Here is a 226,160-nt window from a genome sequence, read left to right as displayed (position 1 = left end):
TCGCAGAAAGGCTTAATTCAGCTCAGCAAACCATTTCGGACCATATTCGGAAGATAGGATTGGATTGGTGTGGAAATATTCAAGATGGGTGCTACATGAATTAAGTCAGAAGAATTTGGATGATCAAGTTGTCATATGAACATCTCTGCTTGCTCAGAACAAAATTGAACCCTTCTTGAACCGGATGATAACTGGGGATGAAAAGTGGATTACCTACGAAAACATTGTAAGGAAAAGGGCACATTGTGAACCCAGAAAACCTAGCCCTTCCACCTCTAAACCAAATTTGACTCTGAATAAGAGAATGTTGTATATATGGTGGGGCATTCAAGGACCAATACATTATGAGCTTTTAAAACCGAACAAAAAGCTCAATTCGGAGAAGTATTGTCAGCAACTGGATAATTTAAAGACAGCAGTCCAAGAAAAGAGGCCGGCGATGTTCAATAGGAAGAGCATCATACTGCATCATGATAATGCCAGGCCACATGCTGCTTTGGGGATTCGTCAAAACTTGCAGAACTAGGCTGGGAAATTCTGTCGCATCCACCATATTCCCCGGACTTAGCACCCTCCGACTATCACTTGTTTTTGTCCTTACAAAATTTTTGAAGGGCAAAAAATTCAAAAATGAAGAAGATATCAAACAAGCACTGGTTCAATTTTTCGCATCAAAAGATAAAACATTTTTCAAAAATGGGATATACAAATTGCCCTCACGCTGGCAAGAAATCATTAATAATAATGGCAATTATATTATTTAATAAAGTTTATTGACGGTAAGAAAAATTTGTATTTTGTTTTATTCCAAAAACGGACAGAACTTTCCGGTAGACCATATAATTTTAAAAACCCAACTATAAAACTGCCCTGCTTGTTCACCCACCTTATACCCCAGATGAGGCTCCAATGCCTTCACCCTGTCAAATCCACTTTCAAAAGATGAACATTTATCATCTTTTGATAACAAAGGTATTAGAAATAAATCTTTTCTAACTTCTAAAGGCAAACTTGAAGGCTGAATCTTTATTATTGTGGCATAATAAATCTTAATCTATATAAACCACTGCAATAATTGTAGCTCTCTACCACTGACTACTTTGAAGAATACAACACTACTCTTCATATGTAAATTTTGGTATGTTTGTTGAAGACACAGTTACAATATGTTGCCATCATTTTTGTGAAGTCATTGTAGACTTCATAGTTCACTTTAATTTACCTGACATTAATTACATTGATTTTTTAGTCTTATATCTCCCCCTTTTAAAACTTAGCTTCTTACTTTATTCAACACTAACATTTCTGTTTGTTATCTGTATAATAATGGAAAAGGAACCAACAATTTTCCTAATTTCTGGTTTCTTTTGTCTCACTAATAATTTTCATACTTTTAGTATTCAGAAAAATTAGGGACAAGTGTGTATCTTATACCCATAGAAAGCAGGATAACATAATAATTAATATTTTGGACATGGAGCATAAGCCTAATATTGGCCATGTATTGGGTTGGGGAATAAGTTCGTAGCGTTTTTACCGAAGACTTTTATTTAAACAAAAAACAATAATTATATCAATAAGTTAATCAATTATATATTCGCCGTTGCTGTTTACAACCTCTTCCCACCTCTCAACCAATTTGTTGATGCCGTTCCGCCAAAAATCGCCTGGTCTGGTGTCAAAGAAGTTGTTGAGCCAGTTTTTAAGGACCTCTTTGTTATCGAAGGTAACGCCCTTCATATGGTTTGACAGGGAGCGGAAAAGATGGTAATCGGTCGGTGCAAAGTCCGGAGAATACAGCAGATGCTGAAGGGCCTCCCATTCGAGCTCTTGGAGTGCGACTTTGACGACTTGTGCAACATGGGGCCTGGCGTTGTCGTGAAGGAGTATGGTTTGACTATGTCGATCAGGTCTTTTCAGTCGAATAGCCTCATTCACGCGGTATAGCTGGGCAATGTAGAGCTCCTTGTTGACCGTGGCATTCTTTTCGAGCATTTCCCAGTTCTTCATCGAATTCAGAAGGCCTTCCGCTGCGGCACGTGTCATCGACGTCAAAGTCGCCATTTTTGAACTTTGCAAACCATTTCTGTGCTGTAAACTCGCCTATGACACCTTCTCCATACACGTCGCAAATGTCCTGGGCTGCTTCAGCAGCTTTTTGACCTCGATGAAAAGCAAAGACGAGCAGGTGTCGAAAATGTTGATTTTTGCCTCCTGGGTATTCCATTTCTAAGCATCAAAACTAATAAAAAATTAAATAACTCAAAAATACAATTAACATAGTTTTGTAGAGCAGAAAGAGTTTTATTGAATGAATACTTACCCTTTGCCAAACAGCAAACAAATCGTTGTAAAATAAAAGAAAATATAAAAACGCTACAAACTTATTCCCCAACCCAATAACTTGTGCAAAGCATATATGATCTCTAAGACTCATTTCTTCATGGGAAAATGAGCTTGACTTGATAGGGTTGACATGGACTTAAATGAGACACAGCCCACAAACACTTAACACAGTATCTAGTGTACAGTAAACCCTCAAACAAAGCTAATGGATGGTGAAGATGATGATGGCAATGCAGTATATACATATGGAATGGACTTAAACACTGCGACTGGGTGTTTCTACTGTTTAAATAAATAGGTAAAATACATACAATAATAATAAATAAGCTTATCATGAATATTCACCTTGTAGCTGCCTCTCAAGTTACATACCCAGTGTAAATTTGGTTATTTAAGTGATGTTACAGCTAAAATGATGCAAGATTCTGACAGGACCCCGACAGGCAAGGACAGCCCCTTATGATGTGAGCAGGGCCAGCTTTAGCATTTGGTTCATACAATTCTAGGTCTCTTCCTGTTTGATGTGAAAGCCACTATTTCTGCAGAAAATTTACTTCTGCTTTGTCCCTGTTAACTCACTGGCAGGTGTACTCATTCCTCAGTTGCTATAAGAATGGGCTGTGAGCCTGACCTGTGCTGGCTCAGTGGATAGAGTATCGACCTGAAATGGTCCCAGGTTCAAAACTCCGAACTCACCGACTTGAGTGCAGGCTCATCCAGCTTGAGCGTGGGATGATCAAAACGATCCCATGGTTACTGACTTGAGCCCAAAGGTCCCTGGTTTAAATCTCAAGGTCACTAGCTTGAGCCCAAGGTCACTGGCTTGAGCAAGGGGTCACTGGTTTGGCTTGAGCCCCTGGGTCAAGGCACATATGAAAAGCAATCAATGAGCAACTACAATGATTAAAGCAGTGGTTCTCAAACTTTTTGAAGTCGGGCACATTTAAAATTCTACAAATAATTGTAGGCACACTATATACAAATTTCTTAGAAATATGTTATAATAATTAAGTCAAATATTAAAGAAAAAATATAAAGTCCAAGCATGCTTTTATGGTAATTAACAAAATAAATACAACAAAATTAAATTTATTCTGACATTAAAAAACATTTTATGTTACATTTTTTCAGTTATGCTTCTTAGAATTTGTTAAAAAGGGTAAAAAAATGACAAAAATGTTATCTTTTATATATATAGATATATTCTTAGTAAGATTTAGTAAATTCAGCAGGTCCTGGTGCAAATGTGTTGTTTTTTTCATTCTTGTGCTTATGAGAAACATGAGCCAGATATGTCCTAGTGATTTATTCAATGTTTGGGCATATATTTGAAAGGCAAACACTCATTTCCTCGTCAATATATTGAAGAATTCTTCTCTTTTTACTCTTAATTGTGTTGAGGGTAGAAAATCCTCATTCACATAAATAGGATGTTGAAAATTATAGTAAAATGTTCAAAGCTTTTTTTTTTTTTTTAAAGATTTTATTTATTCATTATAGAGAGGGGAGAGAGAGAGAGAGAGAGAGAAGGGGGGAGGAGCAGAAAGCATCAACTCCCATATGTGCCTTGACCAGGCAAGCCCAGGGTTTTGAACCGGCGACCTCAGCGTTTCCAGGTTGACACTTTATCCACTGTGCCACCACAGGTCAGGCTTCAAAGCTTTTTTAGATATTGCCACATATTCTTTTTTTATAGACATTCAAAAGGCTTCAACAGACAATTCCTTATGTTTAATCATCAATCCAAAACTCCCACCATACATATCATCTTAACTTTACACCAAACAAAGGTTACAAGAAACTTGCCTTGTCTTTCTGTGGAACAAAGGGGGTAGTGTAAACAATCCAGCACCACAGCTTAACAGCCTTTTTCAACCTAACCAGGCAAGTGAGGTGGGGGATCAGACTGTCATCTTACAGCCAATTCCCCACACCTCTGTCCCCCAAAATCTAAACTTTAACAACCTTGTTGGTTTTTTTCATTCCCAACAGGCACATATTTCTCTGGAATACTATAGGGGCACCTGGAAATCTTCTAGGGCACACCAGTGCACCCTGGCACACACTTTGAGAACCACTGGATTAAAGTGATGCAACTACAAGTTTATACTTCTCATCTCTCTCCCTCCCTATCTGTCTGTCTTCCTCTCCCATTAAAAAAAAAATCTTTTTTAAAAAAAACTGGCTGCAAGAGCTCACAGCTGTACCTTACTCCAGAGAACTATCCTCAGACCAAAGGAGCAATGATGCTCAGAGACACCTGGCAAAGGGGATTGTGGTTGGAGAAGGAGGAAGCCTCTGGCAGCCAAGTGACTGCCCAAGTGGCATGACTCAACGAAGCCATTCCTGCTTCAGTGTTTCCTTCTGGATCATGCTGGCCCAGGGCTTCAGCTGGACCCACATCATCCTCCAACTCCATGCCCTGAGCTGTCTTGCTTTCTCACTCCTTACAGGTTTTTCCTAGGAGGTGAACCCCTCAAATCCCTCACACAGGAGTTCCAGTCTCGAGGTCTGTGTCTAGGAGACCCAACCTAAGAAGCCTTTCTCATACATCTACTTTTACAGCTGCCTTAAGAAGAGATGTTTGTGTTGTTTCTCTTCTGGACAATTGCATAAAAGCTTTTATGTCCTTGAACACTTTGTGGTTTGGTTTCTGGTGCTGTGCATTTATTTAGTTCTCAGAGGCTAGTAACCATCATAGCTTGGTGGACCGCTTTTAGATCTGTACATACTAAAGAAGAGAAACCAAATGACAACTCTGGTCACCCGAGGTATGTGGGTGGCAGCAGTTCTTTTCTTAACATAGCTTCTATCATTTGGGGTGAAGCTCTGACAAGCATGAAATATTAGCTAAAGTACAATAACCTGAATTTCACCATAACTTAAACACTTCAGCACTGGCTGTCGGAGACATGATGGAGAGTCAAGCTTCAGTATCTGTTGACCTATGTTAGATCATGATTTGAAGGGAAAGAGATCATTTACATGAATGAATAAAACTCTTTATCAACTTAATTAAAGTTTTTGAAAACCATTGTGATATTTCAAAGACCTTTTTCCCCCCAAGAACTGAGATGAGAAGGCTATTTGCTCTCCTTTGCTAATAAAAACCTGGCCACAAACAGTCTGTATCAGCCATTGAATATCATTCTCAGTTGAGCAAGTGCCAAACCACAATTTGACTTTAAATTTCTGTTCGGTCCCAAACTATGGCATTTGCAGCATATCAGCTGCTGAGGAATCTGTGTGGCAGAATTAATTTTATGACTGTATTCCTGTTAGACCTCTCCATGGTATTTGGTGCTACTAACAGAAATAGAATCTGGATGTCATCCATGCTAAATAAATTTTGTCCATCACTCAGCCACACAAAAAGGCTCCTCATTATTGACACCTTGGATAGCTACAGAATAGCCCATGCTTCAACAGAATAATTTCCCATTGTAAATGAGCAATGTTGCGTACTTAACATATGGTCAGATCTGCCCAACAGGGATAACTTGTTTGGTCTGAATAGTGCATTTAAGAAAAATTGAATCAAGTTTAAAAAAAAAAATAGTAGGAATTATATATATATGAACCTTGATAATAAGATTGTTTTGAAAAATTGAACCCACACTTATAGGTTCAATACTGGACCCACAAGCCATCAGAGTTGAGTCATATTATCAGAAGAGCCCAGATGGGAAATAAATGGCAAACTCAAATTGGAATATTTAAAACTGTTGGCCAATGTGTGGAAGGTGTCCTGGGAAAGAGCACAGTGAAGAACAGCTCCCTGGAACAGCTCCTTCTCTCCTCAGGGAGAAGGAGCAGACCTGGATCCCAGAGAGTCAACACAATGTGGAGAAGCGTGTCTGACAGAGCTTCACGTGACATTGAGTGAAGGACACAGTGGCTCACTGAGGAGGCTGGAGGAATAAATATCCCAACCCCACTCTCCTATCCTGATTGCTTACTACCGCTCCTCACTGGTCAAATGAAACTAGAAGCTCTAAGTCAAGGGAGCCTCTTGAGGCAGTCCTAAAGGCTAGTCTTGGGAGTCCCAGAGCAGAATGGAGAAAGTAGAGAGAGGGCCAAACAGAAAATGGCCAGCTTGGCTAGTCACTCACTCCTGTGCACAGAGCTTATATTGTCCTGTTTGCCACAGTCCCCACCAGTCTTTACTGTGCCCACACCAAAGCTACATGTCATTTTCCATTTATCATTGACCATCATATTAGCACTTTGGTGTTTCTTGTAGGAAAGAACCATGTCTCTACCAAAAATGTGCCAGAAAAAATAGAACAAATTCTTCAAGGAAACCAAGAATGTATATGTATAATATTTACCACTTTTTTTCTTATAAAAATATTATTATACTATGTGTTTAATACATAAACAAAATAAACCTTGACATGTGTGTACCTCTCTCCATATACCTGTATCTACATCTATATACATATTTGATGATGCTCTAACTCAATTTTCTAAGCTTCTCATTCATCTGTAGACATGGGCTGCCAGACCCCCTTTTAGGAAGAGGCAGATAGCTGCACACAGGTGGACCCGCAGGTGAGGGGATTGTGGTCTGAGACCACCTTCAACTGTCTGCTCCTTTGAGGCCTGTTTCAGCTGCAGTCTTCTGGTACAAGGTCATGCCCTTCCTAGGGTGGCCCACATACGGTGACAAGTGAGGTGGTAGTCAAAGGCTGGCCTTTGGGCCTGAAGGTAGATGACTCTGCAGGGTAGCATTTACCCCCGAGGTCTTCCTGTGGTTGGCTGTAGTTGTTTAGTGGTTAAGCACTAAACTCAGAGTTAATTAGAAATTGATTCAAACATACCCCAGAGATTCTGATTCCGTTGCCCTAAAGAGGAAGGTGTGTGTTTTTACAAATAAACTCTTCAGCTGTACTGTGTTTAGTTCAGATCCTCTGGAAAGCAGATGCCAAGATGGTCTGTAAATGCAGCAATTGTTTTTTTCTGAGAAAAGTACAGGCATGAGAAGAAATGAGGAGGAGGCTGGGGAAGGCTAGAGGAGCCAGCAGAGAGTGAAGCCAGTCTGACCCCAGCCGAGGGAGGGACAGTTGGGTAGAAGCGTCTCAGAGTGCTATGCAGGGTGTTGGGCAGATAAAATATATTATGCTCACTTTGTTAAAGATGGCGCTGCCCACGTGGAAGTTGGTCACCCAGGTGATATTAATGTGTGTTGGGGGCGGGCTGTGGGCAGGCAGGATCCTTGTAGCCTGAGGCTTGGTTTTAGGACTAAGCCTTTCCCACCCTTTTTGATATAAGGTGGTGCACTGTCATAAGTAACTTTGTATCAGAGACTTCCCTATTTTGTATATTGGATTAAAGGTTTTGATTTCTGCACTATAAAGTGCGGCAGACTGGGAGCTTGCTCTCTCAGTTCCTGAGATTAGCATTAGAGCAGAGAGCAGAGAAAGACCACATGGAAGAGGCCAGGAGAAGCAGCCAAGATGGTGGAGTGCTGAGTGAGAAACCAGTTGTGCAGAGAGAAGGAAGGAGATGGGGAACAGAGGTGAATAAGTCTGGTGAGCTAGAAACCTTTGATTCTAGGAAACTCGGATAAGCCAGTAGCTTTGTGAGCACTGACTGAGTGGGTTTTGGAGCCCAGTGTGTGTTTTTACTTGCCTGCCGGGTGCAAGCTAGGATTAAATGTAATGGCCCACCAATTTGTGGTTCTGTTGTTTCTTTACCGACTGTCTGAATCCAATGCAAACCTGCATGAACCAGGCGGCTGTGATGGTGGCCGTGGATACTGGCCATACACAGGGTAAGGGAGGTTTAGCAAGGCCTCGAGTCAGAGTCAACCCCTGATGGCTTCTGTATCTTTCAGGAACAGGCCAGCCAGGCCCAGTCATTGGTTACAGGGGAGCAATCTGTGGGCTGGAATCTTTGGTCAATTAAGTTCCTCATAGTTGGGGGTCTGTGAGGTACATTCTCCTGGCTGCCTCATGTACCCTACAATGGGATTATTACCCTTTTAAGACAATAGGATGAGAAAAAGAAGATAGAAGTAGTTAGAAAGGTATTTGGATTCAAGGCAAGATTTCCTGCTGTTTTTTAATGGGAAAAGACTTCAGTATATTTGTAAGACGGGAGGAGGGAATCTGCACAATGGGAGAAGTTAAAGGTAAAGCAGAGAAAAGGAGGAAAGAAAAAATGGATAGAGAGGCTGTGAGAGAGAGAGACAGGGAGAGAGAAAGAGAGAGAGAGAGAGATTGAGAAAAGGAAAGAGAATGAATTAATTGTGGAGGAAGAAAACTCCAGAGCAGGCAAGCAGAAGAAATAAGTTGTGGCTTTGAATCTGGGAACTGGTATCTTATTCTCTAAGCTAGTGTTTGGATATGGGGTTAAGGATGAACGCCGTTGGAAGTTGAAGAAAACTGCACTGGTTATCTCAAATTTCACCACAAAGTAAGAGGCAAAATATCAAGAACACTGACGGAAGGTTTGGTCTTGTACAGGAGGTACCTCATCCACTAAGGCAGAAGCAAAGAGAGGCAGCAGAAGGCTCAGAAAAAGACTCTTATAGACATGGTGTCAAGTCACAGGAGAGAAAGGCGGATGGCCTTGATCTGAGGCAAACTTGTCTGTTAAGGCAGTGGTCCCCAACCTTTTTTGGGCCACGGACCGGTTTAATGTCAGAAAATATTTTCACGGACCAGCCTTTAGGGTGGGACGGATAAATGTATCATGTGACCAAGACAAGCGTCAAGAGTGAGTCTTAGACAGATGTAATAGAAGGAATCTGGTCATTTTAAAAAAATAAAACACCATTCAGACTTAAATATAAATAAAACGGAAATAATGTAAGTTATTTATTCTTTCTCTGTGGACTGGTACCAAATGGCCCACGGACCGGTACCGGTCCGCGTTCCGGGGGTTGGGGACCACTGCGCTAAGGTATTCAATATTATTTATTTGCTGCTCTTCTTACATGACACAATTCCATACATAAAACTATAACAGAAATAATATATAGTATATTAAAATTAATATTTCAAATATTTATTTTATATTAAGATCATTATCTATTACATTAATCTTTCATAGGCAGGTGTGTCTATTTCTTGGTTTATAAACCAAAATGCTAAATATTCCCTTGATCTAATTTGTAATTTAAAAAACTAATACTCTATTTAATTTATACTATTCAATCAGAAAAAAATAACTGGTAATATGCTGTGAATGTAGTATGTATATTTGTTATCAAATTTAACAAACAGAAACCATTCTGGACCATATAATTTTATCTGGTATTAAATTCATGTGCTAGTATAGACTGATTTTCCTATCAAAAAGTAGGCATAAAAGTATTCCATAATTGGTAGGGATCTTTGAGAACAGTAGCTTCTCATTTGGGGGCCTCACACTTCCAGAATCTAGATATTGAACAATAAAAGTTAATGTTCTACTTTCCAGTTTCAATGCATCTAATGGAAATCCCACTTTACCCACACACGACTTTGATGTCCCTTACAAGCATTTGAAATTATTTCAGTTCATTGGGGTCATTCTTCAGAAGCTATTTTCTTGGATGTTAGAAGCTATTTTTTGTATCATGGTGTTTAGTGTTCTTAGCATCTGGGACCCAATGCTTCACATTTTGTTAATGGGTTGCTTTGGGAGTAGGAACACCCTAATACAAACACTAGAGTTTATTAATTTGTACTCCCTCTGCTGGCCAACTTTCCAGTAAATGGTTTTCAAAAAAGTTTCATAGAGGTAACTAACTGAAAAACAAAAACAAAATCTTTTAAGAAAGTCTTCATAGTAAAGATGTACCAAAAAAGGCTAATTTCGAAGTCCAAATTCCATTCTGTATAATTTTAGGGTAATCCTCATCCATTTTTTCCTCCAGTTACAACAATACTTTGAACAGAATCCAGAATTAAACTGTTAACATATGAACCTGCAAGAAAACAAAACCAAAAACAAAAAACTCGAGATTCTTCTACAGATTTAATCCTAGGTGTGCATACCAAAATGCATACATTCTTATCAAATAATTAACACATATTCACAGTTAGCAAATAGGGACAAACTTTATACAAAAGTTCTGCTACTACTATAGTTTTCAAGAAACATTTATCCCACCAGCAAAAGTGAAGACAGCTCAACCTTTTTAAAGACAGATATTTTGAATAAAGAATGTAAGATATAGTCACAATCAGAGGCGCAAACAGTTTTCTTCTTGTGGATGATGTAAAACTTCCTTTTAAAAATATTTTTTCATTGTTCTTCCTTATATTCCTTTAGACAACATAATCATTTCTTCTCAAATTTTTTTGGGGGGAGGGGAGTTTTTATTGATGGTCTAAAACAAGTGCCTTCATAATTTTAGCTGAGACAAAAACAGGATAATTAGTAATTTTTACATGTCATTGACATAGTCTTCCAACAAGTTGATTAAGCAGAGAGGTCATTTTCTAAGTCCAAAATATTCAAACTTTATGAAAATAATCAGAATTTATAACAAATGACAGTAAGTAGTTTTGTGCATTTGTTTTCTATGGGAATCAATAACATTTGCCAATTAAAACCCAGACTTTGTATTGGTGTCCATTGAACATAGCAGATGGCCAAATGACGGCTAATCATTGTCATAGATGCAACCTGAAAGAAAAAAAATACAAATGTAATTATGGTTATGCAAAAACACATGCCCTGGAGTGTTCCATGCTTGGATATATAGGTAATTCATATATTCTTCATTTAGGATTTCAAAAATTAAAACTGGCTCATTTTATAAAAAAGTAGTTACATGAAAGTCTGTGTATTTATAACATTTATTGTTCTGTATTCAATTCCAATAAAGTTTATGGACAAATTTATTCTCTATCAAAATGAGACTCAAGATTATTTTATCTTATTTGGCATAAATTACATGTATGTTGTGGTAGTCATTCTGAATGAGTTTGAAATATTAAATATCAGTAAGAATAAGTTTAATAAGGGACTAAAGGCACTATGCTTAAGAATAAACAAAACACTTTTATGTCAGTGATTAATTTTTTAGATCATAATTTAGGAATACATAATGCTTAGGGAATACTAGTAGTATTATAGGTTATGACATAAGTACCAGGTACACATTTCTTTGTGGGTAAAAGCAATTCTTAAGATTCATAGTATCATAAAATTTCACCAAATATTTTCATACTTCTGTTTTCAAAGAAAATAAATGATTCTTCCTTGATTTCCTAGTCATACAAAAATAATTTTTTTTGTTACATGAGCACATTTATCTTTTCTAACATTTTCAAGCAATTCAAGTTCTGATCATCTTGGAAGGTCCTAACTAATCCAGCAAGCTGTTTTTAGTATTTGTAGGAACAATAAATTCACTGTTTCATATCTCTGTGGTTGGTGCCATGGGAAACTTACCATCAGCAATATCATCATAGATCTCTCCATCACTATAAATGTAGAAAATAAATTTTACTTTAAAGAAAATATCTTCTTAGCATTAAAGCAAGATTAAAAGGTTAATGATATTTTGCATGACACAAAGCATTTTTTGAGCTTTATAAAGATTTTAGTTTTTAACTTAATTTTAAATCTTAATTACAAGGGTGAGAAGTTACTATGCACTTAGAAGTGGAAAGAAATTTCATATTTATCTGCATCTTCTTTCATTGGCTTAATCTAATCCTCTGCTTCATTCCTCCCTCCCCCAGGCCCCCCCAATTTGTTTCCGACTATCATCAACATAGAATAATAGAAACATGCCTCAAGAGCAGACTGTGCCTGACTCATCCTGAGACCCAGCAGTGAGCCTGGCACACAGCTGAGCTCGGGAAGAAGTGTTTGCTAAAGTAAACAAATTGAAAAACCATGGAGTATTAGAACCACTGGGGATTCTCATCAAAAATTGTAACAGATTCATTATATTTATTAATATCAGATTTATTCTTTCAGGTGAACTTCAAATGTTGACTGAAATACAGTAACATTTGAAATCAGAAATGGATGCATCATTTTTGCATGTTTCTAATTTGACTTATAAATATTAATTATAAAAAATATAAATATTAGCCATAAAATCAGTAACCAGGACATAGTTAGTATGGTGATTCTTACATTATATAATACTAAAAGTATTTATGGTGATAAGCAGAGTTCATAATAATAGTTCTGGCTATTTTTTTTTTACACATTTTAGGTTTTACATGGCCTTGAATCTTTGTGATATATTCCATTCTGCACACAGACTGAGTGCCTCCTCTGTACCAGGGATATACATATGAGTAAGACACAAGCTCTGATTTCAAGAAGCTTATAATCGAATGGAGGAAAAAATGATATACACATAATTATAATAAAAAGTATTATAAATATTAAGATAGCATTGAAACATAGGGTACAGTTTCAAAGCCCAGAAATGCAAGGTGACTGTCACTTAGACCAGACCCACGTCTGGTGCCTCTACTGGCTCTGTGCTCATCCTGCACCAGCCGCGGGCCCTCCAGACTGCTGCCAGCTGTGGCAGGTGCTCTGAGCTCCCTATGTCTTCTGTTTGGATCCTTTCTCTGAGATTGAGGGAGGCTTCGGCTATTGGACTATTGGACTCTGGTACAAATGCAAAGAGGACAGATTTTCCTATTATTCATCCAAAAAATATTTATGAAGTATTACACTTCAGTAGGTGGTAAACCAATGATTCCTTAGAGAGCAAACTTTTAAAATTCTCTAACCATCCTTAATAGTCACTGGGGAAGATGTTGTTCTATTATTTATCACATATTCTTTCCTTGAAATTTGTATCTTTTACAGAATGAAACCTATTGATAAGCCTCATGCCAGCACCATGATTAATTTTCTGAGGAAAATAAAAGTATTATGATTATTTTTCTTTTGACTCTAGACTAGTTTGTGGACAGAGCCCTTAACATTGATTTGTTTCTTTCTGACTGGCGTCAGGTTGTTTATTGATACACTCTGTGAATTCTTCTTCATTGTTTTTATTATGCTGAATTCTGTAAATCTTGGTATTGCAATATGATGTAACCTGATAATCGAGTTCATTTCTTGCACTGGTTTACTTGGAACAGAATCTCATAATGTTTCGGGGGACTCTAATAGCACACTGCTACCAGGCTATGACAACATTTTATTCATAAGAAAAAAAGAATCATTGACTGCTATCTTTTTTCTGGCCTGCCTTCAAAAAAAACAACTTAATACTCTACTATGTCTGCTATGAGTACAGAAACGTCCTTAATGAAGGGTTGAACTATAAACTGTTAATAAGTGATATTAACACGTACTGTGTAGACAATAATTGGTCCCTGATTAATTTGATTCAACCAACTGCATTAATCAGCAAGTGAAATGAAAAGTATTAATGAAAGTGTTAGTGGCTTTGACCTGTCTGTCTCCAATGTTTGCAATGTCTGTCTCCAATAAAGATATAAAACTATAAACTGTATAATGATAAATGAGAAGGGATTCTTGTCTATTTAAAGTGACACTTTAGGCCCTGGCCGGTTGGCTCAGTGGTAGAGCATCAGCCTGGCATGCGGCAGTCCTGGGTTCGGTTCCTGGCCAGGGCACACAGGAGAAGCACCCATCTGCTTCTCCACCCCTCCCCCTCTCCTTCCTCTCTGTCTCTCTCTTCCCCTCCAGCAGCCAAGGCTCCACTGGAGCAAAGTTTGCCCGGGCGCTGAGGACAGCTCCGTGAGGCGCTAGAATGGCTCTGGTTGCAACAGAGCAACGCCCCAGATGGGCAGATCATCGCCCCCTGGTGGGCATGCTGGGTGGATCCTGGTTGGGTGCATGCGGGAGTCTGTCTGACTGCCTCCCGTTTCTAACTTCAGAAAAATACAAAAAATAAATAAATAAATAAATGAAAAAGTGACACTTTATAAAAACTTTATTATGGGTACTAACATTAGTATGAAAGTTCAGTAGATGTTATTTAAGTGATATTAAGACTCTTTTTGAAAGCAAAGCATAAAATTCTTATACAAGTATAATAATAGAAGGAAATGAACTTACTTGTCCACCAAATAACTCCGAAGAACATAACCATCTATGAAGAAAAAAGAAAATCAATTTTATTATGATAGTCTTGAAAAATCTTTACTATTTCTTTTAAGAAATTGAAATAGAGTTGAATATTAATATAATATACCATAATATATTGAATAATTATATCTATCTTCAAATAGGATTCATTTTTCTTGTGTCCACTTTTCTCTCCTTCCTTTCTTCTTTTCTCTCTGACTTTTCTATTTCTCTCTTACATGTCTCTTCCCCTCCACTTACTATCCCATTTCTTAAGGTGTCACCCACGGGACCCATTTTAGAAAGAGTTTAGTAAGCATAGCATTCAATTACAAAAGTAGTTCATAGGTTGGTATTTTAAATACTACCATATCTAAGGCTTAATTAACACTTCATATTTTATAATATTGGGCCAAACCAGGACTGCTTTTAGATGCCAGCTATCTAGTGGCTACTTGGGGGACGGAGCATTCTAAATGGTCTCAACATAGCGCTCAGATATTCATTGTGGAAGATCTTCCTTAACTGCTTTTGCCATCTCACAGTCTCAATAGTTGCATTTTCATCTTTCATGGAACAAATCACCACAGAAGAACACATGCTGTGGAGTCTAGTCATTCCCCCGGTTAAGTAGGAAATAGATGGTATTTTATGCAAGGAAGCAAAACAACTTGTTAAAGCACCTTATGTTTGTCCTTCATATTGTAAAAATACCCTTAGAAAAAAAAGTCTGTTGACATCCAATTCATATTACTAAACTTTAAAGTGATTAGCCTACTGTTACTGCCTAAACTCTATTGTATGCTGGAGATTAGTACCATTTATTGCCTTGTCAGCACAGTCTCTAAGTCACTTGTTTCATTTAGTCAATATATTGGTTTTGGTCCATATTAGATATTGTTTGGGTTCTAATTCAAAGTAAATGTGTAAAAAATTATAGACCAGGAAACTCACAAGCAAAGATTTATACAAGTGATAAACTTATGTAAACATATTGATGTCATGTTACTGCTGATTTAACATACAAAAATATATTTTTAAAAGTTAGGATTGGCCCTGGTTGGTTGGCTCAGTGGTAGAGGGTTGGCTCAGCATGTGGATGTCTGGGGTTCGATTCTCAATCAGGGCACACAGGAGAAGTGACCACATCTGCTTTTCCACACCACCCCTACCCACCTCTCTCCCTCTTCCCTTCCCGCAGCCATGGCTCAATTGGTTCAAGTGCATCAGCCCTTGGTGCTGAGGATGGCTCCATGGAGCCTCCAACTCAGGTGCTAAAAATAGCTCAATTGCGAGCATTTCCCCAAGATGGGCAGAGCATTGGGCCAAGATGGGGGTTGCCAGGTGGATCCCGGTCTGGGTGCATGTGTGAGTTTGTCTCTCTATCTCCCCTCCTCTAACTTGGAAAAGAAGAAGAAGAAGAAAAAAGAATCATACTTTAAAAAGAATTATACTTGAAAAGGAAAGAAGGTTATCTTTGAATTCCTGTAGTATGAAAGCACTGAAGCGTGTTTCAAGATAATAAAAGCACACAGTAAAGTAATATTTTATTCAGAGTATGAAAAATTAGACCATTTTATACCTTTCTTTTTATTTCAGTCAAAGCAAAAGTTATTAATGTGAGAATATCTAAAATTAATATTTATGATCCTGGAGTAGTCTTTGATACCACAGTTTCTCCCTTCTCTTTACATTAAACAGACTTTAAACAATTAGGGTATATATCATAATTTAAAACAATTTTTAAAGGGAGATAAACTCATCTCTAACAAATTCATTTCATGTGTGTCTCTCAAAAGAGAGTATTAGTACAAATAAAAAGGTTTCAGAATTAATTATGGTTTTGTGTCAGGCTCCAATAACTGAAATCTGTCTTTTTCTGTATGTATGTCTGGGGGCAAAATAAAATGTGAACAGTTCTCTATAGGCAGTAAGAGTCACAAACTTTTTTTTATTAGTTAAAATTTGTGGTTTTATTTTCATTTTGAATTTTTCCTTAAACTGGAAAATAAAACACTATAACTGTAAGTGTTCTCATGATACATTCATGTTTAAGTTAATAATTTAAAAATAAGGACTTATATGGACTGAAGCTTTTAACAATTGCATCAATCTCATTGTGAGTTGTTGGGGCTTTATAGACTCCCTGAATTAAAATTAAAAGACAGAAAATCAATGAAATGTATAAGAAATTATAAAGTGGTGTCAGAGACTGGAAGTATTCTGACATCAAATATATTTCTGGTTTTAGAACAGTCTTTAGAAAATTAAGAGTAATAAAGATAAAAACAAAGAGAATACAATCATGATTTTTAGAAATGAAGGGTTCTTATTTTCTTATGTTATTAGGTAATCTACTTTTAAAGATTCAATTATGGTAAAATTGTGTAGCCCTGGATAAAACATTACCTATAATTAAGCACTAAAACATGTTGTACATGACCAAAGTTAATTAACTCCTGATATACAGCTTCATTATCTAACTTCGCAAAATAAAGTATTAAAAATTATATTCTCTTAGGATCACAAAGCCCTGCCGCGTTTCCTCCTTCACTTGCCCATTCAAGAATTCTGAGGAGTAGCATTCTCTTTTGTTGGATGCTCCATTTTCATTGTTGTGTGTTTGCTGCATAAACCTCAACAATTGGGAATGTTTTTTAGGAAAAATGTATCACGGAGATTAAGTGAGGGGTGGTGCTGTGCTGCTCTATTTTAGTCCCTTGAAATGATGTGATGATTGGGGGTTCATTAGCTATACAATGACTATTCAATAGCATCTTTACAGCATTAATGACTTTTAATACAGCAGAATTTTGCTATCTAGTACAATTAAAAACCTTTGCTGAAACTTCATTCTGTTAAAAGCATGATTCATGGCAATGTCAAAACAAGTGACTTGCTATGAATTTTTATATAATCCCTCCATTATAGTTCCTAGAAATAATTTTTTTATAGCAGCACAATACTCTCTTGCTCAAACATTTCACGTGCATCCATCATGAGGAAATGATAATGAAAAATACCAACAAGTAAAATTAATAAAAAAGACGCCTTATGGTTCTATACTGTGTAGAAGGACTGTCATGTGTAGTGAGCCCTATAATATTGTGGGTTTTGGAAATTATTCTCACACATAAAATGAAATTATTACACAGTGGTACCTTGAGATATGAATTTAATTTGTTCTGTAACCGAGCTCGTAAGTCAGTCAACTTGTATATCAAACTGCCGATACTGGACCCATGCGCCAATGTGCCAACTAGCGGCAGCTTCCCGAATCACCACTCATGTCTCGAAATTTCGCTCAGACCTCGAACAAAAATACGGACTGAGTTGCAGCTTGTATCTTAAAAATTTCATATGTTGGTCTGTTCGTATCTCAAGGTACCGCTGTATTTGGAAACTTCACATTCAGAAAGCAGAACACAGTGGTTTGAAACAAATGTTTTTAAATATGTGGTGAGTTAGAGCTAGTTAAGAAAGTCACACCCACCCCCTGTATGTGCCAGTTAATGTCCCCAGCAAACATTTGCTTGCTACAGAGCAGATGTGTCCCAGGAATAATGACTCTCCTTGCAGAGGGGTGTTGTGAACATGAAATTACTTAGGAAATACAAAACTATCTTTCGAAAATGGAAACTATCTTCATTCTAATATTTTCATTTTTTTACTTGATAAAAATGACTTCTTACATCCTTATCACTCCATTTGTTTTGAGCAAGTACAGATATAAAGTTAAATTTATTCAATTTGGCCTCATGCAGTTTACAAAACAATAAAATTATATTGCACAGATTAACCCAGGCAAGTAAAACAATGTCCAATTTCAAGGGAAAATGCTCATAATATAATAAAAAGGAAAAACAAAGTGCAGTGTGTAATACTGAATATAAATTATTATAGCATTATTTTAGTTTTATAAAATGTTCTCTCTCATTTCTGAAGCTTCAAATCAGGATGAGACTTCAAATTTCTGAATTAAAAGTTTTTTCTTCAGTGAGCACGTGTTTTAAAACTGAAAAAAAAACTCACTGAAGCAAAGAAATGATCAGCTAGATTTGGCAAAATTTAAAGCACCTTTAAACTCTCCCTTTCTTTGATGCCCAAAGGAAATGGAGGACATTTTAGCCACAAAGAACTCAGCTCATGTCTCATTGCATATTTTTGTAGAAATTTTTTTCTCCAATGACAAGAGATGGGAAAACTTACAGCTTATGGGACGCTGAATTGTGGCATATGTACAAATACTAGAGACAAATTCTAAACATTTGGGACTGTGCCGGAAATATCTCCTTCCAATCTCAACACCTCTGCAGTATGGGCTTCCCAGCTCAGAAGGTGACACTTGATCAGGTGTGAAAGTGCCTGAAAGAGTAGCTTGTCCTCCACTCCACAACAGGAAGGGATTACTGTTACAGCTTTTGCCTCTAGTTTCTATCTTTACCAACCTTAGGTGCAAGTAAACTAGGTTGTCTTTCCTTTGAGAAACTACAGAAGAATACAGAGTAAAGAAAATGTTAGTCACCAGGGAGTTGCATTGTAAATGCCTTTGCTGGTAACTAGAAGATATGGATGGAAATAAGGAACTGAAAGATGTGGAGCCTCCCAAATGATATACAAGTGAAACACATTATTAAAGCTGAGAAAGAGAACTTCTGGTTTCTAACCAAAGTATCCAACAGACCTTCTCCTGTAAGTGTCTCTATGTCCAATTGCAGTCACCATATTGCCAAATTCAATTCAGCAAGCCCTCAGCAAGGTGCCAGAAACTGTAGAATGTGCTGGCATAACAAAGCTGCAAACATTTCATTGAAGCTACTCTCAAGCTCAGGATTTAATAAGAATAATAGGTTGCCAAAACAGTAAGGCAACTACAGCAACAAAAGTCGTAGCGTGGTGGAGCAGAGGAGATATTAATTGTGATGGGCAGCTGGGAAGAATGGAGTGGTTGTGTTTCTAATTTTAGGTGACAGCTGGGTAATTTTTAATAGACAATTATGGGCATTCCAAGTACAATAAAATAGCGAAGGATGAAATAGCATAAGTCATCGAGGGAATGACAAATAAGTCGTTTGTAATTCTGGGGTATCAGTTGCAGATGGGAAATAGCTGATGAAGGTGTGGCTAGATCAGAAAGGGTTTTCAATATTGGCTTAGAGACTTTATGTTTTAAAAATAATATTTGAGTCACAGCATGGTGAGTAGATTAGTTGAGAGTAAGGGCAAAGCAGACATGTTCAAAACATTATTGCAGTAATCTAGGTGAGGGAGGGTTAAATCTATATAATAACTGCCCCCAAATCTATAGAGGGATGTGTAGAATTGGTAATAAATTTAGAAAATTAAGAAGTACAGTTTAAGGAAGGAATAAACAGGAAGTTTAGAAAATTTAAGAAGAGCAGGAGGAAAAATAAAAGTAAAATTAGGCAGATATAATGATTCAATCTTGAACTAGTACTTATTTTGAAAGGCAGTAACACATTCTCCTTCCCACATTCCTTCACCTTTACCATTTTAGTGCCTTTTGACTCAGTTTTCAACGGACAGCACTCGTGTTTTTAACGTTTTACCAATGGCTCTTCTCTAGTTTCCAGAACTCTCTTTGTCAACTTTCTCAGTACCCTGAATGACTTGCCACCTGCCCAGGAGTTGGCTTTAACTCCTGAAAAATAACAGTTGTATAAATATCACAATTTGTTTCCCACTGGCAGGGATCACTGCCACTCTAAGTTCCCCACTTAGATTAAGCTTCAGTTATCCAAGTGGTAACTTTTTCAAGAATAAGGCTTTACTGGCTAAGACTCTTCCCTGCCTACTTCTTCTAGCTTATAGATGTTTCCCAGAATCAGCTCTCACATGGAGAAGCCAAAGGAAGACAAAGTCCAATCCAAAGAAGCCTTTAAAAACAAAAGGTACACACATGCTACTGATGTAATCATCTGGTTTCCATCCTGTTTGAGATGGACCTCAAATCACCTAAGAATTGACAAGTAGGTTGGTACTGCGCCAGAGAAAACATGACAAAAGGTTCATGGAATCCTTGAGTGTAATCTACCAGAATTTTATGTAATGTCTCTACCTTTCATTTTTAAAAGATGATAAATTTCAAGAGGACAGGAGCCCTCCAGTATTAACAACAATACTTAGAATTATTGATGTCCAAAAAGAAATGATAGCAGATTACAAAATCTCTGAATGGCTACTGCTCTTCTTCATTCTAAAAGTTCCCTGGTCCCTAAGGAAGATAGGCATCTCTTCTGAATTTATCTATTGCTGCTGCTCACCTATATCTATACCTATTCATGTTTGTTGATGAGGTCATCTACATCCTTGTTACCCAGAGTGTGTTCCATGGACCAGTGGCGTCAATTACCTGGGAGCCTGGTAAGATGCAGAATGTCACACCTTACCTCAGACCTACTGAATTAGAATCTGCGTAGATAACAAGTTTCCATGTGATGTGTGTGTATTTTGACATCCAGGGGCATTGCTCCAACTGGGATTTATTGCTAAAGACTGGAGTCTCAGAACAGCACAGCATGAGCCTCTCCAACCATACCAAGGGCAAGGTGTGTCTGGAGCGTGTGCATGGGGGACAGGTATGCATCACAAGTATTAGGACAGATCTCTGCTGTGAAATGTGTAAAAGAATTTGGATAGAAGAATAAAGCAAACATATTACTGAGACCCTATCAACTTAATTAGCCATTATTTGCATTTTAGTTTTTTAATTTACAAAATTTTTAACATGCCTGCAAATCCTATACCACATAAAGCAAACTTCTTTCTCTTGCTATTGTGTCCTGAGAATTTCCTCATATTGTTATTATCATGATCATCATGTAAAATATGCAGTTAGATATATTCGTCATAACCTATTTAATAATTAAACATTTTTGAACATTTTAAATATTTTTGATGGCCTTTTAATTCTTACTGTGTTTCTGCATTAAAGGCTATTCCCTGGGCTACATCCTCACAAATACTAGTTTGAAAGGGTTTTCCTTCTTTCCTGGAGGTCTGTTTTCATTTTCTCTCTATTAAGCTTCGAATCTTAATACCACACACCCTGACTTTCTAGCCTCTGCACCCACATTCCTTTCTCTTCTTTTAAAAGCCAACCACACCTCCTCCATGATAACTTGAGATCCGTTCCCCCCACCCTTGAGTCACTGGGTTTGTTCTTAAAGCTTCATTTCAGTTCCTGATCCTGAGTCACCTTCCTGTCATTAAAATCCAACCCCGGAGCCAGGGTTTTCCAGGCAGACTAGCCTAGCAGCTAGCTGATCCGTGGCGGCCGTGCTGAAGATCCAATTTTAAATATAGGACAACATAATTTTGAATTACTCTTTCCTCTACTTGATATTAAATAAGCTTCCTTTTTAAAATTTGACAAAAACGTATCCATCTGCCTGCTTTAATAGCTAACAGAGTCAGAGGACAAAGACTGTTCTTGTATTCACTTGGAATAGTATGCCATGTTAAGTGTGTCCAAAAAGGAAATAAAAACAAGTGAATTTGCAAGGAAGAGAAATGGAAATTCTAGGTGTGACATACGCTATATAATTTCAAAACCAGGCCAGAGCTAATACCTCTCATTCCTTCTGCACTGTGGTTCTTATTTTAGTGTGCATTAGAATCAGCTAGGGAAGAGTTATGAGTGCAGATTCTTTCTGACCCCTTAGAGCTCACACCTCTAAGGGTGAGTCCAGGCAGCTGCAATTTTAATACACGCACATGGGTCTCCTAATGCTGGGTGTCTGTGGGGCCTCGTTTTGAGAAGCACAAATCTGGCACTGCAGTGTGAAATATAGCAGGTAGGAAATGAAAAGGGACGAAAACCAATACATTGATTGCAACACAGCAAAATTTCTTAATGTTCTCCATAATTCACATAGCATAGAATGAAAGAGTTAATAAAAACAGGAATGATTACTGACCCTTGTTTGGTTGGTAAACTCTAGAGGGTATATCTTGCTAGAGTAGTCAGTGACTTACATTTTCCTTCCTCATTCCTGCAAAGAACTTTTGTGTCATCCGTGTTTTGTATGACATCAAGAGATTCACCAGGCTTCAACGGCAGATCTCTGTTCCCCCACTTTTTAGAAGTTAAGGCTGGGACAACTGTGGTTGAATACAGGACTCTAATTTCACCATCATACTGAAAAAAAATTTTAAATACAGTATTTATTGACACATATTATTCAAGTAATTCATTGATTGACATATTTATGAAGAAAGTCTTTGCTAAATAAATAGTTTCTTGTTTTTAAAAGATAATGTAAAAACACTAAAGAAAAGTGTTTTGGAAAAAAATCATGTGTAACTTCACCAACCTATAAATATCTATTTTTCAAATAAAAATTTGTTTTAAAAGTTTAAGGTGTACATTTGTTACTTTCATGCACTCGTATATTTCAAAACCATTACCACTGTATTTATCTAACACCTCTGTGACCTCACATAATTGCCATTCCTTTTTTGTGGTGAGAACATTTAAGATTTACAATTTATTCTTTTAGAAACTTTCAAGTTCAGAATACAGTATCGCAGGCTGCAATCTCCACGCTGTACATTAAATCCCTAAAACTTACTCATCTTACAACTGAAAGTTTGACCAATGGTTCCCCCCTTCCCCCACCCCTCCAGGCTCTGGCAAACTCTCCTTCTCCTCTGTTTCTATGAGTTTGGCTTTTTTAGATTTCACATTTAAGTGAGATCATATATTACTATTTGTCTTCCTCTGTCTGGTTTATTTCACTTAGTATAGTGTCCCCAAAGTCCATCTTCATTGTCACAAATGGCAAGATTTCCTTCCTTTTTTTCCCCGTGGCTGAATAATATTACATTGTGTATACTGTATATCACATCTATTTAATCTGTTCTATTTTTAGATTACCTCCTAGGTAATCCAAAAGTTCAAAGGACAGCTAAATTAAGATGATTATTTCAGTATATATATATAGTATGCATTTGTGAGTTTGCTTAATTTGCTATAAAAATAAATTTAAACCTAAAATAAATTTTGTAGAAAATGAAGGAGTTTTGATGGACAACTCTAATATTGATAATTACACTTTTAAAATATGCATTTTGGAACTTAAAAATTGTAGGATTTTTTTCATTAACATTTTGAACTTGATATGATATTTAAACATGACATACTTTAAATTTTTTCCTGAAGTCTTTTTCCTGCTTTTTTAGCTTCTTAGGGTCTTTCTCTTCTGTTTTGTCCTTGACCCCTTGACTAGGAAGGCAGAACACATGTAAAACAACAGTTTAAAAAGTATAAAAAGATAATGTAGAATAGAAACTTTACTTATAACATTAAAGTTTTGTTTTTAATTAATTCTTTTCTTTAGAAATCCAGTACAGTTATTGTAATAAATGACGATATTTCATAATGCAGAAGACGTTCTTAAAGAGACTGCAGATTATTAGTTAAAATGGGTCTATTATGTTGAATCATATAAAGTCATTGATGTATAGTTTACACATGGTCACATATTAGCACTTTCTTATGATTCAACCTATTCTTGAACTTTTTACATTTTTTATCCCCTCCTAGATAGTTAAAGGAATTGGCCACCGTCATAGAAAAGGCTTTTAGAAAAGAAACCCACACTTTTTAAAAAATGAATTTTCATCACTTAAAATATTTATTTATATGTTAGTTTTTTCATATCTACTGAAAGTAGAGCCAGCGTGGGATGTCATAGATACCAATTTGACTAAAAGCTAATTGTTTTAAGAGATCAATAAACTTAAGAAAGTGATTCTCCAGCTTGGTAACATACAGGATCACCTGGTAAGCTTTTTATTTTATTTTTTTATTTTTTATTTATTTTTCATTTTTCCGAAGCTGGAAACGGGAAGGCAGTCAGACAGACTCCTGCATGCGCCCGACCGGGATCCACCCGGCATGCCCACCAGGGGGCGATGCTTTGCCCCTCTGGGGCGTCGCACTGTTGCATCCAGAGCCATTCTAGCACCTGAGGCAGAGGCCCCAGAGCCATCCCCAGCGCCCGGGCCATCTTTGCTCCAATGGAGCCTCGGCTGCGGGAGGGGAAGAGAGAGACAGAGAGGAAGGAGAGGGGGAGGGGTGGAGAAGCAAATGGGCGCCTCTCCTGTGTGCCCTGGCCGGAATCGAACCCAGGACTCCTGCACGCCAGGCCGACGCTCTACCGCTGAGCCAACCGGCCAGGGCCCTGGTAAGCTTTTTAAAAATAGCATTGCCTTGGCCGAATTCCCAGTATTTCTGATTACATTAAATTAATTTTAAATTTTAAATAATTAGACTAAGTGGGGTCCATGTACTTACATATTTTAAAAGCTTCTCCCATGCCAGTAATTTGTAGCCAAAGTGGAGAACCATTTGCTAGGGTTAAACATGAATATTATGGAAAGGCTATGGATCTTTGCTGAAGGGATTTAAAAAATCAGAATATTTGTGAATAATGAAACATTTTAAACACTATTAATTTTTATTTAGATGACCTAAGATAAAATTTTGTTTATAACTGATTTATTTAAAGTGTTGATTCTTAAATTTTGAATCTTAGAATTTAGTTCATTCCCCGTGAGATGAGTCAGCACAGCTACTGCCTCCTCCCCAAGAATCTCTTACCCTGTGGTACTCAGGGCAGTAGTGAAATTGTAATCCCTGATCAGCACCATGGAATTATCAGAATATACATGAAAGTTAGAAATTCCCCACAAGCTGTCTTTGAAAAGAATCTATTGAAATTTATTTAAAGATAGAATACTCTGTTAGAGACCATGAAATTGTTTCAAGCTCTGAAAATAAGCCAACCAGTACAAAAACTGTTACATATCACATTAAGTTTAATCAGCTAGGGTTTATTGTGCTTGAAGAAAAGGGCCAATGTGTGACTGGGTTCCTAGAGAGCTATTTTATGGAACGTAGTGGCATTTCCACAGTAATATAAAATAGAAAAATGCATTAAAAACTGACAGGGATAGAAGCGGTTTCCCAATGGTGAGGAATATTAAAACTTAAAATATTACTGAAGATTAGATTTTCCATCCATGGAGGACTGAAAAAAGGAGAATGAGTGTCCTTTCATCTTCCTTGTTTGTTTCGCCCATTGAACTTGATGTTCATAGATAAATGACACCATATTTCCCTTTGATTTCATTAATCTTGGTACTGTCTCTTGTTCAGTAAAATTAGTTTAACAATCTTGATTTTAAAAAATACACTGTACTTCAAGTTTATTTACACATTTTTACCAGTATTGCTAAGAAGACATCATTTATTGTATTCCACTTACGTTACTTTCATCCTTCAAATAATCAAGTCCAGGATCTTTTTATCCCCCTCCTTTTTTTCCTTGAGAAAGCTAAAGAGGTGGTTGCTTTTATACACTGTGTGTCAGATCATTTCACATGCTTACTGAACTATAAACAAAGAAGCCTATCATATTCTTTTTTATTTCAAGAGTTTTCAAAAGGTACACTTTTTATATTAAGTGATATTAGATTTTCTTACAATTGTAAGCTAAAATTAAATGGAAACTTCATGTGAGTCAAAGAATGTCTCTATTCACTGTTTACTGTTCTTTTTTCCTTTAATTTGAATGGAACTTTTGAGAAACTGATGCTTTTTGAAAAAAAGACACACAAGAAGTTCTGTTAAAGAGCAAATCTTCTTGGTTTTCATAAAAGGAAAAAGCCTCCCTGTGGAGAATAGAAGAGGCTTAAACAAGGTGGGTGAAGGCCGACGTATAAACTAAGGAGACTATTCCAGACAAAATGGTTTTGGAAAAAGAATAAAATAAAGGGAGGAAATGAATCAGTGAGATCAGTTGTTGTCAGGCCCTCAATATTTTCCCAGTGAACAAATGAATGAATGAATGAATGAATGAATGAACGAACAAATGAACAAATGAATGCAGAAATCAGTGAGTCACAGAGTAAAGGATAATCAGGGGACAATATGCAGGACCACGGGGAGAGGAGAGGGCAAGGGAAAAGGTGAGGGAGGAGAGGGAGACCAGAGGAGGATCAAGATTACCCTCTCATGAACCTGGCAGAAGTTAGAGCTGGGATCAGGGAGAAGAAAGAGCAAACAGGATCTCACACAGTAGATTCACACCCCATCGGAGTTTGACTAATTATCTTGAGCAGTCTGATTTTCATTACTTCATTATACTGAGAACATTTTAATTACCTCATCTCTGCTGATGGAGAGGGGTAATCAGAGGCATCAACATCATCATAAACTTCATCTCCCACGTCTAACAAAAGACAAAATAGCAAATGTTGAAATGCTGTTAATTTAAATTTTGATATGAGCATTTAGTGTTTCAAAGACAAAGAAATAAGGTCTCCTGTGGTCTCTGTACATTACTTCTAGAAGCATTGTCTGCTCTTTAAAGGGAAGAGATTCTCATCTCGTTGGATGCCTGTGTTAAATTTCCCTCAAAAAACAGCGATCGTGATTGTAACGATCATTCTCAAGACAAAGAAAAAACAAAAACAAACAAACAAACAAAAAAGTGACAGATTATTTGAAGATTCACAAGTGTAATGAATGCCAGGATTTGTAGATTACTGACAAAAACTTGACCTCACTGGTCATTGACAGAGATTGAAATCAAGATTCTTGGGATTTAGGATATTATAATGATATATAAATATACTGTAATTTTATTTTTATGTCTATGTCTAGTCTGTCTATCTATCTATCATTCTTTTTTACTCACTGATCTGTTCCTCATAAACTTTTACCTTACAATAATGTTAGATATATTAGGTATGGCACCACCTTAAAATGTAAAGAACATCTAATAATAAGACACTGATACCAGCAGGTATTAAGAATCAGGATTAGTGGAAAAGTTGCTATGACCTTAACTGGTTAATGGCTTTTCCAATCTGTAGTTACTTTTCTTTCTCTTAGACTTCTTGTTAATAAAGATCCACAGCAAATGAAGCTGAAGACATGAGTAATTAAGTACATGTTTTAAGGAACAAGCATCATAGAAAGTTTAAATGTTATCTGGTAGTGGCAAGGGTTTGATTTCCTTTAAAAATCCTCCTCTCTCTGTACATATGTAGAGATTTCTATCCATTCAAGTTAATTAATTTCACAAGATAAAATTTGCTTAGCTATATGAAAAATCCATAATAAATAATGACATATTGGTTTCCAGATAAGGAAAAATTACTATCTCATGTACATACACTGAGAACACATAAACACAAAAGAAAATTAAAACAAAAAATACATTTCTTACTTAATTGATCACATTTGTTACATTTTATACCTATTCTTTGTGGAGTTGTTTCTTGAATATGTTTTGAAAATTATATATTAAGATATAAGCTCATCATTATTCATGGATTGATTTGAATTAGTGCCTTATATATTTTAAAATGTATAACTGAAAACAAAATCAGATAAACAGCCTGGAAAAATATATTATCCTGTGTTTGCTTTGCTCTTTCAATTTATTTATAAATTAAAACAAAGCTTTGAAAGCCCCTAAATATTCTCGTGAGACAACATTTTATTTTGTTCAAGTAAATTTAAGAAAAGAATTTGAAAGATCTGTCTCAGCACAGGTAAAAAGAAATAAGCTGATTGAAATTGTACAAAGAAGAAACTTTTACATTTAGCAGTGGAAAAAATTTTAAATATAACATAAATTATACATTTTAAAATATAAAAAAAATTTATGTTGGACCCTGGTGGCATCTAATCTGGTTTGTTTTTAGAAATTTTTATGCAGAAGTCCAATATATCCAGCTGTGATTAGATTGTGGTGTGCGGAACATGGGGAATGTTGGTGTCCACCCTTGCCTGCCTGTCTTTGTCTCCACTGGGAAAACTATTTAAAAATCATCAGCATTTAAAATTTTCCTCTTAATCCTATTTCATTGTTGAGAAACTGTGGCCACCCAAGGTGAAATTACTTGAGGAGGTTACACAATTTGTTATTTTCAGTCAGAGCTTTAATCCAGATATCATGATTATATCCAATGATTTTCCACTACCCTATCTATAAGAAATGAGATGTAAAATATACAGTTAATTTTTATTACTTACCCAATTGTTTAGGAGGAGCAGGGAAACTGGAAAGAAAATGAGAACACAGTTGTAAACAGACCAATATAAACACAGAAACTGAGTCCTTTATTTAGGAGAGACATGAACAAGTAACAGCCTGAAGGCTTTCAAAGGCTGATCAATCTGTGACTATCATTCCTTTCTCATCCGCCATTTCTCCACTAAGTCCAGTTTCTGCCTATCAATTTGAAATTTGGAAAGATTTTTTTGAACTCCAGTGTTAGCCAAAGAAATCAAGAGTCAAGACATTCAGTAGTTTATTTTTCTCATAGCCATTGGATCAATGTTTTCAGATTTGTTCTATAAGGCTTGGGCATATTATTACATCAAAGTAAATTAAATGGCCTCAGTATTTTGGATTCATTGTGGCACAGTTCAGGCCAAAACTTGCTATTGGACTCAAAGAGTAGAAATGGAGAATTAAAATGTACAAAACTCATAGAAATCTTTATATGACTATGTTTCCCAAACATGTGCATATATATCCCCCAACAGGAGAATGGTGAATAAGAGAGGCATACCCACTGAAACAAAGGAGGATGAGTTTATTAATAGAAGTAAGTGATCTGAAATTGAGATTGAGTGGCATTTAGTTGCAACAGAAAAAGACCTTTGCCTTTATTACTTTTCAAACTTTAAATACACACATACACACACACACACACACATACACGCACACACATATCACTGGAAGAAGGGTGTGCAGTTTTACGAAAGTGTGAGAGGTCATTAGTTCAAACGATCCAAAATCAGAATTAGGTTTTGTGTTATTGGAGCAGAAAACATAATCTCTGCTTATATTTCTAAGAATAGACTATATTTGAGCAATGCTTCATCAAGAGGAGATTTGCTGTGTTTACTTATAATTTTAAGTATCGTATATATTAAGTGTTGAATCGTGTACCAGATAATGTAATTAAGATCTTTCAAGTTTATATGCATGGAATTTATACTAATGGGATATGTTTGGATGGAAAGAGAAAATTTATGCATTATTTTTTATTTAGACACACTGAAGACATTTAGAATAACTTTAGTATAGGATAAATGTATAATTGAAATATGATTAATATGTCACTATTGTGGAAGACAGTTACAAAGACTTCAAATACTGTATTTAGAGAAAAGAAATGACAAGTTATATCCTTTATTTCTAGCAAAATAATTTTTAAAAGCTTAAGTATATTTTGAGGAGTAGGTAATATAAAATATTATATAATAAAATGTGGCATTGAAATTATGGGCTTTTAGGTGTGATGTTGCAGTTTTAAAAAAGTCCTACTAAGAGTGTGTAAGTATGAGTGTGTGAGGGTATGTGTGTACACATGTATGTATGTGTGTGTGTTTGTGCATGTTTGTAGGGAAAACAAGTGTATCTTTGAATCATATAATGGTTTTGAAATAATTTATGCTCCTTTTATGTAAATGCACGAGCTTAAGGGTAAGACAGAAAATGATGCTAAGAGGACATTTAGAATAATATTAAAATTGTGTAAGCCTGTCAGAATTTGGTTATTGGTTACAAAATATTAGTAGCATTTGATTAACTTAATATTAGTGTAGTTATTGTGCACTGGATTTGGTTGGTTGACTCTTACGATGAACCTTCATCATTGTCTGACTCAGAGACTTTAGGTTTCTCTCGTATACTTTTCTTTTTGTCATCTTTTCCCTTTAACATCTTCAAAATCCCCCAGGACCATGAGTTACTCTTCTCTTCAACCTGTAGCGTGGAGCTTAGGAGCATGTAGGCATGATCAGAATGGAATAATCAGTGGAACAAGAAGACATTGGGTAGATATTCAGATTTGTTATAAATGTACTGCATTGATCACTCAGGCAGTAAGTTACTCATTATAGTAAAAAGGATGATGCTATTAGACTTATAGGTCATGAGCTTTGAATACTGTTGCTACTTGATAAATAGTAGGTAAGTGATATTTTTTTCTATTTGGTGAGATTTCTCTTGGTTTTTAAAATAGTAAGTCAAGTCAAGATAAAATTTTAACAGAAATTAACTTTATTTTTGATTAAAATTAAGTAACTAATAGGTCTTAAATTTTAAAATATGCCATTTTGAAAGTTTAAACAACTAAAGGGTTAGGCCAGGTATTTAGTACTGTCTTTGCCACAAGTCTCAATTTCTTTGGGTTTCCTGTAACTATGATTCTTAAACAAAGGACAACACGTAATTGATAAATACTTCAGAGATTATTGTAAAAGTAAATTATTGATTGATAAATGATCAGGGAAAATTTGAAAAATAAAAACTATAACACCTGTAATTTTTTATCCCTTTTATTTATCACCTCTTTTGACATAGTTTTCCAGGTGTTTCCAAACAATATATCACTTATTTGAAGTGTGGTAGAATCACAATACAACTTTATTATGGTTGTTGAATAAACATTTACATCATGTTTGGTAATGTAATAAGGAACACTATTTTTTGCTATTTATTCTAACTAGGAAGCAAAACTAGTTTCAGTAAATCCAATAATTTGCAAAGAAGTAATTCACTGATTATTCTTACCCATCATCAGCATCTTCTTCTTCAATCCCATCATAAATATCATCATCTGGGGGAGGTGGGAACATTCCTTCATTTGGATTAAGGGGGGAAAAATCTTCTGTTAATTTTGGAATTTGGTCATGTAATAGTTGCTCAAAATTTGATAATCTGCCTTATTTAATGGCAGAAAGCATCCCTCATTCATATTAACTATTTAAATTAAAAACTTTTACTCTCCCACTCTCACTTAGATAGTAAGTAAATTGTTCTGTTGATTATTTTATACAGAATTCTTATGTATAAATTCTTATGTATAAATTCTTATTAAATATAATAAAAGTATGAGGAATAATAAAAGGTACTGTATACCAGAAATGAAATGGTAGAGTAAATATTAAGAAAAGAAAAATTAGAGAAAAGAGTTAAATATTTATTGTTGAAAAAGAGAAGGAAGGATGTGATAAGAAAAATTTAATTAATAGTGAGAAGACATTTAGAAAAAGCTATTGATCAAGATAAAAGTGAAGAAAAGCAAAGGAAATTAAACGTGAATTTGTAAATACTGATGGTACTGAAACAAACCTTTCATTTATTTCATTTTATCAATGTAATATTTAAATGTTAAACACTTTCTTATTTGAGTTTTTTTCCTACAACCCTCAGGAACCTTAGTATTTGACAAATATTTGTTAAATAAATGTTTATTGAGGACCTTCTATGTGCAAGAATATGTATAATGAGGAAGAGCATATTTGCCAATTACACATCTGTTGAGGGGTTAATATCTTTATAAAGAACTTATAAAACTCAACACTAAAAACAAAAAGCCCAAACAATCTAATTAAAAAATAGATAAAAGACCTGAATAGACACTTGTCCAAAGAGAATATACAGATGGCAAATAGACATATGAAAAGATGCTCAATGTCACCAATTGACAGAGAAATGCAAATTAAAAACATTAAAATATCACCTCACACCTGTCAGAATGTTTAATATCCGATATAACATCTGATATAAATCAACAAACAACAAGTGTGGGCAAGGATGTAGAGAAAAGGGAACCCTTGTGCACTGTTGGTGGGAATGCAGCCACTATAGAAAGCAGTGTGGAGTTTCCTCAAAAAAGTAAAAATAGAACTGCCTTATGATCCAGCAGTTCCACTTTGGAGAATATATCTGAAGAAATCTGAAACACTGATTCAAAAGAATATATGCAACCCTATGTTCACTGCAGCATTATTTACAATAGCCAAGTTTGGAAGCAGCACAGTGTCCATCAGTAGATGAGTGGATAAAAAAAGCAGTGGTACATTTACAGAATGGAATGTTACTAAGCTGTAGAATAAAAAGAAGGCTTACCCTTTGTGACAGCATGCATGGACCTGGAGAACATTATGCTAAATGAAAGAAGCCAGTCAGAGAAGGACAAGTACCATATGATTTCACTCATATGTGGAATCTAATGAGCAAAATGAGCTAACAAACAAAACAGAAACAGACTCATAGGTAGAGAACAGGCTGACGGCTTTCAGAGGAGTGAGGTTTACAGGGCTGGGTGAGAGAGGTGAAGGGATTCAGTGGAAAAATATAACCCTTATAGACATAGATGATAGTATGGTGATTACTAGAGGAAAAGGGAAGTAGGAAAAAGTAGAAGAGAGTAAAGGTGATGGAAAGAGACATGACTTGGGGAGGTGAACACACAATATGATATACAGATGATGTATTATAGAATTGTACACCTGACACCTATATAATTTTATTAACCAGTGCCACCCCAATAAATTTTTAAATAGGTAAAAAATATGTACAATAAACTTGAAATTTGACTTTTAAGATGAGAATGTTAGCACTGCAAAGGTATTAGTAAAAGTCCCTTGCTTTGCTGATGAGAAGACAAGGAGTCTTCAGGAGCTACAGTTAAGGTGTCTATATAAATTGTCATCCAAACAAGGATACTTCTAAAAGTGAACGAAGATGCCCGTATAATTATGCCTGTACAATTGGCCCATACAAATCAAGACTGCCCTGGGCACACTGAAAGTGGAGTTATCCCATGACCCATAGCAGAGTTGGGAGAAAAAGTGAGTTGCTCAGGGTCATTGGTATCAGTCCAGGGTCATTCTACAACTTGAATATGCTCCTTGTTAGGTACAAACAAAAGCATTTTGTCATTAATACACACAAAAGTGTTGAAGACTTGGAAAAACTTCTGCTAAAGGCGTGTGGCTTACCTCCACTTCCACTGTGACTGTGGCTAAAAAGGAAAAAGAAAAGAAAAAAAGAGAGAGAGAGACAAATTAAATTAGTATATGAGTTATTTAATTATCAAGAAAAGATGTACATGTATTGAGCAATTATACCAAAAAGAAATAATGCTCCAGTTAAAAGTTCTTAGGCTGTTATAATATGTGAAGAGGAAGAAAAATTATTCTTTATCATAAGAGATGAGTAGTAACAAGGCAAAGTAGAAAACAAAAGAAACCTAGTAAGAATCAAGTGAGTTTTGGTACTCCACTAGGTATTCAAAACAATACTGTTTGCTTTGAACAATCTGCAGTCTTCAGATTATACATTATCGCATCATTCCATAGATGGGCTTATTTAAAAAGAGTATTATTCCAGGGGTCCTACTGAACTATTATTGCATTAAATTAAATTCTCTTTCAACATCTTGTAACCACAGCATTTTACTCTTAGTCCCATAACATTACATTTTATTTTAAAAAGGAGATCTTATTCATGGGACTTTTATGGAATATGACCCCTGATTTTCTCAATCCAGACTGCTTGATTTATTTATTTCTATAGCATTCAATATCCCTATTTTATAATTGTCTGTCTTCTTGCCTGTTTGCCACTAAAATATGAATTCCGTGACAGCAAAAGAAGTGTCAGTTGTGAGAACTAGAAAATCTCAGAATTCATCTCGTTCATTTCCCTCAATTTGCAGAAAAGAAAATGGAGCTCTGAGAAGTTAAATGACTTGTCCAAATCTTCTCAATTAACTGAAGAGCTGAGATGAGAACCTCAGCATCTGGCCTTCCTGAAACGTTGTTTTGACTACACCTAGCTGCCAAACTCTCTGTACCGCCATTTTTGCTCTTTGGATAATTCACTGCAACAGATATCAGTCTGATATTACAACCCTACAGTATAATCATATACTCATATCTGACTCCTCAACCTTAAAGTCTATCAAATAAATTGGTCTGATGCAGAGCTATGGTTAATTTAGAAATAAAAAAATAAATAAACACCCTTGCCAGTGAAACTTTGTAGAAAAACATGTTATAAATGTCTAATATACAAATAAGGAATTAACTTTTGATGAAGTTTAAGTATTTTCTTTACTTCCATACTATTCTCATACTCATTTTCTCTGACATTTCCTTTTGAGTATAAAGCAGGAAATCAGAATTACGTGCAGAGTTATAATCTGGTTGGCTGACACTTCCAATAAATATATGCCATCTTGGAGATTCTTATATTCAATGCCCAAAGAACGAAGTTATAGTAATTAGGAGCAAAGCTGTCACACATTGTTGCACTCCTAGAGTAATTCTTCAACTCCCTAAAATCCTGTTTAGCATACAAAATATTGAACAAAAAACCAAAACAAACCCCACCCCACGCAAATATTGAACAGATGAAGTAGAGGTTAAGGAGAGGAGAAAGTGTGAGAGAAGAGAGGAGAGGAGAGGAGAGGAGAGGAGAGGAGAGGAGAGGAGAGGAGAGGAGAGGAGAGGAGAGGAGAGGAGAGGAGAGGAGAGGAGAGGAGAGGAGAGGAGAGGAGAGGAGAGAAGGAAAGAGAAAGAGAAAGAGAAAAGAATACATGGAAAAAAGATTGAGAAACATACATAGGAAAATGTTTGCTATGTGATGGAGGATTGGAATTTGGATCGATAATTTCCTTTCCTTCAGCTTTCATATTTATTCTAGAAATTGCCTCAAATGAGACAAGAGAGAGGAGAGCTGTTGGGACCTGTGTTTGTAGAGTCTGCAGTACAGTCGGCTCTCCCTACCCTGGAGGGATCAGGAAAGATCAGGTAAGGAGTGCGAGGGACCAGGAGGCGTCTGGAGGCGGGAGGAGAGGACGGGCTGTCTCCTATTCTTGCCAGGGCTAGCTGCCAGCTGTCGCCAGCATCCTTCCTTGTTCTACTAAGGACAAAGCATGTTCTGTTAGCAGATCCGTGCCAGCAGCAGCTGTAGTTTCAAAAACAAAACTTGTGTAGAAATTATGTCTCTCTCTCTTTTTTCTTTTCATTTTCTTATTCAATATGCAGGAGAGGAATAGAAGCTAGAAAATATTATGATTCTGTACTTGTTTAAGATATTGAGCATTAAAGCCATACCCCCCCCCCCCCCATTCCACTCTGTTACAGAAAAGATTCTTTCTCTGCTATGTATTTACTAACCAGAGCATGTCTTTCAGAGCTGTGCTGTGGAGGACTTGATAAAACAGAAAAGGTCGTGGTGTTAGTTTGGGGAAATAGTCACCCATTATGGTTAAAGAATGCTTCATTTTAAGAGCATTGTTCTTTGTGTATTTATTTACTTTTCCTGAGTTTATGTATCAGTTTACATATGTATTTATTAATATGACTGTTGTCATAAAGCCCCAAAATAAAGTGTTTTTTTTTTAAAAAGAAGTAAAAGATAAACATAACACAATATACATGCAATGACACATGTCTAAAAACTTTTAAATCTCTGTGACCATTTAGAACTTTAACTGACCTTGAAACTGACATTTGCTGAAACCAAAACTATGTCAATGGGTGTCTGATGACTAAAGACAATTCATGATCTGTGAACTCCAGTGTACACATTACATTGCATGTTTTGATATAAGTTGCATAATTTATGTTCATAACATGGTAAGAAGGCATTACAGGCTATAATTATTTTAGAAAGATAATCTGCCAGTAAGAAACACAACAAATTCTATTGTTGTTGACAGGAGGTATAAAAACCACAAGAGAGGAACTTAATTCTTCATGTGTCTTAAAAGTATGTTACTATTTTTATAGTTTTACATTTTTTAAATGGTTGATAATTAAAACATTTTTTCTTTGAAATTTGAGATACAAAGAATGTAGATGCTCTCCCCCCCCCCCCCCCCCAAGAGAAGCTCTAGCATAGCTCGTGTTTTGGGACCATAGCGGAGGATTTCCCATGCCACAATGCGGGCCTACAGAAACAAGGCTCTTCACTGGGCTAGAGATTGACCTCCTCCATCTCTTTGAACTTGAGGGTATTGTGATTTTATCAGGAATGGGAGATATTGGAGGAAAGAAGGAATGAAAGGAGAAGGGGAATGAAAAAGCAAGGAGGAGAAGAAGGGACAAGGAAGATCAGAGGTAGGGAAAAGACATGGAAGAAGAGGCATGGAGAAAGGAAACAGAAGACTGGGAGGGGAAGGAAGAAAAGGTACAGAGAAGAAGAGGGGAAGGGTCCCTCTTGGCTCCTCCAGAAGGGATGTCTTGTTCTGTTCCTTTGCCCGGGGAGGGGGGCATTCCCTTAATTTACGGGGGAGCCTTCACCCTCATCTAGTGGAGTGGATGGGCAATGGAAAGTTGGCCCCTTAGTTGATACACAAGAATCATAGGGAACTGAGTTTTTACTTTTGTACTTTTAAGAGCAAAGTAGAGTTGTAGTAAAAAGCATTTTTTCCCTATGTTTAAATAAGAACAAATGTATTTAGACTCGAAGATTTCAGAGCAATAAATTTTATGTATCTTAGAACTTAATTTTATATTTCATGGCTCACATTTTACAAAATCGTATTTCTTTTAAGCATCTTATCTCTAAGATTAAATTGGAATGAATATTATAGAGCAGCATTTTGGAATGACAATACATTCAGCCAGATTGAACAAATGGCCCATTATTTTTCAAGTAGTATTTGATACATATAACCCGGAGTAAAATAAAAGAGTCTGGAGTTTCAAATGACCTTGCACTCATATTGGAGTTACTATGTGACTCAGTTTAGTGGTAAAGAGCAATAGGAAATATGGAAGGTAAAATATGGAAGGACCTTACCATCCATTATCCCTGGCGAGGAGACAGTCTGATCTGTTTTACAGGTTGTTTCTGCACATACCTGCTAACCTCATCCTGCTCTGCGACATCATCGTACACTTCTTGGTCATCTTCAATGGTTCTCGATGAAAGGGGACCGAGAGAGTTTTTCTTCCGTTTCAAAGAATCATAGTCAATCTCTACAGCAGTTGTTTTAATGTAGCCATCTACCAAAAGGGGAATGATTTATGTTAACTGCAGCTTAAAAATGTTCAAGTTGTGAATAAAATACCAGTTGCACATTTGCTCTTTAAAATGACCCCTTATTTTTTTTTTTTTTTTTGCTTGCAATCCTGATTTACAGACAGTCTTCCTGAGTAGACACACATTTTACTGTACCTTGTCCAAGTTTTATGCTGTTGTGGTTTGGAGTAAGCCTGGAGTCCATTTTCAAGATTCCAAAGTGATTCCCATGACTCAGTTTTTTCCTTTTAGCATCAGTGAGGAAACTAATGCCTCCCTTTCCTCCCTGGAGTAATATAAACATTTACATTGTTCCCCACTAAAAAAAATAACATAGCTGAGGTGAAGATGGAATGCTACCTGTCATTCTAAATCATCCTAGCTTTGTTCACCCTGAACAAAACTCCTAACTTAATGCTTATGAGTAGTTCTGAAAAAATGTGCACATTTCATTTTGGCTCAGAAAGATGACAGTCTGAAGTCAGAGGAAAGTTTGCACTCACATGACCCCTTGCAGGTCCTGCCCAACCACTTCCCCTCAGGGTTGTCTGTGAGGCGGATTATTTCAATTTGCTCTCCTTGCTTGCAGCTCAGTTCATTCTTCCCCCCTTTGACATCACAGCAAGCTCTGGCTTGATGGATGACTTGAATAGGGCCTGTTAGCTGCAAAGAGGGGAAAAAAATTAATCACAGTTCTTTAAAAGTACAAATGTAAAACTCTAATTCCCTATGATCCTTGCTACTCAGAAAATCTTTAAGGAATGCAGTTTTGAAAGCCAGTGTGCCACAAATTGCCAACCTGCCTATTTCCAACAGTTACAGGTTGGAACTAGAAATTGAGGGTGAATGTCTTTCCTGGTCAATGTTCTTATTGGAGAAGTTCGGGGAAATGCACAGGGGTCAGGCAGGACCAGCAAAGAATAGGTGTCTGTGCCTGGGGTCCAGGAGAAGGTGGGGATATGTGGGCCTTAGCAACTCCCTGGAAAGCTTGTAAAAGAAGCCACAAGTAACTGAATACCACGTGTGCACGACAATCCACTCTGAGTGGTATGTGTTTTTATGGCATATACTGGTGGTCGGCTTGGTAGGCGAAGGTTTTTTCTCACTTTGCATTGTGAAGTTATTCTGCTGGCTCTCTGCAGGTATAAAACAGCAAAGAGAGAGCTACACTGCAGATGGTGGGTGTACTCTTGGGAAAAGCACTTTCTTTTTTTTAACTTTGTGGTTGTCTATCTATAAATGTGGAGTAGACATTGCCTGCTATAAAGAAAATAATATTTTAAAAATAACTTTGTAGATAAAAAAAATAACAAGCAAAAGTGAGGTTTTAAAAATTAATATCCTGAAAAGTACAGTGGTTTCTTGACAGCAAGGGAATAACCTAGTGGTTGTGGTGGTAACAGATGTCACACAATTAGAAATCAGAGATTATCAGAGACAGAGGTCAGAAATCCAGGTAGATGAAGAAGGATGAGAAACAGTAGATATCAGAAGTCAATGTAGGTCAGGTCGAGACACCAGCAGTTACAGTAGCTCATAGAAATTTTATTCTGAGAGAGGTCTGGTTCATCTGTAGACTCTTGTGTCCATAGCACCATGCCCCAGGGATGTGTGTGGTCCAAAGCTCATACTATAAGTAGGTTAATACCAAATGTGTAACAAGGAGAGCCACGATGGATTTGAGTAATTGCGCATTCATTCACTCAGTCAGCAGATTTCTTGGGTGTGACTAATTATGTTACCATATTTTATTTGAATTTTATCATATTAGATTTTTAGTGCAGGGATAAAGGAGCATATGGAACCAAAAAGATATCTGTTGTGAGGATAGTTACTCCTTGGAAAACAACAATTAAGTAATTTTCCAACCATGTAAGGTTTCAAGAATGGTGCCCCATTTGTGGGAAAATTGTAAAAAGGAGCTACTCTTTTTCACCTATCAGCAAGCAGGTTCTTACTTTAAATTTCTTCTTTATCTCTTGTTCTTTCTTTTCTCTCTCTTTCTGTTCCTTTTTCTCTAGCTCTAATCTCTTCTTTTCCTCTTTTTCCCTTTTCTTCTCTTGTTCTTTGGATGCTTCTCTGTGGATAGATATTGTTAGATTGTTTCATCAGCTGCAGACATTGATGTGACAGGGCTCACTATCTGAGGGTAGTGTGGACTCTAATATAACAGCATCTTAACCAAGTCCACTTGAAATCCTCAGAGAAGTAAAGAATCTTTAGTCCTTCATATAAAAATGAAGGTTACCATTATATGTCAGTCATTTGAACAATAAAGCTTCCCCCAACCCCAGTGTTGAATATACACCCAGTCTCCCTCCTGCAAATTTTTATATTCATCTTAGACAAAAAATATCATCTTAGATGGTAAAAAAATAAATGTGACTCATACATGTCTTCATATGTTTCTCCTTCACTTTCTTCCTGTCAAGAAAATATTAATAATAATTAATTTAAATTATTCAAAAAAGGAGTACACCATATTACATATATCAAGTACTTAGTAAAATAAGCATAAATTTAAATGCATGTATACTTGGCTTGTTTAAAATATTTTTTCCATTTTGGAGATAGATTTGGAAAGTAAAGCCCAAAAGATTTAATTTTATATCCTACTATATAATTCAGATGTGTAGCCTGACTTAAGTTTCTGTTCAGTGCCACAAAATTACTGAGTCAGAATAATGATTGGTATTCGATGTCTCAAGCATTTTAGATGAACTAAGATAAAAAAATTCATCTTTACTCATAAGAATTTTCATTTGTTGGTTTATACCAATAGTAAATAAATCACAATAATTATTAAATATTCTAGTTACAGCAATATAATATGAGAAGGCAGAAAAAAAACTGACCTCATCTAGATTTCCAGTACCTACAGGGGTTATAAAAAAAGAATAAAATTTAACATACTGTAATTTAAGAAGCACTTTAAATCAGGGTTATTAGGTGTACTATAATATTCTGGACAGTTTATAATCAAGCAAAACATTTGTTTTATAGAATATATAACAGTGCAAAATCGAATATGTGGTTTAAATCCTTACTATGGCTTTTTGATACTTGTAATTTAATTATAAAATCATTTCATTGGCTTTCATAAGATAATGAAGACACCCTTTATTCTCTTTATAAAAGGCATGCATGATGGCTTTTGTGGGCTTGTCTGAAACAAAGGTATTATCAAAGGTATAACTTGTTTGCACTTTTTGACTTTTTGACTCTGATTCACTCTCATGCATCAAGCAAATCAAGTTAATTAGATTTTTTTGAACAGATATTTTACTGCTCAGGTGTTGATTAGTATGAACTAATTACCAGATATTAAGAATTATTTAAAACAGTAAGAATAAAAACTGTGGTTGGTATAGAAACAGATAGACCAATGAAATAGAGAGCCCAAAGACAGACACATAAATTTACAGACATTCACAACTAATGCACACCCAAACACACACACACAGAGGTGATAGGGTATAAAGGTGGCATGATAAGGAAATGAGAAAAGGGTGATTTCAGAGTATGGTGATGAGGAAACCAGCTCTAAATCTGGGGCTACAAATCTGGATTTCTACAGATTAAAGATCTAAATATAAGAAATAAAGTTTATAGAAGAAAATAGAAAATAATTTTTTTTATTTCCTAGGAATAAGACTTCTTCAATAAAATGTGTAAAGCATGAATTATAAGGTAAAATGAATAATTTTGAGTGTGGTCATTTTATTATTTCCGGTGGAGGACAGGATGAGCTATGTTAATAGATAAGGGGAGAATGAGAGAAAGTATTTGCGATGTCTACAGATGACATGTGCTGAGTATCTGGAATACAAGGAACTCCTGCAAGCAAACCAGAAAAAGACATACTCACCCCAAATGGTCAAATGATATAAACTGGCAACTTCCAGAAAAAGAAACACAAAGGCTAATAAACAAAGTACTCAGACTCCACAGTAAGCAGAAATATGAAAATGAAATATCATTTTATACATGTAAGATAGGAAGCAATTGGAAAGTTGAAGAATCCATGAACAGTGAAAGGTAGACACCTTGGAATCCTCCTGCCCTGCTGAGGGGAGTGTACAGAAATGCAGATCTTCTGGAGAGCACGCTAGTCCTACTTAGGCAAAATGAATATGCTGTAGCTATGAATAGCCATTCCACTGCTGGATATCTAGATCTCTAAGAGAAGTCTCTCAGAGGTCCACGTGGGGGCAAGAAAGTGCACTGAATTATTATTTGTGGTACTAGGGAGTTGGAGGGAAAATGTGAATGTATAGGATGCATACCATGGAGTACTTGTGCAGTAGTTAACAGCAACAAATTAAATATAGTACATATAGCAATATGGATGGGTCCCTCAAAACGCATTATGTTGAGTGTATAAAAAGATCAAAGTGAATGCTAACATAGTGCTTATGTAAACTGAAATAAATATACACACACATACAGCAGTATGCAAAGAATATGTATAGACACATACACATTAAGGACATTAGACTATTTGCCTCTGGTAAGGGGAAGAGAGGAAAGAGAGTGTGCCATGGAGATAAATCAACAAATAAATAAGTAAACGCAGAGAAGGGTCTTGCATGGGTCAGTGAAGATGACAATCCTTTAATAACCTTATGAGAACGATTAACTTAAACTTCTGTAACGGGACATAACAAAGATAAATAAAACGTGTTTTTGCCCCTTACCATCAAAGTGCATGGAGCCATCTTGATTTTCCTCATTTACAGGGCTTCTGGAAACCAGTAAGAAGGAAAAATGAAAATAGAATAAGTAGATGCTCATCTTACAATAAAAAAGAGTAAAGGGATACTTTTTAAAATTATTCTTTTTCTTTTTGATACTTGCTGTGATGTAAAACTTCAGAAATCATCAGAATAGGCTTTATCCCCGTATTTATGAGCCTTGTATTTTGCAGCAGGAGCAGCAAAACAAAGAATTGGGGAACTTGACCACAGAACTGGCCATTTATACTGAACACACACAATTAATCCACTGCTTCAGGGCAGCCATGTTTTTTTTGTTAGAACAGCAGTATATCAATAACTCAGTCCTGGGATTCTGGAAGCATTTGATTGGTTTTATGGTAGATACCCAAGAGAATTAGTTCCAATCCTTTACTCCTTTCTGTTTTCCACATGTTTCCCACAGGGCTTTACTCCCATCACCTGTGGCTTAGACTCCGAGTTGCATCATTCCAAACCACCTCACTCCAACTGCTCTTAGTTATTGACACCGGGGCCTGGCAAATCCCTAATGGTTTATGGAACCATCTATAGTTTCTGTTTCTATTTTCAGGTTGATTAGCATAGCTAGAGAAAATCGCCATTTTATTGATTCCAGGTATTATAAATAATTGTCATTCAATATCAACTATCCCCTCTACAGTATTCTATAATCTCATTACACATTTTTCCTAGTCAACCCTCTCTTGCATCATCTCTCTCTCCATGGCTATGCAAAACCTTCACCATTTTCCTCAGTTCTCCTATTCCCCCTGTCCTCCCTGTAATGAGGTGATCTTGCTTCTTATTTCACTGATCAAATAGCAGTTATTGGTTGTGAGCTCTCTTAAGAAAATACATTTACTTAACCACAAACTTACCTAGAGTTATACCATCCCTACTAATACCCCTTCTTTCTACCTGTGTTCTGAATCTTATCTGAATCTTACTCGAATTATCAGTGACTGTAACCCTTTCATCCCCTTTCTTTTGTGCATCGTTATATTATTTTTATTATTACTGTTATTCTTCTTTCATTCTTCTAGATATCTCACTCTTTGTTTCCTTTTTCAGCCCAAGTGACTCATTTATAAAGAACAAGCACTTCTCTTTACCTGTCTAAATCCTCTATGTTACAAGATGATCTTCCTTTTCTCAGCCAAGGTTGAAAATGATGTTTATAGTCACTGATTTCACTTCCTTGTGGCAGCATGTTATATTATGTAAATTTAATTCTTAAAAAAATTAGGCCTGTACATGAATTTTAATTAATTAAATATTAATTAAGAGCACAAGGTAGCATCAGACATCAGAATATACTGACATTCTACATAATTAAATCTATAGCCCTTTCCATGGTATACAAGGTTTTTATTATTAGCCCACTTTTTTTTCCCACATGTTAACAGTAAACTGACTTACTCTGAACATTCTTTTTGTTCTTCCATGCTTGGCCCTGCTGTTTTCCTTCTCATCATCTCCTACTGTAGCCCTCCCTAATCTTTAAGTTCTTCCTTAACCACTCTCCCCTCAGTGAAGTTATCCCCGACTCCTCTAAGCCCACGCAGCTGAGTCTTCTCTGTGTCATATACTGTTCCATTATAGTGATTGTTCAGTATTACTATAATTACAGAGACATTGATGCACGTCTGTCTTCCTACTGTGAGACCACAGCCCCTTGAGGAAAGAGACTGTCACTTTGTTAGTTAATTTATTATTATTGTCATTTTTTAGAAAGGTATCAGAATAATTCCTGTCATGTATAGGATTTTATTTAGATGAATTAATGATGTCTTAGTTGTACCAAGAAACTAAATCAACTTTCATTATTTAATTGAATTATGCATTAGCATTTATGAAGAATATTAAGTCAAAAATACTATCTGGTGTGTAGTTTACTTCCTAAAACACTTGGATGAATAAGAAACACTAGCAACATGAAGGCTATCTGCATATCACATTCATATACATGTGTCTATATGTCATGCAACCATTTATTACTTGTAGATAATGTTTGTATGCATACATTTATTCATGGACCCAACCTTAAAGCAAATAAATCTTACTTTATTTTAGATGGGTCTGAATTTGAAAATGTGTTAACATGGAAATAGTCAACAAATATGGAATAATGGTAAAAATAGGAATGCTCATGAAGAATGGAAGGGAAAATGAAGAGGAGAACTACATGGGTGTCATGAAAAAATCCAGATCGAAGTGTCACCAACTGCTCAGAAGAAGTGTTCCCAGCATTGAGAACAGCACCACAGAGAGATGAAGAGGCAAACAATAAAACTACAGTAGTAGTTGCAACCCAGGTCACAAAAACTAAACAGAGGGAGTGGGTAAAGGAGAAGAAAGGATGCTTACCAGTTATGATAATAGTCTATCTAGGCAGGGAGGCTTTTTGGCAGCGTCTTTGTGGTTAGGGTATTGCAAGACAAATTAAACAAGAAAAACAATGTTAGGACCATCATCACTACGCTGCCACTTTTGGGAAGTATTCAAGCTCCATCTCCTGCCTTTAAAGATGTCAAGTTGCTGACCTTTAAGCTTCATTCACTATTCATAACTTATCTTCATGACTAACTTTTAATTGCCAGTTTATTTGTTTCTCAAAGGAGGAGGAGACCCAAGAGATGCATAAAACTTTGTTCTGTACCAGCCACAGAAATCCTGAGAACTTTTCTGTGGAACACGCCTTCCTGTGTTACGGACAATCGCAGGACTCTGACTGGTCAAGCCATTGCTCTGTGAATGGAGGTAGGCAAGGCAGCGGCAATGCCTGGCTAATGTGGCAAGACTCAAATTTGAGAGAACTGAAATCACTTGTAATTAATAAAAAGGTCATAATGGTAAATTCTTACTTTTCTCCTGATTTTAGAGCATGCTCCCCACACACAAAAAAAACCTCCAAAATAAGACTTATGCGGACTATGAATGACCTCATGGAAAAGAACTGTTTAACCTTTCCTTTTTCCAACCTTAGTCACTTCCTATTATTTATTATTTCTTATTACCTCACTTTTCCTGTTTCATTACTATTAATAATCATGTAATTTTTTTTGATATAACAAAATATTCAACCATGGGTTCTGTTTTCATATGAACAATTAGCCACACTGTCAAAATTTTAATTAAATTTAAACAATAGCACAAAAAAAATGTGTTACACTACCAATGTTGATTCGAACACTAATAATGATGACTATGCTCTTTTGATCCAATTCAGAGTCTCTCTAGGTGTCTGAGTGACATAGCAAAAAATAGAGCCAGCTGATGTCTGACCACTAGGTGGGGAAACAATACAGTTTAAAGTACAATTTGCATTTCTCTAATGATTAGTAATGTTGAGCATTTTCTCATATGCCTATTGGCCATCTGTATGCACCTTCATGTTTATGGCAGCATTGTTCACAATAGCGAAGATCTGGAAACAGCCCAAGTATCCATCAGTGGACAAGTGGATCAAAAAGCTTTGGTACATATATACTATGGAATACTACTCAGCCATAAGAAATGATGACATCGGATCATTTACAATAACATGGATGGACCTTGATAACATTATATGGAGTGAAATAAGTAAATCAGAAAAAACTAAGAACTATATGAATCCATACATAGATGGGACATAAAAATGAGACTCAGAGACATGGACAAGAATGTGATGGTAAGCGGGGGGGGGGGGGGGGGGGGGGAGGTGGCGAAGAAGGAGAGAAAGGGGGCGGAGGGAGGGAAGGGGCACAAAGAAAACCAGATAGAAGGTGACGGAAGACAATTTGACTTTGGGTGAGGGGTATGCAACATAATCAAAAGTCAAAATAATCTAGAGATGTTTTCTCTGAACATATGTACCCTGACTTATCAATGTCACTGCATTAAAATTAATAATAAAAAAATAAAATAAAATACAATATAACCTTGGCCTCCACTACTTTATTTTTAAGGCTATTTATTATTTCTAATTTTTACCTGCCTCCAGTCTTTTCCATTGTAATGGCATCTTGACCTGACTGATATATTTACAAGTGACTTCTGGGGAGTAGGCAGGTGATAAAGACCACACGGTCTCCTGAGATTCCTTCCTCTATCCCAGCAAGAGCTTTGTTTTCTTGTCTTAGTCAATACAGCCTCTGCCCCTGGGGAGAACTGTCAACCTTGCTGGTCCATTGTTCCTTTGGAAAGCTAGCCCCTCCCCTGAGCACTAGTCCCAGTTGCTCCAGTTCCTGGTTCCAGGAATTCTACCCCTTCTTTGCCATGATCATTTACCCCTCTTCACTGGCTCTTTCTCATTAGCATACAAACATATTGCTATTTCTTCCATCTTAAAAACAAAATAAATCTTGGCCCTGGTGGACAGCTCAGTTGGTTAGGGCATAGCACCAATATGCCAAGGTTGCAGACTCACATACAAAAATCAATCAATGAATGCATAAATAAGTGGAATAATGGATTGATGTCTCTCTCTCTCTTTTCTCTCTTTCTCCTTTTCTCTCTAAAGTCAGTGAAAAAAATAATCTTTACACCTTTTCCACACCAGCCCCATTTCTTTGCTTCCCCTTTCTCCTTTAACATACAGTCTGTACTTGAAATTTCCAAGTTCTTTCCTTTCTTGATCTTTTAAAGCAGAGGTCTCAAACTCGTGGCCTGCAGGCTGCATGCGGCCCGCCGAACAATTTTTTGCGGCCCACAGACTAATCCACGAACTACAGTTTCTGGTCGTTTTGTGACACTGAAAAGTGTTGTGTAACAGTTGCATTTTATAGACCTAGTGCGGCCCGCCGAACGGCTGTGATCTTGCTCTGTGGCCCACATGCTGAGTTGAGTTTGAGACCCCTGTTTTAAAGCCATTTCAGCCAGGATGTATCCCCACTGCTTCAGAAACGTGCACACTGACCCCCACAGCGCTCAGTCACTGGCCTTCACAGTCTCTGAGACAGCTCCTGCTTCCTCCTTGGGAGCTCTACCTTGGCTTCTTGGTTTTTTCTACTTTATTGATTGTTCCTTTCCATTCTCCTTTTCTGATATTTTTCTTCTCCTAGACCCAGTAGAGTTGGAGTGCCTCAGGGATCATTTCTTCTCTTTAATTATACTCACTTTCTTGGGAATCTTAACAGTCTCACGCCTTAAGCATGAAATATACACCTATGACTCTTAAATTTATATTTTTAAACCAGTACTTTTTCCTAAACTGGTCCCTACTTATACTCAATTGCCTGCCTCCTCCACATTTCCACTCGGATGTTTAAGAGACACCTCAAGGTTCACACAGCCACGCCCCTGACCTTCCCCTGCAGCCTTTCCCATTTCAGCTGATGGAAACATCATCATCTCATTGCTGTTCAGGCCAAAAACCCAGGAGCCATCTTCCACCCTCTTTTTCTTTCACGTCCTGAATCCAAGATATATGCAGACTGTGGACACCTCTCACAAGCTCACTGCCAGCCCCTGGGTGAACCCCATCTATACGTTGCCTGTGTTTCTGCGTTATCTGCCCAACGGCTTTCCCTGCTTCTATACTTGCCCACTGTCTCTTTTCAGTCCTCTGGTAAGGTACTCTTTATAAAACACAAGTGAACTTGTGGGTCACTTAGGATAAGAGCCACAATCTCTGGCATGACCCACATGGGCCCTGCGTGAGCTAAGCCTTTTCTTGCTACCCCCCTTCCCTTGCTCTCCTCAGACCCAGTCACCTTCTTCCTAGTCTTTGAACATTCCAGGCCTTCGTTCTGTCTGTTCTCTCCACTGGGAAGTGTCTTCTTCCAGACACCTTCGTGTCTAACTCCTTCACTTTGGGAGTCTGCTCGAGAATACCTTCTTATAGCCCTGGCCAGTTGGCTCAGTGGTAGAGCATCGGCCCAGCGTGTGGAAGTCCCGGTTTGATTCCCAGCCAGGGTACACAGGAGAAGCGCCCATCTGCTTCTCCACCCTTCCCCCTCTCTTTTCTCTCTATCTCTCTCTTCCCCTCCCGCAGCCAAGGTTCCACTGGAGCAAAGCTGGCCTGTGTGCTAAAGGATGGCTCCATGCACTCAGCCTCAGGCGCAAGAATAGCTCACCTTGCGATGGAGTAATGCCCCAGATGGGCAGAGCATCACCCCCTAGTGGGCATGCCCGGTGGATCCCGGTGGGGCGTATGCAGGAGTCTGTTTCTCTGCCTCCCTACTTACTTTAGAAAAATACAAAAATATATAAATAAATAAAAAGGATACCTTCTTATAAAGAGAGCCATGTTCCTCTGTTTTAAGTTGCAACACACTGTCCTCAACCCCACCCTCATGCTACCCCATCCAAACCTGCGCTATTTTCTCTTATAGCATTCAATATTTCCTAATAAACAATATACTTTACTTCTTTATTATTTTTATTCCTTTGCTTTCTTGCCCCTGTTCTATGTGAACTGGCGTCTTTGTTTTAGTCACTGTTTCCTGAACTCTTATTACAAAGGCATAAAGTAATGACTTAGAAAATAATTGTTGAGTGAATGTAAAATAATCTGTTAGATCTTGACCTGAGCATAGCCATTGATTGGAGAGGGGAGGAGTGGCATTTTCAGGCCAGCAGAGGGTGCACCGGAGAAAAACTCCCGGTGTGTGTTTTGAAGGGTGGGCGTGTGAAGAAAAGCACAAAATCGCTCACAATTTTAATTCAAGATCATCCCATACATTTCCCTCTCACATTAAATATCAGTTTTTGAGCCTGACTATGAAGACCCATTTTGCTTTCATTTCCTCTTTGTGTCTTATCTAGCTTCCTCTTCTTGGAGGAAAGTTTCTAACCCAGATATTTCTTCATTTCGGAATTTACTTGGGCTCTCTAATGAGAGCTAAATGCTAAATGGACACCACATTTTTACTTTTGAAATACGTTATCTTAGGGTTGCTCTTTAGCCTTCACTCCCTCTATTCTTTCCATCTGACAATTAACTTTCAGATATTCCTATTATAGCTTATTTAGGCAATAAAACAGTTAAGACTCTTGTTTCTCTTCTGCTTTCTTCTGAGAGCATGTGTTTTGTGGAGTTGGAAACTCTTAGATGAGTCCAAATTTCTAATTAGAAGTTCTTAATTAAGGGGGGGGGTAGGGGGGAGAGGTACAGTTTATGACAATTGGTAGTTTTTGCTATTGTTGCCATCAAATATGAATTTGGGCCCGGCTGGTTGGCAGTTCTTTTTCAACTTTGCAAGAATTTTCTGCAAAGCTAAAAAACTGACCATTATCCTTCTGAAGTAGTAGTACAGGCTACAACATTAGGTTTTCAAATCCTTTCTTCCTTCTACAACTTCTTACTCCCTGCCTGTCGTGGTGGATCCTAGGGAGTAAGTTTGCAGAAAAGCAGGCCTTAAACTGCTATTTTTAGAAGAATCTGCTACCAAGGTTGCCCCTTGGCTTGTATCTGGGAACACAGCTTCTAAAAAGTTCTCTACACTGATATGAAGAGTTGTCCAATTGATAAGAGTGCTTTGCCATGCCTAGACTGTATAAACAATGTGACTTATGATGAACATCTGCCTATTTTTTTTTCTAGAAGGCTGGTATTTTGGTAGTTGCTAGGTAGCAGGTGTCTATGTGACTAGTTCCCAGTAAAAACCTGTCTCTAATAGGCTTTCTGGAAAAGCAACATCACACATGCATTGCATTTTCATAGCTGGAGGAAGGAGCACTCTCAGTGGGGCTGTTCCCAGCCGTAGGAGGTGAGTGTTACAGCAGTGCTACGGTATGCTGAGTCCTGTTAGTACATCTTCTGTACATGGGTGATCTTGGGGATCCTAAAACAGCAGTGCCAAATACTCCTTCTCTTCACAATTCTTTTGATCAGACTACTATGTACCAGTCTTCATGGCTTATAAATGTTCAGGAATCGAATGCTTAGAACGGTATACGATTGACATAAACACACAATGTAGGCCATAAAGACAGTAATAGCCACTAAGCTGCTCTAACATCTTCTGGTTACTACCTTTAAATCCTCCCAAAATCATAATAAAGTGAAACATATTGGAGGCTACCCATTACTAACATACTTTCAACCCCTGCTCTAAATTGTACTTATCAGCATTTAAAGAAAGTTGTCAGTCAGGTATTAACAGATTCTATTATTTAGATTACAGGTATTAAAACTTTAAATGTAAAGAACATCAATCTGGTAGGGGATTGAAGTGAAGGAAAAACGAACTGTAGCTAAACATTTGGGGATATTATTTATTTGTGGTAAAGGAGAGTCATGGAAAGCAATTTTCTAGAAGAAGGAAGGGAAGATCTCTCCTTACTTGCCAGAAGAATTCAAGCTTGCTGCTCTCTGAGAGTTGTTTTTTTTTTTTTTGTTGTTGTTGTTTTTTAACAATATTTCATTCTATTTTAATCTTCCACTTGTTTTTTTCTCAACCACATACTCTGGTAAATCATGGGTAAAGAGCACATGCATAGCAACCCATATAGTTTTGACATTTCTAAAAAGTGCCATTTAAAAAATTTTAAGTTTGAGTAAGTTTCCTAGGTTTTTAAAACAGCCCTGAATCTGAAGGATGAGAGAAACCTGCTTCACTTTGGATTCAGACTGACATTGGCTCAAATTTTTACTCTATTTTTGTCTGATCTTAGAGAAGTTATTTAGTTTCTGTAGAATTCCATTTCCTCATCTGTGAAATGATGATGACACTATTCATTTGATAAGATAATAGGGATTATATATGTTAAATGCCTAACACATCATAGGCTGTCAGTAAAATATGGTAGTAGTGGCAATGGTGGTGATGGTGGTGGCGGTGGTGATTATGGAGGTGATGGTGATGGTGGAGGTGGTGGTGATGGTGGAGGTGGTGGTGATGGTGGAGGTGGTGGTGATGGTGAAGGTGGTGGTGATGATGGTGGAGGTGGTGGAGGTGGTGATGGTAGAGGTGGTGATGCTGATAACAATGGTGGCTGTGTGATGGTGGTGGTTTGACCTGAAGAATGCTTCAGAACTTTAAGAAAGGCAGTGGAAATTTTTTTCCAAAGAATGCCTAAAAGAATAAACCACTGTAAATATAGATAGACAAGAGTTGCTCAATGGTCTCAAGGTTTGATAGCAGCCTGATTAGGCATTCTTTTTCCCTGCTGTCCACCTGTGTGGTCCCCACAATTTACCACTGAACCCTTAGCATTCAGCCCAGCACAGTTTGAAAATTTATGGCAAGAGACTGACAAAGAAATGACAAGATAACCTTTTGCTTACTTTAGCTCTAAAGGAGGTTTAATGTTTCTGGGAGGTAGACTTGGAACGGGCGGTTGTGTTGGGTGCGAAGCTGGCAATGGCGGTTGGCTGGCCGGATGGGGTGGTGGAGGTGGCGGGAGGGAAGCTGTCGAGTAAGGTGTCTGGCCTTTGCTGGTACCTAAAAAGCCAAACAGACACCACCATGAATTAAGACAAGTCTTCAAAATACAAGAACTGGTTATGCCAAGTATGCAAAGAGGAGAATTTTAAACATAAAAATGTAAGAAATGCATTATAAGTTAAATTAGTGCTTTAAAGAGTCTACTATTCTAAGTATCATGGGACATGGCATTTTTAATGTTTCATTTCTTTTATTTTTTCAGCCTTACTGAGGTATAATTAACAAATAAAATAGTAAGATATTAAAGTGTACAGTGTGATACTTTTATACATCTATATATTGTTTAAAGAATCCTCTCCATGGAGTTAATTAACACATCCAACACCTCTCTGTTTACCCTTTGGGAGATGAAAGAAAGAACATTTACAGTCTACTGCTCCCTTAGCTAATTTCAATTACACCACTTTAAATGTTAGATCCTCAGACTTTAGATATCTCATTTCTGTCCCTATTTCTCCCCACCCCTAAGTCCTGGCAACCATTTTTCTACTGTTTTTATGAATTCAATTTTGTTTTTAAAAATTACACATATAAGTGCCCTCCTGCAGCGTTTGTCTTTGTCTGGCTGATTTGATTTAGTATATATAATACTCTCCAGATTCATCCATGTTGTTAGAAATAACAGGATTTCCATTTTTTAAGGCTGAATGATATTCCACTGTATATATTTACCATATTTACTTTATCCATTCATCTGTTGATAGGCACTTAGGTTGTTTCCATACCTTGGCTGTTGTGAAAAATGCTGCTATGAACATGGGATGGGAGTACAGCTATCTCTGAGATAACGACTTTGTTTCTTTGGGCTATGTGCTCAAAGTGGGATTGCTTGGTCATATGGTATTCAACTTCTAATTTTCTCTAGGAAACTCTGTACTGCTTCCCATAGTGGATGCATCAGTTTACATTTCCACCAACAGTGCACCAATGTTCCCTGTTCTCTACTTCCTGGGATTTGCTCTCATGTCTTTTTCATAATACCTAGTCTAACAAGTCTGAGAGGATAACTCATTGTGCTTTTTATTTGCATTTTGCTGATGTTAAGAAAAACCTTAACAACTGTTAAATCTATGTGTAGAGTATATGAACAAACAACTTCATTAAAAAGTAAACAAACAAAAAGCAATTATTACCTTTTCTAAGGTTTTAAAACCTGTTTTAATATCACAAATTTTGCAAACAAGCTGCATCAACTTTAATACCACATTCTTTGTGTTTTACAGATTAGATTGTTTTTCATCTGACTCACTATTTTACAGCAAAGAGTTTTAGTTTTCTTGACTGCTCTCATAGGTAATACATTTTGACTTATTTTTGATGTTCTCCTTGAATCTTTAATGAGAAATAAGTTTTGTGTGAGGTGTGATTTCTAAAGATTGAAACCTATTAAAGATCTCTTAAGTTAATCATATATATTGCAGTCTTTATAATATGAGGACAAGCAAAACTAAGTAAATAGGAATTACCCATAATCCCATCACCCAGCAATAACTACTGAGTTACAGGTATTTTAAAACACATACTTTTATGGGAGGGGAGCAAAATGAGAGAATTTTGCTATTTTGTTATCAGCCTTTTATTTTTTTTAATATTCATAAATATACTTTCAGGTTAATATAAGTATAATATTATTTTAAGTCATTAAACTAGTGTTCTTCATGTAGCTCTACCATTTTTAAAAATCTAGGTCTCTAATGCTAGATATTTGTATAATTCTTTTCTTTATTGCTGTAATAAAAAATGGCTTAGTCTGTGCATATCCTTAAAGGTTTTTCTTAGGATAAATGTTATTAAGGAGAAACTGGGTCACACAATATTTTTAAGGCTTCTGTTATAAAATATCAAATTATCTTTTAGAGCAGTGGTCCCCAACCTTTTTTGGGCCAAGGACCGGTTTAATGTCAGAAAATATTTTCACGGACCAGCCTTTAGGGTGGGACGGATAAGTGCACAAAATAAAATTATGCGACTGGCGTAAAAACTGTGGTATTTTTAAATATAATTGTCGAACTTACTAGACAAGTGTCAAGAGTGAGTCTTAGAAGGATGTAACAGAGGGAATTTGGTCATTTTTTAAAATAAAAGATCGTTCAGACTTAAATATAAATAAAATGGAAATAATGTAAGTTATTTATTCTTTCTCTGCAGACTGGTACCAAATGGCCCACGGATCGGTACTGGTCTGCGGCCCGGGGGTTGGGAACCACTGTTCTAGAGACACAGCAACTGAAAGTTTCATCAGTTAGTATATGAGAAAGTCTATTTTCATTCATCTTGCCAGCATTGGCATTATCCTTTTGAATCTTTGACAATATTATGAAAAAAATTCTACCTTCTTATTTTAATTTCATTTTTATCAAACTAAAACACATGCAGGAGTTAGAAAGTCAGTGGCCAAAAACACATAACAACAGCAACAATAAAAATCAAGTCTTCTGTTCTCTGGAAGGCAATCACTTTCAACATTTTAGATGTTTCTTTTGCATTAACCCCCCCATCTACAGGCTTACTGTATTTCCCCATGTATACGACACACCTTTTTTCAAAAAACTGGGGGTCTGAAAACTGGGTACGTCTTATACAGTAGTTGTAGATTTTTTTTACTTGCATCTCCTACTTTTTCATGTGCATGAGGAGTTGCATGAATTTTATGATAAATAAAACTTGAGTTTGATAACTTTATGTAATACATATTTTTCAAATTTTGGACCCCAAAATTAAGGTGTGTCTTATACAAGGGAGCATCTTATACATGGGGAAATACGGTACCCCCAAAGCCACGCGCTTTCTCACCTTTACACAGACCCATCAGTCTCTCTGAGTGGGTGTCTGTGGTGGGCCCCTGCTACTGGGCTTGTACCCATTCTCCCTTCCCTAATTACAACAACCAGAGCTACCTGGAAAGGGCGTGCTTGCATTTCCGCAGGACTGGGAACTCCCAGGGGCTCCTCTTGGGACTGCAGGCAGCCACCCGGCCACCACCAGGGGAGGGCTTGCCTGAGAGTGTGGTGACACCACAGGACAGCAGTGCTGAGTGATGGGAGGGACTGAGTTGGGTTTTTAAATAAATCACCTTAGGAAAGTTGTTAGAGATCATTTAAAAGGCTTAAGGAGGCTTTAAGCTAATTAAGCGTTCTGTTCCCCCTCAAGTTTAGGAAGACATATGCTAATGCCTTCCTAAGCTCCACTGGTATTTAGCAGCAGAACATTTTGCTTTGCAAAATCTGTGGTCACTTTCAAATACCACAAGGAATATATTTGCATGTATACAAAATAATTTTAAGAAAAAGTACTTTAGTTTTTACAGAGGGAAAAACAGTTAGACTTATATTAATATAAAATGATTGGCTCTAAAAATCTCAATATTGTCTTTTAAAAGTATACCAAGATATAATTAGCAATATTGGAATACTCAAAAGCAAAAAAATATAATGTGTTGTGATGGAAAGAGGGGAGTGGATTATAATAAAATTGGTAAAAAATAGAAACAGAAACAAATCTATAGGAAATTTCTGAGATTAATAATAACGTAAAGTTTTGTGGGGTTTTTTTTGGTAAACAACCATTCCAGGCCTTTTATATATGTAATCATTTTTAAAAAAAGATTTTATTTATTCATTTTTAGAGTGGGGAGAGAGAAAGAGAGAGAGAGAAGGGGGAGGAACAGGAAGCATCGACTTCCACATGTGCCTTGACCAGGCAAGCCTAGGGTTTCAAACCGGCGACCTCAGGGTTCCAGGTCGATGCTTTATCCACTGCACCACCACAGGTCAGGCCATATGTAATCTTATTTAATCTTTATAATAACCCTATGGGGTGTATGTTATTTAGTTTTTATTTTATAGTTAAGAAAACTATCCAAGTTCAGGGAATTTGCAAACAATAAAAGTGGGGGTCAAACTCAGCCAGAATTTGAACCCTAGTCAATTTTTTAATTTTTTTTTTAAATTTTTAAATTTTTTATTTTTCTGAAGCTGGAAACAGGGAGAGACAGTCAGACAGACTCCCGCATGCGCCCGACCGGGATCCACCCGGCACGCCCACCAGGGGCCATGCTCTGCCCACCAGGGGGCGATGCTCTGCCCCTCCGGGGCATCGCTCTGCCGCGACCAGAGCCACTCTAGCACCTGGGGCAGAGGCCAAGGAGCCATCCCCAGCGCCCGGGCCATCTTTGCTCCAATGGAGCCTTGGCTGCGGGAGGGAAAGAGAGAGACAGAGAGGAAGGAGGGGGGGGGTGGAGAAGCAGATGGGCGCTTCTCCTATGTGCCCTGGCCGGGAATCGAACCCGGGACCTCCGCACACCAGGCCGACGCTCTACCACTGAGCCAACCGGCCAGGGCCCTAGTCAATTTTTTATAATGTCTTTGCCTTTTCTGCTGCATTCTGCTGCTCCTCAAAGTAATGAAATGGCAATTATTGATAAGTTTAGATGGACGCATTAACTTGCTTTCCTGAAATCTGAGTGTAAGTTCAGCTTTTCCAATGGGTACCTTTTATTTTAGTGCAATTTCATAAGAGTTTTCAGTTTAGGCAGGGCAGAACTGGCTTTGGAGAATGGAGAGTAATTCTGAAGCATCTATTCACTTCTATGGGTGTTTTAGATTTGAATTTATAACTTGTATCAGAATTTGATATTGGAAGCTAGAGAGCAGGAAAGTAAACATTTAGGAGCCAGTGGAAAATGGGTCCCCAACAATGCATGACTGATATCAGAAGCCAGATAGCAGGAAAGTAGCCATTTAGGAGCTACTGAAAAAAGGGTCCCCAACAATGAATGACTAATGTGAGCTGGCTGGAATAATAGTCTCAAGAAATAGAATTGAGAAACTTGAAATAAAGTCATAATAGAACTTGGAAGACATTCAGCAGTAACAGGAAACAACAAGTTTAGAGTTCAGTTGGCATCAAGACTTAGGGACACAAGACTGATTCACTTATAAGGAGTATTCCCTGTGGCTTTAAAGTACTGGATAGGAAAAGACCATTTGGAATTTGTTCCTCAAATAGGACAGAACTGAGCAGGGCTATGGGCCCCCTAGCAGGGGGGAGAGCTGGTCTTCTGGACTTTGTAGGATGAGTCCGTGGCAGTGGGCGAATCAGGTAAGTTTGCACCCTACCGCCTACTCTCACCCCAAGCTGGACGCAGGAACTGCATTCCTGGGCAGTGTAACAGTAGCTTAAGAGTTCAAGAAGGACGTGGGGGAGGAAGAAGGTTTCCTCTACCATTTCAAGTTCTTCCAGCTGGTCTAATAAACAGATCCACAAGAGAAAAATAACCAAACTTCATTACATAGGTACGTATGCAAACCCCACATACAGGAGAAGTTCAGAGAAAGAAAAAAATGATGTCTACATGACATTCTTTTTTTTAAAGTTAAGTCCAGTGGACTTTTTCTTTTTTTCTTTTTTTAAAGACTTTAATCAATTTTCAGAGAGAGAGAGAGAGAGAGAGGAGAGAGAGAGAGAGAGAGAGAGAGAGAGAGAGAGAGAGAAGGGGGAGGAGCAGGAAGCATCAACTCCCATATGTGCCTTGACCAGGCAAGCCCAGGGTTTCGAACCAGCGACCTCAGCGTTCCAGGTCGACGCTTTATCCAATGCGCCACCACAGGTGAGGCATACATGACATTCTGATCTAAGAATGAGGTAAGGCACCTTAGGGCTTCTGAGGGGAGGAAGGTCATTTACAGAATGATAAAAAGAGCAGGTGTGTGGTAATTAGAAGTTTGCCCTGCCTTATAGATAGGTCATAAAGAGTTATTTCGGTGTTAATTGTTAATATGAGCAAGGCCCCTAATTTAAATTCTTTAAGCGAGAGATAAAACTGACAAGAGTCAGTCTCCAGGAGGTCTTGATTGCTTTCTACTCAAAATAACTCACATGCAAAAGTGGTGCGTGTTAGAGAAGCCTGTCTGAGCCCCTGCAGAGAACCTGGGCACTGTCCGAGCCCCTGCAGAGACCCTGGGCACTGTCTGAGCCCCTGAAGAGACCCTGGGCACTGTCTGAGCCCCTGCAGAGACCCTGGGCACTGTCTGAGCCCCTGCAGAGACCCTGGGCACTGTCAGAGCCCCTGCAGAGACACCGGGGCACTGTCTGAACCCCTGCAGAGATACGGGGCACTGTCTGAGCCCCTAGAGAAACCCTGGGCACTGTCTGAGCCCCTGCAGAGACCCTGGGCACTGTCCGAGTCCCTGCAGAAACACTGGGCACTGTCCAAGTCCCTGCAGAGACCCTGGGCACTGTCTGAGCCCCTAGAGAAACCCTGGGCACTGTCTGAGCCCCTGCAGAAACACTGGGCACTGTCTGAGCCCCTGCAGAAACACTGGGCACTGTCTGAGCCCCTAGAGAAACCCTGGGCACTGTCTGAGCCCCTGCAGAAACACTGGGCACTGTCTGAGCCCCTGCAGAAACACTGGGCACTGTCTGAGCCCCTAGAGAAACCCTGGGCACTGTCTGAGCCCCTGCAGAAACCCTGGGCACTGTCTGAGCCCCTGCAGAAACACTGGGCACTGTCTGAGCCCCTGCAGAAACACTGGGCACTGTCCAAGTCCCTGCAGAGATATGGGGCATTGTCCGAGCCCCTATAGAGACACTGAGCACTGTCTGAACCTCTGCAAGGAGACACTGGGAGTTTTAACAAAAAACTCAAGTGGGGGTTTGACTTACATTTCGCTATACCATTTTAACTTTCACAAGAGATGTAATAATTTTGATAACAAAATTCTCAATTCTAATAAAAATATGACTAATGGCAAAAATAAGAGAGCTGACGCCCTGGCCAGGTAGCTCGGTTGGTTGGAGCATTTTCCCGAAGAGCAGATGTTGCTGGTTCGATACCGGGTCAGGGTATCTACAAGACCAGATGCTTTATCTTTCTTGCTCTCTCTCTTCCTCTCTTTAAAATCATTAAAATAAACATTAAAAAAGAGAGAGAAAGAGCGAGAGACAAAGAGAACTGACTGTAGTTGTATTAGGGAACAGTTTATATTTGTTACAGAAAAAAAATGATGTGGGTTGGGAATGAAAGGGAGAGAAATTGCAAAACTTTGTAGACACGAAAACAGCTTTCAAGAATCTGGAAAGTTAACAGCCTCTGATTCAAACTTCTCATCCTCTTTAATTTTGGAAGCTCAGAAGAGGCTTTGCCCAAGTCATATGCCTTGACTCAGGCACACCCGGATGGGTGGAACACCAGGGCCATTTTACGAGGAAGAAACGACTGGGAGGGGCCCTCCATGAGTCAGGGTACCCAGGACTTATCTGGCCGTGCCCTGAGGGTGGCTCCAGATTCACAGACTCCCCAAAGTGATGGCATTCTGTCAGCATCTAAAACTCTAAACAGAAAAGTAGAATTGAGGGAAAAGAAAAGAAGGAATGGGCAGAAGGGGAAAGGATGATTCATGAAAACACAGCAAAGGTACTAGTATACTTATAGAAAAAAGGACATTGTGTTATTTCACAAACTGTGTACTTACAATTTAAAAAAAAAATATTGTCACAATACTCTCTTAACACAGAGATCTATGAAGACTCAGGAAATCTACTCTGTAGATTCTGACTTTTATGAGTTTTGACTAAGAAGGTTCCTGTATCCTTCATGTCCCAGGAGTCTAAGGAGCATCTAGAACTGTGGTTCCCCATTTCCATTTTTTTTTTTTTTTACAGAGACAGAGAGAGTCAGAAAGAGGGATAGACAGGGACAGACAGATAGGAACGGAGAGAGATGAGAAGCATCAATCATTAGTTTTTTGTTGCAACACCTTAATTGTTCATTGATTGCTTTCTCACATGTGTCTTGACCGTGGGGCTACAGCAGACCGAGTAACCCGTTGCTCGAGCCAGCAACCTTGGGTCCAAGCTGGTGAGCTTTGCTGAAACCAGATGAGCCTGCGCTCAAGCTGGCGACCTTGGGGTCTTGAACCCGGGTCCTCCACGTCCCAGTCTGACACTCTATCCATTGCGCCACCGCCTGGTCAGGCCGTTTCCTTTTTAACCTATGGATTCTTTTACAAATCCAGTGACCCCCAATTACCATAAAACCCTGACCTTAGGTCAGGGATTTTTAATCCTGGTTTTGTTGGGATGGTTTAGAATTAGGCCAGGCATTGGAAAATTTTTATTTTATCACCAGCTCTATCAGCAAAAAGCCTTTGTCTTTGGCAAATCAGTTCATCTCCACGTGATTTAGTTTTTCAGTCTGTCAAATGGTAGTGATTCGACTCCAGCCATTTTACAAGGGTTTATGGGTTAGAAGGGCTGCTATACACGAAAGCATCTTGAAAAGTCTGCAGTATTGTATAAACATAAAGGGTGATCACACAAAGAAGAGTTCTGTAAATAAAATTATCACTAATTTATCCTAACAAAATATAAGTTTATTTATTCTTTGGCAATAATTATGTGTCTGCCCCAGGATTTAGCCATTGAATTGGCAACTTGGAGCACTGACTTTTAATTTCTCTGGACCTGGGTGAGCACATAGTTACTACCCATCCAAGTGGGAAAAAAAGCTGTAGCCACTGTGTGGCATTTCTGGAGTCTGGACTAGTGAACTCTGCGTGAAGTGATTTATAAAGCAATCTAGTTGCACACGAAGTGGAACCCCAGCACACTCCCTGACACCTAACCACACTGGGACTTCCTCAGGACCCAGTCTCACAGGGGTCTTATCACATTTACCATAATGGGTGTTTCAGACAGTATTCCCTACCCATGCCTCCCTCATTCACCATGGATAACCTTGCCTTTCATTGCACGAAGAACATTGGTTGTTATCAGTGCCCATTTCCTTATAGACCCTGCTCCATTAATTATTAACTCCTTCCCTTGCATCAAGCAAGAAACATTTACTAAGCACTTACTATATACTCTGGACTGTGTTTCCATTCTTTAAGATACACTTCCCATCTTAAATGTGTCTGATCTCCTCTACTCTGAAGAAATACAGTATCCTTTCTAACCACTGTCCCCCACCCTAGCTAAGAGCTGCTTTTCTCCTTTCCTTCACAGACAAGTTAAGTTCTTTGTGAAGAATGAAAGGGCTCTGGGATGGAGAAGCTCGGTTTGGATTCGGACTCTACCACTTTCACGTTAACCTTCAACTGTTTATTACTTAATTTGGGACCTTGAGTAAATTGCTTGACTTCTCCGAGTCTTCATCTTTTCATCCATGAACTGGTCACATATACCCACCTTGCAAAGGACATAGTCTAGCTCTTAATAAACATTTTTATTCTTCTTAGCCATTACTTAGTCTGGTTGCATCATTGATACATTGCAGTCTACCCACTGCAACTGGAAAAAACCAACCAAACAAAAAAAAGCACCTTTTTTTCCCCCCAAACAATCATGCCTAGTACTGGTTCTGTTAGAACATCCTAGAATGGATTAAAAATCAGGAAATTTAACTTTAAATCCTTAAATCCATCCCATTAGGTACCCAAACAAACATTACTTTCACTTTCTTGATTCCTAAACACACTAGGAGCTATTTTTTTTTTAATTTTTTTAAATTTATTTATTCATTTTAGAGATGAGAGAGAGAGAAAGAGAGAGAGAGAGAAAGAGAGAGAAGGAGAAGGGCGGGGAAGGAGCAGGAAGCATCAACTCCCATATGTGCCTTGACCAGGCAAGCCCAGGGTTTCGAACCGGCGACCTCAGCATTCCAGGTCCATGCTTCACCCACTGTGCCACCACAGGTCAGGCCCAGGAGCTATTTTCAACATGGGAGGCAGCATGGTTTGATGGAAAGAATACTTGTGCTCGCGTCATTCAGACCTGGGTTTGACTCCTACTCTCACCCAGGACCAGCTGTAGGACACTGGGTGGGTATTTATTTTGCTTCTCTGGGTTTTGTATTCCCTGCATGTTAAAATGGAGCTACTGATGCCTAACTTGCAGGATGACTGTGAGAATTATAGAAAATATGTGTACCTGCCCAGTGTATAATAGATGTTCCACTTCTGAATTATCCTGGAACCCAGGACTGTGTTCTCTATGACTCCAAGAACACATTTATTTCCATCTCTGCGGAGAGACTGGTATAATCATACTTTTAAAAACTTAAGCATCTCTCCCCTTAAGTTGCCACTTACGCCTGAAACAGCATGCTAATCACCACACATCTGACCAGTCTGCAGAAAGCAGTTGCCTCAAAGGCCATGGGCCCCTTTAAGAGTGGTGTGGCTGGCTGTCCTATCTTCCCAGTAGTGACACCCAATGCAGCCTAATGCTGCTCAGAGAACTTTCTTTCATTTGTGTAGAGAGCACTCATCTGTGATTTCTTTTTTATTTTTTTTATTTTTTTTATTTTTTTATTTTTTTATTTTTTTTTCTTTTTTCTGAAGCTGGAAACAGGGAGAGACAGTCAGACAGACTCCCGCATGCGCCCGACCGGGATCCACCCGGCACGCCCACCAGGGGCTGTGCTCTGCCCCCCAGGGGGCGATGCTCTGCCCATCCTGGGCGTCGCCATATTGCGACCAGAGCCACTCTAGCGCCTGAGGCAGAGGCCACAGAGCCATGCCCAGCGCCCGGGCCATCTTTGCTCCAATGGAGCCTTGGCTGCGGGAGGGGAAGAGAGAGACAGAGAGGAAAGCGCGGCGGAGGGGTGGAGAAGCAAATGGGCGCTTCTCCTATGTGCCCTGGCCGGGAATCGAACCCGGGTCCTCCGCACGCTAGGCCGACGCTCTACCTCTGAGCCAACCGGCCAGGGCTCTGTGATTTCTTATACTAATCTGTTTTCTTTAAAATTCCCGTGACTTACTTTTTATTTATTTATTCATTTTCTTCCCAGTAAAACAGTAATCTTTTGAAAGCAGGTCTAACCTATCAACATCTGGCTGTGCCCCACAACACCTGGACTCTCCTATACATAGCAGAGCATTTACTGCTTTATTGATGTGGAATGCTGAAAAGAAAACCTGACATTTAGATCCCATATCCTGGTCCCTACCCCCAAAGACAATTATGATCAGTCTCATACATGTCTTGCAAGGAATATTCCACCTACCTTTTTACACAAATGGTATCATAGTACATATATTATTCTGTGCTTTGCTTTCTTAACTTAATTTTAAAAAAAGATTGTTTTATATTCTCACAATTATGGTGATCAGTTTTCCCCCCATAGCTGTGAAGTTCTCTATTGCATGGATTTACCATAATTTAGTTACCGTTTTCAACACTGATAGAAACTTAAATTATTTTTTAGTAAGTGAAGATATAAATACACTGGTTTAAAGTATACAGTTCATTGGTAGTATATTTACAATTGTGTAATCATCATCATAACCCAATCTCAGAACATATGAATCACCACAAAAATAACCCGTACCCATTAACAGTAACTCTCTGTCCCTGTCCCTGTTCTTTCTCCGCCTGTCTAATCTACTTTTAGTCTCTATAGACTTGTCTGTTCTGGATATTTCATATTAGTAGAATCATAAAATTTGTGGCCTTTTGTAACTGTTTTTTTTTCACTTAGTTGTTTTTGCAGTTCAATCATGTAGCAGATATTGGTACTTTATATATATATATATATTTATATACTATGGCTGAATTATAGCCCATTGTATAGATACCATATCTACTATTTATCCATTCATTAATTGGTGGACATTTGAGTTGTTTCCATAATATCATAAGTAATGCTGGTATGAACATTCATGTTCAAGTCTTTGTGTAGACATAAGTTTTCATTTTTCCTAGATCTATGCCTGGAATAGAATTGTTAAGTAACTCCATGTTTAACCTTTTGAGGAAGTGTAAGTTGTTTCTTATATTTTTATATTTTTGGCTTATTAGACAATCACAATTATAAAATTATTCTTGCACTTATTCCCTTGAGAATAAGTATAAATACACCTGTAGGGTAAATTCAAGAAAGTGAAATTGGTAGGTCAAAAAAACCAAACATTTCAGTAAATAATGCCATTTAGTCAGATTTTTATCCATTTGTATATCTTCTAGCACAAAATTGTGAATACCTGTTTTACCATAACCTTGCCAACATTGTGCATTGTCATACATTTTAAGTTTTAACAATTCTGACAGGTAAAAAAATAATGATATGACATTTCAACTTGCATTTCTGTGTTTATAAGTGAGGTTAAGTATCTTTTCATACATCTATAAGACATTTTATTTGTGTCTGTATGGGTGTGTGTATCTGTGTCTCCTTTCCACAAAATATTAGAGGTGCAACATCTTATTTAGTTAAGTAACTGAAAAAATGAATGTTGTTTCTTTTATAACTGGCATCTTATTATTTACATATAGACATATAAATAAATATTGACAAATCTATGTAAAGTATCTTTAAAATTTCCAGAAGATCCTCAGCAACCTTCAAAGGTAAGAACTTGAAAGCCTTGGGCCCCTGGTTTAGAAAATCCAGTTTTACAGAATTTTTCCTTGCCCTAATTCAAAATCATTTGTTTTTATCTTCAAAGGATCTGTAAACCCATACTGGATGGGAAATTTTGAAAACGAATTTCGTTGAAAACAAAGCACTGTAACTACACTAGTAAGAAACCCTTCGCTTTGAAAGCAAGTTGCCGAGAAAATGTTGGTTAGCTTAGAACAGTCCATCAAAATGGAAAAAAAAGTAATATTGAAATGTCAGTTTTTGCATAGTTAATCAAAGCAGAAATTAGGATAAAGGTAACAAAATGAGATCAAAATAAACATGATGACCGATTAGAGAAGAATTAAGCAAAGAAAGGCTTTGCCCACTGTCTTAAACTTCTCCTTCTCAGACCTGGCTTTAGCATTCAGTGTCTCTGGATTCTTTCTTTAATTCTTAAAAATTCACTCATCCAATAACTTTGTTGATTGTCCAGTTGTTGTCTATATAATTATTTGCATAACTATTATATATTAGTCATGAAATGTAAGTTATTTTTATAAATGATTTTTTTAATTCAATTCAAAAAGTAACATGAAATTAAATTAGACAGTAATCTGACAATTTCTGACTTTTGAATTTTTTTTAAAAAGTTAAGTATTATTTTAAAAAGAAAAATATCACTATGTAAGAAACATTTGTTTTTTGGACAGATGCTCAGAGCTTAAAAAGTGCCCTTTTCTTACTTTACAATACAGCACAATTGGACACATGATAATAACTGAATTTCTTTTCTTTAAATGCTAAAGTCCTTTTGAAAGTATACTAATAACTTATATGGGAGGGAAAAAAATACCAGAACTCAAGTTTTAGAAACTTTCTCAGATGAACTGATCCATGAGTTGAAGGAATAGTGAATGTTTTGGGTGAATAAATACTTTTAAAATAAAATGATTGTAACCCAGAAATACAACATGAATGACCAGAGAAAGAGCAAACACAGATGCTACAGAGATAATATCATAGCTTCAGAACGGGCAAATAAAACAACTGTCCATGGCAGCCATGTTGGAACCCGTGTTTGTGCCCTGAGCTGAGAATGTGACTAGTTAGCAGGAGAAGAAAGCCCTGTCTCAATGGGGTGGCTACTACAGGGCTCCCACTGTTGTAAATATGTGAAGAGCAGGTTTAGATTTTTCTACAAAGTCTTTCCCTTTTTGAATGCTGACAACTAAGTAAACAAAACAAAACAAATAACTGAAACCAACACCCACCCACCTACCGCCAAAATTCTGCACACCATACAAAGCACGTTTGCAGGCTATATTAACTTGTTAGTGACATCTTCTTAAGTTAAGGTTGAGGAAGTTGCCATAAAGAAAAAGTTCATTAAGAGAAATTGCCTAATCATAGGCTCATCCAGAAAGCCAGTTTTTGTTTTTGTTTTTCCCTGCTAAAACTATGAGATTTTAAAAGGGTAATTGAGGCCATCAGACCAGGGGGAGAATTACAATGTGTGGAGGAAAGAGAACCAACAAGAAGTCACAGCTTCCTGCAGTGCCCAGATAGAGCAGGTGTTCCTGGCGAGACTCCAGAGGAAGATTCCCTGGGCAGACAGAGTGGCCACAACCCAGTGTAATTGTAAGAAGCACGAGTACATAAACAGATGGGTGTAAAGAGGTTATTCAGTTCAAGTAATGTTTGCGCTCCTATGACAATGACTATTATTATCATTGTTATTTTTGAAAGATCACTGTGCAGAAGAAAGGAGGGACCCCGAATCAAGAGATAGCATGAAAATGTCAGATGATAAATCAAGACCTTGAGAAGAGAAAGAGCCCTGGCTGGATAGCTCAGTTAGAGCATCATCCCAAAGCACAGAGGTTGCTGGTTCGATCCCTGGTCAAGGCACATACAGGAATAGAATGATTTGCACACTGTGTATTCACAGACTCTGTGAAACTGGCCTCCAGAGGGGCTTCATTCATGTGGACTTGCTGAAGGCTTGCCTTCTCATACCCTCTTTCCAACTGGACATTTTTAATCATTTTTCAATTTTGCCAACACAATCACTTAATCTTTCTGAGCCTGCGTTTGATCTGCAAAATAATAAAAATTCTACTTCACTATAATGTTATGATAATTATGTCAGTTAACAAAAATGCTTATTACAAGGACCTAGCTCATAGCCGACACTCCATAAATGTCCATTCCCTTCCCTTATTACAGGTTCCTTAGTGAGTAATAATTTAGTCAAATTAGGTGTATTTGTATAATTTTCTTATGGTGTTAATAAACCTTTGCGATTAGTAACGTGTTTAACCATTGAGCAAATCCACTGTTCAGTGCCCATATTCATATTCTATTTTTTTTTTTTTTCATTTTTCCGAAGCTGGAAACAGGGAGGCAGTCAGACAGACTCCTGCATGTGCCCAACTGGGATCCACCTGGCATGCCCACCAGGGGCGACGCTCTGCCCACCAGGGGGCGATGCTCTGCCCCTCTGGGGTGTTGCTCTGTTCCGTCCAGAGCCACTCTAGCGCCTGAGGCAGAGGCCACAGAGCCATCCCCAGCGCCTGGGCCATCCTTGGAGCCTAGCTGCGGGAGGGGAAGAGAGAGACAGAGAGGAAGGAGAGGGGGAGGGGTGGAGAAGCAAATGGGTGCCTCTCCTGTGTGCCCTGGCTGGGAATCGAACCCGGGACTCCTGCACGCCAGGCTGACACTCTACCGCTGAGCCAACTGGCCAGGGCCTATATTCTATTTTTAATTATAGTTTGCTAATTAGGAATATTTCTTTATAGTTCAGCATTATTATGTTACTATGTCCTGTGTTGTAACTCAATTTCCTACATTTCTTTTTCCAATAACTGTGAAATCTTTGTTTTTAAAGTTCACTGTGACATTATTTGACTTTCACTTTTTCTTTTTTCATTCATTGGAGGCAAATAAAGCTGTATGTTAATAACAATTAAATGCAAATATAAACTTATGCTAATTTTTATTTAGATTTTCACTGGAATGAAAACACAATTTAAAAAATTGTATGGGAAATTTAGAGCCTCTGATAATGTCCAAAGATTTCAGATTCAAATACACTGTCCTGACTGTCCATAGTCCAGACAAGTTTACCAGTTGAACATAAAAATTTCTCCACCTCATTTAGCTCATCTGTATGCTTTGCTTAATAGTTTTAATCAGTCAAACAAGTTTTATTCTTTCTAAATCTAATTCATAAACTCCATCACTGTGTTATTCAAATTAAAATATTGTTACATTTACACTGTGCATCTAATCTGGTATGAAGTCCAAATATACCAGTAAATTGGTATTAACATCTCATGAATAAATATTTAACAACCGCTCCTACTAATTCCTATTTCGCTTTTTCAACTCCCTACATTTGATACGTGAGCAATTCCTATCTAGATTTCCTCTGGAACATATTCCAAATTCATCTACCTCTCTCCCTTGCAGTGTCCCACCCTGGCCCAAGTCGCATCGTTTCTCACTCAAGACCCTTCAAACCAATCTTTCTGCTTCATTCTTATTTGCCTACATTTTATTCTCCAATAGCAAAGAGAAGTCCTACAAAGGAAACCAGATAGTAACACTCTTTTTTATAACAGCTCCAATTTCAGTGGCTACGTATTGCAAATACCAAATGATGACCTTCTATGGTATTGCAGCCCATGCAAGGTCTTTCTGTTTGTTGAACCACATCAAGCTGGTTCTCACCTAAGGAATTTGCACTAACCATTTTCTGCTCAGACATTCTTGTCCTATATCATTGTATAGTTGGAACCTCTCACTATTCCTGTATCTGCTTAAACATCATCTTCTTGAGAGGTCTTCCCTGTTGATCTCACTTGAAATAGCTGCACCTTATCTGACACCTCCTCAGTCACTCTGTTGTGTCTTTCGGTTTTTTCTGCGCAGTATGCAGCATTCTCTGAATTGACTTATTCATTTACTTTCGTATTATCTGCTCCTCCAACTAGGAGGTAAGCTCTAAGAGAGCAAAAACCATACACATCATTCTAATTTCTATATTTCCAAACATAAACACATAGTTGTCACTCACCACATATTTGTTAAATGGCCATATAAATAAGTAAATAATCCTCTGCTTAAAAAATATCAAATGTCAAACCCTCTTGGATTTGTCTCTTTTAGATCAACACCAAAGATTAAACATCACAAAGAATTTGTTACATAATTTATGTTTATCATTAATATTCACACAAAGGATTATCATTACTTTTATACATAGCAGTGAAATTGAATGTTATAGGACACTGAACAAAATGAAGGATAGTTAAAAATATGCTGAAGCTATATAATTCCTAGAATTAATAACATTTAATATTAGTCTTGGAATTGGAATAAGAAGACATCTAACAGAAATTCACTGGGTCTAAATTTAATTAAAATTTAAATCACAGACTTGGCTTGAAAGGAAATCTTTCACAATAAGAGATCAGAGACAGTCAGAAGCATAAGCCCAAAACTAAGAATTCCGGATAGATATGAGTTTGACTGGTCAAAGTTCATCTAGAAAGGTCAACCAGGAAGGAGGCAATAGTCTAAGTTAGTCAATGTAGAGTATCAGTTAAGACCATGTACTTGGGAGTTAGACTTCTGGTCAAATCCCCTTGACTTTGTAGATTACTGCTGCCCTTGTCCATTTACTGAATGTTGATACCTAGTTACAGTGGGCCTATGCATCTCTAATAGTTAATCATCATTAATTTGTGGACAGGAAACAAGACAGTGCTGGTGGCCTCGTAAGAAATCATACATGAAACAATAATATTAGATCCAAATTATATGACTTGCAAAATGCAAATTTTGCAACCATGAAAGGTAATGATGCTGGAGATTTAGCATGATAAAACTGGATTTGGGGTGAAGATAAGAGGCTTGGTAAGCCCCGGCTTTGGACTTTCTACATGTGCCAAGACTTCACAATAAGCCAGGGGTAGTCAACCTTTTTATACCTATCGCCCACTTTTGTATCTCTATTAGTAGTAAAATTTTCTAACTGCTCACCAGTTCCACAGTAATGGTGATTTATAAAGTAGGGTAGTAACTTTATAAAATTTATAAAGCAGAGTTACAGCAAGTTAAAGCATATAGTAATAATTACTTACCAAGTACTTTATGTTGGATTTTCACTAAGTTTGGCAGAATAAATCTTTATAAAACAACTTACTATAGTTAAATCTATCTTTTTATTTATACTTTGGTTTCTCCGCCACCACCCACCATGAAAGCTGGAATGCCCACTAGTGGGCGGTAGGGACCAGGTTGACTACCACTGCTATAAGCAAACAACACATAATGAACAGCAACCCCAAGTTTATCTTGAAAAACTGGGGACATATGAGAAGCTATGCTTCCCTAAAAACCCCCAGCCTGATTTCTTCAGGTAGGCTTTGTTAAAATTGTATTACTTATATTTACTTTGGTAAACTTTGACACCAATAGATTGTGCCTCAGTGCTCATTTTGACCAAACCTCTAGTGCAGTCTTTTGTAGGACTATACGAAAGATGCACACTTAACTCAGATTGTGATAACATCTTGTTGAAAGACCTCCTGTTGCTTTAAAAGATAAGAATCACATTTAGAGAATTCTTAGTAAGTTAGAGAGATCTAACTAGAATGACATTTAACAGAAAGAAGTATAATTACTTAGTGACAAAAAAATTGGTATATCATGGGAAAAAAATCAACTATGTACAGCAATCATAGAAAAACTTTTAAGGTACCTTTATATCATAGATATAAAATATTAATAAATTTCACAACATAGTTATTTAAAAGATAAAGTGATATTTTATATTTTAGATTCCTCAACTGAAATGACTCCTAGTTCCTAAAAAGAATCATATATATTTTAGGCTCTCTTATTGAATTGTCAGAATTCAACTCTTCAGGCATTGTTATTAGTCTGATGATTAAACCTAGGTCTCTGGCTGTGGTTTGCACAGTTTAAGGTGCTTAAGGATCCCTTGTGTTTATTTAATAAACAGGTTCTAGATTCTGATGCCGATGCCGATGGATGAGGCTCAGAGGTCTGCATTCTTGCTTAGAATCTCGGGGAGTTCTGATGCTTATGGTCTGTGAAACACACTTTGAGAAACACTGATTTCTTTTCCTTTTCCTTTAAGTGAAATAGTAAAACTCAAGTTAGCTAATGCTGGCATTACCAACAGTAAAAGGTTTAGATTAAGGTATAATGAGATGTTTTGATTGCTTAAAAAAGTTAAACAATAACCTGGAGATAGCTTTTGTCCACTTTTGTCTATTACTTATAAGACACAGTAGTTCCTGAAGTGTAAACCCAGCTGCAGCAGCACCTGAGAACTTACTAGAAATCAACATTCTCAGGCCCTGCCCCACATCTACTGAATTAGAGACTCAGTGGCTGGGGCCAGCAGCTCGTTTCAATGAGCCTTCCAGGTGATTTTTCTGCACATTCAAGTTTGAGACTCACTGGTGCAGAATAAACTGGTGCAGAATAAGATACCTTGTCTTATTCGAAGGTCAACACAATGTAGAAGGCTGTGAGGAGGCCGGTAACTGGAAGTAGTCATCGCACTATTAAGATGTGCAACTTCTTGCTAGAAATGCTCCTGCATTATTATCACAGCCTCTCTTTGTTCAGTCTTAAAACACAACTTGTTTATTTTTGACCCTCAATGATATTGTATCAGGTACGAGCTGACACTTTAAGATAGTACTTCATTCTTTGTAAGTCCCTTCTTGCCCTTTCTACAAACCAAACCTTATACGATCCAACCACAGTCGAAGTAAGAGAAGCTCGTAGTTAGGAAATGGGAAAAGCCTCATTAAAATGCCACAGCACTCTTCATTTCATAACTGGATGGATGGGGAAGTGACCAGGAGGGGTGAAGGGTGATGCAAGGCACTGGAGAAAATCAGAAGATGACTTGAGGAGATGGCAGATTGAAAAGACTGTAAAAAGACAAAGTGATCAGGAGCAGTGCTTAGCATAGTGTCTAGAGAATGTTGACTACCAGCTTTCCATGTAGAAAGGGGACAGAACCAGGCAAAGGGGACTCACCGAAGCAGATGGTATCTCTTTTGACTACTTATGGAGCAAATGAGCAAGGAATTAGAATCTCTGTTCCTAAAGACAGAACCATAAAACCACCAGACGGAAAGTTCTTGTGAATTCACTGCTCCCGTGACTTTCATATAATTTGGCATAAATCAACTTGTTCACTAGTTATGAAGCCATCTTCCTGCTCCAGCACTGCACTTTGAAACAGGATGAGAGAATCAGCTAGCCTTAAGGATAACACAGCATGGGATAGCTCTTAAAAATGTCCCCTGTTCTGACTGAAGATAAGAAATCTGAGGTCCAGATAAGTTTAAGAGTTCACTGAAGTACATAAAGCTTTGAATCCAGGGACTAACATCCTGTTTTCCTTATGTAAGTGTTCGAGTCTACCATCCCATGAAACCCAAAATAGCTCTCTTTCTCTCTCAGTTGTTTCAAAATCCTAAAAAGATAAAAGCTAAACAGCTTCCTTTTGTTAGTTTTTTCAACATCTCAATGATGAGATAACAAAAAGGTTCCTTTTTTCTCTCTAAAATGAAAGAAGAGATAAAGCAAAACCACTAATAGACTAAGAGCAAACACAAAGCAGAAATCTTCCCCCAGATAGAAACAGTTCACGCATATTTTTCTTTTCCTTTTTTTAGAAGAGGAGAACCTTAAGATTTCCCAAAAGTCATGGGTATATGTTTGCTTGCTCATATATGCGTGTGCATGTGTGTATGTGCGTGCTGAGATAATTCTGGGGGTGAGTGAGATTGCTAATTAACTTCCTGGAAGGGAGGGGAATTGATAATCAAATCTCTGAGCTGGGGGAAGGGAAAGGGAGTGTTGGGTGGGAAGAGAGAGCAGAGTCTAGATTCACTCAGGTAGACACTATGTAGATGGTTCAGCCTTCTTTATGGAGAATCCAAGAAAATATCAAAGAAGGGACTCAGTGGGGGCGGGGTTAGAAGTATGTAAAGCTCTATTATACTGGGTTTGATGAAGTCCCCACTTGATTGATGACCCTGATATCAATAGTGAGTTGGGCTGGACTGAGTTAAAATTGTTTGGAGATGAGAATGGCTCACAGGGGTTGAAGTATGGGGCTGCCTGGTGGTTGTAACTAGCTGAGGGCTTCTTTTGACCTCATTGGGGAAGAAATCCCTGGCTTTTTCTAGAGCTTAAAACAGAAAAATGACAAGAGTTGCTGTGAAAATATGTGCCGTTGCCAATCTATAATTTCATAATGCCTTCAACTGTTGGTGTGCCTTTCACGAGCAGGTTTTCTGCTGGGCAGGATGTTTCTAAGAGGTTTCTAACTGCAGGCTCCTAACTGCTCAGTGCTCTTCTGGACCGCTCCTTACAGAGTGCTGGGCAGAAAGGCATCTCAGGGTGTACCTGCTCATAGTTCCAAATGGGGGTGGGGTAGTACTCTTGGGAGAGGGGTTAGGTTGAGAGTGGGGGTGGAGGGGTTGTTTTTGTTGCAATGGGTAATGAGCAATACTGGCTTTTCAGTAGCTAGAGGCCAAAGAGGCTAAAATTCCTGCACTAGGAAAGACAATTCTACTTGATGGGCAATAGTGTGCCCCAGACAGCCAGGAGCATTCCAGAAAACTGAACAACTCATTTTTTATATGAGACTGAAAGTGTTGAGGGCTTCATAGGCAGGTGCAGAGCACAGATGAGCTCCCTCAAAATAGAGCAACCGCTTCTCCCAGGGCTCATGCTGCCGCCCACAGTGGCGTCTTCATGGTTGCTGTCCTGTATTCAGAGAACACCGTCATTGTTACATTCACCTAAGACCAGCGTGATTACAAAGGCACGCTGCTGGTATTACTCTGGACCTTGTCAACAAAAGCAAATCTGTCCTTTCGCATAACTAAACAGAGAAAAACTCACAACTTGGGATGGTTAGATGATTAGACTTCATTTGGCACCAATTCAGAGCGGCTTCACCTTAAAAGTGCCTACTTTAAAAAAAAAAGTGCCTACTTTTGAAAAGAGAAATGGTGGGAAGACAAACAAAGATGGAAAAATTGGGAGTTTTTCAGAAATGAGGCTCTTGGTTCAAGTGAAAAGTAAAATAGAAAGAGCAAAACAGCCCCCTGGGTTTCTGATCCCACCGTTCCCTGTGCTCGTCACCTGGGCTGGCTTCCAAGACCGTTTTCACTGAGAGGGTGTAGGCAGAGAGAAGCACCAGTGAAAGCAGGATGAAGTTTCACCTTGAGCGGCAGGAAGGAGTGAAAACAGGAAGGGCAGAGGCCAGCCCGGGCTGAGCCTGGGCTGTTAAATTTCTCCTAGGCATTATGCACCTCGGGGAGGGGCACTCATCCTCATTCTCATATTAATGTATTTCAGACTTTGAAAAATGTGGACTATCTCAGAAACATTGGCCCTGCTAACACTGGACTATAATTTTTTGTCAACTGTCATTTCCAGGCATCCAGGGCCCACGCTTACTGTATCAGTACCGTCCTGAATTTAGTCCAGTGGCAGCAAGAGCCCAGACACCCATCTGGTTTCCTAAGGGCTGTAGCTAACCCTCAGTTTATTGTTTTTGTTGCTACCTCCTTACTATAATGCCTTTGCTATGCAGAGAGGCCTCTATTTATTAACAACTGCAAGAGGCCTGTAACTTACCCATTCCTGCACTTTCATAGGTCCCTAGCACTAGAAGGCATCTTAGGGGTGATATATCTCACCTCTCTCATATTGCAAATAAGAAGGTAGTCAAATAAATTACTTATCCTAAAACACTCAAAGTTTACAGAGTTGAGCTCCAAATGGAGTCTCTTGACATTAAACTCAATTATACTGTCTAAGAACTGAGGGCCGATTGGATTCACTAGGACTTATGGTGCTCAAACTACTGGTTGTGATAGAATTAGGGAATCATTAAATGCGAAACTATTTTTTTTCCAGTATGTTTTTCAAACTTTTCAACTGCTTAAATTCAGATTTTTGAATCTTTATATATAAAAGCTTCTGAAATTTATATATAAAAAGGGGGCTTCCACCCAAATCCCCAACATTCTTTCTTGTCTCTCTCACATCCTTGAGGCTGTATGTGCCTGTGTGTGTGTTCTCTGAGATAAGGCATCTTGCAGCTAGCTCCATCTCTGAACTACAAAGTCACCAAAGCTGTTAGAAGCTGCAAGAATACCCACTTCCTACTATACCGGTGACATTTTTTTTTTTGTAAAGCTGTTCTCATTCCGCTTCCCCATCGCAAGCTAAGCATTAGAACAATGCCTTCAAGTTCCTTTCTATGCTGTTTCTGCTTTGCACAGTAAAACAACTTTCCTAGCAAACATGAAATATTTTTCACCAGTAAATTTAAACTGTAAGTATTAACTGCTACTCTGCATTTATCTAATGTAGTATTTCCTCCAAAGTCAGTTCCTAGGAACATTGGTCCTACTAGCTATTGAGAGAGAGAGAAAGAGTTCTGTGATCAAATATGATATGAAAAATTTCTGCAAACTACATACTCCTTTTGATATTTATAGTACTTACTAGTTTGTAAAAGACTGTAAAAAATGAATTTAACTTTGCTTAACCAAGGATTTCCCAAACATACTAAAATTACTTTTTCCCTATCACATTTGTCGGCATCCTGCAGAACTCTCAGTAGCTGGGCAGTGTTGAGACAACAGCCAACCTTTCCTGGGTACTTTTTATTTGTCTTACGGGACCCCAAGCACCTTATGGAATAAAAATTTTTTTAAGGCTCAAATATCTGAGTACAAATTTGACTCTGTAGTCAAAGGCCCTGGGTTCAATTTTGGTTACACCTCTTATTACCTGAATAACTTTGCATAAATTACAACAATCTCTGAGCCTCAGTTTTCTTCACTGCAAAATGGGGGGGGGGGTAGATTGTGATATAATGTGTGGAAAAAATAAAAAAAAACCCACCGGTAGAATATCCAAACAAAGTCGAAGAACATGAGCCTCATCATTCCTCCTAAGCCCTCCACCAACATTTATTCCTATTCCAATCCTTCATCCTTATGTGTGACCAGGTAATCTCTTGTGAGCACACTGTGATGAGCATATGCAGGTTGGGTGTTGACTAAGAGCCTGAGGGAAGTCCTTGTGACAGTGACCAGTCCCAGGAAAACTATGGGGGCAGGAGTCTCACCATCATTATGGTCATCTGTCTAGGTATCCAGGCCCTTTGGGGGCAGGACACATGAGATATGGAAACAGAGGTGCTCTAGTAACAGATGCTGTTGCTGCTGCTGCCTCCACGTAGTGGTAAATGGTGGCCGGTGTTACTCACAGAAGGCTGGTCTGGTAAAAACCGAGTGTCATCGGGGCAGAAAGCAACACCATCTACTTTCTCCCTCTCCCGCCTCTACTCTGATGATGTTATCATTGTGTATGACAAACCCTCTCACTGACGCGATCTTATATACCAGACTATTACTTTATATTTTCATTTTTTAGTAGCTGTCTCATCAGAATAAATCCAAGAAATTACAGAAGTGGTTACTTTCTATATATTTTTGGAAGAGAATTTTAGATAACAGCTCACTGAATTGCTCATTCACTCACGTGTGCTGAGCACATAGTTCAAGGACATTTTGCTGAGTGAGGGGACTTGAGAATGAACAGGACTTCCATGGGACTCATAATACATAAGGGTTCAGGTACAGAAATAACTAACACCATCTGAGACGTAGTGTGTATGATGTCACAGGAAATGTTACTTTGGTGTTAGAGATGCCGCTAAGCTACCAGCAGGTCATCAGATCAGCACAAGTCAGTAGAATATTCCGGGATGATGGCTATGTACCATACCTGTACTGTCTTGTATTAAAGCCACCAGCCACACGTGGCTATTGAACACTTATAATGTGACTAGAGGACATGAATTTTAAGTTTTATTTAAAGAATTTAAATTTAAATAGTCCCTTGTGCCTAGTGGCTACTATAGTGGACAGTACAGACCGAGATAAGAGGCTACCAGACAGGTAGCAACGTAAATACTCAGGAAAGCATTGGGTCTCAAGAGGCAGGTGGAAGTGTCAACAAGGTAATGGGAGAACTGAAGCTCCTATGAGCTCCAGACCCGTGTAACTACCTGCTTAGCTGACATCTCAAAATGCCTCTAATTGCCTGTGTTCAAAATAAAATCATGGTCCTCCCACAGAACTAACCCATCATTTTCTCACTGAAGAATCTGTCAGATCCACCTGCTTCCTATCTCCATTCACCTCCTCAGCCAACCTCCTGCCTGTATCACTTCTTAAACTGTTTCGAAAACCATCCTTCCCCAACATCAAATATGACCAGGTCACCCTTATATGTATTTAGGCAAAAGGTCCAAGTCCTTAATATGGCCTGTTAGTGTTAGTTTCTGCCTACCATCTTAGGTCCATCTTTTATTGCTTTTATTCCTTTATCTCCATTGCAACCTCACTTACCTTCTTACTTTTTTATTGTTCATTAAACAATACTGGAGTGGATGGAGAGCAAGGGCGCATGTACGGATGCCATGGGTGTGTGTGTGTGTGTGTGTGTGTGTGTGTGTATAACTGGGAGTAAATATGTTATATTACTGATTTACTGATCTTAGTCTGACTAGCCATAAAATAGAGCTAAATAAGAATAAATTAACAAAGTAAGCTCATAAAAGAATTTCTGTAAAATGTTAAATTCAGTCTATGTCTCTTATAACCATGATTTAGTATAATCAATTTAGTGACCACAGTTATGTATTCTGTAACAAATTGGATGTAATCAATCCTGTGCTTTCACCTTTGGCCAAGTTCTCATTACAGTTGAAAGGCCTGTCCCCCTCCGATTGATGCACATCAATGGATAACATCCGAGCAAGAAGAATAAGCATAAATGGGAGCTACATGACTCCGCCTTGGCCTCCCCTCTTCCTTCTTCTCACTCCCACCACACCAGAGCTTGCAGTTCTGATTCTCACTGAAGGCCAAGAGGACAACCTCACTGCAGGGATGTGTGGGGACCTGTTGCAAAGAACAGTAACCCTAAGTTTATAAGTTACTTGCTAGCTTCGGTTCCTGTACCAACCAAAGAAGCAGACTCCGACTTTCAAATATGCCAGCTCCAGGAGACATGCTGATCTCCAATCAGTTATCTGAACTCACTGGCCTGGCTTGCACATAGCCCCTCTCAGCAGAGAACTTTCAACCCTTACTTTCGATTCCTTTGCTCTGTTTTTTGTTTATTCCTCCTCCTTCTCCCTCCTTATAAAACCCCCTTCCTGCACCAAAAGAGGAAGATGGGTTTTCAAAGACAGGAGCCCCTCCCCCCATCTTCTCAGACTGCTGGCTAAAAGAAATGTTTTCTTGAATTTATTGAGGTGACATTAGTTAATAAAATCATGCAGGTTTCAGGGGTACAAGTCTATAATACATCATCTGCACGGCTGCTGGCTCTTGAATAAACCTCTTTCCTTCTCATCAGCTCTTGAGTCACCCATTTGGCTTTTCCATGGCACAGACAGCCAGACCTGCAGGGCATTATTCTGCATGCGTGTGCATACGTGTGGTCCAATGTTATATGCCACTGCCCTTTGATTACACCAACCATGAGGATGCTCCTAGAGACACTGTGCAGATGATTGTAAGCGATAAAAGTAAATGCTTTTCTTCAGGCCTGAGTTCAATGTAAGTTTTAATCAGTTGGAAGGCTTTCAAAGAGACTAGGCCACGTCCATCATTTTAACTATGTTATGTGAGCTATGTAGGTACAATATGGGCAAACTGAGCTTATTTTAGCACCGTTATCTCCCTTTCATGACAGTTCCAAACCAGGGTGCTCTGAAGTTCAGAGCACTTTGTGTGTGGGTGATGTCAACTAGTCGGGAAATCTCGTGGCCTGCAGGGGGCAGAGGAGTGAGGAAAAGAAGTCCTTCGTTCCACCGCCACTTTCCCTAAGACAGTTGGCACCACTGTCCTGCACACCCTTGTGCTATTGTTTCCTTCTCTATTTGTTGTTGTTATTTTCTGGGCGTTGCAGGATAATTTCATTATCCTCACAATCGTCTCCTTAAAGAAAAGGAAACGAGCTACAGGCCAGACTCTGAGCAAAACTAAGTTGACCAAGTTGGTCTTCAAAGGCCCCTCTGTTTCCTGTTGGTATTTGTTTCCTTTTTTAGATTTTCTCAAACTCTGGTCCAGAAAGAAAAGTGATTGTTTCCAAGGTGTCAAGAAAAGTGACTGTATCCAAGGTGTCTTTAGTGACAAGTGCAAACAAGCATAATGTATGCATCTGAACTGTTTGGACCTATCCTAAGAGTGTTTGCCTCTCACAGGGCTGGCTGGAGTTCCCACTTAACATATTGGGAGAATGAATGCTGTCCAGGAGCCCGCAGTGACTTCACACAAGTCAACGGCCAACGCCAGCTCTAGTAGTACTGCAGGCCAGCCCAGCGTCTACAACAGGATGCTCTAGTATGGTTCACACCAGCTGCCTGCCTCACAGGACATCCTTTCCCTGGGTATTTCCACTCTTAACATCTCTGCTCCATCCAGTGTTGCCCTAAGGAAAATGAGTTACTAACACTGCTCAAAACAAGCTATTCTTGACTTTGTAAAATATAGAAAGTATATGCCATTAAAAGAACTTATTTGAGTCATTTTTTTCTATTGTCAATGTACATAAGAATCTCCTGAGCAAGTTATTAAAAGTAGAGATGCTTGGGCCCTATTTATACCTTAATCAGAAGTTCTGATTCAGGAAGTGGGCTGATAGAATTGGCTGGTAATGATAGCATTGGGGGGAAGGGCAATCTTAAGTTTTCAAAAGTGCCTGAGCCCATTTTTGTGTGGTCTACACACCACACTGGGAAAAAAAAGCATTGCCTTGAGAAACAATGGGTAAAAAAAATATTATAGTAGGTATCAGGAAAGAGATTTTGATGTGATGAAAATTTACTTGCTTTGCCTGACCTGTGGTGGCACAGTGGATAAAGCGTTGACCTAAGAATGCTGAGGTCGTCAGTTCAAAACCCTGGGCTTGCCTGTTCAAGGCACATATGGGAGTTGATGCTTCCTGCTTCACCCCCCTTCTCTCTGTCTCTTTCTCTTGCTCTCTCTCCTCTCTTTCTAAAAATGAATAAATAAAAATCTAAAAAAAAAAAAAGAAAATTTACATGATTGAATGGCAAACCCAGTCCTAGTTAACAACTTAGAAGAAAAGCCAATTTTCAATTTTTAGAAAAAACATAGCAATGTATTAAAAACTGATTTTCTACACTAATTTTGTGACTATATCAGAAAATGTGATCATATTAGCCACAAAACTGTCTAAAACAGATAGTGAATTATAATTCAATGAATCAGTCAAAGAAGGCTAAAACATTTTGCAGTGCCGTACTTAAAATAGAATAACCAAAAATTAAATAATGATTCGATTAATCAAAACAGTTTGGTGAGTTTTTTTCTACAAAGAAGTATATTTACCTTAATAAAATCAATTATTTTGACTATTTAAATCATTTTAAGTTACTAAAAATGTGGAAATTTGAGAACAAATGTTAAATGAGCTATTTTGGTGACTATAAATATAAAAATCCTAAACTATTGCTCAATTTTTTTTCTCTTCACTCACAGATTACAAAAAGATTAATTTTCTTGCTTTTTCAAAAATCTCCCAAAGAATTTTCACATTGGATGATTGGTCCATTTGAAGAAAGATTAACTTCCTATTTGTCTAATGTGTTATAACATGAGTTACTGCTACTGAGAGCTGGGCTTTTACTACAATGTCTTTTGTTGAATCAAGGTGCTGAAGTAACTTCCATTACTTTGCTGGTGTAACTTACTTTAAAAAAATGTATATATTCTCTGATGATTCAGCTTTTGTCCCCAAATTCACTTTAATGATATGGAGAAATACTTGTTGGACATATGTTTTGAACAAGTTCTCGCTCTCGAAAGTGAGATGATAAAAACTGTTCTGACTTGGTTATAAAATTTTATAAAAATATGTATTTTATTTATCAAAATTAATTTGTCAATAGCTATCTCATGTACATCATTCAGCTTTAATTTATATTCATTTTTTCCTCCACCAAATGGAAAGAAATATACATAAAAATAATTCTGGCCCAGCTTTAGTTGTCTTTGATTTCAGCTTATATGCTGTTAGCATTTATACCCTATGCCTAGACTCTAGGTCAAAATCCTTTTCTGGAGACTAAAGAACCTTAAATTTTTCTAATAACTAGTTATGTATCCCCTTTAGGGCACTCAAACACATTTCTCATTCTTTCTTTCAATCTTCTAAGTCCCTGCAAATAAGGAAGGGCATCATTATGTGTAAACACTGTTTTTCTTATAACACAGTTCAAGAAGTGAAGAACTCATATAAACCATTAGTTTCTTCAGGTCATTTGTTTTATTTATAATTACACTAAGTGCAAACTCAGGCATATGCACAGTACCTATACATGAGGCTAGTTGAATTTTTTACTCTTTTTTGTGTGGTGTAACCCCAAACTTAGATGATTCTTTTAAGATAACCCATTATGTACTTTTCTAATAGACACTTTACAACAGTTAAACGTCCTACTAATGTTTTCCCCTTACCTTCACGATAAAAGTTCTTGGTCAAGATAGCAGGCTGACTACATGCTAGAGCAACTCTGCTCACCCCAAATCTCTATAAAATATTAAAATATCACTGACGAAAACCCCCCACTGACACACTGGAAAATAAGAAAGTAAGCCCCCAGTGGAGCAGAGCCACGAGGAACCTCTCAAAGACAGATCTGAAGAGCACTCGCTGAAAGAGGACACAGAAGCCCCAGAGAGCAGACAAGAGAGGGTGTTGAAAGGCAGCACCCACCTAGAGCAAGCACCCTACGCTCAGAGATGAAGAGTGCTGGGGACAGGAAGGGGCCCTAGGGAAGTACTTCAAGGGACCTTCACTACCAACAACCGTGGAACCTCTAAACATTCAGGAAAAGCCAGAGCCAAGAGAGGAGGACTCTGGAGTCAACAAATGGTAGAACTCTCACCTAAGCAATCAGCAGTACACGAGAGAGGTGCATCTAAATGAGGACAAGTTGATGTTGTGTTAATGAACAACTTTCGTGTTGTGTTTGAACAAAATAAAACGTGATTTAACACAACAGTTGGATGCCATTCTTCCTGGTAGTGATTGATACCCGAGGCAGCTGCTGATGGCTGCGATCCGTTAGTTGTTTATTGTTCAATGGGGCTGCTATTTGAGCATTATCTCCTTTCCCTTTTTAATAAGTATAATTAATTTGCTGTCAATGATTTAAATCTTTATGATATATCAGGAACTTTTTGAGTGCTCTGTATCCATTTCCAATCAACCCTCCAATAACCCTAGGACAGAGATGACTTACATTAATTAACAGATGAGAAACTGAGGCTTGGAGAGCCTAAGACCTCTCCCCCACACCTTGGGGTCCCCAGTGAGCAGCAGAGCTTGTACCAGAGCCCGAGGCTCTCTTGCAACAGAGCAGCTGCTCTGAACTCTCCCTTACAAGAAAGAATTGTGTGAACTCCTGCATTTTTTAAGACATACAGAAAAATGTGCTCCTGTCTTCACACTACATCTCACCTCTAGATCAGTGAGCGTTGATAGTGCTTTCGGCAAGCTCTCTTATCAACTTCGCAGCGAGATTAACAAAAGTTTCCAGTCTACAAAAATACAGTGACAAGCTCCTACAAATATCTGTTTTTATCAACACCACATCCACCCTCTCCTTTCATCGTGTGGTTCACAAATGCAGGAATCCGTCTGCAGCGTCAAACCAGGAAAGTAACTGTAAAGCTTCCCATAAAACAAGGCACCCTTTATTTTAGGAAAACCGCCCGACTTTCTTTTACACTGACTTAATTTCTATGTACTACACAAACACAGGCCTATTTTGAAGATTAGCCAGTTCATACATTAAATTTGCTAAAGAAATAGATGACTGTTGTTACCAAGTGACGTGTTATCTGGATAGTGAGGTCCCTAGGCCAGTACAGTTGCTCTTGCGTGCTGATCGTATTCAGAACACTGAAACACCCAGCCTGCTCACGCCTTGGCCCTCCTGACCAGCTTCGTGGGTGGGGAGAGGGTGGGCTATCACCAAGCATGGAGACTTCTCACGGGGAACAAGTATGGTCACACTGGCTAGGATCATGGGCTCCAGTGTCATTCTAGCCTCTGTCATACAACAGCCATTCTTACAGTGACACATAATTATTCAGGTTTTTGAGGTCTGTTTATCATAGCACTTAGATTTTTTTTCCTTTGCCTTGAGTACCACCTGCAGTGATAAAGATGGTTTTTTAATTTAATGAATAGTAATTATATGAACCATGTGCAAACACTGTGCTGAGATAACCAAACAGCCAAGCAAGGCAGAAAGGGGAACAGGAATGAAAATAAAAGGAAATAGAGAATGGGAAAGGGTGGGAAGGAAAGAGGAGGGGTTAAGAGTCCTTGATTACAGATGTTCTCTGGGGGAACACTGCCATTTTTAGGCCAACCTTTTTCATCTCATGGCACACATCAACTAATTACTAAATTCTGTAGCACACCCCAAAATGTATTATATTTTTTGCTAATCTGACAAAATAAAAACAGGTATGAGTTTGATTCATTCACACTAGACAGCTATGGTTGTGTTGGCTGTTGTCAATTTTAATTTGACAATCTAGGGTAAAGAGTTTGGTGCCCCAGACTAAATAATTAGGTATTACATGTTTTAAACATTCTTGCAGAGCACCAGCATGCGGTGCACTGGCTGAAAACCTCTGTTTCTGGGCTGATGGTCACAGTGTGCACAATGTAACCACCTAATAAAATAGTGCACAACTCAGCTGTTAATGTAGTGAACCAACTACATTCTTTTAAGGGCTCCAGACACTCCTTAGAAATCCCTGGACCTCTTTATGATAGCAAGTAAAAGGAGAAGCCTGACGACTTCCTGGACTCTGGTACCAGCCCTATCGATATTAGACATTTGAATAGCACCTTTGCACCTACCCTAACTAAGCAAATTTTTAAGATCAACCACAGGCCACTATCTATTTGCTTAAACATATCATTTCCTCATATTTATATTTTAATATAATCACTCACTTCCTTTGTTTTCAGAAAAATACCTACGGCTTAGAAACCCTACCTCTTTCCATCATCCCCTTTACCCTCTACCCAACTGTAATTACTCTATTCTACTGCAGTATTTCTCAACGTGGTCCAAGAGCTACCTGCCTCAGAACCACCTGGTGATGTGAATAGCTATGCCAATTCCCGGCTTCCATTCAACCTTCTTGAACTACAAACTTTGGGGGCATCCTTATGCAACTTAGAGTTGAATAACCTTTGAAAAACTAAGGCTCGATTTTGATGTTCTATTATTCTTTCTGAATATATGACATACACATTGTTGGTCAGATCATCTATCTGTTTTGGCCATCTTTTTCCTTAGAGACCTATTTAGTGTTACAATCATCAGGAAGACATGTAAGGGACATTGGTTTGCATGGGGATTGTTATAATATTTTAATTCAGGAAGGAACCTGAAAACTTCCAAATCCTAGGTCTGGTAGAAGAAAGCTGCTCTCCAGCACTATTTCTTTTAAGAGGGTAAAAGAATGATGATCACATCCACTCAGAATAATTCTGTTGCTGTGCTTCTATCAGGATCAACTAAACTCTCCTAGGCGCATTTATCAGTAGTTTCTAGTAATACAATAACTATCAACAGCAATATAAAACCACTTCCTCCCACCTGGCCATCCCTCTCAACTAATTCCTTCCACTTTCAGAAGAGATGGTGAAGATACCTTTTAATAAGAAACTTCTGCTTAATACACAAAGAAAGACAACAGCTGAGCTTAAGGGTTTGGGGAGAGACAGCTGGACTGTTCTGAATCAGAAATGAAAAAAAATAGTTCTTATTTTTCTTTGCCATTGAGAAGGAATCAAAGAAATGAGAAAAGGAAAGGGTGAGCAACAGGAGAGGAGACAGGACCCCATATTGCAAAATACCTCGCTGCTTGTGAAGAAGGGTTGTGGCCAGTATTGTGGTTCAAGTTTTCTATCTTCAATGCAGTGTAAACTCCCGCCTCCTCATGCCTTCAATAAAGTCTGTCGTGCATATAAAAATGCCTTCACTGAGTGCTCTGCAGTGAAAACTATGGAAAAGCACCACCAAGTCTTGTTCAGGAGACTGCAGAACAGCACAGGGTCAGTGTGGCAATTCCTACACCCGTCCAAGTTAGAAGCAGGAACTGAAGGTCAGAAGGGACCTTAAGAATTCAATCCACTTGGTCATTCATTGATCTTATGTGGAGACCATTAGATTTTTTTCATAAGACATGCCTGGTGTTTGAAATAAACTTCATCTAGATTTTAAAGACCACGTGAGTCGCTTTTCTATTTCCTACTTGAGCTTTTCCATTTCAAAGTTACATTGGCATGTGGAATTCACCATGTTTTCTTAGTAGTCCAGGATTCAGCAACCCCTTTGGTCCACATGCCTCCATAAATGCTAACTATCTCTTGTGGGTTTTACCAGCAGGTTTCACTGACTCAAAAGAAAGGAGATTTGTGATGATGGGATGGAGGAATGGAAAAGAGTAAGATTTAAAACATCATAGCTTAGCCTGACCAGGTGATGGTGCAGTGAATAGAGCGTTGGACTGGGACGCAGAGGACCCAGGTTTGATAACCCCAAGGTCACTGGCTTGAGTGCAGGCTCATCTGGTTTGAGCAAGGTTCACCAGTTTGAGCCCAAGGTTGCTGGCTCGAGCAAGGGGTCACTCAGTCTGCTGTAGCTTCCCACCCTCCGGTCAAGGCACATATGAGAAAGCAGTCAATGAACAACTAAGGTGCCACACGAAGAACTAGTGCTTCTCATCTCTCTCCCTTCCTGTCTGTCTGTCCCTATCTCTGTCTCTCTCTGTCTCTCTGTCTCTGTCACAGAAAACAGAAAAACAAAAAAAAATCATAGCTTAGAGGATGAGAATGAAGAAGAAAGCAAGAAAATAAAAGGGAGACAGATGGTAGGAGCATTGGTGGAATGTCAATTTCTAGACCTAGTGACACAGGCTGTTGGTTATAGAATGAAGGTTTCTGCCACCCTAAAATTTATATTTTGAAACCTAACCCTCAATGTGATGGTGCTATAAGGTAGGGTCTTTCAGAGGTGATTTGGTCTTGTGGGTGGGAGCCCCATGAATTTCATTAGTGCCCTTATAATAGAGACTCCAGACAGCTCCCAGGTCCCTTCTGCCACGTGAGGACACAGTGAGGAGACAGTCATTTGAACCAGGAAGTCGCTCTCGCCAGACACTGAATCTGTCAGCGCCTTGATCCTGGACTTCTCAATTTCCGGAACAGCAAAAGAAATTTCTGTTGTTTCTAAGCTGCTCAGTCTATGGTATTTTTATAATAGCTACCTGAACTAAGATAATACCTTCCTTTGTAATAGTGTACCCACCCAGTAGATCCATTAGCTGACCACTCAGAGTTGTGGAGAAAGAAGAAGTTCACAGCTGGGAGGCAGAGAGCTAGCAGAAGGTCTAGAACCTCAGTTGGTTGCATGCCACTTAGCCAGAGTACAATTAATTTCTCCCCATGGGGATTAAGAATTCAAAGCATTAGAGAAATCAAAAGCCTCTTCCTACAAAATAGGGAGGTTTCCTGCTTATTAAACTGCTCACAGCAGGTCTAGGAATTTTTCTTTAACTGAGAGTAAAGTGAAATACTAACATGTATTTGATAGACTTGCCTTATCCTCCTTCCACATATAACTGCTTTTGAAAAAGTGGCTGAGGAGCAAGTCACAGTTTTGTGTGTGTGTGTATGTGTGTGTGTGTAACTGTAACTTTCCTACCCAATCTAGATGAACCAGAAGTCAAGGGCTGGCGAGGAGGGAGAAGCAGGGTTCTGGAGAAGCTGCAGTCTATATCCTCAGAGAGTTCATGCATGGGGTCCCTCAACTTCTTTAAGGTGACAATTTGGAAGAGAAATAGGAAATAGTGTGCAATTTTAAAATGTACCACTTCCTGAAAGGGGCTATTTTGTGGCATTAATCTAGGATTCTTTCTCCATCTCGTAACAGTTGAACTACTTTTTCCAGACTAAGAGGAAGAAATACTCACACTTTGGATCTCTGTGATATACCGTGTATCTGCCTTGCCATTTTATTTTTTTAAAGACGGATTTTTCATTGGATGGTTGCAGTGATCTGATCACCACACAGATTGCTTTGGGAAATATGATGATCTACTTTATTGTTCCAAGAATTATCAGAAAATCAAGAAAAGAAAGTGGTATTATGCGGCAAGAAGCTTTCTGTGCTCCCTTCTTAGCCTTACCAAACCTCCGAGCAGCCGGGAAACGTGCAGGCCCCGTGGGCTGGCCTCGTGCAGTGCACTTGGCACAGCTGCAGGCACGCAGGCTATTGAATAAGCACAAGCAGCTGATTCTACGGGTAGGTCCTGACTTTGGGGTAAAGAAAAACCTCATATGGGTTTTTTTTTTTCCAGATTTTTTTTTCTATAACCAGATGTCTCATCTTCGGTTACTTTTTCCTGATAGTATCTATTGCTATTGGGTGTTCGAGATGTTTTTTTTTTTCTACCTTTGCTCTGCCAGACAGAACAAAGTCTGATAGTTTTTTCTTTAGTAGCAATTTAAACAGAAGACAGTATGTTTCTTGTTTATTTACTAGTGGTTAACAAAGCAGTTACACTCTCCAATTTTTGGACTCTCTCTTTTTTCTTATATGTTGGAAAAACATGTAATTTAGATCTCGAGATGGTTTTTTAGGATTTTAAAGCCATACCATAACTATCAAAATTGTGCTTTCTCTACAAGACTATACAGACACTGCTCACAAAAATTAGGGGATCAGGGAACGTGTAGATAGTCCAGTACTTTCAGCCTTTTGTTTAGTGCATTTTCACCAATGAAATAAGGGTTGGTTTTGCATCTCATTTGCATAATTGAACAACTTTCTTTTACTTGTTTGCTTTTCTGATTTTTTTTTTTTGAGACAGAGAGAGAGAGAGAGTCACAGAGAGGAGAGAGAGGGATAGACAGGGACAGACAGACAGGAACAGAGAGATGAGAAGTATCAATCAGTTTTTCGTTGTGCGTTGCAACACCTTAGTTGTTCATTGATAGCTTTCTCATATGTGCCTTGACCGCGGGCCTTCAGCAGACTGAGTAATCCCTTGCTGGAGTCAATGACCTTGGGCTCAAGCTGGTGAGCTTTTGCTCAAATCAGATGAGCCCGTGCTTAAGCTGGCGACCTAGGGGTCTCGAACCTGGGTCTTCCGCATCCCAGCCCAACGCTCTATCCACTGCACTACCGCCTGATCAGGCCTGATGTTCTTGTTTAATAAAAAATAACAAATGCCTCTTTTTTTTATTGCTTCATATTCATTTTGAAATATCCCCTAATTTTTGTAAGCAGTAAATATATATATATATATATATTGTATGTGTTTGTAAATTTCCAGATATATTTGTAAAAATAGGTAGCTGGATTTCTGCTCCTGAGGCATAATTTTATTCTTCCAATAATTGGAGTTATTCTTGCACAAAAGTTAATTTCACTTTGTTTTTTAAAATAAAAAACATATACACAAAGAGGTGTTTTAGGCATATGAACCCATATTCAGATATAGTTTCTGTCAAGCTAAAGAAGGACCTTTAGAGGCAAATGCATGTTATGGAAATCCAATCCTTCAATAAAGGGTTTTATTTGACTTGGCTTAGAAATTATTTAGCAGGTTATTATGGAGCAAGGCCTCTCCGAGCCCAGTGAGAAGGCTGAAACTATAATGTGTACATTTGCTCCACTCTTCTTCCTAGTTTTTGGGAAAAAACAACGTATGTGTGTAAGCACAATCAAAAGTAAATTAGAAAGAGCTTTTATGTGTTTGATTCTTAGACTTGACTTTCCTTTTCATCTCCTTCCTTTCTCAAGTAATTGAAATTTCATTTTTAATGCTTTTATCTTTATGGGTTGCTTGATTATTTTAAGAATGAAATCATTTTTATCAAATTTGGTATGTAGTATATAATCTCATGCATTTCATACTTCAGCCACTGTAAATAAAAATATTTATTTATGTTACAAGTGGCCATATATTCTTGGGTCTAGCACAAATGCTACTAATGTTGCTATAATGCCAGTTGATTGGGCAATATTTCCATATTTTCCATTGTAATGGGGCTTGAAAATGTACCAGTCCTGCCTCTTGATCACAGGAAGAGTTATTCCAATGGGGTAAATCATGGATGTTGCCGCCAGCTAGGTTTTATAGAAGTTTCTCTTCCCATAGCTAAAATTAATTTTAAAAGATTATCTGGTGCCTGAGCAGTTAAGGAAAAAAAAAAAATTAAAGACCAAGTTGAGCACTGAGCGAACCAGGAACCTAAATATGCTGAGCAGAGATTTCAATGGCAAATGACTTGGGTCCATTTGCTTTCCCCGTATGTCAGTCCCAGTGGTCCTCTCCCTTCTTGGCTCATTTTCCTATTCAGTATTCTCTTCCTCTCCTCGTCTAGTGCAAACTGATTGACTGACGGCTCTCAGGACATTGGCAGGTTATCGGAGGTCAGATGCTATCAATAGTCCAGAGGTGAAGCATTCATCAGGTAGCTGGATCTCTCCCTTGCCCCACACTGATTGTGTCCAGAATATTCTTCAGAATAGGAGACTTGGAGAGGGGTTGGGGAGTGGTCATCCAAGTCCCTGACTAATAAGCGTAGTTCAGATATGTAAAACCAGGTTGACTGGCAGTGGGCACTCAATTCATATGAGTTTCCTTTTTCCACCTTGCTGCCTGCTTTATGAAGGGGTAAACTGATGGTATTTTTATTTTTTACTTACTTATTTATTTATTTATTTATTTATTTGTATTTTTCCGAAGCCAGAAATGAGGAGGCAGTCAGACAGACTCCCGCATGCGCCCGACCAGGATCCACCCGGCACACCCACCAGGGGGCGATGCTCTGCCCATCCGGGGCGTCGCTCTGTCACGACCAGAGCCACTCTAGCGCCTGAGGCAGAGGCCACAGAGCCACCCTCAGCGCCCGGGCCAATTTTGCTCCAATGGAGCATCGGCTGCGGGAGGGGAAGAGAGAGACAGAGAGGAAGGAGAGGGGGAGGGGTGGAGAAGCAGATGGGTGCTTCTCCTGTGTGCCCTGGCCGGGAATCAAACCCGGGACTCCTGCACGCCAGGCCGACGCTCTACCACTGAGCCAACCGGCCAGGGCCTGATGGTACTTTTAGAATAATTGTTAACCCCTGAATTATGATGGCAGTAGTTAGCTGGTGTTACATAATGAGGGAGAGGACTTCCCCCATGTTCCTCCTCCAATTCCCAAATAAAATAGTAAAAACAAAATAAGGCAAGGTAAACATTGTTTCAAATTCACTAGTGGTCACCACACAAGAAAAGGAAAATAACCTCACTGGATAAATTTCAAAAAGTGATGGCTACGGGAGGAAACAGAAGGTCCTGGTGTCACAGGAGGCGAGTGTAGCTTCCCAGTTGTTCCCCGGGCTCTGGAGCAATACTGTGGGAATCCAGCGATTCTAGAAAAACATGAACATTCCCCCTAATATACTCCAGCTTAGAGAAAACTAAGCAGCCTGGTTCAGGAGAAACCAATAGCATGAAAGCCCTACATACCACTACAGGGTCAGACCAGAGGCAGAAGGGGGCTCAGCCGTCGTGGTTGGCCTGGCTTTGGTCTGGGGCCCCGAATGAGGTCTCAGATAATGGACCAGAATCCAGATCTCCAACAAGAACTGCCCTCAAGGCTGGCGCAGCTATCCTCACTCCACAGAAGAGTGGGTTAAAAGCGGTATCACGCCCTGGCCGGTTGGCTCAGCGGTAGAGCGTCGGCCTAGCGTGCGGAGGACCCGGGTTCGATTCCCCGCCAGGGCACATAGGAGAAGCGCCCATTTGCTTCTCCACCCCTCCCCCTCTCCTTCCTCTCTGTCTCTCTCTTCCCCTCCCGCAGCCGGGGCTCCATTGGAGCAAAGATGGCCCGGGCGCTGGGGATGGCTCTGTGGCCTCTGCCTCAGGCGCTAGAGTGGCTCTGGTCGCAATATGGCGACGCCCAGGATGGGCAGAGCATCGCCCCCTGGGGGGCAGAGCACCGCCCCTGGTGGGCGTGCCGGGTGGATCCCGGTCGGGCACATGCGGGAGTCTGTCTGACTGTCTCTCCCTGTTTCCAGCTTCAGAAAAATGAAAAAAAAAAAAAGCGGTATCAGGACTCAGATTGCAGCTCTCAAAGGAAGATGAACTCATCGTGCTGGATGAAGGCAAGTAGATGTGTCTGTCTTCCACTGGGCAGATCAAAAGAAATGGTGCGACCACTACGCCTGTGGAACCCCAAAACCTTCAGCACAAAGAAGACTCCATCTCTCAGAAACTATTGATGGTGGAATGATTGACACAATCATGGACTGGCAAAGTTCTTAAACCTTAAGGACAGATTTCTCTGGGAATCATTTTCAAAGAGGGAAATTCAGGGTGGTCTCTGACTTCTCAGTAAAATGAAATTCCAGAAAGTAAAAATAAAGATCATGTAGGTTGCTTATAAACATGATAAAAATATCAGGTAGTAAAAGCCCAAAGGATGCTGTTGGAATATGACACAGCCCAGAACAGGTTGTGCAGTAAGATTTAGACTGAGAAGCTGGTTCATCTTAGAAGGGCAGAAGAGAGAATTTTAGAAATCAAAGAATTGGGAGCTTTTGAGATTTGACCATGGAACTGGGTGATCAGGAAAGAGCAGGTGCTTCCTAAGGCATTTCACTTACGTGTTTAAACCCAGACAAGCTGCCAAATTCACAGTTTCCTCTGAAGCGTCAACCCGGGATAGAAGGAAGACGGATAGGTCTTATGGAAAACTGCTTTCCTAGGGATCCAGGAGGGCAAGTGAAATAGACTGGGCTCGGACTGGAGCCCAGGTAAAGGTGGACGCCAGCCAAGTGCACGCCGGGCGCCGGGAGCGTGAGCACGCACAGCATGCGGAGGGTCTCCGTGCCACCCGGAGCTGAGCCTCTCTAGACGACGTCCTACGCCAAGCTGCGCGCCACAAAGCTTTGCCTCCAGTGTTCCAGTGTCCTCAAGTAGCCCAGTCTGTGATCTGCTTTGTAGGTACTTTGATCTCAAATTCCAGGTGCACACTCACATGTGTCAGTGCTTGTAGAAACCCTGCTATGTAAAGAATCCACGCAACCCTGAATTTCTTAAATTGAATCCCTTCTTCCTGCCAGGGCTGCGAGCAACACAGTGATAATAAACGCGATCTGTACATATCTAATAAGGCAATAAATGTGACCTGTACATATCTAATAAGGTAATTTTAAGAGAGTACACGTGAAAGGAGAATGAAGGGAAGGAAGGCGACAGCTTCAGGATCTATGAAGGAAATCCTTGTCCCTTCCTAGAAACGAGTCACTTGCTGGTGAAAATAGACCGAATGCCTTTCAACTCCAAACTGCTATAGGTGGATTAAAGCGACACATAAATAATTGAGGAGGGAAGGGGTCAGTCGCAGCATTAGCTCATTGCTAAAGCCATCTGGGACCTTGGCTTTGCCCCTTCAGTTGTCAGATGCTTAACTGGTCATTCTTGAAGCTAACACAGGAAAGATGAGTCTTAGTTTCTCTCCAATGTTAAGAACAAGACTAGAAAAAGAAAAAACAAAACTGGACGCAGTATTTCCCAGCAGGTTTTACAAACTCCTACATGCAAACCAGCAGCCAGGCCAGGGGTTCTCACCCCAGATGTTGCTGGCCGGGCATACACAGTGATGCTTGGAAGGAAGTCCTTTCACGACTGGCTTGGAAACCAAAAGGAACCAAAGGGAAGGTTAGTTCACAGAGCATTTTTATATTTTGAATTAAAAAAAAGTTTTGGCTTTCATAACCTTAAGTGATTCTGGAAAAAACGTTATTAGCTCCACATTCAGAAAGGCAGCATGTTATATTCAAGCTTCTGGTTTATAAGAAAATAGGCCGAAAAGATCTACAATCAGACTATGTGTATAATACTAATTTTGCATAGAAGCTTAGTTCAATTGAATGTAACTCTATTGGCAAGGGATATCTAGTTTGTTTTAAAATAAAGTAATTCCTAAGCTATAGAGAGTATTAATACTACATTCTGATTAGTGAGATTTTGGTGGGAGGGCAAACCTGAGCAACTAACAAGAATATATTATTTCTATGCTTCAAATAAATAGAGTTGAGCACAACAGTCTCTGTCTTCATAGAGCTTGCAGTGGTATTTATAGTAAAAAAGAAAAAAGCCTTGTTTCAACCAAAAGACAAAGAAAGAGAGAAGAATGAGGACTCTCTGGGTTTCATTTATGCTTAATTTATTATCTCATGCTAGTCTATGTTTCAAGAGAGGGAGCCCAGCAGGGAGGGTGGCAATGGGGCCCCGGGCTCTGAGTGAGAGGGTCAGGTGGGTGCCTGCTCTGTCATGGCACAGCCTTGGGCATGTTACCCGGCCTCTGTGGGCTTCATGTCCTCATAGCATCCCTACTTCCTTGGAATTGACAGGGTAACATCTATCTGATCTATAACGAGCCCTCAATAAATGCTACATATTTCTAACGGTTAATATACTGGATAAAGAAGATAAAAATGGAGAGGTGGATCTGAGGATGCGGTATAAAGAAATTGTACGTGCATCTGGAAGAAATCAGATGGAAGGCTAAGAAACAAGTTTTAGAGTTTTGAAAGCCTGCACTATTATTAGATGAAGCTTTAGTTAATCTGAATACTATACGATGAAATATCCTCTAATTTTTGTGAGCAGTATACATATATACTTTCTAATGCCGGTATTTTTTTAACTTTCCTAAATGGAATGCTGAATTACTTAGTATGATTGAGGAGAAAATAGCAATGGTGGGATTCGGAGTCAGCTGATTTGACTATTAAGAAATTCTCTGCGTTCAGAAAATAAATGCTTATTTTATGACCTATAGGGAGGTTATTTTCTGTACTTTCTCACAGTCAAAGTTTGGAAACAATACAAACTGTTAAATCAATTAGGTGTGTCATCTACTTACAAGACTATTATGCAGCTTAAAGAGTAATCAGTTACTTCTTATTAAAATGTGGAAAGACAGACAGGACTTATTAGTGTTTTATAAGAAACAAGGATATGAGCATTGCATATAATATTCTACTTCCTGGGTAAACAGCAGGGGGGATTGGTATCTGTATTTCTGTTTGCTTGTTTAAACGTAAACAGACTTTGGGGTGGCTGTTCGTGTGAGGCAGAGGCTGGAAAGACCCAGCAAATGGCAGAAAGAAACTAATGGCAACTTTTCACTATGTGCCATCTGACACTTTCTTTTTTACTTGCTGGGTTTTTTGTTTTGTTTTGTTTTAGCTAGATGTGATTTCTATTTAAAAAATAAATTTAGGAAAAGTGAATGATTTAAAGGGCTGTTGTTCAGAATTTAATTTTATGAAACACAGTGCTTTTATTTTGACGCCCACCTGAGGTCAGTTCAAATGAAGAAAGGCTGAGTTCTAATTGGTAGAAGAGGTGGATGAAGAGGGAAGGGGTCCACTTTGGAGCATTATACACACCATGGAATCAGAGGCTGAAAGCGGGGTACACTGATGAGAGGATGAGGGTCTACACTGTGTGACGGGGCACCTGAGCAGAGGGAAGGCGTGCCAGGGTGGGGCAAGGCCGAAAAGGGAAAGAGAAGGGCAAGAATCAACCCAATACCAGGCTGTTGTGCTGGGGCTCTCAGAGCCCCACTGCACTGAAATCAAGTGACCACACTGCAGAGCCCGCAAGGCGATGGCGGCAGCACTTGTGAAAACTCACCTGCTAGCATGCGACCAGATACCCGGTTTCCACCACCCAGACCTCGCAGTGGGTGGGAACAAAGATGGAGGATGTGGAAGAGAGCACCCAGGGAATTCTGCCTGACATCAGAACAGCTTGTTTGGCATGAACTAGAGCCATAAAATGGAGCTCATGATAGCAAAATTTAAAATCTGGGGTAGAGAAGAACCAAGAAAGAGAAATAAGAAGGGGCCCAAAAATAACATGTCTGAGTTATATACCAGTTTAATTATTAATCTGTTAATTAGCACTGAAAATATTGATCTTGGGAAGATTACAAAGTGTCAAATATGTCTACGGAGCCAAAAAAAAAAAAAAAAAAAAAAAAGGACAAGAATCTGTATGACTGGAACAGCTTTAATCGGACCAGACACTTGTAAAGAGAAAAATATATCCAGTAGTGAGTGTGATCACTTGTAAATATCTTCCTCCTCCCAGTAGCAACAGTTACACATCATTTGCCTAAAATATCAATCATGTCAGGCATAAGGGGAGTTTCATCATGCAGAGTTACAAATCTTTACCAAGTCACGCAGCATCAAATGCTAGCATGTGCCCTGGTATTGTGGTAACATCTCTGGTAGAAAAGAAACTATTCACCTAGAAGAAGAAGAATATACCCCTTTGTCTGGCTTCGTATCCTAGTCATGTACTACTTGAGGAATCAGAGAAGTTCAGAACATTTTATGCTGAGAACTAGCTAAAAGATAAAACAAAGTGACGTTTCCCAAGAACCCTGTTGCTCTCTTATTTGAGTAGTGGGCTTAGGAAACATGTTGTGGGCATTTACAATCACTTAGAGGAGGGTCTTTGAACGTCTGTACTATTGGCATTTGGGATTGGACGTTTGGCAGCATCCCTGGCCCCTACTTGCTACATGTTGGTAGCACCCTCCTGTTGTAAAAATGACAGGTGCCTCCAGACATTGCCAAATGCCCCCTGGGTGTCAAAATTGCCTTAGAGTTTCGGTCCCCTTTCCATCTAACTCCTTAGTGGTCACTCCAAGTAACACACCGTGGTCTCAGTCAACAGAAATGAAACCAAACTAAGGAAGTCAATGAAACGATTATCATTGAGCAAAACCACTTATCAATCAAATGGATGTGTTTCCCCCACCCCTCAACACCAGCCCTACCTTCTCAGAAAGAATGCTAATGTACAGTTGTCACACCCACAAAAGTACCGGTGAGAGCATCATTCCTTGTTACAAACCTTCCCTCAGAAGCTAAGCTAAAACACCCTCTGCTGTGGAACAAAACATGTTAAACAGAAAACGAGAGAAAAACTTACTGTTTCCAGGGGCAGCTTTGCAGAATTTCATCAGGTCCACATGTGGTGGTCTGCTGGGTTTTGCTGGGGGTGGGCCCAGGACAAGCAAGGAAGGCAGGGGCTTCTGCTTGGGGGTGGCTGAACTCCTGTCACCCTTCTCCTTCTCCTGACCTTGGCCCCAGGGCCCCACCATGCTCACCTTGGAAGGTGTCTTAGGGAATTTGGCAGGTGGGGCCCCAGGGGCCGGCTCCTCCTGGCTCATTCTGCTGAGGAATACGTTCTTAGCAGCATCGATTTTCCTGTCTTCTTTCTTCTCATCAGTAGTTTTGGGGAGGCCTGGGCTTCCTCTGCTTGCAGTGGGTCTCAGGATGACTCCAGGAAAAGGTGAACTTGCTGTCTCGCCTCCATGGTCTTTATTGTCCAAGTTTTCCCTGGCTGGTTTTAAAGGGCTGCTTTTGGACTTGACGCCTTGGGGGGCGAAGGGCCCTCTCTGAGGAGATGCATTCTTGGTGGGGCTGTCGCCTTCGTGCGGGTCATCGAGACTCAGGGATGGCTTCTGGCCAAAAACGGGTTTGGGGAAGAGGGGCTTGGGGTCGTGGTCTTGTGAGGTGGGCACAAACTTGCCTTGCAGCCCAGATAGCTTTGAGAACGCTTGCTTCTGTTCGTGATCCTGGGCTGGAGGAGTAAACCTGGGCTTCAGACCTGGTGGCTTCAAGTCATGGTCTTGGTTGACACCATGGAGTGAAGGTTTGTTCCCAGGAGGCCGGGGAAACCCGGGTTTGGAATCTTCTTTGAGCAGGCTGGTGGGCTTGGGGCCCACAGGTCTCAGAAAGCCTACCTTCCCCTCGGGGTCTCTGGTGGCTGGGACTGCCGGCGATCCGAATCTCTGGGCCACCCCTGTGGGCTTCAGGAATGGGGGCTTGGGCTCTATGTCAGGCTTCTCCTCAGAAAAAGGTTTCACTGCCAAAGGTGGCTTTGGGGACCCGAACTTTGGTACGTTGCTGGGTCCCGCTGGAGGGCTGGCATTTCCTTGGTTGTTGAATAAGTTCTTTTTTGCCTGTACCCCCGAAGGTGAGTTTTGTCCCGGGACTTTGAAGGGCCGGCTGTTGACCGAGACGTCCTCTGTCGGGTTGCCCACTGTGTTAAACTTCGCCATCAGGGACTTCACATCTGCTTTCCCATCCTACAAACACAGGGAACAAAAACTAGCTGAGAACCAGAAGTTTCACTTGCACAGTTTAAAGCACTCTACTTTAAAGGGTTTCCTGGTTTGAGGCCTGCAAGGTCGCTGATTGGGCAGCGAGCTATTGTAACATTTATCTTCCTCTATGGCAAAATAAGTGTGAGAGCTTCTTGGAGGGGGAGGGCCATCAGACATCTACCTTTGGGGGGTTGTCTCAGGCAGGCACGCTTGTTTTTGTTTGTCATAACTTACTGTTTCCCTTTCCTGTCACTGTTTCTCTAGCTCTCGTTGCATTTACTCTTCCCTGGGCATTTCTCTTTTTTTCTTGAACAAAGATGGAAATTTATAACAAAATGACTTCTTCCATATTTTACAGCTGAGCCTCTTCAATAGAAACTGCACTTAAGAAATGAAAGTAAACTCCTAGGTTGCATGCTATACACCACACGGCCATGTTTGGCATCTCTGTGGTTTAGGAGTGTTCGCTCTGGTCAGCTCCACCTCAGGTCGGTCTGTTTGCTCACAGGGAGTCGGGGCAGAAATACCCACTCATTTTATGTGTAAGTAATGAAAGGAGTTTTTCTACTTCCTTATATAATGTAGTGCTGTTGATTCCACTGAAAGCGGACTAGCAGGCAGAGTGCGCTCCCTTCTGGGACTGGTCCTGTCGAGGGGCAGAGTCTGGGGCGCTTGGGGAAGGCGGCAAGGATGCAGAGACTGGCTGGGAGGTCTCACATCCAGACTTCTTGCCTCTCTAGTCTTGTCACCTCTATAATGACATTCGTCACTCCCTCTCAAAAGTCCTGCTACACAGTGTCGGTCCTCCTTGTTGAAGGATGAGGGTATTGCTTAGTACATAAAGCAAGCAGTCACCCTTCTGTGGTACAATCCCATTTAATCTGGTTGAACTCATAGTGTGTTTGGCCTGTCTCTCAAAAGCAATTTCTTCTAGAATATTCTAGTTCTTTTAGAATATTTGAACATCTGAAGCTTTACAAAAATAACCGAAGACACATGTGTGGTCATCACTGTTGCTATTTTCGTGCTTTAAACTTCATCTAGAAAAGGTTTTCTCACTCCCCCTCCCCCCATGGCTCATTGCCACACACCGTGTGCATTTCATCTGTCAGGGCCCCACTTGACGACCACAAAACCAGACCTTGTCGGGTTGGGAAGATCTGCTCCAGCCCCTTAACCCATGTGTCACTGCAGGGACACCTCGGTGTGCTTCCCTTCCAATAGTGAGAACCACCATTTAGTGTGGAAATGCACGTGCTTGATTCTGAACCATGCCTGTACCTGTATGATCCGTTTCAGGCTTTGGGTGGATGGCATTGTCTAACTTCATTTGCCAGGAAAAAAAGTGAGGTTAAAACTGCAAAAAGACATCGTGGGAAGGTCATGAGAACTAGGTTGGAATCCTAGTTTATCTGTTAGGCCTCAGTTGCATCATCTATAAAACAGGTGTCACAACACAGACTTGCCAGAGCTGTCATGCACGTTAGAGAGAGAATTTGTGAAGTGCCTGCCTGGCCCACAGCACGGGCTCACTGAGCTTGACTCGAAGGAACCGCTGAGCTAAAGCCAGCCCAAGGACTCGCTAGATGAAAACTACTATGATGAGAAATGTTGATGAGCATTTTTAACTCACAGCCAGGAACTGAGCACAGGGACATCCAGGGCTCCAAACTCCACACTCTATCTCATTCCACTTTGTGTCCCCACAACACCTGGACCAAGTCTAGGGATTTAGATATTTGGCATTGAGCTGAATACTGTGAATAGCCGTTGTAAAAGAGATGATGCCCTCAGCCGTGCATGTGTGTTTTGGGGTTGGGGGTAAGAAACCTGGGAAGGAGATAAAAACCAGATGAGAGAAACATGTTCCAGCTTGAATTCTGCTTCTTTAACTTACTACCCCATATCTGATTTGCTGAAAACATCTTGTTCTCTACCTTGCCTCCCTTGGCCACTTGGTAAAATTCCCATGATTTCCTCAAATCCTCCATCAGTTCCTGAAAGCAGGGAGGAAGACAGCAACCAGGGAGAGCTGGGATGCTGGGGGCGGGGGGAGGATGGGAGAAGGTAGGTCCCGCCCTGTGCCTCAGGGACATCATGGCTGCAGAGAACCCCAAATGTGAGCACAAGCAGTGTAAAGAAGTATCAATACAAAAATGTGCTCGCCACCTGGCAGAGAGTCTGTCTCTGGGGAAGAATCTTTTATTCTCTCTAGACTTACTCTATATTTTGTAATCACATTCCAGGTCTACAAATTATTCTAGACTTTCTAACAAAGGGACGTATAGCAGAGGGGTTAATAGCATAGACTCAGGAATCATGTCACCTCGCCTTGCATCTTCTAGCTATTTAATCTAGGGCAAGGAAGATCAATTCTCTGGGCCTTAGTCCGCTCACCTCTACCATGGGACTAATAATGCCACATCACAGGGCTGTTAGGAGGAATAAACAAATTAATATTCATAAAGCACATTAAAGGGTTCCTATTTTTATGAAGCAATTCAAGGCGTACAAATCATCCAGAGGTCCCCAAACTTTTTACACAGGGGGCCAGTTCACTGTCCCTCAGACCGTTGGAGGGCCGCCACATACAGTGCTCCTCTCACTGACCACCAATGAAAGAGGTGCCCCTTCTGGGAGTGTGGCGGGGGGGCCGGATAAATGGCCTCAGGGGGCCACATGCGGCCCATGGGCCATAGTTTGGGGACGCCTGACTAGTCCACCTCTTCCACTGTTTTGGTGAGGAACAGAAACCAAAGGATCTAAGTGATATCCTGCTTAGTTACAGCAACTTCACATCTTGAATTTCATGGGGGAAACCCCATGAAACACACTAACCCACTGTCAAACTCTGTGTTCTGGTTTTAATTTAGAAACTATGGAAGTGCTTGACTTGGAATTGAAACTTGTCTCTTAGATGTCAACCCAGACCCAGGAGGTAGGGCAGTGCCATGGTTAATAACACAGGCTCTGGGATTATTGACTTGGGTTCAAACCTTGACTTTGCCACTTACTAGCCATGTGATCTACCCCTCTGGGACTCAGTTTTCTTCATCTATAAAATGTAAATAGCAGTACCTATTTTTCACAGGCTTTGTTTTTCAAAAAAAAAGGATTGAATGAATTAATGTATATAAAGTTTGTGATCAAGAATTGCATGTCTGGCCCTGGCCAGTGGCTCAGTGAATAGAGTGTTGGCTGGGAGTATGGACATCCTGGGTTCGATTCCTAATCAAGGCACACAGGAGAAGTGACCATCTGCTTCTCTCCCCCCTCTCTCTCCCCCTTCTTTCCCTATTCCCCTCCTGTAGCCAGTGGCTCGATTGGTTTGAGTGTGGTCTCAGATGAGGGTTGCATGGTTGGCCTGACTGCATTAGCCTCAGGTGCTAAAAATAGCTTGGTACTCGAGTGTTCGTCCCAGATAGGGTTGCTGGGTAGATCCCGGTGAGAATCTGCCTCGCTATCTCTCTTCCTCTCATCTAAAAAAAAAAAAGCCTGACCGGGTGGTGGCGCAGTGGATAGAGCATCGGACTGGGATGCGGAAGACCCAGGTTTAAGACTCCGAGGTCACCAGCTTGAGCGAGGGCTTATCTGGTTTGAGCAAAAGCTCACCAGCTTGAGCCCAAGGTCACTGGCTCCAGCAAGGGGTTACTTGGTCTGCTGAAGGCCCGCGGTCAAGGCACGTTTGAGAAGGCAATCAGTGAACAATTAAGGTGTTGCAGTGCGCAACGAAAAACTAATAATTGATGCTTCTCATCTCTCCATTCCTGTCTGTCTGTCCCTGTCTATCCCTCTCTCTGACTCTCTCTCTGTCTCTGTAAAAAAAATAAAAAAAAATAAAAATAAAAATAAAAAAAAGGAATTGCATGTCTGCTGTTGTTTATTCTAATTCACTAGATACATAACATCATTTTTCTCCTGGTGATCAAATTGTGAAGTTACAATTGTTAATATTGTGTCCTAATTTTAAATCAATGTGACTGAGACAAGCATACTGCTAAATAACAGTTATTATGTTTGAGTTTAGTTTATGTGCTCTCTGAAACTTTTCACCAGAGATAGGTTAAGAAAGAACAAGTTCTTATGTTGGAGCTGAAGAAATATAGCAACTGCTGAGCTTACTAATATGCTTGGTAAATAAAATAGCCTGAACACTACAACTATTTAGTCCATTATATTGACTGCTTAGCATTAGATGTTGTTTGGTTACTATCCTTGTTAATAAGTTTAGTAGATAAAAAATTTTAACACCCAAACTCACCCTTGATCTTAACAATAATAGCCAGAATTCTTATTCCTTAATGATAATGATAAGAAGTCAAAAATGATTAAAAATTTTTTGATGTTTTTCCACTTTGACTTTATTGTAGGTTGAATATCCATTTCATTTTCTAAGGTTCCTTTTACTTTAAAAGAAATAGGGAGGAGCAATGTATCATTGTATAGTAGAGTGAAAAGTAAGCCTGCTCCAAGCCCTGAACCTCCTAGTCTTCCAGTTCCAGTGGGATTATACATCCTGATTTACCAGTACTCCATGAGTTTATGCCTATTGCTCTGAAATAATAATAGTGCTACCTTTTACTCTCAGAATTGACCGGCTTTAAACAATAAATTACACGGTAAACTCACCCAGTTCCTCACTGGAAGCAACCGCTGTTATCAGTTTCTAATGTATATATCTAAGCTGTGCATACACACACACATCCTATCTGGCCCCACTTTTTGCACAAATGGAAACCTGTGCTTTACACCTGGCTTTTTTCCAGAACTTATATTCAGTTGATACCCACCAGTACAGATAGACTTATGATTAGCAATCATTCTGATTGCTTAATACCTGTGAAATTCCAGTTGTTAAATTTTCAAAATTAACTCTGCTTTTCTTCCCTTGTGAATTGATCTTTATCAGCATATATATTTGCAGAATCTCTTTTTGATAGACTTTATTCCTTTATACTTTGGAACAGTTTTAGATTTACAGAAAAATTGCAAAAGTAAGCCCTAGCCGGTTGATTCAGTGGTAGGGCATCGGCCCAGCGTGTGGAAGTCCCGAGTTCAATTGCCGGTCAGGGCACACAGGAGAAGTGCCCATCTGCTTCTCTATCCTTCCCCCTCTCTTTCCTCTCTCTCTGTCTCTCTCTTCCCTTCCTGCAGGCAAGGCTCCATTGGAGCAAAGTTGGCCCCGGGCACTGAGAACGGCTCCATGGCCTCTGCCTCAGGTACTAGAATGGCTCCGGCCTCAATGGAGCAAAGCCCCAGATGGGCAGAGCATCCCCCCCTGGTGGGCATGCCGGGTGGATCCCAGTCGGGTACATGCGGGAGTCTGTCTGACTGCCTCCTCACTTCTGACTTCAGAAAAATACAAAAAAAAATTTGCAAAGGTAGAGAGTTCTTGTACATTGTACATCCACTTTCCTGTTATTAGCACTTCCTGTTAATTTTCAGAACCTTTTTAACTTTTTATTATGATTTTAAGATTGGGCTTCTACTTAAGCCTAAGAAGAGGTAGCTCACAACCTGGAAGACCTCAGAGTTTAAGGTATTTTAAGTAAAACAAACATTTCATCTGAGATTATTTGGAATTTCTTTTCTGAAGTCATTTGAAGCAATTCACTATTATTTCCATCTATGGACCGATATAATGTTTAACACAAACTATAAACATTGCTCTATAATTACACAGGTGTAATGAACAGAAATGCTCTTGATACAAATAAAATCTCTTTAGTTCTCCCCTATATATTCACTTCCTCAGACTTATATACCTTCCCTGGTATAAACGTACCATGTTCACCACAGCCCCTGGGAAGATCGCTGTTAGCAAATTCATCCTCTGGATTTCTAGTTCACAACTCCAGAATCCAGAAACCTGTTTTTGCTTTCAGCAAACTCCATAAAGACAGTGAACCAAGTACATACCTACATAAAGGCTGAGATGGCATTTAGTATAGACCTTGAGAAAATGTTTCCTTTTATAGCTAACTCATCTATACATGTTCATGTGGAAACTTAAAAATACTCTCTCACCGTTATTGATAACAGGGTTTTAGATATATTTTTACAGTATTCATGCTTTTTCATCTATCTCGAATATTAGACTAATCCAGTGGTTCTCAACCGAGCAGTTTGTTTTTTGTTTTGTTTTGCTTTTTTACAGAGACAAAGTCAGAGAGAGAGATAGATAGGGACAGACAGACAGGAACGGAGAGAGATGAGAAGCATCAATTCTTTGTTGCGGCACCTTAGTTGTTCATTGATTGCTTTCTCATATGTGCCTTGACCATGAGGCTACAGCAGACCGAGTGACCCCTTGCTCAAGCCAGCGACCTTGGATCCAAGCTGGTGAGCTTTACTCAAACCAGATGAGCCCGCTCTCAACCTGGCGACCTCGGGGTCTCGAACCTGGGTCCTCCACACCCCAGTCCGACGCTCTATCCACTGTGCCACTGCCTGGTCAGGCTCAACCGAGCAGTTTTGGCAATGTCTGGAGACGTTGTTGATGAAAATGACCAACAAAAAGATAGCTCTTGGAATCTAGTGGATAGAGACCAGGGATGCTGTTTTTTAGAAATAATATATTGTTTTATTTTTCAACTCCAGTTGACATATCATATTAGTTTCAAATGTACAACATAGTGACTAGCCATTTCATAACTTACAAAGTGTCATCATACCTAGTTATTATAATATTATTGACTATATTGTCTATGCTTTACATCTCCATGGTTATGTTTACAGCTGCCAATTTGCACAGAAATTCTGCTTTGAATTTTTTATAGTAGAGTACACTAACACCTGTAAATAGAAACTAAATAATATGAAAACTACTGCTAGAGATTGTTTTTTAAAGTTTCTTGCCTTTAAAAATCTTGCCTCTGTAAAGTTTTATTTTGTAAAGCACAAAGAAAGAAAACACCCATGGATTATGGATACCTAATGAATTAAAAATAAATCTGAAGCCTGAGTTCACCTCCTTAAGTTGTGTTTGTCACCTTTGTAATTAAAGCCTAAGGAGAAGAGCCCTGGTACCCACCCTCTCAACCATCTGGCATTGCTCACCCAGACTGATAATATCTGACCGATAACTGTCCTGGACCATTCTTGAACTAATAAATGTGGGACTGATTATTTTCAAAAGTGTACTTTTTTTTTTTTCAATAAGAACTCTTTTTTCTTTTTTGAAACATTTATGGGGTTTTGCTAGCTGTGTTTTCAGTTTACAAACTCTAAGACCCTTGAATATATCTTTATCATTTATTTCTAACCACAGCCACCAGACTCTTTTTGAGTTCATTCAAAATTCCCTAGATAAAACCAGTGGGAAAAGAGAAGAAGCTGATTTCATTTGATTGCATGTAATGATTTTAACTCAGAGGAAGAGAGTAAATAACACAGTTTACCCAAATTGGTATTGGTATGTCTCTTTCTCTTTTTTATTTCTTCTTTCTTTCTCTCTCTTTTTCTTTCTTCCTTCCTTCTCTTCCTCCCTCCTTCCCTTCTTCTCTCCTTCCCTCCTTCCCTCCTTTCCTCTCCTCCCTCCCTTCCTCCCTCCCTCCCTCCCTCCCTCCCTCCCTCCCTCCCTCCCTTCCTTTCTCTTTTTCTCTGTCTCTTTCATCATTAATCAAAATTTCTGTGTGCGGGGTATTTATTTATTTATTATGTTGAAATAACATGTCAGTACCTATAACTTATTTGGTCTGAATCATTGGTTCATCTCATGGAACAAAATTAGCTGCTACCACTCCCACCATTGCCCAGAACAAGAGCCCAGGAATAGCAACCTCAGAGGATAACATGAGGCTGCAAGGAGCTGTAGGTGTGAAGAGAAAATGTTCCAGGAAGCAAGCACCCGTCTGGCCCAGGTCATCAGAAATTCTAATAAGGGTGTATGGAACAGGGAAGTCAGGAGGGGAGGGTGCTGGGGGAAGGCTCATGTTGCTCCAACCTGGGATCCACTCAGCCAAGGATTGACCAGAAGCTATAACAAAAAGACTGAGACAATCGGAAGTTTTTCATTAAGCCACATAAGCTTACCATCCTTGAGGTAGGAAAGAAGCTGGTGAAAATTTGTAATAGACTCAAGCAGCTCAGACTTTCATAGAGCAATAATATTCAGCCTGACTGGATTATATTGTCTAGGTTAAAGATAATAACAGCTATTTCCTCACAATCAAGTCTTCTAAACACACACACACACGCACACACACACACACACACACACACACACGCACATGCATCCACACATGCAGAGTGGTAAGTGTCTTTTTCCTCTAAAAAGACTTGATTTTCTGGACCTAGTAAGCCTGGAATAGAGAACTCTTTAGATTTGAAAATAAACTTTTAGAAAACTTTTCATGTTAGCAATTGCATAACATAACTAATTGTGTTTAGTTGTAGAAATAGACTTAATGAAAGTTGGCCGAAATAAAATGCTTGTGGCAAAACCCTTCACAAGATGGTAGATGGCACGTTCCACTCTCCATAATAAACCTGCAGTAACCTCCTTTATCCTTATTAACACTGTCTAAAGATTTACATGCTTAACGTGTGTACTCGTTTCCCCAATGAGAGGTGAAAGCAAGGACTTGGTTTTATCTTTTTCCTTGAAAGAGGACCCCTCTGCCACCACCTACCCACACCAGCATGCCCCGGATGCCTGGCACATTTCTTTTCATAACACCTGTGTAGTAAACATAGTGGTGGATGGACCGACTTGACTTGAATTTCACCGTGCTTGATCACAGAAGTAATAGTTGGAGAAATGACTGCCTAAGTCAAAAATACATGAGTGTATTTTTAAGAGCTCTTTGTCCAACAGAAGCTCTACTCCACGGCGAACCCTCTGTGATGGATTCCAGTTGGCTGGAGAGAGCCCCAGGCCCCTCTTTAAGAGGATGTGGGAACGTGCCTCTCACCACAGATCATGTGGCTGGGGCTGGAGCAGGCTGCTGCAGACTGGGCAAGGGCACAGGTAGGAGGAGCGAGCCGTGGAAGCAGTCGTGTTGGCCCCGATTATGAGAATGCCTGACATTTTTTGTTTTGGTGAGCTGTGAGGGCCGAGCTGGAATGGCAAGCAACTCCAGCAGCCAGCTTGGTGTTCTCAGGTGTGTCACAGGGAGAAAAAACACCTGGCAGAGCGGGATTCCCTGCGAGCTGTGTGGGCGTGGCTTTCCTCCGGAAATGGCCCAAGAGTCTTGGCAGAAAGCTCTTACAGATGTCACTGTGTATTATCCTCCCTTTGTGTGTTATCTCAGGCACCTGTTGCTCTGATCTTGTCCTTGTTCCTTATGGGTTCTCTTTTTTAGGGTAAATTGAAGTAAATTTCAGACAGCAATGGCCCACCTTCCAAAGACCGTCACCTTGAACTCTCAAGGTACATAGATCAATTAGGCTTTTGTGTACCCTCAGTCTTTAAAGACTAAGAACTTGAAAATCACCATCATTATACCAATTGTAACCTTCAAACTTCCCTTCCTGATTATCCTACCAAATAGCTTCTGCACAAATACAATTTGACTTTGTTGTGGCCTCCAATGGCTTACATGTAAATGGCTGAGGAAGTTAAATGTGACTTTGTGTTTCTGAAGTTAGTTCTGCTATAAGTTTTTGACTTCTTTTCTTTTTTTAATTTGTTGATTTGAGTGAGAGAGGAAGGGAGGGAGGGAGTGAAGGAGGGGAGGGAGAGAGAGAGAGAGAGAGAGAGAGGGAGAGAGAAAGAAAAAGAGAGAGAGAGAACGCCAGGAACATCAATCTGAATCTGAATGTGCCCTGCCTGGGGATCAAACCAGCAACCTCTGCACTTTGGGATGATGCTGTCACCAACTGAGCTACCCAGCCAGGGCATCTTTGACTTCTTTGATGCTGATGGAATGGTGATAAGATGTAAATAGTATAGAACAACAAAATAGTCTTGAAACAATTTATTTTTGTAATTCTGTTTTTTATAGTTTTTAAGCAAATTTAGCTTACATTTGCTTAGCGTATCATTTACTTAGCCTGCATTAACTAAGTATAACAAATTGGAGGAAGCCATTTATATTTTGACTATTGAACACGTAGATAATTGCAAATTGTTTTCATAGATATCTTACTAATGGCTCATTTGGATTTTAGGGTACTATTTAAAGTACGTACAACCTAATACAATATAAAACACCTCAAAGAGATCTAAATTTCATTTACTACTTCTTGTGGTCATTCTGTTTTCATATATAAATAGTATGAAGCAGGATAAGAAAACTCACTTTGCTAAAAATATAAAATTTGTAAAGAAATTTATTTTGATGGCAGAGAAAGATACTGTTTGACATAAAAAACAAAATAGAAATATGCTACCTTTTCTTTCTGCCTTCATACCCCTCTGAACTCACATATCTATGTACACACAGAGATGCATAGGTCTGAGCAGTGAGTTTCTTCTCTGTATTTGACAAGAAGTTAGAAACTGAAATTTACTTCCTTAGCGATAATGTTTAGGCCTCAGTTGTGTTTTAGCTCCAGGCCCAGAAAAGCAGCAAAACCAGGTGGGCCACAATGACTAATGACTAACCATTTAGTATGACCTGCCCTGGGACTAACCATTTAAGTATGATCAGACCCTGAAAGGGGGCACCTGGATAAGCTAATGAATATCCTATTAAAATCCTCCCCTAAATTCCCAGTCTTTAAACACCTTCAAAACAAAGGACCCAGTGTGCTCTCCCTCCCTGAGCATGGAGCACACCTTCCCCTCTTCTTCTCCCACAGGCAAGCATCTGCTAGATTCTAAGGGTCCTCACGAGGCTCACAACCAGGGGAGCAACAGGCAGTGGGCTAACCCCCTCAACCATCCCCATGGCCCCCTTTTCTCTGCTCATTTCCCTCCCACAGGTTTCTAGAGAGCCCGGGCACCCTCACCTAGGCTCTCCTGTTGCTGCTTCAATTCTACGCCCTTCCTTGTTTCACTGTCCCCAGCTTTAATAAACTTACTCTTAACATCACCTGGACTCATATTATGAAATTTTTCCTGCACGAAGTCAAGAACCCATATATTACCAGCTGGCCCTAGGTAGACCCCAAGGGCCACGTTCCCTGTCTGGGAACGTTTCATGCATAGAATGGAATATTATTCAGTCTTAAAAGGAAGGAGATTCTGATACATGCTCTACCATGGATGGATGAACCTTGGAGATAAGGTGATGCTAAATGAAATAAGCCAGGCACAAAAGGACAAATTGTATGATTCCACTTATTCGAGGTATCAGATTCCTAGCGACAGAAAGTAAAAAGGTGGGTGCCAGGGACTAAGGGGAGAGGAGTTGGTGTTTAATGGGGATAGGGTTCCAGTTGGGCAGAGAAACCCCAGACCAGCCTCTGGTGGGGAAATGTTCTTTGCTGAGACTTTCCATTGGAGTCTCATTCCTGCCCAGTCATGTACTTGGTTTATTCCCAGTGGCTGATACAGAGATAATTCCAACCTCCACTTCTTATCAGTCAGCAACTATATAAGTAAATGCCTGGACATGCTGGACCCTCAGCTTTAGTAAAAATAAAGACAATTAAAATGGGCCTGAAAGGTGGACCAATTTGAGTTAGAAAGCTTACCTTAGAATCACAGTGTTTGAGAAAGAAAAAAAACCTCTAATCATCTGTAAATTCAAGCTCCTCATTTTACTGAAAAGGAAACAGGGTAAGTGATCTCCCCAAAGTCACCCAGCTACTTAGTGGCAGAACTTGAACCTGGGTCTCCTTGTACATCCACCCGGCTTCCCACTGTCCTGTGCTGCACGACCGGTGGGGTCACAGCTTCTACCGCAACATTCTCGTGAACACTGTCACCAGCAGACGACATGGGGCATTGCCCTCTGTGCTCGGAGCTCGCAGCAGACCACGGTGAAGTTATTGTCATCCCCACTTCATAGATACAGAGACCAAGCATGAGGCAGTTCAGTAATTCACCCAAGACCCACAGCGGGTGAGTAGCAGAGCCCCCATTCAAACTCCCATCTTGAACCTAGAGCCGTAGTCTCAACCACAACCCCTGGGACCACAGCCCAAACCAGGCCAGGGAGCCACCGTCCCCTCCCCCCATTCTTGTTCTTAGAACGTTCGCCCAGAGGTGGCCCCTGCTAACACACTGGACGAATGAAATAGTCTGTCCACTTTTCCTGACCGTTTTTTCTTGTTAACATGGGATACCCATGAAGGAAAGCATGATTTTTAAGGCACTTGCCGACTCAAAAAAGCTTTAAAGCAATCGCCTGCACTTAGCATTCGGACCACTAGGTGTCAGTGTGACTGCCCCATCAGGCAGTGATAACTTTTCAAGGTGTAGAATTTCCCCAGAAAGGAGTTTGATGAACTCTGAATCCAGGGGCCTCTGGGTCTGGGCAGGAGCTAGGGAACATTTGACACCCATTGGCAGTTAAACACGTGGATGGATATAACAAACAAACAACATGGATCTGAGCCTTTAAAATACTTTCCCCAGAGAAATGGAATCCTTCCCAGGATATTTATTTTTAATAGAAGACTAACCTCTCCAGAGCATCCCTTACACACAGCACAATTCCTTTGATATTCATGATCACCTTTAATAGAACATTTTGAAAGGTGTGATTTTACTGGAAAGTAGAACCTCCTCCTCCTCCCCCTCCTCCTCCCCCTTCCCTATCATTTATCATTAATTCTTGGGGCATTAGCATATTTGAAGTTTGAGCCTCCCTTCATATATGGACATATATTGATCTACATAAACCTCTCCTGACAATTCTCAGCATTGGCAGAAAAGCATGGTCATGATTTTGCCTAGTATTCACATACCCATCCGTTTTCCTACCCAGAATAACCTCACTCTGATGACAACATATTTAAAATGGCAAATGTTACCTATCTATTATGACATATTAGCACACACTAAGTGCATATAGTTTTATACTCACAACAGCCTTGCGAGGTTAGTACTATTATTGTCCTCATTAATTTAGAGGAAAAAACTGAGGCACAGAGAGGGTGAATGGTTTGCCTAAAGTCACACAGCTGATAGAAGGCAGAGTAAGAGACTCCTCCTCTTCCTTTAATTACCTGTGAGTTTCATTAAAAAGAGGGTGGTGAAGGCCTTGTGAATTCTTTAGAAGAGGCAGTGATTTATACAAGACGGCTGAGGGCTCTAATCAAGTTCTGGAGTTACTGCTGCTCTGAAATACTCCTGAGAGGATTGGTAGCCCTCTGTGGTCCTCAGTCCTGGTTTCCTAGGATTCCCTCTGAGGCTCTAAGAAAGCAGGATTGATGGCAGTGCAGCCTTCCTTCTACAGTCCGTGTAGAAATTTTGCACGAATCCCCACCCCCTGCCAGATTGTAAAGTCTTGGTGGAAACTGAAATTTACTCCTTCTCATCAGAAGAGCTGCATGGGCACATGCTTGTCAGAGCAGGATGAAGTCAGTTGTCTGTGCCCAGTAGGATTATGGGTCTGGTTTCTGGGCAAGACATCATTTAATCACAGCAGCACCAGAGATTGGAACAGGACTACATGAGAGGCCCTATCCAGTTACAAAACAGCAAATGACATACTTTTATCTGCTTGTCACCCTGCTGGCTACAGTGAGGCCGGGTTTTCATGTCTGCTGCCCACCTCTGCTGCTGTTTGCTAACAGAGTGTGCCTTCTCCCAGTCATTCCCTTGAGCACAGTCTGTGCTGCCAGGATTTGGAGAGGGTGCCTCTTCCTGCTGTAAAAAAAAAAGCTCATATTTAGGTACAAGAGGAAACCTGGGCATAGCTGTTACCTGACTCCGGCAGAATGAGCTGGGGGCAGGGCCTCGTCTAGTGAGTCGTCCTTGGGCCAGGGACTAGGCGCCCCCTCGCTTTGGGCTGTTGGATCTGCTCGGCATAGGGAATCCAAGGACTGTGGCCCTTTCTGACTCCTGGCAGGGGGATGTCTGGGGCAATGGTTGAGTGATCCTCCTCTCCCTCCCCCCTCTAGGCTGACTTAGACAAAAAAACTTCTATTATGCCCTCAGGATATTGAGCAAGAAGGAAGAGAAAGAGGGGAACTAAAAAGTGTCTATTCAGCCTGGACACTTCTGCTGACATTCCCACCAACCATGTGATACTTAAAAGGGCAAAACCAAAACAAGTTTCTCCCGCCTGCCACAGGGCATTCGGGGAGAAACATAGGCCTTTTGCTCTGTAATCTGTTTGCATACTCAGGGCTGTCCTCTGGAATATTCTGAAGAAACTGCAATATTTAAATGAAAATTCAAGTTAAGAGACTATTAGTGGGATTTTAACAAATTGTTGTTGGTAAATTAGCATTCATTCATTCATTCATTCATTCATTCACCAGTCATAAACATTAAGCACCAACCAAATGGATCAAACACTGTGCTGAGACTAGAAAGATGAACGAGACAAAACTCTTCCTCTTTGTGGTTTATAATCTTCTGTCAGTCATGCCAGAGATGGCCACACTCTTCCCTGTACACATTCTTTGTCTATAGTGAGGGTTGGAAAACTATAGTCCACTTGTGAGGGTTGGAAAACTATAGTCCACTTGCCCAATCTGGCTTATGGCTTGTTTTGCACAGCCCCTCAAGCTAAGAATGGTTTTACATTTTTAAAGAGTTGAAAAAGAAGAAGAAGGAGAAAGAGGAGGAGGAGGAGGAGGAGAAGAAAGAAAGAAAGAAAGAAAGAAAGAAAGAAAGAAAGAAAGAAAGAAACCATAAAAAAAGAACAACACATGACCAAGATTGTATGTAGTCTAAAATATTTATTATCTGGCCCTTTGCAGAAGAATTTGGCTAACGCCTGTTCTAAAGTAAGAAAATTCTTGCTGTTTAGCAAGGATAAGACATTTTCTAGCCCTATTGGCCACTAGATGTGGTCATATGACTAACTTTTGGCCAATGGGATCAAAGGAGAAGAGATTTCTGGAGCTGCTGGGCAGAGCTTCCCCTCCCTGTGGGTTGGAATGCTGTGTGGACCTGAGCCATCAGATTCACTGATGACTTAAGGCAATGCTCTAAGAATGGCAGAGCAAGAAGATGGTAGGAGCCTGGGCCCGGCACCAGGGAGTGACTCTACCATCTTTGGATTTTGCTGGATGCTTATAGAGGAAAGGAAGAAAGGAGAAAGAGAAGAAATGTTCACTATTTAAAGTTGGTCTTATGTTTCTTCTTTCCCTCACTAGCTTTCCTGTGGTGCTAAAATAAAACTAAATCCCCCCAAAATCCAAAACTCACCACGCCTTCATGGAATTCATCTCCACTCTTTTTTTCCCTCACCTGGTTAACTCCTAGTCATGCCTGAAGCTTACTGTAGGTACCACTTTCTTCTGAACTCAGCCCCTCAAGAACATGTCAGGCATCCTTCCTCTGGCTTTTGTAGAATCTGTAAATTGTTGGAGACAAGTCTTTCTCTTGCACTAGAACTTGAGTACTTTAAGGGTAGAGTTTGCAGCTTACCTGTCTTTGATGCCAGGCACACTAAAGATGCTTTGTGAATGCTGTTGAATGAATTAGTCTATTAGAGGCAGCTTCCTTGTTTGTGGGGCAGTTGCTTTTGCCCTTTCTTTCTTTCTTTCTTTCTTTCTTTCTTTCTTTCTTTTTTGATGCATTTATCCCAGCAAAAGGTAAGTCCAACAATGTATACCTCTGAGGGGAAGAAGTACATTTTGCTTTCTAAATGGCAGAAGAGAAATGTACACATTTACAAAGATTATATTTTTAAAAATTGAATGTCTTATTTGACTTAGATGCTAGTATTGCTTGTTGATAACATCTAAAAAGGTTTGAAGATGTAATAAAAAGTCATGAAGTGAGTTTTGTCATATAATGATATAAATGGAAGTATAGATACTTTCTCAAGTCTACCTTATTATGTAAAAATAAATACTCATTTTTTTCTATTTTTACAAAATTGTCTCACAAAGAAAAATCATGCACTAATCTATTTTTTATAACAATAACATGATATTGATTAGAATTTCATTTGGTTCTCTCCATGACCCTCTATATTATATTGCTTATAAGTGATAAAGGCAAAAGCATTGTTTTTAGTGTAAGCCTATTTTATATACTCTGGATAGACACAATCAGTTTTCTGAAACAGCAAATTAATGTAAGACTTTTAAGCAGTAGTATTTTTTCCCTCCATGTAGAAGAAAGAATACAAAATATTAGGGCCATATTGTCTTCACATATGATTTTTCTTGAGATGGTGTTAACAAAAGGTGGAGTTGGGAAAAGAATTTCTTGCGTTATATAATACTGGTTGATTATTTGAATAGCTACCTTTCATTAAATTTGTAGTTCCTGACTAAAGCTTTTCATAGATTACAAGGAAACCTGAGCAATAAAATAAAATAATTCAAAGGTTTCTTAAATCAAATATTAGATCTTATATTATATATGCTGAAGAGCCATAGCTAACAGCTCAATGCTTCTAGACAATTTATTAAATGTTCAAAGCTAACCCTGTTCCCCAGGAAAAGCAATTCTAAGCAAATGATGGTCTCAGTGAATAGCTCATTTTTTGTGGACCTGAATACTAGGCTTTTTCTTCCCCATCCTATGTGACACAAGGAACTAAAATACTACAAGAGGAAAATTAGTGAGTTATCTAATGAGGGTGGAGGAAGTCAGCTGACTCAACTCATTACTACAGTATCATTATCTAGTCAGTATATCAGAATTTCTGTGTTTGCAATCTAGGCAAATTCCTTTACTCTCCCTGTCTTATCTCATCTTCCCCTCTACCCCACATTGAGAAATCTCACCCTCTGTCTATCTGGTCAGTATAATTACTATCGGAAGCATGAGCTTGTTTATACCTATGGCTTGTCCATAGGCTTGCTTTTTTTGTTCTCTAAATTAAAATGTACTTATTATTGCTCTTACACTTTAGCAATCATAATACTTATTTCCCCTCAATTAAAAAAATTATGAAGTTCAAATTCAAGTTTGTAAAGGAATAAGTGACATGGAGCCAATAGCCAATCTAGCCACCTGTCAAGAAGAAAGAGTTGAGCTGGTTCTGGGGGCTATGGTAGCTCTGATGCACCATTTAAAGCCTCTAGCGGCCTACTCAGAAAGCAAATCATAAGTGCGTTTGGGAGTTAAAATAATTTGGTCTTGAGTTAGGCTTTAGCACAGTCCTGACGGGTAGGGATGGGGGTAGAATGCAAAGACAGAGGGGGGCAGGCTTCAGTCTCCAGCATAGGAGTGCATTTGGCCAGAGAGGTCAAGCCTGGTCACTGCTCCAGACGAAGGAGCAGCAGGTAAAACACAAGTGCGTCCACCCCTTCTGAAAGCTCACATTGCTCTCCTGCTGTATGTCTGGCTGTCTGGAGCTTTGTCTTTAAGCCAAGCACATCCCAATCGCAGGTCATCAAAGATGTGTGTGCCTGGAGTGAGTTCCCAGTCTGCTGTCAGAAAGCGATGCCCAGACATGCTGGCAGTGACAATGAGAATGGATCACCACGTGGGAGAGAAGCCAGGAAACAGCCCTGCTCACTTTCTGATCTGGACAACCACCTTCCTGTCCCCCGCCCCCCCCCCAACTCCTGCACACAAATCAGAGAAACACCGCAAACTGCACAGTGCCAGAGTGGCTCCAGATTCATGTGAACAAAAGGGGACTCTTCTCCCCTGTCCCCTGCCCTACCTCCCTCTGACCCCAGCCTCCTTCCTCTGACCAGCTCTTTCTTCCTGCTCCCCAGGAAAGCAGAAAACTAGGTGGCCGGCACCAAAGAGTTTTCTAAGTCTCCGCTTCTAAGATTCTAAAAATGCATTCAAAATAGAAGAAGGTATGCCGACATAAGAAATGTGCAAACCTGCAGACCATTTTTACGAGTTTATTTCAGTCAAATGGATGACAATTGCCTGAAAGCAAATCTCCACGGGTTGAGGAAATGCTCCGGAGAATGGCAGTTTTATAGCTGATTTTATACATTGGAATAGAAGAAGGACACCTAAGAAAGGCTGCATGAAATCCATTAACAGTAGATTAAGGGTGGGAAAAAGAAAAAGTGGAGAATTCTCTCGGGTTCAATAAAAAACAAAACAGAGAGACTCATACATCTTTGACATTGGTGGGTTCAGGATAGTTAATAATTAACATTTATGGCACCTAGGGATGACATTCGGGGGAAAAAGGAACAATGAGGGATTCTGTGGTCTCCTGCACTGGTAGTAAGAGATCTGGAAAAGGGGATTACTATGACATTTCAAAGGTATGTTATCATAGATGCAAATAGATAATAGCCTCATTTAAGGTAAAGATCGACCTTTGTCAAGGAAGCTACAGGCCTCAGACATGACCCACCATGACCTGCTTATCATTAGGGATTTTTATGTTTAGACCATCTTATATGGTTACTTTCGGTCTCTGAGTTTATAAGACCCACCAAGCAAGCCTCCCCTGAGCCTGTCAGATTTAATACATTGCCCCTTTTTGGTCCGTAGGTAAAAGGGACTAGAACTCCCAGGGATTCTGCTATCTGGGGTTGTATCAGGGCCAAAACCTTTTGAAAGATGCCAGCAATCTTTGAGAAGTGAGCGTCCATGACCCTTGCTCACTTTTCTCCTTCTTAAGTGTCACCCAAATTTTGGTCATGCTGAAAAGTGGTCACTCAAGATGTTTCATTGTGGCTGGGTAACAATAAAATATATTAGAACATATATACCTACTATGTGGATACTTATTAATGAATTCTATCTTTTTCTCTATCTGTCTACACACACATATATTATTTTGTGAATATATTTTATCTGTTATAAAATGTAAACAAAATATAGAAATGATGATATATTTAAAATATAATATTTTTAACAATTGCTCTTAATGCTCAACAAACTGTCTTGAGTCCCCTTTCTGGTGTAGTCCTCCCACTTTGAAGACCACTGGTGGAAAGCGTGGGGAGAGAAGACCACGGCTCTGGAAGTAGGCAAGGGGCGTGGGGGTGTCAACAAACCAGTGTTCCCTGCAGGTTGGCTCCGCCCATTCAAGTGCATTTACAAGTTCCCTTCTTTGACAGGCACTTGCAGCCCCGCCCTCCGCCTGGTTCAGAGCCTTCTGCCCCAGCAGCGTCGCCTCGCCTCGCCAGGGTCCTTGTGCTAAGTAAGTTCTAAGGCTCCCACTGTTGCTCTCCTAACCAGGTAACCAACTGCCTACAGAGCATGTTCACCTGAATGTCCAACAGGCACCGCATCCACGCAGCCAGCCATTGCCATGAGCTTCATGAAATGCGAGCCGAAAACCCACTTTACACTCTCTTCTCTGACTGTCAAGTTCACATCTCACACCATGCCCCGCTGCTTCCCGAGTAGCTTTGAATCCTGCATGCCCCCTTTCCTCAATGACTTCCTGCCTCTTCCACCGCAGTGGCTTCTTACAGACACATTTTGCCTCTGAGTCTGTCTCCTCAGAGGCAAAAGCATGGTTTTCCTGTGATTAACTGGATCGTGTTTGCTTAAGGCCCTTTTGAGAGTCTCCAAACCCTCAGAAAAAAAGTTATAACTCCTTAACGTGGCCTACGAGGCTTTCCTTCATCCATCTCTGACACAGCTCCAGCCGCACGTGATGCAGCCTCTACTTCTCTCGTTCCTATACCTTCTTCCCCTTCCTCACCTGGTTAACTCAGGCTTCTTCCAGCTCCACTCAGAGTTCATCCTCTGCAGCCCCCCAAAGCCTCTCTGACCCTCCCCTGAGCTGCTCAGAGAACTCACGGAATCATAGGATAATGTTCCACATCTCGATTCCACTAGAACTTGACAGGGGTAAGGTCAGTTGTTAATTTATGTGTGTGTCTTTAGAATGGTAGTCCTCCAACTTCAATGTTCAGAAGAATAATTGAAGGTGCTTTGAACACTGCAATTCCTGACTGAGCAGGTTAGGTTCCTAGTTCCGAGCACGAGTCACCCGCATCCCATCCTGAGCGACTCTCACCTAGTGCATCCTTACTTAGAGTGTTAGCACAGTATCAATGCTAAGGCCCTCAGTAAGTAGGTTTCTCTCTGTCTCTCTGTCTCTCTCATCTTTCCATCTTGATGAGTGAAGGCACTAACAGGGACTGAGATGAAGACTGTGCTGACTCTGCTTTTGGAAGTGGGACTTTTGATGAACTGCACCCAGGTGCAGAGCTGTTCCCCTCAGCATGACTCCGACCTGTGCACCTGCTGTTGTTGCCTATGTGTGAGTAGATATGTGCACACACACACAAATTCACATCAAACATACTCACCTTCAACAATTAAAAATAATTTTGAAAAACATAGAAAAGGTAAAGAAACTCTTCTTGATTAAAAGATGTCAAAAAGATATATTGATAACAATAAAATGCAATATGTAAATCTTGATTGGATGCTGATTTGACCAAAAGAAATATCAAATAATAATTTTGAGACAACAATGATAAAAAGAATAGTTACTTTTCTTAGGTATAATGTTATTGCAGTTAAAATAGAGAATGCTCTGTTTCTTAGGAGGTATATACTTAAGTTTTTGGTGGCGATTTGTCATGATTTATACAACTTACTTTCAGATGGTTTGGGAAAGCATTTATACACGCACATATTATTTGGCAAGATGTTACCAGCTGGGCGAATTTAACTAAGAGGAAGGTTGTTGTTTGTTGTACGACTGTTTAAACTTTCCTATAGATTTTAAGCTTTAAATATATATATTAAAAAATGGGGAAATGTAAAAAGGATGATTTCACATAATCATTTAGATTTGTGGCTTTTCTTGAAAAGTCTGATACCCCAATTTAGTAATAAGGTGTAACTACATTGCTTATTGAAGTCACTTGCCTGGCCTCAGAATTTGCAACTTTTGGCATGGAGGTCAACAGCCCTTAAAATTTGCTTTCCAGATTCTCTTCCTAGTATTCTGTCTCTTAAATCCCATAAGAAAGACTACCTACAGTGCTCTCCCATTGAGGAAGGCCTTTCTCACCTGAGAAGGCAATGTGGGAACTGGGGAACAGCAGGCTTGGGCCACCATGCAGGCTGTGTCTGTTCTTGATACACACACAGAGCCCAAGGCATCTCTTCAAGATCAGTAACCAGACCAGAATATAAGGTTAAAGACCAAGTCAGCAGCAGGAGTTGACTCTTACTTGAAACAATCATTATCTATATCTTCTGGGGTTTGGAGTCCTGGCCACACATGTCAGGATGAGCAGAACCGACCTTCACTGGTAGATAAAAACGTTCCCTCAGAAGAATCAGTGAAAACATGATAGAGACTGTCTCTGTATAGCAATAGTGGGAAATGGAACTGAGGCAGAATGGGAACTGATTCCAACTTTATATAGGCTGTTTATATACTGTTTATTTGTTTCATATTCAAAAAGATTTCAAACAAATGACAAAATTCTTGGTGATTGAGTCATTGAAATTGGTTATATATTTCTTTATGCTTTTTTTTCTATTTTTAAAATTTCTCAGAAACCAACCAGCCAAAATGTTGGGTTCTCCCTCACATGGGACAGAAGGATTTCATGTATTCCACACTACAGACATGTTAACTTTGGAACTGTTGTCACCTACAGTAATATGTGGTCAGACTCTTTCCAGAATAGAAGGAAAGGGAAGTAAAACCATAAGACTGTAGTTTTCCCCAAATACTCAGAACCACAGATTTTAATTTGAAATCACCAGGGTCAACATTTTTTTATCTGGTATTTCCCCTTAATTCCCCAGTGGCTAAAGAAAGAGGTTAGGAAAGGAAAATACAAGACAAAAAGTGTTTGAGATCATTCTCCTATATATTATTTCCTTCTCTTTTTTTCTGACTCAGGAAGCTAATAAAGCAAGATCCCACACTTATGATGTAATCCCTCCCCCCCCTTTTTGATTTTGGAAGCTGGTAGAATTTAAAAACACAATAAACTCCTTTGGGATTTTAGCTAAATAGACTTTGCTTACTATAAAACTGGAAGGGTTCTTTCTGTCCATTCTAATTCTCAGCATTACATAAAAATCAATGAGACAGCAAAGAGGCTGTCTCTTGCAGTGGCAAGAGTCTTATCTCCCCATGGGATAGGGTATTGTTGTTACATAAGGACTAGGGACAGTCGTGATTGAATGTCCCAATTCAGCCTGACCAGGTAGTGGCACAGTGGATAGAGCATTGGACTGGGGCACAGAGGACCCAGGTTCGAAACCCCAAGGCCACCAGCTTAAGCGTGGGCTCATCTGGTTTGAGCATACCTCACCAGCTTGAGTCCAAGCTCACTGGCTTGAGCAAGGGGTTAATTGATCTGCTGTAGCCCCCCAGTCAAGGCACATATGAGAAACCAATCAATGAACAACTAGATGCCGCAACAAAGAATTGATGCTTCTCATCTCTCTCCCTTCCTGTCTGTCTGTCCCTCCCTCTGTCTCTGACACACACGCACGCGCACACACACACACACACACACACACACACACACACACACACACACGGTGATAAGTGAATGTCCCACTTCATGGGCCAGGATGGGGCTGGGCTGGTGAAAATAATCTGGGACTTGGGATCCCAGGAACAGTGATCTGAGTCTTGGAAAGGACAGTGTCCGATACTCTCTCACTAAAGGAAAGACTTCCCAGTAGGACTAGCAAACTTGTTGGGATGGGATTGAGATTATACCATCCCGCAGGTTGAGAAATGGAGACCACTGGCCATCTGTACAAAACGCTGAACTTTTTTGTTTGCTAGGCCCAGTTCCTGCAATGTGAAGGGAGTGTCTGTAAGTGAGAACACCCAGGAGAAGTTAGCCCAGAACCAAGTGAAAGGACAGTGAACACTAATAACTTTCCTAAGTATATCAGTTTACTCATAATCTAAGCAGAACTGTTGGAACTCTAAGCTCCTCTAAGTCTGACCAAGAGGGGTGATTTGCGGGATATTCACTTTTGATATTTATGTTTGTCATAACCTAAGGATTTGAGCTGCTCTATAAAATAATTATAGCTACCATTTACTGGAAGATTAACATTTTCCTGGCAAGCCACAGAGGACTTTATACATATTATCTAATTTACTTTTCATGTGATTATTATGCCCAATTTATAGATAAGGGTACTCAGGCTTGGAAAACTAAAGTGAGTTAGCTAAGTGGCTGAAGAGGTCCTCAAACTTCAGTTTGTGTGATGGTCCCAGTCCGCTTTCTTACATACATCCAGTGGCTTTCAGCCCTAGCTTCACAGTAGCATAATCTGGGTTACTCTTAGTAAATGTTGATGGCCAGGCACACATGGTCAAATTAAAGCACAGTATTTGGGTGAGGTGCCTGAGCATCTATTTTCTTTAAAACTTCCAAATGATTCTAGTGGTCAATCAGGATCCAGAATCTCTGAGTTACCTTGTACTGCTCCCAATAGTAGTCCTCCAAAGATGTGTCCCTCCTAATCCCTGAAACTGTAAGTACATTACCTTCCATGGTAAAGGGGAGTTTTCCAGAAGTGATTGAGTTAAGGATGTTGAAATAGGGAGATATCTAGGATAATACAGGTAGGCCCAACATACTACAAGGGTCTTACACAAGGAAGTGGGAGGCGGGAATATCACTGTCAGAGGGACGCAGCCTTAGAAAGACTCATCAGAAATTACCAGCTTGGAAGATGGAAGGTCATGAGCCAAAGACTGTAGGCAACCTCTAGAGTCTGAAACAGGCAAGGAAATGGATTCTGCCCTCAAATCTCCAGAAAGAATACAGCCTTACCCGCATCTTGATTTTGATTCAGTAAGACCCATTTCAGACTTGTGACCTACAGAACTGTAAAATGATTAATCTGTGTTGTTTGAAGCCACTAAGTCTGGCCTTTTGCTTATACTGTAAGTAGTATAGTTATGTATCAGATTATTTTACATATGTTAGATAGCAGCTGTCTATCTAACTATTCATTGCCCATCCATTCACCCATCTGCTGAGAAAACATTTACTGAAAACCAACTGAAGGTGTGAGGCAGGGTTGTCATCTTCATTTCGTTGATGGGCAAAGAGGCATGGAGAAATTAACAACTGAGGCAGGACTTAGATCCTCCCACCTAGTCTTTGGTTCCATAAGTACACTGCTCTTTGCTGCACTAAGTTGTTACCTCTGTTATTTCTAATTACTGAAATCCTAGATCCTATGGGTAGGGATTCAGATATTGCCATAGCTGACCAACCGAGGAAGTATTTTGGTACATGTAGAATTCTGTAACATTTTTTTTAAGTCATAAAGTTGGTGAAGGCTAAGAACCAGAAGATGATGTCAGAGTAGTGTCACTGTGAGAGTTACCCTTGATCTCTCCCCTTGAAATTTCAACAAATTGAACAGCTATAAACCAGCAAAGGGGCCCCAGCTGAGCTCACAAGCTTGCCTGAAAGATCCAGGCACAGAATGGACTAAAGGTGGGAAGGGTGAAAAAACAAACAAACAAACAAACAAACAAAATGGAGGACAAAAGATAAGAAACACTTGAGTACGGCTTCGGAGAGGAGAGAACCTCGGAGTGACTAAATCTTCAGCCAGGAGGAACGGAGAGATTGGGGAGAATTTGTTGTGATAATTGAACCAAAGTGGTGGAGCATGGGGTCACCCCCAGTGTTCCCATGGTCTACCCACAGCCTGCACTCGGACAGAGACATAAAAATACAAAGTGTGGCCCCCCAGCCTCCCAGATACTGCCTCCCTCCACGAGCAGGTACAGAGAGAGGCAGAGATATACTCCACAGGTGAAGAACATAAGTGCCCTATGTCTGGTTGTCTGATCCCCTGTCTGTTGGGATGCAGGGAGGAGCACCCAGAGGCCTGAGATCAACATTGTTAAAGCTGTAAAGCCCTCACAAGACCCACCCATCATAGAAACTGCAGCCCTGCCTCCACCTTTGCCACTGCAGCTTCTCAGCAGAGGTCAGCCTGGTAATATACAGAGCTATAACTTGTTATCCAGTGCCACCTACTGGAAAAGGGTAAAAAAACCTTTTTCTTCTAATTTTTTCTCTAGTTCTTTCTTTGTTGTTTGTTTTTTATTATTTTTTTTATTTTTTGTGGTTTTCTCTTTAATTTTTGATTTTTAATTCAAGGATTAACTGAGACAATATATACAAAATCATCTGGCACAATGCTTGGCACATGGTGAGTATGGAATAAATGTTAGGCGAATTGTTAGCAAGTTGCACAGCATTATTTCAGGTGGTATGGTCAAGGAAAAATAAGACAAAAATCTCTGCTCTCAAAAAACTCAAGGCTCTTTGGAAAAACAATTGCTGTACTTCTGGAAAATTCATAGTACAATGACTATTACAGAATACTCTACGTTAAGTGCTAAATTAGCTGTTCAGACATGAGAAATTATTATGCACTGAAGTGATGCTGAAATGGTACTTGGGTCATGGGTAAGATTGGCTGGGAGGATAGACCTGGAGAACTGTGATAACAATGTGAGAAAGCGGGCTAGTAAGAGGAGCACAAAGGCCACATAGTTCTCAAAACTCTTCTTACATGCTGGGGAGGTGACTAGAAGAAGTATAGCTAAGTGTTTCTTTTTTGCAGAGTGGGAAACAGAGAGGGGAGGCCAAGTTCTCATAGAGTCAGCAGTTCCCAGCTGCTGCCAGCTGTGCTTCAGTCATTAGACTACATTGCCATCAGCTTGGGATGCCTTTGGAAGGGAGTCGAGGTAAGGCTGGGTCACCCAAGCAATGACAGATTTTTACATGGGTGATGGGACTTGACCCATGGTAACCCAATGATGAATAGGTTGCAAGACAGAAGAGAAGCTATAAGGATGCACAGAATTATATCATCAAACTGTTTGGCTTAGCTCCGAGCTCTTGGGAAATGGATCAGTGTAGAGTAGAGTAGCTAGGAGTGGTGAACTCTCTCTCAGCCAAAGACAAGAGTGGTTGAAAGAAGGTGACTGGAAGATACCTATTTGCAAACACATACACGCATGCACACACAGACACACACATAGGCCAATGCCCTTTCATAGTCACTTTTTATTATAATGGACATTGCATTATTGTATAAAAAAGGATCAATGTAATATAAATTTTCTTGGTATTACTAGCCTGTATTACCTAAAAATATGGCACATGAAGCTAAACAAGTAAGGCACTGGGAAGAGGAATCAGGGCTAATGTGAACAGCCGTCTAGCCATTCTCATTGCAATACACCACGGAGGACATGCACCAGGTCTCAGAAATGGTATCTGTATGCCATGACCACACTCCCAACTGCAGTCAAGGCTGCCAACAGACCCAGCCATCCTCTTGAATTAAAAGTGAATTCTCATTTAAAACCATTGTAAGTGCTACTTTTTAGAGTAAATATTTTATGAAACAAAACAATTTGTATGCTACTGGGAAGAGGTAGCAAATATTTGGCTGGGCAAATGAATGGTTTGGATTATGAGGAAAGAGTAGAGTAAGACTTAGATATAGCCTCCAGGAAGTCCTGTTGTAATTGATCAGATGATGAACCATGGCCAGCGTCTTTAGCAATCTTCTGCTCAGCTTAGAAACAGGGTTCTACTCACTTTTCCCTTCTTCAGTTAATCATTTATCTATTTGTATTCATCATGTTCTAAAGCAGTGGTTCTCAGACTCTTTGGGTTCAAAACCACGTTACATAGTTAAAAATTATTAAATGGCCACAAACTGGATAATGAGTGAGAAGATGTTCGTTTATTTATTCATGTAAAACAACAATAACAAATCATTACACATTAATATGAATAACAGTTTTATTAAAAAATATACTTTCTAAAACAAAAAATTTAGCAAGAGACATAGCGCTGTTTTATATTTTTGCAAATGTCTTTAATGTATGGTGTAATAGAAAACAGCTACATCCTCACGTGTGCTCCGCATTCAATCAGCTGTGACCTGTTTTGGTTGAAGTATGAGAAGATATGGCCTCAAAGGGAAGAATACCTTAATAGCCTTTTCGTGGAATTATGCAACCTCTGAAAAATTCCATTGAACATTCATGAAAGCATGAGAATGGAAAAGACCAATAACATCTTAGTATTATCATGTAGATGGCTTTGATCTTGTGGGTTCCTTAAAAAGCAATTGGTGATTCTCAGGGGTCGTAGACCACACTTTGAGAATCTCTACTCTGGCCTTTCTCTAGCTTATATGGCCCAAATGTGTTTCCAGGGAAAATGGGGTTTCCTGTTATCTGTGGATGGCTCTTCAAGTGAACAAAGTATGGACTCCAAATGTATGATATTTAATCTTAGGTCTAGATCTTAAAATATCTACCTAATTCCAAAATAACTACCCTATCCCCATAGTACACATATGTCAGGTAGTCTGATTCTGTGTGGAACTATGAGGAATCTTTGTAAAGGCCACCCAGCAAGATTATTTTGTTTCTGACTGTATTTGTATCTCTATTAAAATATTATTGATACTTAAAAGCCTAAACTTCAGGCATGGAGACTCACTTGTTAATCTTATTTAATTTATATACATAAAAGTACTTACAGTTATCTCTCATAGGGCCACATCCTAGGTAATGGAATTACCCATGAACAGCTTGGGAGTTAGAGATGTAGACCCTCCCTTCAGTCAGTATAAAATCCATGCATAACTTCTGACTCCCTCAAAACTTAATTACTCATAGCCTAGTGCTAACCAGAAGCCTTAGCAAAGATATAAACAGTTGATCAACATGTATTTTATATGTTACATGTATTAAAGAACTGTATTCTTACATTAAAGTAATCTAAAGAAAAGAAGATATTATAAAAACCTTAAGAAAGAGAAAATACATTTAGAGTAGTGTACTATATTTGTCAATACCATAAGTTTATGTTGTCTGTTTATAAGATGAATTATATGTCAGTACCTATATCAATATTGTCTTACATGATATAAAACATAGTAGGTATTATACATATGACCAACTTTAGACATCAAAAATGAAAATATAGGCCCTGGCTGGTTGGTTCAGTGGTAGAGTGTCATCCCAGTGTGTAAGTCTCGGATTCGATTCCTAGCCAGGGCACACAAGAGAGGCACCCATCTGCTTCTCCAACCTTCCTCTTCTTCTTTCTCTCTATCTCTCTCTTCCCCTCCCACAGCCAAGGTCCCATTGGAGCAAAGTTGGCCCGGGCACTGAGGATGGCTTCATGGCCTCTGCCTCAGATGCTAGAATGGCTCTGGTTGCAATGGAGCAACACCGGGTAGAACCTGGTTGGACGCATGTGGGAGTCTGTCTCTCTGCCACCCTTCTTGCTTCTCACTTCAGAAAAGTACAATATATATATATATTATATATATATATATATATATATATAGTATATATATATATATAAATGTGAAAAGGAAAATCACATCTATTTACAGATATAATAATTCATGCATTGATAATGAAGAAGCAACAATACAGCCTGGGGTCATCAATGTAATTGCTTTCCAGTACAGGTTTTGATCGACTTATGACCTATGCAACTTATGATCATTCGACTTTATGACCACAATTGCTAGCCACGACTGCTCCGCATCTGGCAGCACAAGTGTTGCCCAGCTGGGCATACGACAGTGTGGACCAGCTTCTGGCAGCACTACCATCTCCGCATGCACCATTTCAACTGTTATCCCAGACTCGGTATAATAATGAAAGAAAATTATGATAAAATATGACAAAGATTTTTATAACATTATTTCACAGTACTGTACATATAACCTACTCAACCTATGACCAAATCATGTTACGACTGGTCTGTTGGAACTAATTGTGGTCATAAGTCGAGCACTAGCTGTAGTAAGAAAATCTCCAAAATATTTTCCAATATACTTATTGAAAAAAAAATCTGTGTATAAGTGGCCCCATGTAGTTCAAACCTGTGTTGTTCAAGGGTCAACCATATAAAACTGACTTAAAGAATCCTATTGGGTCAAGAAGCTCAAGTCCTTGAAATATGAACAGGCAATTACAAAATCACACAGCTCGTAAGCACACACTCAACAATCAGCTTAAATCTCTGGAAGGAAAAAGGCCAGTGTGGCTTGCTTGGCAGTGGGGTTGCTTTCCTGTTCATATTACAACTAGGAATGAAGGCAAGAAATGATGCCTGTCAGAAAACTGACGCGAGGCGGGAATGACGATAGCACCCCAAGGAACTGCTTTTTCTTTCACAGTCAGTGCACGATCTTAAAAATATTTTTCTTGAGAAATGAACAAAGGTGACATTTTTACCCTTTGGGCTTAGAAGTGGGTCAGTGCACACTTCGAAAATAAATAACTTCTGGCTGATTTGATGCAGATGTAATCCACAGCTGTCCAAGCAGAGGCAGAGCGGCTGTCAACAATTGGCCATACATTTACATTTAAGCATTTTGGCAGCATTTATGAAACGTAGACTACTTGCGCATGGAATAGTTTGTTTCTCTTTCTGCTGTTTAAATCTTTACTTAAAAAAAAACACATTATGTTGCCAGATAACTGCCATCTTTATTCAACAGACACTTGTTAAACATGTTTGAGTGCTTACTAGGCACCAGGTGTTACCCTGAGTGAACAAATAACGGATAAAACCTTAACCTATGATACTTACTTATAGGAACTTTTTAGCTAGTATACCCTTAGCTGCTACGAATGATATCAAACATATATTCAAACATATATATTTCTTTAAGAAATTGTTGATAAGCTTCTAGAGTAGTTCTGCCCAACAGGGTTATTTGTAATGTAGACATGTCCTCTACCTGTGCTGTCTAATGTTATGCCATTAACCATATTCTGCTATCATTTAGAATCAAAGGACAAATAAAGCACTTCCCAGAGAAGAAAAAGCTAAAGGAGTTCATCACAACAAAGCAGTATTACAAGAAATGAGGAAAGGTCTTCTTTTAGGAGAAGAAGGAAAAAAATATGAATAATAAAATGGCAATATATACACATCTCTCTTTACTTTAAATGATAAAATCTTGCCATTTGCAACAACATGGGTGGATCTAGAGGGTGTTGTACTGAGGGAAAGAAGTCAGAGAAAGACAAATGTCATATGATTTCACTTTTCTGTGGACTCTAAAAAACAAAATAAACAAGCAGAACAGAAACAGACACAGATACAGAAAACATTTTGGAGGTTGCCAGGTAGGAGGGAGATTGGGAAAATAGCTAAAAAAAGGTGAAGGGATTAAAAAGTACAAATTGGTTGTTACAGAATAGTCATGGGGATGTAAAGGACAGCAAAGGGAATATAGTCAATAAGACTGTAATAACTATGCATGTGTCAGATGAGTACTAGATTTATTGGGGTGACCACTTAGTAAGTTATATAATATAATGTCTAGTCATTGGAGTGTGCCCTGAAATATATAATATTGCATGTCAACTATAATTGAAAAATTAAAAAAAATATTTAAGGTAAAAAAGATTGCCCTGGCCAGTTGGCTCAGCGGTAGAGCGTTGGCCTAGCGTGCGGAGAACCCGGGTTCGATTCCCGGCCAGGGCACACAGGAGAAGCGCCCATTTGCTTCTCCACCCCTCCGCCACGCTTTCCTCTCTGTCTCTCTCTTCCCCTCCCGCAGCCAAGGCTCCATTGGAGCAAAGATGGCCCGGGCGCTGGGGATGGCTCTGTGGCCTCTGCCTCAGGCGCTAGAGTAGCTCTGGTCGCAACATGGCGACGCCCAGGATGGGCAGAGCATCGCCCCCTGGTGGGCAGAGCGTCGCCCCTGGTGGGCGTGCCGGGTGGATCCCGGTCGGGCGCGTGCGGGAGTCTGTCTGACTGTCTCTCCCCGTTTCCAGCTTCAGAAAAATGAAAAAAAAAAAAAAAAAAAAGATTATCAGATGATAGCAAATTATTAATTGCCAAGTTAGAAGTTTGCAAAGAAACGTGTCGAGACAGGGAAAGCTAACTTCATATTGGACAAGGGCAATGAAAAGACTGTGTTGTTTAAAGTCACGTTGAGATTTGAACTCTAAGCTCTCTGCCATTTAATCAGTTTTTCTCCTTGGCCAAATTACTTAGCCTCAGTTTTAAATTCCTTATCTATAAAATTATTATATTAGCTAATATGCAAGATGCTGTTAAGGTTGGCACATGGCCCCACACATAGTAGGCACTCAAGACTGTAAGACTATTCAAGTTGTCAGGACTATTAATTACCACCACCAGGGTCTTCTGGAAACAGAGCAAACATGAAATGTGATGATGTTCATAGTACGCAGTGAATAAGTAAATTTAACTTGAAAGAAGCTGTTAAAGGAAATAGGAAACAAGTTTAACTTGTGAGATGGGTCCACATGATTTCTTTTCCTTGAAATCCTGACAAAAATTTTGGTTTGGCTCTCATAGGTAATGGTAAACAATTGTACATGCATGCCAAAAATAGTGGGTAAATATAGTTGTCAGAGGCACCGCCAAAAATAACCTTGGGGAAAGGGAAGGAACACAGTTAGAGTATGTTACAATAATCCAAGTATGAGATGATGACCTTGACAAAGATAATAGCTGCAGAAATGGAAACAAAAGGTCTAATATAAAAGACATTTTGAAGAAAGAATGCGCAGGTGTTACGGGTGAGTTGAGACACTGACCCACGGAGGCCTTAGGGGGCTCTGGAGAACACCTTGTTCCCCTCCAGGCCATTACTTATGGACACAGTGGTTTTTTGTTGTTATGTTGTTTACCCAATTCAATATCACCATTTCCTATGTGGGACACGATATGAAAAATTCTGATAATCACTGAACTAAAGTGTTCACTGCCAGACAGGATACAAGGAAAGAAAGAAAGGAAGAGTTAAAATGACTACAACACTTTCATTCTTCAAGACAGGATGGGTGGTACTGGTGGAAATGGCAGAGTGGGAAAGAGAGTTGTTTGCAGCGTTTGGTTTGGGATATTTCAGTAGTTGTATGAGAAATCCCTGTGAATAGGTCACTGGAAAAACAAGATTGAACCAAAGATGAAAGATTTCTTAGAGCTGGAGATTGTTTGCTTTGGTAATGGAATACAGTCAACTGCATTTGGCCAAAACACCCTCAGAGGAGGTGGGTTAACGGGTTGACATCAGCTTGCCTCTGTCTGCCTTGTCTTTATGTGTGTTCTATGAATTACTTTCATCTTCATGTTAGACAAAGATAGAAAAGCATTCTGATATTTACATGGACTAGCTAAGACCAACTAAGATTGCCTGAGATAATCAAGGTTCAGAATAATTTGTTGACCCTAAACGAAGAAGATAAAAATAAACGAGTGCCCTCAACAATGTAAATATACTGGATGCCACTGAATTGTTCTATCTGTCTGTCTGTCTATCTGTCTGTCTACCTACCTACCTACCTACCTACCTACCTACCTACCTACCTACCTATATATCATTTATCTATCTAAATTACCATGGGGGGGGGTAGGTTTTAAGAAAGCCTGAGAAGGTAAAAGAGAATGCTTTACTCTTTGTTAGGTGAATTTTTAGTTTCTTCCTTTGGCTTTCTCCTTAAAACTCAATTGTAACTTGACAAAGATAAAAATATTTAGTTAAGCCAACATCAACTTGTTTGTAATACTTTTGTGGGCCAAGCCTCCTGCCTGCAGAAGGAGGGACAATAAAGGGCAGCTATTGTGCATGGAGAAAGCTGGACAAGGACAATGAAGTCCCTGTAGCCAGACACGGAAGGAACTATTTACTACTGGATGCAGGGAGAGGAAAAAGGAGCCCTAAGCCCTCTCAGTATTTGTGTATTGTTCTTACAACAGCCCCCATCAAATCAGTAAAGTATTTCTAGTGGTTTATGAGAATAACTAGAACATGAATTGAGTAATAGTGTTTAGAAAGGCTTATTTAGCCCCTAGGAAAGCCAAGTGGGTGGGGCTTTATGCTTTGTTTACCTCTTGCCTCCAACAGTTAAGTTTTCAAACCACTTCCCCTTCGAACACATGAGAAGCTCTTTGTTGTGTGTGAGAACCGGCTGATGATCTCTGCATATGCTAGTGTGCCCCATTTGGTCAGCTCAGGTTGTTTACAGAGCATTGGGCATCAGTGGGTCACTGGTCATCATCCCAGGTTCTCCCAGACTTGACTTGGGGAGATGGGCAGGTAGGAGGGGACACAAGCTTCACGGCCACTCCCTGACTTTGGAGCTGCATGTCCTCAGGTCAGCTTATTCCCCACCTTCCCATTTATTCTCATCTTCTTCTCTTCCCTGCCCCCTTTTACTTCTTCCTCAAAATCTAGAGAGGCAGAAAGGTGGTGAAGAGGGAGGGACCTGAGGTCAAGGTTGGGAGAGGGGGTGGGGGTTCCACCTTTTCTCCTGATTTTTCCTCATTTCTCTGGGTGACTCTATATGGTCAAAAAACAAAACAAAACAGATATGTGGAGTTGATGGTGCCCTGCACAACCCTAGGGGGCGTCATTCATATTGTGGCCTATGATCACAGAGCACTTCCCAGGGAGAAATTCACCTTATTTGAAAAGCAGGTGCATTGGAAAGGGGCTTTGCGGTTTTGGCTCATTTGAATTCTTCCTGCTACATTCTAAGCCTTTCTTTTTGCTGGAGGGCATCTACTTATAATCTTCTGCTCAGAAAATTTGTTATTTAAATTGCAAGCCTCTTGTAAACTTACACTGAAGCCCAGAGGAAAGCTTGATCAGGCCGAGGCTTGACATCGGGTCCCTTCTTGGCTGTACTTCCCCCCAGTTTTTCAGTCATCCTGAGGGTGTGCTTCTGAAATCCTTCCATACTCCTGACATGCTTTATATTCCAGGAACTCTTAAATCATTCTAGTGTTTCTTTTTTCTCCAAAACCAATCTAAATTCTTTTAGGTTGACTCAACGTTTTTCCTTTTGAGGTATATCAACAATTATCTTAATGTTGTCAAATGCTAGAATCCAGAATTCATTATAAAAGGTTTGTGTCTCTTCTACCACAATTAAAAAAAAAGTGTATATGTGTGTATACATGAGGAGGGTGTGTTTCTCCTAATCTGTGCTGTGATATGTTCCCAACTCAAAGTGAAATATATAGTCAGAATCCTCTCAATCTCTGTACTAAACACAGCATTAATAAATATTTGCCAGTGTTTATGTACATGTACATCTTTGGGAGACTAAAGTAGAGAGGACAGAAAACATAACCCAACAGACTTCTCTGAGAGAGAAACAAGAATAAGAAGATGGTGGTCAGATAGGCTTTGCTGGTGAGTTTTTGAATGGGTTCTAGCCGAGAATTCACTATCGTCCCCAACAGTCCCGTAGACAAGAGAGTGAAGAGGAGGGGGTTGCACTGAGGGACATCTGAGAGAAGAGGCTCTCTGGATCAGGATGTCCAGGCGGGAAGAGGAGGACCAGGCTTTACACAGCTTGGCAGGTGGAGGTTTCAGCGACCACAGCATCCATCGTCAAAGAAGACTATATCATAAGATTTGGAGGGGGATGTTTTGTTTAGTTCCACTTTTATTTTCTTTTAGAAATTTCATAGCAATGCTGTTATGCCAAGGAAAGAAAGAAAAACAATGTTTTCTTTTGTTCATGCCTAATCTAGAAAAATGCAAAAAGAAATGCAGTGTACCTCTCTTTGCGATGGACAGGTAACTCAGGGGATACAAATGAGAAACTTCTAAATGAGGAGCTGCAGCTTAGAGACAAATGGCAAGAGGCTCCTATGGCAAAGGGACGTGCCAGCCCCCAGGCTGTCTGTGGTCTCATCGCTCTGTCTCCTAAAGCACAAAGCTGCAGGTTGTCAAGGGCCAAGTGGCAGAACTATGCTTTCCCTTGTATGATAACACACAAATGTCGGGGCACATATAATATGCAAAATTGTGTGATTATAATTCAGCTCAGAGTTGGTGCCTGCCAATCCCATTTTTATCATAATATCATAATATCATAATATCCTGTCGTCTCATCCAAGGCAGAACTGCAGACAGGTCAGCCTGACCCTTGGAGTTGGACTGTGAGAGCTCAGATAGCTTACTGCTCTATGCTTCAACTTTCTTTTTTTAATTTTTTTTTATTTACAGAGATGGAGAGAGTCAGAGAGAGGGACAGATAGGGACAGACTGACAGGAACGGAGAGAGATGAGAAGCATCAATCATTAGTTTTTTGTTGCAGCTCCTTAGTTGTTCATTGATTGCTTTCTCATATGTGCCTTGACCCGGGCCTTCAGCAGACCGAGTAACCCCTTGCTCGAGCCAGCGACCTTGGGTCCAAGCTGGTGAGCTTTGCTCAAACCAGATGAGCCCGCGCTCAAACTGGCGACCTCGGGGTCTCGAACCTGGGTCCTCTGCATCCCAGGCCGATGCTCTATCCACTGCATCAACTTTCTTATATGAAAATTGGAACAATGATTCCAACAAAATTTGAACACCTACCTCATAAGATCATGTGAATATAGGACAATGTGACACATACAAAATAAGTCTGAAAGCGGAAATGCTCTTTAAAAGCATGACTTTCAAAAATAGTCACTTTTTTGCCTAATGAATTATAGCTCTCAGATACTAGTTTTTGAAATAGTATTTAAAAGATGTTCTATTTTATATGTCTTTTTTGACTCTATACAACTAATAATATTTTCCATTGTGTAGTATATGTATGAAGAATGACCTCCCCATAATCTTGACACATGAAAAAGTCTTTAGTTTATATTTACAAATGGAATCCAATATTCTGTTTACCTTAAGCTCTTATTCCAAGATTGTTAGTTGGATATGTAAAAGATAAAAATTCAGAGTTTTGGCACAATTCAATAAAGTAGGTTTATGTCTGCAAGTTAACACTCCAAATAGCAAGGCCTGTGATTTAAAAAGAAAAACCTCTCCAAGTAAGAGAATAGCAATATAACTTCCATAAAATATCATTTCTTTGGACATTTTGTACCCTAGAAGTATATTTATAGGCATTTTCCTTCTATGTCAACTGTGATATTTCACTGTTTTTCAGTATAATACACGGGCAAGCAAACATACCTACATGGTTAGCTTGAACCAACTTCCTTCACCAAACATTTGCTGAGCATCTAGATTATGCGAGCACCATACTGTGCTTTTAGAAAAGTTTGTTCTTATAAACATTTGGAAGTTTGATTCATTGGCAACATTTTCTTTTTAGGCCCTGGGTCTTTTTTCCTTTATTTTTTCAGTGAGCCTGTTTTCCCTCGTCTGAGGTTTTGGGAGTTTGGTCCAGCAGCTCAAAAGGAGTTAAATCAAACTCCGTTGGTTGCTCCGATGTCACAAGAGGAAAATTATTTCTATTTAAGGGGTCCTTACTTCTGGCCGTTCCCTTGGTGGGGCAGGAGTCAGGTGGAAACATTGCACAACAGTAATGATTTTCCCAGCTGCAAAGCTTCTTCTAGTCCACATTTACTGATGAAATTTGTTTCTTTCCCTCTCCCCCATCCCCAAAGAAATCCAGATGTTTCTAAACATTTTAAAAAGTAGGTTATTAGGTTTTCTTTTTAAATAAGAATTTGGAGTTCTTCAAAAACCGTTTTGAAGGGATTTAAATCCTTTTGATTTTAAACGAAGGTTTTGAAAGTATTTGCACTGAAGATTGAACCATTTTAAGTAAAAGGAGAAGGAGGAGAAGGAAGGGGAGGAGGAAGAAGAGGAGGAGGAGGAGGAGAAGAGGAGGAGGAGAAGGAAGAAGAAGAAGAAGAAGAAGAAGAAGAAGAAGAAGAAGAAGAAGAAGAAGAAGAAGAAGAAGAAGAAGAAGAAGAAGAAGAAGAAGAAGAAGAAAGGGAAAAAGAAAAGGAAGAAGAAGGAGAAAAACTCCCAGCAAACATTCCCTGACCTCCTAGTCTGTGGTAGACACAGTACCAACAGCTTTCCTGCAAAGGTCTCATCTGATACCTCTTACGGAGTCTGCCATTGTCCCTCCTTCACAGTGGGGAGAACGTGGCTACTGAGTGTGGAGCTGCTCGCTCATGGTGAAGCAGGTAGCAAGAGGTCTAACTTGGATGTGCGTGTGTATGGTGTGGCTCTGGAGCCTGTTCACAACCACCATGCAAACCCATTAAACAGATGATCTGGCCGACCCATTAGACAGAAGCTCCCCATGAATGTGCATGCGCAACACAGGCTGCCTGGTAGGAAGAAGAAACCGGAGTGACCTGACAAGTAAATGAGGACCTCATCTTGCATTATTTCATTCTTCCTTCTCTACGTCCTCTGATCCTATAGGAATACACTATTAGCATATAAGTGAGATAGCAGAGCCTTAAAAACCAGTTGAGGTGGATTATAATCATCTGACTGAAAACCTCAACCATTTAAAATATGTCAGCACTGAGAAAGTGTAAAGCATTTTGAAATAATTCATCTTAAAGAGCTCTGAAGTCTACACAGGCAAAGAAAAAAAAGCAACTGAAAACTGTCAATATTTAAGTTGGAACTCCAGAAAGGAAGTGTACAAAGCTTTGCTTTGATTCTCAGAGCCCTGTGAACATGTGCGGTTTAGAATTCCTGGGTGACTTTGAAATCCGATTACTGGATCAGATTCTCCAACATTCTCCGCACTGACATTGGCAGTGTCAGGCTCCTCCTTTTAAGGACTGTTGACTGTCATTTTTGCCACATGCACAATTCAACCCACTGGGTTCATGCCCATGGAAAACTCAAACTGCAGAGTCTCCGACTGTCCTGAGGGTAGATAGTATCAGAAGTTGCTACAACTAACTGCAAAACAAGTTAGCTGGAATAGCTAAGGGATCATACGAGGCACAAGTGAATAGTGTGTCCTCAAAAAAAGGCAGAATGAACAAATTTCATAGAGGTCAAAAAAGTGGGTTGGCAGAGCAGTCATGGACTCCTCATGACTACTTTAGAGGAATGTGACATTTTGGACTCTAAGTCTCAAAGATGCTATTATGACAGTGAACTTTAAGTTGTGCAAACAAGATCAAGTTGCCAAGAGGATTGTAAGGGGTTATTTTTCCCAAACAGGAGTCAACATAAAATGGGGAAGTGGGGAGGGGTTATTAGGATATTTTAGTTCTTGTGAGAGTGGTTGTTCTTCATTTGTCAGAGAACTAGAAGTGAAGGAAAGGAACTTTCATTTTGAAAAAGTTTGAATGGGATATTAATTAATCCATTTGGCCAATATTAACAAATCTCCAGGCACAAGCCAAACACTGGATTAAGGGCTTTTAAAACAGAGGCAAACTGGACAAGGATCTGCATTAGGGGACTGCTATTCTGGTGGGGGGACAGAGCAGAATACGAAAAGTTTTCTTGGTAATATGGCACAGTGAGAGCACAAAACAAAGATACCCAGTTTCCTTGGGTAGACCAGGACTTGGTAGCTTAAAATGGTAACCCTGAAATATGAGTGTTTCCCAGATAGACAGGGCATTCTGAAAATTTAAAATATTTCCCGCAAAATAAACATAAATACTGTTGGTGACACAGTCTAACACAACACTGTCCACTGTTATAGCCACTTGTCACATGTGGCTATTTAAGTTTAAATATGTGTTAATTAAAATGAAATAAACTTAAAAATTCAATGGTACTAGTCATATTTTAAGCATTCAATGGCCACGTGTGATTAGTGGTTCTGTATTGGACAGTGCAGACAGACAAATCTCCAGCACCACAGAGCTACCTATTGGACAAGCACCGCCAGAGGGTACGGTTTAAGGGAGGTGCAGCAAGAGCCATGCCTGCAGACAGAGGCTGTAGCCAGAGGACCTTCTGTGGCATGCCATGGAGTTCAGACTCTATCCACTGGGCCAGTCATTAGCTAACTTTTTCTCTAAAGAGCCAGATTGCCAATACTTTTGGCTCTTGGAACCACATGGTCTTTGCCAAAATGACACACTCCGCTGTTGTAGCTTGAGACCAGCTGTAGACAACACATAAACAAGTGAGCACAGCTCTATTCCGATGACAATGCATTTGTAAGAGCTGGCGACGGGGTGGATCTGGCCGGCAGACCATCGTAGTTTGCTGACCCCTTCTCTAGGCCATCAGGAGCCATCTGAATGCTCTGAAGCCAGAAAGATGCATAACTAAACGTGCGCCTTAGAGAGACACTTGCAGGAGCAGAGTGAGGGCAGATTGAAGAAGCGTGAGATGCAAGACTCTGTTAGTCCTGTCAAAAAGAACAAGGGCCTGGATTGTGACTGTTACCTTTTGAATATGGCTGGAGAAAAGGGAGCGTGTATGTGCTTTTAACTGGTGACAATGGAGAAATAGTAAATGACATAGAAGGATGAGGCTTGGGTGACAGGGCACATGGTGGCTGCACTCACTGAGTAGGCACAGATTGAAGAAAGAGTGATGACTTCGGTTTGGATCTACTGGCAGTTGAGGTGCCTGTCATACACGTGAATCTTTAGTAGAGGATTAGTAGCTGCTGCCTTGATCCCGAGGGCCCGAAGAGAGGGACGGAAAGGATAAAGCCTGGAGTATTACCAAAGTGGAAGGTGTGGGTCCAGAGGGAGCTGACAGGGAACCGTCACAGGCACAGGGAGGAGAACCAGGGAAGATTGGCATCGCAGACAACAAGGGGAGACTTTCAGACCATCACCGAGAAGACTAAAAAGATGCCATTAAGTTTGGTGATTACAGGCATTTTTGGAATGTCACCCAGAATAGATTTCATAAAACAAAATAAAACCAAAAGAAAAAAAATCACCACCAAATTGTCTGGAATGCCCCCCCCCTTTAAAATATGTTAAATGGAGTGATACACTTTTTATGTCTTGATTTTTCTTTTAGCATTGAGTTGTAGGATTACTTAAATGTATGGAGGTCATTAGGGTCCTGTGACTATCACCTTGTAAATGATATGGTCTAGCAATCACTGCATTTAGGGGTGGAAAAGCAAGTAAAATCTTGTGTGGTTACCCCGAAGTGACCTCTGTGAAAATTTCTTAGGTGAGCCTCATGCTGTGAGTGTTAGACAGTGGTTATGTAACCTCTTAAAATGATATGGAGTTCTGATTTTAGAGTACGTGCAAACAACAAAGTGCACTTCTTAAGACAAGGGACTGTGGAGTTTTATGTAATAACCACTCATGATACATATGAAGGCTCCATCCTGGAGCCACCTAAACTAACTAGTAGCTTTAAGATAGAATCAAGTGATTTGGGAGGGTCCCATTTCACAATTTAATGGTCAAAGGATTAGTCATCCCTTCAAAGGAGGAGTTCCAAATGATTTATAGCTACCTTTGAAGAGGTTTATGTTAGGAAAATATTTTACATGCCTAGTGAATTAATACATCTCACTCAAACTTTGGGTGATTTGTTGTTTAAAATTTTGTCTGAAAACATGGAAAACTGGCAAAAACATGCTTGTGGTTTTCAAGAGTACTTATTGAATTAGTATTTGTTTCTGAAGGAATTGCTTAATTCGCACATGAAAAGCTGAGTAACACACATTTCTAAATATTTTCCATTAATTTTGCCTCTGTAAACCACATTAAGGGAAAGTAAAATCGAATGATAATAACACAATATTAACAACAAAAATAGAATGAGTCCCTTCATCTGCAGTGACCGTTTGGTTCACCAAGTTAGACTGGAATACAGTTTTAACTGGCGCTACAGTTTTACTGTGACTTTATTCTCAGTCTCATCTGCTTTCTGCTCCTTGGCCTGACTCAGCCCCAACCTGCAAAGTCATCCTGAGACTACGTAAGGGCTATTGAGTAGGTGGAAAATCTCTAAAGTGCAAAGTGTGAAAAGTAAATTGAACCACCACAGAGCAATACTCAAAAGAAAAGTCAGTTACAGTATACTAACCCAGGTTTTTTTTTTTTGTTTTTTTTGTTTTTTTGTATTTTTCCTAAGTGAGAAGTGGAGAGGCAGACAGACTCCCACATGTGCCCAACCGAGATCCACCTGGCAAACCCAGTAAGGGGCGATGCTCTGACCATCTGGGCATTGCTCTGTTGCAATGGGAGCCATTCTAGCACCTGAGGAGGAGATCATGGAGCCATCCTTAGTGCCTGGGCCAACTTTGCTCCAATGGAGCTTTGGCTGTGGAAGGGAAAGAGAGAGAGAGAGGGAAAGGAGAGGAGAAAAGGAGGAGAAGCAGATGGTCATATCTCTGGTGTGCCCTGACTGGGAATCGAACCCAAGACTTCCACACACTGGGCCAATGTTCTACTACTGAGCCAACTGGCTAAGGCCTACTAGCCCAGGTTTTTTTACTGAGAAAATTACAGCTGGATTCACAACTAGAATTTTTATTTAAAATGTTTTTTCTGCTATTGATTTTATACACACACACACACACACACACACACACATACATGGAGAGAGAGAGAGAGAGAGAGAGAGACATTGATTTGTTGTTTCACTTTTTTATGCATTCATTGGTTGATTCTCATATGTGCCCTGACCGGTGATCAAACCTGTAACCTTGGCGTACCTCATGGATGTTCTAACCAACTGAGCTACCCAGCCTTGGCACAACTACAACTTTTTAAGAACTAAATGAAATCATAAACTTTACTTGGAAATATACACAGGTTAAGATATCAATGACTATTGTGGAAAGAGGAACAATGGTGGGAGGGGTGAGGGAGAGTAGCCCTTTAGATATTAGATATATTACCTAATATCTAAGGCATGATAACGATAGAAAAATAAAATGGCTCAAAAGAGAACTGAAATGTAAATTTAAAAGTCACAAAAATGAGAAAAGAGGGTATCTAAGTAGATATTATTTTAATTTCACATTTTGTTCCTTCCATAAGTCAGAATAAATGCCAAATAGAGAGTTTAGAGGAAAAATCATCAGAGTACGGACTACAGTATTTGTCCAAAAAGGTGTTGATTTTTAAATAAATTACAACAGAGAAGATAGACTCATGTAAAGAAAGATGCAGGTAGACTTGATACTAAGTTTGTGAAACAGCAGGTTCTCACTGGTGCCCCAGAAAGTCATCGAGTGCCATGGTGTAGACATAGACCCTGGAGCCCATCTGGGTTTGGATCTTAGTTCTACTACTAAAGAAGTTAATTACTTAACTTCCTTCAGCTTCCAGGTTCATAAAACAAAGTAAGGGTAGTATATCTCCCAAGGTCATTCTAATAATTTAATGAAATGCTATTTTAAAAACACTGTGTCTGGCATATAGAAAGCACTTAGTGAAGTGTTTGCTATTATATATTATTCTATGCTATATTTTCTCAAAGGAAAATGTTTTGAAAAGTGATTTGAACTTGGATACAGCTCAGGACAGTGCTATACAGAAAGAGGAAGATAGAAACAAACTCTTTTCTTTTCATGAAGAACAGTAGATTTTAATGCCCAGATTATCTAGTCTATGAATTTATTCTTTGAGATTCCCTGAAAGGAGTTTGTAACAGGGATAAGTAGGGTATTTCTATAAAACCAAGACAATTTTTATAAGATTTACAATCCAAGAAAGTGACTCATGGAAACTCCTTGAAGTAGATGTATAAAGATACCTCTCAAATATGAATAAGAATACTTCTTTTCACTTTTTAAAGAACCCAAATCTGGTTTTATTTCCACGAAATAAAAATGTTCGTAAACATTGCCAATACCCATCTGGGAGCCCGGAACATTCCCTGCCCTTCAGAGACTGTGCGGATCCCTCATCACGGACCGTTGGGGAACAGCAGTGACAAAATCCAAGTGAAAGCTGAGTGTGCTGAGGTTTTTTTGTAAAATAAGAACTCAGTGTATTACTATTATAATCTCTGTGTCTCCCACAATTTAACATAAATGGATTGGCATAGATATCCTCATGTCTACCTAGTGTGAGAATTTTGTTTTAAATTGTGTAGTTACCTACTAAATTAGAAGGATGACTTGGTCTTAATAAGATTGGGCTCTTGTAAGATTATGAGTCCATAGCAAAGATGTATTGACTGCTTGGGATGTGTGAGATAAGATGGTGAGTGCAAAATAATCGGGGAGAAAATGCTTTTGAAGATTAAAGATGCTTGATGAGAATTTCAAGCCATTGACAAGAGAAGCAGAAGGCAGGGCACGCCAGATCAAGGGGGATTGAGGTGAGTGAGAGCGGAAAGTGGAAACTTTCTTGAAGGGAGAAAGTTGGAGCTGCGCGTTAAGAAGTGTCAGAGCGGTGTGGCTGAGCTGAAGGTGGAGAAGTGGCAGATATACAACTATGAGAAGCACAAATGGAAGGTCTCATCTTCTGTCTAGTGACACTTCTAGAAACATATTTACGAACTTCCAGTTAGAATGTAAGTCAGAGTGACCTTGGCCTGTTGGCTCAGTGGTAGAGTATCAGCCTGGCATGTGGAAGTCCTGATTCGATTCCCGGCTGGGCACACAGGAGAAGCAACCACCTGCATCTCCACCTCTTCCCCTCTCCTTTCTCTCTGTCTGTTTCTTCTCCTCTTGCAGCCAAGGTTCCATTGGAGGAAAGTTGGCCCAGGTGCTGAGGATGACTCCATGGCCTCTGCCTCAGGTGCTAGAATGGCTCTGGTTACAACGAAGCAATAGCCCAGATGGTCAGAGCATCGCCCCCTAGAGGGCTTGCTGAGTGGATCCCAGTCAGGCACATGTGGGAGTCTGTCTCTCTGCCTCCCCGCTTCTCACCTCAGAAAAATGCAAAGAGAGAGAGAGAGAGAGAGAGAGAAAGAAAGAAAGAAAGAAAGATAAATCAGAGCATAATGTATAGCATAAGGGATAGAGTCAATAATATTGTAGTAACTATGTACAGTGTCCAGTGGCTATTAGACTTAGTGTGGTGATCACTTTGTAAGGAATATATATATAAATGTTGAATCACTATGTCATACACCAGAAACTAATAAAATACTGTATGTCAGTTATAAGTTTTAAAAGTGTTTTGTTCAGATAGTAGGGTTTTTACTTTATATTTTCCTGTTTTTTTTGTTTGTTTTTTTTTTGTATTTTTCTGAAGCTAGAAACGGGGAGAAACAGTCAGACTCCCACATGCGCCCGACCGGGATCCACCCGGCACGCCCACCAGGGGGCGACGCTCTGCCCACCAGGGGGTGATGCTCTGCCCCTCCAGGGTGTCACTCTGCCACGATCAGAGCCACTTTAGCGCCTGGGGCAGAGGCCAAGGAGCCATCCCCAGCGCCCGGGCCATCTTTGCTCCAATGGAGCCTCGGCTGCGGGAGGGGAAGAGAGAGACAGAGAGGAAGGAGAGAGGGAGGGGTGGAGAAGCAGATGGGCGCTTCTCCTGTGTGCCCTGGCCAGGAATCGAACCCCGGACTTCTGCACGCCAGGCCGACGCTCTACCACTGAGCCAGCCGTCCAAGGCCTATTTTCCTGTATTTTTTTTTAAAAAAATTTATCATCATGATGCATCTCATTATTACAAGAGAAGAAAAACAAAAAAAGCTATTTACATTTAGAGAGGTTTTTTTTTTTTTTTTTGCAGATATCTTACTAGTGGATAAACAGAGGTTATATAAATGCACAGGTTAAGAATATAGAAAATGGAGTATAATACTGAAGTTCTCAGCTCCATTTCCCCAGTGTATATGACTTCCCTCTTCCAGTTTTTTCTTCTTTTCTTTTTTAAGTGAGAGGAAAGGAGATAAGAGAGACAGACTCCCATATGTGCCCTGACCAGGATCCACCTGACAACTGCCATCTGGGGCTGATGCTCAAATCAACCAAGCTATCCTCAGTGCCTGAGGCGGACACTCGGACCAATGAAGGCACTAGAAGTGGTAGGGGAAGAAGGAGAGAATGGGGAGATGGAGAGGGAGAAAAGCGGATGGTCACTTCTTCTGTGTGCCCTGACTGGAAATCAAACCTGGGATTACACACTAGGCTGATACTCTACTCACTGAGCAAGCTGGCCAGGCGCCCCCCTTCAGTTTTTATCATGAAAAATTGCAAGTATATGATCCAAAAGTTAAAATTGAGGTTGAAAGTGAACACCGAAATACCTCCACTAAGAATCTATAATTGTTTGCATTTTGCTCTTCTTGCTTTTGCTTTATCACGTCTATTGATTAATCCGTTTACCTTTGGTCTTTGATGCATTTGAAAGTGAGTTGCAGACATCAATATGCTATCTGATACTAAATGTTAACCATCCCCCAATACTTTCTCACACACACTCTAGACTAGTCCAGAACCCCCAGCAAGCTGTTATGCATTGAAATCTGATCTTCCCCCCAGACCAGATATTGTTTCCAATCCAAACATGTCCCAGTCAGCCACCTACCCGAAGGCAAAGTTTACCAAAACTGACTCTGATTCTTTCTACATATCCACAACTGTGTAATTTATTCAATTCATAGAATATTAAAGCCAGAAAAGGAAACTATCTGATCTGGAGTCGCCATCTCCCAAGTTTCCAGGAAGTGAGTGGGTAACATAAGAAGTGGGTATCACATTTAAGATGATCAAGTGGATCTCATAATGGAGGCCGACCCAGCCTCAGTGTGGGGAGGTACCAGGGGAAGTAGAGCTGCCCAGAGCCCGAGGGGACAGAATATACAGTCAGGGCACCTCCTAGCCTCAACCCACTGGTTCCAAGAGCCCTATATTGTAATCATCTCTCCTTTTGTCTGCTCTGTGGGTCTAGGACTTCCAAAGGTACAAATTTATTAGAATAACTAAAAAAGTACAGTGTTAAATAGAATAATTTTAAAAAGTGTTTATGGATGCAGTATGTACAGTCATTCAGTTAAATGCAGATTTGAACAATGGAAACAGTATAATAGAAATTGCAAATGCAAACATGTGAAATGGTTCTAGTTTTTGCAAGTTACTTCCCCAAGAGTCCAATAGTCCACCTATCTCCCTCCCCCCCCCATTCCTGCCCGTCTGGATTGAGTACCTGTCTATAATAAAGTCAAAGAAGAGAGAAACCAGTTTGCTTACTGATCAAAGGATAGGTGTACCATCATTTCTCAGGAATGTGCTGGCTGACCTCCGTGTGTGTGTGTGTAATTAAATAGGATTTACCACATGAAAGGGAAGAACAGTGAAAAATGGGGATGGAGAAGAGTCACAATGAATAAAAATTATATCTGAGTTTTCTTGCCCAATCAGCCATCGAGACATGGTTATTCTGGCTACTTTCTGGAACTTCCTTCTACTCTCCTTGCCCTGCTTATCAAATCCAATCAATGTTTGCTCAGGTTGTCTAACTTTTACATCTACTGAGAATTAACATCATCTATGCCGTGCATGCTCAGTAACTACAGGTGGACTGTCCTTGGAATCAGAAGTTTAACAGTTCTACCTTCATACTCTTTGTTTGATAATTAACAACAGAAAGTTTGGAAACTCCCCACCCCTTCCTCAGATGACTAATTTAAAAGTGTGTATCTGCCCTATTGTATTGAGGTAGTATGTTCTGCTATTTAAAAAACTCCACCCAGCCCTGAAATGCTGTCTCATGCAGTTGTGGGTGCATGTGATAAAATTAGTTTCTTTCGGGTGAATGTCCGCTTGTGATAAAGTAAACTCAACTACTTTTCTTTCAAAGTTGTAATAAACAGAATTGCAAGTAGTTTTCTTTGGACGGTGTCCATACACTGACAAATTAAAATGTATTCATGTAAGTTAAACCTCCCAAATGTCTATCTAGTAAAGTGTTTTTATTAGGTTTCACATGAATTCTTTCAACTAAATGTCTGTCAAAGATCGAATTCAGCAGATGTTTATTTCAATTCTGCTCCTTTTTATCTCTGCCAGAATTTACATAAGGGTTGAAGTTATTGTTGGCTTATCAGTTTTTGGAGCTAAAATCTAACTACAGCACAGTGATTTTGAGCTCTGCTTTTATAATCCTACTAGCTTGTTTTAAAAAGCATATAGTAACATTCTGAAGTTTTTATTAAAAAAATAGGTAATTTTTATTGAATCAATATTCTTTAAAGACTATATAGCATTTTGGAGAAAAAAGGAGTTTCATAAAACAAAAGGTCCCAGTGTGGAAAAAAAAGAGAAACATTTTTAAAATGCTTTTTAAAATTCCCATTTTCAAAAGACTTATTTTGACTCAACTTTGTTTTGTAGTTTCTTGGCATGTTTTACTTACAAAATAAATAGTTTAGAAGAATTCTCTCCAGGTTTTGCTGTGTGTTCATATATAAAGCTGTGTAATCCTTATAGGATCCTTAGTAAGTAGGTCTAGTTCCTCATCCCTCTTTACACATGGAGAAACTGAGGTACAGAGAAGGTAAATTGTTCAAACTCACATTGCTGGTAGTGGACAGTGCTGAGAGTCAAACCCGGGAAGTCCAACTCCAGAATCACTTCAAACTTTGTTCACTAATAGTTTCACCCATTTCCACTTAGAATTTGGAAAGACTGGGTAAGAGTTGGGATAAATGATTGTCAAAACGGGTTAGGCAGTAAATGAATAACTAAGTCGAACTTTTGACTGGGTGTTTGAATCAACTGGGGAACTTAAAAGAAAAAAGTACCTAAAGCCCCCACCAGGCCTGCTGAACCAGAATCTCTGGGGGTGGCAGAGGGGTCCAGTGTGCCGCCAGGTTAAGAACCACTGATCCAAACCTCTTTAGCTAAGTTTTTGCCCAGGGGGTCTCAAACTTTTGCCTGCATTGGAATCATCTAGGGGGCTTGTTAATGCACACAAGTGGCTGGTTTTTTTTTGTTTTTGTTTTTGTTTTAATTTTTCCATTGATTAGAGAGAGAGAGGAATAGAGAGAGAAAAAGAGAGACAGAAAGAAACATCAACTCGTTTCACTTAGTTGTTCTATTTAGTTGTATACCCACTGAATGCTCTTCCTATGTGTCCTGACTGGGGGGTCCAACCCCTGACCTCTGATGTGCCAAGGGGACGCCTTTTCCACTGAGCAACCTGGCTAGGGCACAGAACTTCTTATTCAGTCTTGGGTGGAGCCCAAGAATTTCTGTGAAGTTCCCAGATGCTGCTATTGCTGGTGGTTCAGGGAGCACACTTTGAGAACCGCTGCCTTAATAGGCTGGGATTGGGACAAAGAGGGATGGTGGAGAGCTGGAAGCAACTGGATTAATTCAATGTTTCACAACATTGATGCTGACACATGTCTTCTATTTCATTGATTTATCCAATGCCACAGATCAACGATAAAGGGAGAACAGAAAAAGGAAAGATATGATGCTAAATTTAAGTGAGGGAAAAGAGATGGAGAAAAGGAATCAACTCTGATCAATAAATTAGAGTCGTCTAGCTCTCCTACTGACCTCACCACATGTTGAGGATAGAATAGAAAATAAAAATATTTAAAGATAGATGTACTGAAAAAGAAGACAACCATTCTAGATCAGAAACCGAACAAAAACACAAGACGGGGAGTGACAAGGAAGGACTGGAGGACTGATGGGACCGGTTCAGGACATGGAAGCATTTGTTCAGTTCCTATAGGTAACCTGAGCTACAGTCACTCTTTGAAATCAAGGGCAGGGACAAATATGCTTTTCCCATTCTTAGCACCATGAAAGGAGGCCAAATTATTGGCCACTGAAAGTTGCCTTAGGATAGACAAATATTTTCCAATTGGGGATGATTTTAGTAGAGCATGGGTGGGAGTGAGTGGAACACATTTTGTAATATCTGGAAATGTTATCACAATGAACGGGCTGGGGGTGCTACTGACATCCAGTGGGTAGGGGCCAGCGATGCTACTACATGTCATACAATGCATAAAAATGAAGAGATTGAGAAACCCTGGACTAGACACAGTCCCAGAGCCAGACCCTGGGTCAAGACACCAGTTGACTTAGTAATGAATATACTAAGTGCAACATTACCATGACCCTGAATTATGCAACTCTCCATATAAACCTGGTTATAGGTTGGAGTTCTCAAGAAGTAGTAGAGATTAGCATAACACTAGAAAAAGTGGAGAGAAGGCAGCGTAGGAAGGGAAAACCAACCAACCAATCAACCAACCAACAAAACCTTCTCAATATAGGTCTGCAGCACAAAGTTCAAAAATATGAGAAGAAAACTATTAGTGAGAACCAAAAACCCCTAAAAAGCAGCAATTATAAGATAGGTTTATCTAAATTAAATTAAAATAAGAGAACAATATATATATATATATTTTTTAGCGAGATTGAAACAGACAGGAAGGGAGAGAAATGAAAAGCGTCAACTAGTAGTTGGGGCACTTTACTTGTTCATTGTTTGTTTCTCATATGTGCCTTCACCAGGGTGGGAGGGGCTCCAACTGAGCCAGTGACTTCTCGCTCAAGCCAGTGACTTTGAGCTCAAGCAAGCAACCTTGGGCTTCAAACCAGTGACCTTTGGGCTCAAGCCAGCGACCATGGGATCATGTCAATGATCCCATGCTCAAGTCAGTGACCCTGTATTCAAGCTGGATGAGCTCACGATCAAGCCAAAGACTCGGGGTTTTGAACCTGGGACCTCAGCGTCCCAAGCTGATGCTCTATCTACTGAGCTACCACCAGTCAGGTGAAAGATAAGCATCTTAAAACAAATGACATAATTTCACCTACAGGAAATGACATTTAGACTTCACAGCACACTCAAATCAGCAACAGTAGAATTTAGAAGCCAGTGGAATAAGTCTGTAAAATGCTGAGGAAAAATATTAACTTAGAATATTTAAGATAGCTAAACTATCATTTAAGAGTGAAGGCAAAATGAGGTTTTCAGTGATACAAAGACCAATATACATTGTAACATGTTTTATTCTTCTTCCAAATTAGTACCCATCTGTGTCATTAGCCTGAATGCACGAGGATTATGCTTTCCTACATCTCTATCTTGCTTAGCTTAGACATGATCATAAAAATTATTTTTACCAATTAAATGTGAGTAAAACTAAGACACAGTTCTTCCAAGTAGAAGTCTTAAGAACTAGAAATAGGGTTGAAGAATTATGTTCAATGTATAATTACATTGTATTTAGGTCCTTGTTGTGTTTAGAAGAATAATAGGAATACTAAATAATTATAGAAATTGTTAGACAATAGGTAAGAGCATGTATACTTGGGTAAAAAGATGTATAAATCCAGACCAGAAGACTCAGATATAAGAAACATGGACAAACATGGGATATTATAAGTATACTGACCAGTATGACTGATGGGGGCTTAGAAGCAGAATCACAGAACAGATGTGGACAATGGACTCATGATGGTGAAGGCAGCAGACAGGAGTAAGGAGAAAGAACAGACTACAATAAGTTGTACTAAATTGCTTATCCATATAAGACTATATTAGATGCCTGCCTCAGAGCACAAATATAAATAAAATCCAGAAGATTAAGGGCATAAATGTGAAAAACCAATACTTAAACCATTTAAAGGAAAGGTTAGAAAAATACTTTTAATATTTGGGGGAGAGGTCAAGAATATTTTCTTTAAAAGGACATCAAAAGCAGAAATAATAAAAAGCATATTTTAGAATTTGACAACATTAAGATTGAAAACTTCTGGATAAATAGAGACACCAAAAGTAAGGTAAAAAAAAAAAAAAAGAAGCAATAGATTAGGAACATGAAATTCACAACATATAGCTTACACAGGAGTAATGCCTAGAATTATTATATAAGGATTGCCTATAAATCAACATGAAAAGGTAATCCATAAGAAAATGGGTAAAGCATGTGAGGAGAATTTACAAAAGAGGTTACTTGAATTTGCAGAAGCAGCCAATAAACTTATGAAAACATCCTCCATTAATTAGTAATCAGAAAACTTAAAACACAACAATGAGGTAGACTTTTGCATATAATACGTTTTTCAAAATTTTATCAATAAATCAGACAATATCAAGTTTTAAAGATGTAGAGAAATGGTCATTCTCATAGGAGGCTGATGGGAGGTGAATTGTTACAATGACTTTGGAGAACACTTTGGTACCTTTTAATAAACTTGAGGTTATCTGTACTCTCTATGTAGAACAGTATTCATCCACTATTGTTCAGAATAGAAAATAATGACAACAAATTACATGTTGGCGAATAGGTGAATAAACCACAATGTATAAACAATGAATAAACACAGCAATCCAATAAAGTGAACCAGAGCCGAATGTGTCCAAATGGTTGTATCTTGAAAACATACCAATGTAAAGTGAAAAACAGTACATGCAGAAATCATAAAAATAAAACCTGGCAAAAACAATACTATGTCATTCTATGGATCTAGACATATGAAATAAAAATATAAAATTGTTGCTGGGAAGGGGAGATGCCACTTTCAGAGCCGGTGTGGCCTTCTGCTCTTGGAGGGAGGAGTGAGCATGGAACTGGGAAGGTCAAAGACAGGACTTCAACTTTGTCTGTTGTGTTTTGAAAAGATTGCAAAGGGCAATATTATGGCCAAATGGTTACATGCGTGAGATCTGGGTGATGAGAATGTGAGCATTTGTTTGTTATTTGTTTTATAACATACCATAATATTTTATTGTGTTTCTTTATACCATGATATTTAAAAAAGAAAAGGACATGATAAGTAAGAAAGGGCAGATGGAATGCACCTCGGAGTATTAGGGAAGTGACATTGAGGTTAGCAAATCGAGAGCTGGAGCCCCACAGCCATGCACTTAAAGAACAATGGTGCCGCACGCTTGCTGTGTGCTCATCTCTGCTCTCAGATGCGGCCCTCATTTCCTCTTACGTGCATCGATGGGTAGATGCAAAGGATCTCCTAGAATTTGAACCTCTCACCCTTGGTTTAAAACCCTCTTGCCATGGTATAGAAAAAAATTTTTTTAACACATTGGGCTAGATCTTGCTGCAAGAGGTAGATGAACCCTTCTGCAGAAGGGGAGGATAAGAATAGAATAGTAGAGGGGCTGGGGAGCAGGTCGAGGTGAATAGATTTCTATTTGGGGTTATTTATATATCATTCAGGACTATGATTTAAAATATTCTGATTTCCCTGTGACACCAATATTTGGCTGGGCTTCCATTACAGCCCCTCAAGTTATTTGCAGGTCCTCCAACCCGTGCCCCTCAGAAACCCTACTGTTATTTTCTAACTTGGCTGGGTGCCAATTTGAAGGCACACTTTTGAAGGAAGAGGGAGAGAAAGGCAATGTTGAAGTCTCAAGCCACGATCAAGGCTGTGTGGTGAGGGCGCATGTTACTTTCGACATGCGCCCTCTTCTCCAAATGTAGACCAGCTAAGGGCACTCACACCTTCACTTAGGAGCCTCCCATGACTGGGGGGTGAGCAGAACAAGGTCGAATTCCTTGTCATGTCAGTTACAGGGCTGCTGCTTAGTTTTTCTTGCCAGTCCCCTCTTGCTCATTCTCTAGACTCCCCGGTCTCCCTGAGAGCCCACCTCTCTCTGCTTGGCTCCTTCGCTCTGCCATTTCCTCTGCTAGATGTGGTCTTCACCACCACTTCCAAGTGCCAGCTCATCCTCACCGCGCTGGGCCACCTCCTGTTTCAGGTTTTGATTCAGCTGTTCTCACTGGGGCCTTGAGAATGGGGATGACTTATACATATAAGCTGCTGAAGTCATTCTCCTGTGCAGCCAGAGCTGAGAGCCACTGCTTTAGGCTAAACGTCACCTCACCAGAGACCAGACTCCTTTCTAAGAAGAAGTCTCTCTTATGTGTTCTATCTCAGCTCCTTCGTCACCTCCGCCGAGGTCACGGCAAGGTATTTGCTGATATGACTGCTTTGATTAGCTGTTCATCTAGCCGCTTCCACAGAGCCATGGTCTCCTGGTGCCTGGACCAGTGGCATCAGCATCCTCTGGGAATTTATTAGAAACGTGAATTCTCAGGCCCCATCCCCGACCCTCCAGGTGACTGAGGTTCGTGCTAAAATTTGAGAGCCACTGCGGGGAGTGTGGGCTCCAGGAGGTAGAGCCCCACCCGTGTGGTTCACCCCCTTCCCGTTCTCATCTAGCAGGGCCCCGACCTAAAATAGGAGCTCCGTAAACCTTGGTTGAATGAATGAGTGTGATAGCACATTTCTTTTTTCACTTGCTCATGTATAACAAAAACCCCAAACACATTTTTTACTTCATTTCTTAGAACCTCCTAAGATTTATGCATAAAAGATTTTCCTCCATACTAACCACAAACATACAAAAATTTCTACATTATTGGATATCTGCCCTTCTTCACCCTCACCCCCCTTTTTTCCATAAAATTCTACAAATTGAAATGTACCTAAACAGGCTTGTCTCGTGAATAAGCATTACTTTTTATTATTTCCATTTTAGGGCTATGGAGTGAGCTGTTTGTCTGAAGTTGCAGATTAAGTCAATTTCCATAGAGATGGATGTTTGAGAGGCAGAATTCTATTGCCCATGGCCTTTCACTTCTAAAATGGAGCCATATTATAAGAGACACGGGAGAACACTGAGGCCAGCTCTGCTCCCTAACTGAGCAGCTTGAGAGAGAGTTGGGGAGACTTGGGTCACGACCACCCAAGGCGTCTCGGGAGGCTGGGTGTGGAACCCGCCACTCCTCCGCTGTGTGGCTGACTCCGATCAATCTTCGTAGCTGATGTGCTTGTCCTCACAACATCCCACATACTTTTGTGCTTCATTCCTACAGGTTTCCACAATTCCTCTACCAATAAGTTACAATGTTTGGCTATAAGAAGTGAATTTACTGATAACACCTGGGCTATGACACAGTGCCGCTTTTGGATAGTTTTCTCCTGCACTCAGCGGGGAGGAAGCCAGGTTAGTCACACCTAATACAGTACTGTGGATGAGCTTGGGAGGGGCAGAAGGGAGGAGGCATTTGATCATTGAATCCCCCTTTCTGCACCATGCGGTGGAGAACCACGAAGCCAGGAACCCCTCTGGCCTCCCATCCCAGTGGCTTCTGCAAGATTTCAATGAAGTGAGCCCGTTGACATTTGGAAAATTCAGACTGGCAGTAGCAGAGGTGGCTCTGACAGCTGATTTCCATCTCCAACAGGGAACGTCACCAGCCTGAGAAAAGGCCCCTCACACTCTGGAATACTTTCCTTGGGCCCACCTGTTGTCCTCTCTGTACCTACCTTTCCTCAGATGCAGCATAATGTAAAAAAGCTCACACTCCGTGAGCAGATAGAAGTGTGTGCAGCTCCCAACCCTGATATTTAATAGTTGTGTGACTGTCAGCAAGTGACTTATGCTTCCCAAGACTCAGTGTCCTCAGCTGGAAAACTGGAACAAGAACAGTAACTATCTCTCAAGTCCGTTATGAGGATTTCATGAAATAGAGTATGTCAGGGCTCACACATTTAACTGCTGTTAACATACTCCTCCTGTGTTCACGGGAGTCTCTGTGCCTCCTTAGGAAATGATGTCTTTGGGGCTGGAAGGAAGGAAACTCATATTCATCTGGTGTCTGGGTGGTGCCTGCGCTGTAATAGGTGCTTTATAACCGATCTCATTTACTCTCCAGAACAACACTGTGGCGTAGTTATCATCCTCCTCCTCCTCCTCATAATCATCCCACCACTGTTAGATAAAGAAACAAACTTATGACTTAAATGACTTGTGAAAAAACATACACCTAGTAAGCAAAGCATAAAGAGCCACGAATATAGCCTTTTGACTATGCTATGATGTCTCTGAAGGAGAAAAAGTAGAGTTTGTTTTCCTTCCTTTGATATGTTACCTGCCTTTCTGCAGCCTGTCGTACAAATGTCAGAGTTATGTTGGGGGAAAGAGAAATTAAGAGAAATCTAATTCCCCTTTAAGTATACCCTGACATAGGATAGGTATGTATATACCATAATTGCAACTTGAAATTTATTTACCATGTCACTATAGACTAAGTAAACTTAAATAGAATTGTTTAAAAAGAGTATCTTTTGTTAAAAGTTAAAACTATTGTTTTTTTACTTAGTACTATTTCTAGTAGTTTGGCCAATGAAAAAAATAATCAGGCAACATATATAAAAGAAAGCTTGTGACAGTCCTGTCTGTGTTACCATAAAGAAGAAAAAATAACTATGAAAACTAAATGTCCAAATATATGGAACCGATTAAAATAAATTATGGAATAGTACACAGTAATTAAAGTGATTTATCATTAGAAATTATATCTAACTTATTATTATTCAAAATATTTCAAATAAGTTATCAGATAAGCAAATAGTTTATAAAGTTTGATGGCACTTATAAAAATTATATTTATAAAATATATTTTTAAATAATAAAATTTTAGAAGGATTGGTACTAACTTAACAATGGATGCCCCCTAGGAGATAGAACTATAGAAACTATGTATTGTTTCATTTCTTCATATCCATATTTCTAAGAAATTTTTTTAATAATATGTGTTACTTTTATAAGAAGATAATCTCTTAAGAAAACATTGCTTACGTATTACACCAAACATACACTATCCAGTTAAAAATTTTTTTCTGTTATCATCTCGTTTTCCCCCCAAAATCCAAATAACTCTTTAACCATAGCACCCTCATTTATTTTTTTGCTTATGAATCTGTAAATTGTATTTTAAAAATTACTCAGAAACGTGTACACTCCAGTGAGATAATAATGCCATATTAAATTTTACATTTTGATCGCCAGTAGGAGAAATGCCCTCGTTTATTTGTTGAAGAGGATATCAGTAATTAAGGTCAAGCTGTTTTCTAAGAATCCTGAACCTAAAGATACAGTTTGGAAACACTAAAGGCATTCATCAGTCCCACCTTGATAGCTGACCGCCTTCCTCCTGCAGGTGCGCCTTGCTATACCACTTTCTTCACCACTGCGCATGCCCCTCCCCGGTGCCTGAAACTCTGAGCCCATCTCTCCTCTCTGCTCCGCGGCCAGATTCCCTTCACTCACTCTACACTTTCCCCTCTTGCTCAGAGGACAAACGCATCCCATGAACCCTTTACTGTCCATTCCAGTGTCTTCCCTCCCCCAGTGACAATCTAGAAGAGTCGCAATCTCCACCCTCTCCTTGGGAGCTGTAAAGGAAGTAATCCCACGATTAGAGAAGGGAAAACCAACGCCAGTGTTCTGGGGGCTGCGCAGGGGCATGGGTGGGAGAGAAAGTGGCTCCCTTCTAGACCCTGGAGCATAAGAATACTATATATATAAAAACAGCCAATTTTTACAGAGAAACAATAGGAAACCACGTAGCAGAATGTTAACACTGTCGTTCAGCTACATTGCAGGTTAAGTTGGTTTTCATGGGACAACTGGGAAGCTGGTCACAATTTTAAGGGTGCTTTAAATAATGACTTTCAGTTAACTTTGAGAATACAACGTGTCCCTACGATTTAGATTAGTTGGGCTTTGTTTGCTTTTCTTAATTAAAATAATTTTTAAAATGCAATTTTTTTTAAAAAACAAAAGAGCTCCTTCTATAAAACCCACTGTGTTTTACACATTAGCTGGTGCGAATCGTTGGAACTCTCGACTGGGGTCCACAGTGCAATGGGAAATTTAACTGCATTGCTCATTCTGACCCCCAGCTCTGTTACAAGAAGAAGACAAGAACTACAACTTGCCTTTCTCTGAGGCATATAGCTCTTCCTCTCTTCTGAAGGCTAGAACAAGAAAAGGGAACTCCTGAAGCCACAGCCCTCCGCTGGTATAATAAAGGCTCAACAGCTTCAGTTGCTAGTGGAACAGCGAGGGGACAAGCAAAAATTCCCAAGGCCGTGCGACCTGGCCGTAATGCACCCCGGTCCATTTCTGCTTCACTAGAGAAGATTAGATGTTCGCCAGGAGACCAGGGAAAGCCATGAAATTGATTACTTACCATTTTTTATCAGACGGAGTGGACGTGCCTGGCACGAAGCGACCCCGAAGATGCTGGCGCTCGGACAGTGAATGTGCAAACTAGCTTTGCAGAATGTACTTCCTTTTTTGAACTGTGTGGTCTGTCCAGCTTTCACACATTGATATGTAGGGTTTATTTGCATGTTATCGTAGCCCTCAGAGAACATTTGTGTAACTGGCCAGGTTTATTCAGTTTATTACACTTTAATAATATGAGGGCAACTGCAGGAGAAGTTGTCAAGTTGGAAAATGGACACAAATTTTTTTTTAAATTATCTGGATATTATATTCTGTGTACATTATTAACTTGATTTATACAAAGTCTGTATTTTTGGATCTATCTATCATCTACCTATCAATTTGTCATCTATGAATGAAGGGCCCATTCTACAATGTTAACAGTGGTTGATTTGGGTGAAGGTATTATACATAATCCTTATTTTATTCTTTGCTGATTTTTTGTCATCTTTTTTGAGTATATAGTGCTTGTTGAAAGCATAACTATAATTTAAAAAAAACACAAAAGGACCATGTCATTTTAATCATCAATTTCAAATGTATTTAAACCAATCTCATCAACATTTAAATGGTGGAAATATAAGTTTATCATAGGATGTCATTCATTTAATTAAAAATATTAAGCATATTTCAATCTAGGTGCTTGTGTTAATATTTCAGCAGTTTTTATTAGCACCTAATGCGTTAATCCCTCCCACTTGAGAACCAGAAATTCGAGTTAAAGCATGATATATGATTCTAAGTATTTTACCCACCAATCAACTGTAGTACCTATCTAAACATATCTTGGTACACAGATTTATTTCTTTTATTTTGAATATATAGCTTAATCCTAAATTAATTTCAAAGGCAAAAGATCATCTTTGTTTCTAAATTTTTATTTATTAATTTTTTTACAGGGACAGAGAGAAGGATAGATAGGGACAGACAGACAGGAACGGAGAGAGATGAGAAGCATCAATCATCAGTTTTTCGTTTTGACACCTTAGTTGTTCATTGATTGCTTTCTTAAATGTGCCTTGACCGTGGGCCTTCAGCAGACCGAGTAACCAGCGACCTTGGGTCCAAGGTGGTGAGTTTTTGCTCAAACCAGATGAGCCCGCGCTCAAGCTGGCGACCTCAGAGTCTCCAACCTGGGTCCTTCCATATCCCAGTCCAACGCTCTATTTACTGCGCCACTGCCTGGTCAGGTGTCATCTTTGTTTCTTACTGCAAAGAAAATCCAACCGAGTCCATAATTGGTGATGCAAATGTCTAGATCTGTCTTGTAAGTACTACTGCATTTACCTAGTCAAGAGGCATTAAATATCTTCATTTGATGATGAGCTAATATTAATTATATTGTGGCAATACAAAATCCTTTATTTTTTAAAAAGATGTTCTTTATTTATTCCTTAAAATGAAAGTGTTTTTGAAAATTAAGATATGGTAAGAAATATTGACAGAACAAGGCAGGAAAGCAGGGCTTGGAGAGTTTCAGGGGTAGAAAGGAAGCTGATATTGCTCTAAAACTGGCAGGTATTTTATTTTATTTTTTTAATAATTTTATTTTTTTAATGGGGTGACATCAATAAATCAGGATACATATATTCAAAGATAACAAGTCCAGGTTATCTTGTCGTTCAATTATGTTGCATACCCATCACCCAAAGTCAGATTGTCCTCTGTCACCTTCTATCTTGTTTTCTTTGTGCCCCTCCCCCTCCCCCTTTCCCTCTCCCATTCCCTCCTCTCCCCCGTAACCACCACACTCTTATCAATGTCTCTTAGTTTCACTTTTATGTCCCACCTACGTATGGAATAATGCAGTTCCTGGTTTTTTCTGATTTACTTATTTCGCTTCGTATCATGTTATGAAGATCCCACCATTTTGCTGTAAATGTTCCGATGTCATCATTTCTTATGGCTGAGTAGTATTCCATAGTGTATATGTGCCACATCTTCTTTATCCAGTCATCTATTGATGGGCTTTTTGGTTGTTTCCATGTCCTGGCCACTGTGAACAATGCTGCAATAAACATGGGGCTGCATGTGTCTTTACGTATCAATGTTTCTGAGTTTTTGGGGTATATACCCAGTAGAGGGATTGCTGGGTCATAAGGTAGTTCTATTTTCAGTTTTTTGAGGAACCACCATACTTTCTTCCATAATGGTTGTACTACTTTACATTCCCACCAACAGTTCCTTTTTCTCCACAGCCTCTCCAACATTTGCTATTACCTGTCTTGCTAATAATAGCTAATCAAACAGGTGTGAGGTGGTATCTCATTGCCGTTTTGATTTGCATTTCTCTAATAGCTAAAGAAGATGAGCATCTTTTCATATATCTGTTGGCCATTTGTATTTCTTCCTGGGAGAAGTGTCTGTTCATATCCTCTTCCCATTTTTTTATTGGATTGTTTGTTTGTTTGTTGTTGACTTTTATGAGTTCTTTGTATATTTTGGATATTAGGTCCTTATCTGAGCTGTTGTTTGAAAATATCATTTCCCATTTAGTTGGCTTTCTGTTTATTTTGTTATCAGTTTCTCTTGCTGAGCAAAAACTTCTTAGTCTGATGTAGTCCCATTCATTAATTTTTGCCTTCACTTCTCTTGCCTTTGGAGTCAAATTCATAAAATGCTCTTTAAAACCCAGGTCCATGAGTTTAGTACCTATGTCTTCTTCTATGTACTTAATTGTTTCAGGTCTTATGTTTAGATCTTTGATCCATTTTGAGTTAATTTTTGTATAGGGGGAGAGACTGTAGTCCAGTTTCATTCTTTTGCATGTGGCTTTCCAGTTTTCCCAGCACCATTTATTGAAGAGGCTTTCTTTTCTCCATTGTGTGTTGTTGGCCCCTTTATCAAAAATTATTTGACTATATATATGTGGTTTTATTTCTGAACTTTCTATTCTGTTCCATTGGTCTGAGTGTCTATTTTTCTGCCAATACCATGCTGTTTGATTGTCGTGGCCCTATAATAGAGTTTGAAGTCAGGTATTGTAATGCCCCCTGCTTCATTCTTTTTCTTTAGGATTGCTTTGGCTATTCGGGGTTTTTTATAGTTCCATATAAATCTGATGATTTTTTGCTCTATTTCTTTAAAAAACATCATTGGAAGTTTGATGGGAATTGCATTAAATTTGTATATTGCTTTCGGTAATATGGCCATCTTGATTATATTTATTCTTCCTAGCCAAGAACAAGGTATATTCTTCCATCTCATTATATCTTTTTCGATTTCCCTTAACAATGGTTTATAGTTTTCATTATATAAGTCCTTTACATTCTTTGTTATGTTTATTCCTAAGTATTTTATTTTTTTTGTTGCAATCGTGAAGGGGATTATTCTTTTGAATGGCAGGTATTTTAAAGAGGGCTGGGGCTTGAGGAGTAGTCAGGAGCTAGAAGGATAGCCAGCAATCTGAAATCGCACAGTCTCTAGCACATAATAAATGTACAATGAATGAGTGAAGGAGAAAGAACAAGGCAAGACCAGGTATGAGCCTGACCAGGTGGTGGCACAGTGGATAGAGCATCGGACTGGAATGTGGATGACCCAGGTTCGAGACCTCGAGGTTACCAGCTTGAGTGCAGGCTCATCTGGTATGAGCAAGGCTCACCAGCTTGAACCCAAGGTCACTGGCTTGAGCAAGGGGTCACTCAGTGTGCTGTAGCCCCCTTATCAAGGCACATATGAGAAAGCAATCAATGAACAATTAAGGTGCCCCAACGAAGAATTGATGCTTTTCATCTCTCTCCCTTCTTGTCTGTCTGTCCCTATCTGTCCCTCTCTCTGTCTCTGTCACAAAAGAAAGAAAGAAACAAATAAACAAAAAACCACACAAAAAAACCAGTTATGAGAACCAGGCATCCATCAGATGTAAAACATTGCTGGACGTCCTTACAATGGTGACATTCTTCAGCATAATCGGAAAGCCTCTATTTCACTATCTACTGGACTAGAGATGATCCCAGTGCAGGGACATCTTAGGGTCTAAATCAGTGGTTCTCAACCTGACTGTGCATTAAAACCACCTGGAGGTCTTTTTAAAAACCCAGTTTCCAGGCTGTACCCCTAGACCCATGATGGCGAACCTATGACATGCATAGCCATTTTTCGATGACACACAGCCGCATACCAGAGAAGTATGGGGCTGCATGCCAAGAAGGACATTTCATCCTTGGCTCCTGCATGGCCAGGTGCAGTAAACATTTGCTGTAGTGTAGACACTCTGTGCCGGAGGTCTATAGGCCAAAACAATAGAACTCCAGCACAAACCATCTATCTGGGACTTCCAGTTAGGCTGTTAGCATCTGGGACTTCCAGTTAGGATCTTTGACCTCACTTCTGGCCGGCAGAGCAGGGAGCAGCGGAATGCCATGGCGGATGCATCTCTGGGGGCCCTGTGTTCGCCATTACCAGCAACCACATAACCACAGCAACCATCATCCAATCTACTGTTCTGGGGTGTTGTGGATTTCTAATTGACCATCATTACTGAGTTAAGTGAGGGGGAGGCTGGGAGAGGTGAGGGCCTGTGCTATGGGTGCCATTTCCTGCCACTAGAAATAGCGGCAGCCATCTTAATTTACATAAGATGCATCTTGCAGAATTTCAAGACAGCATCTGGGCTCAGGTGTTTGTCGACTTGAGGTCAAAGCTTGAGAATCTGGAAAGGTGCTGCTTGGAGAATCAAGAGGAGTGCCACTACGAACAGGAAATTTGGAGTGCCTGGAACCGATTACCAGACACTTTTAGTACCCTAAAAAATATAGCAATGGCTTTACTCACAATTTTTCCCTCTACGTACTTTTGTGAGACCTTATTCTCAGTGTTAAATAATATCAAAACCAACAAAAGAAACAGACCGACAGATGAAGTTAGTAGTGCTTGCTTGGGCTTGAAGTGTACAAAATACCAACTGTCAATTGAAGATTTAGCCAATGAAATTCAGCAACAAAAAAGTCACTAATAGGCAGGTTAGTTAAAGAATTCCAGCCCTGGCCGGTTGGCTCAGCGGTAGAGCGTCAGCCTGGCATGCGGGGGACCCGGGTTCGATTCCCGGCCGGGGCACATAGGAGAAGCACCCATTTGCTTCTCCACCGCCCCCCCCTTCCTCTCTGTCTCTCACTTTTCCTCCAGCAGCCAAGGCTCCATTGGAGCAAAGATGGCCTGGGCGCTAGGGATGGCTCTTTGGCCTTTGCCCCAGGCGCTAGAGTGGCTCTGGTCGCTGCAGAGCGAGGCCCCGGAGGGGCAGAGCATAGCCCCCTGGTGGGCAGAGCGTCGCCCCTGGTGGGCGTGCCAGGTGGATCCCGGTCGGTGGGGCGCATGCAGGAGTCTGTCTGACTGTCTCTCCCCGTTTCCAGCTTCAGAAAAATACAAAAAAAATAAATAAATAAAATAAAAAAAAAAGAATTCCCCCTCCCCTCACTTATCTTAGTTCACGGCACCTCATACAAGTTCAATAATATCAAGACCAACAAAAGAAACCAACTGACAGATGAACAAAAAGTCACTAAGCAGGTAAGATAAATAATTAGATAATTAGTTTTTGGTTTATTAAATACAGTTATATATTACAATTATACATTTTTGTTATTTAAACTATAAATATCGTGAAATTATGGTTTTTTTTCTCTAAGTGACACACCACCCAAGTTATGCTCAGTTTTTTGGCGAATTTTGACACACCAAGCTCAAAAGATTGCTCATCACTGCCCTAGACCACTAAAAATAAGAATCTGTAGTTTTGAGACCAGGGCGCCAGTGTTTTTTAAATTTCCCTGGGTGATTACCAGGTGCAGGATTCCAAAAGGAGGAGCACACAGGTAACTCATGCCAGAGAGATGGTGACCCAGACAATCCTTACAGGTAGAAATAATTCTACACGCTGACACTATTTACTACTAAGTTTACCAACATATTTTCACCAGGCACTACATAAAAACTATTTACTCTTGGTCATTCAATGACTTTCTGTACCAGGAAGTTGGACAAAATTACATGCTAACCAGAAATCTAGAAATTTCCATTAACAATGTAGCTGATTGGACAAGTCTTTAGTTAAAAGAACTTCAAATTTCAGTTCCTTCACTTGAACTCCATTTCAGTTTCTGCTTATCTCTAAATGCAGATGATGGTCATTTTTAGTTGTTCCTGACATAAATTTAGCAATTTTTCAAAAATGTACACTGAAGAGAAGTATTTTGGCTAAGAGAAAAACAGGTAAGGGCTGAAGCTTCCAATCCTAACTCATAATCCACCAATAAGTTTATACTTTTTAGTTTTTGGAGCATAATCACTTTTCTTACAACAACTATTTCAAAGAGTACATATCTGAGTACATTTTCTGTCAAGTCAACTAAGTACATACAACCCTGAGCAGGAAGGTGAAACAGGAAATGCAATAAAGGTGAGAGACAATGTAGTGATATGATCTAAGAAGATAAAGTCATATTTGCATGGTGTGGGCACTGCAATTATTACTGTCCGTGGCAGGAAGAAGTAGCTCAGAGACTGCAACAGTGGTTCGAATTCCTCAGGTACATGGGCATGCAGTCTCATCATAAACTTGCATTCTAGAAAACAGCTTTTGCTCAGGCAATGGTAAAATCAGTCTGTCCTTTTGGTAGTCACTGAAGGTGATAGCTAGGTGGAGACCGTGAGGCCCAGAGACAGTGCGTGGTTGGTTGTAAACAGCTTCATTTTTAAAAGTCAATTTACAGGAAAAGAGAGGAAGAGGGCACTAGTGAAAATTTAAGTAACACTACCTACTCATTTCTACTTAACAGTATCATCAAGGTTGTCTCTAACAGGCTTGAAAAAGCGCACGGTTGAAATTGTTAATAAAGAGGGTTAGAAATACTCTTTGACAATTTCTGCCTTATCATCTGAATGGCTACCATTTTAAGGTAGAAATACAAGATCATCTATTTTAAGTATCCAGCACAAACAGGCCTGGGAAAACCCCTGAGTTAGGAGAACATGGGAAGGTTGAGTCTCACCTCTTCCAGGAAGCCTTCCTTGCTTCTTGCTTATTCATCTCCTCGTTTTTCTGAACTTCTGCAGACTGCACCACGAAATGAAGCTCTGTGATACGTTTGCTTTTGTGGTTCTCCCATTGCATGGGCTGCATTAAGTCTGGCTCCCTAAATAAATTGGAAACTCCTCCAGTGAGAGTTAATTTTTGAACTTCCTTCTGTCACCCTAAGATCCTAGAACAACTTTTATTTTTTTTAAACCTTTTGTTTTGGCTCATGGGTTTCTTTCAAAATCTGATAAAAGCAGTATACTCTTTGCACAGTAATTCTACTTGTGCACAGCCTCCCTTGATGCCCATTCTTTATGGGAAGCATTAGAAGAACTCTTCTTGGCTAAAATAATGATCACTACATTGTTGCTTTTTGATGATGAAAAGAAAGCACAGAAATGTTAGGTGACCCTCACCCCTCAAGTTTCTATACTAGGAGTCTGGTCAGCTGAAACTTCATTATTTTGTAGACTTGACTCTTTTTATCAGCATGCTTTCAAACTTTGCCAGCAAAGAACAACTCAAACTCACAAAATAGAGTCATAGAAATTCAAGGAAATTCTAGTCTCCCTGCCTGGAGAGATACGGAGTATCCAAAAAAAAAGTGGCTAGGAAAAGGCAGGATATGACCAAGCGTGATTAAAAATGTGCAGGAGGAAATGGGCAGTTCCTTGGTTTGGCTTATTTCTCTTTCACTTTTGTTTTGAAAACAAAATGGATATTTTTTCACTCTTGTACTTTTGTACTTTTGATGAAAGGAGGCCTTTCAGAACATTAGTGCTCTGGAAGAAATAACTTACTAATCAACTTTAGTACAGAGTGAACTCATCTTCTAATAGATGGAGAGTTCCCACTATATTCCATAGAATGAGGAAATTTTATTTAAATTCAAAAAAGGCAGGAAACAATTATCCTTTATTTTTATTTATTTATTTATTTCTGAAGTGAGAGGTGGGGAAACAGGCAGACAGACTCCCATATGCACCTGACCGGGATCCACCCAGAAAGCCCAGTAGGGGGCGATGCTTTGCCCATCTGGGCTGTTGCTCCGTTGCAACCGGAGTCATTCTAGCGCCTGAGGGGGAGGCCGTGGAGCCATCCTCAGCTCCTGGGCCAACTTTGCTCCAATGAAGCCTTGGCTGCAGGAGGGAAAGAGAGAGATAGAGAGGAAGGATTGAGAGAAGGGTGGAGAAGCAGATAGGCGCTTCTCCTGTGTGCCCTGGCTGGGAATTGAACCCGGGACATCCACATGCTGGGCCGATGCTCTACCACTGAGCCAATCGGCCAGGGCTGAAACAATTGTCTTTATAATTTAAACTCAACCCCAAGCAAATGTTTACTAAACTTTAAAAGAGCTGCCAAAGTAAGAAAATGGAAAAATAACCCAAACTTTACTTAAGAAGTCATTTATCAAAATAATTAACTTGGAAGGCAAAGAGAGAAAAGAACAAAGCTTGTAGAGAATTCTGTTATATGTTAATTTACTCACCACTTTCTTCTGCTGTTTTGGCTATAATTTATATCTTACCCTCTTCTTGGGTTTTGGGGGACTCAGAATGCTCAGTGGAGTCTGTTAGTCTTGTACTTTTCTCTTGTGGCTTTTGATAGTCTCTTTATTCCTTGTATACGCTTCTTCAAAGCAGAATCCAAGTTGTAATTCAGTTATCTCACTGGGTTTCCAAGACAAGGAGATTTAACTGACATCATCAAAATATGTACCATTATTGGGCTGGTCATCCTGCTTAACAATTTGTAAAGCGTAATTTGCATTTTAATGAGTGAAAGAAAGAAAAGGTGCTATATGAAAAAATGGGTTCATTCATTCATTCCCAACTTTCTTCCCAAAAGGAAGATTAGGCTAGAAAGTTTGGAAAATAATGGAGGTATGTTGGGATTTTACAGACTCAGATAGGATGACAAAGGAGAAAATAGGTCATTCCATTGTTCCATGAATTCTTTCCCTCCCCCACTGTCCTTTAATTGAAGGTTTGCATATACTCATATCCTTCATCTGTTGTCTGTTTAATTTTAAAATAAGAATGTTTGTTTCAGTCCAGGATTAATATTGGTGAGCCCTTACCTTTTTTGCACTTTTAGAATTTGATTTCAAGGTTGTTTAAAACAGTAAATTTGAAAATATTTTTGGATATTTCCTTTTTTTCCCTTGAGTTTCTTTTTTGTATTTATTTATTTATGCCTTTAAATTCCCATATTCTTCTATTTGAACAGTGACTCCAAGTTAGTCATTTTTATACTCTATTACTCAAAGTTGGATTTGTCAGGCAGAAAACCGACCTAAATACATAATTATTTATGTCCTTATATAAATTAGCCATACCTGAGTATAACCTAATGACAATTTTCTTTCTTTTTTTAAAACAGTTTTTAAAGACTTTCTTCATTTTAGAGAGGAGAGAGAAGGGAGGAGGAGCAGGAAACCTCAACTCCCATATGTGCTTTGACTGGGCAAGCCCAGACTTTCGAACTGGCGACCTCAGCATTCCTGGTTGATGTTTTATCCACTGTGCCACCACAGGTCAGGCCTAATGAAAATTTTCTTTTTATTCAGAGGAATAGGAATATTTCAATTTTCATTTCCATTGTAGTTTTTGGAACTTGATGCTATTACTTACTAATGCTATAAGGAGGACTTAGGAATATTTTTAATGTAGTTATGAAAACAAATCTATTAGAACAATTTGTGAAATAATTCAGTGTCATCTTAACCCTCTTTTCTCTTTATACTTTCAGGCTGATTGACTTTAGTAGGCTAGCACATGGGTGAAAACCACTGATTAACAAGTAATATTGGGAAGACTTGATATCCACATACAAAAATATGAAATTGAAGCCTTACCGTATGTCATATGCAAAAACTAACTATAAATGATTAACAGACTAGACAGTAGAGCTAATAAAACTATAAGATTCTTAAAAGAAAACATAGGAAGAAACTTTATGACATTAAGTTTATTTATTTATTTTTTTGTATTTTTCTGAAGCTGGAAACAGGGAGAGACAGTCAGACAGACTCCCGCATGCGCCCAACCGGGATCCACCCGGCATGACGCTCTGCCCACCAGGGGGCGATGCTCTGCCCCTCCGGGGCGTCGCTCTGCCGCAACCAGAGCCACTCTAGTGCCTGGGGCAGAGGCCAAGGAGCCATCCCCAGCGCCCGGGCCATCTTTGCTCCAATGGAGCCTTGGCTGCGGGAGGGGAAGAGAGAGACAGAGAGGAAGGAGGGGGCTGGGGGTGGAGAAGCAAATGGGTGCTTCTCCTATGTGCCCTGGCCGGGAATCGAACCCGGGTCCCCCGCACGCCAGGCCGACGCTCTACTGCTGAGCCAACCGGCCAGGGCATGACATTAAGTTTAGATCCAGTTATTTATTGAATATGACATAAAAATATAGGCAACAAAAGCAAAAGTAGATAAATTAGATTTCTTCAACATTAAAAGGAAACGATCAGTAAAGTGAAAATGCACCCCCTCTAATGGGAGTAAATGTTTGCATATCATCTATCTGATAAAGAATTAATATCCAGAATATATAAAGAATTCTTACAAGTGAAAAGTAAAACAATACAAATAGGCAAAGGATTTGTTTTTTTTTAAAATTTTTATTTATTTATTTATTTATTTATTCATTTTTAGAGAGGACAGAGAGAGGGAGAGAGAGAGAGAGAGAGGAGAGAGAGACAGAAAGAGAGAGAGAGAAGGGGGGAGGAGCTGGAAGCATCAACTCCCATATGTGCCTTGACCAGGCAAGCCTACGGTTTCAAACGAGCGACCTCAGCATTTCCAGGTCGACGCTTTATCCACTGCGCCACCACAGGTCAGGCTGAGGTAAAGGATTTGAATAGACATTTTTCCAAAGCAAATATACAAAAGGCTAACAAACACATGAAAAGATGCTCAACATCACTAATCACTATCAAAGTATAAATTAAAACCACAATGAGATATCACTTTATACTCATTAGGATAGCTATTATAAAACAACAACAAGCAAACAAACAAACAAACAAAAAAAAACAAATGTTGTCTAGGGTGTGGAGAAATTGGGACCCATATTGATTGCTGGTGGGCATGTAAAATAGTATAATTGTTGTGGAAACAATATGGTGGCTCCTCAAAAAATTAAACATATAATTACCATATGATCCAGCAACTCTAATTTTGTATATATACTCAATAAGTTAAAAGCAGAAACACAAAGAGATATTTGTACACCATGTTCATAGCATCATCATTCCCAATAGACAAAAGGTGGAAGCAGCACAAGTGTCTCTCAACAGAGAAATGGATAAACAAAATGTGGTATACATATACCAAATGGAATATTATTTAGCTTTTAAAAAACAATGAAATTGTCATAAACGCTTGAAGACATTAAATTAAGTACAATTCAAGGACACATATTTCATGATTCCACTTATAGGAAGAACCTGATATAGTCAAACTCATAGAGATAGAAAGTAGAATAGTGTGGTTACCAGGGCTGGGGAAGTAGGGGATGGAGAATTAGTGTTGAATTACTACATAGTTTCAATTTGGGATGATGAAAACGTTCTGGAGATGGATAGTGGTGATGGTTGCACAGCAATGAGAAAGTAGTTAATGCCACTAAAGGGTACACTAAAAATTGTTAAAATGGTAAATTTTATATTATGTATATTTTAACACAATAAAAATTACTTTTCCTAAAAAAATCACTGAACTTATTATTTATTTAGAGAGAGGATGAAACCACTCTGCCATATACTATTTTCCTCAATTTTCAGATATAATTACCTCTGTTACTTCATGTCGCAAATGTTGGAGTCATATTTGGAAGGATTTATACCAATAGCCTTGCATGACAACAGTAGTAACAGGCACCGTTCATTGCTTGTCTGTTGTGTGACAAGGGGATTGTGTGCATTATCTTAATGACTCACCATAATTCTGTGAAGGAGATATTATTATCCTGGGGTTTTAGCAGTCTAGTAACTTGTCTATTGTTAAATAGTCCATAATTCGCCTTTGAACAATTTCACTGCTCTCAGCATGGTGGTGAGTGATAAAAGTGAGGTAGGCGTGGAAGAGTGAGGGGCAGAAAGATAGATGTTTGTCCTGAGAACTATTTGTGGGGGGGGGGAGAGAAAGAGAGAGAGAGAGAGAGAGAGAGAGAGGGAGGGAGGGAGAGGAAGAGAATCTTTTCATTTTCTTTTTAAATAAACTAAGCTGACCTGGTCTTTTGTTCACCATTTTTGGGTTGTTTTTCATAAACAACTACTGAGAAACTAACTCAGGAGCTGCTACCGTGGGCTGTTGTGTGCAGTGTCCCACTTCACACACAATTAAAGAGCTTTGGGGGAGACAGTAATGAAAAGCCAGGGTGAGGATGCTGACCACACCTCAAACATTTATTAGCTGGCAGCTATGTGTTGTCTGTCTACCATGTGATCAGTAGAATAAATAAGCAACCTAAGTTTTATGTCCAAAATGGGAAATATATAGCAATACCCTAAAGGTTCTTTTTAAGGGAACACGAATGTTCATTCAGCTTCTCCAGGTTCTTTTATGAGTGGGGTTCAGTGTAATGACTCGAATGTATGGCCAGAGCCTTGGCTATTGACTTGAATTTGTGCTGTGCCTTGGCAGCAAGCATGTGAAGGTGGGCAGCAGTTACAGTCCAGCAAGCTAGGGCTTCCCTCCTCCAAAGTCAGCTTCTCCCAACCACATCCAGGCAGAGCCACAGAATGCTCAGAAGCCAGGAGGTCCTCATTTCCCCCAGTTTCTGGTGATTCCTCCTCAGTTTAGGTCTGGAGACTCTTCTAGACTGCTTCCTGTTGGATAGTTTCTGGTGTCTCAATGGTGCACCCTGCTGGAAATGATCTACCAGATACACCATCTCTGAAGGAGGTTGGAGGATCTTGCTGCCAATAATGAACCAATGCTGTTTCCCCAATTTCCAGTGGAAGGAACTCAGGTGAATCATTAAGCTGACACTTGGGGGTCTGGTTGAGATTCTGCTTTTTTATTGTTTTAACGATTGACAAAGATGTAAGGAATAATCAGTAGTTACTATGATAACTTCTCCTTTAATCCAGGTGTTCTGTGTCAAAAACTCTCTCAACAGTGAATTGTCTAAGGCCAGAGTCCAGTGTTAGTATGCACTCAACATCCTCATTTTTCCTGCTGTACTCAGGTTTCTGAGCGCAAGGAATTATCTTGAGCCTCCAGGGATGCTTTATACCTTATTGGACCCAACACCTTTATTTTTAATATACCATCTCTATATGAAACTTAATCTACTAAAACATATCCTATATCTAATAACTTTTTTCTTTGCTGTTAAAAATACTTAAAAATCATTTTTAAAATTTTGCTTTTGAATTTATTTGCCAATAAATAATTTATTTACTGTGATCTCTCAGCAATCTTGTATATTCTTGAGAACTTTCACGAAGTGAGAAAAATAAACTTAAATTTATTTATAAATGCATGAAATGTTGATTAATAGGAATGACAATTAATGGAGTCTACATGATACATGTTGTTGACATTTAATTAAACATTTATGAACTTTGATTTTGCACTTTTAGTTTGAGACATTCTCTAATTTCCATCCCTCTCTTCCTCCCCTCCCCTCCCCTCCTTTCCCCTCCCCTTTTATTGTATATTTTAACACAATAAAATTACTTTTCCTAAAAAAATCATTGAACTTATTTATTTAGAGAGAGGATGAAACCACTTTGCCATATACTATTTTCCTCAATTTTCAGATGTAATTACCTCTGTTGCTTCATGTCACAAATGTTGGAGTCATGTTTGGAAGGATTTATACCAATAGCCTTGAATGACAACAGCCTTCCCCTCCCCTCCCTCTTCCCCTCCCCTCCCTCTTCCCCTCCCTTCTCCTCCCCTATTCCCCTCCCTCCTTCCCTTCCCTTCCCTTCCCTTCCCTTCCCTTCCCTTCCCTTCCCTTCCCTTCCCTTTCCTTCCTTCCTTTCTTCTAGAGTTTTAGATCTTTTCAAAGATCTCAGGCCTTAACTACTATGCTAGCTGGATAAAATGGTACAGCTAGTTCTCATAATCGGTTTCTGATGTGTAACCTTACCTTATACAATTCATAAGGGTAGGTATAAGTTGACTCATATGGATTGCTGTTTTCATTTCTTTTCATTTTTTGGTAAAATATGACTGAATAGAGGCAATTTCACACAATTTAATCTAATAGTTTTTGGTTAAAAAACAATAATTTTTTTTTTTTTTTTTTTTAGTTTTGGGTAACAAATACAATTGACTTTTTCCTACGGGCAGGTAGAATTAAACTGGAGAGCTCAGACTAATGAGCAGAGCACTGTGCCTGTGGTAAGTGCTTAGTAAGGATTTGCCGAATGAATAAAGCATGAACATATCAATGAATGACCGAAAAGGAAGAGACTAAGTAAACAGGAACGAAACCCACTAGTACAGACTGGGGTAGTGGAACTGGCGAAATGTGTTCGTCATACAAAGCACTTTGGCAACTACTTTAGTCTTTTTAACCAACGTTCTCTTTTTAATTTAATTTTGTTTTGTTAGCAAGAGATTGGCATTGTGAATTGGGGAAAGCAGGCTTGGCATACATATATCACGGCTGACTCTCCTCATTAGAGAAAAACAAATGGAAACAGCATAGACTTTTAAGAGGGAAAAGAAGCATCATGGATCTAAGAGAGGAGGTCAAAGGTTGGTAGGATTTTCATGAAGTATGATGCTTGCTCTTTGTTTGACCACCAGGACTATGTCCATGGGCAGTATCTTAAATTGAAAGGTCCTGGTGTTCATGGTGTTTTTCCTTCCACGTGATCACAGGGAGGCCAACAACTCTATTTCTTTTCGGTTTTCTCTTCTGGAGAAAACAAAAGGATTATCAGAACTTAATGATTGATAGGACTTCAACTTTGGGTCCATCAACCCATCCACTTATGAATCCCCTCAGCCTGTGTTACCATGATGTTCCAGATTCTGTCTAGGTGCTGGGAGTAGAATGAAGTTTAAGATGCAAGACACATTTCCAAACTAGAGGGCATGTTCATCGGGTGCAGGGAGAGTCAATGTGACCAGTGAGGAAGGTGAGACATAGGTAGAAAATAGAGGACCTGCGTACCAAGAGCATAGAGTTGGGGAGAACACAAGTGCTTTTTGGATTGCAAAGCATTGAGTTGATACTGAAGAGAGACGAGAAACAGAGCTTTAACATTAAATACCCCCCAAACACATATTATTGTCCCTGACAATATCAAATAACTTGTTCTCACCTGAAGGAATTAGTTGTTTGTTGATTTCACAGGCAGTTCCCTCGCATGTGACTGGACAGGTACACTCACATTTTCCATCCAGCAGAACCACAGTCCCACCGTTCTGGCATGGGTGGCATTTTCTTACACTGTACTCATTGACATAATCTTCAATAGCTCTTTCCAAATTTTCTTTCTTTTGGTGTGCATTTTTTATTTTCACTGGGATCAGACTATATATAGGAGACAGCTTCAAGAAAGCAAAACATTTCATTTTAGGCTTTTTTCTACTGATGGAGCTTGTACCATTCTTCACTGAATTACTGATTAATTAATTAACTAATTCAGCAAAGACTTATTGGAAGATTATCATTGCCAGATACAATGTTAACTTTTTTTTTTTTGTATTTTTCTGAAGCTGGAAACTGGGAGAGACAGTCAGACAGACTCCCGCATGCGCCCGACCAGGATCCACCTGGCACGCCCACCAGGGGTGAAGCTCTGCCCACCAGGGGGCGATGCTCTGCCCCTCCGGGGCATTGCTCTGCTGCGACCAGAGCCACTCTAGTGCCTGGGGCAGAGGCCAAGGAGCCATCCCCAGCGCCCGGGCCATCTTTGCTCCAATGGAGTCTTGGCTGCGGGAGGGGAAGAGAGAGACAGAGAGGAAGGAGAGGGGGAGGGGTGGAGAAGCAGATGGGCGCTTCTCCTGTGTGCCCTGGCCAGGAATCGAACCCGGGACCTCTGCACGCCAGGCCGACACTCTACCACTGAGCCAACCGGCCAGGGCCGATACGATGTTAACTTTTAAGATTACCAGTGACCAAAATTCGTCATGATCTCTCTAGTCATTGAGATGACATTGTGGTAGTAAGGAGACTGATGTTAAAATAATCATACAGATAATTTTAAATGGAAACTATGATATGTATATGTGTTTTAAAAATTAACAATCATGAATTTAAGCTTTTGGCCATATATTTTATGGGAATACTATTTTGTGGGTTGTTTCACTGCCTTTTCCTCTCCTCTTTCAGAAGATAGCCAGGTGCTTGCCTTGTCTAAGAGGAGGTTTGTGAGCAAGGTCAAGTCCAGAATGCTCAGAAGGTCAACTCTTTATTGACTTTCTTTTTCTTTTAAATGTCTGAACTTATTGGGAAATTTTTACTGGGAAGGATGTGAGAAGAATGCCACTGAAGAGGAGATCCTTCTAGACCAGGAAGGGGACAGAGTTAGCACGTACCTCAAGTAGCAGTAAATCATAATTTGATCGCTAGCAGTTATCTTGGGGAGTAGCAAGACCCATATGGTACCCCTACAGAAGCTAGATATTGAGGACCAGACTTCAGTCTCATCAGGGATCCTCATGCACAATCTTAGCATGAAAGGCTTGAAACCACTTGACTTCAAGTGGCCATGTAAACATAATTAATGATGCCATCAGGGTGACCATGGTGGACTAAATATATATGTATCTCCTATCCCTATTTCTCCAACAGAAACATCAGGATTCTTGTATTAATTTAGGCAATAAGGAAGAACCTCCCTAAACCCCATCCAACAAATGAATGAAGGCTAAATCTTTTAGCGGTATATGGAGGGATAGGGGCTCTCAATGTCAAATTTAATTAGACTTCAAGAAAATAAGGTACGATGATTTATTTTGCACATTTAAATTTCTGGAGTTAGACACAAAGTTGCTACAACTGAATCAGGGAAGCTTGGAAAGGTTTTCCTGAGGAAATGACTAATAAACTGAGATCTGAAGATAATCAGGAAGAAAGAATAATCCAGTCACACAGTACAGAATTCAGAAAGTTTGGGTAGTACAGGTACCATTGCTTCTTGGACTTTTGGCTAAGATCAAGTGTATAGTGGAGGAACCATAACATACATGAAAACTTGCATCATTGTTCCACTAAATTAAGGCAAATTCAATTATGTGACTATGAAGAGCCTTTTGAGTGAAGGAAGGGTGACAAAGTGAGGCCCTTTGGTGGCATAGCACTTGGAAGCAAGAGACCACAAAATCAGAAGGCAATTAGAATCTAAAGATTCAAGAAAGAAGATATAAAATATACATATCAACAATTCCTGCTGTAGAGTAGTGATGGGTTAACTATTGTCAATTAAACCTTTTACTGAGGACAATGAGAAAGGCTGAACAAAATAAACCCAAAATGAAAAATCTGCTTGAAGGCCCTAGAGAACTAACAAGGTGATAAAGAATTAACAAGGTAATCAAGATCTGGGAGGAGATGGAAATTCAGTAAGGAGAGCCCAATGTTTTGGGGTCACCAGTCCCTTTGACATAGTTCCTAACTGAGGAAGAGGTAGTCAAGTGACTAAGTGGCAGGCAAAGCATATGACTGGCCTGGGGAAGAAGGTTGGACTCTAGGACTGACAAAGGTAAACAAGGGCCCCAACCCCAAGGACGACGGTCCTAAAAGTAAGAGGCAAGAGGAAGTGTGGAAGCCCTGGTCAAGACTGCAGCCTGGTTTGGGTTAAAATAATCCAGAATTATTCATACTTCAGGAGCTTTCCAGATATAAATATGTATTTCCTTTGGAGAAAAATAAAATCATCCTTAGCCTCACACTACTCCTCTAACAATTTTTAAAGTACAATCCCCAGTCCGCAATAAAAATAACTAGGTACACAGGGAAGCAGGGCAACAAGCTTGAGAACCATAGAAATAATAGAAATGGGAACCAGATCAGGGGGTGATGCCAAGATTTGAGTTCCCAAGTGTGGATTTTAAAATAACTGTATCAGCAATGGGGATAAGAAACAAAATTGCACATGTTAACAGAGAACAGGAAACCATTCTTTTAAATGGAAGATTTGAAAAATAAACAAATAGACATATTAGAACTTGGTATTTTAATAAACAAATTGATGGACTGGTTATATGGCAAATGTGACACAGATGGAGCAGAGTTAATGACCTGAAATATAGAGGACAAGTTATTGACAATGATGCATGGAAAATATATAAAAGTTTGGGAAATACAGAAAGAAGGTAGAAAATGTAAGAGTGAGAAAGTAAAAGATCCATATAATCTGAGTCTCAGAAAGAGAAAATATATAAAAAGCAATATTTGAAGACTGGTGGTTGAGAAACTATAAAACTGGTGACAAGCATCAAGATACCTCATCAATCAAAAGCAAGGTTAAATTTTTTTCTTGTAGCGCGTAGGCACATCAGCGTAAAATTACTAAACAGAGACATACACACACATACACACACACACACACACAGTAATAATGGACAAAACCTTAAAAACAGCTTGGTAAAAAACCATAATAATTTGAAACAAGACTGACATTTGATTTTCATAGACATAAAATTATACTACCATTCACTAATAAAATAGAAATCATTCTAGGGCAAGGAGGTAGTCATAGGGAAAATTTTTTTAAAATGACCCTCTAACTTATACCACACACAAAAACAACTCTAGGTTTATTGTAGATGAAAATGTGAAAGCAAAATAATGGGGCTTCTGGAAAGTAATACTTTCTTAAAGAAAATATCTTTAAGACCCTGAGGTAGAGAATAACTTTACCTCAGACACAAAAGCACTAATTGAAATGAAAAAAAAAAAAAAAAAAAGAGATACATTTAACTACATCAAAATAAGAAAATACCAACATCATAATTCCTGATAGGACTCACTGAGGACACAAAATCACTTTTGTGGTACTCTTGCTAAAAAATGCACAACCTCAATCTCCCCTAAGCCTAAACTGAGAGGCATTTGATACAAGTGACCAATACTCATCAAGTGTCAAGGTTGTGAAAGACAGGAAAAGTCTGAGGAATTGTCATAGATTGGAAGAGACTAAGGGGACATACCACTAAATGCAGTGTGTGATTGTGATTGGATCCAGGAACAGAGAAAAAGAACATTGGGGGGGGGGAATTGGTAAGATTTAAAAAAGGTCTGTGATTTAGTCAATGTAATTTTCTGATTTTGATAATGGTACTATGGTTATGTAAGTTGTCAATATTTAGGGCTTCTCGGTGTAGGATATATGTGAACTCTGTTCTGTTTTTGCAGTATTTTATCTGTACTAATTGTGCAGTTTTGTAGTAAGTCTAAAATTATTTCAAAATAAAAAGTAAGAAAAGAGGAAATCAGTTATCGAAAAGACCATTAAAAGGTGAAAGTCTTCAGGTTGAGAGAAGGCATTTATAACAGTTTTATATGAGAATAGTCTTATATCCAGAATAGATCAGGAACATCTACAAAGTCAACATAATTCTTGCCAGCATAGCCCTTTCTGAATTACTATGTAAGATACAGATGCCAACTGTGCCATATTTATTTGGTGGGAAGAAACTACTTACTAACATTGTCACATTGGCACAAACAACATAAGCATATGATGGAGTTATTTTGATTTTTAAGAAAAGAAACCTATCGTGTTTCACCCTTCAAAGGAAAATCAAGGCCAGATGATCTAAGACACAGGGGTAGAGAGGGTCAAGGAGAAAATACGATGTGGATAAAATGCATAAAGAGTGTTCAAACAGATAAAGATGAAAGGTGTGTAATGACAGCATTTTCAGAGGAAACTCGAACCCTGGAGTCAAATATCTCACAGAAAGACAAAGAACAATTAAAATGAACTTCTTGAAGTTTTTCTGAAAATCCACATCTTTTTCTGATGACCTCTGGCCTCTGTTAAGTAAGAAAACAGTCATAATTTCTCTCCTATCCTAGCTCACTCTCTATCTTTCTACCATTTGTAGATGGATATATTTTCCGTGGACGTAGTCTATCATCACACTTGCTAAAATACAAAAGAAAAAAAGAAATATAATTTAATATTAAGTACTTATGTTATTATAATATTAAGTATTATGTTAATATTAATATTATAATGTTAAGTATTTAAGGTTCTTACCGGCTTCTAACCTAATTAAACTATATGTACCAAATGTAGTTTGTTGATCAAATGAGTGTTATTTTTATCTCTATATAAGAGAGTTAAGGATGATTTTCACTATGTAATTGTGACTATAATGACTATAACACAGAGAACTGGTACTACAGCTCTTTAAAAAGCCGATGCTCTTTAATATCTGGTGCATCACTGCTAAATTGCACAATATAACAAAAATCATAGGTTAATTGGTTCATGATTACTGAAGTTCTTCCAGAAACAACTTAATATAGCTTGACATATGGGTAGATAAGAGTGGTTAAAGGAAATGAAAAAAGGGCAACTGAGAACAGAACAGGCAAGATGAAGGCAGAAGCAACATAAAAGCACAGGATTCAGAACTCACCCATTTGAATGAGGTGGCTCACAAATTTGAGGGCATTGAGTAAAACAACTGAATTTAATGATCATCTGCATTAAGAAAAACGTGCCTGATTCCCAGGAGAAACAAAATGATACTTGAAACTGAGATTAAAAAGGAGTATCTCCTATGAGTTCTTGCAAAGGAGACCTTATGAACTTCCACTTTACTAAGGTACTTAGTGAAGTCAGTTCTCCTTTTGGAAGTGGTAGTGTGATGCTCCCGCAGGCAAGGACAAACCAGGGTTGGATGGAAGGGAAGTAATAATTCCTAAGTATCAATTTTGTGCCAGTCTGTGCTGTTGGCTCTATATGTGTAGTCTTATTAAGTCTGTAAAATAAACCTGGAGCCCTGGAGGATTTAATGTTGCAGAAATCAGAAAATATTCTACATCTTGTGAGGGACAGAGACCCCCACTCAGCCTGGGTTGGTCTGATGCCACACTCTGTGCCTTCCTTCCATGCCATGCTTCTTCACAGGGATGAGATGGGAGTGCATTTACACACTCACGTCTCTTTCAGATGAAATTAACTGTTCATTTGAACCAACAAGTACATTTAGTAAGAGAATGACAAAGTCTTCTATTTGAAAATAAACATTCCTCACCCTTCGTTTTGTGAGCACAGGAGCATCACTTAAGGAAGATGCCCAATTTACAAAATCAGTCACATTAACCATTTTCGCTCCCCTGAGAATCTTCTCTTTCAGTTGAAGTGCATATTGTTTGGTTCCTCCTCTTATGAGAGAAATAACATCATCTATGATGTTATCCTTGCTGCCATTTTCTGAGAAGAGAAAAGGAATTGTAAGTCAAGCATATTCAATCCTGTGATAGCTGACAAACATTTATTAACCCCCCTTTGAATAGTCTATAGTTATTGAATTTTACTTATAAATATTACTTATATGAATTTTTCACCCCAAATCTACAAGGAAAATTGTTATTAGTAGATAATTGTACATTTCAACCCTCTTTTTTTTATATAAAAAAAATTAAGAGTGGTACCATGAACGATTACATTGGTAATTCAAAGTTCATCAGTTATGCATGTGCACGCCTGGGAACTAAAAACACCTTTCAAGGAACTATAATAGTTTTTTTGTTGCAGACTTACCTTTATAATTATATTTTCTGTCAGTTTGCTTTAAACTATTTTAATATTATTTAAAAATCAAAAGGTACAAAAAAGAATAAAGTGAAAAGCAAAAGTTTCCTCTACCCCAAATTCCTACCCATTTCTCCCTCAGTCTCCTCTCCAGACTAAACAACTTTTAACAAATTATTGTGAATCTTTTAGACTTGTGAAATTTTGAACTGGGAAAAAATTTCAAAATGATTTTTTGTGTGTGTGTGCGAGAGACAGACAGAAAGGGCGAGAGATGAGAAGCATCAGCTGATTGCTGTGGTACTTTAGTTGTTCATTGACTGTTTTCTCATATGTCCCTGGACTGAGGGACTGCAGTTGAACCTGTGACCCCTTGCTCAAGCCAGCAACCTTGGGCTTCAAGCCAGTGACCTCTGGGCTCTAGCCAGCCACCATAGGGTCATATGTATGATCCCGCACTCAAGCATGGGACCCTGTGCTCAAGTTAGTGAACCCGTGCTCAAGCCATTGGGGTTTTGAACCTGGGTCCTCAGCATCCCAGGCAGACCCTCTATCCACTGTGCCACTGCCTGGTCAGTCCAAAATGATTTTTTAAAAAAAATCTTCCCTCATTTTTATGGATGAGAAAACAGACTCAGAGAGTTGGAGAGACTAGCCCAAAATTACCCAATTAGCTTACGGGCCAACTATCGAAAATATGACATTTGATGACAAGTTCAGTTCTCTTTTTAGTTCATCAGTGGTTTCAGTCATGGCTATATTAGTGATTGCTATGCTTTAAAAATATCAGGCATTTAGCCTGGCCTGTGGTGGTGCAGTAGATAGAGTGTCAACCTGGAATGTTGAGGTCACCTGTTTGAAACCCTGGGCTTGTCCGGCCAAGGCACATATGACAAAGAATCAATCAATGAACAACTGAAGTGAAGCAACTAGGAGTTGATATTCTTGCTCCCCATCCTTCTCTCTCATCCCTCTGTAAAATCAATAGGTAAAATCTTACAAAAAGAAACATCAGGCTTTCATCTTTTCTTTGTCCCCACTACTTTCAAAGGTGAGTCTCAAGCATCTAGACTTCTGAAAATTCTCTCAGGTTTTTCTGAGTAAAAATTGAGAATTTCAACATTGTCTCATGCTTGTAGATCTGCTAAAGATTAATAATAAAAGTAATATTTATCTTAAAGATATTTATAGTTTTTAAAGGGTTGTACACTTATTTAATGTGAAGGATAGATTAGGGATTTCTTTTTTGAGTTTTATCGAGATATAATTGACATACAATATTGTATAAATTTAATGTGTATGGCATAAAGACATGACGTATATGTATATAATTACCACAATAAGTGTCACTAACATACATGTCATATAGGTACAAAAATTCTTTTTCTTGTGATGAGGACTTTAAGGATCCAAGTAATTTTCAAATACAGTATACCATACAGCAGTGCTAATTAAGAAAGTCATCATGTTGTACATTACATTCCCAGTGCTTGTTTACCTTATAAGTGGAAGTTTGTCCCTCTGTACCAGTTTAGTGACCATGGATTAGGGGTTTCAAGTCAGGTGGAAGGCTGAGTCAGAGAGAGAGTTTTGGCCTTTTCCTTTCTTAATGGGACACATACAGTACTGTCCCTAGCCCATTCAAAAGCTTTATTAAAATTAAGCAAAAAAAAAAAAAAGAAAATATTTTCAAGATATTTTTCTACCAGTGCTACTGCAAATGAACAAATCTATAATGACAATAGTGTAAATGGCACCCTGAAAGCTGGGCATGGCACAGCCTGCACAATGGCGACACTGATAAGTACATATCCATGGGTTGTTTGTGTTTATGTCTGTTTGGAAACCACTGTAAAGATAAGATAGTTTTTAAGCACTTAGAGTTGTGGGTTTTTTTATTTTAAATAAAGAGGGTGCACAAAAAAAGGGCTTATAGTGATGGGACAGGGCTCACTGACATGCCCTCTCCCTTTCTACCTAATAAGTTAGGCTATACTTACCAGTTCTGCCACCACCTATATGTCCACATTTATTTGCATCAAGACCACCTTTGATTTCATATCCAAAGTTCACATTTAGGGTGGCATCGAACCCAAGGCATTTCTGTACGTCCCTTAGTTCAACACCTGTTTTGTGCATTGAATTGAAAATTATGAAATGATATCTATTAATGTCATAAATAAATTCCAGTTTAATTCTTTTGTGAGAAACATACTTGCATTCTTAGACATTATTACTGAACGCAAACTCAAGGTCACATCTGTCCTGCTTTGTCCTTGTATTTGAATCTAGTGGTCTCCTGTTAACTTTGCTTGTCAACTTAATGGCAAAGGACATATAAATTTACCCCTTGTTTAAAAGGGACATAGGTAGGCTCTGGCCGGTTTGCTCAGTGGTAGAGTCGGCCCAGTGTCTGGAAGTCCTTGGTTTAATTTCTGGTCGGGGCACATAGGAGAAGCAACTATCTGCTTCCCTACTCCTCCCCCCTTTCTTTCTCTCTCTCTCTCTTCCTCTCCTGCAGCCATGGCTCAAATGGTTCAAGCAAGATGGCCCCAGGAGCTTAGGATGGCTCCATGGCCTTGCTTCAGTAGCCAAAATAGCTCAGTTGCTGAGCAGTGGAGCAGCAGCTCCAGATGGGCAGAGCATTGCCTGGTAGGGGGCGTGCTGGGTGGATCCCGGTTGGGGAGCATGCTGGAGCCTGTCTGTCTTCCTCCCCTCCTCTCACTTAATAATAATAATAAAAGAAAAGGACATAGGTTATACTAGGGTGGTTATAGTTCTAAGATTAAAGATTTCAGCCCTTGGAGCTTTCTCAACCAAGAACTCTTAGCCTGAAGAGTCCCTTGTGTTTTGATCACCCCTGCTGAGCCTTTCTCTCTTGATTTTCAAGTTACTCAAGATGCAGCCCTCTTGTGCCCCTCCCCAGTGATATCTACCAATACAGCAAGCAGGGCTCAGAGAGCTCATTGTGCTCTCTCGCAGGCTTTCACCCTGTGCGGCAGTAGAAGCCAAGCACCCTCATATTCTACTCCCACAGGTAAGGTAAGGCTTCTTCCACCTGCCTGAACTAGACTGAGCCATCAAGAGCAACTGGTTCTGGTCATGTCATATTTATCTCATTTGGAGCGTGTTAAACAACTGTGGGAACTGTGTCAGGCTTTAAGATTATTGATGCATCCTATTCTTCCCTCGACACTGCCAGAGGCTATGGGGAAAGCGCCATGGAATTGGTTTCCCATAGCACTTTCCTTTTTTAGAGACACACCCCAAAATTTTGAGGGCAGAGAAAGGAGATAGGCTAGCACTTATCACTGCTTTAAGAAACAGTATAACTTGTCATAATTAAAATATAAATAATTCAAATTTATATAACATCATCTCTTTTCATCTGCTTTATTCTTAAAAGGTTTGGATAAAGCCTTTATTCCCAGGTGACAACCATGTAGCACATAGGTCAGCCCTGCACATAAAGCAAACCCTGATGGTCAAACATGGTCTGCATTCTATGATTTAAAGTGTGGTCAGAAACTTACTCAACATGAACCTATTTCAACTACCACCATGCAAGTAGACCTGTCACCATGCAAGGTAAGGCTAATTTTTGACTCTTGCGCTAAGATGTTAAGACGAATATTTCCCTTCGAATATTGAAGAATAATTTGGAAGATAATTATCATACATACAGTTGAACCAGTCTACTGAATAAGAAATGGGTTATAAAACTGTATCTCTTGTACTTTCTTTCACTCTTTAAATAGGACTTCACTAAAAGCAGCATTACCAAATAATATTAAATTGCAATACAATTTCTGCTGCTGGCTAGTGCATGACCAAGTCATCTTGTTTGAGGAACAAGAAGTCAATTGGCTGTTTGATAGGATTTTAGATGCCAAAGGGCAGGGAGAGTGTTCTGTCAAGGAAGCATAAAACTTTATTCTAGAGGTTTTAATCATTGAAAGAGGTTAACAATAGGAATGATGACTGGTTTAAACATTATTAGAAGTTAGAGCTCTACTTCTAGGCATACCCTTTGTCTTCATGGAAGCTTTATCCAAAACATATATTAGTTCATAGAATCCTCCTAGGGACCCAGAGGTACTGTAGTGAGTTCCAAAGGTTTCCAAAAATGCAAAATATTCCCCCTTTTCATAGGAAGTTGGCAGATTTTTTAAAGCATCCAAGAAAGTTGATGTCAGCATGATATCTCGATTTCTCATCACAAATCTTCCCAGATCAACGTCTCCTTTTACATGCAGAAACATTTTTTCCTTATTTTTGTAGAACAGAAGAAAATAAATGTGAGCTCTATCACCAATATTTCAAATGTAAAAATGACAAAAATTTAAATTTCCACAGGCAATAATTTTTTTTTGTGGTACCTATAAGATATCAATTTAACCCAGTAGAATGGCAAACTTAAAATACTATGAATACTAACTGTTGGTGGAGATGTGCAGCAGAGGAAATCCTCTCTACACTACTGGTGGGAGTGGGAGATGCTGCAACCACTCTGGAGAACTGTTTGACAGTTTATTATAAAAGTAAATACACAGCAACACTATGGTCGGCAATCCTACTTTTACATATTTGCTTAAGATCAGTGACAAAACAGTCCACAAAAATACTTGTACAAGACTTTTATAGCAACTTTAGTTAGGCTGTCATAAAATTGGGAATGACTCAAATGTCCATCAACAGAGGAACTGATACACAAATTGAAGTATATTCACACAAAGGAATACTAATTAGCAATAAAAAAGAAATGAACTATTAATACATGCAACAACATAGGTAAATTTAAAATAGTATGCTGAGTGAATTAAGTCAGACACAAAAGAATATATGGTGTAATGTTCCATTTATATAAACTTTTAGACCAGGTGAAACTAAGTTAGGGTCAGAGAAATCTGGTCATTGGTTGCCTCTCAGGTGGTAGGAAATTTACTGCAAAGAGCATGAGGGAATTTTCTAGAGGTTATGGAAATGTGTTATATTTTGTATAAGGAGGTGGTTACACAGGTAAATACAATAGTCAAAACTCATGAACTATAAGCTTAAAATCTTTGCATTTATTGTATGCAAATTATACCTTACTAAGTTGATTTTTAAATGTTAAGAACAGATGGACAGAAATGTCAATATTCTATAGGAAGCCCAATCTTTTTGTTTTCTAGATGAAGAAATTCTGATCAAGGGGTATCAAGTTATTAGCTCCAAATGACACAAATAGTCCTTGGGAACAATTAGTACTAAGAACCTAGGTCTCAGGTCTCCCTCTTCCTTCTACTATGTCCTCTCAATCTTTGACAACAGAGATGGAATAGATGATATTTTAAGACATGGATCTCAAGCTAACTTAACACAGCTCAACAGTTAAATGTGGGATGATGGCTTATATTTCTAAGACAAAACTGGGATAGTGATGAACTATGTATTAAATGCTATAGACTGTCCCAGCCAAAACTAAATTACAATTGGCACACATGATTTTGTAGATGATTCTTTTGAGATTCTCCTGCTGTAGTTGTGGTTGGCACATGTGGATTGCATGGGAGCTAAAAACATTTTATTCTTTTTTAAAAAAATATCTCAGTGTGTATGAACACCACACCAAACTTTCTGCGTTCTAGAAGCATAATGGTTTGTACTGCATGACTTAACTGTGGGTGATGGTGCGTAATGCAGTCTCTAACAAAAATCCTAAAGGGACTCACGGCATATATAGTAATAAATCATATGAATTCTCCATCTGATGACTTTCATAATAATTCTCAATGGACTCTCAAAGATGCACAAAATGTATTTGAATTCCTTTGCACTGTTGCTAAAATTAGGAGGTATACCTTGTTAGAAAGATGTTATGTTCTTTGGCTCAACTTATTTTAGAAGTAGACCTTCAGTCATTCCTATTCATACTGTTGTTTCTTCCATCTTACAATAATAATAATAATAAAATTTCTTGACTTCACTTGTCCAAACATTGCTACCTATTTCTTTGTCCTTCTTAGAAGCAAAATTCCCTTAGTTTTCTATATGAGCTGTTTCCAATTCTTCTCTTCCCAACTTCTCTAAATCTAATCCAGTAATGCTGCTGCCCGTACAACCTCAACACAACTTCTCTTGTCACCAATAACCTTCAAAATGCTAAAGCCAGTGGTTGCTTCTTACTCCTCATCTCCTTTGACATACATATTAGTATATTTGTCATAGTTTATCACTCCTTTCTCCTTGATAGTGTTTCTCTTTTTGTCTTCTAGGGAAGTTCTCAAACTGTAAAGTGCAAACAAATCACCTAGAGAATTTTGATGAAATGCAATTCTGATTCAGTAGGTCTTAGGTAGAGTCTGAAATCCTATATCCTCAGTGATGAAGATGCTGCTGGGGCCACCCTTAGAGTAGCAAGGTTCCAGGGCATTACACTGGCACATCTTGCTTTCCTTTGCTGGTTCCTCTTCTTTCTCCAAACTTTCCATTGAAGTTCCTTGGATTCATTTTTGATCTTCTTCTCTTTTCTATCTACATTAACTGTTAGTGGCCTCACCAAACCTTTGACTTTAAGAACAACTCCCAACTTAATAGCTCAAGTCCAGACCTATTTCCCAAACTCCAGAATCATAACACCTACTTCCTACTTGACATCTCCAGTTGGATGTCTAATAGACATCTCATCTTTAATTTAACTAAAACTAAACTACTGGTGTTCTCCTCCAAACTTGCTCTACCTGAAGTTTTCTTTATCTCAGTTGATAGCAACGCCATCCTTCAAATTGAGTGGGCATAAAAACTTAGAGTCCTGTTTGACCCTACAACTCTCCTATCATTTCTCACTTTTATTCCTACAATCACTTTCAACAAACCTTCTTGCTTTTGCTTTTAACTCTCATAATCTCTCTCTCTCTTTCTCTCTTTTGACAGCCACCTGAATTGCAGGCTTAAATGCAAAATGGAAGTATTAAGAGGCCAAACTGGACAATTCATCATATTTCAGTATAGAAAAAAGATATAGACAGTGGTTTAGATGAGTGTCAATATTATTGAGTCACTTAAGGATTCCTCACGTAAGAGGATTTTTCAGTTATTTATAAGCCAGTAAGGGAGTTTACTAAAATGAACAGACATATTTCCTTGCCAGTCTACCACAGCTCTGCCTCTTGGAAATAAAAATAATGTCTAGAGACTAACGATGATTGATGTTAGAGCAGGGGTTGGGAACCTTTTTGTCTGAGAGAGCCATGAATACCATATATTTTAAAATATATTGATAATTAATTCTGTGAGAGCCATACAATGACCCATTTATGTTATGCATTATCCAATAAAAATTTTGTGTTGTCCCAGAGGACAGCTGTGATTGGGTCCAGCCACCCACAACCATGAACATGAGCAGTAGGAAATGAATGGATTGTAATACATGAGAATGTTTTATATTTTTAACATTATTATTTTTATTAAAGATTTGTCTGCGAGCCAGATGCAGCCATCAAAAGACCCACATCTGGCTCACAAGCCATAGGTTCCCGACCCCTGTGTTAGAGCAACTGAGATTAAAGCTGTTGCCTTTATCCTTTACGGTGACAATTAGAAGAATAGTAACCATACTTTCTTATTGATTCATTTGCAACTTAGGATCAAGTGAGACAGTTACTAGGGTCTATCAGTCTTCTATGAAAAATATTCCAGTGACGTCACTCAGAGAAAAAAAACCGTCTTAGAATAGGCTGTGAGGCCCTTCATGATCTGGTTCAAGGTAACTTTTCTAACCTTTTCTCCTTCCCGTTCACTTTGGCCCAATGGATTCCCATCTTAGAGCTTTGTCTCTCAAAATTCCTCCTGCCCGATATATCATCCCAAATAAAACTACTTGGTTTTCTCCTCTCCTTCTACTATTTGCTCAGATCTTACCTCCTCAGTGCAGCGTGCCTTGAGCTTCCCTTTTTGTACTGCCATCCGCCTAGCCCTCCTGATTTCCCTTCTACTACTCTATTTTTCATTTTATTTTATAGCACTTAGCATTTTCTAGATATTGTATAGCTTCCCTTTTTTCTCTCTCATATGTTTATTGTTTTTATATATTTCCCCCTGCTGATCTTTACCCTGCCTATAAGGACAAGACTAGGAGTCTTTGTTAGTTTGGTTCACAGACAGATTTTGAGCACCTTGAAGCCATACCTGGCTACATACTAAGTCTACAATTAAATATTTGTTGAATGATTTAAAGAATTTTTCAACTGCACATTTTGGGTGGGTATTCATATAAATATTCAGGCAATGTACAGACACATAAAAACAAAGGTATCATTAGGAATAATATAAGGACTAAGAGTGAATTATTCTTTTTTTGTGACAGAGACAGAGAGAGGGACAAACAAGAAGGAAGAGAGAGAGAGATGAGAAGCATCAATTCTTCATTGCAGCTCCTTTGTTGTTTATTGAGTGCTTTCTTATATGTGCCTTGACTAGGGGGCTACAGAAGAGCAGAGTGACCCCTTGGGCTTCAAGCCAGTGACCTTTGGGCTCAAGCCAGCAATCATGTCTATGATTCCATGCTCAAGCCAGAGACCCTATACTCAAACTGGTAAGCCTGTGCTCAAGCTGATGAGCCTGCGCTCAAGCTGGCAACCTCAGGGTTTTGAACCTGACTCTTCTGCATCCCAGTCCAATGATCTATCTACTGCACCACTGCCTGGTTAGGCAAGAGTGAATTATTCTTTTTTTTTTTTTTTTTCTGAAGCTGGAACCGGGGAGAGACAGTCAGACAGACTCCTGCATGCGCCCCACCGGGATCCACCCAGCACGCCCACCAGGGGGCGACGCTCTGCCCACCAGGGGGCGATGCTCTGCCTCTCCGAGGCGTCGCTCTGTTGCGACCAGAGCCACTCTAGTGCCTGGGGCAGAGCCATCCCCAGTGCCCGGGCCATCTTTGCTCCAATGGAGCCTCGGCTGCAGGAGAGGAAGAGAGAGACAGAGAGGAAGGAGAGGGGGAGGGGTGGAGAAGCAGATGGACGCTTCTCCTGTGTGCCCTGGCCGGGAATCGAACCCGGGACTTCTGTACGCCAGGCCGACACTCTACCGCTGAGACAACCGGCCAGGGCCTTTCTTTTTTTTTTTAAGAGTGAATTATTCTTAATTTCAAAGTGTAAGAAGGGTATATAAATAGGTGGTTGAGATATCAAAAAAGGAAGAATAGCATTTTATAAGAGTCATATTAATTAAAGAAAGTATATTCTATAGATATTACAAAGATGATAAAACAAACTTTGCAATATGGTTTAAAAATGAAAAGCCAAACACATTTTCAAAGTCTAAAACTAAAGGTATGATTACAAAGTAAGCAGACCAATTTCATATGCCATGTGCATGATTTTACAGCACCGTTACTTTAGAGACATACTTATAATATTGTGAGTGCACAGTCATCATCCTAAGGCAGTGGTTCTCAAACTTTTTGAAGTCAGGGTGCATTTAAAATCCTACAAATAATTGTAGGCGCACTATATACAAATTTCTCAGAAATATGTTATAATAATTAAGTCAAATATTAAAGAAAAAGTATAAAGTCCAAGCATGCTTTTATGGTAATTAAATAAAACAAATATGACAAAATTAAATTTATTCTGACATTAAAAAACATTTTTATGTTACATTTTTTGAGTTATGCTTTTTAGAATTCATAAAAAAGAGGGGATAAAAAAATAAAAAAACTGACAAAAATGTTATCTTTTTATATATTGATATATAGATACATTCTTAGTAAGATTTAGTAAATTTGGCAGGTCCCAGCATGAGTGTGTTAAGTTTTTTTCATTCTTGTGTTTACGAGAAACATGAGAGTGATGTGTCCTAGCAATTTCTTCAATGTTTGGGCATATATTTGAAAGGCAAACTCTCATTTTCTCATCAATACGTTGAAGAATTCCTCTCTTTTTACTCTTAATTGTGTTGAGGATAGAAAATTCTAATTTACATAAAAAGGATGTTGAAAATTGTAGTAAAATGTTCAAAACTTTTTTAGATATTGCTACATATTCTTCTTTTATAGAAATCCAAAAGGCTTCAAGAGACAATTCCTTATGTTTAATCATCAATCCAAAACCCCCACCATACATATCATCTTAACTTTACACCAAACAAAGGATAGAAGGAACTTGCCTCTAGTCTTTCCAGGGGACATGGGGGGTAGTGTAAACAATTCAGCACCACAATTTAACAGCCTTTTGTAACCTAATCAGGAAAGTGAGGTGGGGGTTGGGCAGACTATCAGCTTATAGCCAATTCCCCACACCACTGTCCCCCAAAAATCTAAACTCCAAAAACCCTGTAGGTTTTTTGGTCCCCAAAGGCACATACTTCTCTGGAATACCATCGGATGCACCTGAAACTTTTCTAGGGCACACCAGTGCACCCTGGCACACACTTTGAGAACCACTGTCCTAAGGCATTGCAATTAATTAGCAAAATGATGTAGTATGAGTTGTCACTGTAATTCTGAAGATGGTATTTGAACAGTCCATTATTACAATCTCAGTGAAAAAGTATGCTCTGAATTTCTAATTGATCTGTGCTCTGTTACTACCGCCAAACATCTCTTACTATTACTAAAGATATTAGATGAGATTTTTCTCCACTTACCATTTTTCTTCCTGAATTTCTAGCTACATATTGGAGGATTTGTTGAGTGTTAATTATTTCTCTCTTATGAAGTCAATTTTCTCTAAACATGTAAACTTAAAAGAAGGGTTCAGTTAGTTAGAAAAATATCCTATTATATTCTCTATAGGAAGTGTTTGGGCTTACCGTCCTAGTAGAATATGTCAATAACCGTCGATAAGTTTCATTTTTGGAATATCTAAATCGAAACGAAAGGTCAGTATTTAATTTTAAACAGGAGTTTGTTCCTTCTCCTCCTTCTCCTCCTTCTCCTTCTTTTTTTTCTCCTACTTCACAATGGTTTTCAAGTTTGATTTTAGATGTCCCAATCTTTTCAGTTGGTGTGAATTTTACAGATGCATGTACATTGAGTGATGATGTTGTTTCTCGGAAGATAGATTTGAATACTTCATACTGTTCTTCATAATGCTCAGTTCTGAAATTTTTATCCGCTTTGGTCTGAAAGAGAATAACAAAGTGTTGTTAAAAACAGCATACAAAAACCACCCAAAATAAACACAGAAAAACAAAAGCCCACAATTATTTTAAAGGCAGTAGACAATTATTTGAAAGGCAGTAGAGCCTTTAAAGAAGGTAAGACTGAAGGCCACAAGATGAGACAGCTGGGGTTCAAATATTGGCCCCATGACTTAGAGGACATTACAATAACCTCTGTATAGCCAATCTGATTTCTAGTCTGTGAAATAAGTTTACTCCTCATACCCAGCCCAAAGGTGGCTGTGAGGATTCAATGAGGTAATGCATAGGGAGGGTTTAGAACAGTGGTCCCCAACCCCCGGGCCGCAGACTGGTACTGATCCGTGGGCCATTTGGTACTGGTCCGCAGAGAAAGAATAAATAACTTACATTATTTCTGTTTTATTTATATTTGAGCCTGAACGATGTTTATTTATTTATTTATTTATTTATTTTTATTCATTTTAGAGAAGAGAGAGAGAGAGAAAGAGAGAGAGAGAGGAGGGAGGAGGAGCAGGAAGCATCAACTCCCATATGTGCCTTAACCAGGCAAGCCCAGGATTTTGAACCGGCGACCTCAGTGTTCCAGGTCAACACTTGATCCACTGCGCCAACACAGGCCAGGCCAATGTTTTATTTTTAAAAAATGACCAGATTCCCTCTGTTACATCCGTCTAAGACTCACTCTTGACTCTTGTCTCGGTCACGTGATATATTTATCCATCCCACCCTAAAGGCCGGTCCGTGAAAATATTTTCTGACATTAAACCGGTCCGTGGCCTAAAAAAGGTTGGGGACCACTGGTTTAGAACATAACATACTTTCAAAAGTTAAGATATCAATAAAGAAAAAGCAAGTTGCATGACAGATGCACAATATACTTCCACTTATATAAAAAACAAAGTAACAAATAATAAAGCTAATCCTTCTGAATGATTTACGAGCCAGAGACAGTTTTGTGCATTTTTTTTATAAGTTAATTAATTTAAGCAGAAAGGCCAGTGTTGTGGACCATAAATGGCAAGAAGCCTTGTAGATTCGAGGCTTAGCAAAAGGCTAAGTTCTTCCCTCACCACCTCCATATTGGCTATGATGCTGAGTGTTTGCACCCACTTCACTTGCTTCCTTAAGTTGCTGGAAGCAATTTACATGCCTTTCCTCTTACTCTTTGTTCAGATGTTGGTTGATTTCACTTATGCATGGTAGGGGGATTCCTGTTTATGCCTTGGGAGAATTCCTGTTTTAGTCTTGGATGTGTAACTTTGTATCAAGGACTTCCTTGATTTGCATATGGCTATATAATAAAGCAAACTGGGGCTATGGGGCACTTGGATATTGCCATCAGCATTTGAAGAGTCCTCCCAGTCTCATCCTTTTTTCTTTTTCTTTTTTTGTATTTTTGTATTTTTCTGAAGTTGGAAACGGGGAGGCAGTCAGACAGACTCCCACATGCGCCTGACCAGGATCCACCTGGCATGCCCACCAGGGGGTGATGCTCTGCCCATCTGGGGCATTGCTCTGTTGCAACCAGAGCCATTCTAGCACCTGAGGTAGAGACCATGGAGCCATCCTCAGCACCCAGGCCAACTTTTTGCTCCAATGGAGCCTTGGCTGCGGGAAGGGAAGAGAGAGACAGAGAGGAAGGAGAGGGGGATGAGTGGAGAAGCAGATGGGCATTTCTCCTGTGTGCTCTGGCCGGGAATTGAACCTGGGACTCCTGCACGCCAGGCCGATGCTCTACCACTGAGCCAACCGGTCAGGGCCTTCATCCTTTTATCTTAATAAGTCTGTTTCCTTAATTCTGCACCATTATTAGGAGCTGCGCTGGTCCGTGGCAAGTGGTGCCCGAACAGAAGACTTGAGTACGAGGAAACTAAACTGAAGGCAGGTGACGGAACTCCCCAAGTGAAGTGTACACAGTGAGCAAAGAAAGTTTTTGGGGAAAGTGTAATTGGGAGTAAAATATTATGAAACAGGGTAAAAAATAAGGGACTTTTTTTGTAGAAATGTTTCCGTATGAAGACAAATCATTGTCTGAAGAGTATCAAGGTGAGGTGAAAACAGAGGGATGTGAATACGAGGATAACTTGGAGTCTAAGGATGACTCAGGGGATAAAAAATCAGCGGCTATGGCTGCCTTAGCCGCGGGGCCTCCACTGCCCTCGGCTCCTTCCTACGTTGAACCCTCTGCTCCTCCTGAGCCACTGGTTACAGTGACTATAGAATTTGAGAATGGATAGGAGACTCAGGTATTAGGAAAATTACAGCTTTTCCTGTTATGGTCTGATTTTCTTTAATATTCTAACTACAATCTTCTAAACTGTCATTTTGTTTCTTTCTTATTCTTTGCCTGGAAAATGAGGCAGGAGACCTGTGTTGGATCTGACTATAGAAAATATCCCAGCAGCTGCAGAGAGCAAATTTTCTTGAGGATATTTTGTTTAGTCCCATCCTTCAGTCCCTCTGTCAGAAAATGCCCTGACCAAAACCAGGCAGGCATCTTTCTAACCTGGTAGTGCTCTGAAATCCCGAGTTTCTCTGGTTTGTCTTTCTTGTTTCTGTTTAATCTTTGTTTAATGCTGTCTAAAATGTGTCTGTTTTTAAGGCATGAATTAAGTTCTTTTTTTTTGCATGCAAAAATGGGAAATTCTGGCTCTAATATTTAGAAAAAATAAAATGATTTAAGAACTTGTAAGGAGCGCTCATTTAACTTTAAATAGAATAAGATGTAGATCCTGGCCTGACCTGTGGTGGCGCAGTAGATAAAGCATCGATCTGGTATGCTGAGGTCGCCAGTTTGAAACCCTGCACTTGTCTGATCAGGGCACATATGGGAATTGATGCTGATGCTTCCTGCCTCTCCCCCTCCCTTTCTCTCTCTCTCTCTCTCCTCTCTAAAATGAATAAAGAAAAAGACAAAAAAAAAGTTTAAAAAAATATAAAACAAAAAAAGATTAAAAAAAAAAGAATGTAGAGGACTTACTGATTTGGTTAGTGCACTGCGAGGTGTCTTCAGAGTTAGGAACCAAATAGCAATTTATGTATTAGGATTAATCAAAGTTATATGTTATACTTTTGTTTTTTTGTGTAAATTGTCTTGTTTATGTGTAAGGTTATACTCAGTTAGGTAAAAATAAAGGAATTGAGCAAAATTAAGCAGGGCCCTAATAAGTCATTTCAAGAATTTATCTCAAGCTACTTCAGGCAGTTAGAAGAATAGTAGAGGATAAGAATGTAGGAAAGATTTTAATAAAGCAGTTAGCATATGAAAATGCTAATTTGACTTGTCAGGCTGCACTATGGCCTCACCACAAGAAGGGAGATATAGAGGACTATATCAGAATATGCGCCGATGTTGGGCCTTCATACATGCAAGGTCTTGCTTTTGCCACAGATGTTAATACAAGATTTCCAGGACAATACTTTGATAAAAGGCAGAACAAATGAAAGAAGGAAGGTCAGGGAAGTACTTCTGCCTGTGGATATTGTTTGGGGCATTTTGCTAGAAGCTGCCTTGCTCCCCCCGGATATCGGTCTCATCTTCTCCCTCAAGGACAGCCAACCCTTAAGGCTCCGGACCTCTGCCCATTTTGTAGGAAAGAGAAACAGTGGGTGAATAAGTGTAGGTCTCAATATACTACCAAAGGGCAGGTAATTCAGGGAAATTGACAATGGGGCCCTCCCTGGCCCTATCAAACAATAGGGTGATGTCAGTGTTTCCTCAGCAAATTCTGATTCCAGCAGGTCAAACATTTCCCAGCTATCCCAGGCATCAACAGGCAGTGCAGGACTGGACCTCAGTCCCTCCTCCCAATTCGTATTAACTCCAGAGATGGGACCTCAAGCTATACCCACTGGAATTTTTGGGCCACTTCCCAGTAACACAGCAGGACTCTAATTAGGCAAAAGTAGTTTAACTATGAGAGAATTCTTTGTTCTTCCTGGAGTAATAGACTCGGATTATACAGGGGAAATTAAAGTAATGGCCCACACTCTGAGGAATATAGTCACTATCTCCCCTGACATAAAAATTGCTCAATTAATCCTTTTACCTCTTTTAAGACAAGGCCAAACCCTGCTAAAGGGACCCTGAGAGAATCAAAGATTTGGCTCCACTGATGCTGCCTATTGGATTCAAAAAATAGGTCCAGAACGCCCTGAAATGGAACTAACAATACAAGGGAGTATATTTAAAGGACTTTTAGCAACTGGAGCTGATGTATTTGTTAATGCTAAGCTACACTGGCCTCCTTCCTGGCCCACTTATGCAGCAGCCACAGAATTACAAGGTATAGGGCAGAGTAAATCCCCTCAACAAAGGCTTTTTGCCATTTGCGGTCCACAACAGGCCAAGACTTCAGCCTTGAACTGCCTGTTATACTCTACTGCCTGTAAAAATAAAAAATCAATAAAAATAAATACATGCATACATACATGGAAAATCACTGGAAATATAGACAAACCACAGAGAATGTTTACCTTTGAGAAGAACTGTAAAATGGGATAGTAGAGTGGGAGATTTTTTTCTTCATAATCTATTGTGCTGTTTGGACATTTAGACATCCCCCCCCCCCCCCGACACACACACACATTTATTTTTGTATGAAATAAAAAAATTGAACTAAACAACCTAGTTAAAAATTAAATCTTGCAATTAAAATATTCTTTGCCAACTTGGCTATTTTCAGGTATCAAAATAGAAGGACTGTTAATTTCAATGGTTACGCTCTTTCCAGAGGTTCTATAAAAGAAGTAAAAATACTTGGCTGGGAAGGAGACACCCATCTCTTGTCAGTGGCATGGACCCTCTTCAGTGGCATACTTTGGGTGACCGTTCTGCATAGGGAGGGTATGGTCTGAAGATTGACGCCCCCACCCCCTTCCAAATTCACCTGTTAAAATCCTACTGCCCGATGTGATGGTATTAGGAGGTGCTGTGAGGATGGTGTTAGAGAGGAGCCTTCGTGAGCAGGATTAGTGCTCTTAGGAGAGTAACCCTGCAGGGTATTAAGCTTATTGAAACAGCTTTAACCTAAAAGCAGAACACTGTGTCTTCTTTTGAGGAGACTTACTTCATAGACCAGAGTAGCCACATTCCAGGGTCTGCGGTAGTAAGTCAAGGTGTTGCCATCCCGCACACGGTCACAGAGTCCGTTGTAAAACTCATTGTCGAAAGGTGTAGTGAGGGGATCCATCCCTAAGATGTTGATCCTGAGAATGAACACAGAAGTGTCAGGTAGGGAGATTCCAGGAGCTAGTGCAAGGCAGCCCTTGGTAGGTGGGGACACCCAATATGTGTGTAATGTAATCAGGAACAGAGGCAAGAGCCTGTTCACCTCTGCACTGTTTCTCTGGAAGAAAGCTTACTTTAGTAAAGCCTTGTAGACTGTTCTAGGCAAATAGGACACGGAGGAGAGCACAGTGAAATAAATGCAGTAACTACTGAGCCAGGTGGGCCACCTGGTGCCTGGAGTCTTAACTTCATTGCTGTAACTCTTAGCTAACCTCTCAGGAAACTAAGAGCCAATGCTGATAATATCACCTATTTAAATTATTTGCAACCCAGCACCTCAAGGGGGCAGTGCAACATGTGCATGAGCCCTTTCCTCCAGTTGTCTCATTGCCTGCCAAATACCTCGTTTTCTCCAGGCTTCTATTATTTGTGTGTTTCCAAGAGGAACCCCCAAATTCCAGCCTCCTGCCAAGGCATTCTCAGAAATTCTATTTTTTTCTCCCAGGAGAATATTTTTATTTGGCAAGTTTTAATTCAGAAATAAGAATCTTGCTCAGCTTTAAAAAAGCTAAGTTTTTTTAACTTTGTCGACCTAAAAACAATATATGAACAGGAAGCAGTTCATTCTTTGTGAAGTCCACTTGTGTCAATTGCAGCAACAGTCACTGCTGTCTAAGCTGTCACTGGAATAAATAGTCCCAGACCAGGGAGGACAAAATGGGGTATGAACCTCCCATCTATAACTTAGCTTGGCACAAAAGCATAAAATTCTTCCATGTTCTAGACCACGTTTCTAATTCCCAGAGCTGGATAATAAACTCAGATGATGGTTTCAGAAAACTTTATCAAAGGGTGTGGATGACTTACTATAAACTCATTGCTAATGCAAAGAAAAAAATTAGAAGGGTATCCTGTTGCCAGGGTGTTTATTAAAAACAATATCTCTACACAAACAGCACATTCTTAAGCTTTGAATCTATAAAGAAAATGAACACTATAGTTCAACTTAGTGGAACGCAAATTAAGAAACGAATTCAGGAATATGTTGCTCAAGACTGACCATATAGTTAAAATGAACCACTTCTCACTTCATGGATGAATATTACTTATTATTTTGCCAGAAAACAGACAGGGCTCAGTATCAATTTATACCTGGTTTATTTTTATAGAAGTAAATGCTGAGAAACCCTGCTCACATAAATAAGTAGAGAAGAACAGGAGAAACGTCATAGCAATGTCAGTCAGTGCTTTGATCTCCTGAGTTTTAGGCCAAGAAAACATCACATACTAGCCTTTCATCAAAAATTATTTTTATGGCCCATTATCTGACAGTTGATTAGGATATCTTCAATGTTGTTGATAAAAGAACTTGAGTCTATTTGACTTACAAAGTGTTAAGAGTCCAGTTGAGGACTAACACTTTTGGAGTTGTTTTTTGTTTTGTTTTTTCTCCTTATTGTGAAATGTGAGATGGGTGAGGGTGTAGTCTTCTTTCAGAAAGTGGGAGTTAGATGAGTTCAAAAAGGAAAGTGAGGAAGGAGAATGATTCTGGCATCTTGAATGCCACAGAGTTGTCAAGCTTATCAATTTTATGAGAAAGATGTATATATGGAGTTGAGGATTTACTGTGACTTAGATAGATTATTTAAGTAACCCAATAGTTGAGGAAACTATTATCTTAAAATGTTCCAGGTTTCCTCCCCCCTTGGAAAACCTTTTCTGCACCCATGATGCCCATGCCCCAGTTTGAAGGTGATTGTTTTAAAGTTCAGCAAGTTGACCAGTTGGCTGGATCCATCTGGAAAATTGCAACAAAGCTGATCTATGGTCTGAAGCACAACTAAGGAAGAAAATTTTCAAAACTTTTGATTTGGTTCCACTACTACAGAGACAGCCAGTCTCGTCTAGAATGAGCCAATTCTTTTTTCTGCCAAGAAACATGAAAACTTCTCATGGATCGAATGTCATCACCTGGGAAATAAAAATAAAAAATAAATAAAGGGTTCTTCAGTAGCACATAGAGATGACTGTTTTCTCACCTGCATCGAGAACCATGGGCAGCTCCAATTTACCAGGTAAACTGAAAAGTCCCCCCACCAAAGTGCTATCATGCTTAAATCACACAAAGAAAGTAATTCCTCACGTACTGTATATCATTTGCAGCTGGTATGAATTAATGCTTTTTTCAATGAATGCAAGATGGGTTTGGGATTTCCCTAAGTATTTCTGGAGAGTCTCAGATGCCTAGACAAGAGGCTGAAACAAGACAAGAGGCTGAAACAAATGAATTCTCCTGGCATAAGAATTTAAGTGACAGTCCATCTAAATAAGTAAATAAAAAGAGTGTCCTCCAAATGTAAAAAAAAAAAAGTATAAGTTAATTACTATGAGTACTTGTGACTTTCATGTGTAAAAGAAACTGACTGGATATGACATTTATAAGATTTGTTGAGATTTTCCAGATTGGATGGTGTAGAATCAGTGTATAATCATGTTAATAACATTAGAATGTTTATGTCTACTACCTTGATTTCAATATAGTCCCATAGCCTGTGTTAGATCAATAGTAAATACATATGTAATATTGATGGTGTGGATGGAAGAATGTCATAAATTTAATAAAGCATGTTATTTTGAAACCTCCTCTTAAATATTAATTAGTAATTTATCCTGTTCTTCTGTACTCTTAATTCAGATGTTTAGATAACACATACTATCTGAGTTTTATATTCTAAAGTTAGTGTTGCTTTAAAGTTGTGGTGTCAACTTGTAGGCTTTGTACTGATGTGGGAGAGGTGATGTTGTGGTGATAGGCATGTGGAAAGAAGGAAAAAAGTAAGTGGAATGGTGGAAAAAATATAGGTTCATGTAAATCAAAGAAACTTGGGTCTGCTCCCTGTCCCAATGCTAACTGTAGTGAAGGATGAGGTATCCCAGGGGTTCTAGTCAGCTCACTGGGATGCTTCAGTATGAAACTCCCTGGCAAAGGCTAGATAGCAAATTTTCTATTCTCTGAACAAAGGAAAGCAAAAGATTATAAATAATTGTTTTTTAGCTCAATGAGCCAAGATTTCTGTATCCTTTTCCTATTAAGACACGATGTAAATTTGCATTAAGTGAGAATACGTAACATATGTAATCCCCTGCTTCAGGCCCTTTTATTTAGATTAGGGAGAAAACTGTTTCTTGGATCCCAAGTAAAGCAAAAATAAAGCAATAATGGGCTTTCACCACTCCCGGTCTCTCCCCGAGGAAAGCAACAAGAAGAGTCAGAAGTCATCGGAGCATGCAGTGATCTGGCTATAAGATTTTGGCCAACTCCTGTTCCATTTCTGCCAATTATTAAGAGAGCCTGCTGAGTTTGGAACCCAAGATCATCTATTTGATTCAAAATTCCTACCTTTACGCTTAGGGCCAAAAGCACTGTGTTTAATATTTGAATGCTGCTTGCTTGGCAAGATTTTATAAAGTGAACAAAAGAAGTATGAAACGCTTTAGCTGGTGCCTGGCTCTTGGTATCTTGGAATTTTTCTCTTATGTGATTGAAGGAGTGGAAGTTTCCTCTGGCTCAGAGAGAGAAGACATCGCCATTTTTTACAGAAGTCTTAGGAACTGTCAAGTTCCTCAGGGTAGGGTTTCTTAACCTCAGTACTAGAGACATTTTGGGTCTGGCTGTCCTGTGCATTGTAGAGTAATACCACGGGATATTACTCTAGCAAGCCCCTCAGTCCAACACCCTACAATAGTGACTGTCAAAATGGTCCTCAGACATCACCAGATACATGACAGAGGAATATCACCTCTGGTTGAGGACCGCTACCTTAGTCCTGTCAGCCTTGCTCTTACAACATCACCCCATTTTCTTTCCTCCCCCTATCCCCATTCCCAGCATGGGAGTCCTGAACCTGAATTTCTTTCTAGGGACCCACCCAGTTCTGGTCTGGCCTGATGTCAATTGATACTACTTCAGCAAGCACTTATTTTCATTAGTTAATTCATTCACCTATTTATCCACATGTTAGTACTTAAGGACCTATTATAAACCAGGCACTGAGAATATGAGGATGAAGAAACACATTGCTTTCAGGAGATCAAACAGAGCCACGTGCCATCTCTGTCAATATACTACTGGATGGGGAACAGCTATGTCTCTGTTGGGAATAATTTGCTAATAAAGCACCCTCTTACTGCTCTGTACAATGAATGAGACTCTGATGTGGACATCCATGGAATGTCTTCTGACTATGTGAAACAACTGGGTAGCAGCTTGGGGCTGTGTCATTTTCCCAACTCCTAGAACACAGATCTCTGCAAATGGTTTCTATTTTGTACAACTCAGAGTTCCAGACTGTCCAAGACTTTTCATCAAAATTTACCTGGCCAGATGTTTTGTATGGAAAATGAGTAAAACTTCAGTTCTGTAATGAAAACCATAGCCTCAACACCACCATCAGCTGTCATCATAGTGGCTTTCTCTGTCCTATTCCTTTTGGGTCAACCCTAGAATGCTGGAACCTCCTGAGGACTTCTAACCAGATAGAGAGCCAGGAGAAATTCCCGAGGAGGATAATCTTCCTGCCAATTCAAACGTTGGAATGGAACTGCCAGAATGACTACTGGCGATCCCATTTTAAATGTTAACACGTCATTTCAACATAGCTACGGTCTTCCAGAAGTTCATAAATGAGGTATTATATCTCCTACAGGACTCAGAAGTAACCACCTAAGATCTTGATAGGCTAGTAGTGCATTTTATAGACACCTATTGAGGTCAGGCAGTGTCCAAGTTATCATGAGGTAATTATTCAGCACTTAACCTCTTTCAAACTCAAACATAACTCAAGCAGAAAACAGACCCACAGGCTATGCTTTCTAGCAATGCAAACCCTGTACTGCTTTAGCATGGCAGGAGAGATGGGCATCACTCTCATTCACCTTCTTCCAGAACACCCAGGTGGAATACTGACCCATAGCCTGCTGTCCGTGCCAGCTCAGACTCTTCCACCACTCTGTCTCGGCAGGGTTTGCGGGGCTCCCTTTCACAGTTATCTTCATCTGAATAATCTCCGCAGTCATTGTCGTCGTTGCACATAAGTCTCCTCTTTATGCACCTGCCTGTGACCAAAATCAGGAAGGAAACAATGTGTCTAATGCCAATTTCCCTCTCTCTGAAGTCATCAAATGCAATTCAGTGCTGGAGGGGCAGTAATACACATACATTTGACCACAGAATATACAGAATCTATTGATGGCCCATTTGGGGGCCCCTTTCTTTTTTATTTATTTATTTATTTATTTATTTATTTATTTATTTATTTATTTATTTTGTATTTTTCTGAAGCTGAAAACGGGGAGGCAGTCAGACAGACTCCCGCATGTGCCTGACTGGGATCCACGTGGCACCCACGAGGGGGCGATGCTCTGCCCCTCCAGGGCGTCGCTCTGTCGCGACCAGAGCCACTCTAGCGCCTGGGGCAGAGGCCAAGGAGCCATCCCCAGTGCCCGGGCCATCTTTTGCTCCAATGGAGCCTGGGCTGCAGGAGGGAAAGAGAGAGAGACAGAGAGGAAGGAGAGGGGGAGGGGTGGAGAAGCAGATGGGCGCCTCTCCTGTATGCCCTGGCTGGGAATCGAACCCAGGACTTCCGCACGCCAGGCCGACGCTCTACCACCGAGCCAATGGGCCAGGGCCTTGGGGGCCCATTTCACACTTGGAAACATGAGCGCCTAGAAGTGTGCGTCTTCTTTTTTACCCACAAGTGCCCACAGAAACCTCTAATAAGCAGGCGGAGTGCAGGGCTTGCCTGAATCACACTGGAAGTCATTTCCGCAGCCCTCGTCAGCATCCTCACAGTTCTCAGTGGGCACGCACTCCTCTCGGTCTCCCAGACTGTCCACGCACCTTTTCCCATTAAATTGTCCGAAGGCCTCAATGCTCCGTGAGCGAAACTGCACAAAACCAGCTGGACACGTTAGAACTTTGCATTCCAAAACAGGGATTAGGACCTAAAAGTGCACCCACACCACGGCAGCCCTCCAAACCCCCGTTGAGTCTATGGTTTTAAGATGGGAGCCATACAAGCTGTCACTAATGTTACTTTTAAAGGGACAGCTCACAGTCTTGGGCTGGTGGTTCCTTATGCATGAACAGCCCAATGACTCCTTATGACACTCATTTATCATGCGTGTCCCGTTCACATTACCCAGCACAGTTACTCATATCCATTTGGATATTGATCTTTATTTGCAACTTGGTTGAAGGATCCTTGAAGTCATTTCCCTGGAGATGTTGGCAATACAATGTCCACGTGGGGATGTCACCAGGGAATAGGGCTGAATGCTTACCCTTTGTCTCAGGCAAGGGTCACATGGCGTCCATTCACTCCAGGGGCTCATTCTGCAGTCTATGGGCAATGGAGTTCCATTCCTTTGTTCTGGCTCTAGGTCATAACTAAGATAACAGAACATGTCAACTTCCCATGGCCATTATGTGTGCCTGTTTCCAAGAAGTCTTCACTAACCAGTTCAATTTATTTACTATTTCCCCCCTTTCCAAATCACACTACTTACCATTTTACTATATCTCCCATTACTTGATTACTTGATCACGTACCATTTTGTATTTTCAGCTCATCGTTTTTAATTTCTGCACTGAGTTTGTAACTTAACTTTCAACCTCACAACAACAAAAGTGGGGGCAATGAAGAAAAAGAGCCAGGTGTCTTGCAAGGTGTCTTACACTGATTAGTCTTACATTTCCAACTTGTTTATGAACTTACTGAAGCTACAACCTTCGTTGCATCTTGTACCCCTCAGACTGCCTGGTGAAGCCCGGCATTGCCGGGTTCTCTGCACCCTTAGCCAGATAACTCAGCCCTTGCCGGAGCAAGTGGTTCAGGAAGCAGGTTCCCCCACCTCTGCCTTCTCCATTTCCTAAACTGGAAGCTTTGCCACCAGTGTAGCACTTCCCATTCCACTGCAGGACCTGTCCTACTCTTTCTGCATGGTCACATCTTATATTTTGGCATTTGGAGCCTCCACTTCCCTCCCCAGACCCAATGCTCAGCAGGGCTTCTGTGGCCTCGAACTTTTTTCTCTCTTGGTTTACCATTTAGATCTCCTCTGGGTGCAATGCCACCTCTCATTCAATGACAGGAAAAAAGGCCCAAACAGAAGCCACCGAACACAAATCCTATCCACTTCCTGTCCCCAGGCCCCTGAGCAGGCACCCATTTTTCTACAGTGCAGCCCCCAACTCCAGGGGATGACGAGGTCGAACATGTCACAGCCCTAGATCCCAGCTCCTCTTTGAGGATGTCCTTGAATATCTCCTCCATTTAAATCTCTCCCTCATGTCCAGCTCCTTTCCATTCTTCATATAATATGTTCATTGTCTGACATTAAACTTAAACAATCAGATAAATGAGCAACTAGTATACTCTTTCTGAACTCTACATTTCTTCTCAGCAATCCTCATCTCCCTTCACAGGGTTGCTTAAAGAAACTTTTGTAAACGTATATCTGTTTCTCTCTCAACCAAAACACAAAGTCTCATCTCCTCTTTCAGCCCTACGTGCCCCTTTAGCTACCTCCCAAATTCTCTTATCTTTTTGCCAGCTTTCTTGAAAAAATAGTTTGCAACTTGATCTCTTGTCCCTGACTTCCCAATCATGGCTCAACCTTCCTCCCTCAATGACATTACTCTTGCTGAAATCAAGGATGACTTCCAGGTGGCTCACTTGGCTCTTTCAGTCCTTATCTTGTTGACTCCTTCCCACTCTTGCTGTTTAGAACATGCCTTTCCTTTGGACTGAATGACACTAGACTCCTTTCCTTTCTTTTTTCTCCTTTGACCTCTTCTCTAACATCCTCATGAAGGTTCTTCCTCCTTTGATAGTCTCTGAAAGGCTGTTTTTCCCAAAGTCCTGTCCTTGGATTTTTTTTTTTTTTTTTTTTTACTTTATGCTTTCCTCAGGGTTTTGGTTTCCATGTATATGCTAATGACACCCAGAGATAAGTCTGCAGTCCAGACATCTTTTCTGAATTTTAAACTCTTGGATATAACTCCTAATTGGACATCTGCACTTGAATGTCTTTGTGGCTCAAAGAACTCAATGCCTCCCAAACAGATTCTTTTTCTTCTTCTCCCAAAGTTGCTCCTCCCTTGAATTTAATTTCTTGATAAACAGCATGTCACCCTAACTAGAGACTTAGGGATGTTACTTGTCTTTTCCAACATCCCCCAGGTTCATCTCCCATATCTAATCAACTACTAAAACATAGTCTCCTAAGTGATTCTCAAATCCATCCATCCTTCACATCATCTAATGTAGACATTGTTCTGGTCTTCACTGGTATTACATCTCTCCCAGATGACAATAGTTTCTTTCTAATCCAGTTTCCATAAATCATCCAGGGAGATTTTTTTAAAAAAAAGCATAGTTAATCTTACCATTCCCATACCAAAAACCTTTCTCTAATTTCCCTTTGCTTTTAAGATTAAGTTCAAATTTTCTAACATGGTGTGATAAATAGAGTAATGACCCCAAAGATGTCTATGTTCCAATTCCCAGAATTTTTGAATACTGTATGTTCCTTTACATGGAAAAGGCACTTTGCAGATGTGATTAAGAAGAGATCATCCTGTATTATTCGGGTGGGCTCGTTCCAACAATGTTAACTCAAAAGCAGAAGAGTGGTTCACAGAGATGTGAAGACAGAAGAAGAGGCAGGCAAAATTCAAAGCATGAAGTGGGACTCCCCAGCTGTTGCTGGCTCTGAAGATGGATGGAGGCTATGAGCCAAGAAATAGAGGCAGCTTCTAGGAGCTGGAAGAGGCAAGAAAATGAATTCTCCCCTAGCGCCTCCAGAGAGAAATATAGCCCTGCTGGTGCCTTGATTTTCACCCAGTGAGACTTGCTTCCGGCCTATAGACTGTCAGATAATAAATTTGTGTTTTTTTAAGCCACTAATTTGCGGCAATTTGTTACAGCTGCAATAGGAAACTAAGACACATGGCCTAGAAAACTGTACATGGCTATCTCCTTCTTAATTCTGCAACTTCATGTTTCTCCATCAAAGTTCCAACCATATTGAACTTGAAATTTCCAAGATAAGCTACTCTTTCTTCTGTGTTCAGGCCTTTAAACCTATTATTTCTACTTTACCATACTGAGCTCATCTTGGACATATTATTATTATTTTTTTTCCCTGAGAAACTTCTTTAATCTTCTGTGTAAGTTACTTTTCTGTACATATTCCTATAGCATTTGGTTTTTTCCTATATCATAAGCACATTTGTAATGATTTTACTCATTATCCATTCCTTTATTGATTCATCATGTATTTATTAATTGCCTACAATTTTCTAGGCATCAAAGATATAATGGTGTGCAAGACAGCAAAACAAAGTAAAATAAAAACCATGATTCCCAAACTAGCAGAGTTCATGTTCTAGATAAAAGTATCAGTGAGATGAGGAACTTTTAAATCTTGTTCAGCGTGTATATACCACGTGCCTAGAAAGTAGAAGGTGCTCAGTAAATGTCTTTTAAACAAATAAATGAATAACTAAGTGAAAGAAGGGGAAGTTCTTGATCATCTTGTCTTGGACAGTCCTGTATGTCTCTAGGCTATGATCTCCCGCTGAACATCCCACAATGAATTTGTGCAAGAATTGATTGTTACTAAGTTTGGGTTCATGACGGGAGCTAACCTTTTTGCAGGGCTGACTTTTGCTTACACCATCCAGAAAATGAGGAGGCCTAAAGAACATCAATCTTTTAAAAGCATGGATTAAAATGTATTACACAGGCTGTCAAAACTCCTTAAACAACTTGCTTTCCTGAAAGTCTGAGTTCTAGTGTATATCTAAATTCACATGCCTGGTCTGTGGTGGCGCAGTGGGATAAAGTGTCGACTTGGAACACTGAGGTCACCAGTTCGGAACCCTGGGCTTGCCTGGTCAAGGCACAAATGGGAGTTGATGCTTCCTGCTCCTCCCCCTTCTCTCTTTCTCTCTCTCTCTCTTGCTACTCCCCCTTCTCTCTCTCTCTCTCTCCTCTCTGAAAATTGAATAAAGTCTTAAAAAAAAAACTTGAAAAAAAAATCATATGGCTAAGAAATTCTCTGCTAAAACTTTTCCATAAAACTAAGGTGGCATTTGGAACTAACAGGTCTCATCAAGGAGCAATGGCTGATTCCCCTTTATGATCTATATAGCATTGGTTTTTGGTATTACTTGCATATGATAGCCCTCAGATATTAAACACAGGGATTGTGACATTGTGATCCTGGCTTTAAATAAGGGTCTCTGGGGACAGGCTTTAGGCATCAATATTTTTTAAAAGGTATGCCAGGTGATTTCCATGTTCATGCAATGTTGAGAAACACCTGTTGGCAACATCTGGTGGATATCCATAAAATCTGAAAGGGTGTTGTTCAAGTGGGGAGTGCTCATTATATCAAAATAACACAAGATTGAGGCCACAGTTGACCTGAAAATGTCACTGAGTTGATTGGTTCATGATTGGTTTCAGGAATTACTCTAGGCTCTACCTATTAATATTTCTATAGAGTTTTTCAATATCTAGTTTTTCTAGTTTGTCCAGTATTAGTGTGGTCATCTTCACCGGGATGGTCTGCTTCTATCTTTTTTGTATTCATCAGCTACTTAGATGATCGTATTATGATTTTGCTTTAGCCTCTCCCTGTGTCTTCACATGGTCTTTCCTCTCTCTGTTTCTGTGTTCAGATTCACTCCCCTTGTAAGGATACCTGTCATATGCAATTAGAGCCCATTATAACGACCCTATTTTACCTTAATAACTACTTTAAAGACCCTATCTTCAAATACAATCATATTCTGAGGTACTAGAGATTAGGACTTCAACATACACATTTGGGGCAAGGGGTCACAATTCAGTTCGTAGCACTCAATAAATATTTTTTTAATAAAGCAATTTCTTCTATTTATCTACTAGTTTTACTAGACAATGTTTAAAGCTCATTTTCTCATTAATCCTATTAGTTCTGTTTCACAGATGAGAAACTAAAACTGGAAGGTGATACTACTTATCCCAAACTGGAAACTCGGTGACAGACCTGGACTTAGAGCCCTGGCCGGTTGGCTCAGTGGTAGAGCGTCGGCCTGGCGTGCAGAGGTCCTGGGTTCGATTCCCGGCCAGGGCACACAGGAGAAGCACCCATCTGCTTCTCCACCCCTCCCCCTCTCCTTCCTCTCTGTCTCTCTCTTCCCCTCCCGCAGCGAGGCTCCATTGGAGCAAAGATGGCCCGGGCGCTGGGGATGGCTCCTTGGCCTCTGCCCCAGGCGCTAGAGTGGCTCTGGTTGCGGCAGAGCGACACCCCGGAGGGGCAGAGCATCGCCCCCTGGTGGGCAGAGCGTCGCCCCCTGGTGGGCAGAGCGTCGCCCCCTGGTGGGCGTGCCGGGTGGATCCCGGTCGGGCGCATGCCGGAGTCTGTCTGACTGTCTCTCCCCGTTTCCAGCTTCAGAAAAATACAAAAAAAAAGAAAGAAAGAAAGAAAGAAAGAAAGAAAGAAAGAAAGAAAGAAAGAAAGAAAGAAAGAAAGAAAGAAAGAAAGAAAGAAAGAAAGAAAGAAAGAAAGAAAGAAAGAAAGAAAGAAAGAAAGAAAGAAAGAAAGAAAAAGACCTGGACTTAGAATCCGCATTTCTGCCCTGCAATTTTGTTCATTTCTTGTGCCGCCTTCCCTCTCCCTCAACTCACTACATCCTCTTTGAAATAATTTAAAAATTATCGCTTACCCAATAATTTCTGGTTGTACTAGTCTCATGATTTTTAGACATTTTGAGATAATGAGGACATTTGAGTGAATGCTGATTTTTTTTTAAGTGTAGCAGCTCCAGGTATAAGATATCAATTGGACAATCTCATTCTTGCCTGGATGTATTTCAAACTTACAAGCGAATAATGTCAAATAAGCGAAATTAAACTGAAAATTGTATGATTGCCTGGCTGTTTAGTCTCCATTGCAGCAGGTACCTGGATATTTGGAGGTAAAATAAAGGCAGGACTTGAGGGAGCTATTAATAAGGGCTAAGAAATTATGCACAAGAAATGTGCTGCACTGCATCAATATTGAGAAAGGAGATGAGTGATCTTGGATAGTTCCTCCTTAGCTCAACACCCCCTCCCTTGCTCCTTTGACTCACCAGGCAGATAATCTTCTACAGCTCAAGGACTGTGCATGTACAACACTTACCCTCTGCCTTTCTCCATGCTGGGCTATTAGACTGCGTGGAGAAGTATTCGAAAGCACTTTTTTAATACTTAGAAGAAATATGAATTTATCAAGTGGAATCTGACTCCAAATGTTTCAAACTCAGCTTGCTCACCACTTCCTAGATCAAAGTGGTGTGCATCAACATGGTGGGGCGTTGAACTCGGGGCCAGAAATACATTAAATAAAGGATCACTGCTGTATGCCAAGTTCCACCTCCCTGCCACGATGTTTCCAGCTTTAGAAAAAGAAAACCCCAGGAGCAGCTCCCCTGCCAGGACTCATGTGGGTAGGTTCAGGCAGGAAAACACCTGCTGGAGGAAGGAATCTTTCTGTCAATAGATAAGACAATATGACTCCTTTGAGTGGAGAAATATAAGCTAATTGGGACTGCATTCTTGACCCATAAATCTGCCAGTTTATTTAGTTCATGCAATTTACCAAGATGAAAGCAGCAGTGTCTAACACTCTTAATTTTTCTCAGGACCTTTCTCAATTTCCTAAGTCTCAGTGAAGAGGCAACATTGAACAGCTTTATGGAGGGCCCACTCTGTGACATACATTGTTCTAGTGGCTGTGGCCACAAGATAGCATCTGTACCGTCATGGAGCCTACATTCTAATGGGTGAGATATAATGAACAAGTACATCTACCAGAAAACATAGTGTGCAGTATGAGTTAAGGCATATGAGTTGTGAAGGAAAATTATGCAGGGCAAGAGAAGCGAGAGGGTTATAGGACTGGAGGAGGTAAGGGAGGTTATGTAAAATAGTGCTATAATATTCTCAGAAGAGATGTGGTACTTTAAAAATGTGTTCAACAAACAAGACAAACAAACAAAAACTCATAGACACAGACAGCAGTATGGTGGTTACCAGAGGGAAGGGGGTGTGGGGTGTAGTAAAGGGTAAAGGGGTTCAAATATATGGTTACAGAAAGAGATTTGACTTTGGGTGGTGAGTGAGCACACAAGGCAATATTCAGATCATGTATCACAGAATTGTATACTCAAAGCCTATAGAATTTTATTAACCAACTTCACCCCAATAAATTTAATTTTAAAACATGTTTCAGCATGACCAGGCAGTAGCACAGTGAATAGAATATTGGACTGGGACGTGGGGGACCCAGGTTTAAAACCTGAGGTTACCAGCTTGAGTGTGGCTCCTGCAGTTTGAGCACAGGCTCACCAGCTTGAGTGTGGGGCTGCTGTTTTGAATGTGGGATCATAGACACGACCCCATGGTAGCTGGCTTGATCCCAAAGGTCACTGGCTTGAAGCCCAAGGTCACTGTCTTGAGTTCAAGGTCACTGGCTTGAGCAAGGGGTCACTCATTCTGCTGGAGCCCCCTGTCAAGGCACACATAAGAAACCAATCAATGAAAAACTAAAATACTGCAAAGAACTGATGCTTCTCATCTCTCTCCTTTCTTACTTGTCTGTCCCTCTATCTATCTATCTCTGTGTCTCTGTAACTAAAAGAAAAGAAAAGAAAAGCCGTCCAAGTTCTGCTGGTTTATATAAAGACACTTGCGCTGCGAGCCCCTCAGTACTATGTGTAAGGCTGACTCCCCTGAGTCTACCAGGTGGAGGATGTGTGTGTGTGCGCACACACACACACACACACTGAGATAGAGAGAGGAGAGATGTCTAAGGAGAATTCTTCTAAGCCTTTCTGCTCATTATCTCACTTAATTTTTACATCAGTCCTATGAGCTATACTACTGGTATTATCGCACTTTAAAGAGAGTGAACGGAGCCACAGAGCTGGTAAGAAATCTTCCTCACATTACCCAGCAGAGTATACGTGGTGACTACGTTAGCATTCAAAGCCAGGCTGTCTCCCCAGGGGACACATATCTGGCCATTCTCAGGGTTTCCAAGCCCCAGTCTAAGACTGCTTCTGAACTATAATATTTGAAAAGTGAAAAATAAAATCAACACAAAAATGATGACTGCACTAAAAGTGTCAGTTATACTGCCAAAAGAGGAATAGCAAACTGGAAAAAATGTTTGTAATTCACAGCAGAGACCAAAGATGGATTTATAAAGTGATCACAGAAATCCCTACAAGAAAGACAAGACCCAGCAGGACAATGAACAAAAAGCATGGACGGTTCACAAAGAAAAACATGCATGTGGCCTTTAAACATGTGAAAAGATGTGCAATTCTGACTCAATAAGAGAAAGGCAAATTAAAACTATTCAAAGTTACCATTTTGTAAAACCTGTAAGATTGGCAAATACAAAAAGTGGGCCTAGGCCTCTATTAGGAAGGCTGTGGGGAAACAGTCATCCTTCTTTTTTTAAAAAAATTTTTTGTTAAAGGCTTTTTTATTTTTTTATTTTTATTGAATTTCTTGAGGTGACATTGGTTAGTAAAATTACATAGATTTCAGGTGTACAGTTCTATAACATATCACCTGTATATTGTATTATGTGTTCACCACCTCAAGTCAAGTCTCCTTTCTTCACCCCTGTGCCCCTCTACCCTCCTCCACCTCCCCCACCTACTTTTCTTCTTGTAATCCCCACACTGTTGTCTGTATATGAATTTTTTTCTTTGCTTAAACCTTTCACCTTTTTTACCCAGCCTGTCAACCCCGAACCCCTCTGACAGCCGTCAGTCTAATCTCCGTATCTATGAGTCTGTTTCTATTTTGTTTGTTAGTTTATTTTGTTCATTAGACTCCACATATGAATAAAATCATTTAGTACTTGTCTTTCTCTGATTGGCTTATTTCATTTAGCATAATTCTCTCCAAATCTATCCATGCTGTTGCAAAAGATAATATTTCCTTTATACTCAGCCATTAAAAAAAAAAGAAGGAAATCTCACTTAAAATTTTTTTTTTGTTTTTTCCCCATCACCCCACCCTTTCCACTTTGGCAACCATCAGCATCTTCTGTGGTCTGTTTCTGTTTTGTTTTGTTTATTCATCTAATGTGTCTTTTTAGATTCCACATATAACTGGGAGCATATTGTTTTTGTCTTCCTCTGTCTGACTTATTTTACTTTATCATAATACCCTCTAGGTCCATTCATATTATTGCAAATAGAAAGATTTAATTCTTTTTTATTACTGAATAATAATCCATTGGATGTATAGACCACATCTTTATCCATGTACCTATTGACAAACACCTAGGTTGCTTCCATATCTTGGCTATTACTAGTAATTCTTCATTGAACATGAGGATGTGTACATATCTTTTCAAATTAGTGCTTTTGTTTTCCTTGGATAAATACCCAGTTGTGGAATTGCTGGATTATATGGCACCTCTAATTTTTTAGGAATTTCTCTTCATTTTTTTATAGTAGCTGCACTAATTTATAATCCCACCAACAGCATACAAGGGTTCCCCTTTCTCCACATCCTCACCAGCACTTGTTATTTGTTGATTTATTCATGATAACCATTCTGGCAGGTGTGAAGTGATATCTTATTGTGGTTTTAATTTGCATTTTCCTGATGATTAATGATGGTAAGCATCTTTTCATGTGTCTATTGGCCATCTGTATGTCCTCTTGGAAGAAACGTCTGTTCAGGTTCTCTGCCCATTTTTTAACTAGATTGTTTAATTTTTTTCCTTTGGTGTTAAATTGTAGAGTTCTTCATATTTCTTGGATATTAGCCTTTTACCAAATACATCATTTGAAAATATCTTTCTTTTCCCATTCAGTAGGCTGTCTTTTCATTTTGTTCATGGTTTCCTTCACTGTGCCAAATTTTTTAGATTGATACATTCTCATTTATTTAATTTTCCTTTTGTTTCCCTTGCTTGTGGGGATACATCCATGCTAACAGTGATGTCAAAGAGTTACTGCCTATGTTTTCTTCTAGGGGTTCTAAGGGTTTAGGTCCAACATTTAAGTCTTTAATTCACTTGTAATTTATTTTTGTATATGGTATGAGTAAGTGGTCTGATTTTATTTTTTGCAATTTTCCAACACTACTTATTAAAAACTATCTTCACCCCATTGTACATCCTTGCTTCCTTTGCTGTAGATTAAGTGGCTATATAAACAAGGCTTTATTTCTGGGCTCTCTGTCCTATTCCATTGACCTTTACATCTGGTTTTATGCCAACACCACACATGGTCATTATCGCAGCTTTGTAGTATAGTGTCATGTCAGGGAGTGTGATACTTCCCACTCTGCTCCTTCTCAAGGTTTCTTTAGCTATTTGAAATCTCTTGTGGTTTCATATAAATTTTAGGGTTAGTTCTAATTCTGAGAAGAATGTCATTGGTACTTCAATAAGGATTGCACTGAATCTGTATATTACTTTAGGTAGTAAGGATATTTTAACAATATTAATCCTTCTGATCTGTGAGCATAATCTATCCTTTGATTTCCTTGTATTATCATTATACTAGTGGTGAAAGTGCAAAATGAAACTGCACAGGTCCATGGGGCAATTCCTGCTACATCAGACAGGGGATCAATTACCTTGTGACCCAGTTATATCACTTCTGGGAATTAGCCCTCAGGTACGATAATCTGCTTGCAAAAGGATATAAGAATAAGGCCATTCATTGCAACATTGTTTATAGCACAAAAGATTGGAAGCAACCCAAACATTCAATAAAAGACAGGTTATCTGAACAGTATAGCCACCAACGGAAAATAAATTTGATTTGAGGAGAATGAGGAAGTTCCCTGTATACTGATACAGAAAGGTCTCCAGAATGTATTGAAAAGTAAAAAGCTAAGTACAAGGCAGTATGCATAACACACTGCTCACAAAAATTAGGGGATCAGGGGACGTGCAGATACTCCAGGACTTTCAGCCTTTTGTCTAGTGCACTTTCACCAATGAAATAAAAGTTGGTTTTGCATCTCATTTGCATAACTAAACAACTTTCTTTGACTTGTCGTTTGCTTGTCTGATGTTTTGTTTAATAAAAAAAGAATCAAATGCTTCTTCTTTTATTGCTTCATATTCATTCTGAAATATCCCCTAATTTTTGTGAGCAGTATAGAATCCTTTTTAAAAAGAAAGGGAGAGAGTAAGACTGAGTTTGGAATGGTAGTTACCTACAGGGGAGGGGAAGAATGGGGTGGGTGCTGGAAGTGTTCTAAGGACTTTACATACAGTCACACAGGTCTCATGAAGACTTGTGAACAGGGAAATCAAGACTTCTTAATGTATATTTCATTATTTTTCTAATCTTTGACCCATGCAAAATTTTTGCTATTTACAAATTAAAAAGAAAAAGATAAGCAAGACTCACCACACACTTAATTAATACTTGCTTATCACTGGGCTAAGCACATCGCATTTGTATCTCAGGGATTTCTCCCAGCAGGTCACATTTTTAGTCCCATTTTTCTGGTGAAGAACTGAGTTAGAGAAATTAAGGACTCTGCCTGAGGTCACATAGCTAGCAAATTGTGGATCCCGGAACCCAACTCAGGTCACCTGGCTCCAGGATCCACACTATGAGCTATGATTCTATCAGCACAGTGGTTTTTAACATTTCTATTCTACCTTGAGAAGCATAAGAGATGATGTTCTCTTTATGACCTGTTCTCAAGGACACATTCATGTTTGTAAATAAATGATCACTGAAAATCTCCGACAGTTGACAGCTCACAGTAGCTGTAGTTTAAGATGAAATGCCTGCAGCCCTGTGATTTCCCCTGAATGCTGCTGACTGTCACTCCTTCCTTTCCTCTCCTAAACTGGAAAACATATCAAGGTGAAAGTAATAGCAATGTTATTCTTTTTTTTTATTTTTATTATAATTTTATTTTTTTAATGGGGTGACATCAATAAATCAGGATACATATATTCAAAGATAACATGTCTAGGTTATCTTGTCATTCAATTATGTTGCATACCCATCACCCAAAGTCAGATTGTCCTCTGTCACCTTCTATCTAGTTTTCTTTGTGCCCCTCCTCTCCCCCTTTCTCTTCCCCTCTCCCCCCTCCCCCTGTAACCACTACACTCTTATCAATGTCTCTTAGTCTCACTTTTAGTACAACCATTATGGAAGAAAGTATGGTGGTTCCTCAAAAAACTGAAAATAGAATTACCTTATGACCCAGCAATCCCTCTACTGGGTATATACCCCAAAAACTCAGAAACATTGATACGCAAAGACACATGCAGCCCCATGTTCATTGCAGCATTGTTCACAGTGGCCAAGACATGGAAACAACCAAAAAGCCCATCAATAGATGACTGGATAAAGAAGATGTGGCACATATACACTATGGAATACTACTCAGCCATAAGAAATGATGACATCGGATCATTTATAGCAAAATGGTGGGATCTTGATAACATTATACGAAGTGAAATAAGTAAATCAGAAAAAACCAGGAACTGCATTATTCCATACATAGGTGGGACAATGTTATTCTTTTTAAAGAATATTTCACATTTATCAAGTTCTTACCACGTGGCAGGCGCAGATGTTGTAAGTACATGACGTGTATGATATTAGAACTTACACAAAAAACTAGGTAGATAGCATCATTGTCACTGTTAAGAGCTGAATTGTTGAAATTCTATCCCAAATACCTCAGAATTATGACTTTATTTGCAAAGAAGCTCATTGCAGAGAAAAACTAAGTTAAACTGAAGTCATTAGAGTAGACCCTAATCCTATATGACAGTGTCCTTAAGAAAAGAGGAAATTTAGAGTCAGATAGACATACACAGAGGGAAGAGGATGTGAAGATGGCCATGTAATGACAGAGACAGGGACTGGAATGAGGTACCTGCAGGCCAAGGAACACCAAGGATTGCTGGCCACTACCTGAAACTAAGAAGGACCCTTCCTAGAGTCTCAGAGAGACTGTGGCCCTGCCCACACCTTGATTTTGGACTTCCAGCCTCCAGAGGGTAGGGCATAAATGTCTGCTATTTAAAGCCACCCAGTTTGTGATACCAAGAAATGAATACAATCACCATCTCATAGATGAGGGATCAAAGGTACAAAGGGTTGGAATGGCTCGCCCAGGCTTACACGGACAGTTTGTAGCTCATACCCCCTTCAACTGAGCTTGGGACGTCTGCTGCTCCACTCTAATACAATCTGTATTTTTAAAAATTCTTTGCAACTTTAGATTTTGGCTGAACTATGTGTCTCACTTCAGGACTGGTCTGGACACTCTATTTTGACCTCAAGCTTATACCAAAGGGCAGGACAGGGAGTAGACAGAGCAGGGCAACCCTAACAAACTCGCGAGGGCATGGCAGCAGGAGCGCACGAAGCCAAGTCCAGCTGCACACTGCAGCTGCTCGGAGCTGGGGCCAGCCAAGGGGGTTTGCTGGTCCTCCCTGAAGCAGCAGAGCGTGGCCAGGACCCAGGGGGTACAAACTTCAAAGCAGCTGAAGCCTTCCCCACAGCCTCTCATTTTTAATCAGCAGGAGTCACAGTCCAGGAATGCAGGTTGTTTAAAGTTACTTTTTTAACTTAAGAAAGGGTCAGAGTAAGTACAAGAGGGCGAAAGCAACTTTCAGGAACTGGCTTCCCAACTCCCCTTTTACACGATGCTCAGTAAATGAACATACTATCTAAGTGGAACAATGCTTCTTAGATAACATGGGAGAAAAGAGAGTTGGGATGAAGAAAAGCCTGGTGGAGCACTTGGCTCAAGCCCTTGTTTGTCTGTGGAACACCTTCGTGTGTCTCCTCCTGGCAGCGAAGTCCTTTGAGCAAGCCACGTGTCCTGGGGGCCAGACAGAAAGGCAGCCTGCCCTGCAGCCAAGAGGCAGGCAAAGGTATGCTGAGATGGACATCGGAGTCAGAAAAGAATTTCGTTAAACCAAGAGTCAAATGACCAAAGAAGAACTGGACACAGATCACAGTTATGTCTGGGCCAAGGGACAGTGTTCGGGAAAATACTTGCCCCCAGCTAGCTTATTGAAGCCCAAAATATTTCAAGACCATCATCAAATCAGATCATGCTGGGTGGGTTCACAAAGGTCTGTTTTCCTGCAATTCTGGAGACAGTGTAGACGTTTAGTATTGTCTGGTTGATATATTTCCTAGACTGACAAGGCATGGGCTTTGTGGTTCTAATTAGGATCAAAGCAAAGAGAAAGCAAGTTTTTGTGTGTGTGTTTTTTTTTTTTTTTGCTGGAAGCATGGCCACTAGTGCTACCCTATGGTGATCCTTCTAGAATGGAAGAAACACCACCCTCATCCAAAGGACAAAGTGTGTGCCTCGAGACACGACTTGGGATGTCAAGGAAAAGAAGCAAAACTGGTTAACCTGTGCCCAGTGTGGGTGCAAATGGGTGATGGATTTAGTAGTTAAGTATTAGACATTGAGGCAGAGCGTGGGAAAGATTCATTTCCTTAACTTTGAACTTCTCAGACGTTAGACACTGATAAACCCAGGTTTATCACATGCTGGTAAAAATCAGTTTTGTTTCTGAATTCCAAGTATGTACTGAAAGACTATCTCAGCCTAAACATCTGAATGCCTGTTTCAAAGAAATCCTTGGAAACAGCAACTGGTTTCTTTAGAAAACTCACAGGCACACCCTTACCTTTTTTCCAACTTTAAATTCCAAGGCTACATATCTTTGTGGGTCAGAATTTTTCACGTACTTTGCTGTGAGGAAGTAGACCTTAAAGTGCCAGCGCCCTCAGTGAAATTGCACAGACAAGAGGAAGAGCGACTTACCTGGGGGGGGTGGGTTCGGCGGTCAGGACTCCGATTTCTAACACGCATATTGCTACGGCCAAGGCGAAGCCCCGGCTGGTCGACATCTGTCTGCTTAGGCAGCTCCCTGTGGAATGGCCGGACAGGCCCTCGGAGGCATTTATTAACAAAGGGCAAGAGTACTAGAATGATTATTGTTTGTTTTAGATTAGGTTTTTTTGTTGAATTGCCTTCCTGGGTGCAAAATCCAACCAAAAGAGAGACATTTCATAGTTCTTGGCATGCTATTTTCTTGCAAGAACATGGCAGTGAGTCCGTGCATACTAACCTGGCTGAGATTAGCAACGCTTGTGTTAAAACAACAACAAAAATGATTGACAAGCAAACCCCGGAGTGGCTCACCTTTGGAGACTCTGAGAGGGAGGAAGAGGGAGTGTGTACAAGTCTGAAATGATTTCCATGGAAGCGTAAACTTGAAATTAGTAAGAGCAGTAACCTGGCTGGAAAGGGAGGCGGACAGAGATGTTCCAATGTAAACACGAGCCGCATGGCTTATTTGCACCTGTAGGAAAGGCAAAGCATCAAATGCTCTTACAACCTGGCTCTCTTTTTAGTTCATCATTTTGAAGAATTCAGGTCAACTGCCTAAGGCAGGCGTGGCCAACGTACGGTCCACGGGCTGGATCCAGCCCCTGTAATGAGTGTATGCGGCCCGTAATTAAATTTTTAATATTCTCCGTATGACGCACTGTGGAAATGAAATAAGTGGTACTTTTAAATCGTTATACATAAACTATGATATCTAACCATTGTACATCAATGAAAGTTAAAATCTCAGCTATTCAAAAGCAGAAGCATCTTTGATTATTGGAAATCGAGATATTTAAGAAGATAGTGATATGCGGAAAAGATTTTCATGTGTGACTAATCTAGGGCTAACTTCCAATAACTGGTTGAATGGATTCGCGATACTTCTTTATTTTTTTTAAAAATTCCACTATAAAGGTCCTGGCCGGTTGGCTCAGCGGTAGATTGTCGGCCTGGCGTGCAGGGGGCCCGGGTTTGATTCCCGGCCAGGGCACACAGGAGAAGCACCCATCTGCTTCTCCACCTCCCCCCCTTCCTCTCTGTCTCTCTCTTCCCCTCCCACAGCCAAGGCTCCATTGGAGCAAAGATGGCCCGGGCGCTGGGGATGGCTCCTTGGCCTCTGCCCCAGGCGCTAGAGTGGCTCTGGTCTCGGCAGAGCGATGCCCCGGAGGGGCAGAGCATCGCCCCCTGGTGGGCAGAGCATCACCCCTGGTGGGTGTGCCGGGTGGATTCCGGTCGGGCACATGCGGGAGTCTGACTGTCTCTCCCCGTTTCCAGTTTCAGAAAAATACAAAAAAAAAAAAAAAAATCCACTATAAAGATTTACAACTTTTGTACTCATCTGTGCAATTTTTATAAGCAATTGAATAATGGAAAATATGGGAATTTAAAAAAAGTTGCCAAGGAATATTTAGTAATCTTCAGCTCAACTTATATTTGTGAACAAACTTTTTCTTTAATGAATCTAAATAAAAGTACAAGATCAAGATTGAATGATTTACATTTAGAAGCTGTGTTAAGAATAGCTACTACAAGTATAGAGCCAGATATTAAAAAAATAATAGGCGATGCAAAGTGCCTTAACATGTCACATTAGTTTTTTTGTTAATTTGTTGTACTAAATTACTTACATTTATTCATAAACAAATTACATTATAAAATTTTGTTTACTTAAACAAATCATTTTTGTATTTAACATTTTTTTTTCTTTTTCTGAAGTTGGAAACGGGGAGGCAGTCAGACAGACTCCCGCATGTGCCCAACAGGGATCCACCCGGCACGCCCACCAGGGAGCGATGCTCTGCCCATCTTGGGGCGTTGCTCTGTTGCAACCAGAGCCATTCTAGTGCCTGAGGCAGACAGAGGCCATGGAGCCATCCCCAGCGCCCAGGCCAACTTTGCTCCAATGGAGCCTTGGCTGAAGGAGGGGAAGAGAGAGACAGAGAGGAAGGAGAGGGGGAGGGGTGGAGAAGCAGATGGGCGCCTCTTCTGTGTGCCCTGGCCGGGAATCGAACCCGGGACTCCCGCACGCCAGGCCGACGCTCCACAACATTTTTTTAGTTTTAATATTTCGTCCGACCTGTGAAAAAAATTTTCTTTCTAATCTGGCCTGGGGCAAAAACTGTTGGCCACACCTGGCCTAAGGCCTTTGCGTTATCCTAATAGTATGCGATCTAGAAACCCATGACTGGTCCTGTCAGCCTGATAGATCCTCGGATGGAACCATTTGCTTGAACCCACCACGAGGGATGCCTACCCGCACCTGGCTGTAATAATTAATGTGGGATAGGGCCTTGCATCAGTACGATTTAAAGCTTGCTGAGTCATTCAAATGTGTGGCTGGAGCTGAGGTTCAGAATGACCACTCTGAGAAGAAAGGCACAAGATGTTATATATCATTGAATTATTTTAAGGTGTTGCCATAGGACTTGAAGAACATTTATACATATTTATTAATTATAAACAGGCGATTTTTGAACAGTAGTGCATACAAAGACCAATAAAGCAGGGATAGGTCGGTGAGGTAACAGATTTAGAACTAGTTTTTCCAGGACTGCCTATCCTACAGTAGACATTATCTACGCTCACCACCCTTCCTTGCCCTTTCTCCTTTTTATGCAGAAAGCTTGAGGTGTTTAATGGGATTAGTTTCACAGGCTCTCCTGAGCTTGCTGCTTATAGACAATTTATATGGTTTCCACATGTAGACCATGCAGAATCGCTAAGTAAAAGGTGATTCAGCATCTCCTCTTCTTTCACTTCTGTTTGCTAACCCCTCTACCTTGCCTGTCAGACAATGAAGAAGACCAAAGTCTTCTTTATTGCTCAACCTATAACTCTTTTTCTTACCCACTCTTAAAATTAAGTCTACCATTAAACCCAGAAGTTTCACAGGGTGCTCTGTTGAATTTTCTTTACCAGAACCTTCTGGGTATTCTGTTTTGAAAGTATAGATATCTTGAAATGATAATCCCTCCCCTCCAAAAAAATACAGGGCTTATGGTATAACATGTCAGTTTAACAATCTTCAAGTACTTTTATGAAATCTCCAGGTGACTTTGATTTGCAAACACAAAATTCTTACCCTGTCCCTATCCAGGAAGATCCTTTTATAGTCTTTATATTTGTTAATGAGTCACCACCTGCTTTTTCTTTCTGGTTTCTATATCTGAAAGTCATCTTTGCTTTTTATGGCAGTAATAATTTGACAGTATACAAAGTGTTAAGCAAGTTCATAATGGTTTCTTCATAGTTATTCTGTAGTTACTAGATAGTCCATTAATGTCATTTGGTTGAGGTATATTTGGTTTCTGGATCTTTAGACTTTGATAAAAAATACAAACAAACCCACCATAACAAACAAACAAAACCTAGTATTTGAGGACCAAATCAAATTCAGATTTATCAGTTAACTGCATGTAAATCCAACTAAATATACTAGAGGATGATGCTTTGCAAATCTTATACTCTCTTTGATTTTTCGGTTTTAAAATTATGTCTTCTTGACACTTTTCTACTTCAAGCCTGAGCTCTGAGGCTTGTTGCCCAAGAAGGGAGATGTAGCATAAAATAGCGATTGGTCACATGTGCCTCTCCGCAGCGGCACAGTGCAGGCCATTGCGCAGAGCCTGTGAGCAGCCCGCCGCCTGAGAAGCAGAGAGGGGAGAAGATGGTGAGGGTGAGGGTGGGGGTGAGGGTGGGGGTGGGGGTGGGGGAGATGTTGGGAGGCATCTGCTCTTAGTAACTTTTTCAGGCTGAATTGCAGAACGGAGCCAGTGTGATACGTAGGTAGGCTGCGATTGGAGACAGATGTTTCTGTCCTTGCCACCTGAGACCTGGAGAACAAAGCTGTCAGACGTTCCCAGTGTGGGGAAGCCAGGGCAGACTACAAGTCTTTGTGTCACGTGGTTGGCAAAGAGGGAGGGACTGAACTTGGCTTCCTAGGTGTCTTTGGCAATCATGGGCCTCAGAAGTTTTCAACGTTCCCCTCTGACCTGAACAGGGAGCAGGAGGGTAGCTGGCAGGCTTGCTACTTCAGGGACAACGTGGGCTTGGAGCTGACGGCTGGGATAGAAAAGCACTTGCAGTCAGACGTCAGGAGTCTAGTGTCAGTGAGGGTCAAGGTGGGGGTCTGGGTAGCAGGGAGAACCCAAATGCAGGTCCCCCAAATGCACAGAGAGGGACAGAGCCTACATTCTTCAGTCAAAAGATTTAGCTACAGGTATCAACAGGGAGTGGCCAGGTGGATGAGGAATATGCTGTAGATGCTGGAAGAACCAGGGGATAGCAGAAGGACCTAAGGATCTAGCTCCTTCTCAACACCCCCTCCACCCCTGCACCCCATCATACTAAACATTATCGTAGAGAAGAGCAGAAAGAAAAAAGAGACATTTGAAATACTAGGCACAATCCAAAAGAAAGAGTTATTATGGAGGGAGTGAGCATGGCTGGGCTGAGCTTGCAGATGGCACCCATAACCAGTGAGTGGAGGCATGTGAGGAAGATCGGGCTGGTGAAAGAGAGAAATAAAGCACGAAATAGAAAAGAAAAGAAAGAAAGGAAGGAAGAAAGAAAGAAGAGACATTTCTCTTTGCACACAAATGTAGGGTAAGCACATTTTCAACCCTGTTAAGGAATACATTTGTCTTCTGCAGGCATTCTGCTAAGCTTCCCTCTCCAGGGACAAGGCGGGTTGATAATTCTAGCCGAGTTCAGTCAGGAACTGCACCTGGTTCTGGTCCAGCATCACTTTCTTCACTTATTTGTTCTCTCTTTACTGACTCGTGCTTGTCCCTATCTTGGGGTTTTGTGTGTATTGCTGGTGGGCTGCCCAGGTACCTCTGCTGTGTGTTCACCTGTTCCGTTTTCAGGCTCTACAGTTCAAGGGTTTCTGTTTACCAAATTAAAAGATTGAGAAAAACAACCTGACCAGGTGGTGGCATAGTGGATAGACCATTGACCTAAAATGCTGAGGTCCCAGGTTTGAAACCCCAGGTTGTCAGCTTAAACGTAGGCTCAACCTATGTGAGATCATAGACATGACCCTATGGTCACTGGCTTGAGCCCGAGGTCGCTGTCTTGAGCAAGGGGTCATTGGCTCAGCTAGAGGCCCCCGGTCAAGGCACAAATGAGATAGCAATCAATGAACAACTAAAGTGCCACAACTACTAGTTGATGCTTCTCATCTCTCTCCCTTCCTGTCTGTCTGTCTCTCTGGAGCAAAAAGAAAAAAGAAAAAGAAAAAAAGAAATCGTCACCACTAATAGGCTTTTTTATTTTATTTTATTTTGTATTTTTTCGAAGTTAGAAGCAGGGAGGCAGTCAGACTCCTGCATGCGCCCGACTGAGATCCACCCAGCATGCCCACTAGGGGACGATGCTTTGCCCATCTGGAGTGTTGCTCCGTTGCTGATAGAGCCCTTCTAGCACCTGAGGTGGAGGCCGTGGAGCTGTCCTCAGCGCCTGGGCCAATTTTGTTCCAATGGAGCCTTGGCTGTGGGAGGGGAAGAGAGAGATAGAGAGGAAGGAGAGGGAGAAGGGTGGAGAAGCAGATGGGTGCTTCTCCTGTGTGCCCTGACTGGGAATAGAACCAGGGACTTCCTCACGCCGGGCTGACACTCTACCGCGGAATCAACCAGCCAGGGCCTTGATAGGCTTCTTTGAACCCTGAAGAACTTAAGAGAAGAGAATTTAAATAAACTATGTGTTATCAATGCAGAGGTATGATCAGTTCAATTAAGAGCATGAGACCACTGGATGTAAGATTTTGATGAAATTATACAACAGGTTTCCTGTTACAAAACAGGCTTTTGCGAACAGCATTCCTCATTGACCATGGAACACACATCTAACCTGACTGTAAGCAGATGCAGGATGGTTACTATTTATAATGGAGAGGAAATTGGGAGAATCTGGCTCATAACCCATCTTTCATTGTGAGCAGTCAGAGGGTTATATTGAAAACAGAAACATTCTGGTGGGTAAAACCTGAGTTAGAACGGACTAAATGTGAGGATAAATTGATGTGTTGCATTTAGAACTAGAAACTTTTAATTTTGAAGTGATAATCCATCCTGAAAGTGAGCTCTGGAAAGGCCAAAGCAGTATTAACTTGCCGAATTAAAAATGAACAAAGGCCTGACCTGTGGTGGTGCAGTGGATAAAGCATCAACCTGGAACTCTGAGGTCATGGGTTCGAATCCCTGGGCTTGCCCAGTCAAGGCACATATGGGAGTTGATGCTCCTGCTCCTCTTGCCTTCTATCTCTGTCCCTCCCTCCCTCCCTCCCTCTCTCTCTCTCTCTCCCCTCTAAAATACCGTCTTTCCCCATGTATAAGACATCCCAATGTATAAAACACACCTTAACTTTGGGGCCTGAAATTTGAAAAAAAATGTATTACATAAAGTTATTGAATTCAAGTTTTATTCATCATAAACTTTATACAACTACTCATCACTGTCAGAACTCCCATCCATTAGCTTGTCCTCATCTGTGTATGATGACGAATCACTGTCTTCAATAATGAGCACAAAAACAAGTGCGAAAAAGTGGTAAATGCAAGTAATAAAAATCTACAACCACTGTATAGGATGCACTCAGTATTTAGACCCCAAATTTTTCAAAAAAGAATGCGTCTTATACACAGGGAAATATGGTAAATAAATAAAACCTTAAAAAATTTAGTTAAAAAAATTAATTAATTTTAAAAATGAAAACAACATGACCAGGTAGTAGAGTGTGAACCTGGGATGCTGAGGACCCAGGTTCAAAACCCCTGAGGTCACTGGCTTGAGAGCAGGCTCATCTGGCTTGAGTGCAGGGTGGCTGACTTGAGTTTGGGATCATTACATGTCTCCATGGTCGCTACCTTGAGCCAGAAGGTCACTGGCTTGAGCAAGGGGTCACTGGCTCAGCTGGAGCCCCCTGGTCAAGGCACATATGAGAAAGCAATCAATGAACATCTAAGGTGCTGCAACGACGAATTGATGATTCTCATCTCTCTTCCTTCCTATTCCTGTCTGTCCCTCTCTCTGTCTCTCTCTCTGTCTCTCTCTCTCAAAAAAAGTGAAAATATATCCTTTTCACTCATTTTTGTGATAAGCATATTGATAATAAGAAGTACAAGAAAAGTACTATGAAGAGAATAAAGTCTTGATGAATGTAAGATGTACCTCTGTAAATGGGAATGGTGCCAGTCTTAAGAGGCAATGGAGTGGTTAAGCGGTTAAATTGAGGTTAAGAGCGAGGACATAGGCAGCTGGGGTGGGGTTTCCCCTTAGCCTTAGCCACTTGCTAGCTATGTGGCTTTGGGCGGTACCTTAAGTTCTTTGTCCCTCAGTACTCTCTTCTATGAAATGGTGTTGGTGGGAGTTGCAGCCCACCTCACAGAGTTGAAATGAAGATTAGATTGTTTATTGTAATACATTCAGAATAGTGTTTGTAGGTGGTATACATTGTGGGTATGTTGATGCTATTCTTCAGTGACTCCCAGGACTCATCCCTGAATCCACCATTGTTTTTAAAATCTGGCAGCAGCATGCTTGCAATGGAGTGAAATGGAGATTTACAAGGCACTTCAGGAAGGAAGATATTGGGAAACCATTGTTTATTTTTATTTTTTTGTTTAAAAATATGTATTCAAGATGAATCCAAGTTTAGGCTTTGGTTATTCCAGGTAAACTTAACATTTGCATTTTTTTCTTTTTGTTACTTTGCCTTCCCATTGTTTTAAGTGATTCTATGTTTATGATGCAAATCTATTCTCTTGTCGTAGATTCTTCATCTGCAGCATTATAATTCAGGAGAATAATTGCATGGTTTTGAATACAATTTAAATTTTTAAAATTGATTTGAGGTGGGGAAGAGAAAGGAGAGAGAGATGGAAACCTCAATCTGTTTCTGTATGTGCTCTGACCAGGGATCGAACGGGCAAATTCCATACATAGGGATGAAGTTCTAACCAACCAAACTATCTGGCAGGCATAGATTTCTTTCTTTCTTTCTTTTTTTTTTTAAGTGAGAGGAGAAGAGATAGGGAGACAAACTCCCGCATGTGCCCATATTGAGCTACACCGGGCAACAGCCATCAGGATCCAATGCTTGAATCAGCTGAGCTGTCCTCAGCACCTGGGACCCATGCTTGAACCAATCAAGCCATTGGCTATGGGAGGGGAAGAGAGAGAGAAGGGAGGGAGGGAGAAGGAGAGACGCAGATGGTTGGTTTTCGTGTGTGCCCTGGCCAGAGATTGAACCAGGGATGTCCTCAGGCTGAGACAATGTTCTATCTACTGAGCAACCAGCCAGGGCCACATAGATTTTTTTTGACTATGTTATTCTTTATTTTAAGCTTGAAAGTAATCTGTATTTTCACAGTTCCTGCTCCCAAATATTAATGCTAAAATCCTTGACTCTGGTAAAATTCTTTTATAAGAAGGATGTATTTTAGTCCAGGCTGAGGAGCTCAGTTGGTTGGAACGTTGTCCCAAAGCACCAAGGTTGTAGATTTGATCTCCCATCTAGACACATACAAGAATCAACCAATGAATGCATAAATAACTGAAACAAGAAGTCAGTGTTTCTCTCTCTCACCCTCCCTCTCTCTCTCTAAATCTCTTTACCTTACTCCCTCTAAAAAAATCAATCAATAAAATTTTTTAAAAAAGATAGATGTAGTCTGGCAAAGTTAAATTTGAGTACATGTATATATGTAATTCTATTTATCTAATGATTTGTACTATGAAATTTAAGATTTAAAAAATATTCATTTTAGAGAGAGAGAGAGAGAAGAGAGGAGAGCAGAAAGCATCAATTCCCATATGTGCCTTGACTAGGCAAGCCCAGGGTTTTGAACTGGTGACCTCAGCATTCCAGGTTGATGCTTTATCCACTGCGCCACCACAGGTCAGGCTGAAATTTAAGATATAGTGGGGATTGGCTACCATGTGCTGATCTAAATAATTTATTGAACTATATCTATATACACACATGTAAATTTACAAAAAGGAAGTGCACGCTTGGGAGCTTTACAGTCCTCTCCATACCCTTCCCCCAAAATGGCATATCCTGTGGAGTTCATATCAGGTTATGTCAACATTCAAGCCTTCTGTGCAGTGGCTTTTAGTTCCCTGCCTCCTTCCAATTTGTATTGTCTCTGGTAATCCTCCTAGTCCTAACACACAGCACTAGTCAGTCCTCTGCACCTGTTAGCTTCCACTTTCTAGTCGAGCTGTCTCGCCCTGGGCTTTGCTGACTATGCCCTCCAATAGGGGTGCTTGTCTTCTTCCCAGAGACTGCTACAGAGTCAAAGACTGTTTGGAGGTGGGCCAATGCTGGGTTAAAGTCTCACCGGGCCTGTGGGAGTCACACTGGCTAAGCCCTCACTCATGGTCAAGCCTCCTTGCCAAGGCAGGCTTTGTGGGCGTGCCTCTGGTGCAGTGGGCGGGGCTGAGCACTCAGAATGGCCCCACCCCAGGTTCATTGCTCTAGTGTTGCTCTGTTGAAATTCTTTATTTTTTTGTTTTTACAGAGACAGAGAGAGTCAGAGAGAGGGATAAATAGAGACAGACAGATAGGAACAGAGAGAGATGAGAAGCATCAATCATTAGTTTTTCGTTGAGACACCTTAGTTGTTCATTGATTGCTTTCTCATATGTGCCTTGACTGTGGGGCTACAGCAGACTGAGTAACTAACCCCTTGCTCGAGCCAGTGACCTTGGGTCCAAGCTGGTGAGCTTTGCTCAAACCAGATGAGCCCGCACTCAAGCTGGCAACCTCGGGGTCTCAAACCTGGGTCCTCTGCATCCCAGTCCGACTCTCTATCCACTGTGCCACCGCCTGGTCAGGAAATTCTTAATTTTATATTAGGACTTTTGTTTTGAAAGCAAAGTCCAATGGGAGAATGAAGCAAGCCCATGGACAGAGGAAACTGGCAGAGAAAATGTCACCCCATTTGCACAGTGTTTCTGTCTCCCCAAGAATACAAAATTCAGGTGGGCCCATGATGTGTGGCAGTTCAGTAACTCAAAGCAGAAGTGAACATAAGGTAAGTGTATTGTGTCAATGACTAAGTGACAGTGCTGAGACGTCACACTGTTCTTTTGAACTAGAACTTGCTTCCAACACAAAAAGAAACACAAATGTCCAAGACAAAGTGTCATACCCTTCTCACTAGTGTTACTTCCCTGCATTAGCCATCTACTTATGACAGGGAAAGGATAGAGCAACCCACAGGTTCTTCTCCTCCCCTCCCATCTTTCTCTACTCAGTAAACTAGGTGCGCGGCAGGATGCACACTTGTCAGGAAGTGAATTACACACAGCCAAGTTTGTTTTGTGCAGCGTTTCCATTGTTCTGGCAGGAATGGAGTGTATATGCATATAAGAATTATGAAATGCAAACTGTGTAATTTCAGTGATTCTAATTATGAGTTAAAGATTAGTGTGGTAAGATTCATGTGAATACTTAATATTTTCACTTTTTTTCTCTAGAACATCTAGCAGGTAAAATACATAACGATATGAGAAAGGCTGCAGAAAGAAGAAAGGAAGTTCCTATTCAATGTCCTTAACGGCATTCTTTTCCTGTTGTTTGAACAATGGAATTTAATTTTGTCCCAGGCCTCACAAATCATCTAGCCTGCCATGCCTCTTCCTTAACTGCCTTCATTACAGAGGTTGGAAACAATTTTAAGCTTGATTTCCTAACCTCTCTTGCACCTCGCAGTTGCCATGACATAGCTGACTTCTACTGGGAACCCTTGGGACAAACTGAAATGCCCAGTACAAGGAGGAGACATTGAATTGTGCTACCTTTTCCCCTCTAGCCCTCCTATAGATCTATGCAGCCATTTTGTGACTAAGGGGCAATAACCGTGGGGCAGAAAGCCAAAAGGCTACAAATGTTGGAGTGAAAAGCTAGGAAAAAGTCTCTGTCTGTAAGGGCATTATTGAACCCAAACTGGTAGCCATTAATCTAGATTTTTTTTAATGTGAGAAAAATACTCCCTTACTATATAATTTTAGCCACTGTGAGCCTTTCTATCTCTGCAGTCCATTTTTACTAACAGGTACATGGGCTCTGAACTGCTGGCCTGTGCCCAGTCTTTCCTCAAAAGAAAACAACTCCTCCTGCCTCCAGCCCCATCATTTCCACCAGAAAGGCTCTAAACCAGTGTCTTAGTGAGGAGGCAGGGAGGCCAACGTCATAGCCAGCCTTCCATTTTCCACCTCCTCCCTCTTCATTGACTCCCTTGCTCCAGACAAAAGGGTCTGTGATGATCAATTAGTGTGACTAAGTCCCAGGTGGGGGCAGCTGCAGATGCACCCTGGAAACACCCACAGCTGAGCTTCAGCTCTTCAGGGCATGTAACTTTTGGAATGGCAATAATGTCTTACAACTGAGGTAAAATTGTAGTGATTGAAGGCAACCAGATGGAACAAGAATGGACAGAAAACTGCATGACTAACATCCTGAGAAAAAGTTGTCATGAAAACTTTCAGAACAGGTTTCTTTTTCTTCCCTTATAACCACCTCATCTTTGGTCAACACAGAAGCTGTTCCTTTGCCTGCACTGTTATCTTCCCAGAGACTGGACTTCGTATGATTTCAGCACACGGGACAGTTTCAGTAACTAAGTACACAATTCCAGAGAAATGAGGGCAAGTGGGGGCTCAGTCCCTCACTGGGCGAGTTGACACGTGCCTGGTCCTTGTCCATCAGCATTACCGTCAGTCTTTCTTATTTTTAATGGAAGGGAATTAGTTCAAACCTTTACCATCAGCAATTCAGTGTTTTATTATTTACTAATCTCTTCCAGCAGTAGTAGCTTAAATATTTGCCAGGGACTTTTAGGGGAGCTCCTATCTCTCATTAGCATACTTTGTATTGACCCCGTTCCGGGAATTCGGGTCAGAGTCCTCACACACCTGTTTGTCTCAGGGTCAACCAACTCCTGAGCTGGCTGCATTCCCTGTCCTTTCCCCTCCCTGCTTTCAGCACAGGAAAGACACAGAATTGTGTTCTGCGTGGCTTTCTCTAGACACCAGTTGACAGAAGGGTTGAAATCACTGACTGAAAAGGTCTTCGTACCAGTCACAGTTTTACAGTGAGATACTGTGGAAACTCATGAAGAGTTGGAACTGACTGCAGCTGTCTTAAAGCATGGCCGCCATTCTCAGACACGATGAGACAGACACACATCCCACCTCCCAGAGTTAAAATAGTGACAGAATGGAGTTATACTGTATAAATGGCAAATCAATTCACAAATGTGAGGTTATCTTAAGAAAAATCAATAACTTCTCTCTTTGTATTGCCTTTATGTGAGAAAGGTGGGCACATGCTGTTAACGTTCAGCTTTTAGCTTGGATCTCTCTGATGCCTAACCGAAGCCCTCCTCCAGGTAGGACATGGTTACCATAAGAATTGAACTGCTAGACCCAGCTTAGTGTATCCCAAGGTTCTCTTTACCAAGCCACAGTCTCAGAGCTCCAGGGAAAAGCAACCTGGTCTCATCTCTCCAGGCAGAGGAGAATAGAAGCTCCATATCCACACATGCTGCAGATGGCTTTTCCAGTCTACTTGAATCATTACCAGCTAGAAGCAGCGGTCATTGGGACTTGGACCTGAGCTGCAAAGTATAGAATTGTGACAACAATTCCAGTGCCATGTGGACTTTTCCTGGATGCGGACTTTTCCTGGACTCCTGCTCCTTGTGACAGCTCCTAACAGACTGAATTGGGGTTGGGTTGCATTTTTCAGGGATTTGGCATGGTGATGGGGCCAACTTGGACTTGGTGAACATGTTAAGGACACTACTCTTTTATGGATTCTTGCTGTATTGGCCAAGAGTTTGCTTAAAGGCTTTAATCACTGTAAAAAAAAAATAGAAGACTAGATAAAAAAGATATGGCACATATACATCATGTTATACTATTCAGCCATAAGAAATTATGACATTGGATCACTTACAACAAAATGGTGGGATCTTGATAACATTATACGAAGTAAAATAAGTAAATCAGAAAAAAACAAGAACTGCAGGATTCCATACATTGGTGGGACATAAAAAACAAGACTAAGAGGCCCTGGCCGGTTGGCTCAGCGGTAGAGCGTCGGCCTGGCGTGCGGGGGACCCGGGTTCGATTCCCGGCCAGGGCACATAGGAGAAGCGCCCATTTGCTTCTCCACCCCCCCTCCTTCCTCTCTGTCTCTCTCTTCCCCTCCCGCAGCCAAGGCTCCATTGGAGCAAAGATGGCCCGGGTGCTGGGGATGGCTCCTTGGCCTCTGCTCCAGGCACTAGAGTGGCTCTGGTCGCAGCAGAGCGACGCCCCGGAGGGCCAGAGCATCGCCCCCTGGTGGGCAGAGCGTCGCCCCTGGTGGGCGTGCCGGGTGGATCCCGATCCGGGCATGCGGGAGTCTGTCTGACTGTCTCTCCCCATTTCCAGCTTCAGAAAAATACAAAAAAACCCAAAACAAAACAAAAAAAAAAACAAGACTAAGAGACATGGACAAGAGTGTGGTGGTTACGGGGGGTGGGGGGTTGGGGGTGGGAGGAGGGAAGGAAAGGGAGGGGGAGGGGGAGGGGGAGGGGGAGGGGGAGGGGGAGAGGGAGGGGCACAAAGAAAACTAGCTAGAAGGTGACGGAGGACAATCTCTCTTTGGGTGATGGGTATGCAACAGAATTGAATGACAAGATAACCTGGACATGTTTTCTTTGAATATATGTACCCTGATTTATTGATGTCACCCCATTAAAATTAATAAAAATTTATTTATAAAAAAAAGATAAGAGAAACAAACGAACAAATATAATAAAATGGGATAGGTTATAAAAAAAAAAGAATTGAGCTGCCAGTATACAGGTGTGAGTAGTACCTGTGACTAAAGAACAGTAATTTCTACTATGCTGAATGAATGTTCACTCCTTGAACACATGTGTGAGGGTTAACCTCGGGTAAGAGCTTACAGATTAAGCCACATGGAAACAGCACACAGGCTCAGTGTGTCAGACACATTGCAGAGCGTCTGCAGCCCTCTCTACTTGTGGCTTTCTGGAAGCTATTTTTATGTGAGTTTATCAATATTCTACTCATTGTTGTCCGAAAGAGACCAAATGTTTCAGGTAAGGGGAATGGTAAGGCAGTAATATCAAACATCCTATAACAGTAAACACCAATCAAAGACAATTCCCTCCCCCCCTCCCCCCTCCTCCCAACATTTGTCTTATTTCCAGAGAAGTCAAGTTTAACACTAAGACTTCTGTATCCAAGCAAGGCCGGCCTTGGGGTTATCTTCCTCATATATCTAGGTCTTCTTAAGAAGAATGAGAACCTTGAACTTCTATATAGGGGAGAGTGTCCTAATGCTAAAGATATCTGACCATTGGCCAGACCACCTCACACGGAAGTTCTCCTGAATGACCTGCACCCACCTGGGCCTGTCTACAGTTGTC

At 40.0% G+C, this 226,160-nt stretch overlaps 2 protein-coding genes across 6 annotated transcripts; both read right to left on the bottom strand.

Annotated features, from left to right (window-relative positions):
- Positions 1-10,297: 10,297 nt before the first annotated feature.
- On the bottom strand, positions 10,298-159,752 carry FYB1 (FYN binding protein 1). 5 transcript variants are annotated; one of them, XM_066378664.1, is made up of 19 exons: positions 159,665-159,752; positions 94,930-96,091; positions 51,189-51,345; positions 41,939-41,985; positions 40,097-40,116; positions 39,634-39,665; positions 39,200-39,320; positions 37,745-37,904; positions 37,081-37,225; positions 33,206-33,228; positions 30,990-31,056; positions 30,055-30,192; positions 28,436-28,461; positions 26,555-26,621; positions 23,527-23,608; positions 22,360-22,522; positions 14,353-14,386; positions 11,740-11,771; positions 10,298-10,968 (listed from the first exon to the last, which is right to left on the bottom strand). In XM_066378664.1, exons 2-19 carry the CDS (start codon positions 96,062-96,064, stop codon positions 10,946-10,948), a joined length of 2,472 nt encoding a protein of 823 aa, XP_066234761.1. In that variant the 5' UTR covers positions 96,065-96,091; positions 159,665-159,752; the 3' UTR covers positions 10,298-10,945. The 5 variants fall into 5 exon arrangements, with proteins under 5 accessions (XP_066234761.1, XP_066234735.1, XP_066234743.1 ...); XM_066378638.1 differs by lacking the exon at positions 159,665-159,752 and adding an exon at positions 152,638-152,745; XM_066378646.1 differs by lacking the exon at positions 159,665-159,752 and adding an exon at positions 143,173-143,275.
- Positions 159,753-167,209: 7,457 nt separating this feature from the next.
- On the bottom strand, positions 167,210-211,794 carry C9 (complement C9). Its single transcript, XM_066378623.1, has 11 exons — positions 211,642-211,794; positions 197,075-197,180; positions 196,534-196,678; positions 195,700-195,847; positions 190,572-190,710; positions 185,170-185,481; positions 178,403-178,643; positions 176,376-176,501; positions 173,876-174,054; positions 167,980-168,208; positions 167,210-167,570 (listed from the first exon to the last, which is right to left on the bottom strand). Exons 1-11 carry the CDS (start codon positions 211,725-211,727, stop codon positions 167,548-167,550), a joined length of 1,734 nt encoding a protein of 577 aa, XP_066234720.1. The 5' UTR covers positions 211,728-211,794; the 3' UTR covers positions 167,210-167,547.
- Positions 211,795-226,160: the final 14,366 nt, after the last annotated feature.

Source organism: Saccopteryx leptura, chromosome 1 (genome assembly GCF_036850995.1).
Source record: "Saccopteryx leptura isolate mSacLep1 chromosome 1, mSacLep1_pri_phased_curated, whole genome shotgun sequence".
In the NCBI taxonomy this organism is placed as follows: Eukaryota; Metazoa; Chordata; class Mammalia; order Chiroptera; family Emballonuridae; genus Saccopteryx; species Saccopteryx leptura.
This window is presented reverse-complemented; position numbering and strand designations above follow the sequence as displayed.

What these genes read in the sequence shown, in the direction of transcription:
- FYB1 (XM_066378638.1), bottom strand. An exon ending in GTACTGGAAATCTAGATGAG is followed by an intron (nt 39,666 to 40,096) that starts GTCAGTTTTTTT and finishes TTTTCTTGACAG; the next exon opens with GAAGAAAGTGAAGGAGAAAC. An exon ending in CAGGACCTGCAAGGGGTCAT is followed by an intron (nt 37,226 to 37,744) that starts GTGAGTGCAAAC and finishes CCCTTTTGGTAG; the next exon opens with ATGGCTACATTAAAACAACT.
- C9 (XM_066378623.1), bottom strand. Translation starts at nt 211,727, where the DNA reads ATGTCGACCAGCCGGGGCTTCGCCTTGGCCGTAGCAATATGCGTGTTA. An exon ending in ACCCTTGCCTGAGACAAAGG is followed by an intron (nt 196,679 to 197,074) that starts GTAAGCATTCAG and finishes GGTTTTGTGCAG; the next exon opens with TTTCGCTCACGGAGCATTGA. An exon ending in TGGCTACTCTGGTCTATGAA is followed by an intron (nt 185,482 to 190,571) that starts GTAAGTCTCCTC and finishes ATTCTCTTTCAG; the next exon opens with ACCAAAGCGGATAAAAATTT.